The following is a 244097-nucleotide window of genomic DNA, read 5'->3' on the forward strand; positions in this document are numbered from 1 at the left end:
TTTCGGTTTCGGCCAAAACTGGGACCAAGGCCGAAAATTCGGTTTCAGCCGAAACTGAGACCAAGGCCGAAAGTTCGGTTTCAGTTTCGGCTGTAAAACCTGTTTCGGTCGAACATTACTTTTAACAAATACAATTCATTCCTAATAATATTTTACAATTTTACCATTTGTTCCTTAATGCGATCAACGTTACTAAATAATGTAGATTTGACTTCAACTTCAATAAGTGTTTAAATTAAATATTAAAAATAATAATTTACAATAAAATAATACTTAGCGTATAAATAATGAGAAAAAAAATCAAAAAATAAAAATGTGTATAAAAGACAGGAAAGTATAATATTAATTAACACATATGATCATAGATATTTAATAGTGTAATATATTCCTTACAACTGACCCTGGGACAGTGTAAAATATTTTGCGCGACTTTACTCGTACCCGATTGAATAATTTAATAATAATTCATATGTAAATGACCTCCAACCAGATTGGACGCATCTAAAACACAAATTTAAAGACGCTGAGCGTATTACGTAATTAAGGGTATCGATAATAAACTATCAGTCCGTCTGTCACGACGCCAATCGATGATCTTGATTTTTATATTTTTTCACATTGCTTTTGTGTCTTTTGTTTGTGTGCTGTAAATTATGCAAATAAATTATCTATCTATCTATCTAGTGTAAGTCCCTTATTCATAAAAACTATGGTATAACGTCCTACAAACCTGTTTTAACTATTAGTATATTTTGTCACTGTCTGTCAAATTGAGAAATTAGCACAAAAGAATAGGACAAAACAGTTCAATAGCTAAAATAACCTATTTTAGCTATTATAGCTAAAATAAGTTATTAACCTATTAATAGCTAAAATAATCAATTTTAGCTAATATACTTAAAATAGGTTATTAACCTATTAATAGCTAAAATAACCTATTTTAACTATTATAGCTAAAATAGGTTATTAACCTATTAATAGCTAAAATAACCTATTTTAGCTATTATAGCTAAAATAAGTTATTAACCTATTAATAGCTAAAATAACCTATTTTAGCTTTATTTATAAGAGATTTGATGTATTTATGAATAATTGGGGGAAATAATATACTTATTTATTTATAGCCGTGTGGTCCCGGCATAGAATAGCCCACCCCTTTCTTTCCCGTGGGTGTCGTAAGAGGCGACTATGGGAACTATGGGAAGCAACAGTCTCCCTCTCAAAACATCTCCGAAACATAACTGCAGTTGCCAGTTCATCTGCCAATACTGGCAAAATCTCCTCACGAGGGTGATTTACATTAAACAGTAGAAAATTAAAGACTGATATGATGATGATTTTAAATAAAAAAATATATTTATTTTTTTATTTAAATTTTTTTTTATAAAAATCACTACTTCCCATTAAGTGGGCCATTATCATATTTAAGTTGCATAAAAATAATAAAGCATACGACCCGCCTGAAGATAAAGGAATACTATAGCCTTCGAGAACTCACAACACGTGTAGTCTCCGGCCCTCGTGACACAAAAATCTTGAGTCACATCACCCAATAACCTAATTTTGCAACTTAGTCACATATTCTTGAATTCCCCGACAGCAAAATACAGTCATAGTCAATACAGGGGGTCTACCATGAAATGAAATTCCGAATTTTCGGGCTCAATTTCGTGTTTTTGTTCGTACCAAAATCGACCCAGTAAATGGAGCTTAACGTTTCGTTTGTCATAAATCCTACCATAAAAGTTCAATGGAACGATATTTTATCATTTTTAATATTTTTAAACGGTACGTAACATATAATTTTAGCATAAAATTTTTGTTTCGTTCGGATCCAGAAATTTCGGAAAACATTTCATGGTAGGCCCTCTGATTGTCCATAACAAGCGATACTTTCATAACGCGTACACCATGAATCATTTACTATTTCACGATTTGGGAAATGATTTTAATGCGAAATATCAACGTTGAATCAGAATGGGTTATTACAAATTAATAGTTTTGGCCAAATAAACATTTCATAACTCGCGTCGTATTGTCGTAACACGTTTAGGTGTTGTGGTGAAAGTTTATTTGCATACGTATTCTAATCTAGTATAGTATATTAAGTTAAAATTATATATGTGGATATTTTATAGGATAAAGTCGTTTCCTTGGCTACCTCTGTCCCATTCGTGTTTCAACCATGAAGCATGGCTGTGTTTCGGTTTGAAGCGTACGATATGGCAGTGAATTTACAGGGTGCAGAGGAATAACACCTGAGTCTCTCAGGAATGGTATATATATTCGCATGTAAATTACAATGGCATTTATAAATATTATGAGCGAAACAGATATACTCCTGTTATGTCCATGGTACTATTAATATTTGTATACATAAACAAATATACAGTTAAATAAAATATGATACATAATAAAATATTACATAAATACATATACTATAAATAAATATAATATCTACTTACTTATCTAAAATAGTTAAAATAAATGAACATACTACCGACGAAATTTAGTTGAAAGTTTGACAGTTCACTGACTTCCATCAGGTGGGTCATGGTGCTGCTCGTGTTTACCATTCTAAGTTGTATAAAAAATATAGTAAATGTTTAGGATATGTATATATGTAATTTAAATATAAACTATTTATTATTTTCAATGGACTTCAAAAAGGGGATGATTCACAATTCAGATACATATTTAACCGATTTCAAAAAAGGAGGTTCTCAATTTAGCTTTATTTTTTATTAATATTTGTTACCTGGTGACTCCGTCAGTTTTGAACCGATTTAAAACATTCCTTTTTTTCTCTGAAAAGATAAACTCACAGATTGGTTCCATCGAAATTTTTTAAAAATCAATTTTGTTTTTAAATCATAATAACTGGTTTTGTTACAATTAAAATCTAATTTTTTTTAAGGACACAATCTTTTTGTAACAAAATTTTAATATATTGTGTGACAAACAAACAAACCACCTACCCAATATATTTTTTTTAATAATTTTCTCTAACGATCGATAATTACAAATAATTTTAACTGCTACTTGACTAAGTAATTACTATTTCTGTCCGCCACTAAAACATTTAAGTTTACGTTAAGTTACGTTAAGTGGTCAATAGTCGGATGCCATATTAAATACAAAGCAATAACTTACTTGTACATCCATATTTGTACAATATGTGCTTAATACAGTATGCTATAATTATATATAACACTACTGTGGTATAAAAAACCATGTGGGATACCACTTACTCCATTAGATGAGTTTGCTTATCACAATTCACACATATAACTAAAAATGGATATAATCACTGTGTGATTACGAAAAATAATGTCACTAAATGATAAATAATTAACAATAGCAATAATTTACAAGCTTATCGACTTTTTTTTATACAACTTAGAATGGTAAACAAGCTGACGGCCCACCTGATGTAAAGTGGTGACCGTCGCCTATAGACATGAGCAGTACCATGGACATAACAGAGTATATTTATCTATTTATCGACTTAATGTATATATAAATGGGTGGTGGAAGTAAAGACTAGGACAGATCTGTTTATATAAAATTAGTACAATTTATATTTTAATTATAATTTAGTTGATATATATATATATATATATAATCCCATGCATGCATGCATGTAAAATGAATTTTCCTAGCGATGGCTTGACATGAACGACTACCCAAATCAAGAGATTAATATTTTTACACGAACTTAGAAATCTACTAATTGGTATCGAATAAAATTATTAACAGTTTAGTAACTCAGCAATAGACATAGATAGTATAAAAATGAGTAGCGTCAATATTATTATAAAATAAATTAAAATAAAACATTGATAAACAAAAAAATTCACATTAACATGTGTCCTTAAAGGACATAATATCTGCAAACATATACCAAAGGTCTTCACCATTTAAGTGACGACCGTTTGCTATATCAGCAATTTCGTCACAATTCGTTGACATTCACACAGAACACTGTACTATGCCACCTTCGCTGAGCCACACCTGTTTCCTTATCTAACAAATATTTTTTTTTTGCTATCTGAATTTCCTATACGAATCACTGAATGATATGTAAATCATGCAGTCAACTAGTCACATTTAGCCATCTATAATTTTTTATTACTAAAGCTATTTTGGTGTCTTGCAAACATAATTGTTTTAAACAGCTGTTGATGTGAGCGAATTTGTGTCAGCAATTAACTTTTCTCTCGGCGTTACCTATCAGCACTGTTGAATGTTTGTTTTGAAACGTTAGGCAAAAAATATGTCTGAGAATTGTATATTCATCTTTAGATTTCATGTCTATTGCCATATAGTTCCTAATAGATATTTCTGTATCGATAAATAATACAATTTAAAATTATAATCATGTTATCAGCCTTTAACTGTCCACTGCTGAACCCTCCCCCTTTGGAGTTTTACCAGAGGAAGACTTTGTACAAAAGTCGATTGCTTGGGTACCTCTATCCCATTCGTGTTTCAACCGTGAAGCAGTTGTGTTTGCATAGCTGTGTTTCGATTTGAAGGGTGGGATATGGCGTGAATTTACTGGGTACAGAGGAATAACACCTGAGTCCTCAGGAATGGCAACGCATGGGGGGTATCGTGGGCGAAACAGTATACTCCGTTATGTCCATGGTACTGCTCATGTCTATAGGCGACGGTTACCACTTTCCATCAGATGGGCCGTCAGATTGTTTGCCATTCTAAGTTGTATAAAAAAAAAGTAATTAGCACGCTTGGCAGGCGAATTAACAACCGCAGTTAGGCTTCGGAGATATTTTAAGAGAGACGCTGCTGTCCATCTCTCGCCCTGCCTTAGTCGCCTTTGACGACACCCATATGAAAGGAAAGGGTGGCCTATTCTATGTCAGGAACAACGGCTCGACAATTACAAATTAATAAATTAATTTTTACAAAATTATTATAACATTAAATGGGAACTCAACCTTTAGAAAAATTTCGCTAACATTGTTTCTTAATTCCTTTATCATACACATAAACAAGTTCAAGTGATTTAATATAGAATTTACATAAAAATCTTACTTACTCATCACCAATTCATTACTGTAAACTTTGCTAAGTACATGAAAATATTACGAAACTGTATATTATGTTAATATTAGCAAACACTATACTATATTAGGATACTATTTGACAGCTTTTACGAACGCCATTAGTGTTAAGTGTACACTATGTTCTGAAAAGTAAATAAAATGCCTTTTAAGTAAATTGCCTAAAACTACTTATTACTATTATTCTTACGACGGTAAATAATTAACATATATAAATATACATTTCTTAGGTAAACTTTATTCTAACATTATTTGTGATTTAGTTAACAGTTATAGTGTGTAGTTATAGTCGTTTGCTTGGGTACCTCTGTCCCATTCGTGTTTCAACCGTAAAGTGGCTGTGTTTCGATTTGAAAGATGGGATATGACGTGAACTTACAGGGTACAGAGGAATAACACCTGAGTCCTCAGGAATAGCAACGCATGTGAGGTATCATGGGCGAAACAGTATACTCTATTATGTCCATGGTACTACTCATGTGTATAGGCGACGGTTACCACTTTCCATCAGGTGGGCCGTCAGCTTGTTTGCCATTCTAAGTTGTATAAAAAAAAACTATAACAAAACTATATTTTATGTCTATTAAAATGTATAATAAAATTCCCCAGCACTTCAAAAAATTACTACTTAGTTATTTTAAATCCCAATTACAAAAATGGCTAATTGACCATTGTTTCTAATCAATTTATGATTTTTTTAAATTAAAAGTTAAATGAGTAATTAATTAATATTATATTGATATTGTTGACACTAATCACAGACCTACTAATACGTAGTATTATCAAATGAGATGAAGTACATTAATTAGCACGAAATTGTAATTGACTTATTGTTTTTTTTTTTCATAAGTATTGTTGATTTAATATTTAAATATTTAAAATTTTGCATGCCCAATTGTGGCAAAATATGTGGACTTAATATTATTTTATCTATCTGTATATTTACCGTATTTCTTGCAAATAAATATTCATTCATTCATTCAATGAAACGAAGTGTAAATTATGTAACAATCAGAGAAAAACTTTGTACAAGAGTCGTTTCCACTATGTACCACTCGTGTTTCCGCTGTTAAACATATTTTTAAACTTTACTTGCATGGCTGTGTTTCGGTTTAAAATATGGGATATGGCAGTAATATTACTGGCACGAAGGCATAGCATCTAAATCCGGTGAGGAAGGGTTTGTTAATAATGAATGAATGAATGTGTATACTTTATTTGCATTATACAATATAGGAAATAAGCAAGACAATTTACAAACACAACGATACAATTGTATAAGTACAGTAAGGTGGTCTTATTGCTGAGAGCAATCTTTTCAAGACAACCTTAAGGTAATGGACAAATTGTTGTACAAGTAGGTATGATAGTGCTGTATAATTAAATAATAATGAGGAGCTTGGTCTCTTTAACTAGCAATATACCAACCTGTGGAGTTAGTCTTTTGATAAATTGCAATAAATCTATATTGGAATTGAAACGTTAAACTCTCTTGAATTACAACACTAATGGCATAATGTTTCCGTCTTAAATTTCCACACTGTTCAGATAGATGCACTAATATAGTGCAATTTGTCAATGCAAACTATTGCAAACAGATCCCAATATTAACTCGATTCCTTATTAATCCTAAACCTTTGTCCCATTCGTGTTTCTGCCGTGAAGCAGTTGTGTTTGCATGGCTGTGTTCAGTTTGAAGGATGGGAGATACCTAAATCCTCAAGAATGACAACGCTTGAGGTGTATCATGAGCGATACAATATACTCTGTTATGTCCATGGTACTGCTCATGTCTATAGGCGATGGTTACCAGTTTCCATCGGGTGGCTTATCAGCTTATTGCCATTCTAAGCTGCATAAAAAATTGTTATGTCATGAGTACTTTACAAAATTGTGATTGTTATTACATTGAATTGATATCGATACTTAAGAGTAGACCTGCTGATAGAGTTCCAGGTTGACCTCCATACAGTCTTCCTGGAGAACAACTTGGTTAATTCTCAGTCAATTCGCCGGTGAACAAACTGACCTGATTTTATTCTCATTGCTTTATCCTTCACTGTTGCTCCGCCATTATATTAGCATAAATGGGCGCATTCCTTTTCATTCCATTCCATCTTTATACATTTTGTCACATTATTTTACAGCGCTCTACCCGCTGACATTGATGCTCCTTTTCACTTTGGCTATTGCTGGAAAAGAACTCTTTATTGGTTGTTATTACCCTTATTTCTACAGTTTTCTTTGTGTGATAAGTTCGCCATTGTATATTAAATCATTTATCAGTGGTCAATTTGAATTACGTGCAATAAAGACTTTACAATCAATCTTTTAAAGTTAAGCTCGCCTTTGCACCTTTATTTATCTCTGTCATATTTTTATGTACTATCAGCGTGTATTATTAAGTATAAATAAAAATAAATAAATAAATAAAAATAACAAGTCCTTGGAAATTGTAACTTGTAACAAAGTACATACTGCGATGTCCATGATACTATTCTTGTTCATTTGATAGGGAATGCTCAAATTTTTTTATTATTGTAATTCTAACTAACATATGTAAAATAAATTATTCTTTGCACTACACGATCCATCTATGGTGTTTTTTAAGTTAATACAATAAAAACAAACCCATCACGAGTCGTTTTATTACAATTTCGAAGGTCTTCACACAAATTTGATATTCTTTTATAGATACCAAGTTTCTTTGATAACTATCAACTTCCAGCAGCAGTATTTCCGAACCGATACGACAACATAACCTTCAAGAAAAGAGAATATTCCTTTTTAAAAGGCCGGCAGCACACCTGCAATGCCGCTGGTGTTGTGGGTGATCATGGGCGGCGGTAGTCACTTACCACCAGGTGAGCCGCATGCTCGGTTGCCCCCTGTGTTGTAAAAAAAAATATATATATAATACATATTCCTTCTACTAGGATGAATTATAAATATTAAATCCTTACTAAAGAGTGAGTTTGTTTGTTTGTTTTTATCACCTTTACGATATAACCAATTCCTATATAATTTATGTAGTACACATGTATTACATAGGATAGAGAAAGATATAAACTACTTTCTGTCTCGGTTAATGGACAGATCCCGGTTACGTATACGCCAGGGGATAAAGTTGATAGGGACAAGTGCAACTGGCCAAATAGTACACGTGTACCAAATTTCATGACAATTGGTTGAGCCGTTAAAACGCTATGGGATAACAAACAAAAAACACACTTTCTCATATTATTTAGTGAGACTGTCTAGTTCATAATAATTGTATACTTTTCTAAAACAACTGACTTCGGGTTTAATCAAATTAGTTCACAACTAATCTGAAAGAACGTACTTTAAAATAAAAAAACAATGTGTGCATGCGTGTACGTATGCGTGTGCGCGTGTGTGTGTGTGTGTGTGCGCACGTGTGTGTGTGTGTGTGTGTGTGTGTGCGCGTGCGTGCGTGCGCGTGTGTGTATGTGTTGTTGTGTGTGTGTGTGTGTGTGTGTGTGTGTGTGTGTGTGTGTGTGTGTGTGTGTGTGTGTGTGTGTGTGTGTGTGTGTGTGTGTGCGTATTTGCGAGCAGGTAAGCGCGCGAGCGTGTGTGTGTGTGTATGTGTGTGTATTCTCGATTGAAATCGCTGTTACTTCTATTAGTAATAACACAAAGATATCTAATACATTTGAAAATGCTGTTAGAGTTTAATCAAATAGTAATTTATTCAATGCATATGATTCCAATAATATGATTGAAACCATCCACAGAGACCTACAGAACATTGCAAAACATACACTTTACAAAATGGATTTATTATAGCAGTAACAATCTTGGTAACATAAATTCAAGATATGGAGTCTACAATTTATTTGACCCATTATATTTATAATTGAAGTATTGATACGATTAACATGGTAATATTGATAAGTTACTTTAACCTTTACTCTGTAACGAAGACCCGTGAAGGTAACCGGTAAAGGTTATGGTATTCATTAACACTTATTTAACTGACAGTCGTATATCTGGAAGAATCAATAATCAATGAGGAATAAAACTACCTGAGTAGTGTACAAAGGAAGATCAGAGCTGACCTTGGTCTATATGGCCAATATGTAGCGACTAAGGGAGGGCGAGAGATGGACAGTAGCGTCCCTGTTAAAACATCTGCAAAGCCTAACTGCGGTTGCCAATCCGCCTGCCAAACATGGCAACTACTGGCTTAACTCCCCTTATGTGAAACGGTTAAGTTCAGCATCAGCAGTAGATATCAGGCGTTAACTGTCTGCTGCTGTCCATCCCTAGAGCATTAAGTTCCTTTAATCTCCTCTTACGACACCTACGGAAAAGGAAGGGGTGGCCCATTCTATGCCGCAACCACACTGCAGATGCCCAATTTTAAGGGGTCGGTTAATTATATTTAATTAACCAACTTCAAAAAAGAAGAAGATTCTCAATTAGGCAGTATTTTTGGTTTTTGTTTGTTATCTAATAACTTTGTCAGTTGTAAACCAATTTGGAAAATTATTTTTATATTTAAAAGGATATATATTTGTTCCCTTAGATGATTTTAGATTTTTTTTTAAAAAAAAGTACGCTGCTGCCTATCTCTTTACCATTAAGTAGTGATTAATATAACAGTAATAAAATTGGATTTGAAGATGAAATCCAAAGCTGATACAAATAGCATCTCCCTGACATTGGTATCTTCGAGGAAGACTTTGTACAAAAGTCGTTTGCTCGGCTACCTCTGTTCCATTCGTGTTTCCACCGTGAAGCAGTTGTGTTTACATGGCTGTGTTTCGGTTTGAAGGGTGAGATTTGGCAGTGAATTTACAAGGTACAGAGGAATAACATCTGAGTCATCAGGAATGGCAGCGCATGAGGGGTATCATGGGCGAAACAGTATACTCTGTTATGTCCATGATACTGCTCATGTCTATAGGCGACGGTTACCACTTTCCATCAGGTGGGCCGTTAGCATGTTTGCCATTCTAAGTTGTATAAAAAAAATAACAAAACTAACAAGGTGTAGTGTTAAAGGTATAGAATGTTGTATGCGACCATCTCTCCATACTTGTTTGAGCATCTTACCATTTTAGTTAAACGAGTATGTAGCTCCATACTATATACTTGATGCTTGCCTATTAACCCCATATAGCATTCCCATATATAACTAACAATACTAAATGGTTAATTACCAATATTTCTTTAGAAGTATGCCTGGTTGAAATTTTAATACTTACATTTAAAGTAATATAATTCCTCGCAACGCATTTTTTTTATTGGATGATAATGGAATGCTCTCTCCGTCTGCGCTAACGGTATACGCTGGGGGGAAAGGGATTGTTAGTAATGGAGACTGAGAATCCCATTGCTAGCAATATACCTAAACAGGTCGACCTCCACGCGGTTGCCCCTGTAAACTATCATGGTTAATTCCAGATGAATTCATCATGATGGGCTAACTGGCCTGTTTTCATTCTCATCGATCACCCTTCACTAGTGCTCCGCTAGCGTATGCTGTTAGCGCAGGCGGGGTTACCATACCATTTTCACCCATCAAAAAAAACGGTATACGCTGGCGGGGCACTAGTGAGGGATGATAAGTGAGGGATGATAAGTGAGAATGAAAAGGCAGGTTAGTTAACCCATCTGGCTATGTCTTTCTCCATCCCAAATAGTATTTACCAAAATAACAAACAAACAAATAGACAGACAAACTCACTTTCACATTTACAATACCGTGAGCCGCCACCATGCGTTTTTCAAGGCATTTTCTTCCACGCACAATCATTCTTTGGAATCAACTTCCAGCAGCAGTATTTCCGAACCGATACGACAACATAACCTTCAAGAAAAGAGCATTTTCCTTTTTAAAAGGCCGGCAGCACACCTGCAATGCCGTTGATGTTGTGGATGATCATGGGCGGCGGTAGTCACTTACCATCAGGTGAGCCGCATGTTCGTTTGCGGCTTATATATTTATTAGTAAGGGTATAAAGACAAAATATTTCTTCTAGTAACAATATCGTTTATGACACAATTCTCGTCTTTTAAGCCTAAATTATGATTAATTACTGTATTGTCACATGTTGTACTACTTACATAACTATGTTGTTTGGTGTTACATAAAGATTTAGCAAAACTACAATGTTTAACACATTTTTCGATGTCTCTTTAATGATTTATGACATTATGTCGACTTCATTGTTAAAGAAAGACGAAAATACAAAAATAGAATCGCTAAATTAAGACCGCGTACATATATTTCTGATTTTTTGTCACTCTATACTTATTGTATTTCACGGTTTTACCCGCCTGAATCAATATGTAAAGTATCGTTGTGTGACTATATGCTAAATTATGATACAACCTATCCATGTGCCGAATTTCATTAAAATTCATTCAGTAGTTTTTGCGTGAAAGACTAACAAAACAATCACCTATTTATAGTTACAATGTTTTGCATTTATTATTTTAATATAATGCAATTAGTTATTTTATATGCAATTCAGCATTACGTTTAAAATAACATATAATATAATTTCAAATTAGCCAAGCCTAGCCGACTATATGCGTGGACGGAATAAACAAATTGCCTATGTCCTTCCCAATATCAAATATTATATACCTACGCTGCTAATGATGATGATTATCGTATCAGCCATTAACTGCCCACTGCTAAATAGATCCCTCCTTCTATTGAGAGGTTTTGTCAGTAGTTGCCGCACTTGGCAAGTGGATTGGCAATCGCAGCTAAACCTTGGTGATGTTTTAAAAGAATGCCTCTGCCCATCCCTTAACTATTGACTTTCCTTAATCGCCTATTACAACACCTACGGGAATGGAAGGGGTGGCCCATACTATGCTGGGACCACACTACCATACTTATACTTTCTAATACTTATATAATTACCAGTAATCTAATACTTAATAATAATCTAATACTTAAAAAATTTACCAGAGGGAGACTTTGTACAAAAGTCGATTGCTTGGGTACCTCTGTCCCATTCGTGTTTCTACCGTGAAGCAGTTGTGTTTGCATGGCTGTGTTTCGATTTGAAGGGTGGGGTATGGCGTGAATTTACAGGGTACAGAGGAATAACACCTGAGTCCTCAGGAAAGGCAACGCATGGGGGGTATCATGGACGAAACAGTATACTCTGTTATGTCCATGGTACTGCTCCTGGCTATAGGCGACGGTTACCACTTTCCATCAGGTGGGCTATCAGCTTGTTTGCTAAGTTGTATAAAAAAAAACATGGAACTAAACGTTATCAAATACAAAAGAATCACCAAAATCGGCTTAGCATTAGCGGAGATATCGTGTAACATACACACCTCATATTTAGCTTTAAAAACGATCCGTGTGTTTAATAAAGAATTAACGATTCAGTTTAAATTAGATTAGTTGTAAATACTTTATGGCCTGGTCATCATTTTTTAAATGTTCAATCGATTAGTAATAAAGGTCACCTAAAATGGATAATAAATGTAATTAAATTCTGATCTTGTAACTGGATTTATACAAGAATCTAATAATAATAATAATAATAATAATAATAATAATAAAATTTATTGCCATTCTTCACAAATTATAATGTACATATATAAATTAATCAATATATTGTCCATTAATCGTACCTGGCAATTGTACAAAAGCTTTTGCTGACTGATGTTCGTTCAGCGCTGATTTTCAGTTTGCACCTCGTTTCATTATCAAATATATATATATATATATATATATATATATATATATATATATATATATATATATATATATATATATATATATATATATATATATATATATGTCATAATTACTTACAACCATAATAGATATATAATTAACTTAATAGAGATCGATAATTGTAATTAAAAAAAAAGTTTAAATTTAAAAATAAAAAGATTAAATATCTGTTGTCCAGTCCATACGGGTCCATATAGATCTGGGAGGGCTGGATCTTCTCGAATATTTTTTTTATACCACAAAGGTGGCAAACAGAGTGGAAAGGGATAGTTAGTAAAGGGACTAGAGGCCCCATTGTACAATAATATGTGTACCTTAACAGGTCGACCTTCACGTAATTCCCCCTGGAAACCATTTTGATTGTTTTTTTTTTGTGAATTCATCACTATGGGCCAACTGATCTGCTTTATACTCTCTACCCTACCTACCCTATCTATACTCTACCTATTATCCCTCATTGGTGCCCCGCCTGAAAAAAAGTTCGTCAAATGGTAAACAATCACTGTAACCTATGGACGCCTGCAACATTGGGGACGTCAATATCCACTCTTGAACATAGCCCTATAGGCTGCCATAGAGAACGGTTCTGAGCCACCTGCATCTACTGACTCCCTGCCTACCTCCCTATTTGAGAGCGTCACTCCATCTAGTAGACGGTCGTCCTACACTACGTTTGCCGATACAGGGTCGCCACTCAAGAATCTTTTTTTTTACAAATAGTAAGTAGGCTAATATTACAAGGATGTGTTATAGACGCCCCTTTACCACCTTATGTATCGCGAACACGTGAAAGCCTGACATTTGCACTTGACTGGCGGCGAGCGGCGCAAATGCCACATCTGTTTCATCAACTTCACTAATGTCGCGAAACACCTGCGCGCGCGCATCGCTCGCCGCACCGGCGCGGCGCGTCGGTAACGATGTTACGCATCGCGATTATTACGCGCAAACGTCCATATTCCGTGTTAGTGTGGCGACACACCTACCGAAGTTACGCGCGCGACAATTCAGCGCGACGTAAACAAATGATATTCAATCGATATCAATAGATCGATGATAGGAGGTTGAACTGGAACGAGATTAGTAGAGATGTATACGTCGAAGTCTTGTAACTGACTCTCAACAGACAATATTAACAGATAATATTGATGTTATATACTAAATACAAATAAAAGAACTAAGTATGTATAAATAAGTATATATTTTTGTCTATATTTACCAGAGGGAGACTTTGTACAAAAGTCGATTGCTTGGGTACCTCTGTCTCATTCGTGTTTCTACCGTGAAGCAGTTATGTTTGCATGGCTGTGTTCCGGTTTGAAGGGCGGGGGTACAAAGGAATAACACCTGAGTCCTCAGGAATGGTAACACATGGGGGGTATCATGGACGAAACAGTATATGTCCATGGTACTGCTCATATCTATAGGCGACAGTTACCACTTTACATCAGGTGGGCCGTCAGCTTGTTTGCCATTCTAGTTGTATAAAAAAAAAAAAAAATATATATATATATATATATATATATATATATATATATATATATATATATATATATATATATATATACTGTCAGTGTGTACAAGAAAGAATAAATAAAATAAATAAAGTAAAAATGGTGAGGCGACACATTAACCCAGTATGAATATAAATATATATGAATTATAAAAAAATTAAATCAATCGGAAATTAATTCTTAAATCAACTATGAAAAACTACTAATTTTACTAAATTTATAACGAATAAAATTAGATAAATCAATAATAGTAGCTTGGTTGAAACAATCAAATAAAACAAAACCTCAGTGCTATTATAATATTATTTCGTGTTTTAAATTTTTAAAATTTCGTATTTTATAAATTATTAATTCGTATTTTATAAAGTAATTAAATAATAGTAAGACGAGAATAGATTAAAGAAATAATTAATAGTAATATGTCTAATATTCGAGGACCAATGATAATTTGTTAGTATATGCAAATACGTTTGAAATATTTGGGCGAGGCTGTCTATTTATATATATATAATTTGCCAGATTAGCCAATTATGAATAAATAATTTAAATTCCCAAATCGTAATAACCTTTACCCTACTAATGATACGAAGTCACGGTAACTAATAAGCAATATTTTAATTTGACGGAATCCATCATTTATTTTAAGATAAACTGATAAACCATATGGCCAGTCTTATTCAATGGGACATATGGTGGTTGGTTGGAAGAAGCGAAAGAGGTTTGTTTGAATCGAAGCATTTGACGTTCCATTGTTTCTGCCTACCCTAATGGGAGACAGGCGTGACAGATATGTATGTATGTATGTATGGTGGTTGGTCACTAAATAAAATTAATTAAATACTAGATGGCGCTAGAATCGAGATTTGTAGTTTTTGTTGATTATTTTGTAGTTAAAGATGATTATAAGTAAAATTTCTAAATTGATGAGCGGATTTTGTAATTGTGTATGAATGTAAAGTGACAGAAAATGCACGATCTTTTCCTAAATTTTTTTTTATACAACTTAGAATGGCAAACAAGCTGACGGCCCACCTGATGGAAGGTGGTAACCGTCGCCTATACACATGAGCAGTACCATGGACATAACAGAGTATACTGTTTCGGCCATGATACCCCCCAATGCGTTGCCATTCCCGAGGACTCAGGTGTTATTCCTCTGTACCCAGTAAATTCACGCCATATCCCACCTTTCAAACCGAAACACAGCCATGCAAACACAACTGTTTCACGGTTGAAACACGATTGGGACAGAGGTGCCCAAGCAATCGACTTTTGTACAATGTGTTCTGGTGTAGTATCTGGTGTGTATTATCAAAAACTTAGAAAATCATTGAGCTAATATACATAGTAGTGAGTTCAGCTTCACGACAGAAATACGAGTGAGACAATGATACCAACCCGTGCAAACGACTTTTACTCAAAATTCCTCTCTAATTAATGAAAAAGTTTAATAACATATCCTATCCTTATTATTCCTGTTTGATTAGACAAGGATATCACGACTTTTATCGCCATAAATTAATACAATTACATTAATACAAATGTTATTCGTATCAGATATAACATTCGTGAGATAGAATCTAATAATTGGTACAAAATGCCAAGTGTGCGCGCATCGCAACATTAAAATGTCAATACCGGTTACGCTGTGTCACTGATAAATGTAATTATCAGGTCTTTCGTATAGTTTCCCACTAATTCTTCTCGATTGATTTTTCTTGTTTTAATAAATAATAATTTTGATTTCATGACAATTAGATTCTATAGAAAAAATTATATAATTCCCAAAAAAATACTCTTTACCGCATTGTATTGTCTGCGCGGTTTCTTTTGTCTTCTATTTCTATAAGGATTTTGGGTAAGTCCATCTTACTATAAAGTACAAGTAAATATTACTGTACTTAAGTCATATATTCATTTTATTCGTATATAAAAAAATTTCGTTTTCCCAAAGAGGGTTGGCGTCAGGCAGGTGGCCGGTCGTAAAACTAAAAACTAAATCTTTTTTTTAATATGGATAAAATCATATTTTTGTTTTATATATATATATAATAAAGGTAGGAAAAAATGATGATTCGTATATAAAAAAATTATGTATTTCTAAACCAATCGTATGCTTTGTTTGTTACTAAGAGAATATAATTTATATATATATAATGTTTATGACAAAAATTTCTTTCAATTTTTATATATATATATATATTATATATAACACCGGTTGTCTGCGTGTTTTTACAAAATAAATAAAATATATAATTTTATATGTTTGTATAAAATTTATTATATTAAGTACTTAGAAAGATCGAACGATAGACAGCGGTGTCTCTGTAATACAGGTATTCTTATACCTATCTCTGCCATTAGTCTCTCCATTATATTTATAATTTGATTAATGTAAGCATTGTATTTCGCTGTAATGAATTGTGAAGAGAAATAAATCTGTTTATTATTATTATTACTGATCCAATAACGAATATGTTGAAACGAATTTGTTTTAAAATATTACATTAAAATAATATTCTAGTAAGTGAAAACGTTAATGATAAACCATATATAATAGGGATGTTTAATATATCTATACATTTTTCTCAAATATGCTTGGAAATGTGAGCATTATTTTGACAATCTTCTTAGAAATAAATCAAAATTGTCATACTGGCCAATATATGCATAGATTCCATTCGTGTTTCTACCGTGAAGCAGTTGTGTTTGCATGGCTGTGTTTCAGTTGCTGGGATGCAGCGTGAATTCACTAGTTACTAGGAATCTTTATATTGAGTTCTCAGGAATGGCAACGCATATGTTTTATCATATTCAAAATATAATCTGTTATGTCCATGGCACTGCTCATGCTATAAGCGACGGTTACCACTTTCCATCAGGTGGGCCGTCACCTTTTATTGCCATCAATTTAAGTTGTAAAAATATATAAGATATCAGATCGATATTGACATTACCCATGCCTAATATGTAACCAATACTTCAGGATTTTAATAGATAAATCGAAAACAGATAATATCACGCTAACTTTTTGTATAAATATAAAATAAAATTCTTGTTGTAAAACTGTGAGGATGTGTGATTATATTAATATTTATAAGTGGCGATTTATTGCCATATATAAATATAAAAAAATAACTTCCAGATATTTCGTTATTAGTCTGACCTTTGTAGTTTTACCGCAACACGCACGAGATAACAAGGCGCAGTGATGAATGGAGACCTAATGATGTCGGACAATTAATTGTATATCACAATATCTAATGAGGTAATACGGAGTGTGACGCGTAATATAATTAATTACGTAATCACTAAGGGATATATTACACTGACATATTTGAATATATATAATTATTTATTAACGGAAAACATTATGATCCACAAAAAGAGACCGACTTCAAAAAGAAAGAGGTCAATTCGGTTGTATTTTTTTTTTGTTAGCTCGTAATTCCATCGGTTGTAATTCAATTTGGAAATTTTTTTTTTGTATGAAAGGATATACTCACGGATTGGTTTTATAGAAATTTTACTAAAATAGGTTCAGCAGTTTAGTTTTCAGATTAAAATAACTGGTTTTTATCACAGTCGAAGTCAATTTTTGATACGAAAGGTCATAAAGATACAAAAAGACTACATTCTAAATGACTCCAGTATATGTTCCTTTTATGTACCAAACTTGATTAAAACTCGTTCAACGGTTTAAACTTGATTGAGTCACAGACACCCAAACAATGTTACAAACTTTCCCATTTTAATATAAGTAGGTTTATGACTAAAAAGCCATATATAGTTCATAAATCTATCTGTAGCCATATACACTTGATTATGTAAAATACATCTAAATATATAAATATTTTATTAGCATAGTCGCAAGGAACAATAAAAGTTGTGTTAACATGTATGCAATATTTAAGAAAACTCCGTCCAACCAAACGAATATAATTATTTTATTTGTTAAATATATATATATATATATATATATATATATTTAACAAATAAAATAATTAATATAGGTATATATATATATATATATATATATATATATATATATATATATATATATACCCTACAGCCTAAATGGCCGCGTACAACGCGGTTTCAGAGGTGTTTTCTCCCACGAACACTCAGGTTATGGAATGAGCTCCCTGCCGAGGCTTTCTTACTAATATAATAAAACTGTAACTAGACAATGTCTATACATGGGAGATATTTAAAAACAAAAATATATGAAACAATATTTAATAAACAATATTTATTTAATATAATATTTATACAAATTTTTAAATTTTTATCTGTGTCTATAACATACATTTACTCTAGCATCATACCAGATTTCACAATTACGTCCCTGTAGAACTAACAAAAAATATGGTATAGGTTTCACAATAATACATTCAAAAATGGTCTATTAAATTGATTTTCCTATTACAAGTATAAAAATGTATAAATATGTATAATGTATAAATTGTGTAGATATTACATTAAAATATTTTTCTGCCAAATGATGGTGTAACAGCGCTCTACACAATATTCGTCGATGTAAATGTTTATACAATTAAACGATTGATCGACTGACTAGATGTACTTAAGAGACGTCATAATTTGCTGTCAATAATTCATTTATTTATTATTTGTTTAATGTATTAGTAGTTGTAGCACTTCAGCTGCCCGCTAAATGCTTTTTTACTGTATTGGGGTGACTGGAAGAGATCTCTGTCAGAGATAAGTCCACCCTTGCTCACAACATTTATAAATAGATTATTTTATAATACATAAATGGTCGAAAGATGGGCAGCAGCGTCCCTCTTAAAACATCACCAAAGCCTAACTACAACGGCCAGAGGGAAAGGGAATGTTAGTAGTGAGATAAAGTACCCTCATTACTAGCAATACGAGGTTTGTCCGGAAAGTACGTATAAAAGTTTTTTAAAAATTTTATTTTACAATTATTCAGGTAAATCAATTTTATCCCCTTCAAAGTACTCCCCCTGTGACATAATGCACTTGTGCCAACGCCGTTTCCACTGTGAGAAGGCTCCTTGAAAGTCCTCTGGTTGTAGGTTTCTCAGCTGCCCCGTCGTAGCTTTTTTTATCTCATTTATGTCCCCCAAATGCCGCCCCCGAAGTACCAATTTGGTTTTTGGGAACAAGAAGAAGTCACACGGGGCCAAATCCGGCGAATAGGGGGGTGTTAATACCTAATGGTTCAAAAACTAGAGGTGTTCATCGAACTCGTGCCACACGATGGGCACATCGACGTAGCTGTCTGGCCTGGAGGGACGAATTCTTGATGGACAATCCCCCGAACATCGAAAAAAACAATCAACATTGTCTTGACATTTAAGCGGGATTTTCTTGATTTTTTTGTTCGTGGTTCCCCGGATGTCTTCCACTCTTTGCTTTCACTGCCATTCTTGCCGAGTTTCGAGAGAAACTTGATTACGACGCGCTGCTCTTCAACGGAAGCGGGCTCCATGCCGACGGGGTTTCGTTAAGAGGTAACTTCACAGATGGCGTGACAAGCCAGTTCGCACCGCACGGCGGTCAGACCAGAACTGAAGCATTGTTAGGGACATAAGGAAGGGGTCCTGCGCTTATCATCTATTGAAAAACCTCGTATACCCCGTCAGGTCGACCTCCAAGTAATCCCCCTGGAAACCATCGCGATTAATACTAGTTTAATTCATCAGGATGGGACAGCTTAGCTGCCTTCATTCTCACCTGTCATCCCTCACTGGTGCCCCGCAAGTGTATACCGATAACGCAGGCGGGGTTACCATACCATTATCATCCATTGAAAAAACTACAGTTGCCTGTCAAGCGTGACAACCACAGGCAATACCCTTATGGTGGAGGCCTGTGTTCATCAGTGGACAGTTAACGGCTGATATGATGATGATGATGATGATTTATAAATGCCGTGTGGTCCCAGAATAGAATGGGCCACCCCTTCCTTTCACGTGGATATCGTAAGAAGCGGCTAAGGGAGGGCGAGGGATGGGCAGCAGCGTCCCTCTTAAAACATCTCTAAAAATCTAACTTAGCCTGCAAAGCGTCGCAATTACTGGCAAAACTCCCCTTCTGAGCTTTTGGAGTAAGGCTCATGATCAGCAGTGGACAGTTACCGGCTAAAATAATAATATACATGCATTTTAGGGACAGCAACGCGCGCGTAGTACCCCTGGTATCGCAGGCGTTCCATACGCTACAGCAGTGTTTTTCAATTATTTCATGACGCGACCCCCTTATTACGTAAAAATATCTTGCGACCCCCTACCCTCCACGGTTTCGAACATGTATGAATTTTATTATGGTACAATTATGAAGTCTGTACAGTTGTATTTATATTCATAGTTAGGTATCGATTAAATAAAATAAATAATACATAATAAAGTATCTAAAACAGACATGTAATCGTTTCTGTTATAGATACTTCATTATGTATTATTGATTGATTAATGTATTTACGGAACCGTTGATTTTTCACTGCTTCGCGACCGTCCGCAACCCCCTTGTAGAGGCTCGGGGACCCCCCAAGGGGTCGCGACTCACGCTTTGAAAAACACTAAGCTACAGTAACCGCATACCAGTATGTGGGCCGTATGCTTATTTGCCACCTCAGTGGTATAAAAAAATGTACAAATCACGTCTAGTTACAGTTTTATTGTATTAATTAGTAAGATTATGATGTAATCATGTACTGCATCCACATTACGCATGCGTGGACAGATCAAACAGCAGGCCTGCGATGTTGTAATTGTATGCCGGATCTGTCAGCTGGGTGTCAATATAGTGGACACGTGTCCAATGTTACACGACATTAGTTCACGTTTTAATATTTAAAATCATCCGTGTTAGATTTTAGATCAAAATTAAAAAAAAACAGTCAGCCTTTTTTTTACAACACAGGGGGCAAACGAGCATGTGATTCGTCCGATAGTAAGTGACTACCGCCGCCCATGTTCATCTACAATACCAACGGCAGACTTGCGCTCAAGTCATAGCTGCTCATGACTAAGAATCCCAAATGGTCCCGAAACTAGTTGAGCTTTCTCTACGTTAATACATGTAAATTAAACCGGTAGTTATTGCATTAAAATGTAAAAATGTTGGTTTTTAAAATTTTGTAATTATATACACATAATATTTAGTTTAAAAATACCAAAATATTCTCCATTTACCAAACATTCCCTGTTACCAAAACGTTATCGATTCGACTTTATGTTACTTTATCAAGAATCCTCAAATAGTTTCGTTGTTAACAGTTTATACCTGCAAACTTACTTACAAAATACACACAACAATTTTAGTCAACTTATTTGCAAGATTATAGTCAAGTAACATGTTATGTTTTATAAAAATACCTATGTATTTAAAAGTAATTTTACAATATTTATACAATAATAACAAATTATTAAGTAAATATACACTTTCATGAAAACTCTCGGTATATGTTATGTCTCTGTTATGTCCATGGTATTGCTCATGTCTATAGGCGACGGTTATTACTTTCCAGCAGGTGGCCTACTTGTTGTCAGCTTGTTTGCCATTCTAAGTTGTGTAAAAAATTATGCATAATTATACACAAATACAATTTATTTTAATTAAATATATAACAGGTATCCTCGTGTCGTTGGACAATGGACACAGGCCCATCACGCGGTCATCGAGTGGTTGAATCTAAATCTCGTTATACTTTTATTTTTTATTTATAATTAAGCGAAGAGCCGCGACAGCCGCCACCGCGTGTCAAGGTGAACGCGTTGTGTCAAGTACGCGGTGTCAAGACGAAAGCGCGCGCCGGATTATCGTGTGGGATGGGCCTTAGCTCATTGTCCCACTGACAGCGGAAAGCGAATATTTATTTATTTTATTTATTTAACACTTTATTGTACCAACATAACATGATTTGTTAAAACAATTTTCAATACGTATAGTGTAGTACAAAAGGCGGTCTTATTGCTAAGCAATCTCTTCCAGACAACCTTTGGGTAGAAAGGATTAAAGCATAAGTAGGTAGGTGGCGCGTTAAAAAAGATATATATATATATATATATATATCCAGATAGAAGTAAAATAAATAAACACAATTGGATATATTTCACAAGGCCATAGTCTCAAACATTTGTATAGGTATTAAAGAATCAACTATGTTTATATGTATATACTGTGTCTGACTTGCGCCATCTACCTTCCTCTCTGTACTTATCCATTTTTTATGCCAGGTTGTCTGTAAGAGATTGCTTTTAGCGATAAGGCCGCCATTTGTATATGCACATTCTGTATAAATTCTCCTTGTATACATCTCTACTGTGCGCAATAAAGAGTTTATTATTAATTATTATATTAGATATTAATAATTGAAATAGATTATTGTCAATAATTCATTGGAAAGCTACTAATAGATGGAAAAATAAAATAATTTGGCTAATTCCAAGGGTATTATTGATTGATTTACCTTAATTGGTAGACGACATTATAGGACACGACTTTGAACATGTTACCTTGTGAAATAAATCAGTATGATTAATATTAACTTTTAACAATTCGATTTTTGTTTACTTAAAACGCAAAAATGTAAGTCTACTCAATTTTATTTCGCAAATAAAAATGGCTTTTTTAATAGCTACAAAATTAATATGAGACGAACACAAAAGCAAACTTTGTCCATTGCAATAAAATTATTAACATCTGATTAAAAATCATTTAATTTAACCACAAAATGGCTATGGAGGCGTAACATGGTGGTCCTTAGGAGTGGCAACACATTGAGGGTGTTATGAACGTAATAGTGTGTTTTATAATACCTGCGGTACTATTCATGTCTGTGGACGACAGTTATCACTATCCATCAGGTGGGCCGTCAGCTTGTTTGCCATTCTAAGTACCATAAAAAATATAAACGAATTGAGGCTTATATTATTTGAAAATCGCTTATACGTGTAAGAAAAACGCTCCCCGCTGACTGTCAAACAACAACCTTACGGCATTAATACAAAATTTCAATTCGTTCGTGAGGTGAGCGAGCAATCGACATTCATCGAATTCCAAAGTAAACGTTCGACTTGGTTGATTTACTGAGTTATGGCCATTACAATTTGTTTGGCATTCTGTTAAACCACGAACCATGTATGCAAATAATCGTTATATCTTCTTAAGTGCCATAATGCTAATTGCATAGACAATTTTTTTTTTTTAGTAAAAATAATCCGATTAATGCACATGTTAGGATTTTTTAAAAAATATTTATCTTTTCTTAAATCTAACTATTTTTTTTTTATCAACGAATCATCATTATCATATCAGCCCTCAACCGTTTGCTGTTGAACATAAGCCTCCCTCTTGGGAAGTTTTGCTAATAGTTGCCATGCTTGACAGGCGAATGGCTGCTGCCCATCCCTCGCCCTCCCTTAGCCGCCTTTTACGAAACCCACAGGATAGGAAGGGGTGGCCTATTCTATACCAGGATCACACGGGTAAATTTAGGTTTATCACGTATAGCAACCTAATATATGCATATATATATATATATATATATATATATATATATATATATATATATATATATATATATATATATATATATATATATATATATATATATATATATATATATATATATATATATATATATATATATATATATATATATATATATATATATATATATATATATATAACAACGGTGGAAGGTGAGAATGAATGCAGGTCAGCTAGCCTACCATGATGAATTGGACAAGAATTAAACATGATAGTTTCCAGGGAACCGCGTGAACGTCGACCTGATAGGGTCAATTGCTAGCAATGGGGCTATTAGACAATTATTACTAACAATCCCCCCCATTCCCCCCCCCCATAGACGACGGTTACCACTTTCCATCAGGTGGGCCCATAGCTTAAATAAATAAATTTAATAACATTAAATAAACAGATAAATATTGGAGTATGCAAGCGACTATTTGACACAAATAAGTCACATACAGTCATGTCGACCTCGCCCTGCAGCCAACGAATCCCACCTTTGCCATTAGGCGTTTGTAGCTAGACATGTCTAGCAACACTTGTAGTGTAGTCCCTAGTGCGAAGTGAGTATAACGTACTAACCTCACTACCACATTAGCGTTTACATCTATAATTTGATAATTACAATTAATTATAATTGAAAACTTAACTACACCTCCAGTGGATAGTTTCGAAAACTAAGATTTACATACTAACATGAACGTAAACGTGTTTGATGGCAATTTTACCAATTTATTCATTTAGCTCTCGTGGAATTCATTTTTAGTTCTCTATTACTTTGTTGCATTTACCTATATCTTATTTTTCAAGTATATATGCTTTTTTATTTGAAGATCATATAAATAAAAATTTAAAAATATCCAAGACAAATAATATTTATACAATAAAGAGAGAGGAAGAAGAAAATAAAAAAAATATTTTTAGTTTTTTTTTTGCCTTTTGGTGGCTCATAAAAGACATCGTATATTAAAAAAAAAAAAAAAAAAACATTATTTTCCTTTTTATATTTACACTATCTACAATTCTCAATTGCTCTGTATTTTTTATTTATATTAGTACCCATATATAATTGTTATAATTTTCATAAATGTGAATAAAAACACGAATAATAAATAAATAAATAATAAAATTATAAATTCAGTACAATATAACATAAATACTTTTAATAATATTTTATAATCAATAAAACAAAAAACTGCCAATCACTATTTATTGCAATTAAATCAACCTGTATGAAGCGCAACGTTACATAAACGTCTACTCTGTAAAAGTCAGAAACTCGACATAAAGATGTCTGGGTTACTTGAAGCAAATCGAGCTATTAGCTTCCATAACCAGAGATAAAGTGCTAAGCTAATAGTGCAAAACAAGTTGTAAAATGTTAACATGTTTAAACATTGCTCAACGAAATTCTTTGCATTATAAACACGCTGTACGAGTATATATAGTATGTAGACGCTAAACTCGATACGCCTACGCTTTGTCACATTCATTGGTGTTTTTAGGGTTCCATTCCGTTATGGAATTGAAATAATTTTGAATTTAAATTAAAATTCAAATCATTTAAATAGACTTGTTTACAAGCACTTTTAAATCGTATTTTTTTTTAAATCTATTACAGGGTTCGGAAAGTTGTTATCTATTGAGAAGAGCCTGTAAGAAACTCAACAGTTACTCTTTTAAATCTCTGTTAACATTATTTGTAGTACACCAGAGGGAGACTTTGTACAAAAGTCATTTGGGTACCTCTGTCCCATTCGTGCAAACACAACTGCTTTACGGTTGAACCGTAAAGTAGTTGTGTTTGCATGGCTGTGTTTCGGTTTGAACGGTGGGATATGAAGTAACATAATACATATAAATAACGTACACATCAGCTCCCTTTTATATATTTTTTAAATCATTTGATCGTATATCATCAGAAAATCATTGTATAGTCATCACTTGGCCTTTGTAACGATATGGCGCGATGAGTAAACAATTGCAGTCCGGCACCGGATTCGATCCCACGACCTTTGGCATCGAATCCATCTCACGATTCCATTATTTTATACCTGATTGCTGCTGTAACATAATAGTACTATTATAATGAATCGTTTATACACTTATCAAATAATGCCAGCATTATATAGCCCAATGGAGCTATAAGCATATACAACTTGCTGGAGTTTTATCGAATGACAATAAGGTGTTTGTGTGCAGAAATTTAGAAATCAAATTTATTTATACGTATTATACCTTTTTTATATATGTTATTGTACTGATGACTTCCAGGATGAGCGTATTGAAAGACTGTAAAGCACACCCAGTAGATGTAATGTAATCTATACTTATAATAAATCTGTAGAGAGGTCAATTCTGTACATGAAATATATTTACAAAATAACTATCAGGGGGTGATTAGTGATCGATACTGATGCCAAAAATGCAATTAATAAAATTATTGTCTGTCTGTAATGTATGTTCGTTATAGAAACAAAAACTATGCGACGGATTTTAACGAAACTTGCTACAATTATTCTTCATACTCCTGGGCAGGTTATAGTATACTTTTCATTACGCTACGATCAATAGGGGCAGAGCAGTGAAGGGAAATGTTGGTTTTTTTTTTAAATCTACTGCAGGGTTCGGATAGTTGTTATCTGTTGAGAAGAGCCCGCAAGAAACTCAACAGTTACTCTTTTAAATCTCTGTTAATATTATGTTTATTTATTTAAATGTACTATGTCAAAAATCACATGCAAAAGCCCATGCATGATGGACTAACACCATGCACGTTTGTCATTCAAGTAATAGTTTAGAGTGTAATAGGTTTTGTTCAATAATTGTTTTTTAATAAACTCGCCGAGGACTAGTCATGGGCGCATGTGCATTGTACCAGAGGGAGACTTTGTACAAAAGTCGATTGCTTGGGTACCTCTATCCCATTCGTGTTTCAACCGTGAAGCAGTTGTATTTACATGGCTGTGTTTCGGTTTGAAGGGTGGGATATGGCGTGAATTTACTGGGTACAGAGGAATAACACCTGAGTCCTCAAGAGTGGCAACGCATGGTGGGCATCATGGGCAAAACAGTATACTCTGTTATGTCCATGGTACTGTTCATGTCTATATGCGACGGTTACCACTGTTCATCAGGGTGGACCGTCAGCTTGTCTGTCATTCTAAGTTGTATAACAAAAAGAAAGCAAATTATAAAATATAGATAGTGTATATGTATACTAAGAGATAAGTATATAGAACAATGATAAAAAAAACGAGTCATCTAATTTGACAGTTAGCTGACAAAAAGTTGACCCATTTTTGACTTGATGCTCTATCTATGTAATCTAGAACATCACGTACTAAATCCTCTTTAACATCCCCTATAATAATTTTTACTCCTTCTGAATCTATGTATAAATATCACCACATTTACACATCCAACCCGAAGTTTTTCTTCTTTATACATTATCAATCTTAACAATAGCAATTCTTTTTTAATCCAAAAGAGATCACGTGTCGCGTCATCATTACGCAAAATACATCCCCAGTGAGACCTTCAAAAGAACTACTGATGTTCCCTTTGTGCCTGTCACGCGTCGGAACCCTCAAAGACCTGCCTTTTAGCTCTTTGTGAGTTGACGATGCCGCCAGCGAGTTACTACGCTAATATGCAAGCAAACACCTAATTGACACTCGAATAAATATATATTATAGATTTATATATATATATATATATATATATATATATATATATATATATATATATATATATAATAATTATATATATAATTGACAATATTACAAATAATTTAAAAATGTGTTTCACAAAAAACCAAAGAAACAAAACAAAAAACCTTTTTATACTCTTTATTTTATAATTTAGATTGGGCAAAAGAGCCTTTTCCCAGTCAAATAATTATTAAAAGTATGTATTAATTTCAAGTATTTATTTATTTAAACTTTAAAGCACAGTAAAATTGTATGTACATTTAGCGGACTTAACACCGTTCCACACAATGTTCTCTACCAACCATTGGGCAAATCGAGAAATACATAGGCGATGCATTTTTGAATAGAGAAAAAAATAAAGCAATATTTGATAAATTCATATAATATAAACATACACATGATATATTAAATATATAAATATATACATACATAAATAAATACATAAAATATTACTATATAAAACAACTGCAATAATAAATAACAAATAGTAATCTATGACTCAAACAGAGTAACCAGCAGGAGAAGTTTAAAGGGAAAGTGATTCTTCTAAGAAATAGGTGCGCAATTTGTTTTATATTTCTATCTATTCCTTCTAAAACATTATGTTGAAATACGCAAGCAATCGACTTTTGTACAAAACAACAACATAAAAAATCCAGAAACAACAAAACAACAAAAGTGTAAAACAAAATCTATTAATACATAATAACCTGACAGCTTCCTCGCCCAGGTGTCAGCTATTATAGGATTTTGTGAAAAACTATCAGCAAACTTAGCCTTGGCTTTACCAAAGTTGTCTCGACGTTGCATGGGGTGTTTTATACGTTAGCAAGTTAGAAGTTTCCTATGCAAAAATTACATAAGACACGCCGCTAGGTTATTGATGAGGGAGGGATTAAAATATAAAGTTATCACACCTTTCTTGTAGACAAAATTTGCATTTTATAGATTATATTTCTGGATTATTTATCAAAAACTATTTCCTTTTTTTTGTTTTTAAATATCTTTAATTATAATATTGTAGATACTTTTTGTGTTTGTCGTCATGTTCGCGCTGTATTTTTAAAATCTTAAATAATATTAAATAGTTATGCCTTGCCAAAAGTTATTTTTATACAGAATAAACATTATATATATATATATATATATATATATATATATATATATATATATATATATATATATATTAATATAGTTATGGTTGCTACTAAACAGATAATAAAAAAATGCTAGATTATATAAAAAAATTTTATAAAAAAAAACTAAAATTCTCGAAAAACTTAAAACAAAAATAAAAAAAAAAAGTACAAAAATGTTTATTAAACCTAGGAGGCTTTGAGTATCTGCAGTTTATCCTAATGTGGAGCAAACAGTTATCAAGAAATACGACCTGTAAATTTGTTTGTTGAATGAAAAAATTTTTCATTTTAGATCATTGAATTAGAAATATATATATATATATATATATATATATATATATATATATATATATATATATATATATATATATATATATATATATATATATATATATATATATATATATATATATATCTGTATATATATATATATAACAATCTAATGTTTTTATTTTATATCTTTTATTTGGCATTATTAGAAAAGTTACTATGACAAAGTTCTAAAATTGTTACACGCCATGACCGTAGAAAATCCCCAAACAAAATATTCTAGTGCCGCGTCAACATACAATAACAATAAAGCAACATAATTTAAGAATTACCGCGGGCAGAAACGTGAACATTCTTCAGGGGTATCATTCAATAAATTCAGGTTACACATCTCCACCTGGTCCCCCCGTGGTCCACCATAAACAGGCCATAAGCGACTCTACGCTGGAAACAAAGATGTCTTAAATATAATGGAAGAGTTATGTAATAAAACCATATAAGACTCGTCGATCTTTAAACTTTTTATTTGTTGTTTACTATTTATAAATAAATACTTACCAGAGGGAGACTTTGTACAAAAGTCGATTGCTTGGGTACCTCTGTCCCATTCGTGTTTCAACCGTGAAGCGGTTGTGTTTGAATGGCTGTGTTTCGGTTTGAACTTGGCGTGAATTTTGTATTGCAGAATGGCAACGCATGCAGTATACTCTGTTATGTCCAACCATGTCTATAGGCGAAACCATCACATACAATTCCGTAGCTTGTTTGCCATTCTAAGTTGTATAAAAAAACTAAGAATGAAGTTGCTAGTGCCGATAGCTAATCATATCAGGTCATATCAGGCCATGTCGGGTCAACCACAATGCAGTGCATGCACAAACCCTAAAAACCATCACGTACAATTCCTAGTCAAGTTGTTAGGATAGGTCTACTAACATTTTTTTTTACGTGAGGAAATCTTCCAAAGACCTTCCCAACTGCCGGAGGGAAGGCAGAAGGGGTGTGTGGGATTTTTACCCACTAAAACCTCACGACGTACCTCGAGGCGCATATGTCTCCGGGCTCCCGAGTTGAAGACGACCGGAGCCAGGTCTACTAACCTAACTTCATCCACATCATTTCATGTTACATGTACTCATTTATCCCGTCACATTACTTGGATAGGTGTGTATAGCATTCCTTCTTCATTAATCAAATCTCCAGTATATCTTTGATAAAATTTAATATGTACGTCCATAAAGCTCTCCCATTGCATCTACATCCATGGCGTTCTATGACGAAGGGTCGAGCCGGAGCGGTGGTCGTAAAACTTTCGTATTTATGAGGAAAACACCACCGTCGCGGTACAAGAACTTGTTTTTTTCCACCACCTTTTCTATATTTTAACATATAAGTGATGTGGAAATACATTTTAGATTGATAACAATGGCTAAAGTCGTGTTTTCGAAAAAAAATATGACACGTAATAATTTTTTGTGTTATGACATTATTTTTTCACCATTTCCAGGAAAAAATGTGGTCTTGTTATGTGAATGGTAGGTGAAAACAGTAATGTTTGATGAGATATTGTGTAATAAATAAAAAAAATATCATATTATGTGTAGCCATTTCTTTTCCATAGCTGTATGTAGTATACATGTAGCATGTGAGTAACTTTTATGGGGAACGATCCAGAATTAATCTCTTTTATAGATCCCTAAGAACATATAGTGTCGCCACTTCACCTAATGAGGGGTCGTCCTATATTACATTCGCCTGTACGCGGTCACTTCTCGAAGTTGCAATATATAATTTTAAAAAATCACTTCCAAAATTGAGGACATTCTTCTTTATTTGAAGTCAGTTAAAAACAAATTAATTTTAAAGAAAACCTCATAAAAGCAACAGAGGATAGAAAAAGCAAATAAATAGAACTGTATGTTGTAAGTAATAAGTGTCAAAATACAGCAGTTAATTCTTTCGAGGTGCTCTAACTAACGAGCCTCGTGTAAAGCATCGCTGTAGTCTTGTGTCTCTACTAAAGATATAATATATAGAGCTATATAGAAACTATGATTATATGGATTATCTAAATAATCCCTATAAGTAAGAAAAAACGTCGTCTGTTTCTCCAATTATTTCTTCTAATCTATTTCAGTCTATTTATTATTTATTTTCATTTTACTATACTATAAACATTATACATTACTACATTGTACTATAAATACTAGTTTTTACCCGCGACTTCTTCGCTTACCAAAATAAATTGTAAACAATTTTCATTCAAATACGTTTAGAAGTTTTTGCATGAAAGTATAACAAACAAACATCGTTCTATCCATCCATCCTTACAAATTATATCGCATTTATAATAATATTAATAATAACTTAATTTGGAACTACTCCCGCGGGATGGAATGCAAATGCTAATTTATGCAGCCATTCACAGCCAAAGATTAAAGATTTTTATTTGTTATCAATAAATTTTAAAAAATAGAAAGAAAGAAAGAAAGAAAAATATTTTATTCAGTGCAATGTAAAAAATACAATATAAACAACAAAAGAGAAAAAAAAATGAGCAAATAAAATGTACATATAATTAAACTTAATTTACCGTAATTAAAAATAAACATAAAATAATCATTTTACATCCAAAAATGCACTGAAATACTTAACCATTTTTGTCGGTATAGGTAAAAGGTAAACCTATAAAAAACTACAAGAACAGTGATTGACATAGGCCATATTTTATTTTCAAAAATAATTTTATTTATTTAATTCTTTATTGTACACACTAGTTATTTATAAGAATATGACAGAGGTAATCAAATGTACAAAGGCGAGCTTAACTCTAATAAAGTTTTCTTCCAGCAACACCCAAAGTGGAAAGGAACATCAATGTCAGCGGGTAGAGTAATTTAATTTATTTAATTTAATTTCATTTATTTTTATTTAATTAATTTAATTCATAAATAGCATGCTATCTGCATGCAGTTACTGGACCACCGTCCCAAGCCAGCGCTCACAAAGCAATAAATAAGCGAAGAGACAACACCTTGTTAACTGGAAATAATTAACGATGGAAAAATAAAGCCCGCGATGACCAAGCTCCTTTGTTTTCATTGTACCCTAGTACTGCATAGTATCATAGCTCTTTATTTTAATATTGTCCATTTTGTACCCGCGCATACCTAAAAAAAGTTTACACTTCACTGTAGTTTTTTTTTTTGTGTAGATCTAAATATTTTAATATTTAATTGTTTTTAACGTCGAAACGTCGGTAATAAAGACGCTGATATGTAGGTACTGTTAACCTGTTCATAGCGTTAAGCTCCGATTGTGTTTTTAAAAATATTTATTTATTTACCAGAGGGAGACTTTGTATAAAAGTCGATTGCTTGGGTACCTCTGTCGCATTCGTGTTTCTACCATGAAGCAGTTGTGTTTGCATGGCTATGTTTCGGTTTAAAGGATGGGATATGGCGTGAATTTAAAGGGTACAGAGGAATAACACCTGAGTTCTCAGGAATGACAACGCATAGGGGGTATCATGTGCGAAACAGTATACTCTGTTATGTCCATGGTACTGCTCATGTCTATAGGCGACGGTTACCACTTTCCATCAGGTGGGCCGTCAGCTTGTTTGCCATTCTAAGTTGTATAAAAAAAAACACATTAAAATATGTCTACAGGGCGGACTTAATGCCTGATAGCATTCTCTACCAGTCAACTGTACGATAAACAGAGAAAGTGAATAATATATAAATAATAAAATATATTTTTAAACTACTGAAATTACAAAAAAAAATATATGGCTCGCCTGATAGCAAGCAGTTAAAGTAACCTATAAATGATTAAAATAGCTTATTTCAGTATTACAAATCCCATGGTCCTGCATTGCTTCACATTTTTACTTCTTTTGGAAGAACCCCATACTGTTATGTCGTCTTTACTAAAATTCAAAATAATAATAATGTTTTAGTTTATTCTTAACTAAATTGAATTGAACTCGCTTCGAAGATTCTAGAACTTTATCAAGAAGAACTAAGACTTCAAAGTTTTAAGTAAATCTAATTATAAATTTAAAACTAAATAGAATTTGAAAATATTTAAAAAATATACTTATTTTTAATTTTTCATACATAATAATAACAACGGAAGGAAATAAAATGTAAATTTACAATACAAATTAAATGGAATTCTCTAATTTATCCAGTGTACACTCAGATCGTTTCCCGCTAAATTACCTAAGTAAACCAACCTACCCACACGCCCACACTTTTCCGCAGAAAAGTAGGAGTTTCTAAGAAAATAAAAGGCACTGGGGCTATCAAAAGATGGCGTAGATTGAAAAAGTTCGCACAGACTACGGGCCGGGCCAAGAGTGGTGGGAACCCTTTGTGAATGAGGTGCAATTAACTAAGAGGGCCAACTAACCCAGGTGCATGATAATGTGTTTCTAAACTTTCTAGTGAAACCAGTGGGAGACTTTGTACAGAAGTCGTTTACTTGTGTACCTCTGTCCCATTCGTGTTTCAACCGTGAAGCAGTTGTGTTTGCATGGCTGTGTTTCGGTTTGAACGGTGGGTTATGGCAGTGAATTTACAAGGTACAAAGGAATGACACCTGAGTCCTCAAAAATGGCAATGCATGGGGGGTATCGTAGGCGAAACAGTATACTTTGTTATATCCATGATACTGCTCATGTTTATAGACGACGGTTACCACTTTCCATCAGGTGGGTTGTCAGCTTGTTTGCCATTCTAAGTTGTATAAAAAACGTATCTCTACGGCGACTATCGACTATATTGACGTAACAATATATTTTTGTTAGGGTAGAAAGTGATTTTTAGAAATAAGGTCTAATAGCCCCATTATTTGTCGTAAGTCAACTCTTTATATGGTTGCAAAGATGTCTGGCTCCTTATACCGCATACCTCGAAGCCTAAAGCTCAAACATCTCAAACTTGAAAGCTTAGAAGCAGCAAATAATAGCTGGCTCCGGAGGGAAAGAGATTGTTAGTAATGAAGACTGAGAATCCTATTGTTAGCAATATACCCAACCAGGTCGACCTCCTCGCGGTTCTCCCTGGAAACTATCATGGTTAATTCCTGTTGAATTCATCATGATGGGCTAACTGGCCTGTTTTCATTCTCATCTATCACCCTTCACTGGTGCTCCGCCAGCGTATCCCATTAGCGCAGGCGGGGTTACCATACCATTTTCACCGATCAAATAGCTGGCTCGTTACACCTGTGAAATAAATATAAAAAAATAATTTTAAGAATACTGTACCAAAAATACAGTCAATATTAATTTGAGAGACAAAGCCTAATACAATAAACTTTAAAGTTACTGCTTTCGTAAGTAAATATAAATAAATATATTTATATATATGATATAATGTAATGTATATGTACAATAAACAACAAATTTAATTCACTATTGAACACATAGATGGCGTTAGGTAAACATTGCATCGCGATATATATTCTAACATTTCATTACAATATAGTATTTTTTTTTTATATTAAAAACAATAATACAACACAAAACACACTGCACTGTTTCTATTTTAACAGTGTAGTGAACAGTATGTTATACATTTCTGCACATATACATCATGTAAACAAAGTTACGCTTTTTCATAGCCAATGTGACCGTGGGGAGACAGTGGCGACCTCTCGACAAATAAATTTCATAGCACCTCATTTGTTTACACCTTTATTGCGCTCATACTCAGGTTTACTGTATAAAATAGAATTAAAATATTCCTGTATTTATTTTACATAGAATTGTATTCCCTAGTTTTGCATAAATTAATATAAAATACAGGTATGTAATTTAATTGATAATGACATTTCACATTAACCTTATTTATTTAAATGTATTGTATGTACAGAGAGCCAGTGAATACAGATGGCTCAGCACCATCCCTTATGGCAGTCTACAGGGGAAGCCTACGTCCAGCAGTGGACAGATAATGGCTGAAATTATGACGCTATAATTTATTTATTCGTTTGTTATAAGTTAAAATAACAGTTTGCAAACAGAAATAAGCATGTATTTAAAAAGTAAACAATACAAAAAAAAGCGTTATATATATATATATATATATATATATATATATATATATATATATATATATATATATAGTTATAATCCAAAGTTATTCCATTTTCAAAATTATATAATAACTTCTTAAAACTAATGGTACTCTGATGAGAAATATCGAGTAAGATAACAAACAAACTCACTTTCATATTTATAATATTAGTTAGTAGATATTAACTTTATTTTAACGAGTTTCCCCGCGCCGCGTAGCATCGTTCGTAGTACGGTGAAAGCGCTACGCTACCGCCGCCGTCGTAACACGCGGCTTGTTTACAAAAACAACATGACTGGCGTAACGCGCCTGCCGTGTCTTTATTGGCCCTCGTAGGCCTGTCTGACTCGAGGGACCGCGTTATGCCACAATAAGACAAACGCAAACTTTATTATTTCAGCCGTTAAGTGTCCACTGCTGGACATAAGCCTTTCCTTATAAGGGGATTTTTCCCAGTAGTTGCCACGTTTGGCAAGCACATTGGCAACCGCAGTTAGGCGTTGAAGATGTTTTAAGAAGAGCGCTGCTGCCTATCCCTCGTCCTCCCTTAGTTGCCTCTTACAACACCTACGAGAAAGGAAGGGGTGGCCCATTCGATGCTGGGACCATACTAAAATAAATTCTTTTAAAATAGACCAAAATTTATGTGCCAGTTAGCACTATAAATATGACAGTTTGTTTGTTACTTTTAAACACCAGAGGGAGACTTTGTAGAAAAGTCATTTACTTGTATACCTCTGTTCCATTCGTGTTTCTACCGTGAAGCAGTTGTGTTTGCATGCCTGTGTTTCGGTGTTAAGGGTGGGATATGGCGTGAACTTACAATGTACAAAAGAATGACAACTGAGTCCTCAGGAATGGCACCGTATCACCGGGGTATCATGGGCGAAACAATATACTCTGTTATGTCCATGGTACTGCTCATGTGTATAGGCGACGGTTACCGCTTTCCATCAGGTGGACCGTCAGCTTGTTTGCCATTCTAAGTTGTATAAAAAAAGCCTTAACAGATCAACCAATTATAATAAAATTAAGTTTATGTATTATTTAGAATAAATAAGGCCATAAGATATTGTTAATCCTAGTCAATCAACATATAAGTTCTAAGAATTATATCATATACCCAAATAAACCTAAATATATACCTCCGTAACCTATAATTTCATAAAGCATTTTTAATAAGAAACTAGTACCACCACCGTCCAAACTGTTTATAACTACTCTTCTCCATCCAAAGGTTGCCTGGAAGAGATCGCTCTTAACGATAAGGCCACTCTTTACCTTCTCAGTTAATATAATAATTATAGAAGAAGCGAATGATACCACCGAATATGCCCCAAGATTAGTCCACTACTTTAAAAAACAAAACTTTTTGCTATCAGGTGTCATCGGACGACCTATCAAAAAAAAATCACGTGAAACAACGCAACGGCTCTCGTAACAATTTGTATTTCTATAACGTTTCAATTTGTATTTCGCAAATAAAATAGAAAATTGAAACTTGTTTATATCAAATTGACCTTCTAATGATCTGTTGAAGACTTCATCACGTGCCATTTGGTCCTTCGAGCCGGATCTATCTATCTACCTACCAGGTATTTAATAATTCTAACTTTATGAACAGAAGTAAAAACAAATGTCAAAATACACGACCGCAATTGAGACGAGCTGATCATAAAAATCACCTATTTATACTCTTTAATTGCTTACATACGTTCATAATAACTTGAAGACGGCCTTAGCATTTGACTGGACTTCACCAATAAACTAGAATACATTAATTTAATTTACATTTTATAAATTAAACCTGTATTTGTTCAAATTCCAAGCGATTATTTATATTGAAGATCAAATGTCCGAAACATTATTATTTAATGATAAATAAAAAATACAACTTAGTCGTGATTGAAATCAAAACTGTTTTAATTGTTGAAATACTCGTAATTATACCCCACATAAATCATCATAAAAATGATTAAGAAATTCTCCATATATCTCCATATGAAGATTAATTGATATATAATAACAATTATTATTATTACCTAATAAGAGAGTTATGACTATGTAGTATACACACACTCACACACACACACACACACACACACACACACACACACACACACACACACACACACACACACACACACACACACACACACACACACACACGCACGCACGCACGCACATACACACACACACACACACACACACACACACACACGTACACACACACACACACGTACACACACACACACACACACATGCACACACACACACACACACACGCACATACACACACACACACACACACACGCACGCACGCACACACACACACACACACACACACACACACATACACACAAACAAATACACACGCACGCACATATGTTTTATTTATTAGTCATAAAATTAAGGTCATCTACATAATCTAGCGAAAGTATCTCTTTTTGTTGTAACATATTCTATTAATAATGCATTATGATAAAGATAAATATAAGAATGATTCCTTATTATTCTACTGAATTAGATTATCTAGCTGAAGTCCATATCACTGATTATTTATTTATATCTTATTGCATTTCGTAATGTAGTTGGTAGAGATATCAAAACGACTTCAAATTGTATTTATTCGAAATTATTTTGTTTAATTCCGCTACCATTAATAATATACTAAGGTTGTCTTGAAAAGATTGCTCTCAGCAATAAGACCGCCTTACTGTACTTATACAATTGTATCGTTGTGTTTGTAAATTGTCTTGCTTATTTCCTATATTGTATAATGAAAACAAAGTATATTCATTCGTTCATTCAAAATAGCGGAATTAAACAAAATAGTTCGAATCAAATAACCAATGGTTTCTTATTGTACAATATAGTCAAAGTACAGGAATAACATCGTAACAGAGGTAATGGTGCGGCGACTGTTAACTAGAGTTGTTAAAAGGCTCGAGTTCCCGAGTCTTCGACTCATTGAAGGCTCGAGTCTCCTATGAAGGCTCGAGCTTCAGCCTTGAGCCATATTGCGAAGGCTCTAGCCCAGACTCGAGCCATAGTCCCAAGGCTCGAGTCGCGACTCGAGCTCTGTTTTAAAAGCTCACTACACAACATTTTGCTCCAAAATAAATCTAATAAATATGTTTTATTAATTTCACTGCTGAATAACATATTTTTATTACAATTTTGTACCTCGTCCTATAGAGGAAACTAAACGCGCCGATACATTGTTATCGCTAGTTTTTAGAACTACCCACATTACTATTAATATTATTGTAATAATTACTTGTATACGCCATTCATACGAACTTTACGAAAAACGAAGCTATATATCCGATCCCTTATTTCATGAACATGTAAAATCTTATTCGAAAATATTTAAAAAGGTTTGTCATACAGCTAAGTCTCTCTATTTAGGTAAAATAATAACTAAATCTAAAGATAAAATAAAAACCACTTGGAAAGTAATAAATAGCGAAACTGGAAAAGTTAATTTTCAAAATAGCAAAATAGCTTTAAATATTAATAACAAATTGGTAAATTCCGACACAGAGGTCGCGCATACATTCGAATCTTATTTTACTAATATTCCATTAATTACGACACAGGCTCTAAAATCTTCCCCGTCTGCTGCTGAAACTTTACTAACAGACAATGTTAGCAAGTCATCAGCTGTATTTAACTTTAGACATACATCATCAGTAGAAATAATGAAAATATTCAAACAGCTTAATAATAAAAAAACAGAGGATCTATGGGGTATATCTGTTAAAATACTGGATAGTATAATGGAAATTATTGCGCCCTCTCTTGCTTTTATTTTCAATAAATGTATAGATGAAGGTAAATTTCCTAACATAATGAAAATTAGTAAAATCATACCGCTTTTTAAATCTGGAGATAGGAGTGACCCAATAAATTATAGACCTATATCCATACTCCCAGCACTCAGTAAAATTTTTGAAAAAATAATCCTTATGCAACTTGTCAGTTATTTCAATTTAAATAATTTAATCCACAATAGTCAATTCGGTTTTTCCAAAGGTCGTTCAACTACAGACGCAGGTGCAGAGTTGCTTAGACACGTATTTGCTGCATGGGAAACTAAAATGGATGTGATAGGTGTTTTTTGTGACCTTTCTAAGGCTTTTGATTGCGTTGATCATAATACATTGCTAAAAAAACTTGCTTTTTATGGCGTCAAAGACAATGCTTTAAATTTAATAAAATCTTATCTATCTGATAGAATACAGAAAGTGAAGATTAGCAACGCTACGTCTGACGGGTCACTTGTGCAAATGGGTGTACCTCAAGGATCTATTCTCGGTCCATTTTTATTCCTAGTTTACATTAATGATCTCCCATATGCCATGCAGGATAGATGCGGCATAGTATTGTTTGCAGACGATACTTCATTGATTTTTAAAGTTAATAGAATGACTAATAATTATGACGATGTAAATAGTGCTTTGCGGCGTCTCCTGCACTGGTTTACAACTAACAATCTTATGTTAAACGCTAAAAAAACAAAATGTGTTAATTTCTCTCTATCTAAAAGTTTTAATACTAATTGCAATATTAAATTAAATGACGAATCTCTCGAATTTATAGAATCTACTGTCTTTCTAGGAATCACACTAGATAGTAAAACACAATGGGGTGCACAAATTCAAAGCCTTGCAGCGAAACTAATATAAGTTAGACAGTACACTGATACTGATACTGCTAGATTAGTCTATTTTAGTTATTTTCATAGTTTACTCTCTTATGGAATATTACTATGGGGGAAAGCGGCAGATATTAAGAATATATTCATATTACAAAAACGTGCCGTTCGAGCGATCTACTGTATGAAGAGTCGTGACTCATTAAGAGAGAAATTCAAAGAGGCAAATATTCTCACCGTTGCTTCTCAATTTATATATTCAAATATTCTATATGTTCATAAAAATCTTGACTTATTTCCAAAAAACAGCAATATTCATAATATTAATACTAGATTTAAAGACAAACTTGCTGTCCCCAAGTATCGTTTAGAAAAAGTTAATAGGTCTTTTATGGGAATAGGTATAAAAATTTACAATAAGATACCAAAGGATATGTTGGAATTACCCTTAAATAAATTCAAAACATCTGTTAAATCATATTTACTGAGCAAAGCCTATTACTCACTAAACGATTACTTGAATGACGAGTGTGCATGGCAATAGTTGTTCATGCACTGAATTTTCATTTAATGTTAGACATAGACACCTATATAAATATACATTGTAAATAAACTGGCTTTAAAAAAAAAAAGTAATTCAATTGAGTTTCTTGCCAGTTCTTCTCAATTGGATCTATATACCGAACTGGACGGTAGGGTAAATATAAAATTATAATGTACAAATTTGACGTTCATAAGCGGCTAAAATGTCCTACATGAATAAATGATTTTTGAATTTGAATTTGAATTTGAATTCATGTAGAGCAGTTTGCCTGGTTTAAATAAAAATACATTTTATTATAGTTTTTACTACATAGATATGACTCCATGGATATGACTTCATAGATATGACTACACAGATATGACCTCATATGTATGACTAGAGTTGTAAAACGGCTCGAGTTTCCCGAATCTTCGACTCATTGCATCATCGACTCAGTGTTATCGCTAGTTTTTAGAACTACCCACATTACTAGTAATATTATTGTAATAATTACTTGTATACGCCATTCATGTAGTGCAGTTTGCCTGGTTTAAATAAAAATAGATTTTATTGTAGTTTTTACTACATAGATATGACTCCATGGATATGACTACATAGATATGACTCCATGGATATGACTTCATAGATATGACTACATAGATGTGATCCCATATGTATGACAACATAAATATGACTACATATATATGACTACATAGATATGACTACATAGATATGACTCCATAGATATGACTTCATAGATATGACTCCATAGATATGACTACATAGATATGACCTCATATGTATGACTTCATAGATATGACTACATAGATGTGATCCCATATGTATGACAACATAAATATGACTATATATATATGACTACATAGATATGACTACATAGATATGACTCCATAGATTTGACTACATAGATATGACCTCATATGTATGACTTCATAGATATGACTACACATATATGACTCCATAGATATGACTACATATATATGACTCCATAGATATGACTTCATAGATATGGCTTCATAGATATGACTTCATAGATATGACTCCATAGATATGACTCCATAGATTTGACTACATATTTATGACTTCATAGATATGGCCTCATATGTATGACTTCATAGTTATGACTCCATAGATATGACTCCATAGATATGACTCCATAGATATGACTCCATGGATATGACTTCATAGATATGACTACATAGATATGACTCCATGGATATGACTACATAGATATGACCTCATATGTATGACTTCATAGATATGACTACATAGATATGACCTCATATGTATGACTAGAGTTGTTAAAAGGCTCGAGTTTCCCGAGTCTTCGACTCATTGCATCATCGACTCAGTGTTATCGCCAGTTTTTAGAACTACCCACATTACTATTAATATTATTGTAATTATTACTTGTATACGCCATTCATGTAGTGCAGTTTGCCTGGTTTAAATAAAAATACATTTTAATGTAGTTTCTACTGGTTAAAGTTTGTTAGATTTACAAAATGATTGTGGAAGATAATGTAACATCGGAAGACACTGAGTTTGATAGTACTGTGATACTTCGCTTACAGAAAATGATGCTTCAGCATCTTCTATGGTGTCGAAAAACCCGCATATTTATTGGAAATGGTGTCATTTTAAGAAAAACAAATAGAAATACAAATTGTTGTGCAAGGTATGCCGTCATATATTTTCTATTAAAACATCGCACTCCATTTTGCAAAGGCATTTATTTCATTTTAATATTATCAGGTATATAAATAAAGCTCGAGCTTCCACTCGAACCCTTTATTTAAGACTTTTGAGCCTTCAAGACTCGAGCCTTTAAGACTCGAGCCTTTAAGACTCAAGCCTTTAAGACTTGCGAGCCCTCAGAGCTCGAACTTTGAAGACTCAGTAGCTTCGACTCGAAGCTCGAGTTTCCGCCTCGAAGCTCATTTTTCACAACACTACTGTTAACTCCTGCGTTCAGGTACTCAACCTTCTGTAAATTGTTACAATACATACATTATTTTTGTATTACTACTAAACCTTACTAATATTATAAATGTGAAAGTCAGTTTGTTTGTTTTTTTTATTTTTTTAATGGATGATAATAAAATGGTAACCCCGCCCGTTCTATCGGTATACACCGATGGGGCACCAGTGAAGGATGAAAGGTGAGGATGAAGCAGGTCAGTTAGTACATCGTGTCGAATTCAACAAGAATTGTTCACGATGGTTTCCAGGGGGAACCACGTGGAGGTCGATCTAATAGGGTATATTGCTAGCAATGGGGCTGTCGAACTCCATCACTAACAATCCCTTTCCTCCCTCAGTTTGTATGTTTGCTTGTTACCTTGTAGTGCCTTAACGACTACGAAATTTGTTATACACTTACTATATGAAATGGAGTAGGATATAGGTTAATTTTATGCCAATCAGTAAACATATCGCAGTAATCAGACGAAGTCGCGGGTAAAAGCTAGTAATAATATAGTCTAATGAATAAAAAAGCTACATATCGATTACATAAAACGAATATTTCTTATACATATGCTTATTTTTTTAATTCTTTTACATACTCTCCCTAAATTGTTCTATATTTTTGTGCGTGCCTTTCGTAATATCTTTGGCAAATTTGAGCCAGTTTTGATGATTAATTTTTAATCTATATCCTTATTGAAATGGTAGTAATTTCATGAAGACTAAAGACAATTTTTTATCCTAATTTATACCATCATAACAATTAATAAAAATCGGTAAAAAAACTTTTAAGTTAAACGGTTTTATTTTATGTGCACTGAAAACTACAAAATAAATAAATAGTTACTTACCTATCAACCTACGTAGGTGATCTCGGTCATTAATATCTCTGATGGTAGTGGTTGTCATAACATGAACCATGTCAGCGGCCGAAAGGCAGTTCATGAGAGAACACTAACACCAGGGTTTGCTTGGTAGGTAAACTAAACAGCCCACACTATAACAAGTAGGTATTTTGACCTTCTAGTTCAGAAATATTTTAGTACTAGGCAGAATAGCTTTTAGGCATATTAGACTAAAATAAAAACGTGGGGCCCATTAACTATTTCTGTATTACTTTCTACTATACTAAGTGTGGATTGCATCGACTTATTATAATCGTCATCATCATCATCCTAGCGGTTTATCCCGGTCGCATCCGAAACCTCATAGCTCCGGAGTCCAGGGTCCGCTGAATCGACTTACTATAATCGTAACTGGAGGTTTTGACCATCAATAACCAGCCGTTACGGCTTCACCAGCGAACGCCGAGCTCATGATCTACCAAAGTATAAGATATGCTCTGCTATAGGTATGATTTCAGAGGGGCCCCGTTCTCGATACGACTAATCATGGCCCCACCTAATACGCCATTTTGTAACAGCGTCCATCTTGAATTTGAAATTTTGACATAATGACAGTATTCTGCAGTGTAGTCCTATTATTTGATACCCATATTGTGGTGGTTGTGGAAAAATATGTACCTAGTCCGCCATATTGGAACGGCGTCCATCTTGAATTTTAAATTTTGACATAATCATCGTGTTTTACTAGTGTAGCCCTTTCATTTGATACCCATATTGCGGGGGTTAAGGAATAATATGTAATCCGCCATTTTGTATCGGCGGCCATCTTAGATTTATAATATTATTGATTTTATTATATTGTATTGTCATCTAAATTAAATGTGTGTACCAAATTTCAGATCAATCTGACAACGGGAAGGTGCTTAATATCCAATTTCTAATTTTGACCCAAATAAATAAATACCGTACAGGTCGAGCTAAATAAAACCGTTTAATAAAACCGTTTAAAAAAACACACACACACACACACAAAATAAAAAAATGTAAATCTATATAAATAGCCTGGCTGATATAACAATGTATAGTAAAAATTACTAGATTTAGTAATATGTAATCTTGCGCATGAGTTGTATAAAATTTGACTAATTTAATTAATATTCTTTATAAATTTAAATTAACATTTAAAGCACCGTCTATTTTAATACGAATACTCTATAACCTGTTTCAAACTATAAAATTAAAGTAACGCGCAAACAAACTGTAAATCATGGAAAAAGTAAAAAAAAAAATACACAACAACATTTAAGTAAAATTTCAACTTTTTTCAGAACGGTGTTTTAAAAATTATCACCCTAAAATACGGCGCGGGGAGAGCTTAAAATCTTGCGCGCTATCTGCTGGCGGCTGGCCAAACTACCTGCACAATAAATAATACAATCTGGATTCGCTTGCGAGGCTCGCACACACGGGCGACAGTTGCTAATAGAATTTTGTATAAACAATAGAATTTAATAAAATCACTACTAATAAATAATATTTTCATTATATTCCCTTACAATTACACATATACATATGTGTATACACACATACATATGTGTATACACACATACATATGTATATACACACATACAAACATATATATACATACACATGTTACATACTACATACCCATACATGTCGTACAGCATACACAAATCTTCTTAATCAATAAACAAAGTCGCTATCGCTGTCTGTCCGTCCCTATGTATGCTTATATCTTTAAAACTACGCAACGGATTTTGTAGCGGTCTTTTTTAATAGATAGAGTGATTCAAGAGGAAGGTTTATATGTATAATACATGCATAATATAGTGGAGAAACACTGATAATTTTAAAGGTTTCTAATGTGATGTGATGTAATGTGCACCCGTGCGAAGCTGGGGCGGGTCGCTAGTTTTGTATAAACGAACTATTTACTTAAAATACACACAGTTTATGTATTGTGGAGACTGATAGCTGAACTAGGGAAACCTGTGCTACAGCCACCAGGCCACTACCTCCAGTCAACTTGTAACAATGTAAGTAAATAACAAAATAAACTGTCTAACGTTAACTATACATTATTTTATAATTCTAATTATTCTAATGATATTATATAATATTAAATGAAAAAATCCAAGAACTGCAGTGTGTGTATGCTAGAGAAAGTGTGTGTATGTGTTTGTTATGTACATGTGCGTGGGTGTGTACGTGTGGGATTAGTGGGTGCATGCGCGACGCATGAAATAAACAAACGTACGCAAGTTGTAACATCCATTTGTTATAATTTATACCACTGTGGTGGCAAACAAACATACAGCCCACCTATGGTAAGCGGTTACCGTAGCTTATAAACGCCTGTAATAAAGCATTATTACCTACATGGACATTTTCTAATAAATACGATATTAGCATGTTCAAATAAAGAATATATTGTAATAAATTTAAAGCTTATTAACTTCTAAGTTATGTGAGAGATATCAGGATTAATAATAATAAATCATTTATTTATAAGAATATTACCATATTATATTATTTAGCGTATTCTAACAAATGCAACAATAAAGAGAGCGTGTGAAAGAGAGAGAGGGTTATGTAACTTTCGCCCTACGAACGCCTTTAGTAGTACCTTATTTATTTATTTATTTATTTAATAAGGTTCCTTATAGGACCAGTATATACATATTATAACTAAAATATATAGATATTACTATGTAAAAAGATTAAATCGCAAAAGAGTCTCCCGTGTGCAAAGCAATTTCATGCGTTACGCCGCAAGCAACGGCCGACGATAACTGCCATTGTAATAGGTTTGCGTATATTTTAGAAATTTTTCGAAATTATACACACCGCTGCTATTTTTTTTTCTTTTTTGCTATTGTTTGTAAATTATTTTCAACGTAGCTTGTGAAAAGGATAAATTTATTTTAACGACAGGTAGATTGTATACGTATAAAAATATCCTTCCTTTCCCGTGGGTGTCGTAAGTGGCGACTAAGGGAACTTAATAATCGAAGGATAGGCAGTATTGTCCCTCTTAAAACATCACCAAATCCTAACTGCGGTTGCCAACTCGCCTGCTAAACGTGGCAACTTCTTGCAAAACTCTCCCTTACAGAAATATATTTATGGCCGTCCCTATCCATCCTATCCTATAGGATAGAGAATATATATGGGATATATAGATGGGATGATCAGGTGTCAAGATGTTATAAACTCCCTTTTAAACGAGTATTATTATTATATATATGTGAAAGTGAGTTTGTTCATTTGTTGGAATAAGAACTTAAAGCATAGATGATGAATCTTTTAAAATCTTTCCCTTTGGGGCAAATTGAAAAATTAATTACGGCCCCATTTCACTTTGACGAAAAACGGAAAAACCTTAGAGTGCTTTTTCTTTAAAAGTTTCAAGCGAACAAACTCAGGCTTTGGAGTTTGGAGAAACGGATTTTAATAGATAAATTGAATCCCTGTTTTTAACCGACTTCAAAGCCAAGAGTTCTCTATTTGGTTATTTTTTTTTTATATTTGTTACATCCTAACTTGGTCAGTTTTGAACCGATTTGGAAAACTCCTTTTTCATCTGAAGGTATATGCTTACAGATTGATTCCATAGTTAATTTAAATTGTTTATAAAAAATAGTAAATGAAACTTTTTTCTTTTTTGTAAAATACAATCTTTAATTATTGAGTAGTGTTTCGTAATACTTGTAATGAATTTCATCACGCTCTATTAATTATTATAATATTATTAATCATAATAAATTTATCTAACTTCGCACCATCATAGATTTATCTATTTCTTCAAACGCTACTTCCTTCTAATATGTATATATTAATAATATATATGAAATATTGTAAAGATTTTTTTTTTAGTGTTCTATACCTCAATAGGAAATATATTATAGGATCACTTCATTGTCCGTCCGTCCGTTCAACATCCGTCTATCAAACCCCCTTTTTTTAGGAACGCGTGGAGATATCAAGTTGAAATTAATATCATATACTCAGGTCTGCAATCTCTAAAAGCAGTTAAAAAATCAAGCTTCTAAATCGATGCAATCAAAAGATACGACCATTTATGTTCCATTTATATCGCATATTTTGACATTCGCAAAGGGAATCAAAACCTATAGGATACTTTCAGTCTTCCCGTTGGCGTAAATTCTTAAAATTTGACAAGAAACAATGTCATGTAGCACAAGTGAAGAAAAAAATTCTAATACCGTAAATTTGTAGTTATTTCACAAAAAAAATTTATACTTTATAACCTGACCAGCCCATTGCCATTTCAGCTTACTTATACTTCGGGCTCCGTCGGTTACTTTGGTTCTTTTGCGGATATCCTCGTTTCGGATTCAGTCACGCAAATAAATTCATATGTAGCTGTTAGTTAGTTTTAATCTTTCGTTATTAACTTATTAATATGTAGAAATTGTAGATTTACAGAACACTTTTCCAGAAAACTAAACCAAACATTGATATTTTGTTTAGTTAAATCCAATGGGTAACATTGGGAATGTAATTAATAACAAGATAGTATTTATTATTATGGACCGTTTAGTCAACAAATAAAACAAAGGGACAAAAGAAAATAGAGAGATGCTTAAAACAGATAGATTGTTAAGTGCAATACATCTGCTGGAAGGTGACCGGTAGTCCCGCCTCTTTTTAGAATCCCTATGCATATAAAAACAGTATATTAGATTGGATACGGCATAAATATTAAAAAAGATTGTTAAATGAGGACCTACAATTCCAATACTACATATATCAGTAATAGACATATCAGGTTGACCTACACGTAGTACCCGTGGAAAATAATCATTACTAATTCCTGATGAATTTATCGTGATTGGCCAACTTCCATAACTTCTTCCTTTTCCCTCGCTATTATCCGGCTAATAATACAAATAATTATATTTAATAAATGAAAGAAGTAATCTATTTCTATTTATTAATTATAATTAGTTATATTAATTTAAACTTGTCGAATTCTTTTTGTTTCAAAATTATCACAATATTGTGCACCGCTCTACCCGCTGACATTGATGCTCTTTTCCACTTTGGGTTTGCTGGAAAAGAACTCTTTTAAAGTTAAACTCGCCTTTGTGCATTTGCTTATCTCTGCTTATTTTTTATGTATTATTAGTGTTAAGGACAACTTTATAAATACGTGTTTGGCCTATTCGGGCAGGCCCTCTTTTTTGTTATTGTACTACCGTTATTATTATAAACATCATTGATATATTTAATAGTAGCCTGCCAAAGATATTAGAAGCGGCTCAGAAATATCAAGAGAATACATTTATTATAACTTTGTATGTAAGCACACTAGATTGATTGAGCTACATTGATTTGGCTTTTGCTTTTATAATTATTTTTAATGAATAAATAAATAAATAAACTAAAATAAACGCACTTATCATCTATTATCAGAGTTTAATCTAAATAAATTCCATTGTGTCCACGGCTGAGACAATTAGTGTGTACAAAATAAATAATTTTGTGAATGTTTACATGCATTTCTGGGTATTTATTTAAAACTATTCTTAACTTCGCTGTATCAAGGCATACCGGGGTGGAAATGGACCTAACATCCTATGAGTCAGGTACTTTAGATTAAGCGTCTAGACGGCTCACGCGTGTCGCACCTTATTTATTGCGACTGCCTACATGTGTATCCAATTTGACTTTTTTTTTTTTCTTAAATTGTACATAAAATTTATGGGAGATTGTGTTAACGATTGAGTGGGTTGTAAGCACAGTGCATTATCAGTTTATTGCATTTTTAACCGACTTCAAAAAGAAAGAATTGTATTTTTTTATGTTTGTTACCTCATAACTACTAGCAGAGGGAAACTTTCTACAAAAGTCATTTGCTTGGGTACCTCTGTCCCATTCGTGTTTCTACCGTGAAGCAATTGTGTTTGCATGGCTGTGTCTCGGTTTGAAGAGTGGTATATGGCAGTGAATTTACAGGGTACAAAAGAATAACACCTGAGTCCTCAGGAATAGCAACGCATGGGGGGTATCATGGGCGAAACAGTATACTCTGTTATGTCCACGGTAGTGCTCATGTCTATAGGCGACGGTTACCACTTTCCATATATATAAGTGTATAACAAGTTAACGATGAAAGGCCATCCTGAATGTACGAACATGTATTAACATAAATTTTACTTAATTTGATTTTTTGTTTCAAACCAGTGTTTTTTCGATGTTGTATACCTTTTTTATGCAACTCAAAATGGCAAACAAGCTGACGGCTCACCTGATGGAAAGTGGTAACCATAGCCTATAGACATGTCATATGTTGTATACCTAAAGAAGGTAAAGGCCCTTAAAAAAAATTAAAAATAGAAAAGTAATATTTTTTACATTATTTTTTTTTATTTTTTCTTCTTCTTTTGGCTTCAGCTTTTTAGGGTAGCCATTAGCCATTTTCAAGTTTAATTAAAAAGCGGAGAAATCAACGCGGATCAAAATAGAAATATAGTGGCAGAAAATTTTGTGATAGGATTACAGGATCAGGAGAGTTGGAAGAGAAAATAAAATAATATAGTTAATGAATATACATTTAGGTATATATAGTTATTTATTTTATTTTTTCCAATGTTCCGACAAATGTTAGGGTTCTTTCACACCTGAGCGAGCGCGCGTAGACAGCGAACAAGCGCGGCGCCCACCGTGCCAAATGACGATTCACTTCCGCACTTACGAGCCGTCTCGCGAGAGAATTTAATGCCGCTTCTACTGTTAATATTTGAGATTATAATAAGTGGTGTAAATGTATGTATTTTAAGATGCTGTGTTTTATATTTTACTTTTAAGCTCTGTATTTTTCACAATAATATTAAATGAAATAATATTTATTTGCCAAAGAACTTTTATATCGATGATTGATTTCATATAAAAGTAATCAGCACGCATACACTGTACTAGTGTTTAAAGATTAATAAATGGGTTTAAATATTAATAAATTTACAAAATTCCAAGGTATAGAGCATCTTACCAGAGGGAGACTTTGTACAAAAGTCGTTTGCTTGGGTACCTCTGTCCCATTCGTGTTTCAACCGTAAAGCAGTTGTGTTTGCATGGTTGTGTTTCGATTTGAAGGGTGGGATATGGCGTGAATTTACTGGGTACAGAGGAATAACACCTGAGTTCTAAGGAATGACAACGCATGGGGGATATCATGGGCGAAACAGTATACTCTGTATATGTCCATGGTATTGCTCATGTCTATAGGCGACGGTTACCACTTTCCACCAGGTGGGTCATCAGCTTGTTTGCCATTCTAAGTTGTGTAAAAAAATCTTAAACTTCAGGAATAGCAATTTATTGTGAATGGTGCTGCTTGTATCTGTAAGTATATATATTATACCACTTTCCTTGCACCGTCAGGTTTATTTGCGCTTCCGAATTCTCTTTTTAGTCATACACTAATGATTATTATGACAATTACGGTGGATTTTGAAGCTCTCGTTGGCAATAGAGATACTTGCAATATGTCTCCATCTATTTCTATTCTCAGCTGAACGAGAATATTCCATAATAGACTGGGTAAAAATTACAAGAAGAATCTAGATCAAAACTGAAAATCCATAAAACCCTTTCAGTGCTCTTTGCAAACACTCGTACGTTCAGAGTACGGGTGAGAAGTGATCACGGGGCGGTGAGACGCGACCGGAAGCGGTGGCCATTTCCGTTCGCCACCTGTCGCCTCGGCGACTTCCGGTCACTCCTTGACCGTTACTGCACTTTGCGCCGATAACATCTTGTGTTCGGGTCGTTTGGAACGATTTATTGTGTAGCGACCTTAAATAGAGTGTCAGTTATTGAGAGATTTATCTTATTTACACTTGTTAAATATTTTAAATGGTTGGAATGACAAACAGGCTGACGAATCCACCTGATGAAAAGTGCCAAATGGCAAACCACAGATGCTTCATAGAATACACTGCAATGGCCATGAATGGTCACGAATTGTCATTTTCCGAAAAGGTTAGGTTAGGTTTACTACTCCCGTATGGACCCGGCATAGAATGGGCCACCCCTTCCTTTCCTGTGGGTGTCGTAAGAGGTGACTAAGGGGACTTAATGTTCGAGGGATGGACAGCAGCGCCCCTTTTAAAACATCACGAAAGCTTAACTGCGGTTGCCAACCCACCTGCCAAGCATGGCAATTACTGGCAAAACCCCATGGGTAAGGCCTATTATATGTAATATATATGTATGTATATATACATTACTTATAATTATACCTCTAAATAGTAACTACAAAGTAATTAAATAAAAAGAAAACTCTTACAGACTTAAGCTCGCCTATTGTACCTAGAGTTGTTAAAAGGCTCGACTTTTCCGAGTCTTCGACTCATTGCAGGCTCGAGTCTCCTATGAAAGCTCGAGCTTCAGCCTTGAGCCATATTGCAAAGGCTCGAGCCCAGACTCGAGCCCTAGACCCAAGGCTCGAGTCGCGACTCGAGCTCTGTTTTAAAAGCTCACTACACAATATTTTGCTCCAAAATAAATTTAATAAATATGTTTTATTAATTTTGATATGACTCCATAGATATGACCTCATATGTATGACTTCATAGATATGACTCCATAGATATGACTCCATAGATATGACTACATATATATGACTTCATAGATATGACCTCATATGTATGACTTCATAGATATGACTCCATAGATATGACTCCATATATATGACTTCATAGATATGACTTCATAGATATGACTCCATAGATATGACTACATAGATATGACTACATAGATATGACTACATAGATATGACTACATAGATATGACTACATAGATATGACTACATATATATGACTCCATAGATATGACTTCATAGATATGACCTCATATGTATGACTACATAGATATGACTACATATATATGACTCCATAGATATGACCTCATATGTATGACTTCATAGATATGACTACATATATATGACTTCATAGATATGACTTCATAGATATGACTCACTAGATATGACTCCATAGATATGACTTCATAGATATGACTACATACATATGACTCCATAGATATGACTACATATATATGACTTCATAGATATGACCTCATATGTATGACTTCATAGATTTTACTACATAGATATGACTCCATAGATATGACTCCATAGATATGACTCCATAGATATGACTACATAGATTTTACTACATAGATATGACTCCATAGATATGACTCCATAGATATGACTCCATAGATATGACTCCATAGATATGACTACATATATATGACTCCATAGATATGACTCCGGAGATATGACTCCATAGATATGACTCCATATATATGACTTCATAGATATGACCTCATATGTATGACTTCATAGATATGACTCCATAGATATGACTCCATATATATGACTTCATAGATATGACTTCATAGATATGACTCCATAGATATGACTACATAGATATGACTACATAGATATGACTACATAGATATGACTACATAGATATGACTACATATATATGACTCCATAGATATGACTTCATAGATATGACCTCATATGTATGACTACATAGATATGACTACATATATATGACTCCATAGATATGACTTCATAGATATGACTACATATATATGACTTCATAGATATGACTTCATAGATATGACTCACTAGATATGACTCCATAGATATGACTTCATAGATATGACTACATACATATGACTCCATAGATATGACTACATATATATGACTTCATAGATATGACCTCATATGTATGACTTCATAGATTTTACTACATAGATATGACTCCATAGATATGACTCCATAGATATGACTCCATAGATATGACTACATAGATTTTACTACATAGATATGACTCCATAGATATGACTCCATAGATATGACTCCATAGATATGACTACATATATATGACTCCATAGATATGACTCCGGAGATATGACTCCATAGATATGACTCCATAGATATGACTACATATATATGTCTTCATAGATATGACTTCATAGATATGGCTTCATAGATATGACTTCATAGATATGACTACATATGTATGACTTCATAGATATGGCTTCATAGATATGACTTCATGGGTATGACTCCATAGATATGACTCCATAGATATGACTACATATATATGACTACATAGATATGATTACATATATATGACTACATAGATTTTACTACATAGATATGACTCCATATATATGACTCCATAGATATGACTCCGGAGATATGACTCCATAGATATGACTCCATAGATATGACTACATATATATGTCTTCATAGATATGACTTCATAGATATGGCTTCATAGATATGACTTCATAGATATGACTACATATGTATGACTTCATAGATATGGCTTCATAGATATGACTTCATGGGTATGACTCCATAGATATGACTCCATAGATATGACTACATATATATGACTACATAGATATGATTACATATATATGACTACATAGATATGACCTCATATATATGACTTCATAGATATGACTCCATAGATATGACTACATATATATGACTACATAGATATGATTACATATATATGACTACATAGATATGACCTCATATGTATGACTTCATAGATATGACTCCATGGATATGACTTCGTAGATATGACCTCATATGTATAACTAGAATTGTTAAAAGGCTCGAGTTTCCCGAGTCTTCGACTCATTGAATCATCGACTCAGTGTTATCGCTAGTTTTTAGAACTACCCACGTTACTATTAATATTATTGTAATAATTACTTGTATACGCCATTCATGTAGTGCAGTTTGCCTGGTTTAAATAAAAATACATTTTATTGTAGTTTTTACTGGTTAAAGTTTGTTAGATTTACAAAATGATTGAGGAAGATAATGTAACATCGGAAGACATTGAGTTTGATACTACTGATACTTCGCTTACAGAAAATGATACTACAGCATCTTCTATGGTGTCGAAAAAGCCGCGTATTTGTTGGAAATGGTGTCATTTTAAGAAACACAAATAGAAATACAAATTGTTGTGCAAGGTATGCCGTCATATATTTTCTATTAAAACATCGCACTCCATTTTGCAAAGGCATTAATCACGTCATGGCGATGTTGATTTTATACAGAGTGAACAAAACGAAAAGGCATCATCTGGGTCCTTATTAAAACATAAAAGTCAACAAGTGAACATAAATGACCTTTAGATAAAGTTGATTCTATATGGCCAGCATTTTTTCCGAAGAAAGCCAGAATTATTTCTTGGGAGAAGGTAGAAGCATTGGTAGATGCATGGTTAAAAATCGAATTATCATTCATTATACAATAAAATATTCTTACTTTCTATCCTTTTATTTCATTTTATACGTACTTACCACAATTAAATAAAAATATTTCATTTTAATATTATCAGGTATATAAATAAAGCTCGAGCTTCGACTCGAACCCTTTATTTATGACTTTTGAGCCTTCAAGACTCGAGCCTTTAAGACTTGCGAGCCCTCAGAGCTCGAACTTTGAAGACTCAGTAGCTTCGACTCGGAGCTCGAGTATCCGCCTCGGAGCTCATTTGTCACAACACTAATTGTACCTCTTTATCTATGTATACTTATAATAAATCTGTAGAGAGGTCAATTCACTACATGATATATATTTCCAAAATAACTATTAGGGTGTGATTAGTGATCGATACTGATGCCAAAATTGCAATCAGTAAAATTTTTGTCTGTCTGTCTGTATGTTCGTTATAGAAACAAAAACTACTCGACGGATTTTAACGAAACTTTGTGCAATTATTCTTCATACTCCTGGGCAGGTTATAGTATACTTTTCACGCTACGATCAATAGGAGCAGAGCAGTGAAGGGAAATGTTTCTGTTACATCAAAACCACTGAACCGTGAGGAAGGACATAGGCTACTTATTTTACGAAAAACGACGGAAACGCGGATGAAGTCGCGGGCAACAGCTAGTTCCAAATAAATTATAGCAATGTAATTTTAGTGTACATCATCATCATCACCATCATTTCAGCCATTATCCGTCCACTGCTGGACATAGGCCACCTATGTGACCAGCCCATTGCCACTTCAACTTGCTTATGCTTCGGGCTATGTCGGTTACTTTAGTTCTTTTGCGGATATTCTTGTTTCGGATTGTATCACGCAAAGAGACTCCGAGCATAGCCCTCTCCATAGCCCGCTGAGTAACTTGTAGCTTTTGCGTACAGGCAATCGTGTAGGACCATGTTTCGGTACCATCAGTCGCGCGTCACGCCATTTGGCATGCATGGGTACAGAGGAATAACACCCGAGTCCTCAGGAATGGCAACGCATGGGGGGTATCATGAGCGAAACGGTATACTCTGTTATGTCCATTGTACTGCTCATGTCTATAGGCGACGGTTACCACTTTACATCAGGTGGGTCGTCAGCTTGTTTGCCATTCTAAGTTGCATAAAAAAAAAGTCAGTCATCACTGGTTAAAGATCTTCCTATTATTTTTTCTGTACAATCTACATAGTATAAAATAAAGTCGCTGTCGCTGTCTATCCGTCCCTATGTACGCTTAAATCTTTAAAACTACACAACGGATTTTGATGCGGTTTTTTTAAATAGATAGTGTGATTCAAGAGGAAGGTTTATATGTATAATATAGAAGAGAAACACTGATAATTTTAGAGATTTCTAATGTAATGTGCACCCGTGCGAAGCCGAAGCGGGTCGCTAGTAAAGTATAAATAAAGTAAAATAATATATGGTATATCAACCAAATCTGATGTACAATTTATTTAATTTATACCTTTTTATTATAAAAGCTTTTTACTGTATTATAAATATACATTACATATTATTTGAAAATCAACTAAAAACTACGCTCAATAAAGTTCGTGCTGGATATCGAAAAAAAAAAGTTTTAGTAAAGGAGTTTTAACAAAAGAGAAATGAACTCTGGAACTGTGTACTTGTTATTTGCAAATTGTACGAGCACTTGTAGTTATTTATAATTACACAAAGTGCATCATAAATTGAACAAAAAGGCAACAACTAGACTTAAAATTTTTACCTTTTAATACATTAGTAATAGAATTAACTGTAATATATTGTAAAACGCAGTGTACGACGACCCCCCACTAGATGGAGTGACGACCTGAAATGCATTGCGGGGAGTCAGTGGATGCAGGTGGTTCAGGACCGTTCTTTATGGCAGTCTATGGGAGAGGCTTATGTCCAGCAGTGGACAGACAATGGCTGAAATGACGATGATGATATTGTAAAAGTGAAAAACTAAAATTATATTATAGATAGGTACATAATTATACATTCATACATACATATCTGTCACGCTTGTCTCCCATTAGGGTAGGCAGAAACAACGGAACTCCATATATTATAGGAGTTACAAGGTTTGGAGGCATTGCACCTTAGCTTTCAGGAATAGTAACGCATGATGGGTGCCATGGTTATCTCATTGTGTTCTGTGATGTTCATGCTGCAGGTCATGTTTATAGACGACGGTTACCATTTCCAATCAGGTTGGCCATCACCTTAAATACAATTTCTTCTTCCATAATAAAAAAATATTTGCGCTTGTTAATTTTTTTGGATTTCCACGGTATACTTACGTATATCACGTATGTTAGTTATCTAAAAGGCTTTGACAAGGTTCAACACCAATAATACAGTAATAGCATTAGTCAGTTAAAATTGTAAAAATAACTTAATTTTTTTCTCCACAAAAAAAACACCTTAAAATGCGGCAAAACCAGTTATTTAAACTATTGAACCGATTTTGATAAATAGTCTATTAAAATTATCTGTAAACATATCGACTCAAACAAAAATATTTTTTTAAAGAATTATAAGATAATCAACATAATTTTTTTTTTTATATATATATATTTTTTTATACAGTTTAGAATGGCAAACAACCTAACGGCCCACCTGATGGAAAGTGGTAACCGTCGCCTATAGACATGAGCAGTAGCATGGACATAACAGAGTATACTGTTTCGCCCATAATACCCCCCATGCGTTGCCTTGAGAATCTCCAGCTTTTTTAAGTCAGTTTTAAAGATTAGAGATACCTACAAAAAATACACTAATCTAATCCACTTATTTATCCTAATCGGTCTATCTATTAACCCGTGTACCCACACAGGGGGGAGAGGGGATTGGTAGTAATGGGAATTAACAATCTCATTGCTAGCAAGAAACCCTATTAGGTCGACCTCCACGCGGTTCACCCTGGAAACCATTGTCGTTGATTTATTGTTAGTCACGTTAGGCCAACTGACCTACTTCATCCTCACTTTTGATCCCTCAATGGTGCCCTGCCTGTGTATACCGATAGCGCAGGCGGAGTAACCATTCCATTATCATCCATTAAAAAAAAACCCATGCATGGGTGATAATAATAATGCTTAATAATAATGCTTAGTAAATGGTTACTTAACAAAAGTTTTTACTCTGTTGACAAATTTTTCAAGAAAGAATAGATAAATATCTAATATAGTTGTCGATGCATAAATTAAATTAATCAATTCCTGTCAAAATGTGACATTTGCATGCTATTCTGTAATGGCTAAATAGGCACGAAACTTTATGTAATGTAAGACCACCGATACCTACCCTATTTAAAGCAAATAAATTTATTATTATTATTATTATTATTAAATAAATATAAAGCCAAGTAAAGCTATCACACATCTGCAACACGTTTTATCTACAAATTGCTAGATATAAGTTTAAAATATAGATATTGTAGGAATGGTATGAAGACTGCGGGGTGCTTGGCGTGGTGCCAGCCCTGCGCCCGCCCCTGCAGCACAATGTTACCTGTCTATTCTCTTAATTTCTGTTTCTTTGTCTTTGACATGATTTAATGTTTTACATTTTTAATATTACAAAAAAGGAGCTGTGGATGTAATCAGAGTGACTTTTAGAGTGAGGGAGAAAATTTTTGATTAATATCAAAATCATCATCTTCCTACCCTTATCCCAATCATTTGGTGTCGGCGTAATATGATTTTATCCATATTACAAAAAGATTTGGTTTTTAGTTTTACCTGACGTCAACCCTCTTTGGGAATGATTAATATCAAAATGTTGATAGAAAATGTTTTTTTTATATAACTTAGAATGGCAAACAAGCTGACGGCATACCTGATGGAAAGTGATAACTGTCCCCTATAGACATGAGCAGTACCATGGACTGACAGACTGTACTGTTTCGCCCATGATACCCCCCATGCGTTGCCATTCCTGAGGACTCAGGTGTTATTCCTCTGTACCCAGTAAATTCACGCCATATCCCACCCTTTAAACCGAAACACAGCCATGCAAACACAACTGCTTCACGGTTGAAACACGAATGGGACAGAGGTACCCAAACAATCGACTTTTGTCTAGGAAGTATAGTTATACATAGTACAGATACATTACCAAATGGAGTATGTATATGTATTCGTACAAGCCACAATTTTTTTAATTTTAATTGAACGCTTATAATATTTTTATACAACTTAGAATGGCAAACAAGCTGACGGCCCACCTGATGGAAAGTAGTAACCGTTTTTTTTTAATTGATGATAATGGAATGATGACCCCGCCTGTGCTATCGGTATACACTAGCGGGGCACCAGTGAGGGATGATTGGTGAATATGAAAAGACAAGTCAGGCAGCCCATCGTGTCGAATTCAACGATAAATTAGTCACGATGGTTTCCAGGGGAAACCGCGTGGAGGTCGACCTGGCAGGGTATATTGATAGCAACGGGGACTAATCTCCCCATTATCAACAATCCCCTCCCCCCAAGTAGTAACTGTTGCCTATAGACATGAACACTACCACGAACATAACAAAATATACTTTGTCGCCCATGATATTTATATAATTCACTACAACAATGGCTTTTTGTGTTATACCAGTTTAATTACATAAGCCTAACCCATAAAGGGGGGTCCTGCCAGTAGTTGCCACGCTTGGCAAGCTGTGACTATACCATACCGCTTACCTATAATTTCTTTGTAATACAATAACTATATTTGAGTATTCTCAGAACGAACTCTCAAATGTGAAACAGGCAATGTGTACATAAGTCATAAAGCGCAGTGCGTATGACGTACACACGGTCCACTCAGTTGATTTAGTGCTCTGTCCGCACTCATAGATTATTCACGACTAGCCGAATGGCCAGGATTTATGTCGCATCACAACTAATATAGCTCAGTTTTAACTTAAAATTCATATACGTTGTGTGTACAACTTGTATTCTAACTCCCTTTCTCCACTTACGTATCATCATCTCTTTCGCCACTCATGTTGCACTTGACAAATGCAACATCTTATCTACAATGTTTCTGGAAAATAAATTTCATTTCGTTTCATTTCATTTCGTTTGGTTTAATTTCATTTCGTTTCATTTCATTTCGTTTCATTTCATTTCCTCTTCTTCTTTCTCTTTAGTTATACTATCGCTTTTATTATTTAACGAGAACGAGGCTCCCAACTTACAAATATGCCAAATTCGTCTCCCCACTCTCTCCATATTATCTGAAGTATGATCTTCTACTTCTCCCGTCAATTTAAGTGTATCTTCGACCGTATTAATTAGTGAAGAAGGACTCAGAGCTGACAAAGTGAAAACACTTCTTCTTACTTTGCACATCCACTCAAATACCTATCTATGACCCTCTTATTTCTCCTCAACCTTAGAATCAGGTCGCACGGTCCATTACTGAGAACAGGCTCTCAGTTAACAGTCGAAACGGTTTTATAAAACGTGAAACCATAAACAAATAGTAAAAGACAATTTATCTTTAAGTCACAATCATTAATCCTGACATAAAGGAACATTGACCACACAGTGCGTTGAAATCAGACCAACAACCTCCGATGATCCGGTCAGAAGGTTAATTATCTTTAGTCACCTGAATAGCTAGCTATTAACTAGATTTGTCTAGACCAGGGGTCGGCAACCTGCTCTTTGGACGTGAAGCTGTGGTTCTTTAGTTCCATACGCTAAATAACAATTATTATTAATATATGTCCAATAATTTAATTCTATTTGTAATAATTTAAATCTGGGGGAAAGGGATTGTTAGTAATGGAGACTAAGAATCCCATTTCTAGCAATATACCCAACCAGGTCAAGCTCCTCGCGGAAACTATCATGGTTAATTCCTAATGAATTCATCATGATGGACTAACTGGCCTGTTTTCATTCTCATCTATCACCCTTCACTGGTGCTCCGCCAGTGTATCCTGTTAGCGCAGGCGGAGTTACCGTCCCATTTTCACCTATAAAAAAAATTGAAATCTATTTTAATTTTTTTTTTGACACAACATGCTGTGGTTACCTCTAAATGTAAAAGCAGTTAACCCTAATCCACTAGTTTATTGTATTGAAATGTTTCGCTGTATCTTATGTTGGTAATCCTATAAATAAATAAATACGCAAATATTTTATTTTATTTTATTTAAAAAAAATATTATTTAATATTGTTCTGAATCGGTTAACGAGGATCAGGTACCACACTTTATTTATGCAAGTACTATTTATGGCCGGCAAGAAAGAATTTTGAGGCTCTTTAAAAATTTTAAAATTTTGCAAACTGAATTTTTTTCCTATTCTTTCCGACTCAAAAGGTTACCGACCCCTGGTCTAGACTTAGCTGAATTGAAGGTGAAGTCTTTATTCACTTTTAAGTTTACTATTGTTCATTGTTATATTAATTATTTTACATACAAATGTCACGAAACGCATGCATTTAAATGTCAGTATAAATTTTACAAAGATTTTTATATATATACTCGTTATATATATTAAAATTCAACTGTATTTTTTATATATTATATCAACCGTTACCTGCCCACTGCTGAAGGTAAGCCTCCCCCATAAAGTGTGTTTTGCCAGTTGTTGCCAACCATGGCAGGTGAGTTTGCAACCGCTTTGAAAGGGATAGATAAACGTACATAACCATAATGATGTGGTTATGTATAACTCATGTGTTATTGTTCAATCCAAGATTTCTTAGGCTCATCCCTAAAATCGGCAAAGGAAACAAAGCCCATACAGCCTAGTCTGACGTAGGTAGTAATTTTCTTTCTACAAATTTCATACTACACAGACACGGACAGAGATATATAGATAGATAGATGGATAAACACTTTATTTGAGCCATTTATGAGACACGTAAATTAACAAATGAGTTTATACAATCAAATAATTTACACTTTTTTTAAATATGAAACGAAAGATAAAATATGAAAATATATTTTCGCCATATGTGTCGCAGTGACCCGAATAGGCTACAGCTTTTCAGCTGTATTCAGAATTTTCAGCTGCAACCTGAAGTTAGGCCACACGGACTCGTGCAACGAACTCAGAGTGCCCCTGTATGGCTAAAGGATAAACTAGGTAGGTATAGGAAAAACTAGGTGTCGTGTAGTACAAGGAAGTCAAAGATATGGCCTGAAATAGAACTGGCTGGAAGAGAAAAGAGAAAGCTCTTAAAGGAGAAGAGAATTTCATAGCTATTATTAACTAAATATATATTGAAAATACATATAGGTAATAATTATTTATACCTACATAGGTTTGTAAATATAGGTCGGTACTCTGCACCACCATCTGGACCAATAATCAGTTTCTATAAAAATTACAGGAGCATCAGATCACAAGTCTAGACCGAGTTAATTTTCCGAATACCTGCTCACAATGGGCGCCGGACGCAGCTATGCCCGTGTGAAAAGTACGTCGCATTTTTCCCACACAATAGACCGGTACAGAGACGATAAAAGGGCATCGGGTTATTACTTCAACACAGGTGAACCGCTCGCCTGCTCTAAATTGAAATTGATCGAATAACATTATTGTACTTTTACAACTACAGTATATTATAGATAGATAGATACTCTTTATTGTTTCTTCCATAAGATTACAATAGTAAACTTATTGTAAATACAAACAATTACAAGAAAATATTACACTAAGAAAACAATGGGCGGCCTTATCGCTAAAAGTGATCTCTTCCAGGCAAATTTTGGATATTATATACATTAAGAGTTAATGAGAGCTTAGAAGCCAAAACAATATATATATATATATATATATATATATATATATATATATATATATATATATATATATATATATATATATATATATATATATATATATATATATAAATTAATGCCACTTTTCGTTGTAATTTTATAGCCCAAGAACGGGCTCACCTATCCAAACCGAATGTTTAGGCTTTGTTCGCACTATTAAGTAGATGGTTTATGTGAAGTTTACACAAAATCGGTCGAGCGGTTCTTCATTTATCACAGTGTTTGTAACAATTGAATTCAATAAATGGCGGATCATTTTGTTAATGGGGATTTTTGTGTCAAATTCAAACTTTTTTTAAGTTGGGGACTGTGCTGTCAAATTGAAACTTTTTTCAGTGTTGACAGAACAAACATGTTGTTATGTCATTCATGCGGTCATTTCATTTTGGACGTGCTTCGATTAAAGCAAATTGTCAGCGATAATTATTGCTTTGTGTTTATATTTTAAAACTGTAATATACTTTTTTTTTTATAGAACTTAGAATGGCAAACAAGCTGACGGCCCACCTGATGGACAGTGGTAACCGCCACCAATAGACATGAGCAATACCGTGGACATTTTTTTTATTATTTCACTTTATACGTAGCAAAGCACGTACCGGGCCGCTAGTAGTTTATAAAATTTTATCTATTTGTTCGGGCATCATGCAAAAAACACCCTTCCAGGTTCCACCTATGTTCTGCAGTGGACAAGGTCTGATATGATGATGAGGAATCCAGCTAACCAAATTGCTGTCCAGCTACAGACCTAATATAAAAATCCCGGAGGGAAGGGATTGTTAGTAACGGGGACTACCAGTCCCATTGCTAGCAAAATACCCAACCAGGTCGACCTCCTCACGGTTCCCCCTGGAAACTATCATGGTTAATTCCTAATGAATTCATCTTGATAGGCTAACTGGCCTGTTTTCATTCTCATCTATCACTCTTCACTGTTGCTCCGCCAGCGTATCCCGTTAGCGCGGGCGGAATTACCATTCCATTTTCACCCATCAAAAAACCCTGTCAGGTTGACCTCCCTCGTGGTCTCCCCTGGAAACCATCGTGCTTAATGCCAGGTGTATCCATCACTATGGGCTAACTGACCTGCCTTTTCATTCTCACCTATCATCCATCGCTGGTGCTTCGCTAGCGTATACCGTTAACGCAGGCGGGGTTACCATTTCATTATCATCCACTAAAAAAAAATATAAAAATCCCAATAGAATGTTTTAGTATATCAATAATTACTAGTACCGCATTCGAGTATTCTGACACTTCCCTATGGTTACCTTTAGACAGAAAATAAAAATTATCGCCGAACAACTTAGAAGCCAATCTCGTGGAGACATTGAAAACTATTGAATACTTTAACTTTAAGTGGCACAGTCTGACAGAGTGCACCTCCAAGGTGGTCGGTCGCTTTTAATAGTCCGACTCGTGTAATAGCTACTTAACTCCACTGCTACTGTCGACCTATCCGTCCTCTGTCGTTGTCCATTGCTTCCGACATTTTATAAGTTAAGGTTTACAAATTATTTAATTAAATTAAAATCTAACAAAAGTACTTATATAAATTAAATTAATTATCATAACATCCCTCAAGAATTGGAGTGTTTTTTTTAAAGTCTTACGAAATATAATAACAAAATTTATTTTTTATATATATAATTTATATATATATATATATATATATGTGTGTGTGTGTGTGTGTGTGTGTGTGTGTGTGTGTGTGTGTGTGTGTGTGTGTGTGTATGTGTATTCCATAAAAAAACAATTTCAATTATGGAAAAATCAGTTAATTTGATTTCAATATTAAATTACTGACTGGATTTATATAAAAGTTCTATGAACCCAATTTGAGAGTAAGATAAATTGAGAAACATAAAAGAAAATAGGACCAAATTGGGAAACTCCTTTTTTAGGACAGTTGAAAATGTTTGCACAAAATAATATTTGAACTACAGTTTTTTTTTTCTGATAGGTATACCATTTATGGCGTGAATTTACTGGGTACAGAGAAATAACACCTGAGTTCTCAGGAATGGCAACGCATGGGGGGTATCATGGGCGAAACAGTATACTCTGCTATGTGCATGCTACTGCACATGTCTATATCCACTTTCCATCAGGTGTGCCGTCAGCTTGTTTGCCATTCTAAGTTGTATAAAAAAATCTGCAAAATGTACCTTATTCAAGCAAATAAATTAATACGTATTCGGTCCTCTCTCTTTCTCTCTCATCTCATAATTATGAATATTGAAATATCGTTATCTATTTAATACACATATCTATTTTCAATACTCTCTTGTACTATTAATACCCACTGCAGACTTTCTCTGCCATTATCTTAGGGTTTCTTTTTTATAGATGATAACGAAATGTAAACCCCACCTGTGCCATTGGTGCGGATGAAAGATGCAGACTGTAGATGAAAAGGCAAGCCAAGTAGCCCATCGTGATCAATTCAACAATAAATTAGGCACGATGGTTTCCAGGGGGAACCGCGTGGAGGTCGACCTGATAGAATATATTGGTAACAAATAGGAACTAACCTCCTCATAAATAAGCGAGTGTGTCGGATCAATTGGAGAGCGGCCCCCATAGAGCCCGGGTGGGTGTAAGTGGCGGCCAATAAAGTCGTCTCGTTACTTTGCGGCTAATCTCGCGCCTGAGCCGCGTCCGGGAGCCACTGAGCACACACCTTAAGATCAAGACGCAAGTCACGAGCAGCGGATGTTACGAACGAAGTAATTTTGATTTAACGAAGAACCGACAACCGATGGGAAAGAAAGGTTCAAAGGAGCAAACGGAGTGTAGGACGACCCCACACTAAATGGAGTGACGACCTGAAATGCATTGCAGGGAGTCAGTGGATGCAGGTGGCTCAGGACCGTTCTTTATGGCAGTCTTTGGGGGAAGTTTATGTCCAGCAATGAACGGATAATAGCTGAAATAAGGATGATGATGATGATGATCAATTTTTATTTAACATTTTTAACAATTTTCAAAATGAATGAGGTTCTCAATCCGATTGTATCTTTTTTTTATATTTCATGTTTTCAGTTACACCATAACCTGGCCTTTTTGTGCAAAAAAGAGGTATGTTAAAATAAATAAATTAATATCAGAGTAAATTAAATGTCCATTTTTATCCATCATTGTCCATTTATCCTACAAAAAAGGGCTATACAAACAATTGTACGCATTTCACAAAGAGATTCCTGTAGAGAATATTTTAAAAAGCTCGCAATTTTAACGGTTCCAAGCCTCTATATACTGGTTGTCCTTACTGATTTTGTAAAGGTCCTTCTGAAAACTGAAACGGAGCAAAATAGAAAAAATCGGGAGAGTACTAGGAGGAAGGATGTTAGTGCTAACTTTGTGCCCCGTCTAGACATTGTCAAACACGGTACACGTCATCAGGCAGTAGTGTTATTTAATAAATTACCTGTCCAGTAAAAAATAATACGAAGCCTCAATTCTTTTAAGATTAAATTACGATCCCTTTTATTGGAGAAATGTTACTACAACGTACATGACTTCTGTACCGTTGATTAATGTAAATAATTAAAAATGAATTTGACATATGTATATAATATTACGATGAAGTTGACACTGCTTATTGCAAAATTTATTTATTATAATTTATTGTTATTATTATAGTTATTGGATGTTTTTTTTTTTTTGATGGATGAAAGTGGTATGGTAACCCCGCCTGCGCTAACGGGATACGCTGGCGGAGCACCAGTGAAGGGTGATAGATGAGAATGAAAACAGGCCAGATAGCCCATCATGATAAATTCCTTAGGAATCAACCATGATAGTTTCCAGGGGGAACCGCGAGGAGGTCGACCTGGCCGGGTACATTGCTAGCAATGGGATTCTCAGTCTCTATTACTAATAATACCTTTCCCCCCGTTATTGTATGGTTGTAATATTCATGTCAATGTAATGATTTTTGTATGTTTATCCCTATTTTACCATAAACACAATGTACATTGTTTTTTGAATAAATAACTAATGACCTTATCAATATTATTATTTAAGCAGATAAGATAAAATACTCAACTAACATTCGTAACAAAAAAAAAATTATTGCAATTGATAAATTGTTACCTTAAATTGTTACATACACTATACTTCAATATTATATTCTTGTCAATTGTTATTATGGTTCAGATATTCCTGTATATTATTATATAGCAGTATTTCCGAACCGATACGACAACATAACCTTCAAGAAAAGAGTATATTCCTTTTTTTAAAAGGCCGGCAACACACCTGCAATGCCGCTGGTGTTGTGGGTGATCATGGGCGGCGGTAGTCACTTACCATCAGGTGAGCCGCATGCTCGTTTGCCCCCTGTGTTGTAAAAAAAAAAATATTATAAAATGATTTAGTATTAAGCCAGTTTTTTTTTAAATGTCTAAATTATAGAGCCTTAATATTGTCAGGTAACTTAATAAATGTTTTTACACAAGTCCATATATAATTTATACAGTAAGATTAGAGAAACTGTCCGCTTTTCACTTGCACGCACCACGACGACCATTCAAACGGACTATTTAAGTAATCTTATTATACTTAAATGCGTTTAGAGGATCCCTGCGGCTGGCGGCTGATGCGGGCTCGAGGTAAGTCAGAATGGGCCAGGTGTATTACGGGAGATCTGAGTAAATTGAGATGAGGTCGGTTTATTGAGGATAGACGTCAATTTGTGGCTTGTATAGACCCAAAAAATACTGAAATTCTTACTAGTTGATTTAAATTGTGTCTTTTTTTATACCACTGAGGTGGCAAACAAGCATACGGCCCACCTAAGCGGTTACCGTAGCCTATGAACGCCTGCAATACCAGAGGTATTATGCGCACGTTGCCGACCCTGAAGGAACATCTTTACCCCCTTTTGAAAAACCCCATGCTGTAGTCTCTTAAAAAGACAAATAAACTGATACTTCACTGGATGGAAAGTGATAACCGTCGCCTATAGACATGAGCAGTACCATGGGTATCAAAATATACTACAATGTTTTTTTTTAAACACCACTTCACCATAAATTATATGCTTTTTATTATTATTTTTAATAAGGAATTTCGCGACTGACTCTTGGTCACAACAAAATATCAGTGTTTTGCTCTTTTAAGGGAAAAAGCAATAAACTGAGTTGTGACCATATTGTGTTACTATGGCGCACGCATGAAAGAAGGAAAGAAAGAAAATTGTTGGTTTATATATTTTGCTTTTTGTTTTTTTTTTTGTTTTGTTGCTTTTTTATTTTTCCATCTCCATCCAAAGGTTGCCTGGAAGAGATCGCTCTTATCGATAATGTCGCCCATTGTTTTCTCATTGTGATTATTTCTTGTAATTATTTATATTTATAATAAGTTTACTAATGTAATCTTTTGGAGGAAACAATAAAGAGTATCTATCTATCTATATAAATAAACAAATAAAATTACTATTTATAGTAAAAAAAATTAGAAACTCGCACATAAAGCCAGAGCCAGATATATTTCCGAAAAACTTGCAATTTAAAAAGTTACATCACACAAAAGACCAAACAAACAGAGCTCAGTAAATCCATTCATTACATACAAGCACAATATACAGTCGCAGATCGTTTGCATCGCCGATGACGGGATGTTTGCACAAAATATTTGTATGTAAAGCAGAAAAGCAATCCACTTATACCGTCTCTTACCTGCAAGATAGTCGTCTGTTACATGCTTCCACTCTTATACAGGCACACGGTCACTGTAGAGACGACGCTGTGCAATTTTTATTATTAATCTTAATAGATAGATACTCTTTATCGTTTCTTCCAAAAGATTACAATAGTAAACTTATTATAAATATAAACAATTACAAAAAAACTAATTACAATGAGAAAACAATGGGCGAAATTATCGCTGAAAGCGATCTCTTCCAGGCAACCTTTGGATGGATAGAACTAATTATAAACAATTTGATCGGAGGCACGATGAAAACTCTATTATTTCTAAATATGGAGATGTGATACATATATATATATATATATATATATATATATATATATATATATATATATATATATATATATATATATATATATCATATCATATTATATCATATCATTGACGTTGCATTATTTCTGCCTGCCCTGATGCTAAATGAACGTGACGAATATGCATGTATATAATAAAATTACATTGATAACTATCATATTTGAAGTAGGTAAAAATTTACATATCGTACTATAAAATAAAATACTGATATTATCTACTATATATATATATATATATATATATATATATATATATATATATATATATATATATATATATATATATATATATATATATATATATATATATATATATATATATATATATATCATATCATATCAGTTGTTAACTGTCCACTGCTGAACATACGCCTCTCCCATAAAGAGACTAATAATTACTACGCTGACAGGCGGGTTCTCAACCGCAATTTGCTGGAATGGAAAATTTGCTGGAAGAGAACTCTTGTAGAGTTAACCTTTCCTTTGTACATTTGCTTTCCACTATCATATTTATTCATATTTATTTATTAACATTAATATTCATAACGGTAGATACTATAATTATTACTTGTTAAATTGAGTTTTTTTTGCACTCAATGCATGAACACAGCCTCCCGCGTCGCTGATCTGATTGAACAGTAATAGTATGGCTAGGTTAGGTGATAGAACACTATATATTGCCATCTCATTTTTCTTTATTCTGTATATGTGTGTGAATGTGTATGTATGTGTATGTGTATATGTGTATATATATGTGTATGTATATGTGTATGTATGTGTATGTATGTATATATATATGTATGTGTATGTGTCTGTGTATGTACGTGTATGTGTATATGTATATGTATAATGTAGATTTGTATATGTATAGAATACCAACGCACTACTTATATAACTGTTTTTTACTTGTGACGCTATGGTTCTTGCTGAAAAACAGCGCTGTAGCGATTCAAGCGCTGCAGCAATATGCTGAGCACGGACCTACATCACAGAACATTGCGACACACACGCGCGCACGCGTACATTATAATTTAATTGCTATCTATTTGTATATAATTATTATTTTCTTTTGTTTGTTTTGTTTTGATTTCTTTTGTTTTTGTTTTGTGCGCTACTGTGTGGGCCGCATGTTTCTTTTGATTAAATTATTTCTTTCTTTCTTTCTTTCTATTAGTTTATACAATCAAGTATAAATAAATACTTGTGTCCGCACCCAAACTGGAAGAAAGCTTTTTCTATAGATTTTCCTGAACATGCCTTGTTTAGAGACGAAGCACGTGTTGCAAAAGCTGTGTGGACGAAATGGCAGTTGAAGATTGACGCCTAATATGGAAAATTATAGAATTTCTGATATAATAGTAATCAATCTTCGAGTGTTGGCAATCACATACATACATGTACATAAAATAATAATTATAAAATAATCATAATTATACAAGAGTTGTATTTATTAATTGTCTTGCTTATTTCCTATATTGCATCATACAAATAAAGGATACTCACTCATTAGTTCAACAGTTAATTACAGAATTAAATTTAAAAGATCTAAATTCAAGTATATTTAAATATATTATTTAAATATACTTGAAGTTTGAACATGTCTTCACGTCTCGTCTATTCTGCCACATTTACAATAACTACCCCGTCTGATTTTACAGTCGTAAGCATATTTATTTGTATGAAATTTATAGGCATGGACAGTCTGCATAATTTCATTAATTCATACATAACGTATGGTGTCCCATTATTGGGCAAAGGTCTCCTCCAACTACTACTACACTTTTTGTTATCACTGGACAAATTATACCAGTTATTATTGAATCGATCAATTATCTCTATCGCAAATGAAGTCAGTGGCGACCTCTATCTCAGTTTACAGGGAGTTAAATTTTATTACATAAAAATTATAATACAGTTGCCACTCCATAGATGTGACGGCACACAATTTGCCGAGGACTTACCTCTTCATAAAGAGGGTCGGAATTTTTCTTTATTGTCCGGATTATTTGAGCAGCCTCTCGTGAAAGGTTTACGGGATCGCAAGATGGCCGCCGATCTTTTACGACATTATCAAACTGCCGTTCACCTTTATACTCGATATTAAGTTATTGCCGAAAGAATCATCCGCTATTTTATGAGTTAGAACACTTTTGCTTACCATGTTTTAAGAAATTGGGGAGTGTTTTTTTTTTTATTATTATGTTTTCCAATCTCTTTTTGAGTAACAAACACCTTCCGAACATCTTTACGAAGCTGTATTTCTAATAGATATTTGTAAGATTATTACATTTTTTATTGAGATCACTCACGAAGTAAACAAAATTTTTTAATGAAAATGGAATGGTAACCTTGCCTACGCTGTTGGTATACGCTGCACCATATGTATACGGTGCATCAGTGACAGATGATAGATGAGGATGAAAGCAGCTCAGTAGATCCATCGTGACAAATTAACCACTATGGTTATCAGAAAAAACCGCCTTTTGGTGTTATTTTAAGAAGGACGCTGCTACCCATCCCTCCACCATAAACTCCCTTAATCGCCTCTTACGACATACACGGGAAAGGAAGGGGTGGTATAAATATATTTTACTAAAGATTTTTTTTATAGAACTTAGAATGGCAAACAAGCTGACGGCTCACCTGATGGAAAGTGGTAACCGTCGCCTATAGACATGAGCAGTACCATAGACATAACAGAGTATACTGTTTCACCCATGATACCCCCTATGCGTTGCCATTCCTGAGGACTCAGATGTTATTCCTCTGTACCCAGTAAATTCACACCATATCACACCCTTCAAACCGAAACACAGCCATGTATGAGTATTCTGACACTTCCCTATGGTTGACTGGGAGAGAATGCTTTTAGCATTAAGTCCGCCATGTACACATATTTGTACTAATGAATAAATAAAATAAATGCAAACAACTACTTCACGATAGAAACACGAATAGGACAGAGATGCTCAAGCAATCGACTTTAGTACAAAGTCTCCCTCTGGTAAATAAAATTAAAAAAAAATAAAAAAATATCCCGCAACAGTTTACGAAATATACTTATTAATCGAATCTAGAATCCGAATCTGATTACCACGTAACCGTCTCGCGTGAGGGGTAATCCTTCACATAGAGCTGTAGCGGCGCACCCCTCGCAAAATTCATTCGCTGCATCAAAAGATGACAATCAATGGGCAATTTTGTTTTTATGAGTCGCTTGAAGGTGGAATTGCAAGGGACCTTTATCTACCGTATGCAATGTATACTGCGCAAATATTCATATCTCTTACAAATAGCGAATAATTCTGCCATTCCCTGTCAACCTGTGCAACAAACTGGTTCGGCATGTTTTATATCATTTCGCTTTATTGTCGCGGGTTCGATTCTTAGGATTGTGAAATCAGGATATTAACTACGCTTTATTAAAGTCATCAAACGTGTATTTATTTTCTAGTTATTTTGTATATAATAAATTTAATTTATTGAAGTGTTTCATTTCATTCCATTTTGCCTCTTTGTTTGCGAATTTCATATCCATGTTTGAATATTTATTTTAATAATTTAAGTTATTATTTTTTTATTAAAAAATTCAATTTCAATTGGTTAAAACCAGTTATTTTAATTTAAAAGCTAAACTACTAAATCGATTTTGGTAAAATTTCTATGGAACTAAACTGATAGTATATATACTTTCAAATAAAAAAAGAATTTTCTATATCGGTTTCTAAACGACAGAGTAATGAGGTAACAAACATAAAAAAAATACAACCGAATCGGAAACATCTTCTTTTTTTAAATCAGTTTAAAAAAGTACATTTTATACACAGAAAAAGAAAGAGAGAGAGATATATAGGAATTATACTTAAATTAAGGTATTTGAATTTAGAATATAGCATAGATAATAAAAGGCGAAACTTTCCATTGGCATAGATAGTATAATACATGAAAAGTGATTCTTTACACTGTAGTAATAAGGTAGAAATTCAATAAAACTTATCCAGAAATATTAAAGCAAGAGGCAGCATGAACAACGCATCCAGCAATCCGAGACAAATAGATAATTTCTGCCTTATTTTTTTTTTTATCTGTTGTTTAGACTCATCATCATTAGAATTATAGTATTGTATATTACATATACGTATATGTGTATGTAAATATATATAAGTATATGTACACATATTTATGGATGTATATGTATTAGTAACAATATTTGTACTTATTTTAGAATACATCTACAAAATTTTCTATTTGCCTCATGGTTGACTATGTAGTAAAGAATGCCGTTAGATCTTAAATCCACCATATGTTTACCAGAGAGAGACTTTGTATAAAAGTCGTTTGCTTGGGTACCTCTGTTCCCTTCGTGTTTCTACCGTAAAGCAGTTGTGTTTGCATGGCTGTGTCTCGTTTTAAAGATTGGTATATGGCAGTAAATTTACAGGGTACAGAGGAATAACACTTGAGTTCTCAGGAATAACAACGCATGGGGGGTATCATGGGCGAAACAGTATACTCTGTTATGTACATGGTACTGCTCATGTCGTCAAAGTCGTAGAATACTGACAGATCTGACAAATATTACATATATATAGATCCGTCAGTATTCTACGACTATGACGATATCTATAAGCGACGGTTACCACTTTCCATCAAATGGGCCGTCAGCTTGTTTGTTAAAAACAGCAACATAAAAAAATGTACACTTATGTCATTTTGCATTGAAGTTTAAATTAATTAAATATTATTTTATTTATTTATCACCGTAACAAAAATATACAGCAATATACAATGGGAGGATGCTGCTGAGAATCGTACTCGATTATACAATGAGAATGCGAAAAAATAAATTATCATTAGGTACATGGCACACGGCTGCTGCGCTGCACATGCATGCATGCATAACCATGGAGGAGGCATTTGTATCATTTCAATTCTGTTATTATTATACGGTGAACGCTCTATATAAGCAACTCATTTAAACCAATTTCAATAAAAAAAAAAATCTTATTGCCAAAAGTTGTTTATAAGGAAAAAAGGAGTATAAAAATACTTACCGTTTGGAAAATATTTTTACTTATATCTTTTACTAACTAAGCTGAGTAGAATGAATAAAATATAAAGAATGTTGCTTATAGACAGGTTGCTTGTATAGAGCGGTCACTGTATTATAATTATGATCGAAAGATTACCAGTAACTACTGGTAAAACCCCCTGTATAAGGGGAGGCTTACGTTCAGAAGTGGACAGTTAACGGCTGACATCATCCAGTACTTACAAATAGGTTTCCGAAATAAGGGAGGCTTTGCCTGTAATAGCCATTCTTGACAAGCAGTTGACAACTAAAGTTAGCTTTTGATGATATTTTAATAGGAACCTTGTTGCCCATTATATGACACCCATAGGAAAGGAGGGGCTGTTCCATCCTATGCTGAGACTATACAGCAAGTTAAACTAGTCTAATATATAGAATAGACCAGCCTTTACCAAAGTGGGCGATAACGCCCCCTTGTAGGCGCTGCAGGCCTAAAGGGAGCGGTAAGAGACACAGAAAAAAAAATGGGGACGTTGTGTAGTTAGGGGGTTATTTGTTGATCTTGAAGTAATAATGGTTTTTAAGTAGGTGAAAAAATGGGGGCACTGAAAAATAATTTATTATCAGAGTGGGCAGTAGACAAAATAAGTTTGGGAACCCCTGGAATAGACCGTCGTCTACTACTTGTTTGTAAGTTCTAAATGTACACAAAATACCATATCTACTAGTGTAGCAAACTTCATAGTCCATGAGCTAAGTGACGCAAGACGCAGCGTATGTGAGATGCACTTACGACGCGCCCGGCTCGCGGGTCGCGGGGACACACGACGGCAAATTGAAAACGCAGCCGACGGTAAAAGACGTTGATTTGTCGACCGTTTTACAGTACGTACAAATTTATTGTTATTTTAACGTAACGTAGAAAACGTTTTCAGGGAATGTTGTTAGTTTAATACGTACACTTGACTTGCCAGATAATGCAACTGATCACGCTGTTCACCTCGATGGCAACAATAGAGTTGTTTAGGTCATTTGAGATTACAAGAGACATTAACATTTTTTTATTGAATTGTTTTACCAACAAAAGCAAAAAAAATAAATGTGAAAAACCTTTTGCTTTCCCGTGGGTGTCGTAAAAGGGACTGAAGGAGCTTGATGGTCGAGGGATGGGCAGCAACGTTCCTCTTTAAAGATCATCAAAGTTAACTTAACTGCGGTTGCCAATCTGCCTGCCAAGCGTGGCAACTATTGGCAAAACTCCTCTTTTTGGGAGAACCCTATGTTTAGCAGTGGACAGCTAATGGCTGGCATGATGATGATGATGACTTAAGACTTACTTATAAAACTTCATCAAACTAGATACATATACTCACAATATCACAACTACAACGTGTCTAATAGTGCTTGAATGTCTTATTATAAATCGATATCGACACGACCGCCCCTTGTAATTCATCAACGCTGTCGCCCGGTCCATCATTAGTTGCAAGTTTGCAAGTTTCAGGTGCTCAGCTTTTTATCCGCGCCCGACTTGGGCCCGAAGGCGCGCAGTAATCGGCACGAATTAATGTGGCGTCACTAACTCGGCCGTCGCCGTCTACCGACACTTTTAAAAATCTTTCTCTCTTAATTTTTACATCATTGCAAGGTGTTGTTGGTTTTAGTGATGGGCATTGGGCAAGATAGAAAAATATCGATGTCGATATCTCCGTAATGACAAGTACTATACGTAATTTCTTAACCGTCCTATGTATATTTATATTTTACCGGAGAGAGACTGTTTAAAATTCGTTTGTTTGGGTACCTCTGTCCCATTCGTGTTTCTACCGCGAAGCAGTTGTGTTTGCATGGCTATGTTTTGATTTGATGGGTGCGATTGGTATTGTTGTTTACAGGGTACAGAGAAATGCCATTCCTGAGTCCTCAGATGTTAATGGCAGTAAATTTACGCCATATCCCACCCTTCAAATCGAAACACAGACATGCAAACACAACTGCTTCACGGTTGAAACACGAATGGGACAGAGGTACCCAAGCAATCGACTTTTGTACGAAGTCTCCCTCTGGTATTCTGGTATCCCTATTTCATCTTCCACAGATGCCCCGACGTTATATACCGTTGCATAGACAGCATAAGTGAGTGCATTCCATTCATCCGTAAAAAAAAAGCTGTAGCAAGAATTACACATATACAAATTTTCATTAAAATACATTGTACGGTTACAGAGATTAACGTGACGTAACAGGAGAATTTTATATTTCATAATTTTTTTTTGTGTTTCTTATTTTTCTTTTATTTTATATTACATAAAGAGTTTGTATTACTTAAAGTTAGCATATTCTCATCCCTATGAGATCGTCAGCACAGAAACCTATTAATAATTCGGGCGGTAAAGTTTTTAAAATGTTTTCCCGCTCTCCACCTTGTCGGCGGCCGGAGGTGCAGGCGACGCTGATGCTCGACAAGTCATTAATTACTTGACCTCTCATTACTGATGATATTGTTGAATACCTTACGAACAGCGTTTGGGGTCGATGTTTAAGGAAATATAAAGAGATTGCAGATTCAGATTTATAATTTACAGTTTGCAGTTTGAATTAAGTGAAAAACTATTGGAAATATATAGTCAATCTTGTAAATAGGAAATATTGTAAATATATAATCGATGGAGATATGTAAGTAAACAAAACCGTTTTAATTGAAAGAAAATAGAGATAGTCTTTATATTTCGAAAGAATATATAAAACATTAATAATAATAGATGTTTATAAATACCTAAATAAGACATGGCAAATACAAAAGAAGTCCATCTAAGACTTAAAAGCAGTTGAGTGAGTGAGGCATTTGCCCGCGGCGTGGCTTGCACCTCGTTTGAAAAATGGCGGGTCACATCTCGAAGTGACGGCGCACACGATAAAACTTTTAAGTAATTCCACACTCCTCGCTCGAGGGAGAGGAGCGACGAGATATAAATACCTGTATAGAAGACAGCACCGAATGAAATACCTACACGAGCAAGATTCTGCTTTAATTGACTTGTCATATAAAAGACTAATTAAACCCCACTCTTTCCCATTGTTTCTCTTCGAATAATGGCTGTCCAACATATTCAGTCTACCTTTTAATAAGTTTAAAACTGTTTGTTAAAGAACATATATTGAACAACGCCTATTAAAGCCTAGTAGCCTAGCCTATACGCCTAGTCGATCATGCGCGGACTTTTAACGACCATATTTATTTATTACTTATTTTAGAAATAGTATATTCAAATAAATACACATAATGTTAACAGAGACTTAAAAGAGTAACTGTTGAGTTCCTTGCGGGCTCTTCTCAACAGATAATATCCTTCCGAATCCTGCATTCGTAAAAAAAATACGATTTAAAAGTGCTAGTAAACACGTCTATTTAAATATAGATGATTTGAAATTGAATAAATAGGCTATGTTTTATTTCCAAAAAAACTGTGCGAATCCGGAACAGATCACTAATTGGGATATAAAGAGTACAAATTCAAAGAACACTAATGTGTAATAAATGGAAAAGATATATTGAACTGCTGTATACCTACCAAGTCTATTTCTGCTGTGAAGCAACATTGCGTGCTTAACCTACCACGAGAGGGGAGAAAAGGATTGTTAGCAATGGAGTTTGACAGCCCCATTGCTAGCAATATGGCCTATTAGGTCGACCTCCACGTGTTTCCCTCTGGACACCATTGTTTATTGTTGAAGTCATCACGATGAGCTAACTGATCTGTTTCATCCTCACCTATCATCCTTCACTGGTGCCCCGCCAGTGTATACCGTTAGTATGGGTTACCATTCCATTATCACCATATTTTAACGAGAGATATGCTCTTGAAAAAGGACTGTATATTTTTACGAAATAATAAGACGGTCGCTGCTAGTGGTAGAGAACAAATATAATAATGAATCATGACAATGTCAGATATCAAAAAACAAAATAAAAATATAAAATTTAAAAATATTCTCTAAAAAGGTGCGTTCTGCACATGCTCCCCTCTTAAACAGATGGGAACAACCCTTTTAACAGGTCTACGAATTACGCCTGCCTGGGTATCGATGTCTACGACCCGTGTCACGCCGTCCCTACCTGGGTACAAAGTCGTAACTAGGCCTTTAGGCCAAGTACCTCTTGGTAACGTTCCGTCCACGACTACGACGACGTCTCCAACTGAAATTCGTGGCACTTGTCCTACAAATCTTCGTGGTGATAGTGTGGGCAAATACTCTGTAATCCAACGCTTCCAAAAGTGGTCAGCCATTCGCAGTGCTCTTCTCCAACCAGATCTACTGCACATGTCACTGTCGGTTAAGCTGGCTGGAATAGGACGACCTGAGGAAGCCTAATATAAAATGAAAATATATATAATGCGACGTGCGTTTAGTTTACCAATGCTTCTGCCTCGCAAAGTAGGGTGGTGAATACTTCATCGGTGGGCGATCTTGTATTGTTGCCTAAAGTTACTTTTAATGCTGTCTTTACAGACTTCACGAGCCTTTCCCATGATCCTCCCATGAAAGGAGCTGATGGAGGGATGAATTTCCATTTGATCATTTCACCCGCAGCAAAATCGGACATCGCTTCTGAATATAAGGCTCGAAGCTCTCTATTCGCGCCCACAAAACTGGTTCCATTATCAGAATGGATTTCTGAAGGTGTGCCACGGCGAGCTATAAATCGTCTTAAAGCCATTATTGCTGCATCTGATGAAAGCGAGTGGACGATCTCAAGATGGATTGCGCGAATGGTCAAGCACGTAAATAAGGCCACATAACGTTTCTCTCTCCTTCGACCAACTGCTACTGTTACAGGACCGAAATAATCTAGTCCCACAAACGAAAAAGGTCTACAATGGTGGGCAAGTCTGGCCTTTGGAAGGTTGCCCATAGGTGGTTGGAAAGTAGTAGATCTACGAACCTTACAAAATTGACAGTTGTATGCGAAGTTCTAAGGTTTATTATCCAATATATTTGCAGCAGTTCGTTCACGACCATTTCTGTGTTAGCATGAGCCGCCTTGCGATGGATAAAAAGTTTCGAACAGCAGGATTCTTTCCATCGAGTAATATTGGATGCTTCAAATCTTCTTGTATTGAGACAGCTACAATGCGTGTTGATAGACGTAAAACGGAATTTTTATCAATAATAGCTGGCAGTTTCGATAACCTACTACGGTGTGACACGGGTAAACCGTTTTGAATACATTTGATCTCTTGTGAGAAAGAATCTAATTGACTTTTAAGCACATGGATTTTGCCAAATATAAGTCTTCCGCGGTAAGTGTGCTACGTATTGTATTGCGTTGTCGATCAACGTTTGAGTTGGATGGCGGACGAAGAAAAAATGCGGCCTTCTACAATGAGTTCTATATTCAGCCTTTTTTTCTTAATGAAGTAAGACGTAACAATATATAACGATGAGCATATGCTGTGGCATGAATTAAACGATTACGAATATATTAATAATTTCGTTAATGAGATGTATGTGAGTCTCGGGTGCAAAATTTGATAATAAAAAGAAAAATTAAAGCGTGATATGAACTTACGTGTTGAATCATCGGCAACATATAAGCGGTTGGAACCCAGTGCCACTCACTAACATCTGAAAGTTCTATTATCTCACCTATTCTATATACAAATGTCTTGTACGATTATTTCAGCCATCATAATCGCACCAAAATGTGCGCTTAAGTGGTTTAAATTTGTCCTACGATGGTTGTGTCTGCGGCTATTAAACTAATCTAGGAATACTAGATGGTTTTAACGGCGCTACACGTGACTTGCTACATATAAATGCAAGTTGTACGTCTCCATTAGGATAAACGAAGCGCCAATATGCCACCGCTGCATGCCTGAGCGCTGGCATCGGCAAAGACGGCAACTCTATTTGATTTGGTTTCAACCTATGAAAGTTATAACACATTTTTATTTAGGCTTTGATGAGGTTGCGTTCAGAGAGACGTGTCCCAATCCAAATTCATACCCAAACGTTTTGAAATAAAATACGACCTCTAACAACTGGAGCGAGATTCCTAATGGATCGAAGACTCGCATAATTAAAGACAATATAATACGTTTAGTAAGCGAACTAGGTAAAGTTTCTTGTTTACTTTTAATAGAAGTGTTAAAGCCTATAAGGTCGCTAGATGGGTGCCAGTATAATCCTAGAGCGCGGATGCATGGTGTAGACGACGGAAAATTCGCTAAGTTTAGGATTACTGATAAAAGATGATTTGGTAATAACAGCGCTTTACATTAGATACAAATAGATCTTTATATAATATCTGCCGCCAACAGTGCTTCATCGCTAGAATCTACTGAACCGATATAATCATCCATTATTCGTATATAATAAACCGCGTCGGGATATTGATCTTTAAACTCTAGAGCATTTTTATTTTTCATATATATAGCTGTAAGGGGCTAGAAACTGCTCCGAAGATCAACGACATTCTATATTGTATAGGTTCTGTTTCAAAGAAATTTTTGAGCATCTCTATCCTGTTCGATAATTTTGAACCTAGGGAACATTTCCTTAATATCTGCAGTCATAGCTACTTTACCCTCTCTAAAACGAAGTAAAATGTCGATTAGAGATTGCAATAAATCTGGACCCGTAAGTAAAAGTGAATTTGTCAACACCTTTGATTTTTTTGTTTTTTTGCCGGTTTAATTATGCCAAAATGGGTAAAACCAACATACAGAATTTAAGAATCATTTTGACATTTCTCGGCATAATCTTTAGTAACGAGAATATATTTTGTTTATAACGCTCAGCATAAGTAGGATCACTGATCATTTTTTTTCAAGACTTAAAAAACGCGATAAAGCAAGAGGATAGCTGTTAGGAATGACAGGATTATTAGATTTCCATAATAAAAAATCTACCGCACGGAAGACGAAGCTGTACGTTCATTTCAATAGCGCGTTCATCATGCACTAGGAGAATTCCTATCGAATCCAACTTGTAATAATTTTTTATAAGATTTTCCAATAAATCTGTCTTGTTAAAATCTGTTTCATTACACTGAACATGATTCATAAATCAACTGGATATCTATAAAACCGAATAGTTTAATTGCATTGCGTTCTCACCTTTCCGTATGGATTGCGGTATAAGATGCCGTTATATATAAATATATAATATAGCTATATATAATTTACTGTTTAGCTAATTGTAAATCTTTTATACTTGATACGTCTACGACACATTTTAAAAAATTGATCATTTTCGCAGCAGCCAGTCTATTTTGACCCATCATCTAACAAAGCGTAAGTATTACTACCATGCCACAGATTTCAACATTATTTTTATCGATAATATGGATGTTGAACATTGCATAATTGAGTTACTGGCATGAGCTATAAAATCAGTCGTTTGTTTGCATGATGATTCATCAGTATAATAATAAATTCTCCAGATTGAGGAGTGGAAGATGATTCACCATGTTCAACCCACTTTCAACCACATGAGCAATATGTAATAGTTTATGGTGTCATGTTCATTTTTTATTGTTGCGGCTTAAAAATATTACAACTTTTATAATTATGTGAACCTTTTCTAAGACTTATGACAAAGTTTTTTCTCATTAATTTCCATCTGTCATCAACTGACAATGTCTTAAAATTATTACAATGAGATGCTATGATCGTCATTACAAAAATAGCATATCTTTTTATTGTGAGATGTTACACTAGATGATTGTTCATGTGTTTCAGATTGAAAAATGTATGGAACAATGGACGTGGATGGTTTGTTAATTGCAACCGAACGAATTTTATTGCTTCGATTATAATAAATAGGTTCATTGAGGAGACCAAACTTGAGCTGTAGATCCACCTCTTGAGTGAGGAAGGAGGCTAAGAGCTCGAGTCTAGTTACCTCTTGATGGAAATGAGACGCTGCAAAGTCAGCCCAACGTGTCCGTTTAGCAGGTACACACAGTTTACGTAAGAATATTGAAAAAGTTCTGGCGATTCTAAATAACATCGTTGTTCTAAAAGTGGCACGGAGTAATATAGGTCACTACAATCGATGTTGACCTTTGGCAGAGAACGCATCATTGCCACTTCTTGTAAAACAATTAGTTCAGGCCTACCAAACCTTGTTGCTAATGCTTGTATTACCTGAGTAGGGTCTTGAGCGGAGATAAACTGCTACAGCATCGATTCGAGCGCCATATTGATACGTGTTAGGTTGTAATCAGAATATCTTGATTTCGTGTTGTCATATACACGTTTGAATGTTATCTAAAGGCTTGCCATCAAAAAAAGGAGACGACCATCTCCAAAATGTTGTGTTGACTTTCTTTTGAAAGTGACAAATTGTTGTATATATACTTGGAGTTTTATTAATAGTGGAGGAAACCGGTATGATTTTAGTCGCACTAGAACTGGCCCTCGCCGAGGCAAACATCAACACATTAGATTCTTTTAGGATAGGCCGAAGATATTGTTGTAGTCACAATTAAAGCTATTGTTCGATATTTGTAAATGTGCCGCTAATGCCGCAGAACAATTGCTATTAGTAGTGGGTTTACTGATATTTTAATGTTCTGCGGTTGCTCTACTTAACTGAGGGTATAGCCTCTAGACATGTGTCTAACCATTTTCACCTCTCTGTTAAGAACTTGAACGAATAAACACCTCTCTTCCAAGGCGGCGAAAAAGCGGCGCGCTCTTGTTCCAATACCAGCTCTTGAATCGAACCAAACGCTCGCGCTCTTTACGAATGCAACGCTCCAGCAAATTTTTTTAGCATAATTTCTATTTCTAAGGTTACAAAAGTTGAAGTGAAACGGAATACCTTATATATTATATATTGAACATAGAAAGAGCAAGCGTCTCTACCACCATGGTTTTATTATTGATGACCAATATTTTAACGAGAGATATGCTCTGAAAAAGGACTGTATATTTTTTAATAAGACGGTTCATCAAATATAATAATGAATCATGACAATGTCAGATATCAAAAAACAAAATAAAAATATAAAATTTAAAAATATTCTCTAAAAAGGTGCGTTCTGCACACCAATTAAAAAAAAACTACCATGAGACGTTGTATAACAGTTTTGGAGAAAGAAATCGATGTGAGCGTTAAGTTTTGTTACAGAATTGAAGTCTACTTCCCGGGATTATTCTCCGGTATAACCCCGGAAATAAAATCAGATTATTATAAATATGAAATATGGACTTATAGAAATGAAATATGTTTATAAGTATTCATAAATTAAGTAAATTAAAATATATATAACATTATATGTTCGCAATTATCTCTTGTTAGTAAATTGTTCAGAACTGTTGAATCCTTCAGAAATATCTGCTAATCTAATAACAGACTTAAGAAAACACGTTTTAACAAGTTAGGAAAAAAACTGTGCAAAGAAATCCGTCTTTTTTCCACGTCCGTCAAAACAGGAAGTTGCCTAAAGCGCTTCCGGCCGATAACAACATCCGGTGCGAAGTTTCAGCGAAGTTTAGCGAAGTTCAGCGAGTTTCAGGCGAGCAGGTGCTCGTTGCGGATAAAAATTTCCACCTTTTGTTGGCAAAGAAATCTTTTTATGAGAATAAGTTTTGAGACAGATACACTTGTTCGAGATTTCGGCCATTGTTCTTGAATGTAATGCTTCAAGCATTTTTTTGCCGGATTTTAATTCGAGACTTAAGAAGACACAAATAATAGCTGTTTAAAAGCAAAATATATAAAATTTAATTAAATAAATATATTAATAAATTAAATAACAAAATTTATAATGAAAATAAAAATTAAACTGATATGAACTTATGTAAGTACATATATTTCAATTTATATTTATTTCAGCCATTAAGTGTCCAATGTCTGAACATAAGTCTTCATAAGAGGGAGAGAGTCAGCAGTTACCATGCTTGGCAGGCGGGTTAGCAACTACATTTAGGCTTTGATGAGGTTTTAAGAGAGACGCTGCTGCCCATTTCTCTACAATTAAGTTCCCTTAGTCGCCCCTTACGACACCCACAGGAAAGGAGTGGGTGGCCTATCCTATGCTGGGATTACATGGCCAACACACTATACAAATAGATTTATATAATTCTCAACAGTGAAATCCTAACCCTCTTATTCGTATAAACGTAAAACGCCTAATAAGCCTTAATAAGCTATTGAACTGTTTCGTTTCATCCTTTTACACTTAATTTCTAATTTCAACGTGACAAAATCCTCTATTAATTAAAATAGGTTTGTCAAACATTTTTGTTTTTATTAATAAGTGGGTAAGTATTTAATATTCTAGGGGAATATATTTACTACTATTTGTTTTTTTATCACTTAAGTAACCACAAAAAAAAATCTACCATCAGAAATGACGTCTCATGACATGCCACAGGAGAATTGCCCAGAAATTGAAATATACAAAAAAAAAGAAGAAATATTAAGATATCTATTATTTAGTCATTGCATTTACCATACCGATATATAAATATATAATATAGCTATATATAATTTATTTCATTACAATCTTTACAGCTTCTAAATTGATCAGGCAGCCATTTTCATAATTACAACGTAATTATTCATGACAGTTTCATTATATCCATCTTCCATCATTAAAGCCGGCCTAATCTCATAACTCTGCACATTAAACAACAATTTAAACAAGACTCAGGTATAATAATAAATCTTCCGAATTGCCCCTAGCTGTAACCCACTCAATATTTTAGAGCGGCCATGTTCAATATGGCGGCGAACATTGGAAATTAAACTTTGTGAATTAGTGTTAAAGACGATGGTTGCAGCAAATATATTTGTGTAATGGACTGCAAAACGGCCGTCGGGTTTACGCAGGTACACACAGATACCGTCAGATATTAATCCGTCAGATTGTGATTAGATTCAGTGGCACGGAGTAATATATTCGCTAAGGTGCCCGCCATAGTGGGGACAAACTTCACATGATTTATGTATATCGATAAATTTCGATTCGAATGAAATTTAATAGATATGTTTTACATGATTATAAACCGAGATATAAGCGTAATGAAACACAAATTGTTGTATATTTATATTGTTATTATCTATGCTATGCTTGAGCGAGGACAACACTAGGGCGGCCATGTTGTAGACAATTAAAGCAGCTGTGAAAAGTACGACCCGCTCTTTTACTGATATTTAAGTTACTACTTAACTTATAGTGAACTCGAATACACATTTAAAACTAAATAAACACTTTAAAAAAATCTACAGGAATCGCATTACGAATTACGAAAATATTGTTATATTTCTTTTTACAAAATTAGTAAAAATACCTTATATACTATATACTACATAGAAAGAGCAAGCAAATGATGCTATCCCTATTTTTTTTATCACGGTTCATCTGATGATAAGTGACCACTGCCGCCCATAATCACCCGTAACACAAGAGACATCGCAGGTGTGCTGCCGGCCTTTTTAAAAGGAAAATGCTCTTATACTCTGAAGTAATTAAATTTAACAATTAAAATGGCAATAATAAAATTTCAATTAAACCCAATGCTGCTTACCCTGACCAGTCAAACGGCTATTAAATTTTTAAGTAGAATTCACTTTACGCATCTGTATACCTACTCCACATGTAAATAAGCAGTTAGATTATCATAATTGCAATGCGTAATTATTATTATTATTTCAGCCGTTAACTGACCACTGCTGGACATAAGCCTTCCCTATAAGGGGAATTTTGCCAGTATTTGCCACGCTTAGCAGGCGGGTTAGCAACCGCGGTTAGACTTTTAAAGATATTTTAAGAGGGACGCTGCTGCTCATCCCTCGCCATCCCTTAGTCGCCTCTTCCATTCCTCGCCCACTCCATAGAGTGTGTGTCTCAGCATACTGAGACACACACGGCGATGCGTAATGCGTAAAACCTTAAATCCAATCAAAACAAATAATTAGTATCGAGTATCGACATTTTATTCCTCTCACTATCGACACTGGTGGATGTCGATAGATTGTCGCTGTTCGTGCCACGGCATCTGTCGGCCGTCTTAACGTGTGCTCACCTTGCGATATCGACAACTTAAATACACAGCCCTAGAACAAACTTCCGTGTTATGATTCTTAACATTTAAGTATTTCGTATATTTCATGATTACACAGCAATACTGGTATATAAACATATTTAATATCATAAATTAAAAAAAAATTATACCTATAGCAGGCGTACACAACCAGATTACATGCATATAATAGTATATTTAAAACATTACTGGATTACACAGCAATACTGGTATATAACATCTGAGTTCTCAGGAATGGCAACGCATGGGGGGTATTATGGGCGAAACAGTATACTCTGTTATGTCCATAGTACTGCACATGTCTATAGGCGACGGTTACCACTTTCCATAAGATGCGCCGTCAGCTTGTTTGTCATTGTAAGTTGTGTGAAAAAAAAAAGAATATTTTTTTAATAAATCCATTACACGAATATTATTGTTAAAAATAGGTATTTGTCATTAAAATTTATGGGTTTTACATCAAAATATCAATCTTTACATAAGCCGTAGACCGTCGACTGCCAAATGCCGAAAGTGGCGTGGCATCCAGTAATCGGCTCAGAGTTCAGACAGGTGGACCCGGCGTCGGCGTATTTTAATTTCCAACTAATTTCAACGCTTAAGAGTTAAATCGGATTGGAAAGTTGCTAATTACGGGGCAAAAGTTACGCACCGCCGAACCGCGGACGTTCGTCGCCAAATAAAATTACTTACTTAGAAATTCGCTAATGTTTAAAATTGATGGCGCGAGTTGTGTTAGGGAAACGGGTCACGGTGTTTCACTACGTTCCAAATATAGCAATACCTTTTTATATCAAAAATATAATTAGATTTTACCAGCACCAATGAATGGAGATGTCAGTGGAGGCTCTAGTCGAATGTATGCCACTGAAATAGGTGACGGCTGAGGGAAAGGGATTGTTAGCAATGGAGTTTGACAGCCCCATTGCTAGCAATATGCCTTCTTAGGTCGACCTCCACGTGGTTCCCCCTGGAAACCATCGTGAACAATTCTTGTTGAATTCGTCACGATGGGCTAACTGACCTACTTCATCCTCACCTATCATCCTTCACTGGTGCCCCGCCGGTGTATATAGCGCGGGTGGGACAACCATTCCATTATCATCCATTAAAAAAAAAATAGGTGACGGCTAAAGAAAGGACAAATTAGAAGTACCCATAACTTGCCAGCGAGTATAGATAGATTGATGAATGTAGAGGAAGCGAAAGGGGTATGTTTGAATCGCAGCATTTGACGTTGCATTATTTTTGCCTGCCCTGATGCTAAATGGACGTGACGGATATGCATGTATATAATAAAATTACATTGATAACTATCATATTTGAAGTAGGTAAAAATTCACATGTCGTACTATAAAATAAAATACTGATATTATCTACTATATATACATACATATATATATATTATATATATATATATATATATATATATATATATATATATATATATATATATATATATATATATATATATTGCGGTATGCAATTGCGGTCGATTTCATTTTTAGATTAAGATTCATTCCACACACAACCAAACTATGGAATCAACTTCCAGCAGCAGCCTTTAGTTCTCCAGTGCTAATGTAGTAAGTATAGTTTTGCCAGTAGTACGCTTGGCAGGCGGCTTGGCAACCGCAGTTAGGCTTTAGAGATGTTTTAAGAGGGACGCTGCTGCCCATCCCTTGCCCTGCCTCAGTCAATTCGAAGAAAAGATCATATTCCTTCCTATAATGCTGGCATAACACTTGCAATTTCTCTGATAATGCTCGTACCTGTGGGCGACGGTAATCACTTACCTTGATGGTAAAGCCGCATGATAGATAGATAGATAATTTATTTGCATTACTTACAGCACACAAATCGTCACAGTCGTAGAATACTGACGGATCTGACAAAGATTACATATAAAGATCCGTCGGTATTCTACGACTATGACGAAATAACAATACAAATATACACATAATACAAACATACAGAGTAAAAGATATAAAAGAATGAACAACAAAAAAAATGCCATATGCTTGTTTCTCACTTGTTTTTTTTTTTTTAAATAGGATAGTCGGACTAGGTATTAATCAATATTATGGATTGAAACTAAAATTTTTTTGCCCGCAAACAACTTACTATACCAATACCATACCAATACCAATTACATACACGGGTCTGTTATTAAGTCGATTCAGCCATAATCATTGGGTACAAGCGTACAAGCATCATGTCTCCACCTATATTTTCATTATCAATTACTGAATTCTCACCGTAGCCCTGTGATCATGCAAATTACTACCCTCGTGCACTTGATTATATAGGGTGGCCGTGATTGTGACACCTCTTCGTGTCTCATCTTTATATTTTCCTATTGAATTGCAGTGTATTGTATTTATGTATTATATATATATATTATGCCAGAGGGAGACTTTGTACAAAAGTCGATTGCTTGGATACCTCTGTCCCATTCGTGTTTCAACCGTGAAGCAGTTGTGTTTGCATGGCTGTGTTTCGGTTTGAAGGGTGAGATATGGCGTGAGTTTACTGGGTACAGAGGAATAACACCCAAGTCCTCAGGAATAGAAACGCATGGGGGGTATCATGGGCGAAACAGTATACCCTGTTATATCCATGGTACTGCTCATGTCTATAGGCGACGGTTACCACTTTCCATCAGGTGGGCCGTCAGCTTGTTTGCCATTCTAAGTTGTATAAAAAAAAATGTACAAACTCGTACGTATATGTGTCTTGCATCTATCTATCCTATTTAAGAGCTCCTCTCTTGTCGGTAGAGGTCTTACCACTCACTACGATTTTCAGCGAGCCTCTTCACCTCTTGATACGACACGACACCAACTCCTTCCTTGGTCTGCCTGATGTAACTACGCCTCGGTCTCCCTCTTCCCCTCCTTCCTTCTATCTTACCTTCTATTATAATGTTCATAAGTTCTTCGTGTCGTATCAAAGGTCCCAACTTGTTTCCCCTTTTTTCATTTGTCTTGCATAGCATAGTCAAATAAGTTTTCTGTTTTTTTCCAAAATAAAATTTAGCCTATGTTACTCGTGGATAATGTAGCTTTCGAATGGTGAAAGAATTTTTAAAATCGGTCCAGTAGTTTTTGAGCCTATTCATTACAACCAAACAAACAAACAAAGTTTTCCTCTTTATAATATTAGTGTAGAAAACAAAAACTATATAAGAATTTCTACAGTTGTCAAGTAATCATAATACAAGCTCTGCTTCGATTGACACCAGATGGCGTTGTGTGTCCAGTGTAATTTCTTTGTTATTATTATATAGACTTGTTTTTCTTACAGCGCAAGGACAAATTGTTTATGGATGTTGCATTATCTGTGGAAGAGTCTTGTCGATGATTGTCAAAATGTACTACAGAAGAGAGTTGTTGAGTTGTACAAGAATATAATGGAAATAAATATAAAACGGAAGGTCAAGAAGTACACCAAAACACAAATATGTCTGAGATTCGAACTTCAAACCAAATGCAAGCATTATTTCTCTCTCTGCATACCATTGCGCTGTATAGCTGGTCCCATGGGTATATTTATACACAAATATCCAAAATGAAAATGGCTACTGCGGCCATAACAATATTCTGGAACAACAAAAGCACTCTTGAGGGCTATTGCAACAGGGCAGGTGTAGGAGGCAGGTGTCGTAAACACGGCGCAATCAGTTTTTATCACTACCGCCCTCTAGGGCTCGGGGCGTGAACTAGACACCTGAGTTAAACGGAGCCGCTTTATTGGCGATGTTTTATTTGTTTTCAAATAAGGTAACGCGTGTAGCAACACTTGGGAATGATTATCCGAGATAAATATCTGGGTACGGAAATTCGACGGTTAGTCGTAAGTTTTTTTTTTTTTATAACAGGGGTCAAACGAGCATGCGGCTCACCTGATGGTAAGTGACTACCGCCGGGAGGAAAGAGATTGTTAATAATGGAGACTGAATCCCATTGCTAGCAACATACCCAACCAAGTCGACCTCCTCGCTGTTCCCTCTGGGAACTATCATGGTTAATTCCTGATGAATTCATCATGATGGGCTAACTGGCCTGTTTTCGTTCTCATCTATCACCCTTCACTGGTGCTCCGCCAGCGTATCCCGTTAACGCAGGCGGGGTTACCATACCATTTTCACCCATAAAAAAACCCTTCGCCTATAGACATGAGCAGTACCATGGACATAACAGAGTATACTGTTTCGCCCATGATACCCCCATGCGTTGCCATTCCTGAGGACTCAGTACTTTTTATATGTAACATCTTGTATTTCATATTTCAAGGAAATAATAATTAAATAAATAAATAAATACTCAATATTGGTTAAAGTTTAGTTTAGCAATGGGATTTTCAGTATCCATTACTAACAATCCCTTTCCCCCCTATAGGCGACGGTTACCACTTTCCATCAAATGGGCCGTCAGCTTGTTTGCTATTCTAAGTTGTATAAAAAAATCATGTTTCGCCATACATAGGCATGTAAATAATGAGTCCTTAATACTATTATTAATTACGTTACATACTTTATTATGTTATTTCAATACGTCAGTGTTAATCTTTTGTTTGCTCCATTATTCATCGTATCGTATTATTGTATCGCAGCTATAGTGTACTTTTACGTTTGGAGAAATTAAAGCATATTTGCTCGCGACATTGTTTAGGGTAAGAACAATCGAGAGCTCTAAGCACCTGCCCACTTAACCCGTTTGCAAAATGCTGACTCTTCCCCTCCTCAACCTTCTACGTGTGAGCGCTAATGTGCCAGTGTTGTGTCTAACGATATATCGATTAATACCAATTATATCGATCAATTTCGATATGTACTATTTTTTTTTATGGGTGAAAATGGTATGGTAACCCCACCTGCGCTAACGGGATACGCTGGCGGAGCACCAGTGAGGGGTGATAGATGAGAATGAAAACAGGCCAGTTAGCCCATCATGATGAATTCATCAGGAATTAACCATGATAGTTTCCAGGGAGAACCGCGAGGAGGTCGACCTGGTTGGGTATATTGCTAGCAATGGGATTCTCAGTCCCCATTACTAACAATCCCTTCCTCCCCCCCCCCCCTATATGTACTATTGTATTTTCTAGGTATAATGGTATGGTAACACCGCCCTCACTATCAGTATAAACTGGCTCAGCACCAATAAGAGATGCCGGACAAAATTTTGAATTCAAATTGAAATCATTTTTATGCGAATAGACTTGTTTACAAGCACTTTTGAATCGTTATTTTTTTATAAATGCAGGGTTCGCAAAGTTGTTATCTGTTAAGAGTCAGCAAGAAGCAAGAAACTCCACAGTTACTCTTTTAAATCTCTCTAAACATTGCGTATTTTTTTTTCTTTTATTTTATTATTTTAAAGGCTTTTACCTTTTTCAGGTATATCAGTACTATCGTACCCTGAACTGATTTCTCAAACAAAACCTTATCTACTTTCCCTAGACACGGAAAGAGAAGAATAAATGGGCATCAATAATTTAAATGTCTGATAGAAATATTGCTAGTAAGGGCTATTAGACCTCATTATTGATAATCCTTTTTCTCCCAATGTATTTCATCTGAATATTGTCAACATTATCTAACACTAGCTTTTACTTGCGACTTCGTTCACGTGACAGGGTATCTTTTCTAACCGGGATATATTTTTGTAGACCTCCATCTCAAATATTAGTTTAAGTTAAATATTACATTAGTTGAGCTATTGAGTTGCAAAGAGTATCTACATATCGATCAATTTGAAAAATAGTCTATTGTAGATTTTTTTTTAAACTTGATAAAATATAATTCAGTTAGCATTTAATTTTTTTTTTTATTATGTATTCAGTTTTTATTTTAATAAAAGACCAGTATTTTTCTTTGGTTTCTCTAATTTATTCGTTCATCCCCACTCTTGTGATCGAGCTAGTTTGTTTCAATTAAAATAACTTTTTATCGATAAAAACACTCGATAGTACATCCCTAGTGTACGGTAGGAGCTAGGGCGCCGAGCGAGTGGGCGTTTGACCCAAAACCGATACACCATCGAGCACGCGCCGCCACTCGGCACCTTTTAGCTAGTTCAGTGCAGTCGAGCGGGTCACTAGAGCAGGTGATGAAGGTCTCGGGAACCTCCGAGTGCTACTTACCTATCTCAATAACGTATTATCTATAGTGCTGATAAATTTAGTCAACTTTTATAGTATGTAACGTCTGTAAATAAATCCTGTACATTATTTAACTCATTACCCACTTGTCAACATCATTACTTTATTTTCCATCAAGTAGGTTAATTATATTGTACATAGATATTTCACCTTTCTTTCTTTCGGACTGTTCGTACAGACATGACAGCGACGTTTACTTCTTACATTCATTTCTGCTGTCATTCTCTCCATCTCGTTCACTCGCTTCTGGCACATCTAATTTCTGTTTTTATATATTATTTTCTACATATAATATTTACCTTCTGTATATAATATATGTGAATAGATAAAGTTAGTTGTTATACTTATTTCCTCCGAACTACTACAAGTATAGCGGATTAACACCTTTTGATATTCACCGGTTCGATGCTCGAACAATAAATTCATTTGTATTTATACATGCATATCTGTCACGCCCGTCTCCCATTAGGGTAGGCAGAAACAATGGAACGCCAAATGCTTCGATTCGAACAAACCTCTTTCCCTTCTTCCACATTCATCAATCTTTTCATACACGCTCGCCGTTTACGGGTACTTTTAATTTGGCCCTTCTTCAGCACATCGCCTATTTGGTCGACATACGTCCGTCTAGTGTGGCCCCTACCGACGTCTCCATTCATTGAATTTATGTATATTTGTATTTATTTGTCGCGTGGTCCCAGCATAAAATAGGCCACTCTTTCCTTTCCCGTGGGTAAAATAAGAGGCGACTAAGGGAATTCTCGATCGAGAAGAGCCGAGAGATGGAAAGCGGCGTTCCTCTTAAAATATCACCAAAGCTTAAGTGTGGTTGCTAACGCAGTTAACGCTACCTATTGAAAATCTATTATTACCCCCTTATTCACAAAAAATAAAACCTATAAACTTATTTTAATTTTTCTATTGTTTTGTCACTTTCTTACACATTGGCAATTAGTACAAAAGAAAGATAACACAGTTCAATATCTGAATAAATAAATAAATTGTTGTTTATCTTTAATGGACAAACTTATTTACCATTTTAAGTTGCACAAAAAAAGTAAAGAAAAAATAAAACAGTTTAGTAGAACCATAGACTTAGTATAACGTACTTACACTTCTTTCACCTATAGAAAAATACATTGTCAGCGAGAAACTGTCTGTATTATATTTTATTTTTAAAATTAGAGATCCCTATAAAATTTACAATAGATTAAATCAAGGTTTGATACCTTGCCTATTAAAGTCAATATAAAATATCTATCCATCTATCTGTTCGGAGTCGGGACGGATGATTAGTAACAACAATAAAACACCAGGACAATGTATTTGTGGAAAATTTATTCGTGATATCGAAGTAGTAAAATAAAAACTCTACTATCAACACACTACGTGTTCGTGTAACCTAATGTGCCTCGCCATACAAACGTTTAAGGCACGAAACCTTAATTATATGACCACCATACTTTACAAAACAAACTCGCATCCGCCGCCGTGGCGCTTGTCTTTTCTATTGCAAACACAAGTGTATCGGAGAGAAGGGGATTGTTAGTAATGAGATTTAGCAGCCCCATTGCTAGCAATACACCCTATCAGGTCGACCTCCACGCGGTTCCCCTTGGAAACCATAGTAATTAATTTTTGTTCAATTGGTCACTATGGGCTAACTGACCTGCCTTCATCCTCACCTGTCGCCCTTCACTGGTACTTTGGTGTGTTCAAGATTATTCTCCACACTTGGTCCCTCAATAAGCGCAACGTACTTACAGACACATCTTTGTACTGAAAACTCCACTCGAATCTCAGGTGGACACCAGACAATTCTAACATGGAAATACCTACAGATATTGAGGGCAGCGTGAGAATAACAGATTTTACATCGAATTTTCGATAATTTTAGGTAACAATTTAAAACGAAAAGACACATTTAAAACTAAACTATACCGTTTTTCTTTTTTTTAATTTAGCGACCACGGCTTAAGGATTTTCTTAAACAATATTACCTCTGTGACACTAATACATTAGAACCGTACATATTATACACTGTAAAAAAAAACATATACAAATAAAAAAAATATATATAATTAAAAATACATTCTTACACTATTATTTAATTATCTTACTTTGGAAGTCGGTCACAGAGGTGTACAAAGTAACACAAACTACGTAAAACTATACATTTCAAATACAATCAAGATACAATAGTGTCGATTACAGTTTGAGACAACGCATAAGTATCAGATCATTTTTGGACGGAAAATAAAAGATAAAATGCACACTACATGTCTTAATTAGCAGTCTAAACGAAACTATATATGAATATATTAATAATGACATCAAATTATAATTAACTTAGAGGCTAATTTGTTTTGGCATCACGACGATGCGTCGAGACCGAGTTACTTTACGTCTACATTACTCTTGACGCGTACGGTCTCAGATCTAGAACATTGTCAGAGTAAACACGAACTTACGAGTATAATAATAAAACTGATTTTAAATCGCATATGAAATTGCAATAAGGTCTAAAATACAATTCATATATTGAATAGCCACTAGCTCGTACCCAATTACGTCATCAACATGTGACGAGGGGGAAAGGGATTGTTAGTAATGGAGACTGAGAATCCCATTGCTAGCAATATACCCAACCAGGTCGACCTTCTCGCGGTTCTCCCTGGAAACTATCATGGTTAATTCCTGATGAATTCATCATGATGGGCTAACTGGCCTGTTTTCGTTCTCATCTGTCACCCTTCACTGGTGCTCCGCTAGCGTATCCCGTTAGCGCAGGCGGGGGTACCATTTTCAGCCATAAATCGTGATGGAAACAAAACTGTTACTATATTAGTAATTATTTTCAAGACACGTCCCTCTCGGGTTATTAAGTTTATTTTTCTACCTGTTTCCAATTATAATTTGCCAATATAAATTGCCAATTAATGCAGTGAACGCTCTATATAAGCAAGTCATTTGAACCAATTTCAATTTTGGGAAAAGTTGCTTACAGGGTAAAAAGGAGTTTAAAAAAACTTTACTGTCTGGTAAATATTTTTACTTATTTCTTTTACTAACTAAGCTGAGTAGAATGAATAAAATATAAAGAATGTTGCTTATAGAGAGACTGCTTATATAGAGCGTTCACTGTATTAGTCAATCACATAATAACATGAGTTTCACTAAATTATTTAAGAATGTAATTCAGTTTCATAAATTTGATGTAAGTGGGTATGTCACTATTGGTTCTTTATTATTATACGTATATATATATATATATATATATATATATATATATATATATATATATATATATATATATATATATATATGAATACATAATACATATATATATATATATATATATATATATATATATATATATATATATATTGACTATCGTGTCTTATATTATATATATAAATGTGAAAAAAGACTACGATATATTGCTATCACTGGATATTCGATTAAAGTTATTTTGTTTAATTCCGCTACCATTAGTATGTGTGCGTCTACCAATACTTGAAGATTGATCAAACAATCTCCGACCGCCATTTTGTTCACACACGTTTTGTCACACACATACGAATCGTAACGCAACTTGTCATTAAAATTTGGACTTTAATACATGCAGTATAGAATACATTTTACAATAACAAGGTTAAATTATCCAACGAGTCGAAAGTAGCATTAGATATAACTTCTTATAGTGAAATGCACACAGTTTAAAGTCCAAAATACTATTTGCTGTACTGGATCGGTTCATTTATACACTACCTCAATATACTAATGAAATTATTGACTCATCTTTATCCACAATAATCTCGCATTAAGATTCGCATTAAAAGAAACGAGAAACAAAAGTTTTTGCGTCCGTAAAATTCATTAATGCATTAGCAATTGATTATATCATATTCGAGAGCTGAATAATTATATTCTCAAATCGATTGACTATCAAATGATAATCACAAGCATTATAATTAGCAAGTTAATTAGTTGGAAAATCTGAAATACATGGATTAAAAAAGAGCCAAATGGCACATTGTGGGAGAGACATTTTAGAATGCGAATGAGCATAGTCGAATTGTGATAAATTATAATATATGATCGATTGAATATATATATATATATATATATATATATATATATATATATATATATACTCAAATTAATATATTTTTACGTGAACTCTCAATTATATATACTTATATCTATGGTCGTAAATCTGTGTTGATACTTGAATTTATCACATGTTAGGAATAAGGGACTTTAGAGCCTAAATTCCCAATTCTAATGTGTCGCGATATTTTTATCAATTGTGAATTGTATTTTTGCTAATTATTTTGAAGTAATTTTTTTTTGACAAAAATAATTTAAACATATTCAATAGTGGGCAGATAATGGCTGATATGATGTCTTACTTAAAATATTATAGAGCATCGAGCCTCAAAAACGGGTCAAATTTTTGCCAGCTAATTGTCATATTAGCTGACTCGGTTTTTTTTATCAATATTCTATATATTTACGCATAAAATGTATCTTGACGTATTATTTAATAAATAAAATGAGTGTTTACATATTAAAATGAAGCAACAATTACATGACAAAATAAATATAGAAATTATAAGGTAATCACTCGTAACTATTTATCACGCAAAATTGTATGAAAAAGATGATCCGCTTTTCTCGAAGCATTTGTATGGATACACTCTATCTATATAATCTGTTTCATACAACTTAGAATGGCAAACAAGCTGACGGCCCACCTGATGGAAAGTGGTAACCGTCGCCTATAGACATGAGCAGTACCATGGACATAACAGAGTATACTGTTTCGCCCATGATACCTCCCATGCGTTGCCGTTCCTGAGGACTCAGAATCTAAGGAGACATCATACACTTGGAAGGATATATTTGTAACACAAATGTTTCGAGTTACAACATTACTTTTACTACTACTGTAACTAATCACAGTGTTTTGTCACTTTCTTTCCCATTGAGAACTTAGCACATAGGAAAAAGACAAAATACTTCGATATTTAAAATAAGGTTAACACACTTTTTTTTAGTAAAGAGTTTAGTACTTAAGGCAGAACGATATAGATTTCTATCAAGTGGCTAATGGCATATCTATTATAGTTTTAACGTTTTAAGCTTAGATTACACACGTATTAGAGATACAATGACCACAACATTTTGTACTGTGCTTGATATAAACGTCGCTACGAATCGAACGTTTTATGTCATCAGTTCTGAGGGCCTACCATGAAATATTTTCCGAAATTTCGGAACCGAACGAAACCCGATTTTGACGTCAAAATAACATAATAAACACTGTTAAAAATGTTAAAATATCGTTTCTTCGAATTACATATTAAGGAAGGATTTATGACGAACGAAATGTTAAGCTCCATTTACTGTGCCGATTTTAGTACGAACAAAAATACGAAATTGAGCCCGAAAATTCCAAATTTCATTACGTGATAGACCCCCTGATTTCATACTGTGCAAATAGACATCTCTAAAAGATAGTTTATAAGTAAAACAGCGACAAGATACAGTTTTAAATAAAATGGAAGTACTAATGATGTCGAATTTTATGCGACTTTACATAATATACAGGCTGTACGGGAGAGGTTGGCAAAAACTGAAACAGTGAATTCAGATCATTATTTTAAACTGAAAACCAACAGAAAATCATTCTAGAAAATTTAAAATTCTTTCCCATTTTTTTTTTCATTTATAATCTATGATATTGTTATAATATAAAAAAAAAATATAGTGAAATACTATGGAATACAAAAAAAAACAGCAACGTAATATACGTAAAATCCTACCGCGATGCACGGAATCAATTGTGTTAGGTCAACGCCTCAAGCATACGAAAACTACCTACGAAGAAGCACTACTGAGTGCTCCTTGTAGGTACCACGCGTCGTGTGGATCGTAACATTTCAAATACATTGCGCGGCGCCAAAACTAAGAATCATTAAAAGCTGTGGTGTATAACCGTTGAGAAAATAATTAGCCATCTGATTCAGACTGTTCATCTGAATCAGCTGTTTTGTCAAACCTGTCCCTTCCACCCTGGGCCTCTAGACAAGTGCCAAGCGAATTTGTCAATGGAATCGATATCGCTAGCGAATCTGTGAGATAGAATGAGATAGCAACGCCGGATGACTCATTCTAACTCATGGACTTGCTAGCGATGTCGATTCCATCGACGAATTCGCTTGCCACTTGTCTAGAGGTCTTGTATTGTTATCGAATATGTCTAATGGCGGATAGTATCACACAATGGACTCATTGTACTTTTAAACATTAATATATATTTATGATCGAATTTTGTTATATTTTCGACGACCGTCCTTTACTGTTATACTTTCAAAAAAGTTTTTTTTTTTTACACAACTTAGAATGGCAAACAAGCTGACGGCCAACCCGATGGAAAGTGGTAACCGTCGCCTATAGGCATGAGCAGTACCATGCACATAACAGTGTATACTGTTTCGCCCATTATACCCCCCATGCGTTGCCATTCCTGAGGACACAGGTGAATACTGTTACAAATCAGTACAGAATATAAATACAAATATGATTGATTGATGGTGATTTGAGTTTAAACAATACTGATGTGTGAGCTGTATAAAGTGTGATAATAGCATGTATGTTTGTGGGCGTGGTGGGTGTGGTGGGTGTGGTGGGTGTGGTAGGTGTGGTGGGCCGCAGCGGCCGCCTATATGAAGAACTCCCTGCGCTTGGTGACGCGCGCGCCGGTGGCGGCCGCCAGCGCCGCCGCGTCCGGCCCGGCAGCGCCCTCTGCACCGCGCTCCTCCTACGGACGGTATCGCCACATCAATTTTATACCACTGAAGGCATCATATTGAACAGTTCCCCTGAGCACAATCCGTTATACAAGCGGTAAAACATGCAGAGCGAGGCAAAATCTCTCCAAAGACTTAAGGATTCGATATAAAAAAAAAAAACAGGAAAAACAAGATTGTTGGTAATAGGGTCTAGCAGCCCCATTGCTAGCAACATACCGTTAAATCGAATTTTACGTGATTCTCCCTAGAAACCATTTTGTTTAATTCTTATTAAATACAGCACAATAGGCCAATTGACCTGCTTTTACACTCACCTATCCTCCCTTACTGGTGTTTCTAGTGTAAACTCATAGCGCGAGAGGGCTTGGCCATTCCATTTTCACCCATAAAAAGACCCTCTTATGTCACCATGTCACTCGCCCTCACTCCTACTGTCTCTCTCGTAGGGGGGAAAGGGATTGTTAGTAATGGAGACTGTGAATCCCATTGCTAGCAATATACCCAACTAGGTCGACCTCCTCGCGGTTCCCCCTGGAAACTATCATGATTAATTCCTGATGAATTCATCATGATGGGCTAACTGGCCTGTTTTCCTTCTCATCTACCACCCTTCACTGGTGCTCTGCCAGCGTATCCCGTTAGCGCAGGCGGGGTTACCATACCATTTTCACTCATCAAAAAAAACTCTATCTCTCTCTCTGTTTGTCTCTATCGTTTTTTTCACACATATCTTACCTTTCTTATTCTTTATCTTATAAATTATACTATTTGCCCAAAAAATGAGTACATCATCAGAAACTTATCCCATTTCATTCGAAGAAAAATGTAGGAATACTGCATATAATATGTAATATTCCTGTATTACCTGTGTCAAATATTCTCCCTTATGGCGGGAGAGTGCGCGCACCAACACCACAGCCACAATTATCAGCAGCAGGAAGATGAACGCCAGTACAGCTGAAAAACAAACAAATAATATTCACTAATTCATTTTAATTTAATAACTACCGGTTTAACTTAGTTATAAGTTGTTAAAAAAAAGCTCAACTAGTTTCGGGACCATTCAGGACCCTTAGTCTTGAGCGGCTGTGACGCGAACACAAATAATTATTATATTAAAATATAATGTTAGTAAATATCAATAAAAAGCGTTACCTTCAGCTTAGGTATGTAATGTCATGTGACTATGTCCCACTCGTGTTTCTGCCGTGAAACACTCATTTGCATGGCTGTGCTTCAGTTTAAAGGACAGTGAAATTACAAGGCACAGAGGCATAATACCTTAGCCCTCAGAAATGGCAACGCGTCAAGGGTATCATGAGCGCTACAATATACTCCGTTATGTTCATGATGCATCGTGCATGTTTTTTTTTTATACCACTGAGGTGGCACACAGGCATACGGCCCACCTGATGGTAAGTGGTTACCGTAGCCTATGAACACCTGCAATACCAGAGGTATAACGCGTGCGTTGCCGACCCGGAAGAAACCTCTTTACCTCCCTTTTGAAGAACCCCATGCTGTAGCCTCTTGGGAAAACCTCGGCAGGGAGCTCATTCCACAACCTGAGCGTGGTTGTGGAATCAGCATTACTACAGGTGATTGTTACAACTTTCCATCAGGTGGACCGTCAGCTTGTTTGCTATTCCAAGTTAGTATGAATGGCAGGGTACTGACTGCCGAGGATGGCCTCGTCGGTGCGGTGGTAGTCGAGGTCGTGCTGCAGGTCGAGGGCGGGCGGCGGCCGCGTCTCCACGGGCTCGGGCGGGTGCGTCACCGGCTCCACGCCGCAGAAGTCCTCGTGCAGCACCACGCCTGTACACAACACATGCACTACATCACTATCAGCTTTTGCCGGCTACTTAGTTCTGCTTCTTCTTCGAGTTCCACCCCTATCATAAACGCATTCCTGGTGTTGTAAGAGGCGACTGTGAGAGAAAGAGGAATTAAGAGGAACCAGCGTCCCTCTTAAAACATCTGCAAAGCCTAACTGTGATTACCAATCCGCCTGCCAAATGTGGCAACTACTGACAAAACCCCCCCAGTGGGAGATTTATATTCACCAGTGGCCAGTTAAAGGCTGATATGATGATCTCCCATGTACAAACATCATCTAGTTACAACTTTATTAAATTAGGGGGGAAGGGATTGTTAGTAATGCGGACTACCAGTCACATTGCTAGCAATATACCCGAGTATATTGCTAGCAATGGGACTGGTAAGGTCTTCCTCCACGTGATTTCCCATGGAAACCATCGTGCTGAATTCCAAATATATTCATCACGGTGAGCTATCTGACCTGCCTTTTCATACTCACTTATCATAATATATCACCACACTGGTGCCCCGCCAGCGTAGCCCGTTAGCGGAGGTGGAGTTGCCATTACATTATCAATCATTTAAAAAAAAAAGTTTATTATATTAATAAGAAGATCACACGGGATATCAAAGATTATGCTTTGCATTAAGGCTATTGCTTTACGGTCATAGAGATTTGCATTTGGTCATATAAACTATGAGGTGTAGTATGAATGTATAGTTGCACAAACCTTCCTGGCCGCGCACGTTGGGCGGCGGGTCCTGCTGGAACAGCAGCTTGAGCGGGTAGATGTCGTCGAACTCGACGCGGCTCACGCATCCCACGAAGCCCTCGCTCATGGACTCGTTGCGCCCGATGTACATGTACTGGATGTTGTTGAACTGCGCGTCCGCTGACTCCTTGATGTTGAAGTTGTACTCCTGGGTCTCGTAGTTGTCCACCTGACCAGTACACACAATGCTCGACTTACTCCATAATAGAAAAACTTATTGTTTTCCAATCATCAATATAACTTTAAAAAAAAAATTTAAATATATATAAACTTATTTTTTTTAATATCTTAGAATGGTAAACAACCAGACTGCCCACTTGATCGAAAATGGTAACCGGCGACTATAGATATGAGTAGTACCATGGACATAACAAAGTATACTGTTTTGCCCTTGATCCCCCCCCCCCCCCCCATGCATTGCCATTCCTGAGGAACTCAGGTGTTATTCCTCTGTACCCTATAAATTCACTGCCATATCCCTTCAAACCGAAACACAGACATGCAAACACAACTGGTCTCCTTCTGGTTAAAACTTCATTAATTATATTATTATCTCGCTGCTGTCCCCATAATAAAGACTTTTAAAACCACAATAGCCAAGCAGCTTTATATACATTTATTTTTTATTAAGTTCAATTGGACAGATGTATTATCCTTTGTTCTCCCCATAGAGAGAAGCCAATCTTTAACAGTGGACAGTTAACGGCTGATATGGTGATGATGATGATTATTATTATTATTTAGATTATTACAAAACTCACATCTCCCCTCTTAAGGAGAGGAGATGGCAAACTAACCCCCGGCAGAAGCACAGTCGGCCGGAGTACAAAGCCCCAGGGAGAGAAACCGGCGTACAATGCGGGCAGTATCTAAGAGCACCGCTTTCTGTATCTTTCCCGAGAGTGAGCCACCTTGGAATCCCAACCGTCTGAGATGTTGTTCCAGACTAGTTGGGATAAGACCGTTCACGGACAAAACGATTGGAATGATTTCAGTGGACGTCACCCCCCACATTTCGGTCACCTCGTGAGCCAGGTCGAGATATTTTCTCTTTTTTCTCGGTTTCGGCTTTCACGAAGTTTATTTTTATTATTATCCTTTATTATTTATTACAATATTTTCAAGGATGAAAATAGGTGATTTACAACATTTTTACCTTTTGTAAACCATCATGCTTAATTCCAGATAAATTCATCATGACGAGTCAACTGACTTGGATTCTGGACCCACCGTACCACCGTCCACACTTGGACAATAAGCGTGATTCTCATCACCAATTTAAAAAAAAAAAAGATATTTGTGTAGGGGTACCTGTAGCACTAAGGTAGCGCCGCCGTTCTTGCGCGAGAGCCTCACGTCGTGGTACTGGCCGAGACCGAAGTGCTTCCCTTGGAAGATGATCTCCTGCCGCTCGAACCCAAAGTCGAACACCACGCGTAAGTGTCCTAAATACACATTGGAAGTTTGTAGACTGTTTTAATTAATTTCGCCCCTGCGTACCCACAGCTGAATATCAAGTTCAGGTAATGACTATTACACACAGGCACACATGCACGCACGCACGCACGCATGCATGCACGCACGCTCAGAGAAATGGTATTTATAATTTAACAACACTCTTTTATTTAAATTTGGTATTTTTGATACATTATACCTTCTATGTATTACAAAAAAAATTATATAGATATCGAGATATAAATAAAGTAACATTATATTCTTATTTCGTTTTACATAATTTTAGAACACTGCTGATAATAGCATCGTGTCCATATGTAGTCGAGAAAGTATTTTTGATTTTTCATACTTTAGGCGCAAAATTGCAACACTGCTGCCTCGATTATTTTAAATGAAATAATTGAAGCAACAGTATCCCTCTTAAAACATCTCGAAAGCCTGACTACAATTGCCAATTCTCCTGCCAAAGTGTAGCAACTACTGGGAACCCCCCCCCCCACCCCTCCATGGGGAGGCTTAGTTCAGCAGTGGACATTTAAAGGCTGATATGACGTTGATTCAGTAAAACTGCAATACATCATACACATTCATTTAAAATTCAATCAATTTTCTATCATAGTATGTAATTCTTACCTGAATTAGACACCATAAGCGTGAGGTACTCGCCGGATATGTTTGAATAGAATCCGAGGAGGAAACCCTTGGGATTGGTGGTGGTGAAGCCGACGCGGATCTTTTCCGCGATTGTGGACCGCCACGAGCCGAGGAAATCGTATTTCACCATCGAGTTTGGCCGGAGGTTCACACCGATTTCTGTATAAGTTGATTTAAGATATTCAATTGTATAAGAAATTTATACACAAAGTGATAAAGTAATTAGCAATTCTAAATTTAAACTGAATGTAAACCAATAAAAAAGATGGGCTAATTGACCTGCTTCATCTTCATCTACCATTCTTCACCGGTGCACCATCAGCGTAAACCGATAGCGTAGATGGGGTTCGTCCGTTAAAAAGAACAGTGTATAGAGAAGCAAAACACCTCACTCTTTAGGAATGGCAATCGTGAGTGCCACATTGTACCGTCAGTACCTTTGCCACTCCAAATTGAACTTAAAACAAATTGTCATACAGAGTATAAAAGAGAAGTGTAAGAACTGACCGTCGGCGCAGATGGGTCCCTTGAAGGAGGTCCAGCGGCAGTCGCAGGCGTAGGAGTCGTAGCCCTCGAGGCAGGTGCCGTTGTTGAGGCAGGGCGCCGAGTCGCAGCGGCCCGCGCAGCCCTCGCCCACGCCGTATAGCCCTGCACCAGAACGCGCTCTCACTACCCGTGTACCTCAAGGGTGTATACTTAGCCTATTTTTACTTTTTCTGTACTTTATTGCCCTTCTTTTGGGCATGCACTTTATAATAACAAAAAATACAATTATGTCAATATTTTAATTTAAAATGTGTAGTGTTTTGATAAATTTCTCGTATATACTATTGACGTATATGTATGTGTAGGTGTGCGTGTGCGTGTGCGTGTGCGTGTGTGTATGTGTGTATGTGCGTGTGCACGCATATGTACGCACCCCTGCGCGCGTGCGCCCGCAGGTCCTGCGGCCGGCCGTTGAGCAGCAACGCACGCATGCAGCCGACGAAGCCGTCCTTGCGGTCGAGCGACGCGCCCAGCACCAGCGCGGTGGTGAGCTGTAGCGCACGGATGGGTTCCTTCGCGGTGCGGATCTCGTTCTTCAGCGCGCCGTCCACTACCACGCGGGCCTCCTTCCTGCACACGCCGCACACATATTCAAATACATATATTGAGTATATTATATCCCTCCCCCCCCCCCGTTCAATATTAAAGACCAAAATCAAATTACACAGATAACACGACAAAATAAATTGGGTACTTGTCTATAAATGCTTGAAATGAACTAAATGAAAATTCATCCAAAACATTATCATCATATCAACTATTAACTGTCTACTAGTATACATAGGTCTCCCATTGGAATGGTTTTGTTAGTAGTTGCCATGCTTGGCAGGCGAATTAGTAAGCACAGTTAGACTTTAGTGATGTTTTAAAAGGGACGCTACTGTCTATTTCTTGACCATTAAGTCCCTTAGACGCCTCTTACATCACCCACGTATAACGGAAAGGTGGCCCCTAATATATCGGAACCACTCCGCAAAAATTATACGAAAAATATTTTTTTCTACATCAACAAATACTGATCGCCGTGTATGTCCCGGCATAGAATGGACCACCTCTCCCTTTCCCATGGATGTCGTAAGAGGCGATTAAGGGAGCATATGATAGAGTAGAGCGTCCCTCTTAAAACATATGTTAAAGCCTAACTGCGGTTACCAAACCCGCCTATCAAGCGTGGCGACTGCTGACAAAACTCTCCTTATGGGGAAGGTTTATGTTCAACAGTGGACAGTTAACGGCTAAAATAAAAACAAACACTGAACAGGCTTGACCTAAAAAATGTATTAATAATGCTTTACTGGCTTTCATATAATACTTTATATTAATAAAAGCAAAATTTAATATACCTGTTCCGTTCGATGGAGACCGAGTGCCACTGATTATCTGCGAGTCGGGTGCTAGTCTCTACGGATACACCCAATGGCGTATCGCCCACCTGGAACTGGAACTGCAGCTGGTCGCCGCCGATGATCGACAGCTTTATATAATCTTGGGGTCCCTGTACACAATCACATACACTATATTATTTCTAAATACTTTTTGTAATATCTCTCTGTGAATTTCGTCACACTTTAATCAGACCCATAACCCTTGGAATAGTATCAGAAGCAAAACATAAGGAGATTATTACCTTCGAATGTAATAATACTGCATTCTCTTTAGTTGTCTTAAATTCAAAGTAGATATCACCACTATGTCCGAGGTCGAACGTCGGCAGCGAAATAACCGCGTCCGAAATGCGGAATGTCACCGCGTTGCTGAACAAATCTGTAAATAAAAGAATAAAACGATTACATTATTGCCTTGTGATTCATAAAATGTATTAAGTCTTTTAATATTATTAATTTTTTATTTACCATCTCCCTCGCACATGAGTGGTCCAAGTGTGTATCGGCCCTCTTTTTCATCAAGATGACTGCCGGTGTCGCCAAATCTTAACTGCTTTACAGGCAGAAATTCTTTTTCTGTGATCTCCCCACCGTCCGTTTGGAAATCTGTCAAGAAATTATTTTAATAAAATAAAATTTCTGGATATTTATTTACAAAAAATTAATGTAATTAAATAATAAAAGAATACTGTTCGTATTTCTGGTAAAAGGTATAATATGAACAAACAGCATTTTGATGTTTAAATAGCGCCCGTTATTTCAATAGTTACTCACCCTCTGGTTTGAGGTAAGGATACTCCGCGTCGCAGTTGCACCACTTGGTGGGATCGATGCAGGCACCTAGGAGGCCACAGGCACACTTGCGGGAGCCGGGCGTGGCGCCAGCCCAGTAATCCATGCGTTGTCCGGTGCGGGACACCCACCACGCGAACGGGTGGAAGCTACCTTCATCACCTGTTACCACATTATAAATTGTCAATGATAAAATAAATAGAATTTATTACTACTACGATTAATAGAATTACGATCAATAATTCTTTCTTCCTTAGTAGAAACACAATGATCTTGGTCACGGCATCAATGTTAACAATAGTATTAAAACTGGTGCCATGACTGAGATTCCAATCTGGGTTACTGCACAAACACAATCTAAAGCAGTCCGTACAAATGTCAACGCAGTCATATGACATCGACAAATAAGTGCTGGGAATATAGACTGATGTGCACACTAAAATAATAGGGGTTATTTGTTGTTGTATTCTTGATATATGCTGTAATGAGATATAAATATAGACTGTAAAGAAACACCAGTGACAGATCAGACAGACAATTCGGGAAGCACTTCTTTGCCTAGACATGTCTTTTGAATGGCTAGGTGAGAGTTGTTTACAACATGGAAGACTGGATAAAGAGACTAACTGGGCGAGTTGAGCAGGCGCGAGTGTCTGCAGGCGTAGTCGAGGCGCTGCGTGCAGGCGTGCGAGCGGTTGAGCAGCGCCTCGAGCTGCGCGCGCGAGGCGTCGTAGTGTACGTCCTGGCGGAAGGCGCCCGGCTCCTGGTGGCCGTCCACCGCCGCGCCGGACACCGCCGGCCGCACCGCCGTCACCACGCGCCCGTCCGCTGCACGGAAACATTCCTCGCTTTTATAGGCTACTACACCACCCTAAAGTTGCTATGTGAGCTAGACTAAAAATAGGCTTTTCCTATGAATGTCGTAAAAGATAACTAAGAGAAGTCGAGGAATAGGAAGCAGCATCCCTCTTAAAAGCATTATGTGTACACACACACACACCAGAATCCTCTCCTTTCATCATCATATCATATCAAAAGGAAAATTAAATGTTCATATCACATACATTTTAGTTTCTTATTATATAATGAATACACAGTTTAGAATAACCTATGCATTCTAAATATATGATGGTAGCAATTAAATCGTGATGTAAGTGACAGTGACCACGATGTCATACAAATAAAAATACGAGGTCTGTCCGGAAAGTTCGTATAAAAGTGTTCTGGAATGCGAGAAAGAGGAGTGGGGAGGCCAGGTAAGCGCAGGACCCCTTCCTTATGTCCCTAACAATGCTTCAGTTCTGGTCTGACCGCCGTGCGGTGCGAACTGGCTTGTCACGCCATCTGTGAAGTTACCTCTTAACGAAACCCCGTCGGCATGGAGCCCGCTTCCGTTGAAGAGCAGCGCGTCGTAATCAAGTTTCTCTCGAAACTCGGCAAGAATGGCCGTGAAATTTTTGCCGATCTCAGAACAGTTTATGGGGATGATGCTGTGAAGGAACCAACCGTCCACAAGTGGCTAAAAAGATTCAGAGAGGGCCGAGAAAGCATCAAGAATTCGTCCCTCCAGGCCAGACAGTTGATGGAAAATTCTACGTCGATGTGCTCAGACGCCTCAAAGCTCGTGTGGCACGAGTTCGTCCAGAATTGGCGCGAGAGGGGCGTTGGATTCTTCACCACGACAATGCCCCTGCCCACACCTCTCTTGTTGTCCGTGAGTTTTTGAGTAAAAATTCCATTACGGTGACCGAACACCCCCCTATTCGCCGGATTTGGCCCCGTGTGACTTCTTCTTGTTCCCAAAAACCAAATTGGTACTTCGGGGGCGGCATTTGGGGGACATAAATGAGATAAAAAAAGCTACGACGGGGCAGCTGAGAAACCTACAACCAGAGGACTTTCAAGGAGCCTTCTCACAGTGGAAAGGGCGTTGGCACAAGTGCATTATGTCACAGGGGGAGTACTTTGAAGGGGATAAAATTGATTTACCTGAATAATTGTAAAATAAAATTTTTAAAAACTTTTATACGTACTTTCCGGACAAACCTCGTAAATAATAAGACATTACAGAAACAGTACATAATAAATACCTAATCCAGCCATAAAATCTGTTACAAATGAAAATGCATTTTTTTTATAAAGTAATGTAATATTACTAAACTTTATACCTACATATTTATTAAAATGTCAGCAAAATAAAAAAATATTCTTTTCAAAATGGCCACCTTTGGTTTTTATTCATGCCTCCAAGGTAGTTCCAAATTCAAAACAATTAAAAAGTTGAAAAAAGGAAAAGTTTGTTTAATAACATCAAAGTTTGTTTCATGGCCAGACTACTTATAATGAGACAATGTTAATAGAGTTGAAGTATGAAGCGATTGCGCACTCACAATAGAACTGGCAGGTGACGGGGAAGGCGGCGAGCGGGCCGGAGCCGTCGACGTCGATGAGGATGTCGGCGGCGCGCGACACGGCCGCCACGTTCTTGTACGCCTGGCACGACAGCGGATGCATCGCTGCATGCGGCGGACAGACATACTATTAGTCCTTGTTGCAAGTTATAAGCTAACGACGCAACTAGCATGATATGGCGTAGTTACGACATATGACGCGGTATTTACATTACAAATATATAGTGGTGATTACAAAAAAAACAGTAATATATATGTTAGAGCAAAATAAATATGTAAATTCACGTACACAGAGCAGGAATTAGGAACAAAACAAATTTAGTTTTTTTTTTTTTTATAATCTGATGGTAAAGAGTTACTGTAGCCTATAGACACCTGCAACACTAGGGGTGCCGACCCTAAAGAAACCTTAATATATGCTTTTTGAAAAACCTCATATAGTATAACCTAATAAAGGTCAGCTTCCTGCCAAGGTTTTCCCTAGAGACCGTGGAGACTGTGGAATCCCACAGCCTGAGCGTTCGCGGAAGAAAATTCCTTAACAACCATATTGTGCATGACGATTTCCTTTTAACGGGTGATAATGAAATGGTAACCCCGTCTGCGCTATCGGTGTACGATGGTGGGGCACCAGTGAGGGATGATAAGTGATGATGAAAGCAGGTCAGTTAGCCCATCGTGACGAATTCTACTAGAATTAACCACGATGATTTTCAGAGTGATCCGCGAAGAGGTCGACCTCATAGTGTTTTTCTAGCAAGGGGTCAATTAGACCTCATTACTAACAATCTCTTTTCCCCTTTACATGACCATTTAGGTCCAAACATATGAACCCGTTTTACATTTCAAAGTGATTAATTGGTGAGTAAATTAGACTTAAGGGAATGTATGGTAAGGGAATAAATAGGACTAAAGACAGTACAAAATAACGTATTTGGATAATTTATCTGTCACTGAATGGTATGCGGTAGGCAGGTAGAGTAGTATACGCACAGGTGTGGCAGACGGCGCCGGCGTAGCCGGTGGCGTGACAGTCGCACGAGAACTCGGCCGCCGACTGCGAGCACGAGCCGCCGTGCTCGCACGGGTTCGGGTTGCATCTGCGGACAACACTAGCTTTACACTAACGCCACGATAGACCGGAAGCAGACGATCAGCAACAGTAACAACATACAGGCTGACGGTCCAACAGGTGGAAAGTGGTATTCATTGCCTGCAGACATAAATAACACCATGGGAAACATAAAAAACAGTGTACCGTCCATTGGTTACTGTTCATGCTTTATCATGTCTGTTCTCTGTCTAATACTCTAATACTCTCTAATCTCAATGCCACAATTTATTTGAATTTTCAACAAAAAATTACTGCTATACAATTTTACCTTCACTTGTATCCTCCCGAGATTTCTTATTTTAACCAAACTAAATGTAATTTTCACTTTTACTAATCAATTAATAAAATAATTATAATAAAATTAGTACAGCCAGACATTACATTCTTAAAAAAAATAGGATACTCCTAAATAGAATTTCATTTATTTATTTAACTCTTTATTGCACTAGAAAACATAAAAATATAATATACAAATAAAAATTAAAAAGTGATTTGACTTGTTTTTTAAACGAAGCCAAGAACTAATCACTCCATATAGAGAGTGGCAGGGAGTACCATAGGCACAGCCTGAATGGAGAACGATTTGGTGTTATAGTACATGGAAATATATGATAAGAGGTTTTAACATGAATACTTTTAAAGGTACACTATTAATTATTTTACAAATTTTTAATAAAATATTTTACAAATACAAACTAATAAAAAATACTATAAAACTTAATATTCGTGTTTCAACCGTGAAGCAGTTGTGTTTGCATGGCTGTTTTTCGGTTTGAAGGGTGGGATATGGCGTGATTTGACTGGGTACAGAGGAATAACACCTGAGCCCTCAGGAATGGCAACGCATGGGGGGTATCATAGGCAAAACAGTATTGGTACGGCTCATGTGTATAGGCGACGGTTACCACTTTCCATCAGGTGGGCCGTTAGCTTGTTTGCCATTCTAAGTTGTATAAAAAAAATTACTTGTACAACAAAAATTCATCAACCTACCTGTCAATCATCTGGCAGGCGTCGAAGACGACCTCGTTGGGGCAACAGTACTCCTCCTTCTTCCAGTCGGTGGGCAGCCGGTAGTTGCCGTCTACAGCGATCTTACGCATGCACCCGATAAACCCTCGCGGGGGAGACTTGCCACCTGTTACCACAATTTTTAAAATTATATTTCTCATTAACTTACTTAATCAACAATATAAACATCTGTAAAGGTGTTTCCATGATTTTTTCATCACAAATAGATATAAACAAGCCAGTAACGAGCACACCTAATGTGTTGCCATTTCTAAAATCGTGACAAACAAACAAGTTCGCCTGCTTAATGGCCGAAAGAGACGGCTAGTGACACAGGAAGGTAAAAGTTTCCCAAAATCCCTCTAGAACCTTCACACAAGAGCGAAACTAAAACACAAAAGAACCAACCAGCAATATAGTAAGTAGAGCCGGTGAAAAACCGCAGTTTCTTGGTGGTCCGGACGGGGCGATGGTCGACGGAGAGCACGAGGCTGTCGACGGCCATGGTCAACATAAGCGCGTGCCAGCGCCCGTCGTTGAACTCCTCCGCGTAGTTGTCCAGCTTCACGCGAGGTGATCCAGCCATCTCCAGCTCTACTTTGACCTTGCCTTCCTCCAAGAACACCTAGTGAGGATATAAATAAATATTACTGGAGACGACACGCAGCGCCATCTACTTACAAACTAAACAAAACTTGAACTATAGGTAGTTGACAATTTAAAGACAAACAATGATGACATTTTTAGTAAATAAATATAATAAAACAATTTTAGTATTCCTATAATGGTTTTATCAGCAACAGAACCAAAACAACCGACATAACCCGAAACATAAACAAGCTGAAGTGGCAAAGAACTGGTCACATAACTCGAAGAACCGACAAGCATTGGGGAAGAAAGGTTTTTGAGTGACGACCCCATATGGGCATAGTGTAAGACATTTCCCCACTAGATGGAGTGACACAACCTCAAATATATTACAGAAAATCAGTGTATACAGGTGGCTTAGGACAATTCCTTATGGCAGTCTATGTGGGAGGCCTATGTTCAGCAGTGGACAAATAATGGCTGAGATGATGATGATGAATTTAATTGATTTATACTATTTACTACTGCATTTATTTGCATTGGTGTTTGAAAATTTTGAAACAATTGAAACAACATTGAAATTAAACAGTTCATACGGCTGATGGAAATCATCAGCATAAGGCCAACAACATTAAAAAAAAACTGAGTTCTTGTTTCAAAACATCTTTTCGAAGGGTATTTTATATGCCATAAAAATATATATGATAGAATAAGCCATTTCAAATCCATACCCTAGCATTTTGTATAATAACCCAAAATGTCATAATTCAAAAAACATCAAATATGAGCCCCTTACCTTGACGTCGCCGTCATTCTTGAAGTGATGGTATATGAGCAATCCATGGTTCTCGTAGGTCCTGAACTCCAGGGAGATGTTGAGCGTGTTCCCGCCAGAGTAGCCGCGCAGCTTCGCGTACGAGCCCTCCTTCAGGAACGTTATGGGCACCACCGGAGGTTCCTAGTGTACAATATTTAGAAATGCATTATATCTAATACATATAAGAGGAAATTAACTCAATAGCATTGTTTCAAGGAAGTATTCTGCTAGTGCAGTGGAACATTTTTACCAAGGAATACGGGTGAAAAATTAGAATGTCCCAACTCCATACCATATCAACAATCTGCACCAGATTTTTTTTTGATGGATGAAAATGGTATGGTAACCCCGCCTGCGCTAACGGGATACGCTGGCGGAGATCTGCACCAGATTAGTGTTAGTTATATTATGGGACTGGCTGAAAACCAGCGCTGTGCGGCTGTACACATTGCACTGGGACACTCACAGCATCAGCTGAGCCAGTTCCTTTTGCCTAATATGAGACACTTCTTATATATGTATTTTCTGTTGTAATTGTGTTTCTCTTATAATAAATATTTTCTATTCTATTTTCTAATTACCAAGGCAGCTCGTATAAAGTTTTATTTTAAATTTTCTTCCTCTTGCATTGATGTATTCTGATATACTCCCTTAGTCGCCTCTTAACACATCAAAATAGTGTGTAAATAATGACACATTGTATTCTTATTCAGTCACCATAAGGAGACATACGATAGGTACTGGTTAGATGATTAAAACTACATATTTTGTTTAATTTCGCTACCATTAGTATGTATGCATTAGAAAGGTACTAAAAATATTTGTAAAAAAAAACTATTACTTACAGGACAAGCAAACAATGTGTTAACTTTCTGGAACTTGAAAGGCTCTCCTGCATCATAACCGGCCCTCAGGTCTTGGATCACGTTGGTAGCGTTCAGGTACATGTTCTCAATGCAACCAGTGAAGTTCTGAGTCACCACTAAACCCTCTTGGAAGTTGGGCACGCCCCCTATGTATATCTAGAAATTAACAAATAGGTTTTTTTTAAAATTTGATGAATAATGTAGGTTTCTTATTTTAACTGTGACTCTTATTGACTACAGAATAAGTAAAAATTCTCAATACATCTCTATATAAACCTTCATATTAAAACTGTAATATTCTGGAAGTGGAAATTGTTAGTAATGTTCCAAGTCTCTGCTCGAGACTTGCTTGCTGTGGGAGAAACTGCTCAGTTTGCTCCCACTTATCAGGCTATTTCCCTGCTCAATTCTCTGATTGCTCAGCAGCCAGATATTGATATATTTAATGACAAAATAGATATATTTTTAAAATGTTGTACAAAATTTGTAAGTTTGTAAAATAAAGCTCACTACACGTTTTGGGAGACTGTGTGGTGAGTAATTTTCAAATAAATAAATAAAGCCAATTTCCATGTGATTCTTTTGGAAACCATCTTGAAATTCTTTATGAATTCATCACAAAAGGTCAACTAACCGGCTATCATCTCTGACTTGTAACCGAAAGCGCAAAACGGAATACCAGTCCATTATTATAAAATAAAAAAATCTGAATCTGTTTGCTTCCCGTAGGTAAGCAAAGTTTATAAATGGTTTAAAGTTAATTAAAAAAAAAATATTTATAATATGATAATAAAAAAAAATAAAGTAAAAACCCTTTAAAATAATATACGAACCGCCCTGTTGAGGTTGAGCCGCGAGAACTCTCCCTTGATCCGGTCCTGGACGACGACGCGGTCCACGGAGAAGAGCACGTCGCGGCGGTTGCGCGAGATGACCACGTCGTGCCAGATGTTGTCGTCCAGCAGGCTGCCCACCGACAGCGACGTCGACGTGCCCGACCCTGGCACGACACACTCACATCACCACGACATCCACCATGGGGAGAATTTGTATAAGTCATCTTAGATACCTACCCACTCGTGTATCTGGCCTAAAGCATACCTGCATGGCTGTATTTTGATTTGAAGGGATATGGCAGTGGAATTACAGGCTGACCCTGCCACCTGCCACACCATCATACCACGTCGCCACAACATTGACCAGGGTAATACTTTGTGCAAGTCATATAGGGTATTCTGCCCACTCATGTTTCTACCACCATAAAGGCTTGGCTGTTTTAATATGAAGGGACATGGCAGTGAAATTACGAGATACTATAGGCTTCTCAACCTTAAGTCTTAGGAAAGATTTTGCCTCCTTCTGCATGTTCTACCATTTATACAACGGATTGTGCCGAGGAACTGATGAAGATGATGCACCTCAGCATCGACAGGAGTTCAACTCCATACCTTAGAGCCTATATGGTCGCGCACAGCGCGATCTCAGAGATGTTTTCTCCCAGGAACACTCAGGTTATGGAATGAGATAGTTTTTTCTAAGAGACTACAGCATGGAGTTCTTAAAAAAGGGGTAAAGAGGTTTCTTCAGCGTCGACAACGGTTACCACTTTTCATTAGGTCGATCGTCACTTTGTCTTCACAAAAAGCTATTTCAGACGAGATGCGACGAAATATTTCGTAGATACTTCACATGTACACACTTGAATTTAGAAAGTGGCCTCGAATATTTACATATAGATTTTGCATGGCAAACAGCAATGGTCACAAAACTAATACAGGAGCGAATCTATTTATTGTGAAAATAGATTCAGGAATTGACGAACTAATCGCGTAATATAATGATTAAAAATCTGTCAAAATAACAGTCGCTCAATAACTTTTTTTATTATATAAAGCTCCATGACCTCGATCACTTGACAGAACGTGAAGATGAGATCGATGATAGAAGCTCCGTAACTGTGAACAGCCTCTTCACTCATGTCCACAAAGGGTATCACAATTATATTCTTACCAAGGTCAATATTGAGCACCAGCCTGTTATCCCTGAGCTGGAGCGCGACGTAATCGCCCTGGGTGCCGCGCGAGTACAGCAGCGCGCCTGATGCTGTACTGGTCTTGAAGCGGAAGCGGATAGCCTCGCGCGACGCCGATATCGGGTCGCGGAGCAGGTCCACCTTCACCAGGGATGTACCATTGAAGTACATGGTATCCGCAACTGGTATTAAACGAAAGAAAGAAAAATAAAGTAGAGTAAAATGGATTGTAAATTTTTTTTATACAACTTAGAATGACAGACAAGCTGACGGCCCACCTGATGGAAAGTGGTAACCGTGGCCTATAGACATGACCTCCCACAACACTCTACGATCAGACAGTGTTTCATTTAATTCTAGTGAAAATAAATGGAGCTTTGAACTTTTTACAAGCTGTTATTTTGACTTATTTACGAAGTTCAAAAATGATCAATCAGTGCATTTCCAAACAAAAGCTGGTTACCGAATGAAACTCAAATTTGATATTCAGTGACAATATTGTGATACAATAAAGTTGATCTGATGATCAAATCTAAAACAATACAACCCCATCAATTTGGATTTACTTGAACAGTCTCAATAACAACTAATCATATCAAACTCATGGTGACTAACTATTGATCAAAGTCTAATTTTCAAAACTGAAAATCATCAAAGAAGTATTAAGAATAGTGTTTTTAAATAGAACTGTAATGTAGAGACAGAGGATACTAGAGGGAGACTTTGTACAGAAGTCGTTTGCTTAGGCACCTCTGTCCAATTCGTGTTTCTATCGTGAAACAGTTGTGTTTGCATGGCTGTATTTTGGTTTGAAGGGTGGGATATGGCAGTGAATTTACTGGGTACAGAGGAATAACACCTGAGTCCTCGGGAATGGCAACGCATGGGGGGTATCATGGGCGAAACAGTATACTCTGTTATGTCCATGGTACTGCTCATGCCTATAGGTGATGGTTACCACTTTCCATCAGGTGGGCCGTCAGCTTGTTTGCCATTCTAAGTTGCATATAAAATTAGACAACCAACATACCATAATCACAACCATAGAGTTCGATCCTCATGGAGATCTTGTCGCGCCACCTCATTGGGTTGACACGTATGAACTGAGCTATAATAGGCACTTCGAATTCATTTCTATGCACCGTATTGCCGTCTTGGTTCCCCTCGAACATCTGGAATTGAACGCATGTTACAGAAGTAATCACAAAATACAAGAGTTCGTTAGTCTTATACATTTATATATAACATTTAAAATATAATCTTAATCCCTTATAGTTACTTATAATTGCCTGTAGTGATTTAGATATTATTAATCTTCTAAATGTGAAAGTGAGCCTGTTTGTTTGTTATTTTATAGCGCCTTAACGGCTAAACCAATCACTATGCAATTTGATATACACGTACTATATGGGATCACTGTAGTTGGTATAAGGTGTTAACGTTAGTATCATGTTACAAACTTATTAACCACTTATAAGATTAATAACAAAAAAATTGTGCTTTATGGAAATCATAATAAAACAATTATATTGACCACGTGGATAGTAACTCAAAAAGCGAAATCGTTTTATATTTTACTTTTTTCCTGCATATGCATTCTTTTATCTCTTTTTACTGTGTATGCTGTTATTATTTGTGTGCTGTAAGTTAATTCAAATAAATTATATATCTTTTTTTATCAACTTCAAAAAGGATATTCTCTATTCAGTAGTATTTTGTTTTTTTTTTTTTCTTGTTACCTCTAAATCTATCATTTATAAACCGATTTAGACTAAACTTTTTTTATCTAAAAAGGTATAATTAAAGTCGCATAGAAATTTTATCAAAATACATTAAATACTTTAATTATTAAATCAAAATTTAAGGCTTTGCCATAATTAAAGTCGTTTTTTTGTGAAACACAAACTTTAATTATTTATTCATCATCAAACATGTCGGCCGTTATTCGTCCACTGCTGGACACAGGCCTCCACCAGATTGCCATAAGAAACGCTTCTGAGCCATCTGCATCCACTGACTCCCTGCAATGCATTTTTTTATGAGTGATAATAGAATGGTAACCCCACCCGCGCTATCGGTATACACCATCGGAGCACCAGTGAGGGATGATAGGTGAGGATAAAGCAGTTTTCAGAGAGCCCAGCGTGACGTTCTATTCAACAAGAATTGTTCACGAGGTTTCCAGTGCTTTAAGGCACCACGTGGAGGTCGACAATAATAGGGCATATTGCTAGCAATGAGGCTGTCAAATTCCATTGCTAACAATGCCTTCCCCCGCCTGCAATGCATTTGAGGTCGTCATTCTAGAAGGATAAGCAAGTTGAAGTGGCAATGGGCTGGTCACATAGCTCGAAGAACCGACAAGCGATGGGGAAGAAAAGTTGAGTGGAGACCCCGTACGGGCAAATGCGATGTAGAACGACCCCCCATTATTTATTCATAAATGGAATGAATTGTTTTAAAAACTTATATATACTACTCTACTCTTATATATGATATACTTAGGTTGTATTTGATAAGTTGCATAATAACTTATTTAACTATGCTATACAAGCGATACGCAGTAAGCACGAATTTTATATTCCACCCTTGTGTTATCAGGTAGCCATGGCCACACCCGCGTGTGGCACGAAATATTACCTGTCATAACACGAACATAACGGCAATGTACAACATCTGGCATATTCACACGGTATCCCACTGCGGGAGATAATTTAGTTCAGTAATAACGCAACAAAGTTATTCATTACTAGCCGATGCCCGCGACTTTGTCCGCGTGGTATTTGTCATTCCTATTTATTTATTTATAAAAGACACACCAACAATGTGCTCACAACAATTAAGCAAACAATGTACAATGTCATAAGTAAGTAAAAAGTGAAAAATTACTATTCAAAAATGCTTAAATCTAAGTTTACTTGAACAAAAACATCTCAAACCAAAAACTACCAATTGAATTAAGGCCATATGAACACATGAAAAAATAATAGGTTTATTACAGCTTAACAGATATAGCGTCAATGTATACTAAGAAACAATTATACAATTAGAGAAGACCTAACTACCAATCCATATTATTAATAAGCCTAGTAAACTGCACTAAAGAATTACCAAAGATGTCGATATCATGGTCAATGTTTACGACCTTATTATAGGATGACAACATTCTGTTGTTGATACATTAGTATGTATCAATGTGTGTACCTACCTATTTATTATGTCTGGGAATACTGGATCCAAATTAACAAATGACGTGTCGTTCTCACTCTTTGCATTAGGTCAAAATTACTTAATTTAAGTAGGTTATTAAGCTGTATAAGTTACTATAGTTTTTTAACTATCCTACGGGAACTCTTGATTAAAAGTATATAACATGATGACCAGAAATGTAAACTACCATGCAAAATTTCATTTAAATCGGTTCAACAGTTTCGGAAATTAGCCCGTACAAACAGACAAACAGATAGAAAAACAAAAAAAAAATTGAAAAAACTCTGGATATATTTATTTATTTCACTTCTAACATCCCTCTGAATGGGTTATTAGCGTTTTTTTTTTTTTCTATGTACAGACATTCGACCTCTATAGTTGTGTAGGCTACCAACCTCATTCAAACCTACATAGTTGTAGAAAAGTAAATAATGACGTTCTTGACAATCTCCTTGTCTTAGCAATTTTACCGAACAATATTTTGTATCGCGACTTATTATATCTGGATTTATTTACTGTAAATATTATTCATTATACAATCAAATAGACAGAGAAACAAAAAAAAATTGAAAAAATCTGGATTTCTATTTCTCTAACATCCTTCTGAATCTATATATATTTTTATCAACAACCGACATTGGACCTCTACAGTTTTATTATATGTAGACTAGCAACCCACACTGGCGTCACAATGCAGCTTACTATAGGTGCAAGGATTTAAAAAATGCATTAACACATTGACTGCTAATATCGATAGATGGCTTCTGGGAGAAAAGAACAAATCAATGCTAACTTGCATAAATAGAAAATTTATTAAAATACGAACCAAAAATATAACTATAAAAAAAAATTCAAGAAATATAATATAATTTTAATGTTTTTTTTTTTTTTATATATACTTTCTGATTATAACTATGTACTAGAATTACAGTTTTCAATAATATAATGTGATTAAATCAAATTGTCATTTTAGGCCATTTAATTCTGATAATTTCCATGACAATCAACGTGTTAAAAAGTCCTCGAGTTTATCTCCTACATATGTATATCAATCATTGAATCAATCATCTTTATTCATGTACACCAAATATTTCCTTTTTGTAACATTAATTTAAATTTATAAATATATTTAATATGGAAAAAACGTAAGACAATTCCTGTCTTTTGAAATAAAAACTAGAAAAATAATATATCAATATTAAAAAAAAAAAAAGCATTAAAATATATTTAGAAACAACGGAGACGTAGCGTAAAATACACATAGAAAAATATACGCGAAGAACTTCGCTTTTTTTCCTACTAAAGTATGAAAACTAATTTTATATAATTAATACATTTTAAACTATATTATAATCATTTTAAAAATATAGACTGAAAAAGGTACGCAACCTTCGGTGTGCGCGTCCAACTTACCATTGACCAGTTTTAATTAGTATTGGAGTGAAAGAGATAGCGATATGTTACCAACACACATGTTAATTAGCTAGCGAAAAAATTAAACCACTTTCAATTAGTACAGCTTAATATCAAATATACTAACTACAATTCACTACTGAAATTATTTACACAGGATTTCATAATAATACAATACCTTTACCAGACTTTGTACAAAAGTCGTTTGCTTGAACACCTCTGTCCCATACGTGTTTCAACCGTGAAGCAGTTGTGTTTGCATGGCTGTGTTTCGGTTTGAAGGGTGGGATATGGCGTGAATTTACTGGGTACGGAAGAATAACACCTGAGTTCTCAGGAATGGCAACGCATGGAGGGTATCATGGGCGAAACAGTATACTCTGTTATGACCATGGTAGTGCTCATGTTTATAGGCGACGGTTACCATTTTCCACCAGGTGGGCCGTCAGCTTGTTTGCCATTCTAAGTTGTATAAAAAAAAACAATTCTACAGTAGATACGTTTCTGCTTTATCATAGGGGGCTGGTATAAGTTGGATAATTGTTACTCAAATCCGGTCGGATACCGAATACTAACTCAATACTTGGCCGGATAAATTTGATCATCTTTGCTGCACTAATACGGGAGCTAAACCGATGAGTTTAGTTTTAAATAACGCCTTACAGTTTATCGAATATCCGGTATCTAATACCCGGCCAAAGGGCTATCCATTTCATCCATACCCTAAATCCTACTATATCAATCTTGTCATAATTACCTGCGCATATCCACCCGACGACGTCATGACCCTCCAACTCTCCCCATCATCAGAGTACTGCAACATGTACTCTGTGACGTACTCGTCTGTCGCATACCGCCCTCTAGTGGCTACACTGCGCAGCTCCTTGCGCTTGCCGAGGTTTATCGTCAGGTGCTGGTAGTAAGAGCTTTCCAACGAAGTCCATGCTGATGTTCCTTCACCATTATAAGTTAGTCAGTGCTGTACATGTTAAGCTCAATACTAAGTATACAACTTTTCCATGCATTTGACAAATCGTAATAATGTTTTGTACATTAATGTCATGGCTGCCACAATATCCACAATGTAGCAATTAATTTGCTACAGCACGTGTCGAATGGCGGCCACGTTGGCAACAATATGTATGTTTTTTTCTTTTACGATTAGTAGTAATATAATTTTGTTGTTGGCAATACTTGTATTCATACGTTGTACAATTTATGACACTGCAGTTATATACTCAGTATTTATATATATATATGTACATATACACATATACTATTTGACAATGCAATGAAAACTATATGGAGCATTTGTACCGATTTATTAGCCCCTCACGCATATTGTCAGTATTAAATTTTTACATTTATTTTATATATTTTTATATATCTATATAATTAGCAGTATTTTAAATAATTTATATATTTATGGAAAAATTGTATACATTTTTAAAAACCACAGCTGGTTCACAAGATAAACTCATCTAAGATTAATAGGTTTGAATTTATCACAATTGTTTCACAGAAAATGTTTATTTTTCTACAAAGATTTAAATGACCTGCTGTAATTTATAGAGATTTGAATTCTACATGTGAATTAGTTGAACAGTTTATTTACATTACCATAACAACATTTACTATTATATTTAAACTGTTTTAAATTTAAACCATAACCACGTCACAGAATGTTATGATAACAAAACAGAGTAGAAGAATAACAACTGGTTAAGTAACGTTCAGAATTTTATAAACCAAGTAAATAAAGTAGAAACAAATACAAAGCAAGCTTACACTATAAATACAAAAGAAAACATGCGAAGCGAAACATGCCAACAGAGCCGCATACTCTTAGCATTTCACCCCATTTATTGTTAGTATTATATTAGCAAATAAGTTTTTTGATCCAACATTACCTTCACTTCTCCCCCTGCTGCTTTATACTGGGCATAATCGAGGCCATTGGAGCCATAGCTGATATGGTACTCCTCCACAAACTCCTGGGAGTGAGCACGGCCCTGAGTGTCGATCCTCGTCACATTTTTTACTGTGCCCAGGTCTATAATCAGCTGCTGGTCGAAGTCATTCTCTGACGCCGTCCACGCGTTCAAACCTTGTTGAGAGATCACAGTATCGAGGGTGATTTAACCTGACTAGTGTCAGTTAATGTGTTAGTTATAAAAGAAATGTGGATCGATTGTTTTAAATGCTTTAATTTGATACTTATGCTTAACAATAATTAAAATTTTCATATATATACGTCATCATATTGAGTGAATGTAATTTAACTAACAAAATACCCCAAATTCCTAAACTTATCTTAAACAATAATTTTATATTTTCACATGACAATTTTTTTTCAAATACTTTAAAAGCTTTTAAATTGTTTTTTCATGAACTCATCACGAAATACAAAGTCAGGCTGATTCAATGGCTTCGCTTCTTTCACTAGTTCCTCAAATGATAGAAATGAGAAAGGAACTGGCTCTTGTTCTAAATCTTTATTGATGTGTAAAGATACTGCCACAGCATGTTTATCATCAAGTAACGTCTCCTCAAACTTCCAATTGTCCTTCAAAACTCCCTTTTCAAACAATTCTGTATCCCGCACATACTCTCCCACTGTTAAGTTCAATGTCTTCAAACTAAAATTCAGATCCTGTAGTGGTGTACTCAGTCCGAAGCCAGTATTCTTTACATAACTTTCCTTCAGACACCAGATACGATAAAAACAGGCAATTTGCTCTAACTCTGTTTGAAATTTATATATTGTTTCCCATTCTTGACTGGAAAACTGTCGTCTCATAATACGGAAGAACTCTTTTATATCTTTATTAACAGGAGGTTCAATTTTCATGGTGTCAACACCAACTTTTACTTCACTATTGCCAGCTAAAACAACATAGTCACCCTGGTGGGAAATATTAAAACTAATGGGTGATTCACCAGTACCCAAAAGTATTGGTTTTCCATATTTATCTCTACCCAAACAGAGGTTATCATAAGGAATCAAAGTAGACAAATGTGCAAACTTCCTCAGCATCAATCGTCCAATAAGAGATGACTTTGCATCTTCTTGGAAACAAAATCGTGATATTCTTTCCTTCTCCTCAGTTTGTATATAGCTTGAAGCATCTAATACTTGATCTTCCCTGGGTTTCCAAAGTTTGGTATTGAATGCCCATCTAATATTATATTGCCTAGCCATTTTAATACTGGCTGGTCTGGTCCGTAATCCCTGAATCCAAGATAAATATCTACATCCAAGCTTAGATATGGACCAAATATTCAGATTCTTAGAGAATTTGTGAACCTGTAGATTAATTAACCTCTTTTGTAATACTGGCAACATTGTCTTAAACTCTTTAATCCAATTCACATATCCCCATTAGCAAACAAAAAAATAAATGTAGCAAAATTAAAAAATGCAAAACACTCCTCTATGGCACCTACATGCAGCTTAAATCTATACTAATTCGTTTACATATAAAATATTTATTTAAAAAAATCTCTAAAAATTCTATTTTTATACATATCTATATAAAAAATATACATGAATGTATACAAAAAAAAACAACAAAAGAACTGCCAAATAGCAGGCTCAAATAAAATATACATTAATTAAAAAAAAAATGGTGCACACATATAAAAACTGTACAGACACATGGGTAAGCATATACTTACCATATAATTTGGCATTATCCGGTCCTCTGTCCCTCAAACTGGATGTGGCTGTTAATTTAGATGTTGCTACAAGTGGTTCATTGCACTCATAGTCATAGTAGTAACGAGTTGATTCTGAAATGAAATAAATAAAAAAATATTCTCACTACTGACAGATAAATGAATACACACAAAATGCATGTCAGAGTGCCTTCTGCAATATCCATATTACTTATTTTAAATACACTATCCATAGTACTATTCATGTCATAAAAAAGTTCACAGTCACATTCATTGTCACTTCTTCTCTGTTGAAGATGCTTACAGGATTGGGCAGTAGGGTTAATAAATATTAGCATACATAAGCACCCAAAAAATCCCTTGTATGAATAAATTATATTGATTTGTCAATTTCTTACTATAATTCCCAATGGGATATTCACAGACATGTCCACTATGAGCCTACTAACCATATCTCTCTGCTTTGCCTAAGTGAACCAATATATCATCATCTTATCAGCTGTTAACTGGCCACTGCTGAACATAGGTCTACCCCTATAAAGAGGGATTTTGCCCATAGTTGCCACACTTAGCAGGCAGACTGGCAACTACACTCAGGCTTTGGTGAAGTTTTAAGAGGGACACTGCTGCCCATTCCTCAACTACAAGGTTAACAATTGACAAATATCTCTAATTCATTATAAGGCATTCATTATAAAGATACACCAATTTTTATTCATAATGGTAAATATTTATGATAGTTTGGCACTATGTATGTACCTGCCCACTGCCACAGGAGATATAAGCGATATAAATATATAAATACGGTCAGTGAATACCCTTATATCACATAATTCTTACTAATAATACAAGTATAAAAGTGAGTTTGGAACATGACACACAGTTTACATAGTACATTTCGGCTAAAGGAACATACGATTATTTTATATTATATTAATTAGTTTTATGTTATACCCATATTCACGTTTCTTAAAATTAAATGTCTAAAATTAAAGGAGGAGTAAATTCAATTAAACAAAATTATAAAAGAAATAGCTGTTTAAAACCGACCTGGATATTTCTAAATAAGTAAACTATTTAAAAATATATTACCTACTAAAATATAATTTTATCTAACAATCTAATTAATTAAATAATAAATAAAATTATTGTTTTCGAGAAGTCGTTGAACTAACCTGCATTCGTATTTAAAATGTAGCTGCAAAGTAACACAAACAAATAATACGCAAGATTACTCATCATAATTTCATAATTATATTAAAGTTGAAACAGTGATTAACAATTACTATTTTTTTAGTCACTAAAACGTAGATATAAAAAAAATGTTTGATCATTACATTAGTCGAACGTTGTCATTTTTATTCATTCACAATCAAAACCGCCGGACGGGAAACACCCAAGTAAGTTTTCTATTTACAAGTGTTACTAATGCGGCATTCTTTCTATTGGCTAGTAACAACAAAGTATTTCAAGTTACCAATCAAAATTAAATATATAGAAGCAAAAAACAGATGAAAACATGTTGCAGAAACTCTAACAGAAATTCCGTTCAAAAATCAAAACTTTATCTTAATTTAAATAAAAGTTATAAGAAAAATCTTTTTAATTTAGTATAAATTGACTATTGTATATTTTAAAACATATTTTTAAATTAATTACACCTAACGTATAAAATTAATTTTTTGTTACTGAGTAAATATATGTATTATTATTAAATAATTTGAAATATGATTCGTAGTTTCAAATGCACTAGAATTGGTCAAATGTTTCTATTATTAAAAATTAAAGTAATATGTTGAAAAACAAATAAGCCCATATTTTAATAACTTCTTAGTTAATCCAAATATGAACGTATATTTTATTTTATATACACTACGATTTTTTTAATGTCACTTTGTATTTTGATTATGTATTATTTACATAGAAGAAACAAACAAAATTGAAGTGATGTTGGGAATTTGGGAATGTTATATTTTGTATAAGGAAACCCAGTAGTAAAATTTTTCTTAAGTGATTTTGTTGACCCAGTGCGATTTATTTTTCTTCGCGTGAAATTAATGATTCATAACTGTTATTAACAATTATTTAATGAAAATCTGTATTGTTTAGTGAATAGAAAATATATATTTAAGCACTTTTTTTATAAATAGACAATAAATTCATTCCCTAATGTTCAATCCCGTTATCCATATTTTGCCGTTGCCACGTTCTTTCACCAATAAATTTATATAAAAAAATGAATAATATCTTTTAGTATCCATCATAAAAAATAACAAAGGTAATTGTGATTATGTTATAATCTTATAAATCGTTTTGTGTAATGAATCATAATAGATTCAGAAATGACATCAGTAACTTCTGATTGGAATCCATTTTCGAATCTCCATTTAGAGGCACGATCAATTTAATATCTTATAATAACAAAATGCGAAGGTACACAGTTTTAACATAATTACATAAAATGACTGTTAAATATTTATTACCGGTGTTTGTCTTGGAAGTTGCTTAACATTTTAATATTCTGGTTATTGAATTATGGTAAAAAGTTTATTAAAGAAATTACCATTTTAATTCTTAGTTTCTCAACAGCTTATGGAACCTTTATTTTCACTTTTTTAAACATTCACCTTCATATGATCACCTATTGATCATTGATTTTCTAAATTTCAATATAAAATTAATTTAGTATTCAGTAATTATTCTTAAATAATAATATTTATATTGGTCTTCAAGGTACCCTTAGGGGTGGATTTTCTTCTGTCTTCAATTTTATTATTGTTTAAAGAACCAATGGTTTAATATTTTTATGTATTTTTTATCTCGGAATGCAACAGATTTTGTGAAACCCCCTAAGAGTACCTACTGACCCAATATAGTTAAGATAAACATTTAGTCTGATTGTAATAAATTTTCGTTTTTATTTAGCACTAAAATAATAATAGAACAATAAAGTAATAGGGTAATAGTAAATAATAAACATAAATCTACCATTAATAGTTTTTCTGTTATAGATATTGAATATTGCTTTTTAAATATCCAAATGCTCCCAAATTCTAAAGTCTCAATAAGAGATGACTATTGACCTTATAGTGTTATATTTAGTACTACACAATTATAATTCAGAAATATAAAAGAATTTAACTTAAGAAATATAAAGACACCTTTATGTACCAAGAACCACTCTTTTATTTTCAAAAATACAGACATGTGTACACTCAATTCTATTTTTGTGATATAATTTCTGTATAATTTTATAGAAGCAACCATGTCAAGTATGTCTGACCGGAAAGCAGAGTTGGAACGTAAGAAAGCTAAACTACAAGCTCTTCGTGAAGAGAAAGACCGTCGCCGCAGGGAGAAAGAACAAAAAGATGCTGAAGAGGCATTGGTAAAATTAAATAATTTTTGTTAACATTATAATCATTGTTTTCATGACCTTATAATAAGTATCCTGTTTAGAATTCCGTAAAATAGGAACCTACATAATTTCACCATATCCAACTATTCGATTATATGCCAAACTCAATATATATAATATAAAAAAACTAAGGCTATTTTCCATATTTGATTGAAAAGTTACTTAGTTAAAAATTTTTTAAAATGTAACCTATGTACCATTGACACTGAAATTAGTATGAATAATTTGTCTTAATTATTTGAATAATGGCTGATATGATGATGATAATGATTTGAAAAATAAACTATTTATTTTTATCAATTAAAAATGGGTGTATAATAATATGTTTTACATGATATAGACCAATCACCTGGTTCTCAAGGTAGGATACCATAACAAAAAATATTTGCAATTTATTTAGTAAACTTTAATACTAGGTGTATAAAAGTGAAAATGGCAGTCTTAACACCATATGGTGTTAACTACCAATCAACCATAGACAAGAATAACAGAAAATATAATATACAGTGCAATGTAATAAACAATATTAAATTAAAACAATAGTTCAAAAACACAATATTTACTTATAACACTATATATATATATGAGATATTTAAAATATTATGTACATATATATTTTAAATATATAACTTATTTGCCAGTTATTCCTTTAATCAATCAAATATATCACGATTTAAAAAGTATAAATCAATCCCAGCAACGTGCCACCACGGCGTCCAGTCTGGACAGCCGCCGGGACCTGGATGAGATGCTGTCATCGCTGGGCGTGGCGCCCGTCAAGGATGTGCTCTCGTCCCTGTCCTCTATGACATCACTGACCCCTCCACAGACCGCCTCACCTGATGTCAGTCTGCCACATACTGACAAATCCAGCCTACCAGTACATGGGTAAGTGTGAAGGCTCTGGCTTCACGCCTTCTTTTTTAATAAAATTCAACATGTACGAGTATTTCATGTCTTTAATGTAGTTTTCTATAGGTCAATGTATTTTTAAAATCTGATATTTTCTTTAAATTTAATTAATTGGAAACAATAATTAAATCAGTCCTTTTATGATATTGATTTGATATTTTTATCTATACTATAGAGAAACAAAAAATAATAATATTAGTATAAATCATATTCACTATAAAAAAAATACCACAGAGGAAGAGTTTAACTTTTATTAAAAAAATTAACTAGATTAGACAAATCTTAGAAACTTAGTATTAAATATTTATATGTAATCAATTTTGAAAAGAGCTTTATATTCAATTGTATTACATCCTATTGTGTGTATCTAGTGTGGTAGATACTATAATTTTAAACTGACGATGATGATTTTTTTTTAATTGAACAGTGGACCGAAGAAGCCTCTTGCATTACAAGTGGTATCGGTCCAGTCTACTGACATCCCTCCTAAAGAAAACGTCACATACGCCAAGCAAACACAAACAACCACATCGGGCGTCACCGAATTGCGAGATGGTGAGTTGTCGCGTATGGTTTATTAATCTTATCAATATATGGGAATATGTACATTTAAGGGATTTCTTTCATTTATTAGGAATATAATATCATTAAAATTTTTAAAGAGAGATTAATAAATTCTTTATAAATTGTACCATAAAAGTAAATGTTAACTAACTGGTGAAAGGCAGCCATAATTAAAAAAGAAATAAAACATACAATGCATGGTGTTTTTTGTGTAATTCAAATGTCCATAGATTTGCATTTTTCAGTGAATATACAACATTAAAATATGTTTAAATCAGAGTGTATAGTCAATTTAAATGTATAATATATTAATACTAAAAACTAAGAGCCATTTATACTGGGTGCAAATTTAATATGTTTGTATTGTTATTCATAATTGAAATATCTAGAAATAAAATTTATTTAATGTATAGTCGTGCAGTTTAAATGGCATCTTGTATTCATGCAAATTCTCAAAATCATTCTGCTTTTAGTTTTAAACATTGTAATATTCCTTAGAGCTTCTCATTAGTATACATATTAAATAAAATGCCTCAAAATGTTATTATCTAATTATTTTCCAGCCTTTTCTAATTTAGATAATCACATTTTTGTTTTCTTTCTTCTTTTATAATTTTGAGAATTTGCTCTATTATCACAACATTCTAATATTTTATTGATTGTTTAACTGTGATGTCTGGGTGTGGGTTTTAACAACATCATTTGCAAATATATACTGTGTAACAATGCACACTAGATTAACTAACCAAAGTAAACGACTAACTATTCTAATTGCAATAAAAATATCCTTAAATTAATGTGATTAATATCCGGCAAAATTAAAACATGTAAATATGTATTTTTGTCAGGAGTTACAATCGGGTATCGATACAAAAATGTGCCGTGACCAAGACATAAACAATAAAGATTATGATAATACCTTCGATTTACATGTACAGTAGTACATCCTAAAACAATACTGAGGTGTGTCTATTTATGTATGTGTTGTTACAATATTTTTTATAAGTAAAAAAAAAATCTGTTAAAATCCTCTCTGTATATGAAATTTTGTAGATTAAAAATGTTATGGTCATGAGATAGATCTAATAGATTGTGGAATTTTATGTTACCTAATAAATATATTTGCAAATGATTGTGATTTCGAACCAGTGACATCTTTAGTCATTATAACAGTATTTACTTTTCATAAAATTTTTGTTTAATGTTATCAGTTTCCCAAATTTTCACTTGGTATTTAAAATTTTACAATAAATTAATTAATTAGATTTTTTTCCATTTAAAATAAATAAGTACAGGATTAGTTGTTCAGAATATATCTGAACTCTAATCTCTCTTCTAAAATCTAATGTAAATAACATTAAAAAAAGGGAATCACTTTGTAAAACATAATCAAGATATGAAAATGATTTGTTATACTTTTTAAACTACACGGTTCCATGATTGATTTTATACGAAATATTTCTACTAAACATATATGTATATATACATATTGTCCAGTTTCATAAATTCATGTTATGTTCGATTTTGGTTTAGCATATGTTCAGAGTAAAATGCTTTTTTTATATTTGGGAAATAGATAACAAATCCATGCAAAATTTTGTTTCACCATGGCTTGCCCTGTGCTGTTTTTCTCGTCTTGTCTGTCCGTCCATACTGATATTGGTATCTATACAATTGTAACCAGTATATCTATATATTTTTTTAGAATAAAAGACAATCGATACTTGTTATTTATACTTGTAAAAAATACTCTTCCCACTTGAAAACAAATTTTCATTGTGTTATAAGTATGAAGTTAAAAATAAATTAACAACATGTCACACGTGATCGAAATTTACAGGGATAAGCTTACAAATTAATTTAAAAATGTTACATTTCTTGCATTCTCATAAAAAATCTTGAAATCAGATGATATATCTAATCTATTTAGAATACCATGTTTATAAAGTGCTTAATAACCACTGCTTCACACAAAGGTCTTTTAAATATTATATTTATTACTTAATAGTTTGGGACCAAATATAATTTTAGAAATATTGATATGCCATGGGTACAAGCTAGGATGTTGATGATACAAAAGTAAATACTGTTTGAGTCTTTGGTGCAATGTTTGTGTTTGTGCTACCATAAAAAAAGGCTGCTCTTCCAATGCATCACCGCTTGCAGGATACATGGAGGACTGGTGGCGGCCGCGCAAAGGTAATCTCAACCTTATTAACATTGCAATAAAGTACTGTGCTAGTAAAGCAAATAACAGTACTTCTATGCTTGGATTGGACAACATGAAGAATATTGTCTTAGTCATTACATAATATATTTCAATTATTTAATTAATTATTAAATCCAATAAAAGACCATATTTTTCATAATGTATGGTCACTCTAGCCATTAAGTTTTAGTACTTTAATAATATCTCATTTATATTTTAAAATTAAAATACTATATTATGTTCTAAGAGTATTAGTTGTATTTTGAGTATTTGTATATTTTACGCTAAAGTTTATCATCATTTTGTTGAATTAAAAGGATTGGCCATACATTTCGGAGAGTTGCAATAATTGGATACTTCTAGTGGCCTGTTAATTTATAATCTCAGTATTGAAACATTAAACTGGCATAGCTATAAAATGCTATTAGCTATATTTATATTATAGTACGTTTTTTTTTTTTTTTTTGTAATAAATAAAGTTAGTGTGACTACTTTGTAAATTATAGATAGATAAATAGATAAATTACTTGCATTACTTACAGCACACAAATAACAACAGACATAGTTAGACATGCACAGTGAAAAAAGATAAAAGAATACATATACAAAAAGATAAAAAAAAATAATGCATTAAAAAAGTAACAATTTTCCCCTTTATGCGTGTGCCACAGTAACAAAATGGTCAGAACTCAACTTATTGATTTGCCCTCAAAAGAGCAAAACACTGATATTCTATTGTGGCTAAAAGCCAACCGCGAATTTTCTTAGAAAAAAATAAAAAAAAAAGAAATATAGATAAAATACCTTGTGTGTGTTCATTACATTCACTATTATTTAATATTGTATTTTTATAAAATAAATAAATTTTTAAAAGTACTGTAGAAACTTAGAACACATTCAATTTATTTCCAATTATTGCAATAATTCCACAAAAATATTGCACGTATATATTTTTTTTTTTTTATAAATTTAACAAATTGTATCGAATTAAAATTAAAAATCAATTTTGACAGTGCACGTTCCATTAATCAACACTCAAGAAAATATGCATGGGATGAAAATAATCTATTAACAAATCTAAATCATTGTCAATAACATTACGTTAATATATATATAAAGTCATAAATTTATGTAAATATATAAAAAAAAAATTATCTTTTATTCTGGGGTCCGTTTTTGCACTTTATTGGTACCAAATCTGATACACGAATTAACTACAGTCCTTCTTTTTTTCCAACTTTCACGAGCTATCGTAGAAGTCATTTCTACAAGTTTTTATTTTATCGTTTCTAATTACATAATGACTTATAATTAAGTGGAACGGGTATAAGTATGTCCTTTTTTTTACAATACTCATTTGGCGACGATTTTTAAGTACAAATGGCGACTTCAACTCTAATCTTGGTGATATAACTTGAACAATTGGCTCAGTGTGAGCAACAAGTACATACAAAATAATTCTATTAACATGTCCATCTATGATCATTAGTAGTTCCAAATTTTAATTTTACCTCTATTTGTGATAACCAAAATATCATATTAGTACCAAATGTAGCTAAGATCTTCAAAATCCTTCAAAATGGCTGTAAAGACAACTTAAAGTGTTTAATATAATAACTACTGGTTTAACTTAATGTAATTAGATCGAGAAAACTCGACTTGTTTCGGGCTCAATTCGAGAACGTTAATCATGAGTTCATCAATAAATCATTATCTGTGACGGAGCCACAAGCGCCTTTAGCTCGTGCTCAGCCTGTCTAGGCGCGGAGTTACACTCGCACTCGTGTCACAGCCGCTCATGATTAAGGGTCTCGAATTGAACTCGAAACAAGTCAAGTTTTTTCAATCTAATTACACGTAAGTTAAACTGTTAATTATTACATTTAATATATTTTAATGTAATAGTTAATGTGTGTACTTACGAAACTTAAGAATAAAACTGAAAGATTACCTACGAGTACCACGATTTTATTCTTATATATTAAAATTCTCAATAACCCGTGAAAGTTGGTTAAATTGGTAGTATTAATTCGAAAAATGAAATTTGTGATAAAATTTAAAAAAAAATGATGTATCAGATTTTTGGTATCATACTAGAAGCGATTCAATGTACAAATTATATTAAGCCGTTTCACAAAATATTAACTGACAGTTTGTTTTTATTTTTTGTCCCTTTTTAGCACACGCAACAGACTACTACGGTAAGTCATTATTCCTCCCGACGCTTGTGTCGTTTTCTATAACATTGCCTTCGTTATGTCGACGAATAACTTGGTGTCGGATTTTATTTTATCTATGTCCAATCTCATACGATAGACCTGTAAATATATATAGATTAAACCCTATCTATCACGCTTCTAGATTACTAACTCGGTCTGGAGACACTGTCAGATTACTTGATAAAAATATAATGCAAGCCTATGCAAAGTAACTATGCCAATCTCATTATCCATAATTCGTTGTTTATCAAGAAATCTGGAATATATTTGCTGGGGATGGAGTGACATTACATCGTTTGATGTTGTACCCTGTTATATTTAAAACTGTGGCCTTCCAGAGTTCTCCACGTGGTACTGATACGTTTTATACACGGCCGCAAGATGTCGTTGTAATGATAGAACTGTTTGAATATAAAAAAAAAAAAAATATAGAAGTATAATTATGTGTATATTCAATATGGTGGTTGTATGGGGTCGCTATATCATCTCACGCTGACTTACCCTTCCGATTCTACTAACAAACACTGCACAGGTCTTAACACATGGTCACGGGTCACTTTAAATTGTTCAGACTTGATCGTGTTCACTTGTAAGTAAATAACATATGTCGAGCTTAATATTACATGGCTTTATCATATTTCACAAACAGACTTGAAAATATAAGATTTTGTAATGTCAAGTCTGGTAGTTTAAATGACCGTACCAAGATAGGTCATGCTGTAAATTTAAAAAGCACTATTGATATGCTGAACTATGTATAGACTTGAATATATTTTTAATATATATATATATATATGGTCGAAAGATACTGACATTGTTTTTTGTTTTTCCTCCCTTTTTCAAGATGAGTACAATCTAAACCCGGGTTTAGAGTGGGAGGACGAGTTCACAGGTAGGTTTCAATTCCGAAACATATGGACAATCATTGGACTAAACCGCCCTTGGTAGCCTGTGCCACTGTCACTCAGCATGTGTTGTTTTGTAACTGACCTCTTCATATATATATGTAACGCTAGTTTATTAAAGCTAACCATTACATTTAACTCGAGCACATCCGACTGTAGTGGACTATACAGGGTTCTATATATATATACAAATTATATGTACATTTATTTTTCTACTTTAGATAACAATTGAATAGTTTAAATTTTTGTACCCACCTGTATATGTCTCTAGTTCCCTAGCAAACAAGTACAATTTTATTAAATATTTTATTTACAAAATTGCCTTGTCAGCTAGTAAGAGTAGCCTACCCATGAGTTGTCAAGACAACTCGTTTATGCATGTGACAGAAATATGTGTATGCATGACTACATGTCATCATTTATACGTAGTTAATCGTAATAATTATATTTTATTAGTATATTTATATTATATAGTGAGAAATTATCTCTCTAGTGGAGAGCTCGGGAAGTTTTGATTTTGCCTATATTTTTTTTTTTTAATTATTATTATTAAAGCTTTCTGTCACCTAAAATTTAATGCTTCATAACGAGATCTAATGTTGCCTATTATATATTTCGTGTGAATTATTTGCACGTAACATGGTAATATTTGTAGACATCAAATGTACTGGAATCTACTACAATGATACAAAACAGTTAGATGAGCCCAGATTTCTTATGTTGCTTTTGTGTATAATAGAGTATGATTATAAATGTACCAGTTTATTGTAATTTCACAAAAAAATTGTTATACTGATTTATAACAATTACGAATATTTTATATCTAAAGTGATTACGACAAACTGGAATTATTAAATGAGAACATGGTTACAGTAATTTGCTTTTTTACCCAATGCTGCTTTATATAGAAGGTAAACCCGAAACGTGGTATGAAACGACGAATGTAGGTGTAATGTGCATGTTTTATATACGTGTGTGTTTAAATCCTTAATGTATATTCTGATTGAATGTTTATACATTAATCCTCTTATTCATAAAAGCTAGAAATCTCCTACGAAACTATTATTTTAACTATTAAAGTGTATTGTCACTTACTTTCAAATTGAGAAGTTGGCGCAATAGAAAAAGACAATTTACTTCAATAGTTAAAAATTGATTAGAAACGTTTGACGTTTTTTTCTTAAATAAGAGGGTAGTTTGACAAATCACAATTTGTTAGAAATATTTGTAAGGAGACCATAACACGTGTGTTTTTTTTTTTTTAATATTGCCGCTCAAATTAGCTTTTAATAATGAAAGTAGCAATCGTTTAAAATAAATTGTACGGATTTAGATTCAAAACCATCGCTATACCCTTTCCTTTCCTACCGTTGGATCGTGTTCGACTTGCTACAGGTGGATACACTATGTGCATGAAAGAGTATGTTTACTTAAAAAAAAATCATTACTAAATAACATATATTATAAATAGTATTCAACTAATAATTATATTTTGAAAAATGTCAACTGCCAGGATATAGTTCATCACCCATTCAAGTTTAAATTCCTTATTTTATTTTATAACTATTTAATACATAAAAAGATATTCTTATAATGCCATTGTTAAAAGATTTTAATAAGAACAATTCAATTACTGCTCTATGGTAAATGGTTATAAATTATTATGTGTGCCTCATTAAAATAAATAAATAAATAAATAAAAATTCTACGTAATGTTTTATTAAATACGATATATATATATATATATATATATATATATATATATATATATATATATATATATATATATATATATGAATAATAAGATATTTTAAATAATAAAAAAAGAAAAGTAATAATACATTCTCGTGTTGGTTCAACATGAATGTTCTATTATCCTAGACAGTTTTTTGTTTTAATTGAAATGTCCCACCCGTTCTGTGGTCAGATTTACTTTAATATTAGTTAATGTAAATTATATTTGATTATAAATGCCAAATCCATCTGCATGTTTCTAAACACGTTATTAGATTTAAAGTCCATCAAATTACTGTAATTACACTCTCATACGACAACAAAATATGAATGTTACCGCTTTCCGATTGAAAAACGTACTGAAAGTATATTCTGTCAATACCTTTTTTTTTTATATGACAATTTTTTATGGGATCAAAGATGTATACAAATACCAGTTTTTAGATTTTAATATATAATATAATAAGACAATATTTTTCAGAATTAATGAGGTATACAGATACCAGTTTTTACATTTTAAAATAATAATAAAAGATTAATTTTCTCTTCACAATTCATCGCAGTGAAATACAATGAGACATGCTTGTATTAAAGTAATCAAATTATAATTGTGAGAGACTGGTGGTCACCAAGAAAATATACATTTATTACAGTTAAAATATACAAGGACTGGTAACAAATTTAATTAATCTGTAACAATGCAGTGAACATTGTATTGTATGAATTCATGTAGATTTAGGTGTGCTTTAAAAAAAAAAGTTTGCGACTTCCAACGTGTTTTTTTTGTATGGGGTCGATTCAGAAGTAAAACTTGTTGATAGCATAAATATAATTTGTGTTAATATTATTCGAATAATAGATAAATTTTCTGTTGATATATTTTTGGATGACTAATTGAAATTAAAATACATATTTGAGTGTGATCTCTCGACGTAACGTACATAACTTACCAACCAATACAATGGCTATGAATCAAGACGCCTGTGAATAGAAATAGAAGTATCATACTCATGATTTATATCAGCCCATGAATCCACCAGTAAAGTTCTGTGACATAAAATCATTGGCGTATTCAGGACTATTTTCCAAAAGGAAAAAATGCCTTTTAATGAGACCCAATTATATCCTCTTACACATGGTTTCAAGCGATGCTTAAAGCTCCGCTCATATGAGCGGGATACCCTAGGATATCCTATGGTAAGCATATGACAATTCTAAAGTGGTCACTTGTAGAAGTAGTTCAGTCGCTAAAAGCACGTCCAGTGGCAGTGTCATTTGAGAAAGATTCAGGCTTGGTCTCACGAGCTTTTTTATTCTTTAATTATAGCCTGCACCCATACTCCGCAATTGGGGTAAACAGATGACTCGTTGTGTGTGATGTGGCGGCGTACATCGTATCTTTTTTTTTGATGGGTGAAAATGCAATGGTTACCCCGCCGGCGTTAACGCGATACGCTGGCGGAGCACCAGTGAAAGGTAGTCGATGAGAATGAAAACAGGCCAGTTAGCCCATCATGATGAATTCATCAGCAATTAACCATGATAGTTTCCAGGGGAACCGGGAAGAGGTCGACTTGGTTGGGTATATTGCTAGAAATGGTATTCTCAGTCTCCATTACTAACAATCCCTTTCCCCCCCGTACATCATATCAGCCATTAACTGGCCATTGTTAAATAGAGACCTTCCCCTTTTGGGGTTAATTTTTCCAGTAGTTACCACGTTTGGCAGACGGGTTCGCAACCGCAGTTAGATTTTGACGATATTTTAAAAGGAACGCTGCTGCCCATCTTTCGACCATTAAGTTCTCTTAGTAGGATGGCCCATTATCTGCCGGGACCACATAGCGAAGTACAACAGCCATGTATACTAATAGTAAAAAATGAATAACATTAATTCATATAGTAAAGTTTAACCACGTTACACATTTTTTGACGCTTCTGAACGTAATTTTGTTACCATATAAACAAGACACTTTGGCGTTTCTATATAACCTGCTGCGGCTATCAAATGTAAACGAAAATCAGTTTTAAATTATTTTCCATAATAGGTCTTGACAGATTATATGCTTCAGTACATAGTTTTTCAACAAACCACATCAGTGGGCCTTTGTGCTAACATTTCAAATACTCATTAATTTATTTTACAACTATACATGTAATAGTGTATCTGCAGGTAACATGTAAGCCAACAATGTATGAATGTACTATTTGTAATATTACTGATAAATAACGACGTAAGGAAAGGTATAAATTATAATCTAAAATCGTTTTCTATATTATATCAAATGTTATTGCAATTCGAATCATCTTGATTCAAATAGACCTGTTTACAAGGTCATTAATTCGTAATTTTTTTATCATTCTATTGCTGTATGAAGCTATAGGTTTATTATTGTAATTGAATTATATATTTTTCATTTATTATGGCTGTATACTTAAAAATGAGATAAGGAGGAAAATAAATTGCAAGTAACACATATATAAGTATAAACACACTTGCAAGCTGTCACAATAATCGTCAATAATGTACATTTTGCTGTGATGATGACTCCGGGTGGAGTGAGGTCCCTTTGACCAGATATTAAAAAAAAATCTCATATTACAGTTTTCTATTTATTTACAGTTTATTTTTTGTTTAGTTTGTACAAGGCTTACATGTTACCTAACTGCATTCCATCGTAGAACCTTTACAAGTAGCTCAATAGTGTAGTGCGTACGTACCATTATAATACCATAGCATACACTTCACACAACTGGTTCTATGAAGTTATGTATGGCGGTTTTTTTTTTCTAACTTTAATTATATTTAATGTTACTTCGAAATAATCTCATCTCATACAATAACTTCATAAAATCGTATGTTAAATTGTACGGCTGACTTTTCGATAGCTTTGTGATCTAAAACGTCACTCGCGGAAAATGAATAAAAACAAAAATATTTTATATTCAAATATTGTTAGATTAATATAAACTAATTTGACAGGTTAACAGTCAATTTTATAATTATTTGTGTAAACATCAAATTGCAATACTAAAATAATACTCTCTAATAAGTCTTATAAAGACAATAGATAAATAGGTTCATAAATGATGCCACGAAAAAAGCTAAAAGTATTGTCTCTGGTGTTCAATATCCTCAGATCTGTTTTCACTCGGAATAAACAAAAGCGAGTGCCAAAGGCCCTCTTGTCTTTATTCAGATCCATTGCTTTCACCCATTTCCATAACTCACGCATATTATCTCAGGAACTGGACCATTCGTGGACAGGTGAATTTCGACCTCATCGTCACTACCTATTACCCTTTTCAGACCTGAAAGATACGGGTGTGAGTTGTAACTTTAAAAAAATTCTAAAACCGCGCGCAATTCATTTTAACGCACGAAGCTGAAATAACATGATAGTGATATTCTAAACCAGCCAATAAGAAATCATTTTAGCGGTTAGGTGGTGCAGTAGTCTCGTGCGTGCCGGCAAGATGGCTTGGCTCCACAACACGAAAATATATTTAATCTGAAAAAAAAATCTTGGGTCTGAAATGTTCCCTTTACAGACCGGGATCCCTTTACAGTTAAAAAAAATACTTTGTGACAAGTTAAGGCCTCAGTAGTTTACGTAAACGCAAAGCAATCCTAGTACATAGTAGAGAGGGAAAGTCCGCCGTACACCGCATGGCACACGCGCGTCGCACCCGGCGTCCCCGGCAAGGGCCATTCTTATTCACCGTCCAGTGCTTACATTCGACGGCGACGGCGCTCGGCAAGGCGACGATGAGGAGGCCGCCTTCCACGGGAAGCTCCCGCCTGGCATCCTGCCGCACGGACTGCCCACCGTTAAGGAAGTGCAACCGGCCGTCACCGCCGCGCCACAGGAGAAAAAGGAAGAGGAGAAGGAGAAGAAAGGTATAGTTGATTTTTATATGTGGCTCCTTAAACGGGTAATAAAAGAAGTGCTCTCCTAACGTTCTTATGTACATTACCCTCCCTGAAATAGAAAAATCATTCCTTGATTACTTCAGAAACAACTTTAAAAGACCTCCCCCCCCCCCCTTTCTTCCTCACTCACTCTCTCTCTCTCCCTCTAAACCTATGTATAACATGTAATTTTTCCACAACGTTCCTTTCGTTCCTGTTATTTATTTTTGCGGGGGGTTTCTTTTGATTGTCAAAATAAATTCAATGATGGCCTAAAATTGATTAAAGTACAATGGGACTGGCGTGCTTCAAAATACAAAAGCCTCTAAATAAATAAAGATTAAAAAAAAAACTTTATAAAATGAAGTAAGAAAGAGATGAAAATGAAACAATCATATGCCTAGTATTAGAAACTTCCATTTTATTAAATTCTGCTGCACACAAAGCAATCATCCTTCAAGCTATTGCTGTTTTGAAGGATACAATTAAACATTGAAATCACTGAGTACTGACTATAACCTGAAGCCTTCATGTCACAAAGGTTTTTGTGGAACAAGCAACACCAAGCGAACTATGATTGACACCCTCGTCAAATATAATTTTGACTACTTGTTTAGAATGCTAGCAAAGATAATTTCGGTCAATGTGCATTATAATACGCATGTGATTGTTGGGCGCACAGTGCGCGAGCTGAGCGCGGACGAGAAGCAGACGATCCTGCTGTCGTCGGAGTTCCAGAGGTTCATGAGCCGCGCCGGCCGCGTCATCGAGCGTGCGCTCGCCGAGTCCGTCGACATCTACACCGACTACACCGGCGGCGGCGACAACGAGAACGCGCTGTGAGTCACATGTTAGATTATATAGGTCTTCTAGAATCTGGTACAGTAGTACCTCGACATAAGAGTTTAGTTCGTTCCGTAACCTTGCTCGTGCCTCAAATTGTTCGTATCTCAAAGCAATTTTCCCCCATTAAAATTAATTAAAATGCCATTAATCCGTACTCTTAAAAACCACCTCAGTTGTTTTTGTTAAGTGTTAGTCTGAGATGGGAGAAACTGTTAGACACCAACATCCACCCCGCATGTTGGGGTCGTGTGCAGCGGTGTAGTGTGCGATTCCATGTATCTCAAATCTTGCTCTCATCTCAGAGCAAAATATCGGCTCGGCCGCTCGTATCTCAAAACACTCGTTTATCGAGGTACCACTGTATATCCTTTTTTGGGATGTCCTCTACTTAAATTCCAACCTGCAATGCCTTTGGTGTTGTAGTTGATCGTTGAGAGGTGAGCCGCATAACTCGTATGTCCTCTGTGTTGTAAAAAAAACTTAATTCAACCATTCTATTTAGGGAGCAGAGTTTTACCTATATTTAAAATGTAACATTTATTTTGAAATAAATTATTATTATTCATCAAAGCTATAGCTGTCATAGTGCACAGTATTACTTAATGTGTCAAGAAATAGCAGGCGGCGAGATAAGTAACTGGGGGAAAGGGATTGTTAGTATTGGGGATCTTATAGCCTCATTGCTAGTGGGTAATTGTTGCTCAATTGGTCACTATGGACCAACTGGCGTGCCTCCATCCTCACATCGTAACATCGCCACTGTTGACTGGCGCAGCGACGACAAGTCGGACGGGCGGCTGTCGCTGGTGCGCACGTTCTGGGACGAGCGCTGGTCGCGCGGACGCTGCGTGACGTGCCTGGACTGGTCGGCCGCGCACCCCGAGCTGCTGCTGGCCGCCTACCACAACAGCGACGACGCGCCGCACGACCCCGACGGCGTCTGCCTCGTCTGGAACACCAAGTTCAAGAAGACCACGCCCGAGGACGTCTTCCACTGCCAGTCGCCTGTCATGAGTGCCACCTTTGCCAGGTCATTCCGACATACATAAATTAGTAGATAAAGATCAATTTATTTGCAAACATATGTGTATAGCTGTGTGGTCCCCAGCATAGAATTGGCCACCCCTTCCTTTCCCGTGGGTGTCGTAAGAGTCGACTAAAGAAGGGCGAGGGATGGGCAGCAGAGTCCCTCTGAAAATATCTCTAAAGCCTAACTGCGTTTGCAAACTGCGGTGCCAACTACTGGCAAAACTCCCCTTAAGGGGAAGGCTTATGTTCAGCAGCGGACAGTTGATGTCTGAAATAATAGTAACAAAATGTGTATATAGCAGATACAAAGACATACTGGTTATTCACTGATGAATTTGTATAGATGTAACATGTTTTGCTAACATTAGCGTGCAAAATGTTCTTCCAAGATCAGTGAAAGTTTTAAGTGCCTTACAAAATAAATGATTGATGAATGAGAATTGAGAGCTACGCCTCTAGCGGGTCGTTTCACTCTTTTTTAGTAATTCTCTTGTTAGAAACTTGGGGCCTTGATATTCAAATTGTATTAGAGATATGTACCACAAATAGTAACTTTAGGAAGTTGAAATAAAATTATATAGTTATATTAAATTTAAGAGGCGACAAGAGGACTTAATTGTCGAGAGATGGACAGTAGCTTTCCTCTTAAAATATCACCAAAGCCTAACTGCAGTTGCCAAACCACCTGCCAAGCGTGGCAACTACTGGCAACAAAAGAAGGATGCTTATGTTCAGCAGTGGACAGTTAACGGCTGATAAAAAGAATAAAAAAGTAACGCTTCTATAATAATTTTCAAAGTAGAAAAATGCTTATATAATACATGTATGTATGCAGGTTCCACCCGAACCTGATCCTTGGAGGCACTTACTCCGGTCAGATCGTGCTATGGGATAATCGCATACAGAAGCGAACGCCCGTACAACGTACTCCTCTCTCCTCTTTAGCGCACACGGTAAGTTAATAACGTCATTGAACTAGATTTTATTTGGCTTATAGCAGATCTGATGTATGAATATGAATATTTATGTGTGTGTGCAGCACCCAGTGTACTGCCTGTCGGTGGTGGGCAGCCAGAACGCGCACAACCTGATCTCGGTGTCGACGGACGGGCGGCTGTGCTCGTGGTCGCTTGATATGCTGTCGCAGCCGCAGGACACGCTCGACCTGCAGCATCGACAGTCCAAGGCCGTCGCCGTCACCTCTATGGGCTTCCCGCACGGTGACGTCAACAACTTTGTGCTCGGCAGCGAGGATGGCAACGTTTATACCGGTCAGCATTAATCTTGTGTTCCTCTACCTATCCCCATCCCTCTGAAAGTTATCTCAGATGATATGTATAAAGAAATAGGCAGAGTGAATTGTAGGTCTTCCTGGGAGATTCTCGGCCATTTTTACACTTTTCTTGCTATTATTTAATTGTATAATGTCATTTAAAGTGTGATTTATTTTGTTTTTGATAGGTTTTGAGGTACAAAATCAAAATAAAAAGAAAATTTAAGATTTATATTTTAGGCAATTGAAGTTTGGTTCAGTAAAAGTTGTCCTAGTTTGCTGCTATGTGTATATGGTGTAAGGTGAGGTGTATGTATGTATGTATGTATGTATGTACGTGTGCGCGTGCGCAGGCTGCCTGTACGGGCAGCGCGCGGGCGTGGCGGAGGCGGTGGAGGCGCACGCGGGCGCCGTGACGGGCGTGGCGTGCCACGCGGCCGCCGGCGCCGTCGACCTGGCGCACCTCTACCTCACCAGCTCCGTCGACTGGAGCGTCAAGCTGTGGAGCCTCAAGGAGCCCAAGCCGCTCTACTCGTTCGAGGACAGCGGCGACTACGTCGTCGACGTGCGCTGGTCGCCCGCGCACCCGGCGCTCTTCGCCGCCGCCGACGCCTCGGGCCGCCTCGACCTCTGGAACCTCAACCGCGACACCGAGGTACGGCTATCATCATCATAGCACCCGTTAACTGCCCACTGCTGGACATACACCTCTCCCATAAGAGGGGGTTTAGTTGATAGATACCGCACTTGGCAGGCAGGTTGGCAACCGCAATTACGCTTTTAATGATGTTTTAAGAGGGACACTGTAGGCCATCCTTTGACCACTAAGTTCCCCTAGTTACCTCTTAGAATACCTACAGAAAAAGATAGTAGTAGTAAGCATGTTTCTTTGCATAAATGAAGTCCTGATTTCAATTCCTACAATTTCTTTCTACAAATAAGTTTAGCACACGAACTTACAAATTGTCTCAAGTTCTGGATGGGTTTTTTATCTGATTTTCATAATAAGATATAGTATCTTAACGACCAGATAATTAATATAATCATGTGGAAAAGGATTATTTCATAAATCAATCTGACTGACAATGAAACGTAAAACCCCATTAACATAAAACAACATTTGTACTACTGCAAGTACACAAGTATGATTTGTTTGCCAGGTGCCGGTGGCGTCGGTGCAGGCGGAGGCAGGCGTGGCCTTCAACCGCGTGTCGTGGACGCCCAGCGGCTCGCACGTGTGCGCGGGCGACGACGCCGGCAAGATATGGGTCTACGAGCTCGCCGAGGTACCTACCACACGCATACAGGGGAACAATGATCCCACGATTTGAATGGAGCTTTCACCTATGTGTAAAGACATATCTGAAAGTAGTCATCATCAATATTTTTTTTATAAAGTAAATGTGCTTGTTACTGACAACGAAGTAGAACTTCATTACACATCAACTTTGTCTTCCAAATAGAGTTTTAAAATAACAATAATGTTGTGTTCGCAGCACGTGTGGCAGCCGCGGCACGACGAGTGGAGCAAGCTGGTGTACACGCTGCAGGAGCTGCGCCACAACCAGGCCGACGACGACGACCGCCTCGGCCTCGCGCTGGCGCCCAGCGGCCCGCCCTCGCTCACCAGCCTCACCTCGCTCGCCAGCAACCCGCTCAGGTCGGCACCTAGCCCTCCCCCGGGCACTGCCATAAACACACTCCTGACCCACCTGCATCCACTCATTTCCTTTAAAGTATTTCAGATCGTCACTCCATCTAATGGGGGATGTCATCCTACACTGTGTTTACCCAATTGTGTTGCAATCGATGCCCATTGCATATTGCATCCAATTGCATACAACACCTATATTGATAACACTACATGGTCAATTAATCATTCCCTTCGACGGACACGGTCCACTGTTCCTTTCGTTGCCTACGTGTCCGATCTGTTGATGATGAACTCGAGGGGGCACAGCGTTATTATACGCAATTTAATGTATTGACAATCAAATTCAAATTCAAATTCAAAAATCATTTATTCATGTAGGACATTTTAGCCGCTTATGAACGTCAAATTTTTACATTATAATTTTATGTCCAGTTGGTATATAGATCCAATTGAGAAGAACTGGCAAGAAACTCAATTGAATTACTTTTTTTTATCCGTAACAAACATACTTGTGTAGCACTAGCGTTACATTCTACAGTCTGCATTCATCTTAAAATTCCTATCACTGATAGAAATTAGCAGCGAACTTTAAAAAAAGAGTGTACACAAAAAAATCATGGAAAGGTCGCAGTGTTACTGGTTTTTCTACCTGAATTATAAATTAGCACTTATATGTATGTATTAAATGTGATGTATCTTGTACCCAATAATAATTTTGCATGCTATGCTATGAATATAAGGCGAACATTTGTACTTCACCTAATAGATCAATATCTGTAAAAAACAATGTTCTCGCAAATAAAGAAATCTAATCTAATCTAATGAAAAAAACCCCTCTTAATAATAGTAATACATTCTGTGAGCAGTCTACGTTGAATATTCACATTGCATATATCAATACATAATATATACATATTTGTGTGATTTATTCCATGGATTCTATACTTACGCTTTGTTCTATCTACATTTAAAAAACCATACATAACATTTACGTCGTCCGGGCATGTAAAAAAATGCTTAACGCTATAAAAGATCGCTGTATAGACTATGCCCTATTTACTAACGTAGACACCATATTTATTTACTCACAGTTGTCTATTGTCTATGACCTTCTGCTTAGTTACAATTCATGTTACATATATAGTATATACTAATAACGACTATTGTTAAATTTGGTTTCACAAAGTAAGAGAGCACCGATGCCTATAGCACAGATGTAAAACCTAGTTTAAGTATATAGAGTCCTCACTTTTCAAGACGCCTGGATGACTGCTGTTTAGCGATAAAGCTGCCTACCATTGTCTATTTCTCTTACTTTTGTGTAATTAAGTTTTTATTAATATTATTCATTTTGTTTGTGTACATATTGTTAATCTTTATAACTAGTATCATTTGTAATGGATAAACTCAATAATTTGATTATCTTTAATTGAGGCAGCATTTTATAATGTAACCATATTATCATGTATTTTAAGTAGATATAAATGTATGCTTTGTTGGTTGTCCTTAAATAAATAAATAAATAAACTAATTATTATTATATGTTACAGGTAACTGGCCTGGGACGTGAGATGCGGCTGGCGACTTTAACATCACACACGACCTTACATACTCGTCTTTTTACCCACTACACAAGGGAATAACCTCACTCGGACTAGACGTAAATTAGTAGCTTAAACTAGTCTTTGATAAGCACCAGCGCTCTGCAGCCTCAAAGAGGTCCTGTGTGCTGCGCCACCTTTTCTTTTCATTCATTCATCTTTCCTACAGTACTTAGATACCAATATCATTATTAAATTTAATAAAAAAAATTGACTATGATATTCAACGACAGTTTTTAGGTCTAATTTCTCAAAGATTATAGTAATATAAAATTTTTTGAAAGAATGCAAGTATTACATAGGTAAAAAATAGGGTGGATTCTAAGACCATTTCTTTAAACTTATCTTTTAAAGTTTGATAGCTTCGCAACATTGCTGTTTTATTGACCATCGTAAACTAAATTTCTAATAATTTTGACTGACATCTATTAGAAACTTAGTCCATATTGGTTTGTAGAATAAAAATATCGATGCAATATTAAATTGTATGTTTATTATAGAGATAGGTTTAAAGAAATAGCGTTTAGGAATCAACTCCTTTATCTCTCTTACAAAGAAACACAAATAAATTGATTCGGCTGCTAAATAATATGTGAAAATCTATGGATATGACATAAAATGTCAAATTAGCTTGATTTTTTAGGGAAGGAAATTTGTTGATAATGTATAAAAACAGTTGATGTACAATAATTAAAAAAATAAACTGAGACTGTTGATGCACTGTCTACACAGGACAATGCACAAAATAACGAAATTGAACTTGAAATTTAGAGAGCTCGAGTGTTTACAACATATTTAAACTGATTATGAAGATGTTAAAGAGATTTTGATTAGGGAGAGATTGAGTAAAAATATCTTACAACAAAATATTTATGGTTAGCTGGAACAAATATGTTAATATGTATCTATGTGTTTAAAGCTTAGCTTCGTACAAACTTGATCAATACTATTTTATGAAGTTATTTAATTGAATATTGAATTTATTGATAGATAATTGCATTTATATCAGCGTATCTATCTTTATCGGACAAAATATGTTAAGTCCATAATTGTGAATGTTGCAGTGTAATACAATGCAACTTATAATGTCCCTTATTCGTATTTCTAGAAATCAATAATATCTGATCAAAAAAATAAACTATGGAATAGAAGTTGAGCAATGACGGGGAACGGTGTTGAAGAAGTGACTACACATTTTAATCGAGTCTTATATATGTATGAAAAGAAAAAAATGGACTGGCAGCGAATACTAGATTTGTGTGGAGTGGCGAAATTGCTAGATAGGATGTTGGTTAAAGGTGCAGATAAAATAAGGTTACGAATGTTATTGGCAATTATATTACTGATAGAAAGAGAACCGCTATTAACATGACTAAAAGAGGTGCAGATATTTTATTTTTCTGTGCAGATGTTAAGTTAGAATAAGTTTTCTGTTATAAAGGTGTATGTAATTATTGTAACACTGTTTAGTCATTAATTCGTTTTACATTTATATTTATACGAAATGTACTGGATATATTTATTAAAAGACAGGTTACTTAGTATTATAATAATAGTATTGCAGATAGTGTTCTGTGCTTTAACATCAATGAAATAAATGCTTAATAAATTGATTGGTTTTTTTTTAATATATACAACTTAGAATGACAAACAAGCTGACAGCCCACCTGATGGAAAGTGGTAACCGTCACCTATAGACATGAGCAGTACCATGGACATAACAGAGTATACTGTTTCGCCCATAATAAGAAGTTATCCCATCCCAAAAAAATACTCATGACTGCATGTGGATCCTTAAAAAGAGTTCCTTATAGTTACATATGTGTGCAACTGAATCTGAATTTTATTTTGTTTATTTTAAAAAGTAATATATTCACCAATTTTGAAAATGCATTTTGCAATTAGTACACTTGTATCCACTGTTGCTTTAGTACTTTTTCAACTGCAGTTTTTTTTTTGTATGAATAATTTCAACAGACAATAAAAAATTAAACTCTTAAATTATTTTATTCAGGATGAAATGGTATAACAAGTTTTCCTTTTGACAAATTCACTTCCTCCCAACATGTGCATGTGAATGTCTTTCTATCCATTATATCAATGTATAGCTTGCCATCCAAGTGGTCTATCTCATGCTGAGCTATTCTAGCTGCCCAGTCTTTGAATATTCTAGAAGTACTCTCACCTTCCGAGTTGTAGCCTGGAACAATGTTTATAGTTTGAATGACTTACATTATTTTCATAAAATGGGTGTTTAAGTGTACTTCTTAAAAGATAGTACGAAACAATGTTTCAAAATTTGCAAAGAAGAATTGTTTTTAGTTTTTAAGTTATTGAGATTATTTTAAAACTGGATTTATCTAAACCTTGACATATTGAATATTCCCAAAACAAAGTAAAAATTATTTATACAATATATTGAGTATCTGAAGAGACAAAAACACATGGGGTGCCATAGATAACATGGTATATTTTATGATGTCCATGGTATCACAATGTAGGCCCTAGCACAGGCTATCCCTTCTTTTCCCATGGGTGTCATAAGAGGTGACTAAGGGAGCTTATGGTGGAGGGATGGGCAACAGTCTCTTAAAACATCACCAAAAGCCAAACTGCCGTTACCAACCCGCCTGTTAAGTGTGGCAACTACTGGCAAAACCCCCCTAAAAGAGGAGACTTTTTAGCAGTGGACAATTAACAGGTGATACATGATATTTTTCATGTAATATTAGTACTAATTTTCAATAGTATAAAAAAATATCCCACCTGTAACTTCAACCTCTCTATACCTTGGCACATCTGCCAAATAACCTTGTATGCTTTCACAGCCTTCTGTGTGAACCACTTTTATATAATCAATTACTTTCAACTTAGGATTAATGAACACCTAGAACAAACAGTATTAATCAATACTAAATAGAGTAAAACTAATTACTTAAATGAATGATATTATCATCACCTACTGATAGTTACAGTTTACTAATATTTTTAATCTGTACTAATATTTTAACCCTTAAAAGCCTGATTGTTTAAATCAAATTAAAAAATATAAAAGTGTACCCTTTCCTATGTTTAAAAAAATAAAATAAAAATAGTAAAAAAAATCAAAACGATATTTTTATATATTTATTTCGAAAAAACATTTGTAACATGTAAACAGCCAAATATTAAAATAAAATCGATTGTAGGCACCCAATGCGATTTATAACCCTGGTATCAAATTTGAAACTTCAGGTATTTAGGGGTTAAATGTGAAGTAAGTTTATTTGTTGCCTTACAACTTAAACAATTACAATGAAATTTTATATACACACTATATGAGATGAAGTATAATATAAGTTTATTCGTATCATGGTCAGAAAACAGCCCGAATGGGTCTGTGTGACTACAAAGATGTAGTTGCAGCTAGTTAAGACTAAAGAAAAATAATATAAATTTTTAATATATTATATATTTAATATTTTAATATATTATTTTAATTTATTATAATAAAAATTAATACAACTTCGTGGTAACTGATTATGAATAATGCAAAAGTTTTTAGAGAGATTTTACCAAAATATACTAAATAATGAAATAATTGTTATTAGAAAGATTAATTCAAAAGTCTATATTATATTAAGATATTGTTATTGAAATAATTAAAATGTAATATAAATATAAAAATGTATTCAGCAGTTTACTTACTCACAGTAAACGGTACTGCACTTAATCCCCTAGACTTGATAATTTCTTTAGAATTATACGATATTTGTTTAGGTGTGTGCTGCATTACAAATATCCTCATATTAACGCCAATTTGCGGCGCAGACATTCCTACACTCCCATATTTATTGAGCACATATTGTAGCTTCTTGATAACATTCTGAACATCGTTTGATTTTATTCTATCAACAGGCACTACTTCTGAAACTTTACGTAACGTTGGGTCTCCTACTTGGACGACATGCTCGTACGGTGGAGATGTTTTCCCATGACTAGGCCCTAGCCTGCCGTACCAATTCAGAAATCTTCTTGTTACACCCATATTTCACTTGTAATTAAATTAAACTTATATATTTTTTTCTAAATCTAATAGAATGATATTTTAGGTTATTATATATTATTTACCTACCCATTGGGGTTTTAACATTGACAGCTGTTTAGACGGTCGCATACCAGTGTGACAACCTTATACACAAGAAAAGAATGAAAAACAACGCATTTTAAAGAGTTAGTTATTTGTGAAATAACAATAACGTTATTTTTTTAACTGTTTATTATTAAAATTTTAATGAGATGGGATATAACGCGATCATTTAGGTAAACTATGATAATTTACTGAAATTATCTCGACGTTTAGACCAGGTTACGCCGTAATCATGAGTAGACCGAATAATAACGTTAATTTCGTCTCTTATAAAAGCAAACCTATAGATAATTGATACCGCATTTCTTCAAATGATCTGTAATTTATTTGGGATTTCAAAATACGCATTTAAAGCAATCAAATTACATCGAACATAATATTTAATATTATGACTATATAATTAGTTTACACTTACAATTAAACATTACAACAATAGGTAAGTAATTAAATGTTGTAAAATTTGTATTGCAATTACTTTAATTAAATCGAAAAACTGTTACCATATAGTTTAATAAATTACAGAGAATATAGAATAAGATGCTTTCACGATCTGAAATTGAAAATTAAAAGGAAATTAATAAAAACTAGGTATTATTAACAAGTTTTAGTTTACTAATGTAATCTTTTGGAGAAAACAATGAAGAGTTTCTATCTATCTTTTTTTTTTTATTTAATTTCTTAAATTACATTATGTTAATCCATCGTTTCTCAACCGGGGGTCGCGTTTGTTACTAAAAGAGTTGCAGACTGTATTTTACTAATCCGACTATAGTAGTCGAATTAGTAAAATATAATAGTATTCGATTAAGTAGCAGTTTTCGATATTTGTAACCAACTTAAGTAATAAAGTATTCTCTTAGGAATTATTTAATATTATGTATATTAGAAATTAACTTAGTAGTCTTTTTATATATTTTTTTATCTTCTCTTGTTGTTTGATATTAAATAATAAAATCATTTAGATTCGCGCAACACTACTTTAACGTAAAAAATAAAATAACTCAAAAAAACTGGTTTTTTTGTTTTTGGCGGATGCACTTTGTGCCGTGCCATAAGAAAAGAAAAAAAAACTGGTTTTAATTTAATTATTTTTTTTTTTGCTTATTCGTGCGTTGCGACATAAAAATGGTTGAGAAACAATGTATTAATCTATCGAATCATTTTATTACAATCTCTTTGAAATTTCTTTTCCGTTATACTTAGTTGAAATTGTACTCTGAACTGGACGGTAAATTCTAATAAATGACACAAAAAAAATCTTATAATTAAGTTTACTTAAATAATATTGTTTTTATTTTATTTATCTTATGTTTTTTTTTTACTTACCGACACGTAAGTATCATACGACAACGGGATTAGACCAAGAGCTTTTAGCATTTCTGGTTTCTGAAATAATTGTCAAAATTAATCTATTTCATTACGTTGAAATAACTATTTTTTAATTGACACACGTCTCTAAAAAAAAAACAAATCATCGGTCCTTTTAAACCGAGTTCAAAAGGAGGAGATCCCCAATTCGTCACAATATTTTTTTAGTCTTTATGAATGTTCCCCGATTACTTTAAGATGCCTAAACCAATTCGAAAAATTCTTTTACCAGAATAGATATACTTTCAAATTAGTCCCGTACATTTGTACGGGATTAATTTTTGTTTAATTATTTAACAAAATTGATTTAGTAATTTAGTTTTTAAATCAAAATAACTAGATTTTTTAAATTAGATTATTTTGCTATGATTGAAGTCATGGTCGTTTCTTTACTATGGAACACAGTCTTAAATTATAGAAAGCTGTAGAAGTTAAGTAATTGACATACGCAACAAAAGTTAATACACTATAATTGTTACGTAACATAGGACACTCAACAGCTTTTTTTGTTTTTATACAACTTTTAAATGGCAAATAAGCTGACGGCCCACCTGATGGAAAGTGGTAACCGTCGCCTATAGGCATAAGCAGTACCATGGACATAACAGAGTATACTGTTTCACCCATGATACCCCTCATGCGTTGCTATTCTTGGAGACTCAGGTGTTATTCCTCCGTATCCAGTAAATTCACGCCATATCCCACCCTTCAAACCGAAACACAGCCATGCAAACACAACTGCTTTACGGTTGAAACACGAATGGGACAGAGGTACCCAAGCAATCGACTTTTGTACAAAGTCTCCTAAATAATATAATAATGATGATGATAGAACAATCCAGTCAAAGTTTTTTTTAATACAACTTAAATGCAAACAAGCCAACGGCCCACCTGATGGAAAGTGATAACTGTCGCCTATACACGTAAAATAAATTGTATTTAGAATCATAAAAGTAAATTGTCTTAATTTTATTTTCTTTTTCTTTTTTTACACCACAAAGGTGGTAATCAAGCATACAGCCCGTCTGATAGTAAACGATCACTGTAGCCTATGAACGCCGGCAACACTAGAAGTGTCACGTGCGCGTTGCCGACCCTGAAGATAAGTATAAGTATAAGATTAATATACACTTTTTGAAAAACCCAATACTGTAGTCTTTAGGGAAAACTTCGGCAGGGAGCTCAACCCAGAGCCTGAGCGTTCGTGGGAGAAAATTCCTTGGAAACTTTTGCACACATATATATATATATATATATATAAACGTAAATAACAATTGTTTAAAACCGGAGTTGAGCTGAACATACGTACGTGACATTGAAAAAATAATTAGCAGCGAAGCGAAGTGTTGCTAGTACAATAAAAAAAAACTAGAGAAGGGATGTGCTGAGTATTTCCAACATATGTACCAATAGCTATGTGCTGTAAGTGATGCAAATAAATTATATATCTATCTATTAAAAATCAATTTAGTTAATAAGTTATATACCTGTCCCTGTCTAATAGTCATAAGTAGAAGGTACCGTATGCGCAGCGTGGATACATGACAGTTCTCCCAGCCTGAACAGTACAGGGCCGTCGCCACAGAAGATGCCTGCGGTAAAAACTAAGATGCTACTACAACTATAAAAATTATATCGTTTGGTCTCGAATGGGCCAGCCCTTTCTTTCCTGTCGTTGTCGGTAGAGGTCGGTTTTAATATTATAACTTCCGATTTAACTTGCATGTAATTATATCGAAATAGCTCGACTAGTTCCGAGGCACGCAGTCAAGCTCGTGCTTACGACACAGTCGCTTATAACTAAAGATTACGAATTGAATCCGAAGCTAGTCGAGCTTTTCGATACGTAAGTTAAACCAATAGTTATTACATTAAAATATAATGTGTTATGAATCTTCTAACAATAAAATTATCAGCTTTATTTAATACTTTACTGTCTTCGAAATAGATAATACTTTCCGTCAGTATCTAAACTCACAGATAAAATGTATAGTAAAATTATGATACAACTTGTTAGATAGTGGTAACCATCACCAATAGACATGAACAAGGTTGACAAGATACGAGGTTTGTCCGGAAAGTACGTATAAAAGTTTTTTAAAAATTTTATTTTACAATTATTCAGGTAAATAAATTTTATCCCCTTCAAAGTACTACCCCTTTGACATAATGCACTTGTGCCAACGCCGTTTCCACTGTGAGAAGGCTCCTTGAAAGTCCTCTGGTTGTAGATAATACATTTATGTCCCCCAAATGCCGCCCCCGAAGTACCAATTTGGTTTTTGGGAACAAGAAGAAGTCACACGGGGCCAAATCGAAACTCACAGATAAAATTTTTAGTCAAAAACTCACGGACAACAAGAGAGGTGTGGGCAGGGGCATTGTCGTGGTGAAGAATCCAACGCCCCTCTCGCGCCAATTCTGGACGAACTCGTGCCACACGAGCTTTGAGGCGTCTGAGCACATCGACGTAGAATTTTCCATCAACTGTCTGGCCTGGAGGGACATGATGGACAACAACATCGAAAAAAACAATCAACATTGTCTTGACATTTAATTTTCTTGACCGGATGTCTTATCGAATTAGATCGGCAAAAATTTCACGGCCATTCTTGCCGAGTTTCGAGAGCATGTGCTCTTCAACGGAAGCGGGCTCCATGCCGACGGGGTTTTTTTACAGATTTCGGTCAGACCAGAACTGAAGCATTGTTAGGGACATAAGGAAGGGGTTCTCATGGCTCTTTCTCGCATTCCAGAACACTTTTATACGAACTTTCTTGTAACTATAACACCCATGGTGCTCCTTATGCTTTGCATGTGTTTTTTTTTACATTTCTGAAGACTATGTTCTCATGCCTCTGTATCTTGTAATATTATTGCCATATTCTACCCTTCATAAGGGAGGAATCGATTGTTAGCAATTCGGACTATCAGGCGCATTGCTAGCAATATACCCAGTCAGGTAGACCTCCACGTGGTACCCCCTGGAAGCTATTGTGCTGAATTTCTGGTGTATTCATCACGTTGGGCTAGCAAGCACAGTGGATTTTGTACAAAGTCTTCCTTTGATCTCTATTTAGCTAATTTTGTTTTGATGAAACACGAAAGTAGATAGATAGATAGATAGATAAACACTTTGTTTCAGCCATTTATGACACACGTAAATTAACAAATGAGTTTATACAATCAGATTATTTTCATTTTTTTAAATATAAAACAAAACACGAAATATGGAAATATGTTTTCACCAAGTGTGTCGCAGTGACCCAAAAAGGCTACAGCTCAGTGATAGTTTTGCTTAAAAGCAAAACACTGATTTTCAACTACAGCCTGAAGTTAGGCTAGACGGACGCGTATAACAAACACAGAGTGTAACCTATGTAGCCAATTTAACAGGCAAAGGTAAAATTGTATTATATAGATACATACTTACATAAATGATGCATAAATAATATATTACATTAATTAATTAAACATACAGTATAAATAGTAATTCACCACAATAATTATTATGTTAAAAGCAGTCGCTACCAGGCGACCAATCCAAGTTTTTGCTTATTTAATAAATGATAAAGTACTCCCCTCTACGGTAATATCTCCCGCATTCCACATGAAGAAACCGGTACTGCACAGCAATGAAACTCCCGTCGACACTACGGGAATCGCGTTCATCAGCGTACGCTCCGAACTCTGGTAATAACAGCAAAAAATGTCTATATAAAAAAATATCCATAAAATTATATTTCATATTCTCTGTAAGCAATGAGTATAAGAATCCCCATCTGAAATATAGTAATCGGACAATATGACTCGTAAATAAGACACCAGAGGGAGACTTCGTACAAAAGTCGATTGCTTGGGTACCTCTGTTCCATTCGTGTTTCTACCGTGAAGCAGTTGTGTTTGCGTGGCTGTGTTTCGGTTTGAAGGGTGGGATATGGCGTGAATTTACAGGATAGAGAGGATACACCTGAGTCCTCAGGAATGGCAACGCATGGGGTACTGTTCATGGTACTGTTCATGTCTATAGGCGACGGTTACCACTTTCCATCAGGTGGGCCGTCAGCTTGTTTGCCATTCTAAGTTGTATAAAAAAAAATCCATATAATAGTGCGCCACTTATCCTCTGTCTTTTTCTCAATATCCTCTACCTACATGCATACACACAAAAATACAAATCTTTCCTCTTTATAATATTAGTGTAGACAGTGGCGTAACAATAGGGTGGCAGGATTGACAAAATGCTACGGGCCTCCGACCCAAAAGGGCCCCAGCTCAAGAGCCCGGAGCTCAGAAATATATATATATATATATATATATATATATATATATATATATATATATATATATATATATATATATATATATATATACATATATATATATATATATATATATATATATATATATATATATATATATATATATATATATATATATATATATATATATATATATATATATATATATATATATATATATATATATATATATATATATATATATATATATATATATATATTTACATACTGTTTTTACATTGTACCTGAGTATTTTATTTTACTTGAAAAGTTTTTTTACTGATAGTGTCCCATCAAAAGAATTTGCCACAAGGCTCAAATGGTATAGTTACGCCACTGAAAGTAGATTACTAGAATCTTTTACATTATATCAACGGTCACTAAAAGTGACTCCCTAATAGAATTGTCTGCATTATAAATTATAAATTGAAAAACAAGTACATAAAGAAATTGACAAATTATCGTATATAAAAATTGGTGACAATGAGAAAAAGAGCTGCAATAAAGGTGTAGTTTTAATTGACACCATCCGTAACATCTGAACCACGGTTTAATACGATTATAACTGAAACTTTAAAAATAGTTTGCTATACATACCGTCATTTGCAGCATCAATAGAACAAGCAGCATCACATTCAATATTATTTGAAAACTGAATACCACATTAAACATCGACTGGCATTGCCTTTTGCACCTGCAAAGTAACATCTCTGATGGACTAGACCATTGTTTCCCAACCTTTTTTGTGCCATGCCCTACTTGAACGATTCTAAAATTTTTATGCCCCTAAACATGATTTTCCCGACAAAGTTTACTTGACGACTCTTATCGCCCAGTTGATATTTTGATAACGTCAAACGTAATTATACCTAATAAATATTTACATAATTTTTTTTTGTTAAATTTGGCACCGATATTTACTCGTAGCATTGCATTTAAATGGCCCGGAGCAAAGGGTTAAAATCGCTTCGAGTCCATTTTTTAATTGCCCCCCTTAACTATCAATTTGCCTCCCTGTGGGGCGTGGACCACCTGTTGGGAAACACTGGACTAGACTGTTTAGTTCAAATATCACGTATAGTTTCAGAAGATAAAGCAAAATTTAAAATACAATTAGAACAGTGGAATGTTAAGTTAAAGGTTTCCACTATTTACAAAAGTCCTGGAAACCGTCGTGAACAATTCTTGTTGAATTTGCCACGATGGGCTAACCGAGCTGCTTCATCCTCATCTACCATCCTTCACTGGTGTCCCGCCGGTGTATACCGATAGCACAAGTGGGGTTACCATTCCATTATTACCCATTGAAACATCGATACATACTAAACAGAAATAACAAATACCACGCGGGCAAAATAGCGGGCATGAGTTAGTATAATATAATTATATCGGTACTCACCACATGGTTTGAGAATGCAAATCGATTCCAATTATTAAAGCTCTTTCATATTTCTTTTCCTTTTCTATTTGAGTTAAATTCTCGTTAAAAATTTTGCTCAGACTGAGAAAGTAGGTGTTTATATTCGTGTACTGATGGCTGATGCATATAGTTAGTAAAACAACCAACACATACACCCCTGACACTCTGGTCAGGAGTATAACTAAAATTACATAGTTAACAACCCTGACTACATCTGCTGCTAACGATCTGTCCTCTACATCCGGCCAGGCTGATATGGTTTTTGTGAATGTTGAACCTAAAAAGAAAACAACCGATGAATTATGCCCATGTAATAACACTGACACTCAGAGCCTTGAACACCTCCTGAAATACTGTCCCCATTTCGCCAGAAGCCGTTTAAATCGCCAACTAGCTCTCTTCACACTCTCAGAACTCTTCAGCACATAATCAAGAAGCAAAAATAGATAGCCTAAAGGTGCAAACCATTAGCATTGTGATTTTCAAATACCCTTATATTATAAAAAAAAAAAACCTAAAAACATTAATCTAATAATATTATTTTATAGGACTCTTCACACCGCAATAATTTGTGTTAATAAATTGCTTATTTGCATATTTATTTGTATTTAAAAAAAAAGCTAAATAAATCTATTATTATGCTTTTTTTTATCGTGATCGTGACTTCATAATTATGAATATAATCAATAATTTTCAATGAGATAAGTATACATTTTACGTGTAGTATTATTACTTTGTATAATTGAACATTTAGCTAACGAACCTGAGTGGGCTTGTATGTACGCATCGAACCCATAGAAAAACACAGATAACGCAACGCTAGTGAAAAACGTCACCGAATAGAACATACACTTTTTAAAAAGTTTCTTCTCTACTTCAACATCATTGTGCGATTGTTTCAATGTAACCATCATTTTATACATGATAACCTTAATCTTCTTCTCGTAATATTCAATATTCAGGATATATACTACGAGAATGGGGTGCGTGACACAAAACATTAGTCTGTCTGAACTTTGTTTTTCCGTTAAATTGTTTTGCGTATAAAAAGCACCCCATTCCATTGCCACGAAAACTATTATTAGAATGTTGCTTAAAATCCTATATAAACCGCTTACTCTGTCGGAATTTTTGGATAAAGTAAAATCATGAGTCCATATAATTGGCAAACCATACAACACTAATATTTTATTTATACTGATAAAAAACTTGGTTATTTTACGAGACACATATTTTGTTGATTTTCTCAAAGTTACATCAGTGCTTTCCATGATTTTCCCTTATAACCCCACATGCAAACTCGTTTGTCATTTATCAAATGTTATTTAGAGTTATATGACTATGTATTCTACTCATTATTTATGAATTCAAACGTAATAATTTATTATTTTATAAGGTAAGCATTAAAGTGGAAACAGTACCGTATTCAAAATAGTAAGACCTCCTTATTTCATAACGATTTTTCATTGATAGTAGGTATTTTGTTTTCTTCAAACTCCGTCTCGATGAGAGGTTGGAATTCTTTTGTAAGACAAATTATTTTTACAAAAAGATAGATAGATCTTGGGGCGCTTGTGAAGGTTCTATCGCAACCCAGATTAGTGTATTCATTCTCATCTATCACCCTTCACTGGTGCTCCGCCAGCGTATGCCGTTAGCGCAGGCGGGGTTACCATACCATTTTCACCCATCGAAAAAAAAAACCCAGATTAGTGAAACAAATTGGAAGCACATGATTAGATATATATATATATATATATATATATATATATATATATATATATATATATATATATATATATATATATATATATATATATATATATATATATATATTGCTATTGCAAAAGCAAAATTATACCGTGTAGGTAAAATTTTGCTTTTGCAATAGTTATATCTATTATTGAGCAAATGTGTCAAATTATTTTCTCTGCTAACAATAAAAATAAATTACTTAAATACTGATTTTAGAAACTAAACATCTGAAATATCCGAAATATATCAGATCTCTGGCAACGAACATGTAGTGGTATATCCCAGAACATCAACATCCGAGTCAATTGAGAAAACAATTTCATTTTTTCAATACGAATCGAACTTGAGACTTAATTTTCGCTTAGCAACGTGTCCACTAATGTCATATAGAGGTCATTAAATATATTTATTCATTTTATATGTTTTATTCAAAGTACATACATAATATCAATTTTATTTTAGTTCGTTCTTTCAACTTTTGAAAATAAATCCAAGTCCATACCTTTATCTAGTTAGTTAAGTATAATTACTAACAATATATGGTATTATTTTGAACTGTCGTATTCAGAATATGTAACATTTTAGAATTACATCAATGAATTTAACCCTAATTTTCTAAAATTGACTATAATTGTAAGTAATTAAAATAATTGATCGATAGTCGTAATTAATATTGATATTAATGGATGGAACTTGATATTTATTATTTATTTATATATTAAGTAAATCTGAACAGCTCACGTACGCGGCTTATGTAAATTTTTATTCAAGTACATAAAGTATTTGCCATTGAATAATAAGTACATAGATTCTTTTCAAACGAATCGGATTTTTCCAGATTCGTAATTAAATACTTCTATTATATATTTTTTTATCTGTCTATTCGTCTATCACAAGAGCGTAAATTCTTATATATCTAATATATAAAATTCTCGTGTCGCGGTGTCTGTGTTACCAAACTCCTCCGAAACAGCTTTACCGATTTTCATGAAATTTTGTGTGCATATTGGGTAGGTCTGAGCATCGGCCAAAATCTATTTTTTATACCCCTCAATGATAAGGGTGACCCACTCCAAAATATTTTTTTTGACAAATTTTATTATTTTTATTTTATTTTGATTTAGCATTGAAAAATACATACAACTTCAAATTTTCACCCTTATAAGATCAACCCCTGTTTTTTAATAGCGGTTTTTATATTCCGCAATATGGTTTCAAGATAGCAATGGAATATAATAGTTGTAGTACGAGAAATTTTCATGTATACTTTATAATATATCTTTTTTCTGAATTTAACTAACAACAACTATATAAGAAATTTCAGTATCGTTTAAAAACATTAAAGCGCAATTGCTAACCCACCTGCCAAATATATCAACTTTTTGGCTAACCCCCCAAGGGGAACCCCATGTTCAACGGTGGACAGTTAATGGCTAATATGATGGTAAGAAATTTCATTTGGATATACAAAATTATTCATAATTGTCTACATCAGTTATTTGGACCACTTTGCGCATACACAACAAATTCTCAGTTCTGTTCTTTTTTTAATATTTTTTTATATTCAAATTATTAAATGAAAGAAGTCGCGATAAACAGCTAGTTTAAATACCTAATAGTACCTAATCTAATAAAATAGCATACTATTGTAATTTCGTTATTCAATGCAAATCAATGTTCAAGAATAATTAATCATTTAATCCGATGAACGGCAGTAGCTAATAAACCCTTCTGTACCGCCTCGTCTTCTATGGCGAAAATCTTTTTGTAGGTAATAAAGTAAAAATAGTCAATTTATAAAACATAACGAAATATATTAATTTGGGCTTTTTATTTAATTGTTACTTTGTGTGTTAATATTTTTTTGTTTTTACTTATCTCTTTATATTCATGTTGATTTTTGTGTGTGTTCACACAAGTGAACGTGTAATGTGATGAAGGTTCACCGACTGCCAACATCCACGTTGTAATCGAAATCAAGTGGCCTACAGTTTCGAGGGGCTCGCATTCATAGCAAGTGTTTAAATAGGTACTTTTAAATAGTATTTTTTAGGATTATATCTCTCAATTCAAAAGACATATTCAGCTAAAAAGAATGGGTACTAAACTTAGCTATTATTTTTCATTCTTCTTTAGTTAATTTCGTCTTTTGTTTGTTATTTTGTCTGAATATAATTTACAAACCATAATTAAACATGAGTTTGAATAATTGAACTTATATTAAAGCAATTTGAGTTCTTTTTGAATGCAACGCATATATTTTTAATTAATTTATTAAACTACGTCTAGTCGTAGATAATTGAATGGAAGAGACAAAATTAGGTATAAATGATCACGACTTTGATCCTTAATGGGATAGTCAGAAGCGCTTATTGATTCTCATGTCTACATTTTTTTTTTATCTTTTAATAAAACACTATATAATTTTTATATTAAAAAATACAGCTAGTTATTTGTGACCTATTACTGGCCATTATAATACGCCCTTTATATTTTTCTCATTATATTCTACCAACTTTTGTTTTCGATTTCTATTTTTTTTTGTTTTCTACCAATAAAAAAGTGATAAAAAGACTTAGAATTACACTATCAAGTATTTTAATTATTTATCCGTTTCTCTTATTATTTATTTACTCTTAATTAACCTAAATAAAATGTGATACAAAAGGTAGACTAAATTCTATAGACATTTTCTACCAGTCAACCTTTGGAATGAGATATATGTTGTAAATAGCAGGATGCAGTAATAAAACATATATGTATTTGTGATATAAAATAATAAGTTTAGTGAAAAAAATACGAGTCATGTCTTATAAAAATCTGACATAGAACAAACTTAAAAATAATACATTGTTCTAAAAAAACCTCAGTGTCAACAGCCAGTATTAAAACTTTAACAATATGTACAATATATAGTCGAGTGTTCAGTTTCTAATTATTTTAGTATTCCATAATTATCGCTAAGGATGCAACATGTTATATTAATAGTTTTTATTGAAATAATTAATTAAATAAAATACACAATTTCACATGTTGATAGAATCTATTTATTATTCTTTTTTCAATTATATGGCTGCCACCAAGACGTTTCTATATACACAATATACCAAATTTAATTATACACGATAAGTTAATTTACGTTAATACTGAACATGATTTTTGTTCAGAGTTATATTACATAAATTTTAACAGTAAACGGTTATTTTAATAAATAGTTTACGCATTTGAAAGTACTGTTCCTAAATACAATACGTTATATTGTTTTTTGGAGTTACCCACATGATTGTCAAGTTATTGGCAACAAAAACAAACTCAATTTTGTATCAGGTGAATTTGACACTTCCTTTATCTTTGTCTCTTTCTAGTCTCTCTATTGAACTTTAATCTGTGGTCTCAGTGTAGTTGTTGATATGGAAAGAGTAAATTGTATTTCATTTTTTTATTAGTTTCATCGTTACACCCGGTGTTTATTAACAAATCAATTAAATAATTAATAGAGGAGCTTTTTTCCATCTTTTTTTGTTTTTTTTTTTTATTTTTGCCATCAACTAATTTAATTAAATACGTAATTCTTGAGTCAATCATTCTCATTGTATTATTACTTTGTGTATTTTGATTTTTTATTGACATTATTAGTTCAGAATCTCTTTTACTGATAAGCATTTATTGTGAAGCTCAAACGTTCAAGGTTAGTAATTATGTAATTTACTTATTATTAGAAAACGAATATTATAATTATGAATAAGATCTGGATTTTTATTAATTATTTGTTTTCAATTGAGGTTACAAAAAATATCCAGATTTTTCTAACCTCTCAAATTTTGTTATCAAAGAGTACCTATAAATTACTATTTAATTTATTAAATTAATTGATATTTATTATATATTATATTGTAATAATTTTATGAATACGTTTTGAAATACTTATATACCTATAGGTTTTAACATCAACATCATTGAATAAAACATATTGAAAGTATACTTCACTAAAGATATTTTTTATCTATTAAGTAAATATTTTTTTTTATCTTTATTAGAGAGATTTCTTTTTAATTTCACTTTACATTTAAATCAATAAATGATTAATTACAAAAATGTTAAAATTTATATGAAATATATGATTTACATAAACATGTGAAATTTCCACAAGTTAGTTAATCTAAATTTTTCACCACCAGTTATGTGATTATTTTTTTTTTCTTCACTTTATTTGCAATAATAAATTATTTAAGCAGTATATTACTTATATATATGAATATTTGTACAATCAACACCATTACCCTCTAATTACTAAATATAAAAACAAAAACATATATGTATAATATATATATAATAGCATTATAATGATTCTACTCACATTTTGGGCCAGCAGTTCTATGACTCTTTTTATAAGAAGCTGCTAACCATGCAAATAAATCTAAATCAGCAAAATAATCTTTGTAATATTTCATAGAATGTTGTAAATTTCATGGTCAGTGACTTTGTACAAAAGTCGATTGCTTGGGTACCTCTGTCCCATTTGTGTTTCAACCGTAAAGCAGTTGTGGTCGCATGCCTGTGTTTCGGTTTTAAGGGTATGATATGGCATGAATTTACTGGGTACAGAGGAATAACACCTGAGTCCTCAGGAATGGCAACGCATGGGGGGTATCATGGGCGAAACAGTATACTCTGTTATGTTCATAGTACTGCTCATGTCTATAGGCGACGGTTACCACTTTCCATCAGGTGGGCCGTCAGCTTGTTTCCCATTCTAAGTTGTATAAAAAAAAATACCCTCAGGGACAGTTATCTATATAGTAAAATATATTGGAAATAAATTTCAGATGTTCAAATTTGGAGGGAACGCCACAAGGATTGCCACAATAACATTTAAACGTGCCATGTCAACTCAAGAGCCCGAGGTTCTGTTTGAAACATTAAACAATGCTGGTGTCATAACATTAAACCGACCAAGAGCTTTAAATTCACTGAACCTATCTATGGTCACTGCCATGCTGCCAAAACTACAAGAATGGGAAAACAGTAAACATATGATAATAATAAAAGGAGCTGGGGAGAAAGCTTTTTGTGCTGGTGGAGATGTCAAAGCAGCTATTGACAGAGTAATTGGCCCGAAATTCTTCTTCGCAGAGTACAATGTTAATTATCTAATTGGAAAATACAAAATTCCATACATTGCATTAATCGATGGGATCACAATGGGTGGTGGTATGGGAGTGTCTGTTCATGGGAGGTACAGGGTGGCCACAGAGAGGACGGTCATAGCTATGCCAGAGACGAAGATCGGACTATTTCCTGATGTTGGTGCATCATACTTCTTGCCTCGGTTGCAGGTCAATCTCGGACTATATTTAGGTTTAACTGGTAAGTCTTTTTTCCATGACCTGCTATGGTATATGTAACATAACACCTTAGGAAAAGGTTATCTCAGGAATGGTAATGAATGAGGGGTCCATGGTCATGGTGTTGTTAGTGATATTCATTTACCACTTTCGAGCAGTTTGACCATCAGTTTGTTTTCCATTTCAAATTCTTTAATAAAAATAATGAGAGGTTTAAAGCAACTGTTACGTTTACTTCTCATAAAAATTGTTTCAGGTGACAGACTGAAGGGGAAGGATGTGGTAAAAGCGGGTATAGCCACTCATTTTGTGTCAAGCAAACGACTGTATGAATTAGAGACGCTTCTCTCACGATGCAAGAGTGATTCAGAAGTCAGTGCACTACTCAACAAATTCAATGAACCCCCAGAAGAGTTCTCATTGGCCCCACACATCAAGCACATCAATTATTGTTTTGCCGCATCCACTGTGGAAGAGATTATAGAAAGGCTGGAGAAAGTACAGAATGACTGGTCAGTCAAGACACTTGAGGTGAGTATCTATGGCATAGAAAGTTCTCTATCCTATTTATATTTCTGCCTCCAAATAGTTTTTTTTTATATTACTGAGGTTGCGAGCCGTACGATTGTAGAAAGTGGCCGTGGGCATCATATTGAACAATTCCTCTGAGCAAAATCCATTGTACAAGCGGTAGAACACGCAGAGAGAGTTTGCAAGGTTGTATCAGTTTAAAGATAGATAGATAACCTTTATTACCAGTATTAAGAAAATAAAAAAATTAAAACAACAAAAAAAAAAACAATTAATGTTACTGGTAATAGGAGCCGCCTCAGCTGTTGCTACATATGTACAGCTCCAGCGAGATGTACCTATATAGCGCTGATTTTCAGGCGGTTCCTTAATTCCTTTACGTTTAGCATGCGTGCGGGTCGCCAATACCTATTTCCCGGATGGGAGACTCAACACGCTTAACAACAAATACATAAAATATTACAACCAAAACTAAAAAGAATAAACTTTGAATAAATTATTGCACCTCACAATGACAGCATCATAAAAAATTAAAAAAAAAAAAGAACGTGAAGCGTCAGTTTCTCAACTGTTTTGAATTTGTTTCTCCAATAAGACTTTTTTAAGTTTATTTTTTTAAAGCAAAGGGTGGGATATAGCAGTCAAACTGCATGAATCAATAAAGAGCGACATAGTGTATGTTTTTTTATGTCTATAAATAAAATGTTCTGGCAGTAGACAACAAATTAAAAAATTAAAGTAATATTTATTTAATTTACATATTGTTTTTGTTAAATCAATGCAACACCATTTAATCTTTCTTTAGCTTAACGTTTGACTGATAAAAAATGCCATCAGGCATTAAGTCCGCCCTGTAGACATGTTCTAATGTGTGCAAAAGTATAAATAAATAAATATTTTTTTGCACACTAACACAGCACAAAAAGTTTTTATTATGTACAGGGTACTCCTTATGTATTTCGATTACTGAAGTATAGAACACCATATTAAAGAGCACCCTGTAATTCCGCTGTCATATCCAACCTTTCAAACAAACACAATCCTACAAGAACAGCTGCTCTATGGCGGAAACACGTGTTTTGTATAGTTTCAATTTTTTCATACAACTTAGAATGACAAACAAGCTGACGGCCCACCTGATGGAAAGTGGATTTGCTTGTGCTGTGATCTTTGGTGTTCTTTTTCTCATAACCCTGTGCTTGAGGATTGAGGAGTAAACATGATTTTTTTTTAATGGATGATAATGGAATTGTAACCCCACCCGCGCTATCGGTATACACCAGCGGGGCACCAGTGAAGGATGATAGGTGAGGATGAAGCAGGTCAGTTAGCCCATCGTGACAAATTCAACAAGAATTGTTCACGATGGTTTCCAGGGGGAATCACGTGGAGGTCGACCTAATAGGGCATATTGCTAGCAATTGGGCTGTCAAACTTCATTGCTAACAACCCCTTTCCCCCCAATAAGCATGATTATGTGACACTTATTAGTATCCTGTCCCCCATTTAGACTCTACACCAAATGTCCCCTGGTTCACTGAAGATCACGCTGCGGGCGTTGCAGCGCGGCGCACAGTTAGACTTGGCCAAATGCCTCAAGATGGAGTTCAGGATCGCTTGTCACTCCACTGAGCAGAACGATTTCCCCGAAGGTGAGTTTAGAATTATTTTAGGGCTTTTCACAGTTTTGTGATTCGTAAAATAGATAAATAATTAAATTCTCAAGGTTGACTGGAAGAAATCCCTTTAATCCACGCGTTCCTAAGAAAAAGATTCTTGATAGATGGACAGATGGACAACGAAGTGATCCTATAAGGGTTCCTTTTTTTCCTTTGGAGGTAAGGAAAATAAACCAGATTGAGAAGCTTATCCTTCTATTATATAAAGGTCGGTTAAAAGAAATGAATTTTCATTAATTCTGATTATTTTAAAAGTATTCTGATATATGAAAATTGTTTTTGAACAATTTTCATATTTTTAAAACTTGCCATATTTATCTAAATAATATGCATAGTATATACATGTAATTAGCGCCTATTGCCTGCAGGAGTCCGAGCTCTCCTCATCGATAAGGACAACAAGCCACAGTGGAAGCCCAAGACCCTGGCCGAGGTGTCCGATGACTACGTAGAGAGCTTCTTCAAGAAGTTCCCAGAGGATAAGGAGCTTCAATTCTTCGACGCCAAACTGTAGATAGTTACATATTATTTCCTGTAACAGGGTAGCAATGAATTTACCAACAAGTTACGCTGGTTAATAAAAAAAAAAGAATTTAGAATTTAAAACAGAATTTAAAAAGATTGCATTTATCATAAAGAGTGTCAGTTGTAAATGTTATATCAAGTTAAAACTGCTGACTAATTGACCTGCTATTACTAGATGGAATTCTGAATTGACCTTTTCAAGTAAGGACACATATAGTAAGTCATCTGTGGTACACACCTATTTTATTATATCTATTTTTTTTTTATATTTTTTGAATTTCGAATAGAATAGAATAGAATAGAATAGAATAGAAATCATTTATTCAAATAAACTTACATTGAAGCACTTTTGAAAAGTCATTACATTTTTTTTTAATCTACCGCTCGTTCGGAAAGCTGTCTCATCACAAGAAGAACGAGCAAGAAACTTGCGTGTTGCTCTTTTAAAATATATATTTTCGAATATATAATATACCTAATAAGTAGACAATTCATTTTTTTTTATACTACTTAGAATGGCAAACAAGGTGTTACGGCCCACCTGATGGAAATTCGTCGCCTATATGAGCAGTACCATGGACATAACAGAGAACACAGCCATGTAAACTCAATGCGTTGCCATTCCTGAGGACTCAGGTGTTATTCCTATATATATATATATATATATATATATATATATATATATATATATATATATATATATATATATATATATATATATATATATATATATATATTCTCAGTGATTACAAAACTAAACTATATTCCCTACGTAATATGGTTCCGAATATGGAAATTATTTTCTATTTTATACAAAATGTTTGTGTTTTGTAATACATTTACAATATGAAAGGTAACTTCATGTTTACGAGGGAAGGATTGTTAGTTTCATGATTAATCACAGAAATTTGTGTTTCTAATTGGTACATCCACTCTATCTAACACATAAGGTATACATAAGTGATGTGTCATATAATAAATAAAGCTAATGTACGGGATTTTGTCTAGGACTATTAAAATAAAAAAAAAATTACTCTCTATTGATTATATCAAATCATTATTTTATTTATTTATTTATTTATTAAATACAAGAAATTTACAACGCGAGTACATTGGACCCTGCACTAGGCGAACCTGTATCGCGGGAGTCCATGAGAGATTACCAAGACACGGTGATTTACAAATATAAATTAAATTAAAATACTAAACCAGTTTTACGAAAGCAACAACATAGAATGAAGTGCTTCGTGAAGACGTGCGCATAAAACAGAAAATTATATAAATACTTTTAATATTATATAAATAAATACATACAATTAAATATACTAAAGACATACACTACTATATACGAATATCAATAAATGGTATATAAATGTAAAATATTAATTAAAGTAAAAATAGACGTATGTATGTCACGATTTAGTTCATCTCGAATGTACTTTGTATACTAATATGTTATAAATCGTGTTATCTTACTCGACTCAGATATATATTGTATCTACGTCAGAGATAAGTGAAAATGATGTTAGACATTCAGAATATTGCTCGTGCTCCTCACTTGAATAGTGCAGTTTTTTATATCGCTATAATAATTAAAAAAAAAATAGCAAATATTGCTCACAATGGAGTATTTACTATAAAAAAAAAAACTGACAATACATAGGTAATTTTAGGTACATAATAAGACTGTAGACTAAATATATGAGCGAATTCTATCAAAATTATAAATTAAGCAGTCAATTTTAACCCTTCTTTGCATGTTTTTTTTTTATTGGTAAAATAAATCAAGGTTATATAATTCATGTTCAAAATTAAAGGTTAAAAAAAAGTAAATTTGACAGTTATGTTTTTTTTCTGCAATGAACATTAAAAAGGTATCCAGACACGATCAACTTAAAGTGAACTTGTTCATTTATAGAATTTTTGAGCATTCAATGTTATGATGGAAAATTCCACCATTATGCAAAGAAGGGTTAATAGCAAATAATTTGTTATCATTCTAATTTTCCATTCCAAAACTGAATTGAATAAGCTTGTGTTCCTTTTTTAAATGTCTTAAAGTATGAAATGGTGTTCTAGTAGTTATTCAATTATGGACTGAATATACATCACACTGATAGTTCAATTTCCGCTGTCGCTTTCAGATGGTAGAGTCTCTTTTCTTGTCCGTGCTTTTTAATTTCGTTCCACCACTAATCTCTCTATACTTACCCTATTTTGATACAATTGTTAAAAAAAGACTTTTTATATAAATAAGTTATATCATGTCCTGCATATTATAATTTTTTATAGCTTATCAACACTGCTATGTATAAGCTTTATAATAAGTACATAGGAATCGACTATTTATCAATACCTTTTTTCAATCTCTCTCAATCAATCAATCAACTTTATTCATATACATCTGTTACAGATTCTTATGATACGTCACTTTATAATTATAATAATTACTATATAAAATAATATTGATTTAAAAATATTACAATAATTACATTTACAATACAATTCACATTAATACAATATTCAAATCCATGCAGTTTTGTCATTTAGATAGTCATTTAATTCATAATATGCTTTTGTACAGAGTTCTTTTTATTTATATGTCTTAAATTTTCTTTCATTTAAATGTAAAACGTCATCTGGATGTTTATTATAAAAACGTATACAGTTCCCCATGAAAGATGTGCTGACTTTTCTAAGGCGATAACAAAGTAACAATGTATAATAAACTACTTATCAATACTTTTTGAATAATTTTAAGTTTTAAATATTTCTATAATTAGAACTTAATATACATTTTAATGTACATGTGTAAGTAGATATATATATATATATATATATATATATATATATATATATATATATATATTATAATATATATTATAAAAGATATGTTTATAATATTTGGCCGTTGCAAAATGTGATATATTGTTGAAACTATTTTTTTTAATATAATGGTTGAATGTACATAAATCATTATAAAATATAAATTTTTAATTTTATACTCTGTTTTTTATTAATTTAAATAATATGTTACCCATAGCGTTCTATATTTTTAGGGTTCCATAGCCATGACAGGTAAGGATAAAGTCCGGTCAGTTCGTTTAATAATTGTACGCTGGCGGAGCACCAGTGAAGGGCGATAGGTGAGAATGAAAACAGGCCAGTTAGCCCATCATGATGAATTCATCAGGAATTAACCATGATAGTTTCCAGGGAGAACCGCGTAAAGGTCGACCTGATAGAGTATATTGCTAGCAATGGGGCTGTTAGAACCCATTAGGTACTAACAATTCCTTCAGTATTTAATCTGTTTTCCTACTTCTGAAATCCACGTGTACGAAGTAGCGGGCAAAGCTAGTATTTAATAAGAATTATAACATTAGGTACCACCGTGCGAGGTATTATGTCATTACATTAATTGTCTGTAACGATTAAACCCACTTAAGTTTTATTTAAACAGCTGTACAATAGTAATGACATCAATTAAAAAATATTTTTTTACCGATCGACGAAGCCGGATTTTACACTTAGTATTTATTTATTTATATATCTATTTATTTATTTCTAAACATTATTTAAGAGTTATTTATAATAATATATTTAAAATTTTAATAACTACATGGGACAGATAAAAGAAACACTAGGTGTCATGTCGTATAGAGAGATAAAGGATATGGCCTGGGATAGAGCTGGATGGAGGAAGATGCATGAAATAGTTGCACCGACAAGAGGAAATTCTTAAATGAATATAAAAAGACATTTACATCGCCGTTTATGCTCCGGTATAGAATGGGCCACCCCTTCCTTTCCTGTGGGTGTCGTAAGAGTCGACTAAGGGACGGCGAGGGATGGGCAGCGGCGTCCCTCTTAAAACATCTTTAAAAGCCTAACTGCGTTTGCCAACCCGCCTGCCAAGCGTGGCAACTACTGGCAAAACTCCCTTTACGGGGAAGGCTTATGTCCAGCAGTGGATAGTTAACGACCGAAATTATAAAAAATAAAAAGACATTTACAAATTGTATAATAAATGACTGAAACAATACATGATAAAGGAATGGTAACCCCGCCTGCGCTAACGGTATATGCTCTATTGTTTCCTTTTAACTTGCCGTCACGACCCTAGTCTTCTAAGTTCCTTTGACCATTATACATACAGAGTGCTTCAAAAAAATGTATACACACTTTAAACTATTGTAGTTTTCCCGCTCTACAAGGCTAATGTTATATTTCTTCGCCAGGTGTCAGCATAATCGTCCCTCTATGTTATATTATCAGTTGGAATTTGTAATATTGACATGGGGGACGTACGTTTGAGTTTTGAAGAACGTAAGCAGGCCAATCGAGTTTCCAGCACGCTCTCCAGACCTTACACCACTGGATTTCTTCTTGTGGGGCACAGTAAAAGATGAGGTGTACAAACGTAAACCACGTAACCTAGACATTCTTTGGAATGAGATTCAAGCAGTGTGTAGAGAAATCTCATTGGACGTTTTGATACGATGTACAGAATCAGTGGTGACTCGTACTCAGAATTGTATTGATGCTGCAGGTCACCAATTTGAACAGTATTAACATTTGTTATTTATGTTTCATTTACATTGGACTTTCAGCTTTCTATTTTCCTGAAATTTTACTTTGTAGAACGGTAAATAAATTTTCTATGGAAGTTCAAAGTGTGTATACATTTTTTTGAAGCACCCTGTATATTTCCATTCGTGGTTTCTTTTGTCGTTCACAAGACTTTTAGTTTGCATTACTAACAATCGTTTTCCTCCACCCCCGTTGGTCGCAGAATTATTGTCAATATTAATTTAGTATTATTGAAAATTTTGTAACAAACAGACAAGAAAAATACAGGCGTCTATTTGATGTCTTGAGAAATAATTACCAGTAAAGGGTTGTTAATATACTTGATAATTACCTAAGGGACATTTTTAAATAGCTGTGTATAGGTAATAATTTATTATCTAATAAGCTAGATATATCAAGGAACTCCTTTGATTCTTGCGGTATTTGGGAGAGAGAATATTCAATCATGGGGACCTTTTATGGGGCATACCAACCAAATCCGTCGACACGGTATTTCGCAAAAATGTGTCATATAATCTTTATTTGGGGAATGCCTAATTTTTGGATAGAAGATTTGAGTCTATCTAGAGTGTTTACGACTGTATACTCATATTTCTCAAGATCAGTAAGCGTGGTGCTTTATTCCTTCGTTATTTTAGAATGGGCGGCGTTTTTCACTCAACCCTCGTTATCAGAGAAACAAAGTTCAGACAGGCTTCTGTTCACATTTTCCCATCCTCTGCTTTTTAGCTACACCATTGTTATGACCCACAATCAAGAGAAAATTAGAGACTTGCTATTCAGACTCACTGTGAGTCTGAAGAATGACTATAATGATGACGAAATCGAAAATCATATGATTAAAAAAGCAAAACTGTATTGTATCGGATGCTTGGGAATGTGCTCTATGGCTATGATTATGTATGGGTTTGATGGAGCCATGCAGTATATGAAAACAGGTAAAACGCTAATATTATTTTAAAAATTTTTGTTTCTACTTACCCTAATGGGAGACAGACGTAGTACCTACACATATTTTTTTTTTTATACAACTTAGAATGGCAAACAAGCTGACGGCCCACCTGATGGAAAATGGTAACCGTCGCCTATAGACATGAGCAGTACTATGGACATAACAGAGTATACTGTTTCGTCCATGATACCCCCATGCGTTGCCATTCCTGAGGACTCAGGTGTTATTCCTCTGTACCCAGTAAATTCACGCCATATCCTAACCTTCAAACCGAAACACAGCCATGCAAACACAACTGCTTCACGGTTGAAACACGAATGGGACAGAGGTACCTAAGCAATCGACTTTTGTACAAAGTCTTCCTCTGGTAAATAAATAATATGTATGTATGTATGTAAATTTTTGTTTCATTCACCTGTAGATGACATTTCATGTCTATCTACGTACTTTCTATACACTTCGTTCTATAACGCACAGTTGTCAACCGTCGATTTGCACTTATTTATAAAGTCGTAAAGTATATAACATTTTTTTGGCAAAAAAATTGCATTCCTTAACGGAAACCGTTTAAAATCAACTGGGCGGTATGCTTATTTGCCACATCAGTGATATAAAAAAAAAAAAAAACTTCGAATCAAATTACCAATTCAAAAACTTATTCATTAACAGTAAATATTAAATATCTATTAAGGCTAGTGTTTTCGACGTGTATTAAATAATACACGTCATGTAATTCAATTATATCATTTGATCATTGCAGTGCATTAATTAAAGATTCTGTCCCAAAATTCTTTGACAAAACTAATTATTTTGGTTTAAATATTAAACTACTCATCCGATTTTGATAAAATTTCTATGGGTTCAGCCTATAAACATCTGGGGAGAAAGGGATTGTTATAAGGGATTAATGGAGACTGAGAATCCTATTGCTAGCAATATACCCAACCAAGTTGACCTCCTCGCGGTTCCCCCTGGAAACTATCATGGTTAATTCCTAATGAATTCATCATGACGGGCTAACTGGCCTGTTTTCATTCTCATCTATCACCCTTTACTGGTGCTCCGCCAGCGTATCCCATTAGCGCAGGCGGGGTTACCATTCCATTTTCACCCATTAAAAAAAAAGCCTATAAACATGTACTTTCAGATGAAAAGATAATTTTTCAAATCGGTTAAGAAATAACGGAGTTATGAGGTAACAAACATAAAAAAAAACAAGTACGACCGAATTGAAAACCTTCGTCTTTTTTAAGTCTATTGAAAATGCTCGATTATCTGGACGTTAGCCATAAGTATTTGCGAGTATCCAGATTGTCAATAGCATCAAATAACTTTGTAGCGAATGTAGGTACATTCGTAAGTATGAAAATGTATGGAGTTTTCAATAAAAAAAAAAGAATTATTAAAGAGTTAACATTTGTTTTGGTCAGTTAAATATGTATACGCGCTAATCAGGTAATATTTCCAGAAAGAATATGCACAAAAATTGTTTTTATTCGTATATTAAATAATCCGGATTTTCGGTTATTCGAATGCTTAGCCATCTTGTAAATGGAGTCTTTACTGCAAAAAAATTTAAATATGAAATATGAACTATTTTTTATTTGAAACCTAGTAACTATTGCTATGATTTACTATAGTGTAGTTATTGATTTTCTTCTAAATTTACTATTTTATTATTAATTATTATAATTATTATTAAATTTACTATTAATTATTTAATAAATAATTACTGCTGCCATGACAAATTTATATTGCTAAATCAGTGAAAATCTGTTATTGGCTTTAAATATAGATAAATTGTTGTTATTTTAAACTATACATTGTAAGCTGTTGACTGTCCAATAAATAAACAAATAAATGAACTATTCAAATTTATTTTTCAGGTGCATCTTTTACTACAGTAATCACCGCTTGGCCCGATGTGAACGATCTTCGACCAATACCGCACATGTTTAGAATAGCAACATTTATTGTATGGTGGATATTTATGATTCGAGTATTCAGTGCATTTTTACTTGTAATATCACTAAACGTTTGCTTAAGCCATCAATACATTAACTTATGCAGTTATTTTTCTACGCTCAACGCGATATTTGAGGATTTCAAGTTAACACAGAATGAAATGGACGATAAATATGAGGAAGGTTTTAAAATAGGAATAAAACAACACGCGGAAACGATATGGTAGGTGGAAAGGTACATAAAAAAAATATTTTAATGTAACGGTAGATAGGTACTAGATACGGGTAATATGTATCTGATCCAATATCTATATATTGGGTACTTCTGGATACTGATAGCGGAAAATGGCATTTCAATATCGCTCATATCGGTCGGATATCTATTTTCGAATATATTAAAAGTCTGTTATCCAATATTATCCAAAAGATAACATGGATAACAGACTAACAGACTGTTAACATATTCGTTATTGGATGAGTATATAGATATTGTTTTATATTACCCACCCCTAATAGGTGTATCTGGATAAAATCCGAGATTTTTTTATGGGTGAAAATGGTATGGTAACCCCGCCTGTGCTAACGGGATACGCTGGCGGAGCACCAGTGAAGGGTGATCGATGAGAATGAAAACAGGCCAGTTAACCCATCATGATGAATTCATCAGGAATTAACCATGATAGTTTCCAGAGAGAACCGCGAGTAGGTCGACCTGGTTGGGTATATTGCTAGCAATAGGATTCTCAGTCTCCATTACTAACAATCCCTTTCCCCCCAAAATTCGAGATTGAACTTCAGGAAGTTTATATAGATACCTAACGTCATCAGTTTTTTTTATATGTAACTAATGAAATTGAAATATACCACGACGAATAAATTATTTTCCGATTTTGCGAGTGTTCATGGGCGGCGGTAGTCACTTACCATCAGTTTGCATGCATGCTCGTTTGCCCGTATTTAAAACACGAGGGTTAAACAAAAAAACTGGCAAAACCTACCAACACAACGAGATAAGCTATTGAGTTTTCAAGGGAGATTTAATTTTTTTCGTCATTTTCGACCTATGCAGCTAGAGCCTACAGATATATATAACCGGTCCCGGCATAGAATGGACTACCCCTTCCTTTCCCGTGGGTGTCGTAAGAGGCGACTAAGAGAAGTTAATGATAGAGGGATGGGCAGCAGTGGACAATTATAACACCATGATGATGACGTTTTGTGTTTAAGGTGCACTCGTCGAAACCAAGAGGTATGCAGCGCTATATTCGTTGGTCAAATACTGGTCAACGTTCAAGTCCTAGTTCTCCTCTTGTCTCAGATGGTGGTGAGTCAAGTCTAAAAGGGATTTATTTAATTAGTTTTCCTCCTGATATCCGCACGTACGAAGTAGTGGGCAAAAAGTTGTTTAGTGTAATAAAATATAATTGTTGGATAAAAAGAAGGGTAAAGGACAAACCTGGTCCACTTAGTCCCCGCGTGTAGGTCTTTTGTACGCGTTCTCGTTCTCTCTTCTCTCTCTTTCGCGGAAATTTTTCGTAATCTTGGCGGAACATGATCAGCTCGACACGCAGTTGGATTACAGACTGACTTTGTCCATCTACCCCCCAATGTGATCCCAGATTTGATAGAGAATATGGATAGGTAAGGAGGGTAGAAGGATATTGCGTTCTGAAATGTTTTATACAAATGATGAGATTATATTTACCAATAATAACGAAGCTTTTGCAACATTGTCATTATAAATAAGTATTGTATATTTTTCTGGATAGATCTCTTTACCACAGATAGTATAATATTGTTTTTACTGGAAAATTGTTTATTTCGACTAAAATTTAGCAAAGCTAGTCGTTTAGATTTTCCTATGCATTTAATATATTTAAAGTATAATGGTGGATTTCAGACGAATGTGTCCCGTGTGGTCCTGGCATAGAATAGGCCATCCGTTCCTTTTCCGAGGGGGTCGTAAGAGGCGACTAAGGGAAATCAAGGGAAGGGCAGCAGCGTCCCTCTTAAAACATCTCCAAAGCCTAACAGTTGCCAATTTACTTGCCAAACGTGGCAACTACTGGCAAAACCCCCTAGGGGAAAATTTATGTTCAGCAGTGAACAGTTAAAAGCTAATATGATGATGAATGGTGGGTTTATGGAAACATCTGGTATGGTCTACATATTGTACTTATGTTGCAGGATTCCGAGAAAACTCTGGGCACGCTGCTGTCGGCTGCGACCACTGCAGTTTCCTTGTTGGTCTCTACTGGATTCTTCATGTGGAACGCTGGTGACGTCACCGTTGAGGTTAAACCTGAAACATATTAATGTAATATAATGTAAATTGGATTCTCTTTTCCGCACTTAGCCTCTCGTTGGGCCGTTGTGCGAATAAATCGTGGCTAGTACAGCCAGCCCAGTTCCACCCTGAAGCACAGAAGCTTCCTTAGATCTTCACAGACCTCACGGAGCGACCTTACCGTTCCGAGGATTTCTAAACGTTGAGGGCTACAGCTTCACATTCCAGGATTACGTGAGCAGCCATCTAAAACATACTAATGGAACAACATTTATATATGAGCATTCATAGCACAATACAACATTGTAGAGGGGGGGGGAAGGAATTGTTAGTAATGCAGTCTACCAGTCCCATTGCTAGCAATTTCCTCTTCCACGTGGTTCCCCCTGGAAACTATCATGCTGATTTCCAAGTGTATTTGTCACAATGGGCTGCCTTGACTGACCTGCCTTTTCATCCTCACCTATCACCTCTCATGGGGTCTCGGTAACGTATACCGTTAACGTAGACGCGGTTACTATTCCATTAACATCTATTAAAAAAAATTGTAATAAGTAAAAAAAATTCAACTCTTTGGAACCTATACGATTGCATATTGTGTACATTTTTTTATCCACATTGTACATTTTTTAGCCTTTTCTCTTTCAAATATTAGATGTAAGGAATATATAGGTACAATAATAATATGCAATGTTCGACCAAATCCCTCCAAAATCCAAAATATGTGAGTCAAAATATTTACAAGGTTTCGACCAAGGAATATAATACTCCTCTGGCAGGACCGCTACTGAAGATGTCTCCGCACAAACACAAACAGAGCACCATGTCTGTATATGGTCACACACACTGATATAAACAGTTGGAGGGGCCTGCCATGTTAACTTAAACAATCTATACGCTAAACATGACGGTTGGCTGAGCGAATTGTAACAAACAAACACATGCTCACAGGGGGAAAAGGGATTATTGGTAATGAGGATTAGCAACTGTATTACTAGCAATATACCATGTCAGGTCGACCTTCTCGCGGTTTCCCCTGGAAACCATCGTGATTGATTCATTGTCGAATTTGTCACAATGGGCTGACTGACCTGTTTCATCTTCAGTTATCATTCCTCACTGGTGCCCCGCCAGCGTATACTGAAGTGCAGGCGGGGTTACCATTTCATTATCATCCATTGAAAAAAAAGCATATTCTCACATTGATATTTTAGTGGCAGGGGGTATACTCATATTATGTGTCTTGTCCTTCAGGCATCGAAGCTGGCGACGGCCATATACTGCTCCGGTTGGGAGAACTGTTCGCGAAGGTGTGCAGTTCGAGTCCGGAAACTATTAGTGCTTGCAATGATGCAGGCTCAGGTGATTTTTTTTATTAGTTGACATAGTGAACCATAGAAATGGTTGCATTTTTACTCTGTCACTGCGCGGGAGTCATATTTTGTACTTATTCGCCAAAAGGAGACTTTACTTCTTATTTAAAAAAAAGTTCAATTTCTTATAAACCTATTTTAGTAATTACACTGTTTTGTCTCTTTCTTTTGTGCTAAATTCTCAATTTGAATGAAAGTGACTTACCATCAGGCTGTAGTCACTTACTATCAGGTAAGCCGCATGCTAGGTTTCTCTCTGTTTTAAAAAAATACTATTTATTAGAAAAGTCGTCAGCGTTGATTGATTTACTCTCTTGATTTTGGCAGCGTAGTTCGAAGGGCGGAGTATCGCAGTGAAACTATGGCGTATAACAATTTAGCCTTCAGAAATAGTAACGTATTAGTGGCACCATGGATATGATAGCGTATTGTGATGGCCATGATGTTATTTATTATAAATAACTTTGTGCGACATAGATTACTCTATTATGTCCATGTTACTGTTCATGTGTAAAAGCGAGGGTTACCACTTTCCATCAGGCGGATCGTCAGCTTGTTTGCCGTTCCAAATTGCATAAAAAATCCATGAAAATATCAAAATAGTATCAAAGTACAGTGATCAAATGTCAATTACTAGTATCTCGTGGTTGCACTTGAATGAAGAAGTATATACTCGTAATGTATCCAGTGCGCTAAATTGGGATATAACCTTCTCGTCCATCAAATTTCATACAAATTTGTTCAATAGATTTTCTTAAAAGAGTAACAAATAAAACATCTATCCTTATAAACTATAGCATTTATTGATGTAATATTACAATAAAGGAAGGCTTTCAGTAAACATCTTTTCGTTTAAACAATTTATTTTAATACAGAAATACATGTGGAACGTTTTACAATGCAGAGCGAACAGAGATAAAAAAAAACCATTTTTAATATTTAAATCCCATACATGACGACTTAACTGACGTAATCAGATGGCGAGGGCGAACAGAGATAAAAAATAATGTTAACTTTTTTAATACAATGTACAAAGACACAGACCATAATTGTATACAGCCATGTGTGCGAGTGTGCTCTATCTTAGGTTACTACTTAGTTGTGTATTTTAATTATAAAAATCAATCTCTTTGCAATGATACTTCAACCATAGTTTGTTTTACAGAAACCAGTCATAATTCGCGGCCTCGGTGTAATAGAAATCTCATATCAGTCATATTTATCGGTAATTATCTATGTATTTCTGTATTTATAAATCTTTTAGCAACAATTTCAAATATACGAGGTTTTAAGCTAAGGATAAGCTGAAGTGGCAATGGACTGGTCACATAGCACAAAGAACTGATAACCGACGTGGAAGAAAGGTTCTTGAGTGCCGATTGTACAGGCAAATACAGTGTAGGACATCCGCACTAGGTGGAGTAACCACCCCAAATGCATTGCAGGGAGTCAGTGGATGTAGGTGGCTCAGGACAGTTCCTTATTTAAATCTATGGGGGAAGTCTATGATCAGCAGTGGTTGGATAACGCTGATATGATGATGATGAGGTCATTTTGTACTTTCATCTTCTTAATTCAAGGAGTATTATTATTAATTTCTGAGCACAAATTGATATCCACCAAGTATTTAGCTAGAGTTCTTATATCAGTTAGAATCTTCATGTACCTACTACTAACTTTAATTATAAAATAAATATCTATATCACGACTATAATTCCTAATAGAGTAGTTAGAAACATTTGTCATCTGTTGCCGAACACACGACATGCACACATTTTATTTTTTAATGAAATAATAATCCTATTAACACATTTGTTTTTCACCCGAAAAAGATCGACTAGTTTCAGGACCATCCAAAACCTTTAGTCGTGAGCGGTCTAGTTGTTACGTAAAATATAATCTGTACTTACGAAGTTTTTAACAATAAACATACCTACATTACGTCGAGCATAGTTATTATCTTTATATATTTTATACATTTATATTTATATCCTATACAAATTAGAATTAAAGTATATCTACAATATATTAATTCAGATACAGAATAATATCTTGGATCTTGATACACAAGTGTACAAAGTTTCATTTAAATTCAGAGGGAGACTTTGTACAAAAGTCCTTTGCTTGGGCACCTCTGTCCCATTCGTGTTTCTACCGTGAAACAGTTATGTTTGCATGACTGTGTTTCGGTTTCAAGGGTGCGATATGGCGTGAATTTCAGTCCTCAGGATTGCCAATGCGTTGCCAATTTTGAGTATTATGCGCGAAACAGTATACTCTGTTATGTCCATGGTACTGCTCACGTTTATAGGCGACGGTTACCACTTTCCATCAGGTGGGCCGTCAGTTTGTTTGCCATTCTAAGTTGCATAGAAAAAAATTGGTCTATTCGAAAGCGTCATTGAATGACAAATAACCAAACATATTTACATATATAATATTAATAAAAATATTCAATATATTATTTTACATTTGGTTTTCAGATCGTCAAATCGTCATACTCCGTGTTTTCGGTCCTGTACTGAGAATGACATAAATATTATTCCGAAGGATAATTCAAAATAAAATAAAAAATAAACGACGTAGAATGAGACGTAGTAAATGGATTCTCAATTTACTTATTAGTAAATGGATACTCAATTTACTTTATAGATTGCTTAAAATCCTACAATTTTTCTGACATTTATGATACTAATGACGCAAATGAAGCCTTTAATATTTTTTTGACCATTTTAAACTTTTTTATGACTTATGCTTTCCAAATAAACTTATTACTAAGAAACCGTTTAAAAAGCCAAAGTGGATATCGCGTGGAATTAAAGCTTGCTGTAGAAAGAAAAGGAAACTTCTATGGGATTATAGATTTAATCCAAACGATACAAGCAAAGACGCCTTACAAAAATATTCTAGAAAACTTAAAAAATTATTAACCTAACTCAACGTTCACAAAATAGTCATAAGATAAATATGTCATCGAATAAAACTAAAGCGACTTGGCAAATAATAAATAAAAACAAACAAAGTATAGCTAGGAGTTCCATGCATTTAGTAAAAAAAGAAGGCAAAATTATCTGTGACCCACAGGCCATATGTAATGCTTTTAATAACTTTATTATCGACAAAGTTACACCTATACTGAACTCAGGAAATAAGGTTACGAGTACTATAAAAACAAGTAAAAATTCAATATTTATGGCGCCTAGTTTACCCCATGATATATTAAAAATTATAACACACTTAAAAACACTAGCAGTGTTGGCATTGACGAAATATCTACAAAAGTTGTAAAAGCTGCTTCAACATACATAGCCTCACATCTTAGTTATATTATCAATCTCAGTATAAGTTCAGGTACTTTTCCTAAAATTTTAAAAACTACAATTGTAAGACCAATATTTAAAAAAGGGGATAAATATTCAATGGAATGTTATAGACCAATTGCATTGCCTACAACATTTTCAAAAATTTTTGAAAAATACATATATTTACAAATATACGAGTACTTTGAAAAACAAAATCTATTCACATCAGATCAGAAAGGATTTAGACGCAACAAAGACATTAACTTAGCAATTTATGATTTCTTGTACACTGTTTTGACAAATATGGATAAAAGTACACCGGTTTGCTCCATTTACTGTGATATGACTCAAGCTTTTGATTACGTAGACCATAATATATTACTTCAAAAATTATATGTATATGGAATCAGGGGTAATGTTTTAAATTTACTAAAGTCTTACCTTACTGACAGGAAACAATGTACTCAAATAAATAAAATAAATAATAGAACCAAACTTGAAGAAAATTATATTTCTGACCAGAGAACTGTCTTGTATGGTGTTCCCCAGGGTAGTGTTATGGGTCCATTGTTGTTTATTATATATATAAATGATCTACCCAAAATAACAAAGCAACCTATGTCCCTTTTTGCTGATGACAGTACAGTAACAATAGAATGCCAAAGTATTGATGAGTATGAAAATGATGTAAACCAAGCTTTGAAGAATATAGTTAAATGGTTGAATAATAATAATCTAAAAATAAATATTAATAAAACACATATAATGCATTTCAGTCAAAGGACTTCTTTAAATACTATTGGTGCTTGTTACCTTAATAGTGATATTAAAATTGTAGAGAATACAAAATTCCTAGGTATTATAATAGACAATAAATTAAACTGGAAAGATCATATAGATGAATTATCCAAGAAATTGAGTTCTTCGGCTTATGCTTTAAATAAATTGTCTCCTACAGTAAATGAATCAGCGCTCATTACAGCGTATCATGGTATTACTGCTTCAAATTTACGGTATGGCATAATATTTTGGGGAAATTCAACGAAGAAAGAATTTGTATTTAAAGCTCAAAAAAGGTGCATAAGAGCCATGTTTAATCTTAAAAATACTGATAGTTGTATGCCGTATTTCAAACAATATAATATATTGACAGTACCTTCATTGTACATATTTGAAGTGTGTGTATTTGTTAAAACTAATAAGAATTTATTTCCACGACTTTCAGAAATTGTTAAACGCAATCGACGTGATAATGATAAGTTATATCTAAAAAAATCTAATACAAAACTTATGCACGATAGTATATTATGTATGGCACCAAAAATCTATAATAAAATACCAAAATCTATAAAGGATGCACCAACTAATGTATTTAAGTATAAATTAAAAAAATTCTTAATTGATAAATGTTATTACAATGTATGTGAATTCTTTAATGATAAAATCTGACAAAACGAATATTTATTTATAGTTATTAATATAAAAAAAAAAATAAAGTTCCATAATTATATTTTTTTACTATAAATGTGACATTGCTGATTTTTCTTTTTATATAAATGTGACATTGCTGATTTTTCTTTTTATATAAATGTGACATTGCTGATTTTTCTTTTTATATAAATGTGACATTGCTGATTTTTCTTTTTATATAATATAAATGTTTTCTTATGTAATTGTAAATTTGTATACCTCGATAGATGGGGTTGATTATAGAGGACTTATATTGTTTTACCATCCATTGTTACCTATGTATCACAAAATAAATAAATAAATAAATAAATATTGGTAGCGTTTTATTTATAAATTGAAATCACATTCGTGTTTCAATTGTGAAACAGTTGCGTTTTTTGCATGGCTGTGTTTCGGTTTGAAGGGTGGGATATGGCAGTGAAATTAGAGGGTAGAGAGACATAACACCTTAGTCCTCTGGAATGGGATAGATGGAACAGTATACTCTGTTATGTCCATGGTACTGCTCATGTCTACAGGCGACGGTTACCACTGTCCATCAGGTGGGCTCTCGGCTTGATTGCCATTCTAAATTGTATAAAAAAATCATACTTTTTAAAAAGAGACTAGGCTTTTGATATAATATTGTACACAAAGTATTTTTTTATTCAAAGAACAATAAGTAACGTGCTTTTAGATTAAGCTTGAACAGACAAGCAATTTTTAATTACCGTAAACGACTTACTGCAAACTCGTGTATGTATGTATTAGCTGTCGCATTACTAGGGACGTCATTATTTTACTTTTTTATTTATTTCCAATTGACGCTATTTATAACGGGTTAAAATTGTCATTAGTGTATAATTAAGTCCCCCCCCCTCCACTGAAATGGTGATGTGTTAATCGTTGGCCTACCTATTTAATAACCAAAGGAGGTAATTAAGTCATAGTTAGAAAGCTGTAATAGGTACGTAATGCCACATAATGTTATAATAGAACCTATTTCAGAAATTATTCATCAATTATATTATATTTAATTATAGATGGGGCTGAAATTCTTAAACTTTTTTTATAAGTTTTTTTTTCTAATCAAAAAAAAATATTTCTGACAAACATTTACATTTTTATTAGCAACAATTCATCATCTTCATCATCACATATCAGCCGTTAACTGTCCATTGTATAAGCATAGGACCCGTAAAGAGCGTTTTGCAAATAGTTGCCATGCTTAGCAAGTGGGTTTTTTTTTAATGGGTGAAAATGGTACGGTAACCCCGCCTGCGCTAACGGGATACGCTGGCGGAGCACCAGTGAAGTGATAGATGAGAATGAAAACAGGCCAGTTAGCCCATCATGATGAATTCATCAGGAATTAACCATGATAGTTTCCAGGGGGAACCGCGACGAGGTCGACCTGGTTGGGTATATTGCTAGCAATGGGATTATCAGTCTCTATTACTAACAATCCCTTTCCCCCCTAGCAGGCGGGTTGGCAACCGCAGTTAGGCTTTGGTGATGTTTAAAGAGGGACGCTGCTGCTCATCCATCAATCATTAAGTTCCCTTAATCGCCTCATACAACACCCACGGGAATGGAAGGGGTGGCCCAATCTTTGTCTGGACCAGTAACAGGATCATAGGTCCCGTCAGTGACCAATAACGGGAACTTAATGGTCGATGGATGGCCAATAACATCCTTTTTAAAACATCACCAAAGCTTAACTGCGGTAACCAAACCGCCTGCTCAACTTGACAACTACTGGAAAAACCCTCCAATAGTGGGAGGCCTATGTTCAGCAGTGGATAGTTACCAGGTGATATGTTGATTTTTTTTATACTACAAAGCCGGTAAACAAGCATACAGCCCGTCTGATTGTGAACGGTCACTGTAGCCTATAGACGCCTGCAATACTAGGTGTGTCACGTGCGCGTTGCCAACCTAGAAGAAAGCTTAATACGCCCTTTTTGAAGAAATGATAAGATGACATTTTTATTAGAATAATAAAATAATAAATTAATTAATTAATAAATATAATACTTAAATAATTATTTATTTTTTTATTTTTCTACATTTGATGTAGAAAAATCCCTTGCCACGATGTTCAAGTTAATCTCGAGCTATATGCATAAAAATGTATATAAATTTACAGGGTACAGAGGAATAACACCTGAGTTCTCAGGAATGACAACGCATGAAGAGTATCATGAGTTACACAGTATACTTTGATATGTCCTTAGCATTGTTCATGTTTACAGGCTACAATTACCACTCTATCAGGTGGACCGTCAGCTTGTTTGCCATTCTAAATGGCAAAATAAGACTTCAGACATTTCACTACATTTTCTTTTTCGTATAAATGTAAAATACAACCCTATTTCAAGTATATAAGTAATGCTTACCGTTAAAGTCAATTATACATCTTTAGGTAGATTGTAAAAAAGAGGTTGTACACGGCCATAGACCTACAGCTCAATTAAATAGAGAAATAAAATGACTTGTGTCTTGTCACTAAAATAATCGTTGTAACATTGTACGTAATAAAATATTTAAATATTAAATAACATTATTGGTCTCCTGTAACATTCCACATCCATCAGGTTATGGGCCAGCAACGCACAGATGGCGAATACAAAAAATCAAGTTGGATTTGAACATCTTAATAAAACAAATTATGATACATGGAAAATACAAGCAGAAGCTGTACTCATAAAAGCAGGACTTTTTACATGTTTATCATCAACCGATATTAATGCAGAAAAAGATTTATTGGCCAAAGCCGAACTGCTATTAATAATTTCGCCGTCCCAACTTAAATTAGTAAAATCATGCAAAACAGCAAAAGACGTATGGGAGACCCTTAAAAACGCCTACGAAAGTCGTGGACCTGCACGAAAAGCAACATTATTAAAAAAGTTACTACACAAAAAAATGAAACATGATGAATCCGCCAGAGATCACATAAATGAATTCATTGACTTTGTGGATAAATTAAAAGACATGGACATCAGCATCAATGAAGACCTCCTGAGCATAATGTTACTATACAGTTTGCCAGATTCCTACGAGAACTTCAGAGTGGCTATCGAGTCTCGTGATAAACTTCCGTACCTCGAAGAACTCAAAACAAAAATTATTGAAGAAAGTGAAGCTCGTTTAAATAAAAATCTGGAAAAGGAGGAAGAAGAAGAAGCATTTTATGGAGGGAAACATAACCAAAAATCTTATCGATTTCAAAAATTCAAAAATAAGAATTCAAATGGAAATAGAATACAATGTGACAACTGTCATAAATTTGGACACAAAACAAGTGATTGTTGGTTTAACAAAAATGTAAGAAATAAAAATGTAAATTTATATTGCACTGAATCTTGTTATACTATAGAAAATAAAAATGATAATAAATGGTGCATTGATAGTGGGTGCACATCCCACATGTGCAATGATAAAACTCTTTTCGTGTTCATAAATAAAGAAGAAAATGGAACACTAAAGTTAGCCTCAAATAAAACAGAAAAGATAGAAGGCAAAGGGTTAGTAAAGATAAAAATTAAACATGAAACAGTAAATTTACACAATACCTTATATATTCCAGAGTTATCAACTAATTTGATATCCGTAGCACGAATTACTGAAAATGGTTTTAACGTATTATTTACAAAAAATAATGCAATTATTAAAAATCCAAATGGAAAACCAATAATTACAGCAAGGAAGGAAGATAAACTTTATTATGTGAATGCAAATTTAAGCACAAAAGAAAAAGCAAAACAAGTCTATAAAAAAGAATCAGATATAGACATATGGCACAAAAAACTAGGACATTTAAATGAATATGACTTAAAACGAGCTATGAGAAATAATATAATAAAAGGCATTGATTTTAATGAGAATGACAAATTAAATGAATGTGAAAGTTGCGTAAAAGGAAAAATGACGAATTTACCTTTTCCGAAGGAAAGGCCTGAAGAAACAAAAGCTCCTCAAAAACTACATACAATACACTCAGATGTGTGTGGTCCAATGCCCGTAAATAGTAACGGAGATCACAGATACTTCGTCACCTTTACGGATGAATACAGCAGATATGGCAGAGTCTATTTTCTGAAAAATAAAAATGAAGTTTTAGGAAAGTTTATAGAATATAAAAAGGAAATGGAAAGATATACAGGAAATAAAATAAAAATCTTGCAGACAGATAACGGAAAGGAATATGTTAATAATGAATTCAACACGTACTTAAAGGAAAATGGCATAGCTCGACGCTTATCAGCTCCTTATACGCCCCAACATAATGGGTTAGCTGAACGGAGAAATAGAACTCTCTTGGAAAAAGCTCGATGCATGTTAATCGAATCAAAAATACCAGAAAGTTTTTGGGCCGAAGCTATACACACGGCGAATTATATAACGAATAGAGTACCTTCCAAGGCCACAAATGGAAAAACACCTTTCGAGATATGGGTTGGTTACACTCCATCAGTGAGACATTTCAGATGTTTTGGAGTAAAAGCTTTTGTATTAAATAAAAGAAATTTAAGAAAATTTTCACCCAGAGCCAAGAAAGGATTTTTTGTCGGCTACTCCGAAAATACAAAAGGCTACAGAATATGGGTTTCAGAATTAAAAAGAGTCGTTATAAGTAGAGATGTAAAATTCTTAAAAGATTTATATTACAAAGAAATAAAAACAAATGAAAACGAAGAAGGTATTAAGTCGTATATACAATTAAATTCAGAACAAATAGATACGAAGCAAATAGATGAACAAATTCAACCTATAGTTTCTGATCAAAATGATGACGATAATACCACAAATGAAGAACCCATAACGCTAACTGAGGAAGAAGATAATCTTAGTAATATAGAACCCAGAACGTCACAACATGAAAGACCACAAAGAGATAAAAAGAGACCAGCATGGTTGAAAGACTACAAAGTAGAAAATGATACAGATGAGAGCATGCACGTGACAGAAATGGCTTACCTTGGTGAACACGATGAAAATGATGCAGGCTGGCACGATGCTATTAAAGCTGAAATAAAAGCACACATTAAAAACGGAACGTGGACAATAGCAAAGAAAGAAAAAGGTATCAATGAAGTAGATTACAAAATGATATTAAGAATAAAAACGAAAGCAGGTAACACTGAAATAAAGAAGGCTAGGTTAGTGGCGCGGGGATTCACACAGCAACCTGGTGTAGATTATACTGAAACATTTGCCCCCGTTGTGAAACTAAGTTCTGTTAGATCAGTCATTAGTTCAGCCATAGAGGATAATCTAAAATTAGATCAAATGGATGTCACTACAGCGTATCTTAATGGAGAGCTAGAAGAAAATATACAAATGAAAATGCCTCCTTACTTAGAAAAATATGTAATGGAAATTATGGTTGACGAAAGTAGTCAAAATGATTTAACATTCTTCAATAAGGCTAAACGGATGCTAGAAGATATTAGAAATATTAAAGAAGAAAAAGTTTGCAAGCTTCAAAAGGCTTTATACGGATTAAAACAATCCGGACGTCAATGGTATAAAAAATTAGATGCAGAATTAAAAGATATAGGTTTTAAATCATGTAATGCAGATCCTTGCATATACCTATTGAAGAAAGGAGGAGATAAAATAATAATAACAGTCTATGTTGACGATTTAATTATAGCATATTCAAGTTCAGAAATTTTAAAAGAAGTAAAGAAAGCACTAGAGAGAAAGTTCGAAATGAAAGACATCGGAGAGTTGAAATACTGTTTAGGTATAGAATTTAAACAGGATAAAGGAAAAATTACTATGAGTCAAAAGAAATACATTAAAGATATCCTTAAGAAATTCTCCATGCAAGATGCAAAACCTGTGGCCACTCCTATGGAGACAGCATTAAAATTAAAGAAAGAAGAACATCCAGATTCGAACTTACCCTATAGAAACTTGATTGGAGCCCTCATGTACCTGTCAGTTGCCACGCGACCAGACATAGCTCATGCTGTTAGCTATCTTGGTCAATTCAATGCGTATTATGGAAAAGAACACTGGGCAGCTGCAAAGCGCGTAATTAGATACTTAAAAGGTACAATAGATTTAAAATTAACATTCCACAAGAATGGAGATAAAATTTTAAAGGGTTACGCAGATGCCGACTGGGCATCGTGTCCATTAGATAGACGGTCATATACCGGCCATTGTTTTATAAAGAACGGTGCGGCCATAAGTTGGGAGTCAAGAAAACAAAGGACTGTAGCACTCTCAACGGCGGAAGCCGAGTACATGTCTTTGAGCGAATGTACAAAAGAGGCTGTTCATTTGAAAAATATTCTGACTAATTTGGGTTACTTCAAACAAAAAGGAATTACTATTCACAACGACAATCAAGCCGCACAACAGTTAGCAATGAACCCTATTATTAGCGCCAAATCCAAACATATCGATATCCGCCAACATTTTATAAGAGATATGGTGCAACAAAATGTGGTGCAACTTTCATACCTAGGAACAGGGAATATGATAGCGGACATCTTTACAAAAGCTTTGCCTCGTCCTAAATATGAATACTGTCGCCAGGAGCTGGGACTCCTACAGTAGGTAGATACTATGCCGTGAGGAGGAGTGTAAGAAAGAAGTTGTACACGGCCATAGACCTACAGCTCAATTAAATAGAGAAATAAAATGACTTGTGTCTTGTCACTAAAATAATCGTTGTAACATTGTACGTAATAAAATATTTAAATATTAAATAACATTATTGGTCTCCTGTAACATTCCACATCCATCATAGATATATATTACCATATTATACTGAATTCGTAAATATTAAATGGGTTATATTAATACTATAGTTAAGCGCTTACAAATTTAACAAAGTAACTGGCATTCGATAGGTAGTTCAAGTTTACACAGCTGTGCTGTACAACAAAGGAGTCATGAAAAATAATACTCGTAAGCCTTTGAAAAAGTCAGCATCATGCGTTTCAATTGACGTAACACGATTTTTTAACAAAATAAACAAAATATTTTTGTGTTACGGTGTACCAATTATATGGATACATCACTTTAATTTGTCGAAAATAATGACCAATCTGTGTGACCTATATAGAATTATAAGCAACATTGTAATCTTAATGTTTGTTGCAATGGAATGGGGTGCGTTTTTTACACAAAATAATTTGACGGATAAACAAAGAATAGACAGATTAATATTCAATTTCACCCACCCCTACCTGCTTACATATATCCTGAATATCGAATGTTATAAAGAAAAGAGTAAACTGCTTCTTTATACAATGATGGTTACATTGAAAAAAGTATACAATGACGTGGAAGTTGAGAAGAAACTGATAAAAAAGTGTTCTTTCTTCTCTACATCGTTTTTTATTGCCGTAGCAGTATCAGCTTTGTTTTTTGGCATCGATGCGTATTGGCAAGTGATTACGACAGGTTTGTTAAAAATATTAACTAAAGTGGCTATGGGCTGGTCACATAGTCACTTTAATACCTTTTTTATATATTTATCACCTATGAAGAATAAAGGTTCTTGAGCGGCGACCCCGTACGGGCAAATCTAAGATGACTCTCCCCTCCCCCTTACTAGATTGAGCGACCACCTCAAATGCCTTGCAAGGAGTCAGTGGATGTAGGTTGCTCTGGAGCATTCTTTATGACAGTCTATGGGGAGGACTATGTCAAGCAGTGGATGGATAATCGTTGTATTGATGATGACAACGAAAACCGAATTAACTACAATCAAGATAATTAACAAATGTGCAAAATCACAAGCTAAACGTCATTAAAGTGACTGATTTATTAATTTGCGATTTTTTTTATATAAGTGATGACTATAATTTCTTATATTATGACAGTAAATTATGAGAGGGTTGACTTTTTATGAATAAGGGAAGTAATACAGATGTACTTTTTAGGTTCAACATTCATCAAGCCATTGACAGCGTGGCCGGATCTTGAGGACAGATCCACAGTAGCTAATATGGTCAGAATTATCAACTATATGATTCTGTTTATGTTACTGACCAGGGTGTCAGGGGTGTATGTGACGGTTGTGCTGTTCCTTGTCTGCCTCAGCCATCAGTATACTAATCTTAATAGATACTTCTTTAATCTTAGAAATATATTTGGCGAGAATTTGAGTCAAATGGAAAAAGAAAAGAAATATGAGGAAGCTTTAACAATTGGCATCGAACTGCATTCACAGACCATGTGGTGAGTAAAATTGTGCTGAGATAATTTCTCATGTTCCCTTAACCTGTACTAGTAGTGAAAGTGAACCTTTCTCAAAGGAAAATAGATCGAAAAGAACAAGAACCTTTCAATATCCCATATTAAGGTAGCATGTCCAGATTAATATATATAGATAGAGAAATAATTTATTTATACTTAAGTACACAAGTAACAAACACAGATAAACAATGATAGGAGAAAGAAAACATAAAAAAAAAAACAAAAAAAGGTCATAGATTATTTCTTTTTTTTTTTAAGACAAAATGGTCTTTTAACACAAAATGGAATGCTAATGATTTTAATATCACTTATGATAAATATCAACAATACTGGGTCTATCTTTTTTTATAGTTTTTTTTTCTTTTTCAGGTGTACAAGGCAATGCGAGTCGATTTTCAATGCTATTTTCAGTTTTCAAATAATATTAAATGTGATGCTGATTGTTTTGCTAATGTTGCAAATGATGGTAAAATGGCTATAATTTTTAACCGACTTCAAAAGAAGGAGGTTTTCAATTCGGCTGTATTTTTTTATGTTTATTATTTCATAATCCGTTTGTAAACCGTATTATTATTATTTTTTTTATCTGAAAGGATAACTTACAAATTGACTCCATAAAAATTTTATTAAAATCGATTCCGTAGCTTAGTTTTGAAATCAAAATAAGTGATTTTACCAAAATTCAGTCGGTTTTTTTTTGCGAATTACAATTTTAATTATTATTCGATTAAGATAGTCAAAATATTAAAAAAAAAAAAAAAATAACTCGTACAAATCGCACGTTCTTGTGATCAATTGGTTGTTACAATTTTTTTTTATTCCTGTTTATTCCAATTATTTTATTAATTTTAAATTTGTAAAATTTCCCCATAGAGTCCAGGCAGTAGTTTGGTGACGGCTATCCCCCTCGTGTCGACCGGAGTCTCCCTGATGTACGGCACAGGATTTTTCATGTGGAACGCGGGAGACATTACTGTCGAGGAAAGTACATATTGTATATATTTTCAATCGCTTTACAAATGGCCTACACCTCATATTATTATACGACAATATTTGTATATGCTTTTTCCCCCGAAGTTTGTTTTTAATGGATGACTACGAAGTGGTAACCTCGCCTGCGCCAACTGTATACGCTGATGGGACACCAATGAGGGATGATAAGTGAGAATCAAAAGGTGGGTCAGTTAGCCCATCGTGATGAATACACGTGGAGTTCAACGCGATGTTTTCGAGGTGGGACCACGTGGAGGTCGACCTGATAGGGTATATTGCTAGCAATATGACTGGTAGTCCACATTACTACTAGTATATAGCATGAAGGTAAAGAAAGAAAGGAAATTGTTGGTTTATATATTTTGCTTTTTGTTTTGTTTTGTTGCTTTTTTGTTTTTCATTCTTTTATCTCTTTTACTGTGTATTATGTGTATGTTTTTTTTTATTGTAATTTGTGTGCTGTAAGTAATGTAAATAAATTATCTATCTATCTATCTATATTATTTGTGATATAACTAACAAACCCTTATAATGGAATTATAATGGAATGGTGCACCCGCTTATGTTATCAGTCTACAATAGCTGAGCATCAGTGGAGGATGAAATGATGAGGATGAAGTAAGATATAGATGGGGACTAGTGTCAGCTACAATTAATAGTTATACAGCTACAATATTTTTTTTTAATTGATGATGATGGTATGTTATCCCCGCCTGCGCTAACGGTGTACGCTGCCGGGGCACCAGTGAGGGATGATAGGTGAGATAGAAAAGGCAGGTCAGTTAGCCTATCGTGATGAATTCATCAACAACTAACCACGATAGATTCCAGGGAGAACCGCGTGGAGGTCGACCTGTTAGGGTATATTGCTAGAAATGTATCTGTTAGGTTTTATTACTAACAATCCCTTTCCCCCTTCTACTTTATAAGTATGAGTTGCTATATTTTTTTGCAGGCGTCCCAGGTGGCGACGGCCCTGTACTGCTCGGGCTGGGAGAACTGTCATATATCCACGCTGCGCATACGGCACCTGTTGCTCATGACTATCAGGCAGGCGCAGGTAATCAATGTTTTTTTTTTATGGGTGAAAATGGTATGGTAACCCCGCCTGCGTTAACGGGATACGCTGGCGGAGCACCAGTGAAGGATGATAGATGAGAATAAAAACAGGCCAATTAGCCCATCATGATTAATTCATCAGGAATAGGTAATCAATGTTGGCAACGCACGAAGGGTAGCAAGGGCGTCACAGTGTATTCTGCGATATCTCTAGCGGTATTCATGTTTATAAGAGAAATACAGTAAATAGAAAATTGGAAAATTTACTCAGTTATTCACTATAATTTTTCGTCTTTGTTTGTCTAATTTTTGCAAAAACATAATTGACAGACATATTCACCAGAGGGAGACTTTGTACAAAAGTCGATTGCTTGGGTACCTCTGTCCCATTCGTGTTTCAACCGTGAAGCAGTTGTGTTTGCATGGCTGTGTTTCGGTTTGAAGGGTGGGATATGGCGTGAATTTACTGTGTACAGAGGAATAACACCTGAGTCCTCAGGAATGGCAACGCATGGGGGGGTATCATGGGCGAAACAGTATACTCTGTTATGTGCATGGTACTGCTCATGTCTATAGGCGACGGTTACCACTTTCCATCAGGTGGGCCGTCAGCTTGTTTGCCATTCTAAGTTGTATAAAAAAAAAATCAAAAAATATTTTACTTTTTAATTGTTTTCATCAAAGAATAAAATATTATTTCAGAAACCGGAGATTATAAAGGCTTTTGGTTTAATACCGTTGTCGTATGAATCATATGTGTCGGTAAGTAATGCTTCATATATCCATAAGTATATACTTTAATTCTTCATAACTTAAATGCGAATTACGTGTACATAGAAATAACATATTACCTATTTGATTTCATTCCATAACTATTTACATACACTTCATATTATTATTACTAATTAATTAATATAAATGCAATAATAATAGTAATTGTATATAGTAAAGGTAAGTATAAGGCTGGACGTGTGGTCCAGCATAGAATATGCCACAGCTACCGTTTCCGGTAAGGGAAGGCGAGGGATGAGCAGCAGCGTCCCTCTTAAAACATCTCTAACGCTTAATTGTAGTTGCCAATCCGCCTGCCAAGCGTGGTAACTATTGACAACACCCATGGCAACCCCACCTGCGCTATCGGTATACGTTTTTGGGGTACCAGTAAGGGATGATAGGTGACGATGGAAGTAGGTCCGTTAACCTATCGTGACGAATTCCACTAGAATTAACCACGATATTTTCCAGGTGGAAACCGTGTGAAGGTCGACCCGATAGGCATTGTTAGTAATGGAGAAATTAGACCCCATTACTAACAATTTTTTCGCCCCTCTATTTTATATTGTGATTTTTCTTTGAGATATCCATACATATATATCTGTCACGCCTGTCTCCCGTTAGGGTAGGCAGAAAAAATGGTTTTTGAGATATTTTTAGCGTTTTTGTTTTTCACTTTCAGATCGTCAAAGCACCGTACACAATATTTTCAGTGATACATTAAGGAGTCAACATTGATCTTTAATTATTATTATAAATATTTAAAATACTTTTAAATTAGATATTAGATTATATTATGGTATAAGTAGAGTATAAAATATATTTACCCAAATAAACCAGCTTACTTGTTATGTTGTGCCTGTTATTTGATTGAACATCAACTTCTGTGTTCCTATTAATGTCGTTGTAAATATTATTCTTAGGTTATAAAGTACATTATACTCAATCTATGGTATTATTATTATCATAGATCATTACAATAAGTACTGTTACTTATAAATGATAAGGGGACGTCACTAATTACGGGAAGGTTTTTTTTTGTGCGCTCCCTCTCTCTTGGTTATATCCCGTCTGTTTTCACATCATACTGTAAACTTTAAATAAATGAAATCTATTTTGCTTAATTTCCATGTTTTGTTCATATCATGTTTAAAAAAACTAAAAATCAATATGAGATTTATACTGAATTCCTTCCCTAAATGAGAATTGGTGAGATTTGTCAATTTAAAGAGAAAAAAGTCTTTGTATTATTTGAGTTGTGAGGAAATTGCTAATAATAAAATTTAGTAACTATTGCGAACAATATATCGACAGATCGACCTCCTTGCCGTTTCCCTTGACAATTATAATTTTTAGAAAGCAAACGGGAAATTGTAAATATTAAATATTATGCAGGTATAAAAGGTTTAAAGCAGTTTAACATTCAGGTTCATAGGTGTAAAACATAGGTACTTAACTAATATGTAGTGCAGTGTAGTGTAGTACGATTGAGTGCATTACATTAGTGGATAGAAGATTATATCAATGTCAAATAGTAGTTACTTAATAAATAATTTGTGTTTTATTTAATTAATAAATATTAAATTAAAATAAATTATTATGACTATACAAAAGCAATATAAATTTAAAGAAATTTATTAATTGATAACAGATTACCCTTAGAGATTACCTCAGTAATCTTTGAATTACCCATACTAATCTGTGGAAAAGTGTTTACTCTATGGGTTGTCACTACACAATGTCATATATAGCTATTGCTGTTATTGTCAATTTGACATTTATGTAAATAAAAAGATTCTAAGTTTATCGAGATTTGTTAAGAAATATTTTATTTATTTTATTAGTAAATTATAAAAAATTTCTCCAGCAAACGATTCGTTGCCTATTAGTTTATCAACCAATTATTCAAAGTTTTATACTACTTAACATTACAATTATTATGGTTGAGGTTATAGTGTTGACAGCAAAAACTTTATACTTAATTAGACAAATTTTTAATTATAAATTTATTTCAAATAAAATTATAAGTGTTTAAATAATAATGCGGACTTATACTCGTAAACGACCGGAGTATCAAGTAATAGAAGGCGTGGAGAATCTTTGCAGACTGTGCCTGGCAAAACCTGAGGAAGCAATACCAATATTCACTGATCAAACGGATGTGTGTGCAACGTTGCCTATGAGGATTATGATATGCGTTGGACTGGAGGTAATAAAAATCAAATACTGTTTCGAAAAATGTAATCAATATTCTGGGAGACATACAGTAAAGGATTTATTTAAAAACTGTTCTTATGATTTCTTAATTTTTTTATACAACTTAGAATGGCAAACAACCTGATGGAAAGTGGTAACCGTCGCCTATAGACATGAGCAGTACCATGGACATAACAGAGTATACTGTTTCACCCATGATGACCCCCATGCGTTGCCATTCCTGTGGACTCAGGTGTTATTTCTCTGTACCCAGTAAATTTACGCCATATCCCACCCTTCAAACCGAAACACAGTCATGCAAACACAGCTGCTTCACGGTTGAAACACGAATGGGACGTTACGTGAGATGGTGTTTGATGTCAAGTGTTTTAGTAATATATATATATTTGATATATTAAAATAACAGTGGGGTAACAGATAATATATTTACACTAGTTACTCCTGGGGTAATTAGTTACATTGAACTATTTTTAATTTGCAGATGGTACGTGAAAACTGTCTTCCAAACCAGATATGTAAAGAATGTTATAAAGATTTAGAAAGCTATTACAGTTTTAGGAAAAAATGTGAAGTCACTTATCAGAAACTTAAATCTCATGTATTAGCAGTCAAAGAAAGGGAGTTTAAAAGAAAAGCAGTCGAACAAAAGAATAATGATAATAATAAATTAATAATGAAAAAAGAAAACGAGACCATAAAAAATGCAGAAGTGGAAGGACAACATTTAGTATTGATGTTCAATGAAGAGAATCAACTGCAAGTGGTGAATGTAGCTGATTTAAATGGTGTCTTTCAAGTTAGTGACAATAATGATAGTCAGGTAATTTTTTTATTTTATATTAATAATCCTCTTAAGTTAATTATTTATTTATGATTACTTATCTAATAAATAAGTTGTATGCTTTAAATGTAATGTAATTAATGTAATGTTGTATGTAATGTAATTACATATTTGCAGAAATCTACACATGTTACAAATACTAATGTCATTGATAGGGAAGCTGAAGAAGAAGTTGAGGTTCAGGTAGGCATTGTTTATATGGTATATGCATTTACAGTAAATTCCCCTATAACAGAGTAGATTTCGTCTGCATTATAGGAGTATTTTCATATAACACCCTCGTACGAGCCCATTTCTACATGGTATGTACAAATAAGTCATGTTTCACGTTAAAGGGGGTTTAAATCAAATATTCAGAAAAAATTGTGTTATGAATGAAATATGTGTGTATTATTAGAATTAAACTAAGAACATTTTAAATAAAAAAGTTATGCATATGTAACTAAAAAACAGTTAATTTCAAATAAATTTACTGTTTTATAACATGTTTATTTCCTGTCAGAGTTATCGGAAATAACCTTCCAGGGATTTTTTTTTAATACCCATGTTATAGGGGGATTACTATATTACTAATTTGTCAGTTAACATATGATTGCCATTTTGTTCAACAATGGTACAATTCTATTTTTACACATAAGAAGCAGTTCCTATGTCCTGTATAATAATTGTTATTTTTCAGTCCTGCAATATATGTTTTAGATGCAAGATGTGTCTACAACCAATGCACAGTTGTCCACAGTTCAAATAGAAGCTGAGAGTACAGATATGCCTACATTGTTTTCCACAATACTGTTTGAATTAGGAATATTGAGCCAACACAAAGGCAACTTGATTGTAAATCAAGATGTCAGTACAATTGAATTAGAAGGTGGAGATGGGAGTTGTATCACATTAGAATTGGTTGAGGAAGATGAGGTAATTGATCATAGAATATTAAATAAATATATGTATACTTTTTAATTCATGTTTAACCTTGAGTTTCGTAGAGTGCTTGCAGTTGCTTTTTTTGTATAAATAGTCTGTATCTTGTATAAATAGATTCTTTTTATACTTTTCTAGGAAGAAGTTATTGAAAGTCCACCAGCAGAACCCGAAAATAATAATGCAGTCGAAGCAGATGTAGTAAAGCAAAAAAAAAATAATATGAAATTCTCATATCCAATTGATAAGGACATTAAAAAGGCAAAAGAGTAAGATATGATCAAATTTTTTGTTTTTATTTTTGTCTAATTACAGTAATAAAGTTAATAGTTGAAAAATAATTTGATGCTGAATTCATTAAAAAAAAGTTTCAACAGTATGCATATTAATTAATTGTATGAATTCAATAGCACCATTATTAAAATGACAAGATTGTGGGCTTATAATATAACGCTTAATCTGTGTCGGTGCTACTTGGTTACTGAATACAACGAACGAAAGATTCTATTTTGCAGCGTATTCTCTACGCTGCTCTTTGGTTTATAAGTACTCTGGTCTGAGTCCGGGTAACATCTGTCTGTTTTAAAACATAATGTGCGGTTACAGCACGAGGTGCGAGGTGTGCGGAAAGCGGTTCTCGACGCGCAGCGTGCTGGCGCGGCACGGGCGCGTGCACTCGGGCGAGCGGCCCTTCGCGTGCCGCACCTGCGGCCGAGCCTTCGCGCAGCGCGCCGTGCTCACGCGGCACGAGCTCGTGCACGCCGGTACGTACTGCAGCCCTCGCCCTCGCCCTCGCCCTGCGGCTGCTTCCACATACAAAACATTGCTTACATTCTTAAAGAGGGCAGAGGAGCAAGTCAATGTACTTTCGTCTTTGAAACGTGTACGGCTACTGTGGGCTGACGCTGTGCCTGGTTGCCGCAGAGAGCCGGCCGTTCAAGTGCTCGCAGTGCTCGAAGAGCTTCACGCAGCGCGGCGCGCTCGCCACGCACGCGCGCTCGCACGCGCCGCCCGCCGCGCGCCCGCTCGCGCTGCACCGCTGCCCGCGCTGCCCCAAGGTGTTCCTGTACGCGTCCGGTGAGTACCGCCCCGCCCCCCGCGCTGCCCGCTCGCGCTGCCCCAAGCTGTTCCTGTACGCGTCCGGTGAGTACCGCCCCGCCCCGCCCCGCTCGCGCTGCACCGCTGCCCGCGCTGCCCCAAGGTGTTCCTGTACGCGTCCGGTGAGTACCGCCCCGCCCCGCCCCGCTCGCGCTGCACCGCTGCCCGCGCTGCCCCACGCTGTTCCTGTACGCGTCCGGTGAGTACCGCCCCGCCCCGCCCCGCTCGCGCTGCACCGCTGCCCGCGCTGCCCCAAGGTGTTCCTGTACGCGTCCGGTGAGTACCGCCCCGCCCCGCCCCGCTCGCGCTGCACCGCTGCCCGCGCTGCCCCAAGGTGTTCCTGTACGCGTCCGGTGAGTACCGCCCCGCCCCGCCCCGCTCGCGCTGCACCGCTGCCCGCGCTGCCCCAAGCTGTTCCTGTACGCGTCCGGTGAGTACCGCCCCGCCCCGCCCCGCTCGCGCTGCACCGCTGCCCGCGCTGCCCCAAGGTGTTCCTGTACGCGTCCGGTGAGTACCGCCCCGCCCCGCCCCGCCGCGCTGCACCGCTGCCCGCGCCCTGTTCCGCTACCGCCCCGCCCCGCCCCGCTCGCGCTGCACCGCGCTGCACCGCGGTGAGTACCGCCCCGCCCCGCCCCGCTCGCGCCGCAACGCTGCCGGCCCCCAAGCTGTTCCTGTACGCGTCCGGTGAGTACCGCCCCGCCCCGCCCCGCTCGCGCTGCACCGCTGCCCGCGCTGCCCCAAGCTGTTCCTGTACGCGTCCGGTGAGTACCGCCCCGCCCCGCCCCGCTCGCGCTGCACCGCTGCCCGCGCTGCCCCAAGCTGTTCCTGTACGCGTCCGGTGAGTACCGCCCCGCCCCGCCCCGCTCGCGCTGCACCGCTGCCCGCGCTGCCCCAAGGTGTTCCTGTACGCGTCCGGTGAGTACCGCCCCGCCCCGCCCCGCTCGCGCTGCACCGCTGCCCGCGCTGCCCCAAGGTGTTCCTGTACGCGTCCGGTGAGTACCGCCCCGCCCCGCCCCGCTCGCGCTGCCCCAAGGTGTTCCTGTACGCGTCCGGTGAGTACCGCCCCGCCCCGCCCGCTCGCGCTGCCCCAAGGTGTTCCTGTACGCGTCCGGTGAGTACCGCCCCGCCCCGCCCCGCTCGCGCTGCACCGCTGCCCGCGCTGCCCCAAGGTGTTCCTGTACGCGTCCGGTGAGTACCGCCCCGCCCCGCCCCGCTCGCGCTGCACCGCTGCCCTCGCTGCCCCAAGGTGTTCCTGTACGCGTCCGGTGAGTACCGCCCCGCCCCCCGCGCTGCCCGCTCGCGCTGCCCCAAGGTGTTCCTGTACGCGTCCGGTGAGTACCGCCCCGCCCCGCCCCGCTCGCGCTGCACCGCTGCCCGCGCTGCCCCAAGGTGTTCCTGTACGCGTCCGGTGAGTACCGCCCCGCCCCGCCCCGCTCGCGCTGCACCGCTGCCCGCGCTGCCCCAAGGTGTTCCTGTACGCGTCCGGTGAGTACCGCCCCGCCCCGCCCCGCTCGCGCTGCACCGCTGCCCGCGCTGCCCCAAGGTGTTCCTGTACGCGTCCGGTGAGTACCGCCCCGCCCCGCCCCGCTCGCGCTGCACCGCTGCCCGCGCTGCCCCAAGGTGTTCCTGTACGCGTCCGTGAGTACCGCCCCGCCCCGTGAGTACCGCCCCGCCCCCGCTCGCGCTGCACCGCTGCCCGCGCTGCCCCAAGGTGTTCCTGTACGCGTCCGGTGAGTACCGCCCCGCCCCGCCCCGCTCGCGCTGCCCCAAGGTGTTCCTGTACGCGTCCGGTGAGTACCGCCCCGCCCCGCCCCGCTCGCGCTGCACCGCTGCCCGCGCTGCCCCAAGGTGTTCCTGTACGCGTCCGGTGAGTACCGCCCACACACGACATACGACATCACATAAGAAAGCTCTAAAATTAACATGTTTTTCTACTATATTATGCATGTTTTATACATATAAACCTTCCTCTTTAATCACTCTACCTATTAAAAAAACTGTATCAAAATCCGTTGCGTAGTTTCAAAGATCTAGGCATACATAGAAACAGATGAGAAGCAACTTTGTTCTATACTATGTGTAGTGATCATTAGAAAAGTCGCAACTATTTCTGATGAGCAAGTGTGTCGCGCAGGGCTGAGCCGGCACGTGGTGGTGGTGCACCAGGGGCGGCAGTACGTGTGCAACGTCTGCTGCCGCCACTTCCGCGACAAGAGCGCCCTCCTGCGGCACGTGCGCGCCGCCGCGCACGCCGGCCGCGCCGCCGCGCCTTCTAAGTGAGCGCGTCATCACTTCAACGGCAATGAAAATGTTCTCGAAATTTCGAACCCAATCAAGAAGAGAAATTTATTCATTCATTAAAATATGTATACAGGGCAAACTTTATGCCTAACGGTATTCTCTACCAGTCAACCGATACACTAATTAACTAGTGGTCTTTCGGTTATTGTAAGGTAGTAAACAAATAAAGTTTTGACTCTCCATTTTCAGACCCAAGTCTGAATTGAACATCTTTCATTGTTCTTACAATTCAGAGTACAATTTTGGAATTAGCTTTCGTGGTAGATCCATATTGTTTTACTGAAGCAGGTGTTATTTTGCGGAAGTCTATTTTACTTGTTACTTGGTTAGAATTAATTTGTTTAATTGCCCAACCATTAGTATGCGTGCACCATAATATGTAAATATATTTATAATTTCGTTTAGAAATGAATAAAGTGCCGCCAAACATGCGTGGACTGGATAACGGTCGGAGATTGATGGATAATATAGAACTTCTGATAATAATAATAGCAATTAATCTACGAGTGTTGACAGTCGCACGCAATATGCGTAATGTGAAATGGTAGCGGAATTAAACAAAATAATTCTAGACAACTATCAAGACTCATAGTGTTACCAATTCACCTGGCGATCTTATTTATTTTCAAAATAAACAATATATTACACATGTTTAACTTTCAAGATCTGTGTTAAACTATATTTGTTGAAACAATGAATTAAAATCGATTTTTATTAATTGTAGTGGAAACGAACTCAGTCTTTTTTTTAATATATTTTGACTGATATTGACTGCCTGCCTGTACAAAATTTGGTTTCAAGAATAATTGTATAAATCATTCCACTTATATATATATATATATAGAATGTATATATATATATATATATATATATATATATATATATATATATATATATATATATATATATATATATATATATATATATATATATTGTATATATATATATATATATATATATATATATATATATATATATATATATATATATATATATATATATATATATATATATACAACTTAGAATGGCAAACAAGCTGACGGCCCACCTGATGGAAAGTGGTAACCGTCGCCTATAGACATGAGCAGTACCATGAACATAACAGAGTATACTGTTTCGCCCATGATTACCCCTATGTGTTGCCATTCCTGAAGTCTCAGGTGTTATTCCTCTGTACCCAGTAAATTCACGCCATATCCCACCCTTCAAACCGAAACACAACCACGCAAACACAACTGCTTCACGGTTGAAACACGAATGGGACAGAGGTACCCAAGCAATCAACTTTTGTACAAAGTCTCCCTCTGGTAAATATATGTAATTTGTCGTGCTTCAGTATGAAAATTGGCAACATTACGACAAGAATTGTGAATCCTTTATTATTAGATTATATAGAAAGTGTCTCCATACAAATACTTTGTTAAAAATAGGTCAAATTTTATATCTATGCTGCGTGAATATAGTTACTGGACTGTCTGTCTGTATATTTGTTCCGGTATTACACAAAAACTACTAAAAAAATGATTGCGGTTATATTCCTGAAGGTATAAATTAAAGCCTGGTGTTTATATTAACTTGATATGCCATCTAGTCTATTTCATTGATTTACCTACTGAAATCCGCGCTTACGAAGTACCGGGCAATACATATTTATTACCAAGATATGGGAGAAAGTATCTTGTAAGATTAAATTGAAAAATAAAAATTACATAATACTTTGATTTATATCTGAGTGTGGACATAAAATATCATTTTTGTTTTTTAATAATTGAATATGACCAACATTTTAATTATTTTTTAAACCTAGGAACAAGGAGTAGTATAAAGAAGGGGTGATCAAAATGTCAATTCATAGCAGGCTAATGTATAGAAAATGTTATACGGCCGTATAATCCTACCAAATTCAGATACAACATGCTTGCATACTTTATACATAAACTGTGTCGAATATATAATCTAGTAATGTAAAATTTGTCATTGACAAATAATTGACATATCAAACATTTTCTATACACTAGCCTGTTACGAATTGAGAAAAATAGCAAATAATGGTATATCTTTCGTCCTCTTTTTACTAATTATAATTGCATAAGAATAAAGATACCTCCTTTCTTCCACCATATGATTTATAGTTTTTATTTTATCATTCCTATGTAATTCCTTGTTCTTAGGTTTAAACAGTATATTGATTTGTAAGCAATACGTACATTTATATCAGAAAAATATTTGTCATGTTTAATATAAAATTTTGGGAAAATATTAATCTAATTATTTGCAACACTGAAAGTTTTCAATAAAAAAAAAATACATGTCAGCTGATTTGACGTTTGGCGTACTAAAAGTTGATAAGTTTTTTATACTCGATACTCTTCTATACAATCTGAGTATGTATCATCTCATATCAAGTCAGTCGGTAATAATTACTCTGTGCTGATAATTATACTGAGTTCAGACATTAATTTATTTGTAAATTATATGACAGATGCAATATTTATGTGTAAGCAGTGGACCATATTTTATGAATAAAACCCATTTGATATTTAATTAAACGTTTTATTGAAAAAAAAATCATTTTCTAAATTGAAAGGCAACATGGTATTGTATAATTTTAGAAAATAATGACAAGACAAAAAGCTGAATGCTCTTAGTTCGGGCGATTGTTCGCGATGCTTCCACTGGCCGCGCTCGCGCCGACATTGAACGAATGCCGACGAGCGGTCAGTGGGTCGCGAACGAGCGCCGAACCGACCGGGGACATGCAACGGATGGCACTATGTTTAAAACAAAACACGACAAATGTTATTGTATTTTTTTTTTTTCAATTTTCAATTAAACCAAGTTAACGCCACCTCATTGTAATATGGAATGCCTTTTGTTCACTTACAAAATACAATTATACTCCTCCTAGTACGCATACAGTTATATACTTCGCATGTTATTTGGAAACTTGTTTAGAAAACAAACGGGGATAGGACACGTATGTAGGCCGACGTGGAACAATGTTAAAAATGTCTGCGGCATCGATCGTGCCGGCTACACGATATACACAATATGCTAAGTAACATAATATCAGTATTAATTTACACATCGATCATCTTACCAAGCTTTAACTTCTATATCTAAAATATAAATGATTATAAAAATAAATAAGGGGCGACGCGACGTCCCCTCCCTTTCACCTCACTTTACGTTCAGACAAGACACTTCGGACATTATGTTTATCGAATCATTTTATTTGTTCTCTTGAGCAACCACGTAATATTTAATTATCAACATTATGGGTGTCGGACACTATCGGCGAGTCGGCAGCCAGCAATGCTGCAGCGTCCGATCGGACACGGCACGACACGTACCGCTACAATAATAAACAGACAAAACGACCGAACCAATGTAAATGTTACTGGACAAACACGCAGCAACTCAACGACTCGAACCAAGTACATACCTACTCGAAGTTACAACGTGCAGTTAAACAATATAATCCCGAACACTTAAAAAATAAATATTAATAATAAAAACAAGTCCGTCGTGTGCCGATTTCAATGAATTATTTTATTATTATATGTATAAGTTATAGTAAGACATGATTCATCAACTATAATGTAGGATATATAGCACATTATGGTCTAAAATAAAATTACTATTAAGTAATAATCAATATGTACATTTATAGTCCCGACTGTGACGCCACGAGTCCGATGTCAGCGCCGCGCGGCAGGAACGTTACAAACCGACCATCAACTTTACACTAGCGTCAGATGCACACAGACCGACGGTAGTACAACTAAACAACACTACATCAACCAATAAAATTAACAACGCAGTCAAGTGTGAAGGGGAATGAAAACATTTTTTTTTTTGTTTTAATAGAATTAAAGTAGTTTTGGCACTTGATACCGAGTGAGGTCGGGTCGTGTGCATCGAACGTTTCCCACTATAGACTATAATTGCATAAATTATTCGCTCATCGGTCTCGAACGTTTGGAACGGGGAGCGCAGGCCCCGTGCGGCTGGAGGCCGGCGCTGGGGCCGCAGGTGGTAGTGCAGGGACGACGGCGGGCGCCGCGGCCGGTTACATGTTCTCGAACTGGTCGACGCGCCGCTTGGTGTTGCCCTTGCGTATTTCGCGCAGCGTCTTGTATTTGTCGCGGCCCTGGCGCACGTTCTCGCGGTGGATCTTGTCCATGGCCGTTTCTTTCGTTTCGTCCCGCGACTGCGCGAGGTCTTGTTTCAGTGCCTGCGGGTGTAGTTATTTGCATGTTAGTGATACAATTTTTTTTTAATGGATGAAATGGATTGGTAACCCTGAAAAATATTGAAATATAAATTGTTATTGGGTACTGCTAGATAATTGCAATTTTTTTAATAGGTGTTAATGGAATGGTAACCCTGTCTGCGCTATCGGTATACACTGGCGAGGCACCAGTGAGGAATGATAGATGAGGTTGAAATCAGGTCAGTCAGTTTAATGTGACGAATTCAACAAGTGTTAGTCATGATGGTTTTCAGGAGAAGCCACATGGAGGTCGATTTGATAGGGTATATTACTAGCAATAATAGGGCTGGCAAACTCCATTAGTAACAATTCCTCCCCCCCTCCTTGCGTAACGTTAGGATACTTCAGCTTTAGATTTTTTTATGCAGCTTAGAATAGCAAACAAGCTGAAGGCCTACCTAATGGAATGTGGTTACCCCGCCTGCGCTAACGGTATACCAGTGGGATTACCAGAGGGAGGCTTTGTACAAAAGTCGATTGCTTGGGTACCTTTGTTCCATTCGTGTTTCTACCGTGAAGCAGCTGTGTTTGCATGGCCGTGTTTCGGTTTGAAGGATGGGATATAGCGTGAATTTACAGGGTACAGAGGAATAACACCCGAGTCCTCAGGAATGGCAACGCATAGGGGGTATCATGGGCGAAACAGTACACTCTGTTATGTCCACGGTACTGCTCGTGTCTATAGGCGACGGTTACCACTTCCCATCCATCAGGTGGGCCGTCATCATGTTTGCCATTTGAAGTTGCATAAAAAAAGTGAGGGATGATAGGTGAAGATGAAGAGGCAGAGCCGGCCGGCGGCGCACCTTGAGCTGGTTGTGCAGGCGCTCGCTGCGCTGCGCCAGCGTGCGGCGGTCGGTGACGGGGTCGACCAGGTCGTCGGGCGCGCGCGCCAGCTCGCCGCCGCCCGCGTCCGACCCGCCGTCCGAGCCGTCCGCCTCCGCCTCCGCCTCCGCCTCCGCCTCCGCCGCGCCGCCCTCCGCCACGTGGTGGTGCTGCGGCGTCGTCGCCGCCGCCAGCGCCGCCGCCGCCTCGTCCTGCGCACACCACGCACACGTCACTACACACAACCACCTCCCAATCATATAGTGCATTACTGAACGAACGTGCTAATGTGGCCCGAGGCGCAGCCGAGACACACGTACGTGACTCCATCAATGCCTAGTTGTGGCCAAGGCTTGTATAGTACTTTTCTCAAACAATGCGCGGATATCAAAAACACAATTTTACTTTTAAAGTTCAATGACGAATAACGAACAATAATAGTTTTTCACGCGCCATAATGTTCCTTTGATTTTTTTTTTTTTCAATAAACAGCTTTCTATTTGCAAGCCAGTTCGAAATTTAAATAAAACCTTTTATTAGTTACCTCTTCGGTAGCCAAATTTCAAAGTAAAAGGTCATTCCATTTTTAAACTACAGGACAGATATGAGTTTACATAGTAATTTATCTGGCCGCAAAACACGACAGATATGGATTTTCATACAACTTTTGCTGGCCGCTGCCGCATGTATCTGGTTAGTACTGCAATTTTGATTTATCTCGAAGAATATTGTCAAAATAATGCTCACATTTCCAAGCATGTTTGAGAAAATAATTTATTTATTTATTAAATACAATAAAATTTGCCCGCACTAGGCGAATCTGTATCACGGGAATCCATAAGACATTACCAAGACACGGTGATTTACAAATATAAATTAGTAATAATAATCATTGTCTTGGTGTAATTGTTTCTTATAATTGTTTGTATCCATAATAATATAACCTTTTTAAAGAAAATAATACAAAGTCTATCTAAACGATACCAGTGATCCACCTCAGTCTGAGCTTAGACAGATAAAAATATTATGAAAATCTAAAACCCATCCCTTATCAATCCAGTTAATGTTCAAACGAATCCCTTGTTTTAAATATTTAAAACCGTTTTATAAAAAAATGTTCCGTAAATAACTTCAATCGAAAACACACACAAATCAAAGAATGTGTAAAGTTCTAAATTCAAATGTAAATATTTGATAATATAATGTATCTGAACATTGACCAATTTGTATTTTTCTTTTTTTATTTATCCACAATTACAAACAAAAAAAAATTTTTTTTAGGTCATTGACTTTTATTTAAGTTATACTAGTTAACAAACCATAAAATTCAATAACTTATACATAATACTACTACCGTAATTGTGATTGACGTTGGTTAAAAAGATTTTCATTTGTTCAACATAGTGATCATTGAAAATATAACATGGTGATCGAAAATGGCGGGAAACGTTAAACATGGCGGTATTCTGAAGAACGAAAGTAATATTTAAATATTTGACGCTGGCGGAAATGATCGTAAAAATTACCATTATAAACCATCCTATTACGATATATATATATATATATATATATATATATATATATATATATATATATATATATATATATATATATATATATATATATATATTATTAATAGACCATTGCCATTGGAGAAAAGAGAGAGCATTATATAAGGTGCGCACCTGCTTGCGGCGTGCCTCCTCGACCTCCTCCTGCAGGCGGCGCGTCTCCGAGTCCTTGATCTCGACCTCCTGCTGGATGCGCGACACCTCCTCCTGCTTGGTGCGGATCTCCTCCTCCAGCTTGGCGCGCTCCGCCGCTTCCATGTTCTGCACCACGCCACACCACACACCGATCAAACATTACTCAATACACACGATTCACTATCTTAACTATTGGGTACTGTATCAGCTTAAACCAAACATGGGCAATATGATAATATTTCAAGGGACATTACTGTCAATATCCAGTTTACAAGAACAAATAAAAAAAATAAGGTAGACTAATTTGTTTACGTTATATCAACTACATAGGGATTACACGAAATTTTTACAGTAATGAGAGAAAAAAAAAGTGAGTATTTGGAACCATAAATGTAATGTTTTTAAAATCTATTTTAAAATAAGAATAATTTTCATTTAAAAATAGAAAACTTTTAAAATAGAAAGCTTAACAATAGAAGAAATTTATTAAAAAACCAGAGGAACCGGTGAATTGCCTATCAATTACAATGAATACTATTAAAAATTTACTGTTCCCATTTAAAATTACTTATTTTTGATATTTCATGATTTTTTTTAGTTGAACTTTAGAATTTTTCAGTCTTTTTTTAACCACCCCTGTACAATGAATAAAAAAAAAAAAAAAATCGTTCAAGTTGTTTTTGAGATTCAGTGAGAATAACAATCAACAATTGATTTTTATAAATGAAATAATAAACTTATGTATTTAAAAAAAATATTACTTACTAATATTAAAAGTATAACATTTTATAAAAAACAAAGCTTGGATTTTACTCAATAGTGTTTAAATAACAAAAGAGATAAGAATGAAATTCGGTCAATGGTAGACAATTCCTTGGATTTTTGGATTTAGAAAAAAAAAAGGGCGATTAAAAAAGACCATGGATAGGTCACAGTGACACAGGTTTTTTTTGTCTGAAAAAGCCTATCTCTCAATAATAATAATGTCCTAGATTAATTGATGGACAAACAGGGCCGCAGTGTATCAATTTTAATATAAACACCATGACAGAAGCTGCCCTCACCTTGGTCTCCTCGAGGCGCTGCATCATCGCCTGCAACTCGTTCTGGCGCTGCTCGAGGTCCTCCTTGGCGGCCTGCAGCAGTCGCAGCTGCTCCTCCAGCCGCCGGATCATGTCTTGCGCCTCCATCAAGTTCGCCTGTACAACAAACATCCAACCATCAGCATCATTGGCACCGCGCGATAACTGTGTATTTATTGTATCAAAAAATAAAACAAAAAAAAGGTACTTTATTTATATAAGAATTCCCACAACCAAGATTCCTTCTCATTTCGGGCTGAGCAACTGTGGAACAAGCTACCTTCTAACATACTGGATAGTTCTTCCATTACTTCTTTCAAGATTGAAATCTCATCTTATAACTAATAATATGATGTGTTGTATATGTGTATATATTGTATGTATATATATATTATATGTTATTATATTATTAAGGTGTTACCAAAATTATCTGCATTCCCTTTAAAGGGATATAGTATTACACATATATGTTACGATGATAGAATTTTGTGTCTCAAATGTCATAAAAAAAATATCCTTAATAAATTGTAAATTTTTCATCCTTTGTAAAAATTTAGTCATTATTTAAAACATGCGGCGACCTGTGAGCGCTCCATCTCCTCTTGCATCTGCCGCAGCCTGTCCTCGTACTCCTGCTGCTTCTTCTCAGCGCGCTCGCGGGCCGCTATCTCCAGTTGCAACTTCTCTCTGTAATGTAATCAAATCATTTTTGAATTAGAATTTTGAAAATAATGCAATATGAAGATTTAATTTTTATTAGTATCCCTATGACATTTGTCCCTATGTTTATGACATTTCATTAACTTTCTGTTGCCCGACTGTTGCCGTCCATGATCATTCGCAACACCAGATGCACTGCAGGTGCTGCCTGTCTTTTAAAAAGATCAGAATGCTGATACCCCTCTGGCCAGACGGATTGGTATAGTATTTTGTATTTTGCACTGATGTATTGTGTTCTATTCTCCTAGTCGTTTTTTTGCAATATACTGAAATAAATATTTTAATCATCAAATGTGATACAACCAAGAATGTGTCAGGTCAACCTTCACATGGTCCCCTCTAGAAACCATCCTGCTGAATTCCAGGTGTATTCATCACAAGGGAATAACTGACCTGCCTTTTCATTCTCACCTGTCATCGCTCACTGGTGTCCCACCAGCATATACAATTAGCGCAGGCGAGATTACCATTCCATTATCTATACTTATAATAAATCTGTAGAGAGGTCAATTCTGTACATGAAATATATTTCCAAAATAACTATTAGGGAGTGATTATTGATCGATACTGATACCAAAAATGCAATTAGTAAAATTTTTGTCTGTCTGTATGTTCGTTATAGAAACAAAAAATACTCGACGGATTTTAACGAAACTTAATACAATTATTCTTCATACTCCTGGGCAGGTTATAGTATAATTTTCATCACGCTACGATCAATAGGAGCAGAGCAGTGAAGGGAAATGTTGGGAAAACGGGAGAGGTTCCTCCATTTTTAAGCTTCCGTCGCGTGTGCAGCCTTAATGGCCACTTTTTAAAATGTAAAAATGTCTACCCGTGCGATACCAGGACGGGCCGCTAGTCATATATAAAAAAGGATTGCCTTTTCATTCTCATCTATCATCCCTTACTGGTGTCCTGCCAGTGTATACTGTTACCGCGGTATACCGTTTAACGAAGTTGTTATTTCATTATCACGTATTAAAAAAAAAAAATGAAGCGGACTCACCTCTGCGCCTGCTTGGCGAGCTTCTCCTCGCGCGCCTGCGCCTTCATCTGCTGGACTTCGATCGTGTCCGGCTTGCGTCGGCGCATGTACAGCTCGTGGTTGCCCATGCACAGGGCCAAAATACGCTTGTTGATGCGCAGGCGGGGAGCGAAAAAGACGAAATCCGGCGCCTTCTTGTCGATCGGCTTGATAACAAATTTGCGATCATTGAACGAAATGTTGCGAATCTCCGACCAGGGGAATCCAATTTTGGGAGTCAGTCTGCAAAGATTATGCATATATATATATATATATATATATATATATATATATATATATATATATATATATATATATATATATATTTATATATATATAGAACAAGATGGAGTGATGACTTCAAATGCATTGTGGTGGCAGTGGATGCAGGTGTTTATGGATCGTTCTATGTGGTATTCTATGAGAGAGGCTTATATTCAAAAGTGGTCAGAAAATGGCTGATAAGATGATGATATAGTACTAGCTTTTACACGCGACTTTGTCCGTAACCGGGATATATGTATATCCCGAAGTCTCGTTTATGCTGCTATGCATTACAAATCCAAGGGTAGTACAGAGAAAGCACTAGGCGAATTATAATATTATTAAGAATTTATTCATCACCTTTCAGCCATTATCGCAATCACCAGGGGTTGGCGCATTAAATTTTCACCTAACTTCATTATTCATATTATACAAGGTTTTGGTTTTTGATTTTACGACTGGCAGCCTGCAGAAGACTGCCAGTCGTAAAACAGGCAGCAGTGCTCCTTTTAAAACATCACCAAAGGCTAAATCCACCTGAAAAGCGAGGCAACTACTGTCAAAACCCCCCATATAACGAAGGCTATGTAGACCTAACAAGTTAACAGTTCATAAAACAAAAAGTGAGGGGGGAAAGGTTAGAAATAGTATTAAAGTTGTATTAGTATTAAATTGTATTAGTTTTTACCCGTGACTTTGTCTTCATGACTGAACGAGATAAGTCAAGTCAAACGTCCCCTGGGGGGGAAAGGGATTGTTAGTAATGGAGACTGAGAATTCCATTGCTAGCAATATACCTAACCAGGTCGATCTCCTCGCGGTTCCCCCTGGAAACTATCATGGTTAATTCTTGATGAATTCATCATGACGGGCTAACTGGCCTGTTTTCATTCTCATTTATTACCCGTCACTGGTGCTCCGCCAGCGTATCCCGTTAGCGCAGGCGGGGTTACCCTCCTTAGGGGATGTTATCAAGAATTTATTATTGTATTACCAAAGCCTAACTGCAGTTGCCAATCCACTAGCCAAACGTGGCAGCTACTGACAAAATCCCCTCAATAGGGGGAGACCTATGTTCAGCAGTGGCCGGTGAACAGTTAATATGATGATAATGATGATGATCATTAAAAAGCGAGCAATTCTCAACAGGACTGACTTGTCATCTTTCTCGTAAATGTTGAGTCCCAGAGCGTCGACGCCGAGCCAGAGCTGCGTGCCCTTCTTGTTCTTGATCTCGAAATAGTTGACGCCGTACATCTCGAGGTCCTGCGCGATCTTCAGGTACTCCATCATGGCGTCCTCGCGCAGCATGCCGCGGTGCTCCTGCCACCAGTTCGTGATGCTCTGCTCCCACTCGTCGCGCGACATCTGCCCGACACGTTACTTACATTGTTGAAACTTAAAACCTTACTTCATGTCGTCCATATTACATTAATGTGAAATTTTTTTTATAAGTTTTTTTTGTACAAAGTCCTCCAGAAGGAGACTTTGTACAAAAGTCGACTGCTTGGATACCTCTGTCCCATTCGTGTTTCAACCGTGAAGCAGTTGTTTGCATGGCTGTGTTTCTGTTTGAAAGGCGGGAAATGGCAGCGAAACTGCAGGGTATAGAGGCATAACACCTAATTCCTCAAAAATAGCAACGCATGGACACGGTATACTTCCTTATATCCATGGTACTGCTCATGTTTATAGGCGACGGTTACCACTATCCATCAGGTGGGCCGTCAGCTTGTTTGCTATTCTAAGTTGCATAAAAAAACTTTTTTTTTAATACGACTTAGAATGGCAAACAAGCTGACGGCCCACCTGATGGAAAGTAGTAACGGTCGCCTATAGACATGAGCAGTACCATGGACATAACAAATATTCACATCATAAATATTTGTGAGGATTGTTAGAACAGGATTTGCAATATGGAATATGTTGAATGAATGAATATTGAATACCTTATGTTGGTCTGTGACACGCTGCGGTAATAAGCGGTCGTTGGCGAGGAATCCCTGGCCGTGGATGGACGGATTATGGTCCCCATGCCTCGCTTGCACTGCGTACGACGCTAGCAGCACCGACGTTTCTGGGGGACAGTAGATTTCATCCGAGAGGATAGCGTTTTTCACCTGGGCGAAAGAATAGAAAAGAAATTAAAATACATCCAAATAAAAAGTACTGTACAAGTGAAATCGAAATTGCGAGTATAGATAATATTAGGACAAATATTTTATCAATAAAAAATTCAAAAATATAATAAATTTGAGCCTTCCATATTAATATATCGCCGCCCATTGTTTTCTCCATGTCACCTTTTCGTGATATTTTTTTGTACTTTTTCCTAAGTTTATTACTGAAGTTTTTTGGAGAAACAATAAACAGTGTCTACAACATTACTACTCGATTGGAGTAGTAAAATATTATTTATCGCTGTGTGTGTGTGTGTGGGGGGGGGGGATAAACAGGTCATTGTTAGCAATGAAATGGTAACCCCGCCTGCGCTGTATACGCTGGCGAGACACCAGTAAGAGATAGTCAGGTGAGGATGAAGCCAGTTTAGTTAGACCATCGTTATCAGGAACTAATTACAACAATTTGCTGGAAGTAGTAGTAGGTAAGAGTTCGACTTTACATTATCTTCTGTCGACTTGACAACTGATCTGGGAAATTTAGACGAAGGAATGGCTAAGAATACATTCTTCGACTATTTCATTTTCACACATTAAAAATAGCAGATATTCTTACCTGAAGATAGAACAGCTTGAGTGTGATCTCTTGTATAAGCTCGTCGGCTACATCCTCTGGGTAGAATTTGGCGCGGAATTTGAACTGTAGTGGGTTCTCTTTCTTGACGTCCTGTTGCATCACCTTTAAACAAAACAAAGCTACATTAAAATCTGTATCTCTATGTATATCTATTGGGGACATAAATATATTTGAAACATAAGTAATAAATATTCAAAATTGTTTCGTATACAAAACTTATTTATTTACAGGAAAACCAGGGCTACATTAGAGTAAATAGATATAGTTAAAGATTACAAATTAAGCCACTAATTATTATAGTTATCTAAGGTTACACCTAAAAAAAAAAAAAACGAAATTCAATTATGATAGTTGAATGCTGAAACGTTTTTCCAAGGACATGGACTAAATATTTTAAAAACTTTATACAAAATTAATCATGTGACTGAACGACGAAACCGGTTTGTACGGAAATTAAAAAAAAAAAATACTTCGGCTCATGTTTTTTAGAAAAAGCGGTTCAGTTTCATAGCCGTTTGATGTTACCGTTCCGTTAAATGCTGTATATCAATTGTCATCTAAAATACTGTAAGGGGATAGGCAGATAGAACCATACGCAAGTCCTGAGTTCAGATATACAAGTCAGCTATCTACTACATCGAACGTCTTACCCATCTGGAGAACGGTAGCGACCCTGACTTCGTTTCGTGCCCAGCAGTGTGGAGTGGTCCAGGGTTAGCGTTAAAAAGGCAACAATTAATTACAATTCAGCGCCAGTTTCTGGCAATTATTGGGGAAAGCAAACTATTATTGTGCTGTGAAAATTATAAATAGACGTACCTACATATAGATGCTATATTTATATGACGATATAGAAAAATTAAGCTACGTAAAACTAGCCAACTTACACAAATAGCAATTGATACATTTAATGCATTATCACTATATATTTTACCATGTAATTTACCATATCAATGAACGATTAATATGTATATATGTAAGTTACATCATCCTAACACGATTCATGTGGGGGGAAAGGGATTGTTAGCAATGGAGTTTGACAGCCCCACTGCTACCAATATATACCTGATAGGGCAGGTCGACCTCCACGTGGTTCCCCCTGGAAACCATCGTGAACAATTCTTGTTGAATTCGTTACGTTGGGCTAACTGACCTGCTTCATCCTCATCTATCATCCCTCACTGGTGCCCCGCCGGTGTATACCAATAGCGCGGGTGGGGTTACCATTCCATTATCACCCATTATAAAAAAAAAAAACACGATTCATGTAGAGGAGAATAATTTAATGTATTAACATCTATGTATAAAATTTAATGAACAATTATAATGTGAAGTAACTACTTTATTACGTTGAATATCTAAAATTAATCTTAATAGATCCTAAGATATTATAAATTTGCAATTTTTGCAACTTTATAAGAATTTTAGCACAGCTATGACATTGCAAAATTGTTTGAAGGAACTTGTCCCTAGTAATCGTGGCACATTTTAGAAAAATTTATCAAATCCTGTCAATTGAATGAATTACAAACCTTTTTAGGATATACAAATCACCAAAGCGTGTGATTAATCGACGATCATAAGGTAGAAAGAATTTTTATTCAAGTCATGTTAAATTTAAACATTTTTAAATAGTCATTTTTATAATTCAATTGCCCATAAGGAATGCAATTTCAATGAAGAAGAAACGAGATTTTCAGAAACTTTTATTTTTTAAATTATGAATTTGTGTGAATGCAAACTACTATGCAGTATACATTATAAAATATATATATATATAATATATAATAATATTGTGTAATATATAAATAAATATATACAGATTGATAAACTCAACGGTACTATAATAATATAATTTAGCATACAAATGGCATTACAACAAATTTATAAATTACTTGCAGTGCCCAAAGCAGACTAGGTTTCTACAAGAATGTCAGTACCTACATAGCCTACAATTAAAACAAACAAAACATTAAAAAAAACAAAGAAACGAAAGGTGTGCATAATTAAGCTATTTTCCCTAAACGCCGCCATTTTTTGCACAACAACCACAAAAACTGTTACTAGATGGGATGATGTCACATGGCGGTGTTAATGACCTCGCATTAGCTAAAATCGTTAAACATTACCCGGGTTGTCCTAATAATGAGAACAGAGAAACACCATTAAATAGAATTGACTACAATGTGGGTATTGTGGTGGATAAAAGTACTCTTTGACAACACCAAAAAAACCGGGGGGAAAAGGATTGTTAGCAATGGAGTTTGACAGCCCCATTGCTAGCAATATACCTTATTAGGTCGACCTCCACTTGGTTCCCCCTGGAAACCATCGTGAACAATTCTTGTTGAATTCGTCACGATGGGCTAACTGACCTACTTCATCCTCACCTATCATCCTGCACTGGTGCCCCGCCGGTGTATACCGATAGCGCGGGTGGGGTTACCATTCCATTATCATCCATTTAAAAAAAAACACTACAAAAACCAACACATAATACACGCTAATCAAAGCGATTTCGTTAAAGCGAACATTGTCATGATTATTAAGGCCTCTATTTATTTGAGACTAGTTTTTCCCCGCGACTTTATCCGAGTTATTGTTATTATCAAACAATTAAGAAACTTATTCTCTCTTACAATCACCGTTACTTTATTTATTAAGCTCTTAGAGGCTTACGTTAAAACAGTTAAATAACATGGACTTTTTGCTTAAATGCCTTCCATGTGATTCCGACATAGAATAGGTCATCCCTGATATGATTTGATATAACAGGAATTACGAATTATGTACAAAAAAAAAACTGCCAGACTTTCCGTTCAGTACAACATTCATCATCATTATCATCACCATATAAGCCATTAACTGCCTACTGCTGAATATAAACCTCCCCCATAAGGGGGAAGGGGTATTTCCAGTAGTTGCTTCGCTTGTCAGACGGATTGGCAACCGCAGTTAAGCTTTGGTGATGTTTCAACAGGGACGCTGCTGTCCATTCCTCGACCACTAACTTCCCTTAGTCGCCTCTTACAACATCCACGGGAAAGGAAGGCGTGGTCCATTCTATGCTGGAACCACATGGCACTCAGTATTTATTTATTTATTTTATTTATTTATTAAATACAAAAAAAGTATATATTACATAATAATATTTTAATACATAAAAGTAGTAAAGTAATAGAGTCTGACTGACTTAGTTCTGAGGGAGACATCAATATCACTAGTGTCTTATGATAGTATTCTACTAGTGGAACTAAGGATTTCCCCAAAAAAATACAAGTTTAAAAAGTCGAATAATTCTATGTCTCCCATATTACATCAGGCGCGTCAAGTCCGTATGTAATTCTGAACTTTTTTGTGGCTTTTCAATCAAAATTTTCTAAGACAGATCGATGACTTTGAATTTACCCTATATAAGAAGTCTAGTTTTATATACTAGTCTAAAAGCTAAGTTTTTGTTGACGTTGAGAAATCACAACCCACTATAATGTTAATAATAATAGGGCGCCAATTGCAAATGAAAGACAATTAATATTAGAACAAAATTGAAATACATATATGTATTTCAAAGTCATTAACTCTCTTTCATGTTATTATATAACAAAAGTCCGATATGTAAATATATTTACATAAAAACACATTTGACAGCTAATGATATATCTGCATTCCTCGATGGTACCTAATCGTAAAGATTACGTTTATCAATATTGATAATTGCCGATTAAAATTAACGATGAAATCATCCGATTACAAAATCAATTTATAATTATGCCAAATAATTATTTTATACAAATAATATTAAAATTTACATACATTGAATAGGAATTGTATCTATACAGTTCAATAAAAATGGATGCCAAAGTTGAGTCTTTAATATGACGTCATGGCCGAGTTTAAAACATACTTAATTTTCTTATCTTTGCATCTACGTACCCTAACACTAGTACAATTTCATCTAAAAAAGTTTCGAGTCTTAAAGAAAATATTTCATTATGCTTTGAATACAATAATAATAATGATAAATCTTGAATAACAATTAATCATTTGTTAGGATTGATGGTAAAAACATTGAATTATCGTCGATTTGAAATAATCCTTTCCTAATCCTTACGTAATTATTGACAACATGTTTCCAATTTCCAAAGGTGCTACTAATCTCTATTGTACTGTGTACACAAATGGAAAAATTATCAATTTAGCAAACAATTGTAATCTACAACGAGGAATGTTACCAGTGTACGTGTCTATCAGCAGTTTTGAATACGTACGTGTAAATTAGCTAGATGATTTATTATTAACTATATCTACAATATTGTATAACAGACTAAAATTAGCATAACCGTTTTTGTACACACAACATGTCCTATATGTATTATTTACATTGTAAATATTTTGCTTCTTATATTAAAATAAAAAAATTATCGAATTATACCCGTACTTTAAAATGGGGGAAAGGGATTGTTAGTAATGGAGACTAAGAATCCCATTGCTAGCAATATACCCAACCAGGTCGACCTCCTCGCGGTTCCCCCTGGAAACTATCATGGTTAATTCCTGATGAACTCATCATGATGGGCTAACTGGCCTGATTTCATTTTCGTCTATCACCCTTCACTGGTGCTCCGTCAACGTATCCCGTTAGCGCAGGCGGGGTTACCATACCATTTTCACCCATCAAAAAAACCGTACTTTAAAATAACACAAATGATAGGAATATCCTTTGTCTGAGTTTAGATGTAAACAAACTTAAACCGTATCGTACATGGGCGAGACAAATTGTTCCTATTTTCGACGTTAAAATCTATATACAGCAATATCTATATAAAAGGAGACAATATTGTCGAAACTTCCTTCATTGTATCAATTAACTCAAGTTTTTGTAGTACATTTACTCCATCTAGCTCTCTACTTGTAGCACTAGCCAATCACAACCTTACCAGGTCATCGCCCCTGTCATAGGCCGCTTCCTCATCATCGACCTCAGGAGATATCAACTTCTTCACAGCTGCAGTAATGAACTTCGTCGACCTCTCTACTATGGAGTCAGGCTTGAAACCACATAAAAATAATTCTAGGCGAAAAATAAATTAAACCGACACGAATTGTATTAACAGATGGTCTAATTAGTAATTACAAATATCTATTTTTAAAGTCCTTTCCATAAGTGGATAAAGCATCTAGTAATGATTCATATATGTTTGACTTATATGTTTATACGATGAAGTATTTGAACACATTGAGTTGAGATTGTACCTGGTCGCCTAACAGCTTTAAATATATCCAGATATGTTTCCTTTCATATTTCAAACAAAACAATAATAAAATTGCGTAGATTTAACAATAAGAGATTATAATTTTATAATTAACTAAGAGTTTTTAATGGTTATCTGAGTCTCTACTTAGATCCACTTGAATGGTTACACAACATTGTTATTTAGTTCTACGTCATACTTTATCTATAAATTTCAATTATATGTATATTATTATAGTCAACGAGGGGCATTAGTGGGTCGGATTAAAACCTCTTGGGGATCGAAGGTGGACCAGGTCCGTACTTTGTCCGCATAGATTCTAATCGAAACAAATTGTTCATATTCTAAATTTCGTGATAATGTTTTAAAAACAAGTTATCAGCATTCATTGAAAGTATCGCTAATGACAGGTGTATCGTATAGCACAGGTGGCGTAATGGAGCGCCAACACTCGCAGCAGGCCTATCGAGTGTGAATAGATGCGAGACATTAATTAGCAGACTCTTAGAGGCCCGCGAGGATTGAGCAACCAGTCTGCCGTGGGAGCGGCGAAAGTACGGTCAACGACCCCGTCCGCCATCGCTGCACAATCAGCTGTTCTTGTGAGCATACTCGGCTAGTGCATCTGTTTTGATCAATTTAAAGATCTTGATGTCATAGGAATAAGTCGTCAGCGAAATAGTTGTGGGAACGCAATCAGTAGAAGAATTCTCAGTGGTGGAACGTGATCACATCAACTTAGTATAGATTAGGTGAAACGTGCGAACCATTTGAGACATTTCTCCATCAATCTGTTCACACACGCATGAATTGCTGTGGATAGTTGCGAGCGAGAGGGACAATCGACTGTCTCGGCTAACCTAGTTCGCGGACAACGCCATGACACCTTGCTCGACCCTTCTAAGTGCTGCTTTGACACAATTATGTACGTTTACAAGTAAAATTGCATTATAACATGTTATGTACCGTTGGTTTCCCTTCTCCGTTTAGTTCGTGGTCGTTAACATTACTGTCATTTTATTATTCAGTGCTGAACAATAATTGTCCCATAAGAAACTGTACTAAGCTATCAACTCCTACATTTGGGGTCGCTCTAAATTACGATTATTCTGATCGTAAAGCAATGTATTTACCCAATATACACTTAGCTCAGCTATAAGCAGATCATCAAGATAAAAATTTACTTAATATCTAAAAAATACCAAATTATATAAAAATAAAATCGTCATTCTTGGAGTTAGTTGCATTGTAACTAGTTAATGTTTTTCTGACAATTAATTTGTTTAGAGAGAAGACACAATTGAGAGGGCTCGTTGCCAAACGTATGTGCAAGTATATCACGGATTCGTGCATTATTGTTTTTGAAATTTAATACCATATTTATTTCAAATAAATAATAATAATTTTTCACTAACTGATATACCTACTACTACTACTTTTCATCTTTTGATTTAGATTCCCCTTGACATTTACTTATCAATACCTTTTTCATTCATTTCACTTTCTTCCTTTGCCTATTTATTGTCCTTTTTTTACTAACCCAGTTCTTTATGTATTTACCTATACATGCAACATCTTTTATTACAATTTTTTTTTCAATAAATTTAGCCATCACATTTGCTACTACTGTTTACCACTTTCATCCCTTATTTTTATTCATCCTTCCTATTTCTCTTCTTCTTAATGTTACTTTCTACATTAGATATTTGGATTCAATAGCTTAGTATTATCACGTGTGAATACGCAAGGTCATCTCCAGGTGGTAGACTGGTCGTCACGCCACTTTCACCTGTCTGCTTTGCCGCTCCTCGGTTACAGCACATCCGTGCCTCGAGGTTTGACCGACTCTAAAGTGGTAACTGTACCTATTTCACATAGTATCATCATTTATGTTTATTCTTTATTGTTTAGGAACTTATATTGACATAATGTCATTTTTCCATAATGTCCATAAAGCAGTAGTAAGTAGGTAGTAAATAACAGACAATATCAAATTTTGGATAAACGTTATATTCCGGAATGATTGCACTGATGCATGTTATTGTGATTATTACAAAAGAAGCATTACACACACATACATAACTACATACTCAATGAATTAGATGACACGAAAATGCTCGAACTACAAATCAAATTGCGTTTAATAAGTAGATAATCAATGATTTTCTCCAAAGCTATTGTGACACGAAAAACCTGCTTTGTAAACAGTATTGAACGTATAAATGTTTTCACTCGTGTCTCGCGTGTTTTCAGACGATTTCGCGAAGATGTTATTTGCATTGTAATCACCTGTTTCGGCGCACTAGTCAAGGACACCGATGGTATTGTTCGCCGAATGGCAGAGGCCGTCGGATCGCACCTGGGTCTGTGCGCTGCTCGTGGGAACGGGGTCACGCGGCCGGATCGTCGCGCATCGCCGGTCGCGTATGCCGATACCAAAACGCGTTGATACCTCATAATTATATACACCATAGACACACCTGGTGTATAGAGTTGAAGAAACAGTGGGAAGCAGTTTTCAAAGGTCAAACGGTGTTTGAGAACATTTTAACGACTGTGTGATACAAAACATTGCAAGCACTAGTACCTAATTCTTTGGTTTCTTGTCCAAACAATCTAGGATTTCCTTGTCGTAAATTGGTGGTATTGGTAATTCATCTATCTACATAAAGACAAGTTACCATATCAACGTTAAGTTATAAGTAGCCCGTCCTTTTAATAGTCATTACGATAATGGGTAGCATGCTTGTGATCCTTCATATCATAAACATTTAAAAGCTAACGAAGGTCACTACATTTTATAAAATAACATTAGCTATTTCCCTATATGGATAATACATTAAATATTTTCATATCATTTGTGGAGATAACACGTCAAGGTCTACCAGCTCATACCTATCACATGTGAATCTGAGTAAGTTGCAAGAAAGATTAAGGCAATTGTATCATGAATTTTTATCTAATGAGTATGATACCGACTAGATAAAGGATCCAAATTATTACAGAGTCCGTGATGCAAAACTTGCCACTAATACCACGAGCGATTTATAACTGGTGATAAAAAGCAACATTCTTCGGTAGTTAAACACCGCGTGTCATTATGCTCTTGTGAAGTTTATTAAAATCATTACACAAGGTCCAAAAAAAATACTATGCCATACTCTACCAATACGGAATAATACCAATCTCTTCATAGTAATTGCTTAAGGGCATACTATAGGTTGGTATTGCTCCATTGATTTGGAAGGTGAGATAGCAATGGCATGGTAAATAAATCAACAAGATATTGCCGCAATATTTATTTCAGTTATCTCAATGCTGATTCGAAGTTTTACGAAAGATAACTCAAACCACTTGTAATAGATAAAGACCCATCATATACCCAATAAAGTGTTTCTTAAGTGCATAGAAAATATGGGCCTAAAGCACGACGTAACGCAATAAAAACAAATTAGAGGAGATTGCACATTTATTAAATTCGAATGCGTGTTTGTTTAAAAACACGTTAGAGTCATGTGAGGCTGATTAAAGGGGATCTGGAGCGAAGCCAACCAATTGAAAGTGCACCGGTTGATTTACGTCGAATTTAAATATTATTATTTTAACATTTTTTTTTATACAACTTAGAATGGTAAACAAGCTGACGGCCTACCTGATGGAAAGTGGTAACCGTTGCCTATAGACATGAACAGTACCATGGACATAACAGAGTATACTGTTTCGCCCATGATACCCCCCATGCGTTGCCATTCCTGAGGACTCAGATGTTATTCCTCTGTACCCTGTAAATTCACGCCATATCCCACCCTTCAGACCGAAATACAGCCATGCAAACACAACTGCTTCACGGTAGAAACATGAATGGGACAGAGGTACCTAAGCAATCGACTTTTGTACAAAGTCTCCCTCTGGTAAATTTTTAAAGTTTATCCGTAGGGCCCTTTTTCTTTTCATTTAAGTTTCCTCTTGTTGGTGCAAACTAATTAATGTTTTTTCTTCCAGCCAGCTCTATCCCATGCCATATATGTGACTTCCCTATATGACATGACACCTAATGTTTGCTTTTTTTGGTACGTGTTTTGTGCGAGTCGCATGCTTCTTTGATTATTTCTTTCTTATTATTTAAATTAATAACAAAAAAGCCGGTCAAGTGAAAGTCGGACTCGCGCAACAAGGGTTCCGCACAAAATCATCAAGTTTACATTTTTGAGAAACTACTACAAATTTACGGTATTCGGGTTTTATCCTTTACTTGTGCTACATTGCTTTTTGCCAAATATCATGATTCTAGGCCAACGGGAAGTACCCTATAGGTTTTGATTCCCTTTGCGAATGTCAAAATATGCGATATAAATGAAATAAACGGCCGTGTCTTTTAATTGCGTCGACTTAAAAGCTTGATTTTTTCACTGCTTTAAGAGATTGCAGACCTGAGTATATGATATTAATTTCAACTTGATGCCTCCACGCGTTTCTAAGAAAAAGTGTCTTTGACAGACAGGATGGACAACGAAGTGATCTTTTTTCTTTTGAGGTACGGAACCCTAAAAATATGTTATTATTCAATGAATTTCACTTCTTATACATATTCCAATGCTGCTTATTTACGCCTGTGTATTCGTTTGTCCCCTTCCGCGGAGACTTTCCATTACATTTCTATTCGCTGTAATCGCACGTGAAATTGTTTCAAAACTACTTTAATTATGCTAGGTTGCGTTTGGTAAGTCAACAAGTGACGAAACAAATGTCGAGTTCACTTGATAAAGATCAGACATTTTAGTACGTATCGAAGAATGTTGATGATGACATGTAAATATTATTAATATATACACTTTTTTATACTAATACAATCATGCAATAAATATACTAAAGTTTTTTGGTTACTGTTTATAATCATTCCATACACGCTTAATACTATTTATATCTATACAAATAGTAATATTATAAAAAGGTATTGTTTGATTTTTTGTATGTTTGTTTGTAATAAATGAACTCAAAATTTACACAATGAATGAATGATTTAAAAAAAAATTATCTATAGTTACATTATCTTTTTTTTTAGAAACTTAGAACGGCAAACAAGCTGACGGCCCACCTGATCGAAAGTGGTAACCGTCGCCTATAGACATGAGCAGTACCATGGACATAACAGAGTATACTACTTCGCCTATAATACCCCCCATGCGTTGTCATTTCTGAGGACTCAGGTGTTATTCCTCTGTACCCTGTAAATTCACTGCCATATCCCACCCTTCAAACCGAACCACAGCCATGCAAAGTTATCTGTGAGTAACATAAGCTATATGTTACTCACAGATAACAAAAATATAGAGATCCTAACGAAACTTGCAATAATTTAAGTCTAAGTACAAAAAAGGCCGAGTGGTCCCGGCATAGGATGGCCACCCCTTTCTTTCCCGTGAATAACGTAAAAGGCGACTAAGGGAGGGGCAAGGATGAGTAGCAGCGTCCTTCTGAAAACATCTCTAAAGCCAAACTGCGGTTGCAAATCCGCCTGCCAAGCGTGCCAACTACTGGCAAAACCTCCCAATGGGTAGGGTTATATTTAAGAAAAGCTAATTTATCTCTCTATCTATCCTTTCGAAGCCAGGGTGGATCGCTAGAACTGTGTGTGGAGCATTTCGTGATAGTTTAATTAGCGGCCAGTATCTTAGGCTAGTCGAATAACAAATTGTAAGCAGTGTTCATCGTTATTTTTAAAACATATGTTCAGTTTTTAACAATATCTATATTATAAGTTTTATAACTAATAATAATTAAATATGTATATCTGTTGTTTAGTACTCACAGTAAAAGCTCTGTTTTGGGAAACTAATGGTGGTATTTGTTATGATGGCCACCAGATGGCCACTCACGACGTGGGAGACCACGATCACGTTTATGTGACCACCTCGATATATTTGTAAAGGCATGGCAAATATCGAACGTGGTATAGAGGTTTCCTATTTGCAATTTTCTGCTTGTAGTGTCGTGTAATTGATTTATGAATCCAATTGTTTTTGTAATATCAATAATTCATGTTTGATAAATTAAAAAAACGAACTGTTTGAAATATAAATAGATCGTATTTTTTTTGGTAATGTTTACAGGTAGGTAACAACTATTACATAGGACAGTTGTAAGCAGAAAGGAGTGAAATAACAGTTTTAATATACATTTAAACTTTTGCTATTGCTGTTGCCCTGCTTAATAATAAAAAATTAAAATTAAAAAACTACTTTATGGTCCAATTGTTTTGAATAATTCCTGTACATATACGTCTCTAAATGGTAACGAGGCGTCAGGCGAAATATAAAGATTTTTAAGGAGAATCAAGATATTTTTTAAATAGAAAAATATGAAACAGTATTAAAATTATTTCTTATGGATTTCCATTTGCAATAGACATTGAAAAGATTCGTATTTCTTGACCTGAATATAGAAATAATAAAACCAGACGACAAATATTTGCTACAATAAATAGGTATATTTCCTAACTATGTAGTAATAAGGAATTGAAATTTAATCTAATCATCATCATCATTATTTCAGCCATTGTCTGTCCACTGCTGGACATAAGCCTCCCCCATAGATTGCCATAAAGAACGGTCCTAAGCCACCTGCATCCATTGACTCTACTACTACTTCATTCATATCTGTATCCTGTGATTAATGATATAAATAAATATATAACTCTTAACCAATCAAAAGTACTTTTGACTGAACAGGTTGGTCAAAAGTGGTTTTTTTTTTGATGGGTGAAAATGGTATGGTAACCCCGCTTGCGCTAACGTATCCTACGCTGGCGGAGCACCAGTGAAGGGTGATAGATGAGAATAAAAACAGGCTAGTTAGCCCATCATGATGAATTCATCAGGAATTAAACATGATAGTTTCCAGGGGGAACCGCGAGGAGGTCGACCTGGTTGGGTATATTGCTAGTAATGGGATTCTCAGTCTCCATTACTAACAATCCCTTTCCCCCCAGTCAAAAGTGATTTTGACTGAACAGGTTGGTCAAAAGTGGTTTTGACTGAAAATTATTGGGTATTAGTAATTTTTACTGTAAATTTGCGATTAGGTTATGGTAGGTACTTTTAACTGTTTTGACTGATTTTGCTAGTCAATAGTACTTTTGAGTTTCTGGTTAAGAGTTTTAACTGCAACATTGACAACATAATCCAAACATATTTTTATCATATTTCATAATTATGAAGGATACCTATGAACACTTTTTAGCTTTTTGCCCGCTGCTTCATAGGCGTGGATTTCAATAGTAGAATAACCAATTAAATAGACTTCTTCTAGATACGTATAAAGATATAACATACGCCACATTTTAAGTTAGAGTTTAGAATTTTATTAAATTAATAAGACAATATGTACTCACTTCGTCTATGAAAAATTCATTGTTAGAAAGTGCAAAAGAATCATTAAACTTGGGCCCGTGTCACGGTTAGTAAAACTCATACTATTTTACGACGAAAAATTCACAGACTCTTTTATACACTACAAAGGTAAAAAAGAAGCATACGTTTCGCCAGATGTCATATCAGTTCGTGAACTCTTCTAACACTAGAGACCTCAATTGAGTCACACCGATCCTTGCGATATGAAGATCTTGACTCACGGTACCCAGTAACCTTTCACTTTTTTTTAACACAGGGGTAAACGAGCATGCGGCTCACCTGATGGTGAGTGACTACCGCCGCCCATGGTCACCCACAACACCAGCGGCATTGCAGGTGTGCTGCTGGCCTTTTAAAAAGCATTTAATTCATCATATAAGCCTTTAAATGTCCACTACTGAACTCCCCCTTGAAGCCTCCCCCTTCGAGGGGTTTGCCAGTAGTTGCCACGCTTGGCAGGCAGATTGGCAACCGCAGTTAGGCTTTAGAGATGTTTTAGTTTTCAGTACCCGTTATTAATATATATACTATTATAAACGTGAAAGAGTTTGCTTGTTGTCTCTTGCTGCCACAACGGCTTAACCAATCACCAGGGGGAAAAAGAATTGTTAGTAATGAGGTTTAACAGCCTCATTGCTAGCAATACACCCCATCAAGTCGACCTCCACGCGATTCCTCCTGGAAATCATAGTGATTAATTATTGTTCAATTGGTCACTATGGGCCAACTGACCTGCCTTCATATTCACCTGTCACCCTTCACTGGTGCCCCGCCAGCGTATACCGATAGCGCAGGCGGAGCTATTATTCCATCTTCACTCATTAAAAAAAAAAACAATCACCATGAAACTTGGTATACACGTACTATGTTGGATGGAGAAGGACATAGGACCTTTTATTACAGTAAACATATCCCGGTCACGCGGACGAAATCGCGGCTTAAAACTAGTCTCCCTTCAAACCTGATAGTAGTGACATATAGGCGAGATGTAAAAAATAATAGATTAAATTTCTACCTAGTGATTATAATATATATCACAATATACATATTATATAGTATATTATATAATAAATTTATATATTATATAATAAAACTTTACTTATATATATAATAAATAAAACAATATACAATGGATAGATATTCTGTTGTACCATATGTAAAGCAATAAAGAATGATCTCACCGACATGTGGGAGGGAGGCAATGAGCAATCCTTTGGCGGTATCATCGACCGAAATGTTGCATAAACATACTGCCTTACTTGGAAATATATAATATCATACATTGTCATATTTTTTTATACCACGAAGCAAACTACTAGAGAAAGAATGTACAAAAGTATTTTGACATCTGTCCCATTCGTGTTTCTACCGTGAAGTAATTGTGTTTGCATGGCTGTGTTTCGGTTTCAAGGGTGAGATATAGCAGTGAATTTACAGGGTACATAGGAATAATAACACCTGAGTCCTCAGGAATGGCAACGCATGGGGGGTATCATGGGCGACACAGTATACTCTATTATGTCCATGGTACTGCTTATGTCTATAGCACTTCATTAGGTGGGCCGTCAGCTTGTTTACCATTCTAAGTTGCATAAAAAAGCAAGCAATACCACAAGCATACAGCCCGACTAATGGTAAACAGTCACTGTAGCCTATGAACACCTATAACATTAGGGGTGTTACGTGCGCATTGCCGACCATAAAAAAAAAACCTTCATATACCCTTTTTGAAGAACCACATGCTATAACCTCTAGGGAAAACCTCATATTATTCATTAACTGGTAAAAAGTATTTTAAGTTGTGGGTCGTAAGGACTACTCATATTGCATAGCAATATTATAATTATAATCATCGGTACTTTTTTTTCCGTTGCTCCCCCTTGTGGAGCATCCGTGGGCCCGGATATTAATTTCCAGGTTGTTAATTTAGGAGTATTGGCAAGGCTATTTATTTTTATTTATGCTCACATTCTTCTCATCTCGCATCCATCATTTTTCTTTCTTTTCCATTATTTTCAAGCGTATTTTCTAGTAGTTATTTATCTTTTCCGTTGTATATCCAACTTCGTTCGTAACGGTATTGCTATTATACGACACCTTCTCCACTGTTCTACTGTGTGTTGGTGTGTTTATAATTTTTAGGTTTTAAATAAATCCTTACTATTACAACTTAAAATCATCGGTACTGCATAATATATGAAGCGTATACAAGTAAATTATTTACACTCAACGCAGTTACAAAAAAGCGCTTGAATTCTATACAGTCGGTTTGGTATGAAAAATCAATAAGTATGCATGTGGACACATATTGACAAATGTACAACCACATCAATTCTTGTTACTTCATAAGGAAAAGTCGCAAGTTTAACAACAACATGAAGTTGGTGATGTAGCGATAATAATTCCAAGGTGATTTGAGAAAAAATAACCACAATATAAATTGAACACTGGAACTGAGTAAATAACAACAACACAACATTAATCTATACTAATATTATAAAAAGGAAAGATTTAACTGTTTGTAATGAAAAAGACTCAAAAAACTACTAAACTAATTTTAAAAAATCTTTGACTTATATAAAGCTACATTATCAGCTAGAGACATAGGATAAATATTATTTTCGCAAATTCTATGTACTCATGCAAAGCCGGGCTTTTTTTTGCAAATACTCATAAAAATACATTACATACACATCCGTCAAGCTTATCTGCCATTGGGCTAGGCAGAAAGAATAGCACGCAAAATAGTCCGACTTCATGAAAATTTTCATAATTAAAAATCTATACATAGTGTTTTTTTTATTAAATCGACAAATTCCATTCAGGTTACAACGACCTGAGTCATCTCGACACCGGCCACCTAAACTAACATAGGTACTCAGCTTAACACGCAACTGCATTCTTGGATTCATTCAACGAGGTGCAATTAAGTAACAAAATAGCGTGACTTACGTCTCCATCACGCGAATTTATGTCTGTTACGACCTATACGTAGTACAAGTGAGACAGTAACTGACCGCGAGCCGTCGACGATGCGACGGTGAAATCTTGAAAACTTTCCCGAACGGTGCTAATAGACGTTCGTACTTGCAACATTAACCTCTATATGTTCCTATTGTCAATATATAATGTTTGCTTGTTCTATTGATTTATTTAATTAATTATATTAACGTGTGATGACGAAGCATATAATATATTAACACTTCTTTTTACGCTTAGGACGTAATAATATTATAATTCCTTTAAAAATTTTCTATTTATTTTTATACTGTACAGTCATGTTAAAGTAAATGCTGTGAATACCTTCAATAGGCATGTCGCGTTAATATTGTATTATATTTAAAGTTTGTTATAAATGTTATAATGCAATATGCTGTATGTATTCCTATAAATAAATATAGGAGAATATAAGAAAACACCGAGACCGAGAAATAACTACATGGGACAAACAAAAGAAACACTAGGTGTCATGTCGTATAGGGAGGTCAAGGATATGGCCTGGGATAGAGCTGGCTGGAAGAGGATGCATGAATTAGTTGCACCGACAAGAGGAAACTCTTAAATGAAAAGAAGATAGGAAAACCTAATACACAAGTGAAGAAATAAATTTAACACGATACTTACTCTATGATGTATACTAAGCTAATTTACTCCTTTTATAATGATAAAAAATCAGAACACATTACGAATTTAAATCGAAATTAAATCAAATCAGGTTAAACCAATAAGAAAAAAAAAACATTTAATTAAGGGTTATAACAATAGTTAGTATATCATACCGGTAACGAATTTTTAATTAAAAATATCTCTATAAACTGTACAAATGTGATATAAAAAATATTTTAAAAATAATAATTACTGATTATTTTTTCAGTATTTATCTATTAGGCGTTTCTTTGTTTCTGTCTACCCCAAACGGAGACAGGCATGACAAATATGTACGTATGTATATATTATCTCTTTAACGTCTAGTTAACAAAAAAAAAAAAAAAAAAACTCGCAGTCGAATACCTGTAAGAGCAGCATCTAAACGGTAGCTTTGAAGCAATTAGTCAGTACTACACACTTCAGTAGAATTCGAATCGTAAAAAAAAATACATTTAAGTGCTAAATGTTCCTTATACGAGTGCTTTATTTGTGTAAACTGGACCTATAAATGGAATTAACAAATTCGAATGGAATTAAATAATTTCATTTGTAAAAATACATGGTAATTTATGCGTAAACGCCCTATTCCAATACGCATAAAGGATCAAACGAATATACGTGTATTTATTTATGAACGCCAACTGGTATCGTAACTATGTGGTAATATAATCAATTGCATATAATTTATTAGGAATCTATGTGTATACGATTTATTATCAAGTGAGTCAACGTTAAAGAATTTCATTCATTCACTTAACTATTAAAGGATATACCAATTTAGTTTAGTCATGCCGGACGTTTTTAATGAATCAACTTTAACACCTGCATTATTATGTATTTCTTCGCGTAAAACTTCAAAGCAATTACAGTTTAGAGAGTCAACCAAGTCGTCTAAATCAATATTTTAATTCAGTATAGATTTATTTAAATACACAAGGTCATATCTGTCGCTTAAACGAATGCCTGCAAAAGACTGCAGAAATCGTGATTCTATTAATGTTTTGATAATGATTTACATTATTAAAATTTTGAAATATTATTATTATCATCATTCTTGTGAAAGTCCAATCGAACTCGGTGACATAAAAAAATGTCCTGGTAAAAATTCTAGAGTAAAACACAATTTACAGCGAACGGCGCGCGGCACGGAGCATCGGTGCGCATTTCACATGTCCATGTCACAAATAATCCAGGTAATAACTTTTTAATCAGCACTATCAGCTGAGGTTGGATCATAATCATTTCATCATTCATCATCACCAGTCAGTAAACCAAACAGGTTTATTAAACATACGCAACGTATATTAAATACCAGTATACAAGGTAATATACTTCTGAATACCACTAGGAATAATCATGAAACCAATTATCATAGTATAAGACTTATCAGTAAATAACGTAAGCAGGTGAGATAGTGGCACTTTAAGTTATCGGTTGCCATATTAGCACAAACCAACATTATTGTTGTATTTAAAAAAATAACAATAGATAATAAGTATGACTGTTTTATCTATAATACTATTGAAGATCTTAGATTTTTAATCAATAAACATGTTAAATATAACACTTAAATGATAAAATATACCTTTGAAATTGCGACAAGTAATAACAAAGTGAACATAATAATATTAGACATACAAAATTGATAAAAAAAATTTCCAAATCAGCTGCGAAATATTTATTATTTGTAATTCTTTTTGCAATCGATAGGGTTTAGCCATGCATTGGCTCCAAGTCACCATGTAATTCTCGTAAACACACGACTGTGCTCGAAATAAGAAAAAAAATAAATAAATATAAGTACCAAATGTCAGACACATTAGATTTTTTTTTTATTTTATCTTTTTATTATTAAACACACCTTTGGGCGACTGGATATTTCAAATATCCAGTCGCCCAACGGTGCGTTTCATTCGTTTTAAAATAGTAACCACTACTAATTATTAGTCAATATTTTGTTATTGACTGAAGTCGGTGTTAAATTTTTGCAGAACAAAATTTCCATGTCACTATTTTTGTTTATTTAATACTTAAATTGTTGTGTACTGTAATTAAGACCTTTATATTGCAATAGTCTATAAAATACACGTGATATTTCTGATGAAATCTGATATTGGTAACGTCCATAAGTCACTGTTAGTGTTTACCATCAAACAGGCTGTATAGTAACTTGCCTTAGTCCAAAAAAAAAAAACACTGAATGGATAGGCTTTTTTAAAAACAACCTGTTCTTGTGACACCACCATGGTCGCCTGGTTGATTCATGTACCAGTAGGTCAGTAAGTGTTCGAACATGTCGCCCTACGTGTCTCGTAATATCCTCAATATTGCTAACCGTAATACGCCCACACTGACTATCGATTTTTTTTTTAAATTGGCATGTTGTATGCATTATTATTATCTTAAACCCTATATTGCAATAAGGCCAGTATTAAATTAGTTTCGTGTTAAAAAAAAATTCAAAGTGTACATAACGTGAATATAAATTTTTGTATTTTTTTTAATAAAAGGAGGCATAAGAGCATACGGCTCACCTGATGGTAAGTGACTACCGCCATCCATGATCACCCGTAACAACAGAGGAATCGCAGATGTGCTGCCAGCATTTTAATTATTTAACCCTTAAAAGCCTGATTTCTTAAATCGAATAAAAAAATATATAAGTGTACCCTTTACTGTGTTTACCAATGGGGAAAAATAATAAAAAAATCAAAACGATATTTTTATATATTTATTTAGAAAAACAACATTTGGTATTATTTTTGATACTTTAGGCATGACGGTAATCAAAATATTTAAATTTATTTAACAACGAAACAATGCAAACCCCGGTATCAAATTTGAAACTTCAGGTATTTAAGGATTTAAAAGAAATATGCTCTTTTCTTGAAGGTTACGATGTTGTATCGATAGTAATTGTAGTGTAATAGTTTATTTTGGTACTTTAAGATCTTTTTTTATAACAAAAAAAAAAAGTGATCACGGTTTTCTACTCATTAACCTGCTGCTCAAACAATACACTCCGGTTGGGGGGAAAGGGATTGTTAGCAATGAAGTTTGACAGCCCTATTAGGTCAACCTCCACGTGGTTACCCCTGGAAACCATCGTTAACAATTCTTGTTGAATTCGTCATGATGGGTTAACTGACCTGCTTTCATCCTCACCTATCATCTCTCACTGGTGGCACGATGGCGCAGGCGAGATTACCATTTCATCATCACCCATTAAAAAAAAAATCATAGCGATAGGTTAGCCGTTAAAGCACTAAAAGGTATCAAACAAACATACTTTCCCATAATATTAGTAAGTGTAAACAACCCCTGAGGTTGTAATTTACACACATTCATTCCACATGGCGAGACGACAAACGGTGTCGTTGGAAAGCGTGCGTTGCTACAATGAATTATCATACTTAAGCAGGTCGTGTTACAACATTCGTGTTGCACGGTGCAAGTGTGTGCCGGCCCTAATACGGCCGTAAGTTGTTTAGACGTATTATTTTTATATTGATTTTTTTTATATAACTCACAATGAAAAACTCATATTTTTGGAGGGTTAGCTTGAACAAATTAACATTGTTAATTCTCTGTAATGTGTACCTATTGAAATAAAATAAAACGGCCCGCCTTATGGAAAGTGTTAACTGTCGCCTATATATATTCACATAAAGGTAACACCTATGGTGTCATTTACGCGTTGCCATACCTAAGGACTAAGGTGTTACGCTACTGTAGTCTGAACTATGTAATTCCATTGACATATCCGAGCACTGAAAGTGAAACACAACCTGTTTGGTTGTGTTATTTTTAATTATTATTTTTAAGCAATTTCCAAATATTTTTTATTCGCCTGTAATTTTTTTATGTGTATTCACACAATAGACGTGTCGTTCATTCTAATGGCCCATCCCTTCCTTTCCCGTAGGTGTCGTAACAGGTGACTACGGGAATTTAATGATCGAAGAATAGGTAACAGCGTCCCTATTAAAACATCACCAAAGCCTAACTGCGGTTACCAACCCGCCTGATAAGCCATTCGTGTTTCAACCGTGAAGCAGTTGTGTTTGCATGACTGTGTTTCGGTTTGAAGGGTGGGATATGGCGTGAATTTGAGCGTACGAGGAATAACACCTGAGTCCTCAGGAATGGCAACGCATGGGGGGTATCATGGGCGGAACAGTATACTCTGTTATGTCCATGGTACTGCTCATGTCTATAGGTGACGGTTACCACTTTCCATCAGGTAGACCGTCAGCTTGTTTGCCATTCTAAGTTGTATAAAAAATAAAAAATAAACTACTTGCCAAACCTCCCAAGTCTATATTCAGCAGTGTGTACTTAACAGCTGATATGATGATGATGATGATTCTAATAAACAAACAATTGATTAAAATCACAACAGTGGCAAGCATACAGCCCGTCTGATTGTAAACGGTTACTGTAACCTATGGACGCCTGCAACACTAGAGGCGTCACGTGCGCGTTGCCAACCCAGAAGAAAGCTTATATATTTATTTAACTCTTTGTTGCACCAGAAACAAAAATATACAATGACAAGTGAACAATTCAAGTGAAATACAGTAACATAAATACGGATTGAAATATACACATAAAGGTACAAAAGGCGGTCTTATCGCTATGGCAATCTCTTACAGACAACCTTTGGTTAAAGGAGAACAGATAGAAGTGGGTAGGTGGATAATTTCAGATAGTTTACCTATTACTTACCTTTTTTTATATATAATAATAATAGTTTATTCATCTCCACAAATTACAGTGTATAGATTATTTACTTTATACAAAATAAAAGTATCGTAATTTGTGGGAGATCTGGAGCCTAAACTAAGTCGTAACTTGTATATATACCAAATCCTTTCGCACTTGGGTGATATGCAAAACGATTTGGCAACTGCCAACATGCGCGCGGACCGGATTATGTCATAATTAAGTCGAGATAATTTGTCTGGTTGTATTTCAGTTAAAAACATCCGCCGACTGGTGGGATTCGGCGATAACGTATGCTACTGATGCCCGCCCGCTTCCTCTGAGTCATATCATACAATAGGAACTATATTTGTTTTGTTTATATTATTATTATCGTTATTGTATAGAATTATACTAACTATTGTATTGTCTAGTCATGTGGTCCCGGCATAGAATAGGCCACCCCATACTTTCCCGTAGGTGTCGTAAGGGAGGGCGAGCGATGGGTAGCAGCGTCCCTTTTAAAACATCTCCAATGCCTAACTACGGTTGTAAATCCGGCTGACAAGCGCCGCAATCAAATTACTGGCAAAACTTACCAGAGGGAGACTTTGTACAAAAGTCGCTATCGGTATACACCGTCGGAGCACCAGTGAAGGATGATAGGTGAGGAGATGAAGTAGGTCAGTTAGTGACGAATTCAACAAGAATTGTTCACGATGGTTTCCAGGGGGAGCCACTTGGAGGTTTAGCTAATAAGGCATATTGCTAGCAATGGGGCTGTCAAACTCCATTACTAACAATCCCTTTCCCCCCAATAATCTGTATTAGTTGTCAAAAGGTCCGTTAACCTGCGATTGGACAAACTGACGGCGAAACTAATTTCCAATACATATTGATTGCGAAAGTAAATCCACTTTTATGTATCAAAGTAGTCAAACAATAAACCAGTTTTGTAATATTGCGAATGTGCAGGTTGGAAACGGCAGCGTTCTCGATAATGCAAAAGTACTCATGCATAATAAGAGAAATGCAAGTCTAATGGAAAACGATAGCAAAACATATATATATATAGATGCAGTAACTAATTAACGAATCTATTATATTACTGTAGGGAATAAACAAAAATCGGGATTTTGTACTGCGATAAACTTTAAATAAAATTATCTATACTTATAATAAATCTGTAGAGGTCAATTCTGTACATGAAATATATTTCCAAAATAACTATCAGGGGCTGATTAGTGATCGATACTGATTCCAAAAATGCAATCAGTAAATTTTTTTTCTGTATGTTCGTTATAGAAACAAAAACTACTCGACGGATTTTAACGAAACTTGGTACAATTATTCTTTATACTCCTGGACAGGTTATAGTATACTTTTCATCACGCTACGATCAATAGGAGCAGAGCAGTGAAGGGAAATGTTAAAAATGTCCACCCGTGCGACGCCGGGACGGGCCGCTAGTATATAATAAGTACTTTATTTATCCACTAACGACAGATAATTTTTACAAACAAACAATCATATCTTTATTGTATCAGCCATTAACTGTCCACTGCTGAACATAGCCTCCCCGATAAAGGGGGTTTTGCCAATAGTTTTCACGCTTGGCAGGCGAGTTGGCAACAACAGTTTGGCTTTTGGTGATTCTTTAAGGGTGACGCAGCTCATCCCTTAGTCGCCTCTTACGACACGGGAAAGAAAGGGGTGGGCTATTCTATGCCGGAACTTACACGGGAATCAAATCTCACCTCTTTATAATATTAACATAGATTTATATACCAAAATACATTAACTATTATAGATACAACATTAGGAGTACATTTATATAATTAAATTCACGCTGAACACAACATTTAAAGTAATTTTCGCTTCGTAAAAAACCAATGACTCAATAGTGACTGAATCAATATTGACCAGTAATACCACTATTCTCTTTAAAACATTTGAATTAAAATCGTACTATAGAATAGTTTAAAACTAGATTGTGCCTCATAATGGCAACTGTACTCCATTAGTAAAACGGCTGCTTCATCATCACTAATTTAATGTAAGTATGTAGTACCAACATGTGGAGGAAAAGGGATTGCTAGCAATGGAGTTTGATAGCCCCATTGTTAGCAGTATACCCTATTAGGTTGACCTCCTCGCGGTTCTCCCTGGAAACTATCATGGTTAATTCCTGATGAATTCATCATGATGGACTAAGTGGCCTGTTTTCATTCTCATCTATCACCCTTCACTGGTGCTCCGCCAGCGTATCCCGTTAGCGCAGGCGGGGTTACCATTCCATTTTCACCCATCCAAAAAAAAAATACTACACGCATAGTTTATCAACACGGTCCATTCGACGGGCGACGTTTATCAATAATGCCAATGGCCGTGTTTACGTACGGACACGTGGACACGGTGTTATCAATAACAGCTATTAGTGCTCGAACGGGCCCACTTCCCACAATCTACGAGTGCCTTGTAAAGTGCTTTTTTTATGCAACTTGGCAAACAAGGCGACTGCCCACCTGATAGAATGTGGTAACCGTCGCTTATAGGCGCTCAATATATTCCACTAAAAGATGAATAATTCCAATCCCACGTAATTCGAAAAGACGTATTGCCTTGGAAAGTGAGAAGCAGTCCCAGAGGGAGACTTTGTACAAAAGTCGATTGCTTGGGTACCTCTGTCCCATTAGTGTTTCAACCGTGAAGCAGTTGTGTTTGCATGACTGTGTTTCGTTTTGAAGTACAAAGGAATAAAACCTGAGTCCTCAGGAATAGCAACGCATGGGGGGTATCATGGGCGAAACAGTATACTCTGTAATGTCCATGGTACTGCTCATGTTTATAGGCGACGGTTACCACTTTCCATCAGGTGGACCATCAGCTTGTTTGCCATTCTAAGTTGTATAAAAAAAAAAGTTTCTAAAACCAGCTGGGAAACTAGAGAGCTCAATTTGGAAATCTTAATTTGGGCTCCACATCTAATACTAGTTCTTAAAATTTTTGTTACTAACATTATATTATTATTATTATACCGTCATTCGGTTCATTCATTGCAGATATTCATAGTATAATGGAACATATACTTTTTTAATATGTAGGAGCAAACGAACATGTGGCTAACCAGAGGGCCTACCATGAAATGTTTTCCGAAATTTCGGAGCCAAACGAAACACAAATTTGATGTTAAAATTACATAATACAAGCCGTTTGGAAATATTAAAAATGTAAAAATATTGTTCCTTTGCACTTTTATGATAGGATGTATGAGGAACGAAATGTTAAACTCCATTTATTGGTCCGATTTTGGTGTAAACAAAAACACGAAATTAAGTCCGAAATTTCGGAATTTCATTTCATGGTAGACCCGCTGATGGTAAATGATTACCACCGCCCATAGACATCCACAACATCAGAGAAATTGCAGGTACAAAATAAAAATGACATAAGATTTATTCCTCAAATCGTGTATTTTAATGAAGTGAATTCTAATTGATCTAAACACATTACTGAGTTATCTATCTATACGGTTATCATTAACAATGTTATCTACAGATACGCATGTGTCATTAATTGAATCGTAACGAAATTTGAAGGCGCGTTATCATATCATTCTGTTGTTAATAATCTATTGAAATTCACAACTTATTTGATTATGGCTGATAGGTATAGCAAACAAGTAGAAGCAAGTTTAAAATTGTGGCAGTTTTTTTATACTACTTAGAATGGCAAACAAACTGACGGCCCACCTGATGTAAAGTGGTAACCGTCATCTATAGAAATGAACAGTACCATGGACATAACAGATATTTTTATACTGCGTATGCCACATCGAACTTGAGAAAGATAGAAATATTTTCATACAATTAAACTTAGATTTTAGCATTTTTGTAGTCATTTTTTCATTATATTGTAAATAAATGATTTTAGGGCAATTACGTCATTTTAGCCATTAATCGCTGTCGAATCAATTTCAATGTAGAACATCGATTGTTTTTCCGCCAATTTTATTGGGTCATGACAAATATGCGAGCGAAATACGCATAAAGACGTACTTTTTACGTATTAACATTGACATAAATGTTGACGTAAGCATTTTAGTAACATAGTTATGAAAATATAGTGATCACAATTTTACAAGTAACCAAATAAATCACTTATCGTCCGCATAACGCGCCTGTATAACGATATTGTAAAAACCAAGCCTGAACTTGATATTCACAACGATAGTCACTCTGTATTCATGGCTAAATTTAAATGTTGATGTACCTCCCCATTACATTATGTTTATTTATAATTTATAATAATTTAAATACAATTTCCATTATTTATGTTATATTATTATTCATATTGTTAATATCTTTACTCATATAATGACATTTAATAATTTAATTATATTTTAATGTTTACCAAACACAAGACATGCTGTGGTTGCCTATAAATGTAAGAACAGTAAGATCTAATCTACCAGTGTATTGTATTGAAATGTCTAGCTGTATCTTATGTTGGTAATCCTATAAATAAATAAATAAATGCTTACTTTTTTTTAGTTTGGATTTCACTGTAATAATAATATTATCATACACCTTGTATTTTTAATTCGAGCCATTTTTAATTCTTGCGTAGGTAGTAAGTTGACAAACTAAAAAAAGGACGTCATAGGTGAGCACATAGTTTAGAATAGTGATGAATTAAGAAAATAACAACGTAGAAAATCCACGATATGGCTTTGAAGGACAGGTATGGGTAATATGGATACCGATTCAATATCTATATATTGGGTTTCTCTGGACATTCATGGCTAAGAAAAGATCATCAGCCATTTCAATATCGCCCGCATCGGTCGGATATCTATATTCTAGTTTGTTATCTAATATTATTTTTTGGATAACAGACTTTTAACATATTCGTTACTTGACCCGTATATAAGTATTATATATATATATATATATATATATATATATATATATATATATATATATATATATTACCCATCTCTACTAAAGGATAGTAAAGAAGACACTATAGGTACATAAAACATAATGTAGAAAATTACTTCTACACAGGTAAAGTACAAGAGTATCATACCAAGTCATAAATATTAATACTATAAATTAATATATTATTATAATATTAGGACCAATATACGTAATCGCACCTTCTTATAATCTTATCGTAAAAATGTTAATACAAACTACACGATAGCTAAAACACGAATGGGCATACCCAAATCCGGTTCAGAGTAATCTACAAAACATTCCTTGCTTTACAACGAGCTTATGTCATTCATTTTAAATTTAATAATGTAGCCTATATATAATTATTAAATTAAAAACAAACTATTACTATTAGTAAACAATACTATTTTCTACATATTTTAATTTGTATGTTTTTTTTTTTGTATGTTTTGGTTGTTATATTTTTATATGTTACCCGAGCACGTTGTAATACAATTGTACCTCTATGGCTTAAGTACCTGATAATAAAGAATATTATTATTATTAAAACAAACACGCTCATGCATATAGTCTCAGACGGAGTAGTCAGTATTTCTCAGAGTAAATGTCATTAGTTCAACATAATACATAACAGTTAAAAAAAAACAATTTAAAAACGAAACGTCCTGTCTAAAACAAAATGAGAAAGGTGTGGCGTTAAATGTAAAATAAATGGATTCATATCGGCTCCAGCTCTAAGTTCTGCACTGGACAAATTAAAGGCTGAAACGACGATTATATCAGCTTTACTCACCTCTACCCTTGTGATTGTACGATTAGTTTGCAAAACTATTGGTATTTGATCTTAAAATGATATTTCAATAACGATACTCAGGCCATTGATTAAGAATATAAAACTTTAATATGAATATGTAGATAGATAGATAATTTATTACATTACTTACAGCACACAAATTACAATAAAAAAACATATACATAATACACAGTAAAAGAGATAAAAGAATGAAAAAAAAAAATGCACAAATAAAAAAACAAAAAAAACAAAATATATAAACTAACAATCTCCTTTCTTTCCCTTCCTTCATGCGTGTGCCATAATAATACTAAATGGTCACAACTCAGTTTATTGCTTTGCCCTTAAAAGAGCAAAACACTGATATTCTGTTATGGCCAAGAGTCAGTATGTATCATATAATATTGCTTAGAAATTTAACAATTGAGATGTCCTTAAAACAGGAAACTAACTATCATCATATGACCTTTTAAGTTCACTTTAACATAGACAGTTGCCACGACTCGGTTACATTTACAATACTAAAGTCTGTAATATTTAAAACTATATCTGAAGAAAGTGATAGACGACCTTTTTGAATATTCATAGAGAGCAAGTTTGGCAATGCCACCGTGCTCGGTGATAAAGCGACTTCAATAACAACAAGTTCGACACATGCTCTCATTGCTTTACCGGGTCAATGTCGGCCAAGTAAGGAAAACAATTTCACAGAATTGTTTATCGCCAACAAAACGACGGAAACACGAGCTCCAGCTCAATGAAAATTGGCAGAGTGCCAAGGTGAGAAGGATGTTATCAACGGAACTTTACATTGTCTTTTATTGTTCTCAAGTGCGGAGGCCTAAAGGTTTACTTATATGCTAAATACCTTAGAATTAATGATGAGATCGATTCGGGTCATGTCAATTTAAATTGCTGATTAATTGTCTGGTGGACCGTTAACAAATCCAATTAACCCAAACTACAAACATTAAGCATTTCCTTGTCAAGTTAGGTTAAAATAAAAGATATTACAATAGGCAAACAACCAGAGAGAGACTTTGTACAAAAGTCGTTTGCTTGGGCATCCTATGTCCCATGCGTTTTTCTATCGTAAAGCAGTTACATTTGCATGGCTATTTGGATTTGAAGAGTGGCATATGGTAGTGAATTTACAGGGTACAGAGGAATGACACCTTTGTCCTCACGAATGGCAACGCATGGGGGGTATCGTGAGCGAAACAGTATACTCTATTATGTCCATGGTACTGCTCATGTCTATAGACGACGGTTACCACTTTCCATCAGGTGGGCCGTCAGCTTGTTTGCCATTCTAAGTTGCATAAAAAAATCTTATTATTGTATTGCATGGTTATGATGAATATAATACATCCTACCTATTGTAACATATCGAATACATTTCTACTGCATGACATCAAGCTTATCATCGAGCCATATGAGTAGAGATGTGACTCATTGTGATTTTGTGATCGTTTTGTATTACATGAGTCACTAGTAAATTCAAATGACTATACGTATACGCACCAAGTACATATAATCTGATTTTAAATGTACACGGAATGGCCTGATAAATTAAAATCTTTCGACAAGAAAACTTCAAATCATCGATCGAGAACATAGGTATACTGTGCTGATGTTAGTGTTTGCTCTGGATTTACCCATTACATGCCATATGCTCCATTTCTGTTTCATTAATGGGGAAGTAAACAAAATAGTAGATCGGCAGAAAAACATACGAAACCATAATATCTTCTAGGAAACCGAGTATCGAGTAAATAACGTATCGACACTAAGCCATAACACGTAGCGCATAAACTGAGCTAGAAGCAAATGAACTTGAACTCGTAAATTTTGGTTCACCAAAAATAAATTATAAGAGAGCTACAGCCGGTGTAATAACAGGTACATTTGTTACTTTTGGAATAAACAAAGCAGAGTTGGCTGTAACCTGGACGATCACATACATTAATTATTTAATAAGAACAAGAAAGCAAATATTTAGGGGTATCCCACAACTCTACAGTAAAAATATTATAATTCTTTCCTAGTACTGATTTTTTCCAGTTACAAACTATTTTTCAATAGAAGCTAAAAACAATTTAAATCCCTAAAAGACTAACAAGGCGACAAACCTTATAATGATGCTAAAGAGGTAAAGCCTTCGAAAAATAAAAAATTAAAATTAAAAGGTTAAAAACGATAAACTCTCATTGGGATATTTAAACCATTTTGTATCATTATTCAAAACAGTAAATAAAATTACAATAAAGATACATTTATAAATCGAATAATAAAATTCTTCGATAAAATATGCATATCGTCAATATATCTTTGTATATATTGCTAGAAGATGCACATTCCAGTTAAGTAAATAGTTTTTACTTGTATCATTTCGTCGTGCTCACGAACCATAATAGTCCAATTTAGAAGCATATCACTTTCTATATGGTGGCATCATTTATGCGTGCCTTCTATTCGACACGTTGAATTAATGATGAAATGCAGTCCAAAACTTAATTTTGTATAAAAACCAATACATATAGTAAATCACAATAGTGATATAAACAGTAATAATAATAAATATTGTTATAAGTATCTAACAGTATTGGGCAATGGTTTATAACGTTGGAGACAAATGTTCGTAATAAGAGACTTTTATTTATTAACCATAAAGTTTTAAGACACTGAAATAAGATATATTAAATAGTTGCCTATTACAATCATAAATTAGAGAAATAGGCCGTGCCGCAGTAGGGGTAGATGTTAATTTAATATACTACAATAGTATAACCATCACGAATCGATTTCCTATAAATGTGCTGACTTATTAAAAACAGAGACATTTGTCCACTAGCACGTCTTCGAAAATAATTCTGTCTTTTACATGCGATACCTAACCAGAAAGACATTTAATACTTAGAACAAGAAACGTTGACTAACCTTCTTGTAAAGTTTAATCCAGGTGAGGTCGCCCTTTGTGTCCGTATACTGGAGTCCAAAGAACCAGATTTCGCGGAGACCGATCGTCTTGACAACTTGGTCAAACAGCTGCTTGCCCGTTGTCGTCGGCTGGATGGCGAATTCCAGCTCCGCGTCCATCGTCGTCACCCGAACATTCATCTGCAAATTTTATTTTCAATTAAAAAACTTAATTCTAAATGTTTTTGCAAGCATTGTTTGCTATATAAGTTGGCTGTGTTTATCTGGCCTTGAATTGATATTTTACGGAAACTATACATAAGGGGCATTCTTTTTTAAAAGAGTTTTCTACTTGAACCGAATATTTCTTCAAAATAAATACAGATTGAATAGCGACAAGAAATTTTAAATCTAAATACAATGCATGCAGTTTTTAAGTAACATGTTTCTTTTTTTCTTTGGATAAAAAAAAAATATTCGGACGACTGCTGTAAGAAGCTACACTCTAAATAAAACCTCTAATTCATTTAATGTTTTTGTCACTGTTGGAATAAACCAATAAGAAGATTCTAATGGTTTCCATTTAGTCCTGAATGTATTTGGAATAAGCGGGGGAACAATCATACATGTTAAAGACAGGAGAGTTCCTCATTCATACGTGGAGTTCATAATAATAATTGTACATAATGTATATGATAATTATATTATAACCATTGTAGTAATAGCAGTAGTTGGTTTCCGTGCCTTCAAGGCTATTGAAGATCAAGGAAAAGGTTAATGTGTTCACACGTATGTAAAACATATTAATTCACTACATGCAAAGAAAAAGGAAAATACAATATAATACATAAATAATAAAATACTATAAATTAGTTGTAGCTAAATTATTCAGTAAGTACTCCAATGGAATTAGTTTCCTATCGAAGGTATTTCGCTGACACAATGTTATCAAACGACAATTTGGAACACTAAATTGTTTCTAGCCAGTATCTATGTACAATTAGCTGATAATGATACGACACGAATAGTAAACATTTAAAACACCATTCTGTAATACACAGATAGCAATTGTACAAATATTTAAGTTTCCACGCCCATTCACCTTAATGTGCACCGACTGATATTGTAAGGTTCAATAGAAAGATACTACAATATACCACATAGACATAGTTGCGTAAGGCGACC

At 35.0% G+C, this 244097-nt stretch overlaps 9 protein-coding genes across 28 annotated transcripts; 5 read left to right on the top strand and 4 right to left on the bottom strand.

Annotated features, from left to right (window-relative positions):
- Positions 1-96393: 96393 nt before the first annotated feature.
- On the bottom strand, positions 96394-124282 carry LOC113513973 (neurexin-4). 3 transcript variants are annotated; one of them, XM_052899522.1, is made up of 25 exons: positions 124062-124282; positions 122887-123000; positions 119966-120162; positions 115616-115757; positions 114564-114767; positions 113387-113553; positions 112533-112709; positions 111667-111828; positions 110691-110907; positions 110265-110409; positions 109151-109257; positions 108137-108262; positions 106374-106574; positions 105729-105908; positions 105423-105560; positions 105197-105333; positions 104913-105064; positions 103943-104139; positions 103531-103671; positions 103003-103182; positions 102226-102359; positions 100873-101083; positions 100001-100138; positions 99189-99280; positions 96394-98331 (listed from the first exon to the last, which is right to left on the bottom strand). In XM_052899522.1, exons 1-25 carry the CDS (start codon positions 124126-124128, stop codon positions 98233-98235), a joined length of 3825 nt encoding a protein of 1274 aa, XP_052755482.1. In that variant the 5' UTR covers positions 124129-124282; the 3' UTR covers positions 96394-98232. The 3 variants fall into 3 exon arrangements, with proteins under 3 accessions (XP_052755482.1, XP_052755481.1, XP_052755483.1); XM_052899521.1 differs by lacking the exon at positions 119966-120162 and adding an exon at positions 121119-121315; XM_052899523.1 differs by lacking the exons at positions 122887-123000; positions 124062-124282 and adding an exon at positions 121119-121252.
- A 592-nt stretch (positions 124283-124874) lies between these two features.
- Positions 124875-146776, top strand: LOC113522862 (cytoplasmic dynein 1 intermediate chain). Of its 15 annotated transcripts, none has more exons than XM_052899489.1 (16): positions 124875-125164; positions 126144-126274; positions 127002-127192; positions 127644-127771; positions 129917-129979; positions 132170-132190; positions 133053-133100; positions 138578-138748; positions 139443-139599; positions 140382-140636; positions 141471-141588; positions 141675-141906; positions 142262-142563; positions 143069-143194; positions 143405-143568; positions 145113-146776. In XM_052899489.1, the coding sequence occupies exons 2-16, from the start codon at positions 126152-126154 to the stop codon at positions 145114-145116; spliced, it is 2103 nt and encodes a 700-aa protein (XP_052755449.1). In that variant the 5' UTR covers positions 124875-125164; positions 126144-126151; the 3' UTR covers positions 145117-146776. The 15 variants fall into 15 exon arrangements, with proteins under 15 accessions (XP_052755449.1, XP_052755452.1, XP_052755451.1 ...); XM_052899492.1 differs by having other exon boundaries at positions 138611-138748; XM_052899491.1 differs by having other exon boundaries at positions 129947-129979.
- Positions 146777-147151: 375 nt separating this feature from the next.
- On the bottom strand, positions 147152-149648 carry LOC113514786 (peptide deformylase, mitochondrial-like). The gene is made up of 4 exons (XM_052899507.1): positions 149278-149648; positions 148855-149196; positions 147930-148050; positions 147152-147363 (listed from the first exon to the last, which is right to left on the bottom strand). Exons 2-4 carry the CDS (start codon positions 149188-149190, stop codon positions 147170-147172), a joined length of 651 nt encoding a protein of 216 aa, XP_052755467.1. The 5' UTR covers positions 149191-149196; positions 149278-149648; the 3' UTR covers positions 147152-147169.
- A 138-nt stretch (positions 149649-149786) lies between these two features.
- Positions 149787-157685, bottom strand: LOC113517971 (uncharacterized). Its single transcript, XM_052899506.1, has 7 exons — positions 157145-157685; positions 156361-156658; positions 155559-155655; positions 154242-154350; positions 152148-152251; positions 150619-150678; positions 149787-149842 (listed from the first exon to the last, which is right to left on the bottom strand). Exons 1-7 carry the CDS (start codon positions 157650-157652, stop codon positions 149801-149803), a joined length of 1218 nt encoding a protein of 405 aa, XP_052755466.1. The 5' UTR covers positions 157653-157685; the 3' UTR covers positions 149787-149800.
- Positions 157686-161519: 3834 nt separating this feature from the next.
- Positions 161520-166493, top strand: LOC113517970 (3-hydroxyisobutyryl-CoA hydrolase, mitochondrial). Its single transcript, XM_052899533.1, has 5 exons — positions 161520-161824; positions 162963-163503; positions 163738-164012; positions 165523-165664; positions 166060-166493. Exons 2-5 carry the CDS (start codon positions 162963-162965, stop codon positions 166203-166205), a joined length of 1104 nt encoding a protein of 367 aa, XP_052755493.1. The 5' UTR covers positions 161520-161824; the 3' UTR covers positions 166206-166493.
- A 4592-nt stretch (positions 166494-171085) lies between these two features.
- Positions 171086-180006, top strand: LOC113513621 (uncharacterized). The gene is made up of 7 exons (XM_052899530.1): positions 171086-171747; positions 173648-173948; positions 174953-175049; positions 175913-176020; positions 177267-177374; positions 178551-178610; positions 179869-180006. The coding sequence occupies exons 1-7, from the start codon at positions 171255-171257 to the stop codon at positions 179908-179910; spliced, it is 1209 nt and encodes a 402-aa protein (XP_052755490.1). The 5' UTR covers positions 171086-171254; the 3' UTR covers positions 179911-180006.
- Positions 180007-189020: 9014 nt separating this feature from the next.
- Positions 189021-193989, top strand: LOC113513955 (uncharacterized). The gene is made up of 7 exons (XM_052899534.1): positions 189021-189567; positions 190050-190347; positions 190735-190831; positions 191239-191344; positions 192312-192418; positions 193120-193179; positions 193874-193989. Exons 1-7 carry the CDS (start codon positions 189054-189056, stop codon positions 193913-193915), a joined length of 1224 nt encoding a protein of 407 aa, XP_052755494.1. The 5' UTR covers positions 189021-189053; the 3' UTR covers positions 193916-193989.
- Positions 193990-194956: 967 nt separating this feature from the next.
- Positions 194957-201339, top strand: LOC113514687 (zinc finger protein 449-like). Of its 4 annotated transcripts, none has more exons than XM_052899525.1 (9): positions 194957-195400; positions 195890-196228; positions 196367-196432; positions 196949-197164; positions 197309-197439; positions 197777-197934; positions 198095-198228; positions 198680-198698; positions 200403-201339. In XM_052899525.1, exons 1-9 carry the CDS (start codon positions 195233-195235, stop codon positions 200546-200548), a joined length of 1377 nt encoding a protein of 458 aa, XP_052755485.1. In that variant the 5' UTR covers positions 194957-195232; the 3' UTR covers positions 200549-201339. The 4 variants fall into 4 exon arrangements, with proteins under 4 accessions (XP_052755485.1, XP_052755487.1, XP_052755486.1 ...); XM_052899527.1 differs by lacking the exon at positions 198680-198698 and adding an exon at positions 199011-199029; XM_052899526.1 differs by lacking the exon at positions 198680-198698 and having other exon boundaries at positions 198095-198247.
- Positions 201340-203101: 1762 nt separating this feature from the next.
- On the bottom strand, positions 203102-243111 carry LOC113522842 (moesin/ezrin/radixin homolog 1). Its single transcript, XM_052899524.1, has 10 exons — positions 242934-243111; positions 213206-213328; positions 212419-212589; positions 211626-211837; positions 210188-210448; positions 209040-209145; positions 208441-208575; positions 207356-207502; positions 205652-205882; positions 203102-204806 (listed from the first exon to the last, which is right to left on the bottom strand). The coding sequence occupies exons 1-10, from the start codon at positions 243090-243092 to the stop codon at positions 204642-204644; spliced, it is 1710 nt and encodes a 569-aa protein (XP_052755484.1). The 5' UTR covers positions 243093-243111; the 3' UTR covers positions 203102-204641.
- Between the last annotated feature and the right edge of the window lie 986 nt (positions 243112-244097).

The sequence above is a fragment of the Galleria mellonella genome, unplaced genomic scaffold, assembly GCF_026898425.1.
Source record: "Galleria mellonella isolate WM207_F2 unplaced genomic scaffold, CSIRO_AGI_GalMel_v1 utg574, whole genome shotgun sequence".
Taxonomy (NCBI): domain Eukaryota; kingdom Metazoa; phylum Arthropoda; class Insecta; order Lepidoptera; family Pyralidae; genus Galleria; species Galleria mellonella.

Excerpts from the sequence above, each read along its gene's own strand:
- LOC113517971 (XM_052899506.1), bottom strand. The coding sequence starts at position 157,652 with ATGGAAAGCACTGATGTAACTTTGAGAAAATCAACAAAATATGTGTCT. Across the intron at positions 154,351-155,558 it reads TATTGATGCTGCAAATGACG|AGTTCGGAGCGTACGCTGAT; the intron begins GTATGTATAGCA and ends TGTTATTACCAG. Across the intron at positions 150,679-152,147 it reads TGACTATTAGACAGGGACAG|AAACCAGAAATGCTAAAAGC; the intron begins GTATATAACTTA and ends CAATTATTTCAG.
- LOC113514687 (XM_052899526.1), top strand. The coding sequence starts at position 195,233 with ATGCGGACTTATACTCGTAAACGACCGGAGTATCAAGTAATAGAAGGC. Across the intron at positions 195,401-195,889 it reads TGATATGCGTTGGACTGGAG|ATGGTACGTGAAAACTGTCT; the intron begins GTAATAAAAATC and ends TTTAATTTGCAG. Across the intron at positions 197,440-197,776 it reads GACATTAAAAAGGCAAAAGA|CACGAGGTGCGAGGTGTGCG; the intron begins GTAAGATATGAT and ends GTGCGGTTACAG.
- LOC113514786 (XM_052899507.1), bottom strand. The coding sequence starts at position 149,190 with ATGGGTGTAACAAGAAGATTTCTGAATTGGTACGGCAGGCTAGGGCCT. Across the intron at positions 148,051-148,854 it reads TAAGTGCAGTACCGTTTACT|GTGTTCATTAATCCTAAGTT; the intron begins GTGAGTAAGTAA and ends TGTTTGTTCTAG. Across the intron at positions 147,364-147,929 it reads TAGAGAGGTTGAAGTTACAG|GCTACAACTCGGAAGGTGAG; the intron begins GTGGGATATTTT and ends ACATTGTTCCAG.
- LOC113522862 (XM_052899489.1), top strand. The coding sequence starts at position 126,152 with ATGTCAAGTATGTCTGACCGGAAAGCAGAGTTGGAACGTAAGAAAGCT. Across the intron at positions 126,275-127,001 it reads AAGATGCTGAAGAGGCATTG|CAACGTGCCACCACGGCGTC; the intron begins GTAAAATTAAAT and ends AATCAATCCCAG. Across the intron at positions 140,637-141,470 it reads ATGAGTGCCACCTTTGCCAG|GTTCCACCCGAACCTGATCC; the intron begins GTCATTCCGACA and ends GTATGTATGCAG.
- LOC113513955 (XM_052899534.1), top strand. The coding sequence starts at position 189,054 with ATGAAAAATAATACTCGTAAGCCTTTGAAAAAGTCAGCATCATGCGTT. Across the intron at positions 190,348-190,734 it reads CTGCATTCACAGACCATGTG|GTGTACAAGGCAATGCGAGT; the intron begins GTGAGTAAAATT and ends TTTCTTTTTCAG. Across the intron at positions 191,345-192,311 it reads CGCGGGAGACATTACTGTCG|AGGCGTCCCAGGTGGCGACG; the intron begins AGGAAAGTACAT and ends ATATTTTTTTGC.
- LOC113517970 (XM_052899533.1), top strand. The coding sequence starts at position 162,963 with ATGTTCAAATTTGGAGGGAACGCCACAAGGATTGCCACAATAACATTT. Across the intron at positions 164,013-165,522 it reads GGTCAGTCAAGACACTTGAG|ACTCTACACCAAATGTCCCC; the intron begins GTGAGTATCTAT and ends TCCCCCATTTAG. Across the intron at positions 165,665-166,059 it reads GCAGAACGATTTCCCCGAAG|GAGTCCGAGCTCTCCTCATC; the intron begins GTGAGTTTAGAA and ends TATTGCCTGCAG.
- LOC113513621 (XM_052899530.1), top strand. The coding sequence starts at position 171,255 with ATGGGGACCTTTTATGGGGCATACCAACCAAATCCGTCGACACGGTAT. Across the intron at positions 176,021-177,266 it reads CTGGTGACGTCACCGTTGAG|GCATCGAAGCTGGCGACGGC; the intron begins GTTAAACCTGAA and ends CTTGTCCTTCAG. Across the intron at positions 177,375-178,550 it reads TTGCAATGATGCAGGCTCAG|AAACCAGTCATAATTCGCGG; the intron begins GTGATTTTTTTT and ends TTTGTTTTACAG.
- LOC113513973 (XM_052899522.1), bottom strand. The coding sequence starts at position 124,128 with ATGATGAGTAATCTTGCGTATTATTTGTTTGTGTTACTTTGCAGCTAC. Across the intron at positions 111,829-112,532 it reads ACACATTGTTTGCTTGTCCT|GAACCTCCGGTGGTGCCCAT; the intron begins GTAAGTAATAGT and ends ATTGTACACTAG. Across the intron at positions 105,909-106,373 it reads GCGCCTGCTCAACTCGCCCA|GTGATGAAGGTAGCTTCCAC; the intron begins GTTAGTCTCTTT and ends ATGTGGTAACAG.
- LOC113522842 (XM_052899524.1), bottom strand. The coding sequence starts at position 243,092 with ATGGACGCGGAGCTGGAATTCGCCATCCAGCCGACGACAACGGGCAAG. Across the intron at positions 208,576-209,039 it reads AGGAGATGGAGCGCTCACAG|GCGAACTTGATGGAGGCGCA; the intron begins GTCGCCGCATGT and ends TTTGTTGTACAG. Across the intron at positions 205,883-207,355 it reads AGGAGGCACGCCGCAAGCAG|GACGAGGCGGCGGCGGCGCT; the intron begins GTGCGCACCTTA and ends TGGTGTGCGCAG.